Consider the following 288,358-nt stretch of genomic DNA (forward strand, 5'->3'; position numbering starts at 1 on the left):
TTTAATGGTAAGCGTAGCTGAGGCAGGTATGTTATGCCAGGGTTGGGAAAAGTGGGCCTCTGGTACAAGGAATGGCTGTATCTCTGTTGACCCCCTCTTACCTCCCCCCCCCGGAATCTTTAATCTCAAGGTTATCCTGAACTCCCACCCTCCAAAGCCTGCAAAAATGGCCCACTCATCCTCTCTGTTAAGGGTTAGATGCACACACACAAACACACACACACACATTTGATGCTTAAATTTAATCCTCTGTACTCATTCAGGATTTCCTCCATCTCCGCTCTTAATCACCAGGTCAGTAACTAGGATTAAATCACAAAATACTTCTGCCAAGGACCTACTAGAACTGCTAAGGTAGAAAAAGAACTATACTCCTATAGTCTTATTTCAAGACTAATAAACTGGGGAAATACTCATGGGACTGGATTCTGAGGGTGCTTGACCAAGGTGGGTGGAAGATAAATTTGGATATAAGAGAGTTTACCAATATGAGAACTTTGCCCACAATACAGGATGTAATCATATCCTGTAGAAGGACTGTGAGCATGTTGTAGGATAGCTGCTAGAAATGTGGAGAAAGCATTGCCACATACTAAGTGAGATAGAAATGATGGAATTGATGTGCCAGACAGCTTTATATAATACAGAAAGGAAGAAAGTGTTCAACAGCTCTTCTCCCTTGACCAATTTGACAGTAAATGACATGCACAGGAACCCAGCATAGTTTTATTATTGCTAAATCATTCTGAAGATCTCCAAATCAGTCAAGAGGATGCAGATTTGTGTCAAGAATAGGATGCCAAGAATGACCCATAGGGACACAGTAGCCCAGACACACAGAGATTCCCAGACCACTGAGGGTTTTGCTGGATCCATATAGTTGTAGTTCCTGGAATCCCGTTACCTCCCATCACCACATCCCCAGCTAGATATCCCTGTACGTGTCCTAGGTATGTAGATTTGTGGCTGTGGCTTATGAGACCCCATCATACAGGGCAGCCCTGGCTATGAGATGGGGCCCATCATTTCCAAGGACAAAGTGTAACAGGGGAAGAAAAAGAGGAACCTGGGTGCCCCTTGTCTGATCATCAACTTCAGGAGAACTATTCTTCTCTAATAATAGGAAGTAATTTTTGCTTAGGAAGAAGTCTCTGAACTTTCTCTTTTCTGGACTCCATCTATAGTATCCATTGACTGGCAGATTCCAGCATGTCAGCTTTTTTACATGAATTCTTTTCTGTTTTAAGAATCAGCAATGTATATAGTTTGAATACTACTTGGACATCCCTATCGTATTGTTATTTGGGAATGTCAAGCTGAGAATCCTTGTTTTTAGATTAGCCAAGTGACCTTAGCCCACAAAGAAATTATTCCCTGTCATTTGTTTTTAAACTCCGTGGCCTTCATCATCCTGATTTCCCAAGGGCAGAATGCATTTTCATGCTGGTCACAATTTAAGGGGGGTTATAAAAACTCCCTCATTTTCTGTTATATTAACTGACTTCATAGAAATATAGTCCTCAAAAGTGTTTAAATTCCACTATAATCAACACTGTTGTAACTCTATGAATGGGGTTCAAGGTAGTGACACTGCATGTTGCAGTGCTGCCTTAATGCAAGGTTCAGGACGAGCCCAGGAGCCTGCTGTGAGAACTAAGTAAGTGTTAGTCTCTCAGTTGTGCCCGACTCTTTGCGATCCCATGGACTGCAGCCCATCAGGGTCCTCTGTCCATGAGATTTTCCAGGAAAGGATACTGAAGTGAGTTGCCATTTCCTTCTCCAGGGGATCTCCCCAACCCAGGGATCGAACCCTGGTCTCCTGCATTGCAGACAGATTCTTTACCGACTGAGCTACAAGGGAAGCCCTAGCCAGTCTTAAATACCATTACATTGGAATCTGAGCTATCATAGGACTGTGTTACCATCATTTCATTCCATGTTTAGGAAACTGGTCTTTGGTTACATGTGAAACTCTCCCTGTATTTCTCATTTACCGTAGAAGAGTCAATCAGATTCTCTCTTTACTCCTTGCCTAGAGTGGAAATGATTGTTATAATGGGGAGCAGGAAGACCATGAAAAAGAGTATAAGAGGAGAGCAAAGGGAGGGCTCAGCTAATAAGGATAAACAATAGTTTACCTTATTGTTTATCTTATTTATCTTATTGGGGCTGAAACAGTTTGCTCAAATAAAAGGCCAAATAGGGAGATGGAGAGAATTTGAATTAATTGCCAAAGGTCTGAGGATCTTAGAGAACCAGCTTTCCTCCCACCTCCCTCCCCACCCCATCCCTCTTGAACATAACAGCTAATGTTTGTTTATTTTATTCCCTTCATCTGCAAAATGCAAAGTACAATGCTTGCCTTGCCTATCTCCTTGGCTGATTGTAAAACCCAAATTTACATTTCCAAAGACTGCATAATACATGCTGTGCTCTAGGAAGGCACTTGGTTTTTATTATGGGTTTCTGAGTGTGTATAAATCCTGCCTCAGAATCTTTTGGGAAAGAAGTTGGGTAAAAAAGTATATAGAATTGAATTAATATTTATGAGACATACCAAGAATAGAAGAGCTTCTGCCTGACAATTTTGCCTGGTTGCAGTACTGGTGCTGCTATTATAGAGCTAAGGATGTCCCAGTTGACCAGACTCCACTGGGGGAACTGTGGTTTTAGTGAAGAAGGTAGTTGGTCCAGATCACATCCATCCATGATGTCCAGTAGCTTGGGTTTCTTGTTGGTTACCTCTCAGTTGAGTGATATTTCTCTGGAATCACAAGGTTCTATGGTTTAGGAAAAGACGATGTCAATTAAAAAAGAATTCCTACTCCATTTGTTGTGTTTTTCTACATCAGTATCCACAGTTAGCTATTCATTGGCAAGACTGGCCCATTTTTAAAAAATTTTGTTTATGGATTATTATTATTTTGGTTGTGCTGGATCTTCATTTCTGTGCACAGGCTTTCTCTAGTTGCAGCAAGTGGGGCTACTCTCTAGTTGTGGTGCTTGAGCTTCTCATTGTGGTTGCTTCTTTTGTTGTGGAGCACAAACTCTAGGGTGCACAGGCTTCAGTTGTTGCAGCTCATGGGCTCTAGAGTGTGGGCTCAGTAGTTGTGGCACATGGCCTTAGTTGCTCCTCAGCATATGGGATTTTCCCAGACCAGGGATTGTACTTGTGTCCCCGTCACTGACAGGAGGGTGTTTTTTTTTTTTTTTTCTCTTTTGATACAGTATTCTTTCCTTTTTATTCATAGGAGTTCCTTTTTAAAAAATTTTATTTATTTTAATTGGAGGCTAATTACTTTACAGTATTGTAGTATTTTTTGCCATACATTGATATGAATCAGCCATGGGTGTACATATGTTCCCCATCCTGAATCCCCCTCCCACATCCCTCCCCATCCCATCTCTCATAGTCATCCCAGTGCACCAGCCCTGAGCACCCTGTCTCATGCGTTGCACCTGGACTGGCGATCTGTTTCACATATGATGATATACATGTTTCAGTACTATTCTCTCAGATCATCCCACCCTCGCCTTTTCCCACAGAGTCCAAAAGACTGTCCTATACATCTGTGTCTCTTTTGCTGTCTTGCATATAGGGTTATCGTTACCATCTTTCTAAATTCCATATATATGTGTTAGTATACTGTATTGTTGTTTTTCTTTCTGACTTACTTCACTCTGTATAATAGGCTCCAGTTTTATCCACCTCATCAGAACTGATTCAAATGCATTCTTTTTAATAGCTGAGTAATATTCCATTGTGTATATGTACCAATGTATTATCCATTCATCTGCTGATGGACATCTAGGTTGCTTCCATGTCCTGGCTATTATAAACAGTGCTGCAATCAACACTGGGGTACACATGTCTCTTTCAATTCTGGTTTCCTTGGTGTGTATGCCCAGCAGTGGGATTGTTGGGTCATGTGGCAGTTCTGTTTCCAGTTTTTTAAGGAATCTCCACACTGTTATCCATAGTGGCTGTACTAGTCTGCATTTCCACCAACAGTGTAAGAGGGTTCCATTTCTCCACACCCTCTCCAGCATTTATTGTTTGTAGGGTTTTGAAAAGCAGCCATTCTGACTGATGTGAGACGGCACCTCATTGTGGTTTTGATTTGCATTTCTGTGATAATGAGTGATGTTGAGCATCTTTTCATGTGTTTGTTAGCCATCTTTATGTCTTCTTTGGAGAAATGTCTGTTTAGTTCTTTGGCCCATTTTTTGAATGGGTCACTAATTTTTCTGGAATTGAGCTAAAGGAGTTGCTTATATATTTTTGAGATTAATTCTTTGTCAGTTGCTTCATTTGCTATTATTTTCTCCCATTCTGAGGGCTGTCCTTTTACCTTGCTTATAGTTTCCTTCGTTGTGCAAAAGCTTTTGAGTTTAATTAGGTCCCATTTGTTTATTTTTGCTTTTTTTCCCATTACTCTGGGAGGTGGGTGATAGAGGATCCTGCTGTGATTTATGTTAGAGAGTGTTTTGCCTATGTTTTTGTCTAGGAGTTTTATAGTTTCTCATCTTATGTTTAGATCTTTAATCCTTTTGAGTTTATTTTTGTGTATGGTGTTAGAAAGTGTTCTAGTTTCATTCTTTTACAAGTGGTTGACCAGTTTTCCCAGCACCACTTGTTAAAGAGGTTGTCTTTTTTCCATTGTATATTCTTGCCTCCTTTGTCGAAGATAAGGTGTCCATAGGTTTGTGGATTTATCTCTGGGCTTTCTATTTTGTTCCATTGATCTATATTTCTATCTTTGTGCCAGTACCATACTGTCTTGATGACTGTGGCTTTGAAGTAGAGCCTGAAGTCAGGAAGCTTGATTCCTCTAGTTCCATTCTTCTTTTTCCAGATTGCTTTGGCTATTCGAGGTTTTTTATATTTCCATATAAATTGTGAAATTATTTGTTCTAATTCTGTGAAAAATACCATTGGTAGCTTGATAGGGGTTGCATTGAATCTATCGATTGCTTTGGATTGTATACTCATTTTCACTATATTGATTCTTCCAATCCAGGAGCTTGGTATAATTCTCCATCCGTTTGTGTCCTCTTTGATTTCTTTCATCAGTGTTTTATAGTTTTCTATATATAGGTTTTTTGTTTCTTTAGGTAGATATATTCCTAAGTATTTTATCCTTTTCATTGCAATGGTGAATGGTATTGTTTCCTTAATTTCTCCTTCTGTTTTCTCATTGTTAGTATACAGGAATGCAAGGGATTTCTGTGTGTTAATTTTATATCCTGCAACTTTACTATATTCGTTGATTAGCTCTAGTAATTTTCTGGTAGAGTCTTTAGGGTTTTCTAAGTAGAGGATCATGTCATCTGCAAACAGTGAGAGTTTTACCTCTTCTTTTCCAATCTGGATTCCTTTTATTTCTTTTTCTGCTCTGATTGCTGTGGCCAACACTTCCAAAACTATGTTGAATAGTAGTGGTGAGAATGGGCACCCTTGTCATGTTCCTGACTTTAGGAGAAATGCTTTCAACTTTTCACCATTGAGGATAATGTTTGCCGTGGGTTTGTCATACATAGCATTTATTATGTTGAGGTATGTTCCTTCTATGCCTGCTTTCTGGAGGGTTTTTTTTTTTTTATCATAAATGGATGTTGAATTTTGTTCAAAGGCTTTCTCTGCATCTATTGAGATAATCATATGGTTTTTATCTTACAATTTGTTAATGTGGTATATTACATTGATTGATTTGTGCATATTAAAAAATCCTTGTATTCCTGGGATAAAGACCACTTGGTTATGATGTATGGTCTTTTTAATATGTTGTTGGATTCTGTTTGCTAGAATTTTGTTAAGGATTTTTGCATCTATGTTCATCAGTGATATTGGCCTGTAGTTTTCTTTTTTGTGGCATCTTTGTCTGGTTTTGGTATTAGAGTGATGGTGGCCTCATAGAATGAGTTTGGAAGTCTACCTTCCTCTGCAATATTCTGGAAGAGTTTGAGTAAAATAGGTGTTAGCTCTTCTCTAAATTTTTGGTAGAATTCAGCTGTGAAGCCATCTGGTCCTGGGCTTTTGTTTGTTGGAAGATTGCTGATTATGATTTTGATTTCTGTGCTTGTGATGGGTCTGTTAAGATTTTCTATTTCTTCCTGGTTCAGTTTTGGAAAGTTATAGTTTTCTAAGAATTTGTCCATTTCTTCCAAATTGTCCATTTTATTGGCATATAGTTGCTGATAGTAGTCTCTTATGATCCTTTGTATTTCTGTGTTGTCTGTTGTGATTTCTCCATTTTCATTTCTAATTTTGTTGATGTGATTCTTCTCCCTTTTTTCTTGATGAGTCTGGCTAATGGTTTGTCTATTTTATTTCTCTTCTCAAGGAACCAGGTTTTAGCTTTCTTGATTTTGGCTATGGTCTCTTTTGTCTCTTTTTCATTTATTTCTGCCCTAATTTTTATGATTTCCTTCCTTCTACTAACCCCGAGGCTGTTAATTTCTTCTTTTTCTAGTTGCTTTAGGTGTAGAGTTAGGTAATTTATTTGATTTTTCACTTGTTTCTTGAAGTAAGCTTGTATTGCTATGAACCTTCCCCTTAGCACTACTTTTGCTGAATCCCATAGGTTTTGGGTTGTTGTGTTTTTATTTTCATTTGTTTCTATGCATATGTGATTTCTTTTTTTGATTTCTTCTGTGACTTGTTGGTTATTCAGAAGCGTGTTGTTTAGCCTCCATATGTTTGTACTTTTAATATTTTTTCTTTTCCTGTAGTTGACATCTAATCTTACTGCATTGTGATCAGAAAAAAATGCTTGAAATGATTTCAATTTTTTGAATTTACCAAAGCTAGATTTATGGCCCAGGATGTGATCTATCCTGGAGAACGTTCCGTGTGTGCTTGAGAGAAAGGGGAAATTCATTGTTTTGGAGTGAAATGTCCTATAGATATCAATTAGGTCTAACTGGTCCATTGTATCATTTAAAGTTTCTGTTCCCTTGTTAATTCTCTGTTTAGTTGATCTATCCATAGGTGTGAGTGGGGTATTAAAGTCTCCTACTATTATTGTGTTACTGTTAATTTCCCCTTTCATACTGGTTATCATTTGTCTTACGTATTGCAGTGCTCCTATGTTGGGTGCATATATATTTATAATTGTTATATGTTCTTCTTGGATTGAGCCTTTGATCATTATGTAGTGTCCTTCTTTGTTCTTTTCATGGCCTTTATTTCAAAGTCTATTTTATCTGATATGAGTATCGCTACTCCTGCTTTCTTTTGTTCTCCATTTTCATGAAATATCTTTTTCCAGCCCTTCACTTTCAGTCTGTGTGTGTCCCTTGTTTTGAGATGGGTCTCTTGTAGACAGCATATATAGGGGTCTTGTTTTTGTATCCATTCAGCCAGTCTTTGTCTTTTGGTTGGGGCATTCAACCCATTTACATTTAAGGTAATTATTGATAGGTATGATCCAATTGCCATTTACTTTGTTCTTTTGGGTTCGAGTTTATAAACCTTTTCTGTGTTTCCTGTCTAGAGAAGATCCTTTAGCATCTGTTGAAGAGTTGGTTTGATGATGCTGAATTCTCTCAGCTTTTGCTTGTCTGTAAAGCTTTTGATTTCTCCTTCATATCTGAATGAGATCCTTGCTGGGTACAGTAATCTGGGTTGTAGGTTTTTCTCTTTCATCACTTTAAGTATGTCCTGCCATTCCCTTCTGGCCTGAAGAGTTTCTATTGAAAGATCAGCTATTATCCTTATGGGAATCCCCTTGTGTGTTATTTGTTCTTTTTCCCTTGCTGCTTTTAATATTTTCTCTTTGTGTTTGATCTTTGTTGATTTGATTACCATGTGTCTTGGGGTGTTTTGCCTTAGGTTTATCCTTTTTGGGACTCTTTGGGTTTCTTGGACTTGGGTGGCTATTTCCTTCCCCATTTTAGAGAAGTTTTCAACTATTATCTCCTCAAGTATTTTCCCATGGCCTTTCTTTTTGTCTTCTTCTTCTGGGACTCCTATGATTCGAATGTTGGGGCATTTCACATTGTCCCAGAGGTCCTTAAGGTTGTCCTCATTTCTTTTAGTTCTTTTTTCTTTTTTACTCTCTGCTTCACTTATTTCTACCATTCTACCTTCTACCTCACTTATCCTATCTTCTGCCTCTGTTATTCTACTGTTGGTTCCCTCCAGAGTGTTTTTGATCTCATTTATTGCATTATTCATTATATATTGACTCTTTTTTATTTCTTCTTGGTCCTTGTTAAACATTTATTTCATCTTCTCAATCCTTGTCTCCAGGCTATTTATCTGTAACTCCATTTTGTTTCCAAGATTTTGGGTCATTTTTACTATCATTATTCTGGATATTTTTTCAGATAGACTCCCTATGTCTTCCTCTTTTGTTAGGTTTGGTGGGAATTTATCATGTTCCTTTACCTGCTGAACTTTTCTCTGCCTTTTCATCTTGTTTAGATTGCTGTGTTTGGAGTGACCTTTCTGTGTTCTGGTGGTTTGTGGTTCCTCTTTATTGTGGAGGTTCCTTCTTGTGGGTGGTGTTGGATGAGTGGCTTGTCAAGCTTTCCTGGTTAGGGAAGCTTGCGTCAGTGTTCTGTGGGCGGAGCTGGATCTCTTCTCTCTGGAGTGCAATCAAGTGTCCAGTAGTGAGTTTTGAGATGTCAGTGGGTTTGGTGTGACTTTGGGCATCCTGTATATGGAAGCTCAGGGTTATGTTCCTGTGTTGCTAGAGAATTTGCATGGTATGTCTTGCTTTGGAATTTGGTGGCTCTTGGGTGGTGCTTGGTTTCAGTGTAGGTATGGAGGCTTTTGGATGATCTCTTATTGATTAATGTTCCCTGGAGTCAGGAGTTCTCTGGTATTCTCAGGTTTTGGGCTTAAGCCTCCTGCCTTTGGTTTTCAGTCTTATTCTTACAGTAGCCTCAAGACTTCTCCATTCATACAGCACTGATGATCAGACATCTAGATTAATGGTGAAAGGATTCTCCACAGTGAGGGACACCCAGATAGGTTCACAGAATTACATGGAGAAGAGAAGAGGGAGGAGGGAGAACGAGGTGACCAGGAGGAGAAGAGGGGGAATCAAAAGGGGAGAGAGCAATCTAGCCAGTAATCAATTCCCTATGTGCTCTCCACAGTCTGGAACCATCAGAGATGTTCACTGAGTTACATAGAGAAGAGAAGAGGGAGGAAGGAGATAGAGGTGACCAGGAGGAGACAAGGGGGAATCAAAAGGAGAGAGACAGATCTAGGCAGAAATCAGTTCCCTAAGTGTTCTCCACGGCCCAGAACATACACAGAGATTCACAGAGTTGGGTAGAGAAGAGAAGAGGAGAGGAGATAAAGGTGACCTGGGTGAGGAAAAGGTGAGTCAAAAGGGAGAGAGAGGAATCAAGCCAGTAATCACACTCCTAAGTAAAAATGGGTACTGAAGATTGGATTCTAAAGGTAGAAAATTGATAACAAATACCACAAAGCAAAGATTAAAAATCTAGAGGTTGGACTCTCAAATATACAATATTAGAAAAAATAAGAAAATCACAAAAATTATAAAAAAATATATGAAGTTTGCTTTAAAAATAGGGTCCTTTTTTGGCAAGGTAATAGTAGGTTATAAAAAAATGAAAATTAAAGGAGTAGTAGAGGACTTAAAATTTTTTAAAATTTAAAAATATTAATAAAAATAATAATAGTAAAAATATATCTAGGAATTTCTCTGGAGCTGTTGTGGGTAGTGTGGGGTCAGTTCAGTTTCATATAGTTCCTTGTTCCCACTTATACTTTTCAAGATCTATAGGCCCCTTCCACTGTAGTTGGTGCTAACTACAGGGTTTTAATCTGTTGCACCTCTCACTTCCAAAGTGATTCCCTCTGTTTATTTTGGCTTCTTCTGTTTGCAGGTCTCTTCAATGTTTAATTTCCACCCTGACACAAGTGGGCGTTGGTGGTCACTTATTTAGGCTCACTTGTTCAGTTGTGCTGTGGGGAGGCAGGAAAGCTGCAAACAAATATCACTGGCGTGTGTGGGGAGTGCTCGCAGTGTCTCAGCCACACTGGGTTTGCCCCCGCTCACGGTGTGTGTGCTTTCCCAGCCTACACTGCTCAGGCTCCAGGTTGCTCTGCACGGGAACTGTCTAAAGCAGGCCCTGGGTTGCGTGCACTTTCCTGTTCTAAGCTGCTCAGGTTCAGGTTCTGGGGTACTCCACAAAGGCGCAGACTCAGTTGGGCCTGCATTTTGTGCTCTTCCCAGGTCCGAGCAGCTCAGGCGACCATGTGCTTGGTGAACGCACTCTCCTTAGGTGCGGTGTGTCTTATCACCCCCTGGTCCCAGCCGCTCGGTTTTCTGGGTGGCAGCAGGCACGCCATCTCCAGTGTGCCCTGTGTCTCTTCTGGGGAGCTGATCTCTGGCTGTGACCCTCCCAGCAGATGTCCAGAATCCCAGGAAGTCTTGGCTAGCAACTAGAAGCCTGCTCACAGTTTGGTAGGGGACGCCTTCTCTGGGGCCAAGTTTGCCCCTTTACCACTCTGGTTGCTGCCCACCTGCTTCCCTGCCTATTGCAGGGGATGGGCCAGTCCGCAGCCAGCTAGCTCTCCTCTGGTATTCTCTCAGTCCTTTGTTCTGTGAGCAGGCTAGCAGTGCCTTACGTTAGGGCTTTTCCTGGGATAGTTTTCTCTCTCTCTCTCTTTTCCTCTCTCTGGCTATCCCACAGTTTGGTTTGCTATCTCATGTTAGTCCCTCAGATTTGCCCTCCTGGCATTCAGGCCTGGTCCTTACCCAGTCCTTACACTAAGCAACGCAGCCCGCTCCTCCCTGTTCAGCCCCCGCTTGCTGGTGGCAGATGTGAGCATTTGGGCTACTTCTCTGCTGGAAGTTGCCCTTAGGCACGTAATCTGTGGGTACTTTTCCTCCTGGTTATGTTGCCGTCTTAGATTCCAAAACTCCCCACAGACCCGCCAGTGAGAGGGTTTCCTGGTGTTTGGAAACTTCTCTTTAAAGACTCCCTTCCTGGGACGGGTCTCCATCCCTAACTCTTTTGCCTCTCTTTTTATCTTTCATATTTTGTCCTACCTCCTATCAAAGACAATGGTCTGCCTTTCTGGGTGCCTGATACCCTCTGCCAGCGTTCGGAGGTTGTTTTGTGGAATTTGCTCAGTGTTCAAATGTTCTTTCGATGAATTTGTGGGGCAGAAAGTGGTCTCCCCGTTCTATTCCTCTGCCATCTTCGACAGGTGGATTCTTAACCACTGGACTACCAGGGCAGTCCCTGACCCATTTTTTTTTCCATTTATTTTTATTAGTTGGAGGCTAATTACTTTACAATATTGTAGTGGTTTTTGTCATACATTGACATGAATCAGCCATGGATTTACATGTATTCCCCATCCCGATCCCCCCTCCCACCTCCCTCTCCACCCGATTCCTCTGGGTCTTCCCAGTGCACCAGGCCAGAGCACTTGTCTCATGCATCCAGCCTGGGCTGGTGATCTGTTTCACCCTAGATAATATACATGTTTCAATGCTGTTCTCTCGAAACATCCCACCCTCGCCTTCTCCCACAGAGTCCAAAAGTCTGTTCTGTACATCTGTGTCTCTTTTTCTGTTTTGCATATAGGGTTATCATTACCATCTTTCTAAATTCCATATATATGCGTTAGTATACTGTATTGGTCTTTATCTTTCTGGCTTACTTCACTCTGTATGATGGGCTCCAGTTTCATCCCTCTCATTAGAACTGATTCAAATGAATTCTTTTTAATGGCTGAGTAATATTCCATGGTGTATATGTACCACAGCTTCCTTATCCATTCCCCTGACCCATTTTTATATCCACTGTTAAATAAATAAATTTTAAAAAATGAAGGAATTATTCTGGACATCATTGCCTCTTTTTTGTTGAATTTTCATAATTCAATCAATAAAAGTAATTACATGATCAAATAATAAAATAGCAGTAATATTTGAATACCTTCTATATTCTAACTGCTGTGCTAAGAATTATATGTGTATTATTTCATCTAAATCTCATAGTGGTACTGAGAGTAGATATTTATGTTTCTTTTTGGAGACAGTAGGATTTAAATGTAGCCACATGCACACGATTGCATAGTCATAAATGATAGATCCAGGACTCAGATCCAGAGTTATCTTATTTTGAATCCCAGACTCTTAGTCACTTTGTTCTCCTATCTTCATCTAAGGACATCTACTCTGAGGAAGTTGTGCTGTGTATTGGGGATAAAAGGGTGAATAAAATATTATTTCTGTTCTCATCAAGTTCCACTTAATATTTGAATGAGCATAATAAAAACTATTATTGAGGAAGCCCAAGACTGAAATGATTACCATTATAGTTTTTCATAGAAATAATAGATTTTTACAATTTGATGGGAAAATATTTTATTTTTAAGCAGTAAAAATGATAACAGAATGTGTGATATATCTTGACTTCAGCAAGGTGCCAGACAGTATTTCAAAACATTTTTGAGGGAGAATTGTAGAGGTATCATGTAAATGATGGTGTAACGTGGAGAATTCAGAGTTGACGGTACCCATACATCAAAATATATTGACTAATACAGCCGAGGTCAAGCTGGAGTGGGGTTCTAGAGGTGAGCCCTGGGCTCTGTCTTTACACATGACCTATTCATCTCTTTAAGCAGTGCCTTGTGCCATTGATTTGTTTAGCACATGAGAAATCTGTGGATGGCATAAGACTTTGAGAAATAACTGACACATTGTGGTATCTCACATCTGGTGGGTCAGATGGTAAAGAATCTGCCTGAAATGTGGGAGATGTAAGTTCGATCCCTAGGTTAGGAAGATCCTCTGAAAAAGGGGATGGCTACCCACTCCAGGATTCTTGCCTGGAGAATTCCGTAGGCAGAGGAGCCTGGCAGGCTACAGCCCGTGGGGTCACAGAGTCGGACACGACTGAGTGACTAACACAGGCTAGGTTATTGATTTGTTTAGCATAAATCTGTGGATGGCATAAGACTGAGAAATAACTGACACATTGAATGAAAAACTAAAAAGGTCATTATCATTAACAATAATGTAAACCCTTTGATTTAGATTCAGGAAGTCAACTACATGTGTGCAGAATGATACTAATAACAGGCTAGAAAGATTTAAAATTACAGTATGTCTAAATAACAAGATACCTATGATCATGGAGCAGGTGTAAACTTAGACTGCAATAATAGAAGTGTTCTGTTCAGATCAAGGAAGTTAAGTTTCAATGTATTTTTTGTTGTATTAAAAAAAAATATTTTGACAGTTACAGGTGTCTTCCTTGAAATGAGGTATTGACCAGACAGAGGCAACAGAGACATTTATTGAGGACCTACTATATACCAGGTTATGTGCTTGCTGTCATCCAAATCTCACAACATCTCTGTGAAACACTTTTAAAGAAGACTATAGCAATAGAACCTAGAGAGGTTAATAAGTTGTTTGTGGTAAAGCTGAGATTAGATCTCAGATTATTGTAACTCTAAAACTAATAACCACACCACCACATCAGGCTCCCAAAGGGCTCTAACTTCTGAAGGGAGCTATCTGGGGTTGGGAATGAATGGATTTAGGTAATAGTAGAAGAGAAGAGGAGAAGGCAATGGCACCCCACTCCAGTACTCTTGCCTGGAAAATCCCATGGACAGAGGAGCCGGGTAGGCTGCAGTCCATGGAGTCGCTAAGAGGTGGACATGACTGAGCCACTTCACTTTCACTTTTCACTTTCATGCATTGGAGAAGGAAATGGCAACCCACTCCAGTGTTCTTGCCTGGAGAATCCCAGGATGGTGGAGCCTGGTGAGCTGCCGTCTATGGGGTTGCATAGAGTCAGACACGACTGAAGTGACTTAGCAGCTATAGCAGCAGAGGAGAAGAAAATTAACATTTATTAAATGTCTACTGTTTGCTGGACATTTTACATGCACAGTCTCAATTAGTACAATAAATCAACAAAAATGTATATTATTCTCATTTTATTATGAGAAAACTGAGGTTCAAATGGCTAAATAAAACCTAGGCATTTTGAATGTATAGAAGTAGAGAATCACTGTGTTGTATAACAGGAACCAACATAGTGTTATAGATTAGTTAAAGTTCAAAAACAAACAAGCAAGCAAACCCATAGAAAAGATCAGATTTGTGATTAACAGAGGCTTGGGTAAGGGCAGGAATTGGAGAAGGCAGTCAAAAGGTACAAATTTCCAGTTGTAAGATAAATAAATACTAGGGATATAACGGACATGAGTTTGAACAAACTCCCGGAGATAGTGAAGGACAGGGAAGCCTGATGTGCTGCAGTTCATGGGACTGCAAAGAGTCAGACACAACTTAGCAACTGAACAACAACAAGGGACATAATGCACAACATGACAAATATTATTAACACTGCTGAATGTTATCTATGAAGATGCTTAAGCGAGTGAATCCTAAGAATTCTCACTGCAAGGGAAAATATTTTTTTCTATTTCTTTAATTTTGTATATGTAGAAATAATGGATGTTCACTAAACTTATTGTGGTAATCCTTTCATGATATATGGAAGTCAAATTGTCACATTGTACACCTTAAACTTATACAGTGCTGTATGTCAGTTATATCAAACTAAAACTGTAAACAAAAAAATAAGTTACCCCAAATCACCTAATAAACAAGTGGTTGTAGAGTCAAAATCAGGCTACTCATCCATTCGATTCTGTGTCCATGGTTTGCAATATTTCCCCAACTTTCAGATAAAACACATGGTTCCCATGTCAATTTTGCCCAGTCTGTAAATCTATATTGTAATTAACTCATTTTTTTAAGAAAAAAAAAAAAAACAAAAACTCACTTTTAAAAATAAGTGCAATTGTTTAACTGGGAAAACCCTATACAGGACCATAAATGAGAAACCAATCGTGCCACATCTATAAAAGAGAAACTAGCACCCCTTTCCATGAACAAGAAGAGACCATAAATATAAGTACATTATAAACAAAAGGATATTGGATGCTAGCTGTTGTTGCCTGCAGGAAGCTCTAACTCTGAGGTCTACTTTTCTCTGTTAAAAAGTGAAATTGGCAAGGTTACTAAGCCTTTTAGAACCAAAATGAGAAGGTCTCCTTGACATGAGAAGAATTGAAGAATTAAAATAGAAGTAATTTTCTCATTATAATTATGTGTAATTCAATGCTGTTTAACACAGTGTCTGTGAGATAGCTAAAATCATCTCCTGAACCATCTAAAGACATCTTAGATTCCACCGGTTGCTCCACATCCAATATTTTTTAATATACTCTTTACCATTCTTTTTAATTGCCTTGAAGAATACTGGGATGATGAATGTGGTGAGGGAGAATAAGGCTTAGGACAATTACCATCATTTCAAATTCTGAAGGGCTGACATGTGGGAGATAGTACTTATTTTATCCTAATGAAAGTTGAACAAGGACAAATTGTGTGATGCTTTGAAATACAACTTTCAGTTCAATGTAATATATAATATGAACATTAAAACTAACAAAATGAATGGTTGTTGCTCAAACAACTGAGTTCTTTGCTCATGAAAATTGATAGTTGACCATCTTCCAAGATTGATATAAAGGAAATGATTCTATTATTAGTACTTGGGGATTGGAGTCAAATTGAACTATGGTGTTGGAGAAGACTCTTGAGAGTCCCTTGAAATGGAAAGAGATCCAACCAGTCAATCCTAAAGGAAATCAGTCCTGGATATTCATTGGAAGGACTAATGGTGAAGTTAAGCTCCAATACTTTGGCCACCTGATGCAAAGAACTGACTCATTGGAAAAGATCCTGATGCTAGGAAAGATTGAAGGCAGGAGGAGAAGGGGATGACAGAGGATGAGATGGTTGGATGGCATCACCGACTCCATGGACATGAGTTTGAGCAAGCTCTGGGAGTTGGTGATGGACAGGGAAACCTGGTGTGCTGCAGTCTCTGGGGTCACAAAGAGTCAAACATGACTGAGCAACTGAACTGAACAGAACTGAGAACTTTAAGATCATTTTCAACTCCCTCATTTTCTGTGACTCCACAATTACTGCTAGTAGCTCAAAGATCATTGGACATTTAAGATACTATAGCTGATGATCTTACTTAGAGATTTTTCAACCTCAGCACTACTGACATTTTTTGACTAGATAATTCTTTGACCTGTGCATTGTAGGATGTTTATCAGCATCTCTGGCCTCTACCCACTACATACTACATACACCCCCAGTTGTGACAACCAAAATTGTCTCCAGGCGTTACCAAATGTCCCCTAGGAAGCAGACCTCTCTTGGTTGAGAATCAGTGTTCCAGACCCAGTTCTCTCTGTGCCTATTTGCTCTTCTGAGACAGTCATCAGTAGAAGTTTCTTAAATATTTATGTCTTATGCGTTGTCCATTTGCACTTAATGCACTTAGCAAACCTCTGCAATCACCTTGCCAGATGCTGTACTAAGCACTGAGCCTACAGGGGTGAAGGAGGCAGAGCCAGTCCTTACAGAGCTCTGTGGTGGATGGTGGGACTTTAGGAGTTGAGGGAAGAAGATCCAGACCTGAATGTGGTTTATCACAGTTAACCTGTTCTCCTGCCTATTTCCACCATTATTTTGTGAGCTTTCTAAAGGTGAGAAGTTGTCTTTTAAACCTTTGGATTCCCAGGGCCTAGCTAAGTGCCTGGAATACAGGAGGTTCTCAACAAATGTTTGGTGACTGAATGAGAGGGCAGGGGATTAGGTAAGGGCAGAAAGTGGTAACCTACCTAGCACATTAAACCACCATCATAACATAATCACCCATGTTCAGTTGATTGGAGAAGAAGGAAAATTTATATAGTTTTTGTTAGGTCTTGTGGAATATTAATATCATTGCATCTTTCCATAGTTTCATCATATGTTATTTTTATGGCCATTGTCCCTTATTCTAATATATCTAGGAATATAAGAAAAAGATGAACCAGGCATGATCTGCTACCCCTCTTTCTAGCACTTTACCTTAAGGTTGACAAGTAAAAATTTGACCCAGAAAATGATCAAAGCAATGCATTTTGTTGTGGCTCATTTGAATTAGGCATTTTGAAAATTAGTTCAAATTTTTAAGCCAAAGGAGAATATACGGTCTCACATAACCAAAAACATAATCTCACTGGCTTCTGGCAGAGCTTGGTTGCAGGTTCAATGTCTACAGCACACAGTTCTTTCTCTCTCTGTCTCCCCCTCTTCCATCCCTCCTTCACACAGATTCAGTTCTGTGAATTGGAATTAGGCATTTTGGTATATTTGCTCTAAGTGCAAATTTACTAAATTTCATTACCAATCTCAAGAAGGCATGAGGGGTAAGTAAGGATTAGGAAGATTAATGATTAAATTGAAATTACTTTGCTTTTAGTCATTAAAATATCTCTCCATTGAAATAATCACAACAAAAGCCCTATATCTGGAAATGACATAATTTGTATAAAGTGAGCACATGGCAAATAGAGAAATTCTATGGCATCAAAAATGTAAAATGTCTTTCTTCCAAGTCATAATGGCTGAATCTCTGACCCAAATCTATGTATTCATGTCCTTCTAAGGGAAGTTCAGTTCAGTCATTCAGTCGTGTCCGACTCTTTGTGACCCCATGAACCGCAGCAGGCCAGGCCTCCCTGTCCATCACCAACTCCCGGAGTTCACCCAAACCCATGTCCATCGAGTTGGTGATGTCATCCAGCCATCTCATCCTCTGTCGTCCCCTTCTCCTCCTGACCCCAATCCCTCCCAGCATCAGGGTCTTTTCAAATGAGTCAGCTCTTTTCATGAGGTGGCCAAAGTATTGGAGTTTCAGCTTCAACATCAGTCCTTCCAATGAACACCCAGGACTGATCTCCTTTAGGATGGACTGGTTGGATCTCCTTGCAGTCGAAGGGACTCTCAGGAGTCTTCTCCAACACCACAGTTCAAAAGCATCAATTCTTTGGCACTCAGCTTTCTTTATAGTCTCACATCCATACATGACCTAAATGCAAGTTACATTTTCTTCCTTTCTTGGCATATTATAGTATTATGTACACTGTGACAGTTTTAATGCTTGGGGTGGGGGTGGGGGGAGGGGAGATGAAGAAGCCTGAATTGCGGTTTTAGTATATATAATAAAACATTAATTCATCTAATATTTACTAAGTCCCTATTATATTCCATTGCACAAAGAATTCTGAAAACACAAACCAAACTTATAAAAGCAAGTAGAAGAATTGCTTCTCTTAAATATTTAAAAAGTTTTTCTCTCATTAGGGCTAGATTTTTGTTACGGATATAATGAATGGCTTTTGCATTTCATATGGACCATAAATGGCAAGTTCTTTCATTTATATGTAATATTAAAAATTGTCCCTTTAGAAATATGCAGAGGAATTTTTGACATTTAACTTTATACACTCAAACATCACTATAAGACTTCTTTAGAGCTTTTTTCTCCTTTAAAAGATCATTATTTTATCATTTAACTTGAGTTTCAGTTAGCATTTGATTTCCATATCTAAAGGGGCTCTAAGGATGGTATGGTAATATTTGGCTTTCTCCTAGGGTAGAGTCCAAATGTGATACGGCTTCTAGCATCATGGCCTCTGTAGGCATGCACCAGTTGTTATAGTATATTGACTAGCATATCATTACCTCGGACCAGCATTTTCCTAACTTCAGAACCATGCTCAAGCCACTTGAGCTGTTCACTGATATTCTTGAGGAAAACCAACTTTTTTCTGTGGTCTTCAGAATTAACACCTAAGTGCTGCTACTGCTGCCTAGTCACTTCAGTCATGTCCGACGGCAGCCCACCAGGCTCCCCCATCCCTGGGATTCTCCAGGCAAGAACACTGGAGTGGGTTGCCATTTCCTTCTCCAATGCATGAAAGTGAAAAGTGAAAGTGAAGTCGCTCAGTCATGTCCGACTCTTAGCGACCTCATGGACTGCAGCCTACCAGGCTCCTCTGTCTGTGGGATTTTCCAGGCAAGAGTACTGGAGTGGGGTGCCATTGCTTTCTCTGAACACCTAAATAATATTCACTTAATCCTCTTGGTCTCAGTCATTGATGTGGCATAATGAATATGTATATAATAAACTGTTTAGTTCAAGGCGTAAAAATTAACAAATAATTCCCCCAAATGTGTGCAGTCATGTCAATGATTCCCTATCCTAGTTTTTTATAAGATTTTTATTTATTTGTTGAGGTATGGTTGATTTGCAATGTTGTATTAATTACTGCTGTATAGCAAAGTGATTCAGTTATATATATATATATATATATATACACTTATACACGTTCTTTTTAAAAACTATTCTTTTCCATTACAGTTTACCAGAGGATACTGAATATATCAATAGTTCCTGGTGCTATATAGTATGATCTTGTCATTTATCCATTCTATATAGAAAAGCTTACATCTGCAACCCCAACCAATGCTCTTCCCCTTGGCAACCATCAGGCTGTTCTCTATGTCAGTGACTCTATTTCTCTTTAATAGATAGGTTCATTTGTTGTATTTTAGATTCATATAAGTGGTATCATATGGTATTTTTCTTTATCTTTTTGACTTTATCTTTTTCACTTACTATAATAATCTCTAGTTACATTCATGTTGCTGCAAATGGCATTATTTTCTTCTTTTTCATGGCTGAGTAGTAGTCCATTCTATATGTGTACCATGGCTTCTTTATCCATTCATCTATTGATGGATGTTTACATTGTTTCCTTGTCTTGGCTATTGTGAAGAGTGCTGCTATGAGCATAGGTGTGCAGGAATCTGTCCAAATTATGGTTTTCTCCAGATATATGCCCAGGAGTGGGATTGCTGGATCATATGGTAACCCTCTTTTTTAGCTTTCTGAGGAAACTCCATACTGTTTTCCACAGTGGCTGCACCAACTTTCATTCCCACCAGTGGTGTAGGAGGGTTCCCTTTTCTCCACATCCTCTCTAACATTTGTTATTTGTAGATTTTCAGTGATGGCCATTCTGACTGGTGTGGGTGGTACCTCACTGTAGTTTTGATTTGCATTTATCTAATAATTAGTGATGTTGAACATCTCTTCAAGTGCCTCTTGGCCATCTGTATGTCTCCTTTGGAGAAATGTCTATTTAGGTCTTCTAAACATTTTTGGAGAAAATTGCTTGATTTTTTTGCTATTGAGTTGTATAAGCTATTTATCTATTAGTTTGATATTTATCAACCCAGAGTCCCAGGATACTAAGGAGGATTAATCAACAAATTCAAAAGCATGTTCCTTAAGCTGTTACTAACATTTCACAAAGCCTAACAGAAATTGTTCAACTTGAGATAGATTGCATGGGCTAACTGAAATGTTATATCTGCTTTAGTTTTGAATTATGTTAACTCAACATACTGATGCTAGACAGTTCATATTGATCAGCAGCTTTTTTTTTTTTTTTTGATCAGCAGCTTTGATTAGTAGTTAATTTGGTCTTTAATGAAAAACAAGGAAATAATTTATTCAACAAAAATTCATATCAAGCATCTATCTTGTCTTCTTGATAGGTAAAATGTTTTAAAACAAAATATTTTAGCAGGAAAGATATGAAAATGAATCATTGAGAGTAAAGAGGCATGAGACCAGTGACAATATGTAACCTTACATCTTACAGATGAAGAAACCAAGGCCAAAGAGGTGGAATACTTTTCCTAAGGCAGCACTAGCTAGTGGTGGAGCTGGAACCTGAGCCTATAAATTTTGATTTTATTGGGTTGGCCAAAAAGTTTGCTCCGGTTTTTCTATAAGATGTTACGAGGAAACCCAAATGAACTTTTTGGCCACCCCAATATTTAGTGCTTATTCTTTGGTAGTAAACGTAGGGTAATATCATCTATGTTAGGGTAGAAATGGAGACAAAGTAACATCAGGTCAATAGTATTTGCTTTGAACTGGTGGGAAAGTGGCATCGGCTAATCTCTGCTAAGGTGCCATGTTATTCTAAGGATTAGCAGCATGAGTAGGTGATGGAGATGACTACTTACATGGTACTGAAAGCTTTCCTGCCAGGAAAAATATCTTCTTGCCCCAGCCTGGCATAAAACCTGGTTGAAGTAGAAATGCAGTCCTCTTGTTTTGTAGTTTTCCTTTCTTAACTAAAATTCAGGTAAAATGTATGCCTTTTCCCAAATTTCTCCAAATTTAATTTCTGTTCTACAAAGTAGAGGTAGCTTTTCTCTAGCTTAGTTTTCCTTTCTATAAACTTCTTCTGTCTATTATTTTTGTCTTTTCTACACTGGAACTTTCCTAAGAAAACCTCAAGAGTGCTAATGACTGTGATATATTTGGGTGGTGAGATATGAGTATTTTTAAAAATATTCAAATCTTGAAAAATGAACATATATAAATTTTACAAAAGTAATAAAGTAGCTACTTAAAACTATAGACCTCTTTATGGGAATTTCCTGATTGTCCAGTGGTTAGGACTCGGCACTTTCACTGCCAGGGCCTGAGTTCAAATCCATGCCAGAGGGACTAAGATCCTGCAAGCCACGTGGCCTGGCCAAAAAAAAAAAAAAGGCTTCTTTAAAACAAATAATGTTAAAAAATCATATACCTCTTCATTGCTATCAATGTATATCACTTCAGTTTTACTTTTAGGTGCATTTTTATCATATTTGTATCATTTACAATTAGATATGTAGTATATATGATAATATGTAATTTGTCAATCACACTAGGGAAATATTATGGTAACACTATGAACACAGTTAATCCCTACTCCTAGAGGTGATGGAGAAAAAGATTAGTGTAAGTTGAATATGGACAAGACAATATCTGTTTCAGGCATTGTCATGTCCACAGAGCCTAGCAGGGTGCCTATCATAATATAAATTTCTGAAGAAACAAGAAATTATATAGGGACTAGTACCATATTCTCATAAAAATCAGCTAAATGAGGATTGAGCCATGTCTCCGCTGCCAGTAAATGCAGAAGTGAAGTATTCATAGACATAACTACTGCCACACAGATAAAGTAATTTTGGGGGATCAAGGGTTCGCCTTTTGTGGGTGGGTACGCAAAACTCTGTTCCCACTTAAGAAGTGGAAAAATCGAGATCATTATGATTTGCTATCCATCAAGGCTTCCTACTCAGAAGAACACAGTTTTAAAAGGAGTGCATTTATCCCATCTCAGATTTTCGGTGTATGTGTTTTTTTCCTAAAGCATAACGAGCTTGTCAGAGTTTCCATGGTGAACATGGGGCACCATGGAAACTGATAGATTTAGCTACACAAAAAGAATAAATAAAATAGGCAGGCATTTATTTCACTGTGCAATGACAACTTCTCTCCCAGATAGGAGAGGAAAGTGGCTTTTCATTTAACCTGCCTGCCCTTCACTCCCTGTGCCTCTTCAAAGTGTGAATTATTCTCACTAAATCATTTTACTGACTGATACTGATTGGATTGTTCTTCTCCTAGAGGCCCATTATTTCTCCTTTGCTTTTTCTTCAGAGTAGATCTGTATATCATTGGCAACTGTTGAAAAACCATGTACAAAGTGAAAGTTGTCGATGACAGCCCACAGTGCAGTGACCAGGTGGGCCATGGCAAAATTGGATGGAAAATTCTTCACAGTCTCCTCTGATGAGACAATGAGTGAGAATTATGAGTTAAAACCCAGTTTTATTCTATACTAACTGGATAGTCAAGCCAAACACACTGAACCTTGGTTTCCTCATCTCTGAAATTGTTAAAATACATTCTCTTCCTACTTTATAGGGTTGTTGTGAGGTTCAAAATGAGATAGTAAAAGAGAAAGCTATTTAAAACAGTCAAGTTCCATCTAGCAAGAATGACCAGCTACCAGTACAGTTAGACTGAGAAGATGATCAATATGTCATAACTGGTCATACTATGTTCCAGTTCTTTTCTTCAGCCAATTAGAGTTTCAGTTATACTGGTCCCATCCAGCTGTTAGTGAGTTTGAGAACCCTTGGCTGCATCTGAAGTAGGAGAAATGTGATCTTAAGAAATGAAGCTTTTTGACTTTTCTATACATTTGAAAATTTTCACAATAAAATGTTGGAAAACTAAATAAATGAAATAAAGCTCACTCCTAAGTTCCAGTCTATGAATTGCTCACTATTAGTACATACCCACTATACCATCTTTTTTTTTTTTTAGATTTTTTTTTTGAATGTGGAACATTTTTTTAAGTTTTTATTGAATTTGTTACAATATTGTTTCTATTTTCTGTTTTGGTTTTTTGGCCAGGAGGCATGTGGGATCTTAGGTCCCTGAGGAGGGATCAGACTGGCATTCCTTGCTTTGGAAGGGGAAGTCTTAACTGCTGGACCACCAGGGAAGTCGCTAGCCCTTTATTTTTTAGCACTAAAATTAGGCAATAGAATCATCACTTGAAATCCAACTTTTATGTCTATTGAGCAGCTCCTATTGGTCAGACACTGTGTTAAGCGGATACAGAAAGAGAAGGGAAGGAAGAAAATGTGGTTCATGAGGAAAACAGCAGTCTTCTCAGGGAGACAGACTGATAAAGGAATACTTAGAGCACCCCCACAAACTCAGAGGAGGAGCATTTAACACCTGAGAAAGAGAGGAGGTGTAAAGATTTCCTGGAAGGGGGTGGGAGTGAGCAATTAGGCTGAGGTATTTAGCCAGGGATTTAGCCAGGGAAGAGTGGGCAGTAAAATAAAGTAGGCAGTGTGTAGAGTGGTATCAGGGCGTGGCAGGCAGAGAGATCGTGAGTGCAGCAGATGTATTGTAAGTGGCAAACCGGAAGGAGAAGAGCCTGAAGCAGCAGCCAGGGATTCAGGAAGCATCCATGCCATACAGAGTCTGTTTTCCTAGGAAGGAAGTGATATGTGGGGGTGGGGCCCTGAAAGTGCATACCACTGTTGCATTTCCTTTTGACGAATTAAGCTGGTGAGGCTTGACTGACAGTGGTCCTAGAAAACAGCAGTGAAATGCACGTTGAGTGATAACCTCTAATGCTCTTTCAGTTCTAATATTGCATGAATTTTGAACATGGGCTACAGAAAGAGCTTAATAATAGGAAGTTCTATTTCCTTGAAACTTCAGAGGCACAATAAGCATTTGTTGCATACTTTGCCCTGGACAGAATAATTATATTAAACAAGTGGCTGGCTTGCAGTGTACTTGGGCTGTGTTTCAAAGGTGAATATAAAAGCTCTGTACTCCTTGCTTCTTCCAAGCCTCAGTAGCCTTGAGAAAATTTCCCTAAACATAACAGGATGGGTGTCAAAATTGCAAAAGGACTAGCAATTTAAAGGTGTCTCCACATTTGAGGGTGGAGAACAGGCAATAGTTGGGAAGCCAAGATTTCCTGACGTGTGGCTGAGCTGAGGGTACTGGATCCTGAGTGACGTGCCTATACCTTGGCTGCGAATGGAAGTGAAATTGTGCCCTGCTTGGAAAAACTAACACTTACCTAGAAGTGCTAATGCCATGTCACCTGGATGTCTATGGTCATATCTTCTGTTTAAGAAGATTAACTTTATTCAAAGCTACACAGTGATTAGTCATTCCATCAACCATGTGTAACAATGTCAATAAGCATCAAAACACTATTTCCTAGTAATTCCATTACCTCAATAGAATGATTGCCATTGTGTGGCACACCTTTTTAATTCTAGCCATTATGCCCTAGGCATTTACTGATTCTAAGCATAGCATCAGTTCAGTTCAGTTCAGTCACTCAGTCATGTCTGACTCTTTGCAACCCCATGAATTGCAGCACGCCAGGCCTCCCTGTTCATCACCAACTCCCGGAGTTTACCCAAACTCATGTCCATCGAGTCGGTGATGCCATCCAACCATCTCATCCTCTGTCGTCCCCTTCTCCTCCTGCCCCCAATCCCTCCCAGCATCAGGGTCTTTTCCAGTGAGTCAGTTCTTCACATGAGGTGGCCAAAGTATTAGAGTTAAACTGCAGCATCAGTCTTTCCAATGAACACCCAGGACTGATCTCCTTTAGGATGGACTGGTTGGATCTCCTTGCAGTCCAAGAGACTCTCAAGAGTCTTCTCCAACACCACAGTTCAAAAGCATCAATTCTTCTGCACTCAGCTTTCTTTACAGTCCAACTCTCACACCCATACATGACCACTGGAAAAACCATAGCCTTGACCAGACGGACCTTTGTTGGCAAAGTAATGTCTCTGCTTTTTAATATGCTGTCTAGGTTGGTCATAAATTTCCTTCCAAGGAGTCAGCGTCTTTTAATTTCATGGCTGCAATCACCATCTGCAGTGATTTTGGAGCAAAAAAAAAAAAAAAAAATAAAGTCTGACACTGTTTCCACTGTTTCCCCATTTATTTCCCATGAAGTGATGGGACCAGATGCCATGATCTTAGTTTTCTGAATGTTGAGCTTTAAGCCAAATTTTCACTCTCCTCTTTCACTTTCATCAAGAGGCTCTTTAGTTCTTCTTCATTTTCTGCCATAAGGGTGGTGTCATCTGCATATCTGAGGTTATTGATATTTCTCCCGGCAATCTTGATTCTTGTGCCTCCTCCAGCCCAGCGTTTCTCATGATGTACTCTGCATATAAGTTAAATAAGCAGGGTGACAATATACAACCTTGACGTACTCCTTTTCCTATTTGGAACCAGTCTGTTGTTCCATGTCCAGTTCTAACTGTTGCTTCCTGACCTGCATACAGGTTTCTCAAGAGGCAGGTCAGGTGGTCTGGTATTCCCATCCCTTTCAGAATTTTCCACAGTTTATTGTGATCCACACAGTCAAAGGCTTTGGCATAGTCAATAAAGCATGTTTTTCTGGAACTCTCTTGCTTTTTTGATGATTAGTGGATGTTGGCAATTTGACCTCTGGTTCCTCTGCCTTTTCTAAATCCAGCTTGAACATCTGGAAGTTTACAGTTCACACACTGCTGAAGCCTGGCTTGGAGAATTTGATCATTACTTTACTAGCATGTGAGATGAGTGCAATTGTGCGGTAGTTTGAGAATTCTTTGGGATTGCCTTTCTTTGGGATTGGAATGAAAACTGACCTTTTTCCAGTCCTGTGGCCACTGCTGAGTTCTCCAAATTTGCTGGCATATTGAGTGCAGCATCTTCACGGCATCATCTTTTAGGATTTGAAATAGATGACCTGGAATTCCATCACCTCCACTAGCTTTGTTCATAGTGATGCTTTCTAAGGCCCACTTGACTTCACATTCCAGGATGTCTGGCTCTGGGTGAGTGATCACACCATCGTGATTATCTGGGTTGTGAAGATCTTTTTTGTACAGTATTTCTGTGTATTCTTGCCACCTCTTCTTAATATCTTCTGCTTCTGTTAGGTCCATACCATTCTGTCCTTTATCGAGCCCATCTTTGCATGAAATGTTCCCTTGGTATCTCTAATTTTCTTGAAGAAATCTCTGGCCTTTCCCATTCTATTGTTTTCCTCTATTTCTTTGCATTGAAAGCTGAGGAAGGCTTTCTTATCTCTCCTTGCTATTCTTTGGAACTCTGCATTCAGAAGGAAACGTCTTTCCTCTTCTCCTTTGCTTTTCACTTCTCTTCTTTTCACAGCTATTTGTAAGGCCTTCTCAGACAGCCATTTTGCTTTTTTGCATTTCTTTTCCATGGGGATGGTCTTGATCCCTGTCTCCTGTACAATGTCATGAACCTCCGTCCATAGTTCATCAGGCACTCTGTCTATCAGATCTAGTCCCTTAAATTTATTTCTTACTTCCACTGTATAATCATAAGGGATTTGATTTAGGTCATACCTGAATGGTCTAGTGGTTTTCCCTATTTTCTTCAATTTAAGTCTGAATTTGGCAATAAGGAGTTCATGTTCTGAGCCACAGTCAGCTCCCAGTCTTGTTTTTGGTGACTGTATAGAGTTTCTTCATCTTTGTCTGCAAAGAATATAATCAATCTGATTTCTGTATTGACCATCTGGTGATGTCCATGTGTAGGGTCTGACAGAATGTGGTCCACTGGAGAAAGGAATGGCAAACCAATTCAGTATTCGTGCCTTGAGAACCCGACGAACAGTATGAAAAGGCAAAATGATAGGATACTGAAAGAGGATCTCCCCAGGTCGGTCGGTGCCCAATATGCTACTGGAGATCAGTGGAGAAATAACTCCAGAAAGAATGAAGGGATGGAACCAAAGCAAAAACAATACCCAGTTGTGGATGTGACTGGTGATAGAAGCAAGGTCCGATGCTGTAAAGAGCAATATTGCATAGGAACCTGTAATGTTAGGTCCATGAATCAAGGCAAATTGGAAGTGGTCAAACAGGAGATGGCAAGAGTGAACGTTGACATTCTAGGAATCAGCTAACTAAAATGGACTGGAATGGGTGAATTTAATTCAGATGACCATTATTTCCACTACTATGGGCAGGAATCCCTTAGAGTGGAGTAGCCATCATGGTCAACAAAAGAGTCCGAAATATAGTACTTGGATGCAATTTCAAAAACGACAGAATGATCTCTGTTCATTTCCAAGGCAAACCATTCAACCATAGCACAAATGCCATTAAATAAAAACTTGAGGCAAGAATATACAATGGAGAAAAGACAATCTCTTTAACAAGTGGTGCTGGGAAAACTGGTCAACCACGTGTAAAAGAATGAAGCTAGAACACTTTCTAACACCATACACAAAAATAAACTCAAAAGGATTAAAGATCTAAATGTAAGACCAGAAACTATAAAACTCCTAGAGAAAAACATAGGCAAAACACTCTCTGACACAAATCACAGCAGGATCCTCTGTGACCCACCTCCCAGAGTAATGGAAATAAAAGCAAAAATAATCAAATGGGACCTAATTAAACTTAAAAGCTTTTGCACAATGAAGGAAGCTATAAGCAAGGTGAAAAGACAGCCTTCAGAATGGGAGAAAATAATAGCAAACAATGCAACTGACAAAGAATTGTTAAGGGATGCACACTGACTGAAACCGCCCACCCTTGCCAGGCACCATACAACCATTTGCATGAGTTGTTTTATGACAGGAGATCCTGGTAAGGAACTTGGAACGAATAAGCCACCACCAAACACATGAAAAGATGCTCAACATCACTCATTATCACAGAAATGCAAATCAAAACCACAATGAGGTACCATCTCACGCCGGTCAGAATGGCTGCTATCAGAAAGTCTATAAACAATAAATGCTGGAGAGGGCATGGAGAAAAGGGAACCCTCTTACACTGTTGGTGGGAATGCAAACTAGTACAGCCACTATGGAGAACAGTGTGGAGATTCCTTAAAAAACTGGAAATAGAACTGCCATATGACCCAGCAATCCCACTGCTGGGCATACACCCTGAGGAAACCAGAACTGAAAAAGACACATGTACACCAATGTTCATCGCAGCACTGTTTATAATAGCCAGAACATGGAAGCAACCTAGATGTCCATTGGCAGATGAGTGGATAAGAAAGCTGTGGTACATATACACCATGGAATATTACTCAGCCATTAAAAAGAATACATTTGAATCAGTTCTAATGAGGTGGATGAAACTGGAGCCTATTATACAGAGTGAAGTAAGCCAGAAAGAAAAACACCAATACAGTATACTAATGCATATATATGGAATTTAGAAAGATGGTAATGATGACCCTATATGGCAGACAGCAAAAGAGACACAGATGTAAAGAACAGACTTTTGGACTCTGTGGGATAAGGTGAGGGTGGAATGATTTGAGAGATTAGCATTGAAACATGTATATTATCATATGTGAAATAGATTGCCAGTCCAGGTTCGATGCCTGAGACAGGGTGCTCAGGGCTGGTGCACTGGATGACCCAGAGGGATGGGATGGGGAGGGAGGTGGGAGGGTGGGTTCAGGATGGGGAACACATGTACACCCATGGCAGATTCATGTCAGTGTATGGCAAAACCACTACAATATTGTAAAGTAATTAGCCTCCAATTAAAATAAATTTTCAAAAACTTGACATTTTATTACATGTAATATATCCCCTATTGTTTTTTAAAACTTGATAATATTCTACTAAGTAAATGGATTCTAATTCACTAGACTCAATTGTTGGACATTTAGGTGACTTTCATTAAAAATAAATTAGTTGTATATTTATTTTAGGAAACCACTACATCTTTTAGAAATATTTAATTGATTCCACTTTTACAGTAACAGCGAGACATTTTCTTTTTTTTCTGAGGTCTGTGTGTATGTATTCAGATCAATAGGATGTTTCAGTATTCTATCTGTTGGGACTGCAAGCAGGAATCCCTGCAAGCTGGAATCCCTGCAAGCAGGGAGTGTGGTCTGCATATCAGAAGAAAGCAACAGGGAGAAAGGGCTGACGCCTCCCAGAGGCAAGGGCAAAGCTCTCAGTTTCCTAATCTCAGGGCTTCTTAATCTGAGTTATTGGCAGGATGATCACCCAGCTTGGTGTGCCTGGGACTGGCAGTTTCCTGCACTGTGAGACTTTCAGTGCTAAAGGAAACAAAGTCCTCATGAATTGGTCCTCCTCCACCTTGGTAAGGAGGAGGTGAAGGAATTGAGAAGGGAATGAATCATTTCTATAAGCTACCCTTCATCATAAAAGCAGAGATTCAGAGAAAGCCTGCTCATGCATGGCAATGTAAAACCCTGATACTTTATGAAGACGCCAAAATAGATATTTATCTCAAGTTACTTCTCTGCTCCCCAAAAAATCATTCATTCATTTAATATGTAAGAAATACCAGGCACTGTTCTAGGCATAAGACGCCTGGTTTTGTGGTACTTTTATTGCTCTGTGTGTCTGTGTGTGTGTACTAGGGGAAGGGAAGCAGAAATAAATAAAAAAGCATAAAATAAATGAAATTAGCTATGATAAATGCAATAGCAGAAACAATTTAATGCATTAGAAACTGCGAGGGATAGGGTTGTGCTATTAGCTTGGTGTTGGAGGTAGATTACTCCAAAGAGCTGACATTTGAGGCAAACCAGTGATGAGAAGGGGCTTCCCTGGTGGCTCAGTGGTAAAGAATTTGCCTGCCAATGCAGGAGACTTGGGTTTGATTCCTTGGTCAGGAAGATCCCTGGAGAAGGAAATGGCAACCCATTCCAGTATTCTTGCCTGGCAAATCCCCTGGAGAGAGGAGGCTGGTGGGTTACAGTCCATGGGCTGGCAAGAGAGTCAGACATGACTTAGTGACTACGAGGAGCCAGTCAGTATCCACAGGAGGCATTAGGGGCAGAAGGATCCACATGTACAAATGTCCTGAGTGGAAACAAGTTGTTCTTCCTGGAGGAACTTAGGAGAGGACTTTGTGCACATGCTGTAGGGGAGGACTGCTGACCTAGTCTCAGTCTTAGCAACCACCCAGTCCAAGTTCCATTTTCACAAACAAGGATGATAAGGATGCTGAGGCCCACTTGCATGGACCATAAACTCTTGATTCCTAATTCAGCACTCTTTCCACTAAGCCATGCCACACTGCCATTTCTAATAACTTGGCTTGCATACTTAATTTTCTCCCCCTGTACAACTGGAAGTAAATCAAAGAGATTCATTTATTTTAGGTATGAGAAAAATTGGAGTTGTTTGTGAGTGGACACAAGGGCCACCACATTGGCCTCAGGTGAAGAAAAGAACTCTTGGGGTCAAGATTAACCTCCAGTGGTGGGACCCCAGCAATTCTGTAGGACATGCTTCCAGAACATCAGGTTAAGACAAATTCTGCAGCCCATGGAAATGAAAATGAAACTGGTTGGTAAGGTGAAAGAAAAGTGAAAGTTGTGTCTGACTCTTTGTGACCCCATGGACTGTAGCCCACCAGGTTCCTCTGTCCATGGAATTCTTCAGGCAAGAATACTGGAGGGGGTAGCCATTTCCTTCTCCAAGGGATCTTCTCAACCCAGGATTGAACCCAGGTCTCCAGCACTGTAGGCAGATTCTTTACATTTGAGCCACCAGGAAAGCCTAGGAATACTGGAGTGGGTAGCCATTCCCTTCTCCAGATAGGCAGCCATAACAGACCTGTCGCCCTGGCACTAAACTTGTGCCAGGTAAGACCTTGTGGTTGAAAAAGTCCAGAGTTAAGCCACAAATAGCTAAGAGTTTAAAGGGCAAAGAAAGCAGGTAGATGTGACTCTGGGTGTGCCAATTAAAGAAAGGCGGAGGAGAAAGCAGATGCAGTGATCAATTAAAGTTACAGGGCTGGAATCCTGAATCCTCCAGCTCCTCCCTTCATCTCCCGCCCTCTGCATGGGCGACAGCCACCAAGGGTTAAAAGAATCGCGACGTGAGCGGGGATTTTGGAAACCCAAAGAGTTAATGTATCAAAAACTAAAGCAGGGGAGGAGAGAAAGACTGGAGCCAACTCACGGGAGACAAATCCTATTGGCATCGAGGAGGCAGGAAGCCAGCCCCTGGGCGCGGCCTGCAGGGGGCAGGCGATCGCGCGGGGAAGCGGGGGCAGGACGAGGCCGGAGCGGGTGCCGACTCGGTAGCTGCCCGCAGCCACAGGGAGTCCTCGCCGCGCGTTCGGCCGGCGCGCCCGCCTCCGCCCGCGAACTGCGCGCTGCGCTCCGCCGCTCACATGTGTGCTGCCCGGATGCCGCCCCTGGCGCACATCTTCCGAGGGACGTTCGTCCACTCCACCTGGACCTGCCCCATGGAGGTGCTGCGGGACCGCCTCCTTGGTGTGAGCGACAGTGGCAAAGTAAGCGGGTGCGGGGTCTGGCGCACCCCGACGGGCGGGCGGACAGGTGCGAGGAATCTCGCCCGGTGAGCCGCGGACCCCGGAGTTAGCTCGGCGTGGAGTTGAACTTAAGGGTTTGGCTCTTTCCGGGAGAGCCCAGGCGCTGGGTTCGTGGGCTGGACTGGAAAGAAAGTGTTCCCAGGTGCTGGGAGATGGAGAGTACGATTGGTTCCACAGCCCTGCAGGCTTCGGTGGAAGGGGGAGCGAGGCTGTACCCTCTCAAATCTTGAGATCATTAATAAACTAGCACCTCGCTTCATTCATTCTCAGGCTCCTGGCATAGTGCCTAGCACCGCCTAGGCGCTCCGTAAATTTGATTGAATTTATTGTGAACGAAATAATAGAAGGTTCATTTGATCAGTGTTGCTGAGCCCTTTCAGTGCATTCGAATAAGTTAAGAACTGATTTCATTCACCTGATTATTCAGCAAACAACATATTGATACTAATGATCCAGACTAGACAACTTGTAATACTAGAAAGGATAGTCCGAGAGAAATTTACCGCCTCACCGCCCCCTCCCCCCACCCCCAGCCATTTGCATCAAAACAAGCAGTTCCATTTTAAGGTTCAAAATGTCTTCTATGAGTGTATCTTTCGCACTTCTGTTTCCAAAAATCAGGATTTCTACAAAGACGTAGGTAACTTGAGTGTTCCATGCACAGCAGTGTTAACTGTATTGGCAGTGGCCTGGCAAGTTTCAGAGGAAGCCATTCCGTTTTTAGGAGAAAAATTAAAGATAGAGATGGGATATTTTTGAGCTTTTCCCCAGCTACCGGTTTAGTTAGCAAAAGTACACATATTTGTGACTTGTCAGCTTGAAGATGCTATTCCTGACTAAGGATGCTTCCTAGTCAGTCACAGTTTTGAGTCATGACTTTTACATTTGGGGATAACTAAACCCTGTTTTCTTATGGTGCTTAAAAATCTATACTCTGTATATTCAGGGAGCCTGCTGTTGTGTTTCCAAGGTGATGAGACTCAGAGCTCCTCCAATTGGGAAGACTCCAGTAAAGCCCGTGGCTAATGAATTGTTGCCTTGGGTACTTGACCCTCAAGTTTCAGGGACCCCTTAGGCTTGGGGCAAGTCCCCAGAAACAAAGGAAGAGAGACTGCTAAACTAAGGAAAGATGAGAGGTATTTGCTTAATCACAAGAAGCTGTTCAACAATTAGGTTTCCTTTACAATCTACATTTCCATTTCCAAAATTTGAAATGGTAGGATAGCAGGTGAGAGAATTGGCTAGTGGATTGCCTTTAATCAGTGGTAAGGAGAAAGAAAAGGAAGTAATTTATCTAAAAAATTTACCTTTCCTGGGGGTTGTACAGAAGAATAAAAGAGTGTCCTGAACATGCAATTAGTAGTTGAGTCAGGGAGTCTATTTGTAACTAAGGAGCATACTGAAGTTATAAATTTAGAAAAACGCCATTCCCCCACAAGATAAAATTAACTAGGAATTGCATACAAAGGTAAGTTAATCAAGTGGATTAGATTTACAGTATAAAATGCACTAATCGATCAATTGGTAACTGTGTATCCCTCTCCTCTCAGGTGCAAGTAGTTGATTCCTGATTGTAAAGCGTGGACTTGTCACGTATATATTAAGACTTGATTTCCCTAATTTTGAAAGTGGGACTGCCTGGTCTTTAGAGTTGCTGGGATAAATATATTATTCATTAAAAAGTTTTCAAGGTTCTTACAGAAAATTTTATCCCCACAAAGTAAATAAATATGCAGAATCATCTTGATCTTTGCATTTTTACTGAGCACCCAAAGCTGTTTCCAAACCTTGGGATGAATCAGAAACATCTGGGGTGTTTGTTAAAATGCCATTTCCTGGGTATCATCTTCCAGAGAATCTGAATCTGTAGATCTGGAATAAGTCCTTGGAAGTGGCATTCACAAAAGTCCCAGGAGATTCGGGTGTGGGTAGTAGACGGGTTGCATGTTGGATAACCTCAGGATATAGGTTGCATGATGGAATTAGTTGTGGGGGATCTTGGGTGCTCAGTTCTTCATTTCAAGCCCTGGGCTTGTGTAGCATCTCCGAGAGGGGGGACATGATTTCCCCTGTCTTCCTTCTCCCTTCTCCACCTAATCTTTCATTTTATTAACTTCATTTAGGCCCAGAGAATGATAATGACTAGCTACTTTTAATTCATCAATTAAAACTCATTCAAAATTAAGTTAATTTTTAAAAAATCCTCTAGTCAACAATTTGGTATTGGGCATTTTGAATTGAGTTAGTTTTTCTACTTAAGTAGCATGTAGCATTTTGAAAGAGAAACTCCAGCATGTGTAATTCATTTGCAGATAGGTAATTGTGAGACACTGTGTGCTCACATATTACTAAATTGTTTAATTCTTCCCACTGGGTCAGGTTGACTTTAAAGATAGGTACAAGATGTCTTGGGTCTTTAGAGCACATTTACCTGAAAGCAAGAGCAAGGAAGAGAATTGTTTTGGAGGTAGTATCTTGGGGTAGCAGGAGCAAATCCTATGCAGACCTGAGTTCAAGTCGGGTCTCTACCACCTACCTGCTCAAAGCCCATGGGTGAGACGTTTAACCTCTCTGAGCCCCAGTTTCTGCATTTGTAGAATGAGGTTTACTTTTGCTAAATATTAAATGAGATAATGTATGAAAATGCCTGTCACTTAGTGGATACTCAACACATACCATGTTCATTTTGTCCTCTTACTTCCCTCCGCGCCTAGCAAACCCTTAACCTCTTGCTCACTGTAGTGTTTTTGCATATCTCCACATGGTGGTATTCATGCAGGTGAATGGGTGGCGAAGGAAGCTCAGCCCAAGGTGAATTGTGTGGGAGGTGGGGGAGGTCACTGGACCTCTGGTGTGCAGCCTTACTGCTCATGCCACTGACCCTCTGGGAAGAACGATCTAAAGAGCATTTGCTGCCAGGTTTCCTAGTACATTACTTCCAGTATCTCTTTTATTCTTCAATGTGATTATTCCCTCTTAAAGTTGGGAAAGTTGAGACTTGAGAAGTCATGCATCCAGAAATGGGTTTTGAATTAACATGACCAAAGCCCACATTCTCTTTACTAGAGTAGCCCACCTCTCTGAGGCACAGTCACTGACCTCAAAGAACATGCACTGTTGGCAAGGAAGCTTAGACTTGTACTTATTGTAAAAGTGGACTGCTTACTGAGCAAAAGACTGGGCTCACTGCTGGAAATACACTGATGAATGAAATATGCAAACTCTGCCCTGCCCTTGTATGACTGATCATTTAGTGATTAACAAAATCTGTTATTGACCTGTCAGAACTTGAGCTAATCTGAAGGTGGGGTTATCTAAGATCATGGCATCAGGTCCCATCACTTCATAGCAAGTAGATGGGGAAACAGTGGAGACAGTGGCTGACTTTATTTTTCTGGGCTCCAAAATCACTGCAGATGGTGACTGCAGCCATGAAATTAAAAGACGCTTACTCCTTGGAAGGAAAGTTATGACCAACTTAGACAGAATATTAAAAAGCAGAGACATTACTTTGTCCACAAAGGTCCATGTAGTCAAGGCTATGGTTTTTCCAGTGGTCATGTATGGATGTGAGAGTTGGACTATAAAGAAAGCTGAGTGCAGAAGAATTGATGCTTTTGAACTGTGGTGTTGGAGAAGACTCTTGAGAGTCTCTTGGACTGCAAGGAGATCCAACCAGTCCATCCTAAAGGAGATCAGTCCTGGGTGTTCATTGGAAGGACTGATGCTGCAGCTGAAACTCCAATTCTTTGGCCACCTCATATGAAGAGCTGACTCATTTGAAAATACCCTGATGCTGGGAAAGATTGAAGGCGGGAGGAGAAGGGGACGACAGAGGATGAGATGGTTGGATGGCATCACCAACTCAATGGACATGGGTTTGGGTGAACTCTGGGAGTTGGTGATGGACAGGGAGACCTGGCGTGCTGTGGTTCATGGGGTCACAAAGAGTCGGACGCGACTGAGCGACTGAACTGAACTGAATTATATGCTATGTGTTTAATATTCTTGAAAACTAGATCCTATGGCCAGTGATGAAGTCACAAACAACACATTCCAACCACAGTTCACATTTTATTTCAGGATTTAGCACTTAAGGTCAAGTTCTCTGTGTTGGCAAGGTAAACAGAGAAACTGTTAGTGACTTGCTGAGTGGGATACAGCTAGGAAGGAATGGAGCTGGGATTTGAATCTAGATCTGTTTCTTTTCTAATATTTATTATTTCTCTGGATTTGATTTTAAATACCCTGGGTATCATTTCAGCCATTTGAGTACTTAATTCTCTCAGCTAGCCTCCTTCCTTTCTGGGCTTTGAACTCTAGAGAGCAAAACCATGACTCATTTAGTAACCAAGTCCAGAATCTCCTACTGTGTTCCTGTTAGTCTCCTGATTCCTTCTCTGTTGAAACTGTGCCGCCTCTTTCTTGGTCTTTTCCTTCATCTTTGTTTGCTCTGTTCTTGTCATTAAAACATTCTTCAATTTTCAGTACCCATAAAATCAAAATCTGAAAGTACTCCCAATCTACAGCCTTTCCACAACCAAAACTTCCCGAAACAACACCAAACTGGTGCTTCTTAATCTAAGGAAGGAGATACTTGTGTTTTACAAAAGAGTTGATGAGATGTTTTTTTATAGGCCAACAGAGATAGATTCAAAATGAACCTCAGATTCTTTTTATAATAATTTTCTTTAACTAGTTCATCCATTAACCTCTCACCTTTTCCACAATTGTTTCAATGTCCACATATGCATTTTTCATCAGATCTCAAAAGAGTCAGTGACTTCTGAATGTCAAAAAAACCCTCTAGATTCTCTAATCTTGCACCTCAAAGAGGATCATTTCACCTTTTCAACATCTCTGTCTAGGCTTTATTTAAATGCTGCCACTGATTAATATACCTACCCATTTGGATCCAAATAATGTTACTTTCCCCCTCATTTCTCAAATTTTAAGGGAACCTTAAAATGAGCCCTAGCAACACAAATCATTGGAAAGTCCAATATCAGTAACTTGAAGCCTTTTTTCTTTCTGTAACTCTGCAAGGATTCTTGGAGACTTTTATGATCCAAGCATTCATTCCCTCCCAGATATTGATTCAGTGTTTATTATAATTTCCCAGGTGCTGTTCTTGTTCAGGGTCTATAGCTGTGAGTAAGACAAAGCTGCTGCCCTTTTGGAACTTTACTACAGTTTCGAAAAGCGATGTTCCAGACATCTCATTTTTAAATGAGGGTAGCCGCTTGTCTCTGTATCCATGGTGGCCATGGCTTCCCTTTGTGACCACATGATGCTATATTTGGCTTCTGATCCCAGACATCTGTCTGTTATTACTGTTCTGTCCAGGCTGGGAAAGGCTTTCCCTAAGGTCAGCTCAGTGGAAACTCCACACGCATGAGCTCTGTTTGTTCTAGAACAACTCATGCAGATTGCTGTGGTCACACTGGCTTTCATATTTAGGTTCCCCTCTAGAGAGGAGAACAATGTGTCATTCTTTTCTGGTGTATCCCAGGCACTAAGGAAACAAAATACAAGGTAAATTTTCGGCTTTACAATAAGAACTTTTAAAAAAAAATTATTTATTTATTTTAATTGGAGGCTAATTACTTTATAATATTGTGGTGGTTTTTATGATACTTTTAAAATGAGTTCCATGGTATATTTAAATTATGATTTAAAAAGTTTGATCCATTAAATGTAAGTAGCACATTTCTCATATTAAGCAGTTTTGCACTAAAATATTATGGCCCCCCAACGTGAAGAGCCAACTCATTGGAAAAGACCTTGATTCTGGGAAAGATTGAAAGCAAAAGGAGAAAGGGGTGACAGAGGATTAGATGGCTGGATGGCGTCACTGACTCAATGGACATGAGTTTAAGCAAACTCCAGGGGACAGTGAAGGACAGGGAAGCTTGATTGCAGTTCATGGGGTCACAAGGAGCTGGACATGACTTAGTGACTGAAAAACAGCAACATGAATAAAAAGGAAATAAATTTTGTAAGTCATCTTCTTTAATGCATTGGGCTTCTAGCCCATAATGCTGGGTTGTAAACTCATAGACAGGAGGTACACTGATGGTGTTAATGCTCATATTAGAAAGTAAAAAGTGAAAGTGTTAGTTGCTTAGTCGTGTCTGACTCTCTGCGACCCCATGGACTGTAACCTGCCAGGCTCGTCTGCCCATGGAATTCTCCAGGCAAGAATATTGAAGTGAGTAGCCATTCCCTTCTCCAGGGAATCTTCCTGACCCAGGGATAGAACCCGGGTCTCCTGCATTGCAGGTGGATTCTTTATGGTCTGACCCACCAGGGAAGCCCCACTATAATAATACTGAACATTTATTAGACACTTGTTGTATTCTAGGTTCTGTGCTCAGTGTTTTACAAAGCATAATTCTGTTGATTACTGTATGAGATGAAACCGTTACCGATTCCTGGTTAGGTTCTTTCCTTACCTGGTTTTTATTTTCATCAATAAAGAGAAATTTCTTTTTATAGCAGCAAACAGAAACTTTTTTCATTGGCCAAAGAATGGAAAAGGAGGATCATGCTGTAAAAGCACCACTCCTCATCACAGGCAAGAAGAGCTTTCTACAGCAAAAGGCCAAAGAGGTTGTGGGGTACAGGGATCTTTTATCATCCTACCTGGTGGAAATAGGTGGCAGTTTTCCAGAAAGCAGCTCATGCCTCTTTTCAGCCCTTGTGTGGTCCTTCAGTGTCTGGTCAGAAGTGGGTCTAACTAGTATGGTGCAGGCAGGCAGAGATCTTGTTACTGTGAAGTGGTAATAAGCTGTAGAGAGACTTTTGTCCCAATTTTTAAATTCAGCTAGCTTATGCCATTGCTAGCTGATTAATTAATTAATGCCATTAATTTCTTGTCATTAAGCCCTCCTGTTTTAATTATGTAAAAACTAGAAGATACAGTCAGTTTTTGGTTTTCTCATTTGCTATGGGGCCTCCCAGGCAGTTCATTGGTAAAGAATCTGCCTGCAGTGCAGGAGATGTGGGTTCGATCCCTGGGTGGGGAAGATTCCCTGGAAAAGGAAATGGCAACCTACCTCCAGTATTCTTACCTGGAAAATCCCATGGACAGAGGAGCCTGGAGGGCTGCAGTCCATGGGGTTGCAAAGAGTTGGGTACAACTTAGCAACTAAAACAACAACAACAAGGGGATTTACCAGCAGTGGTGGACTTTTTTACATGTGTGTGTGATCAGTTGTGTCCACCTCTTTGTGACCCCATGTACTATAGTCCATCAGGCTCTTCTGTCCATGGAATTCTCCAGGCAAGAATACTGGAATGGGTAGCCATTTCCTACTCCAGAGGATCTTTCTTGCCTAAGACAGGTACACTTTTGCTTTACAGAGACAGCTTAGATACATATTAAGGACCCTTGACATGCTTCCCTGGGTGACAAAACTTTTCCTTATTTTATTGACAGGGAAGCTGAGACTCAGAGTGTTAATCCTAACTCTGAAATAAACATCTAATTACTGTACATTGTGGAGGAGGACATGGCAACCCACTCTAGTATTCTTGCTTGGAGAATTCCATGGACAGAGAAGTCTGGCAGGCTACAGTCTATGGGGTTGCAGAGAGTCAGACACAACTGAGTTATTAACAAAACATACGGTACATTGGATGACTTTGCTGTCCTAAAGCCACTGTGTATGTAGCCCTTTGTTTTCAGGTAGTCAAATGGCAAAATTATAGGAGCCTCCTGTACTTAAATTGTTAGTACAAGTTTAATCTCTAAGATTAAAGGTGAAGACAGATTCTTCCCTTCTGATACATTTTTAAAGATTGAGTAGTAGGGAATTCCCTAGCAGTTAGGACTTACAACTTGACTGCCGAGGGCTGGAGGGCTGGTTGGGGAAACTAAGATCTCATGTCGTGTGGTGTGGCAAAAAGAAAAAAGGTTGAGCAATAACTGTTGATCATCTCCCCCAAAGTCCTTAGGACACTGTTTCCTACCTTCTAAAAAGCCTCACCCTTCTCCTTTATGAAAGCATTATTTCATTGTCTTTATTGCACTAACTCATTGACTCTAAAGGATAAATTAAATTTAGTTATACTCCTCATTGAGATCTGTCTTTCAAAATCTTTTGACTGTTGAAGTTGATGCCTCTGCTTGTGACATGCTGACTTGTGTTTTATGAATTAGTTATTCATTGTTACCTGAAACCATTTCATAATAAGTACACTTCATGTTTTCTCATCGTGGTTCTGCTCAGGTTGGCACCACCATGAGACCTGCTTATATAGGCACAATGCTTTTTCTCTTCGCAGGCTGTTATTGGGTTTTAAATAATTATTTTGACAGAATGAACTTTCCTTAGTAACCTCCACTTGAAAACTCAACTATATTGATCTCAATTTATCAACCAGCTACTGATAACATAAATTAAAAAAAAAAAAACTTTGAAAGCTAAACAATTATAAGGTAATTCTAATTTAAAGTGAATTCTTTTAGACTTACATATACTGATATATGTATAGGACTTTTAAGAACCCAAGATTTCCCAGTAGTAAAATTTAAATGGACTGAAAAAGTGTATCATATAATCATACAGCACCCTCCAATCACCCACACCCTTGTATACATGCACACAAAACACATTTCTGGAAGGCAATATTAAAATTAAAAACCAAAATAACATTTACTTTGGTAGAGTAGGAGTGGAGAGTTGGGGATGTGAAGGAGAATTTTCATAGTCCACTTTATAACCTTCTGTATTATTAGTTTGCTGTGTTTTTTTGTTTTACTTTTTATAACTTTCCATAAAATTTACCATTTGAAGTGTACAGTTTAGTGTCATTTATTACATTCACAGTGTTGTACAACCATCACCACTGTCTAGTTCTGAAATATATTCATCACTCTAAAGGGAAACCCATTAACTGTGAAGCAGTCACTCTGTATTCCTTCTGCTCTTTCACCTAAGAAAGTGAAGTTGCTCAGTCATGTCTGACTGTCTGTGACCCCATAGACTGTAACCTACCAGGCTCCTCTGTCCATGGAATTTTCCAGACAAGAGTCTTGGAGTGGGTTGCCATTTCCTTCTCCCGGGGATCTTTCCAAACCAGGGATCGAATCCAGGTCTCCTGCACTGTAGGCAGACACTTTACCATCTCAGCCACCAGGGAAGCCTAGCAACCGCTAGTTTGCTTTCTATTTCTATAAACCTGCCTATTCTGGATATTTTATATAGATGGACACATATAATATGTGACCTTGTGCCTGGCTATTTTCACCTAGTTTATTGTTTTCAAGGTTCACCCATATTGTGGCATGTGTCAGAACACCATTCATTTTCATGGCTAAGTAACAATCCATTATATAGATACAGTATATTATGTTTAATGCTTCATTAGTTGATGGACATTTGAATTGTTTTCACCTTTTGCCTATTGTCAACAGTGCTACCATGAACATTCATGTGGAAATTTATATATATATATATATACACATATATATATAAATGTTCAGTTCAGTCACTCAGTTGTGTCTGACTCTTTGCAACCCCATGAATCGCAGCACACCAGGCCTCCCTGTCCATCACCAACTGCCAGAGTCCACCCAAACCCATGTCCATTGAGTCGGTGATGCCATCCAACCATCTCACCCTCTGTCATCTCCTTCTCCTCCTGCCCTCAATCTTTCCCAGCATCAGGGTCTTTTCCAGTGAGTCAGCTCTTCGCATCAAGTGGCCAAAGTATTGGAGTTTCAGCTTCAACATCAGTCCTTCCAATGAACACCCAGGACCGACCTCCTTTAGGATGGACTGGTTGGATCTCCTTACAGTCCAAGGGACTCTCAAGAGTCTTCTCCAACACCACAGTTCAAAAGCATCAATTCTTCTGCACTCAGCTTTCTTTATAGTCCAACTCTCACATCCATACATGACTACTGGAAAAACCATAGCCTTGACTAAACGGACCTTTGTTGCCAAAGTAATGTCTCTGCTTTTTTTTTTTGTTTGTTTGTTTGTTTTTTTGTCTCTGCTTTTTAATATGCTGTTTAGGTTGGTCATAACTTTCCTTCCAAGGAGTAAGCCATGTTAATTTCATGGCTGCAATCACCATCTGCAGTGATTTTGGAGCAAAAAAAATAAAGTCTGACACTGTTTGCACTGTTTCCCTGTCTATTTGCCATGAAGTGATGGGACCGGATGCCATGATCTTAGTTTTCTGAATGTTGACTTTTAAACCAACTTTTTCACTCTCCTCTTTCACTTTCATCAAGAGGCTCTTTAGTTCTTCTTCACTTTCTGCCATAAGGGTGGTGTCATCTGCATATCTGAGGTTACTGATATTTCTCCTCCCAATCTTGATTCCAGCTTGTGCTTCCTCCAGCCCAGCGTTTCTCATGATGTACTCTGCATATAAGTTAAATAAGCAGGGTGACAGTATACAGCCTTGATGTACTCCTTTTCCTATTTGGAACCAGTCTGTCGTTCCATGTCCAGTTCTAACTGTTCCTTCCTGACCTGCATACATATATATGTATAATTTATTTATCTGGCTGTGCCAGGTCTTGGTTGTGGCATGCTGCATCTTCAGTCTTCATTGCAGCTTCAATCTTCGGGATCATTGGTTGTGACATGTGGGATAATTTTCTTTTTAGTTGCAGCATGAGAACTCTTGTTGTGATATGTGGGATCTAGTTCCCTAACCAGAGATCGAACCCCAGGCCCACTGCATTGGGAGCATGGAGTCTTAGCCACTGGACTACCAGATAAGTCCTGGCTCGTGTGCAAGTTTTTAAAACCAGTTTATTGTTCAAAGTCATTTTATGGTTCCACATTGCTTAACTGTGGGATAAACCTAGGCCTGGCCTTGCTGACTGATTGACCCACCTTTCATATTTGTTATGCCTTTGTGTCTTTGTTTATATTTCTTCCTCATCTTCTAACTGCTGGTTGAATATACCTTTGGAAACTAATTTAAATGTTACTTCCTCAATGAGGGTATTGCCACCATTGCTCCCACTCTTCTGTTTGCAGAAGGCTTCTTTGTGCCTCAGTTTCTGCTTGGCACCTCTTTGTGGCTCTTACTTTATTTTGTGAGTCTCAACCTTAAAGACAGGGGCCATGACTTGAGCACTTTTATATTCATGACTCCTAGCAGCACATAGTAGGCACGCAGATGAATATTTGTTAGATAAACAGTGCTTGGATTTATTATTTTTTTAACTGCAGGATAACCAGGTTGGAAAAGTTCACTTGAAGATCAGCAAAATGTACAGCCAGCTAAAAATATCTTCCAAATAATTGTTTGAATAAGAACTCTGGGTTTTCTAATTTGGATGCTTAATACAATGTATTTGGCCACTGGGAGCTATAATTAGTTTCATGTCCTAGTGAGTAATTAAGGACCCTGAAGAGCAGATTCTAATTGGAACTCTGAGACCTCATAAAGTTCTCAAATGCCTTTAACTTGGACTGTGTTAAGGATCTGGAATAATGTAGATTACATAGGCCTGCTTACTCCCTTTGGTTTTATATTATGGTTTGTTAAGTGTTCACTTCTTCATAAAATGGTAATTTACTTGAAACATGGCTGTAAATTGCCACTTATAATGTACATTCCTGGAACATGGTAGAGCCTCCATAAACGATAGCTCTTATTATCCATCTCCTGCCCCTCATAGTACCTGATGCTTTAGCCCAAAATCAGCATTCAATAAACGCTTCTGAGTAAAAGAATGCATAGAATGGGCTGCTATACTCTGTACATTATTCCTTTTGATGCCCAGATATTCCTGGCTCTGTTGACAGGATATAGTTAATCAATCTTCTCAGCTGGTTGTAGTCAATATGTGTGAAGGTGCAACAGAAGAAGTAGCATTGTTAATGCCTTCCAATACTGGGGCAGATTTATTACTTTGTGCTCTTTGACCTGGAAGTTGTTTCCCTCCTCCCCTGTGGAAGGTGGTCTTAAATAAGCCCTGTTTTTTTTTTTGAAGTGCAAAACACAAGGAGAAGCCTTTCCAGGTCCCTGGGACATGACCCTCCAGTTCCAGCAGGTGGACTCACTAGCCCTGTGGGGCTAAGTGCACTTGGAGCTTATAACAACTGACAATGGCTGATGAAGAGCAAAGACTTAGGGGGGTTTAGGATAAAATGGTGAGCAAAGGAAATGCTGATACAGCCTTATTTTTACTCAGAGTCAATAATGAAATGAGCATGGATAAGTATATGACCTCTACAAAGGAAAAACGCGGAGTGATATGAAGGTGTGAAGCAAGAGGACCTAGCTTATTTTGAGGAGGTGCTTCAAGATGCATCCCTAAGGAAGTGACATTTGATTGAATTTGAAGTCTAAATGGAAGTTAACTGGGCAAGGAAAACGAGGGGAAAGGCCATGTAAAGACCCAGCGGGGTAGAGGAACTAGGAACCTGTAATAGACAATAGAGTAGAAATAGATAAAGCAAGAGAGGTAAGCAGTAGCCACATCAGTTTCTTTGTAGGCCTTTCTCTTCATCCACAGGTGATGGGAAGGCAGTGAAGAGTGTTAGATAGAGGAATCTAGATCAGATTTGCATTTTAAAAATATATGAACAACCACACCTGTCAGAATGGCTATCATAAAGAGACCCCTACAAATGACAAATGTTGGCAAGGGTGTGGAGAAAAGGGAATCCTAGTACACTGTTGGTGGGAATGTCAATTGGTGCAGCCACTGTGGGAAATAGTATGGAAGTTCCTCAGAAATCTAAAAAAGGAATTACCAGCAGTTCTACCCTTGGGTATGTAGCTGAAGAAAACGAAAACAGTAATTCAAAGAAAGGCTTTCACCCCAGTGTTCATAGCAGCGTTATTTATAATAGCCAAGATATGGAAGCAACCTAAGTGTCCATCAACAGATAAATGAATAAAAAAGATATATATGTAGATATATAGAAATGAAAATAAACAAACCATATATATATGCAGAGTGGAGAACAGACTAGAGTAGGCCATGATTAGTGTCTGTAGGAGACAAGTTGGAGGGTAATTGCAGTGAACTGTGAAAGAGACAGGTGGGTGGTAGTAGAATTGGAGAGAAGTGGGTGCATCTGTGAGACAATAAAGATTCAAAAAACTCAATGAGATTGGCTGACAGGTTAGATATGGATTGTGGGGGACAAGCTTCCCCTAGATTTCAGACTTATATAACTGGATGGATATGGTGGACATCGCTGAGTTAGGGAACAGAGAAAAGTCAGATCCTGAGGTCTCTTCTGGTCATACTCTGTTAAGGTGCCCTTGTGACATCTACATGGATATGTTAAGTAGGTATTGACTTGCAAGTCTGGAGCTTGGAAGAGATTTTTGAGTAGGAGATGATGGAGTAAAGATTGAGAACAGGAAGTAGATTAACTCCAATGGTTGAGCTGGAGTGAAAGAGAGTGAGTCAGAGAAAAGCACAAGAAGCTGATATCATAGAAGGCAAAGGATGAGGATATTTCAAGATGGAGGGGAGTAGAACAAATGTGACATGTTTCTGAGAAGGAGAAGTGGGATGATACTGGAAAAATATTCAGTGGATTTAGCAGCCTGAAATTATTGTTGAACTTAGGAAGACTTATTTTGGTACAGAGAGGGTGGCAAACAGCTTGGTTTGGGTTTTGGAATGGATGAAAGATAAAGAAATACAGATAGTGATCGTAGACAACTCTTTTGAGATAATAGATATGTAATATTTTTATTTATTGTAAAGTGCTCCCAATAGTAATAAAATACAGATAAGTTACGTGTGTTTTATTCCCCCAGTTAAGTTATTTGAGAGCTTCTCTACAAATGTTTGTGGTTATAAAAGGTACATAAGCATTCTTATATTGCCCATGTACAAATATTGAATTTGAGTGGATGCCAAAGCATTGGCAAACGTATGCGTGCCAGAGTTTAGAAGTAGTTGTGCTTAGTCGCTCAGTTGTATCTGACTCTTTGTGACCCCATGGACTGTAGCCTGCCAAGTTCTCCTTAGAAGTAGTTACAGCTTTCCTAATAATCATTTTACAACCTTATTTCAGAAAAGTAATTTAACACCTCAGTGTCATTGGACCTCTTGATACTTAGTATTTTTGTTTTAAAGTGTGGGATGCCACTAGTAAAGGCATTTTCATTTTGTTAGGATCAAGCATGAAGGCATAATTTTTCTATAAATTTAAGATTATTTTGAAGTTAAAGCAAACAAAAGCAGGTGAGACAATAGAAATATATGTTTCCTGTGTGTAAAATTCACTTTGATCCTTGGGAAGCATTTTTGGACTTCTGCCTTTTCTAAGGCAATTAAGAAAACCTCATCCCCTCCCTGTCTCCCAGGTGATGACTGCGCAGGGAAGATTTAATCCAGATGAGAAAAACAGCATATAAATGACTCAGCATTCAAAAAACTAAGATCATGGCATCTGGTCCCATCCCTTCATGGCAAATAGGTGGGGAAACAGTGGCAGACTTTATTTTCTTGGGCCCCAAAATCACTGCAGATGGTGACTACAGCCATGAAATTAAAAGATGCTTGCTCCTGGAAGAAAAGCTATCACCAACCTAGACAGCATGTTAAAAACAGAGACATTGCTTTGCTGACAAAGGTCCATCTAGTCAAAGCTGTGGGTTTTCCAGTAGTCATGTATATATGTGAAAGCTGAGTGCCAACGAATTGATGCGTTTGAACTGTGGTGTTGAAGACTCTTGAGAGTCCCTTGGACTGCAAGGAGATCCAACCAGTCCATCCTAAAGGAAATCAGTCCTGAATATTCATTGGAAGGACTGATGCTGAAGCTGAAACTCTAATACTTTGGCTACCTGATGCAAAGAACTGACTCCTTGGAAAGACCCTGACGCTGGGAAAGATTGAAGGGGGAGGAGAAGGGGATGACAGAGGGTGAGATGGTTGGATGGCATCACTGACTTGATGGAGTTTGAGCAAGCTCCAGAAGTTGGTGATGGACAAGGAAGCCTGGAGTGCTGCAGTCCGTGGGTTCGTAAAGAGTAGGACACAACTGAGGACTGAACTGAACTGAAATGACTGACATTAGTAAGAAAAACTTATGTGTATGAATGGAAGCCTGAATAATCATCCTTTTTTTCCTTTCTCTGTCCAGACAATCAAGTAGGAAGAAGAAAAACAAGACTTATGCTAGATTTTTGGCAACTGAAATTAGAATAAGGAAAACTATCTGTGTAATCTAGACAGGACTGAATTCTTCAAAAAATGCCACATCATTGTAGATAGAGAAGACAGGGGAAAATATATGGAAAGGGAATAATGTGATAATTAGGACAATACAAATTCATCGATTTACATTTTTCATGTCTTTGGGCTTCCCCATCTTTCTGTCTACATGCTAAATCCCCCAACTTATAACTTACCCATCACCTCCTCCAAAAAACAACCTGCTTTTTCTAGTTCTTAATGATTTTTCCTTTCTCCAAGTTTTCACAGCTCAGTTCATACTGCTAATTTGGTTCTGAGAAACATGCCTCTGCGCATTGTTCTTAGTTCCTATCTGCATATAAATTTTATTTCCTCAGCCAGAAGATAAACTCTCAAAAGGTGAGAATTATTTCTTGTGCATTTATCTGAATACTTAACCGTTTGATGGGTATATGATGTACATATAAGCAATGTGTTGCCTTGAGTGGTTACCAGGTAAAATGTGTTACTGGACATGACAAAAGGTAGGCCAAGAAGTATACTTCATACAGCTTCCTGCCAAATCTTGGCATTTTTCTTCCTAACCTTTATACCTAGTGATTTGTTTGCCATGCACACTATTACAGGCCCTTGGTGAGCACAGATGACTTTCTCGGATGAACTTGGAATATATTTGTAATTTACTGGACGTGTATGTCTGAATTTCTAAAGCATGGTGGTGTGCTGGCCAGTTATCACTTAATCACCCATTGAGCCCATCTTGTCCTTCAGCATCAACATCTCAATTCAGTTTCTTGCCCTTTTTGTATATGCAGTAACTCTCAGGAAGAAGTTGGAAAAAGAGCCCACACTTAGCCTATTTATAAAGTGTTTCAATGTTCTTCATAGCAGTATTATTTATGATAGCCATGATACGGAAACAACCTATATGCCCATCCACAGATGAATGTATAAAGAAGATGTGCTAAAAACATATACAGTGGAATATTACTTAGTGATAAAAGAATGAAATCTTGCCATTTGCAACAGCATGGATGGGCCTGTAGGGTATTATGCTTAGTGAAATAAGTCAAACAAAGAAAGATGAATACTGTATGCTTTCGCTCATATATGAAATCTGAAAAAGCAAAACAAACATAACAAAACAGAAACAGACTTACAGATATGAGAACAAACTAGTGGTTGCCAGAATCAAGGGAGTGAAGAGAAGGCTGGAATAGATAAAGAGGATTAAGAGGTATAAACTACCAGTTATAAGATAAATAAGTCACAGGGATGTGATGTGTAGCACAGGGAATATAGTCAGTATGTTATAGTAACTTGTATGGTGCATAATCTATAAAAACATTGAATCACTATGTTGTACCCTGGAAACTAATATAATATTGAAAGTCATCTTATTTCAACTACAAAAAAAATGATAAGCAAGTGAAGATGTATTGCTTTCAAATGAGTTTCTTTTTACTAGTGTTGCTGCTGCCCCAGACTATTAATTTCTTGAGGGCAGGGATTTATGGCCTGTTCATATCACGTTCCCCAGGCTGGACACATCATCTGGTAGATAGGATGTGCTTAGCAAATATTGAGGAATGGATAAGTAAGAAAATGATTAATTTCTGAAAAAGGTAAAAGATTGTGCAGCGTATATTGTGTGTCAGGCACTAGTCTGAACCTTTACATGTACTAACTCATTTAATCATTACAATTCTGTGAATTAAGTACCATTATATCTCCATTTTGCAGATGAGGAAACTGAGTCTCCAGCAGTTTGAGAGCCTTGTTCAAGGTCACATAGCTGGAAACTGATGGAATTAGGGCATATGATGTGAATCTATATGGTCTGGTTCTAAGATCTCTACTTTCAGCAGTTCTGATTTGGGAGAAATTAAATGCTGAACTGGTACCAGTACCAGGGATTCCCTGGTGGCTCAGTTGGTAAAGAATCTGCCTGTGATGCAGGAGACCTGGGTTCAATCCTAGGTCAGGAAGATCCCATTGAAAAGGAAATGACTACCCACTTCAGTATTCTTGCCTGGGAAAGCCCATGGACAAAGGAGCCTGGCAGGCTGCAGTCCATGCGGTCACAAGAGTCAGACATGACTCAGCACCTAAACCACGACTGGTGCTCAGATGGTTGGGGGTACATGAAAACCTTAGGATATATTCACTGGTCTCTTATAAAATTTTTGTCTGCTTTGGCTTTTTGTTTACCAAAGAGAACTCCTAAGGCATTTGGCAGTTTGTCAGTAAACCTTCTAAAGCAATTATGTGTCCTTCCAAGATTACTAATTTGCCACTTCTTACTAAATTAAAAGATGCTTACTCCTTGGAAGGAAAGTTATGACCAACCTAGATAGCATATTCAAAAGCAGAGACATTACTTTGCCAACAAATGTCCATCTAGTCAAGGCTATGGTTTTTCCAGTGGTCATGTGTGGATGTGAGAGTTGGACTGTGAAGAAAGCTGGGCACCAAAGAATTGATGCTTTTGAACTGTGGTGTTGGAGAAGACTCTTGAGAGTCCCTTGGACTACAAGGAGATCCAACCAGTCCTTCCTAAAGGAGATCAGTCCTGGGGGTTCATTGGAAGGACTGATGCTGCAGCTGAAACTCCAATACTTTGGCCACCTCATGCGAAGGGTTGACTCATTGGAAAAGACCCTGATGCTGGGAGGGATTGGGGGCAGGAGGAGAAGGGGACAGCAGAGGATGAGATGGCTGGATGGCATCACCAACTCGATGGACATGGGTTTGGGTAAACTCTGGGAGTTGGTGATGGACAGGGAGGCCTGGCGTGCTGTGGTTCATGGGGTCGCAGGGAGTCAGACATGACCGAGCGACTGAACTGAGCTGAACTCAATTCTTGCTCAACTCAGTGTTTACTCAGGTAAGATTACTAATTTGCCAATTCTTACTCAACAACATAAGAGAAGACTCTATACATGAACATTGCCAGATGGTCAATACTGAAATCAGATTGGTTATATTCTTTGCAGCCAAAGATGGAGCTCTATACAGTTGGCAAAAACAAGACCAGGGGCTCAGATCATGAACTCCTTATTGCAAAATTAAGACCTAAATTGAAGAAAGTAGGGAAAACCACTAGACCATTCGGATATGACCTAAATCAAATCCCTTATGATTATACAATGGAAGTAACGAATAGATTTAAGGGATCAGATATGATAGACAGAGTACCTGAAAAACTATGGACAGAGGTTCATGACATTGTACATGAGGCAGGGAACAAGACCATCCCTAAGAAAAAGAAATGCAAAAAGGCAAAATGGTTGTCTGAGGAGGCCTTATAAATAGCTGAGAAAAGAAGCTGAAGGCAAAGGAGAAAAGGAAAGATATACCCATTTGAATGCAGAGTTCCAAAGAATAGCAGGAAGAGATAAGAAAGCCTTCCTCAGCGATCAATGCAAAGGAATAGCGGAAAATAATAGAATGGGAACTACTAGAGATCTCCTCAAGAAAATTAGAGATACCAAGGGATCATTCCATGCAAAGAGGGGTGCAAAATAAAGGACAGAAATGGTATGGAACTAACAGAAGCAGAAGATATTAAGAAGAGGTGGCAAGAATACACAGAAGAACTATACAAAAAGATCTTCATGACCCAGATAACCATGATGGGTTGATCACTGACCTAGAGCCAGACATCCTGGAATGCAAAGTTAAGTGGGCCTTAGGAAGCACCACTACGAACAAAGCTAGCGGAGGTGATGGAATTCCAGTTGAGCTATTTCAAATCCTAAAAGATGATGCTGTTTAAGTGCTACGGTCATTATGCCAGAAAATTTGGAAAATTCAGCAGTGGCTACAAGACAGGAAAAAGGTCAGTTTTCATTCCAATCCCAAATAAAGGCAATGCCAAAGAATGCTCAAACTGTTGAATAATTGCACTCATCTCACACGCTAGCAAGGTAATGCTCAAAATTCTCCAAGCCAGGCTTTAACAGTATGTGAACCATGAACTTCCAGATGTTCAAGCTGGTTTTGAAAAGGCATAGGACCAGAGATCAAATTGCTGACCTCCGCTGGATCATCGAAAAAGCAAGAGAATTCCAGAGAAACATCTATTTCTGCTTTATTGGCTACACCAAAGCCTTTGACTGTGTGGATCACAACAAACTGTGGAACATTCTTAAAGAAATGGGAATACTAGACCTCCTTGCCTACCTCCTGAGAAATGTGTATGCAGGTCAAGAAGCAACAGTTAGAACTGGACACGGAACAACAGACTGGTTCCAAATTGGGAAAGGAGTACGTCAAGGCTGTATATTGTCACCCTGCTTATTTAACTTATATGTAGAGTATATCATGCGAAATGCTGGGTTGGATGAAGCACAAGCTGAAATCAAGACTGCCGGAAGAAATATCAATAACCTCAGATATGCCGATGACACCACCCTTATGGCAGAAAGGAAGAACTAAAGAGCCTCTGATAAAAGTGAAAGAGGAGAGTGAAAAAAGTTGGCTTAAAAGTCAACATTCAGAAAACTAAGATCATGGCATCTGGTCCCATCACTTCATGGCAAATAGATGGGAAACAATGCAAATAGTGACAGACTATTTTTGGGGGCTCAAAAATCACTGCAGATTTTGAAATTAAAAGATGCTTGCTCCTTGGAAGAAAAGCTATGACCAACCTAAATAGCATATTAAAAAGCAGAGATGTTAGTTTGCCAACAAAGGTCCATCTAGTCAAAGCTATGGTTTTTCGCAGTAGTCATGTATGGATGTGAGAGTTGGACTATAAAGGAAGCTGAATGCTGAAGAACTGATTCTTTGAACTGTTGTGTTGGAGAAGATGCTTGAGAGTCCCTTGTACTGCAAGGAGATCAAACCAGTCCATCCTTAAGGAAATCAGTCCTGAATATTCATTGGAAGGGCTGATGCTGAAGTTGAAACTCCAATACTTTGGCCCTCTGATGTGAAAAACTGACTCATTAGAAAAAACCCTAATGCTGGGAAGGATTGAAGGCAGGAGGAGAAGGGAATGACAGAGGATGAGATGGTTGAGTGGTATCACTTGATGGACATGACTTTGAGCAAGCTCCAGGAGATGGTGATGGACAGGGAAGCCTGGTGTGCTGCAGTCCATGGGCTTGCAAAGAGTCAGACATGACTGAGTGACTGAACTGAACTGCCTCAAGTTTTCAGAGACACTGTTATGCTGCTCCATGTCTCAGCTTTGGAACCAGGGGAGAGACATTGGCTTTGGGAGTGGGAAAAACTAAGCTCGAGTCAGTGCATACTGCCATTCTCATCCAGGAGAGGGATTTGTAAGACCAGTAGCTGGGCTTGTTCTGAATTTCTTTTATTAGCTTCAAGAGTTGGGTTTGTTGAGCTAATAAGCAGGCAGTTCAATGAAGTTCACAATATGCTAACCATGTGAAACTTAATGTTAGGTATATTTAGAGCTACCGCAGAGAACAGAGACAAATGAGGGAATATCAATCACATGGAACATTTCTGATTGGACTTAGATTTTATTTTTTACATCTACTCTTTTGGACCTAGAGCTGCAGTTTGACTTCCTTTGGCTGCTCTGAATGTATAGTCTCTAGATGGCCACCCTGATTTCTTTACATTTTTGTATCGACTTTTAAATAGGCTTTGTAAATCAAATCTTGGACTAATTGTCCTGATGTAACTAATTTAGAGATCTCCTCCCAGTCACAGATACAAAGTCTTGGCAGTTCTGTTTGGCAGAAACATATGGAACCAAAATTTTGCTTTTCTTCTTTCATCCAACTCTATATGTGGTCAATCTGATTAAAACCGAGAAAAACACGTCAGGCTAGTGACCTCACACTGGAATTAGAAACTGTGAAACACTTGATTTTCCAGGGGCACTAGGAAGGTCTTTGTTAGTAATGTGATAGAAGAGAAACTGAAACAAAGAGGTTTTCAATTTTACCACACATGATAGAAAAAAGTAGTCAAATAAAAAGTGTATCTTCTAGCTCTGAGAACAGGTGAAGGTCCCTGAACTTCCAGTAAAAGCTGCTCTTGTTACTTCATACAGCTGTATCTCAGTGACCAAATGGGATGAAGAGAAATGAATTAAACAAGCAGAATGAAAAAATTAAGAAATATGACATCAAATACTGTTCTCTGGTTTCCATAAAAATACAATGGGAAAGTTGTATTAGACCCACAGGTTTGACTAGTGAATGCTCTGCTCATGAAAACACATAATTATCCCTGTGCTCTTGTTATGAACCAATTGCAGTAGCTTGGGTGCTTGCTGCTACTGCTGCTAAGTCGCTTCAGTCGTGTCCGACTCTGTGTGACCCCAGAGACGGCAGCCCACCAGGCTCCCCCATCCCTGGGATTCTCCAGGCAAAAATACTGGAGTGGGTTGCCATTTCCTTCTCCAATGCATGAAAGTGAAAAGTGAAAGTGAAATCGCTCAGTCGTGTCAAACTCTTAGCGACCCCATGGACTGCAGCCTACCAGACTCCTCCATCCATGGGATTTTCCAGGCTAGAGTACTGGAGTGGGGTGCCATTGCCTTCTCCGTTGGGTGGATGAGGGAGTGTTAATAGAATCCTGTTTGGCAAAAATGACTCTCCTAGTACTACATAATCCTGTTCAGCAAAAATGACTCCCTAGTACTATATAGGCTTCCCTGGTGGCTCAGACTGTTAAGAATCTGCCTGCAATGCAGGAGACCCAGGTTCAATTCCTAGGTTGGGAAGATCCTCTGGAGAAGGGAATGGCAACCCACTCCAGTATTCTTGCCTGGAAAATCCCACAGACAGAGGAGCCTGGTGGGCTACAGTCCATGGGGTTGCAAAGAGTTGGGCACGACTGAGCAAATAACACATGAGTATTACATAAAGGATATAGAAAGAAGCAAGGACTATACGTAAAGACTGAAAGAAAAGTAAAACTCATCCCTCTTTCACTGAGTACAGATTTCTTAGAACTTAATAACAGGATTTTTGTGGAGCTTAGTATTCAAAGGAGATTTTATGAATTAAATATTGTAACAAATGTATTAGGCCAGAAGTCAGAACTGCTGAACTAGAGAAAGGTTCTACTGCCCGCAGGATTGTGTGATCATGGGCTCATCAGGATCCATTGCTTGTCTTCCCTCCTTGTCTGTGAAGTGGGCTTGGAGATATGGTCCTCCAGAAAGGATTTTTATTTTCTTCTGTTGGGAGCTTGGGACTGTTGGCATCACCATGCATTTTGTCTGAGATTACTAAACAATCTCATTTTTTTCTGAGATTACTAAATAATTTTTACTCATCGTTCCTTTTTTAGCCTAAAGTCTCTTTTTAATCTCTTTCTTTTTTTAAACCCTTGATACATACATTCTCAGTGTCCTGAAAGAATGCTCCCTAAAAAGTCTTATGTAGCATCAAGTTATTTGTACCTTTAGAGTATCTCATCCCCCTTATTTATGGAAGCAGAAATCACTGGCAGTGTGAAAAATGCTTAGTCTATGTCAGGCATTCATTTGAACAATTTACTCACGTTATCTCACTTAATGACAATAACAACTTTATGTGTGTATGTGCTCAGTCGTGTCCGACTCTTTGCGACCCCATGGATCATAGCCTGCCAGGCTCCCCTGTCCATGGAATTTTCCAGGCAAGAATACTGGAGTGGGTTGCCATTTCCTTCTCCAACTTTATGAGGAAGTTTATGAGGAACAATTTTATGAGGAAGGTAATATTTTTATTCTTATTTTATGAGTGAGGATACAGTGGTCTAATGAGATTAAGTAATGATTTGCCAATGTTACACATGTGATAAATGCTTGAACTGGGATTTTGAAAGATACACCAAAAAAAAAAAAAATCCATGCACATGATAAATTCCAAATTTACAAAAGGATAGATGTAGTGGCTAGCAAGTCTTGTTTCTGTTCCTATCTTCCTATCTCCTAGACATGACAGTGTACCTCCCAGAAGACAAGCACTATTACTAAACTATTACTAGTTTCTTGTGTATTTTTCTAGAGATTGTGTAGGACATACAGAATCTAATATATATATTTTATGTACTCAGATCCTTAAATATTTTTACATAATCACTTCTCCCACAAATGGTGGTACATTAAATGCACTGTTTAATGCTTTGCTATATAATGTCAGCCCTTCATATTTTCAGGTTCTCATCCAGAGATACATAGCATCAACTCTGGGACTTGAGCATCTCTAGAGTTTGGTACCCTTGAGAGTCCCTGAACCAATACCTGGGGATACTGAAGGATGACTCTTGGATATCCTTCCATACCGGTACATAAAGATTTGCCTCATTTTCTCACTTTCCCACAATTTTCCATTGCAGAGATGCACCAGAATTTATTTAACCATTCCCTGTGAATGAGCATGTAAATTATTTCATCTGTTTCACTATTACAAACAGCATGGTGCTGGGATATGAACTCAGATAAGCTGACTCCTGATCCTTCCTTCTTTGCCAGCCTTTTCATTTGCTTTCTAGTAATGAGTTTCCTCTATTCTGCAAATGATGATGAAAGACATTTTAAAGTTTCATGTTTAAGGACAGGCCTTTATCAGCCACTCTCTCTATTTTGAAACTCCCTCCCTCTTTTTTCTTCTTGTTTTGATTCGTTTCTTCCAACCTTTCTGCAGACATTTATTTGAGCTTTTTTTGTGTTTAGCACTTTGGTGTCAGAAATACCAAGCATGAAGAGCTTTACTGTTAAGCACTTATATTAGCTTTCTATGGTGTTATTTTTTTGGGCTCCAAAATCACTGCAGATGGTGATTGCAGCCATGAAATTAAAAGACACTTACTCCTTGGAAGGAAAGTGATGACCAACCTAGACAGCATATTAAAAAGCAGCGACATTACATTGCCAACAAAGGTCCGTCTAGTCAAGGCTATGGTTTTTCCAGTGGTCATGTATGGATGTGAGAGTTGGACTGTGAAGAAAGCTGAGTGCTGAAGAATTGATGCTTTTGAACTGTGGTGTTGGAGAAGACTCTTGTGAGTCCCTTGGACTACAAGGAGATCCAACCAGTCCATCCTAAAGGAGATCAGTCCTGGGTGTTTATTGGAAGGACTGATGCTAAAGCTGAAACTCCAATACTTTGGCCAGCTGATGTGAAGAGTTGATTCTTTGGGAAAGACCCTGATGCTGGGAGGGATTGGGGGCAGGAGGAGAAGGGGACAACAGAGGATGAGATGGCTGGATGGCATCACCGACTTGATGGACTTGAGTTTGAGTAAACTCCGGCAGTTGGTGATGGACAGGGAGGCCTGGTGTGCTGCAATTCATGGGGTCGCACAGAGTTGGACATGACTGAGTGACTGAACTGAACTGGATGGTGTTACCATGGTCTTGGTGGCTTAAAACAAGATACATTGATTCTCTTACATTTCTGGAAGTCAGAAGTCTGAAATCAGTTCCCCTGGGCAAAAATTAAGGTGTCAACAAGGCCCTGCTTCCTTTGGAAGTTCTAAGGGAGAATCCGTTTCTTTGTATTTTCCAGTTTCTAGAGCTACATTTCTTGCATCCTCCATTCCTGGGCCTTCCCTCCATCTTCAAAGCCAGCATCTCTCTTCAGCGATCACATTGCCTTCTGCTTCTTGTCAAATCTCCCCCTCCCTTTGTCCACTAAGGATACTTGTAATTGCATTTAGGACCCACCCCGGTCATCCAGAATAACCTTCCCATACCAAAATCCTTAATATAGCCACATCTGCAAAATACCGTATAAGGTAGCATTCACAGGTTCTAGAGATTAGGAACTGGATATTTTTGGTGGCCCTTATTCAGCCTACCACATTGCGATTGGCAAACACTTGCAAACAATGCTAAAGAGCAATTTATTTAGCTTGAGGGATCAGGTCAGAAAAGTCACCGGAGGAAGTGGCTAACCCTTTGGCTGAATTCTTAAATTATAGATAGGAGTGAGCATCCATTCATTACTCTCCAGGCCTGTCCCCTTGACTTTACCTTTTCCAATTCCTTTCCTGACTTCTCTCACCTTTTTAGATTAAAAAAAAATTTTTTTTAATGTTTATATTTATTTAGCTGCACTAATAATGTTTAGCTGCACTGGGTCTTAATTACGGCATGCAAACTCTTAGTCTGTGAGATCTAATTCCCTGATTGGAATCAAACATGGACCCCCTGCATTGGGAGTATGGAGTCTTAGCCACTGGATCTCTAGGGAAATCCCTAGACTTTTAAAATCAGCCACAAATCCCCAGGCTTCCCCTGTCTGCCCTTCACATTTCATCTTCTCTTCCCCAGATATATCAGTCTCTTGCATGGGGTTGACATTCACCTCTGCACAGATGACTCCAATATCCATCTGCAGACCTGCCTGTCCCCAGGGTTTCAGTCCTCTGCCGATATCTGCTATTGGAGAGTTGTGTCTGCAAATCCTGCTCCCCAATGTCATCTCTCCTCTACACCTCCAAACCAACATCTCCCTGGGCTCTAATGATTCTCTCCTTTTGTCCTCATTCTCTCATTCAGAGACTCAGTCCTTATATGTGTTCTCACCATCCCCTCTAGATTCATTGCACTACCAATTTGTGCAGGTCCTTAACATTTTGCTCCCTTGGTGGTTCTTTTCTCTCTCTACTCCTCTCTGCACAGGCCATTGCCTCCACCCAGATGAACCATTCAAATGATTGGCTAAGGAACGGTTTTCCTATCTCTAAATTCTCCTCCTAACTTACCTTACAACCACTGCTCCGTTAATTTTATGTATGACTCTCGTTTTAAAACTTCTAGAAAAAAAATTGTAAGCTCCTTCATGTGACACTTCAAAGTTCTCTAGAGTCCAGGCCCTACATCACATTCATTTATTCATCTGTCAAATCTCTAGTAGCATTTCTCACATGCTGAGACTATGCCAGGAAGTAGAGGTATGATAATAAGTAAAAATAGACATCTCCACCTTTGTGGAATTTGTCATCTAATGGCAAAGACAGATATGAATAAAATAATAATTATGAATATGTGTGAAATTGCAACTGTTGTAAAACAATAGCTCAGACTTATATAATGTCTATGATGTGTCTGTCATCAATCTAAGTATTTTACCTATGTTTCATTGAATTTTCACATATTCAGAACTATTATCCCCACATTATGGATAGGAACACAGGCAAAGAGAATTTAAGTAACTTGTCCAAATTCACACAACCAGAAAAGATTGAAGGCAGGCATCCTGGTTCTGGATTTATGCCTTTAATAACCATGATGTTGTGTTTTCCTAAAGAGTAGGTGCCTAGTGCTTTGAGAATTGTTAATTGGGGGTGGGGGTATACATGAGGGGGAGTTGTATGAAGAATTTGAGCTCACTGGGAAAGGCTTCTTAAAGAAGAACAGCTAAACTGAAATAGAAGAAATCAGATGGTATTAATTTGGCAAGAGGAAAGGAAAGGTATTCCATGCAGAGCAGGGGGAAAGGCCCAATGGTAGGGAGAGTGGGGTGCTTACAGAGTCTGAAATGGGACTAGTGTGGTGAACCAGTGTGGTGGAGCAGAAAGAGATGGGGAAGGAGGAACAGAGCGTGGGATCTGGCTAAGGTGGGATTAGGCTGGGAGGCAGGTAGATGCCAGCCCCACTGTAGACCATGTTTTGAATGGTTTTCTTGACTCTAAAAGTAGTGGGAAACCATTGAGGTTTTAATGGTTTCCCCGGGGGTAAGAGTGATATGACAAAGATCTCTGGATTGCACCCTAAATTGATGTGGTCTCATTCTCTAGAAGAACAACTCTGGAAAGGGACTTGATTCAGGAATAAGATCATGGACTTTGTTTTGGATATGTTGATTTTGAAGTGCTTTGTGAGAAATACTAATGAGATATAAAGGACAATGTCAGATGTTGGAACTTGGAGTCCATTTAGAAGACGTCTGGGCTGGACCTTTAAGTTTGGGTGAGCAGATGGTACCACGTTGAAGGAAATAGAAGGGCTCAACCTTATTTCATTGATCGTTTTTGACAGAGAGATAAATTTGTTGAAGAAATTCTGTCCTGCTAACGAATACTTTAAGACCTATTTGTGAGGTCTGTGTTAGTCTTTTGCAGCAGATTTGAATGTGGGTTGATAATCAGCCAGAGTGGGAGGAATTATTTTTAGATTCCTTCTCTACTTTCTACTTTTTACAACAGAATACTATTGGTAATCATTTACCCTTCAATGATAGAAACTATTTTTTTGAAATTGTCATTTGAGTGTATTAAAAAGAGATAGGGAGGAAAAAAGAAACAGAAAAGAAACAAAACTCTGTGAGCAGGCTTCTTTAGACTACAATACACCCTCATTGTTTAGATCAAAATAGGTTGTATTTGTTAGCTATTGCTGCATAACAAATCATCCCCCACATTTAGGGGCTTAAAACACCAACTTACTATCTTACAGTTTTTTGGGGTCAGGGATGCAGGAGCAGTTTAAGCTCAGGATCTCTCATGAAGTCTCAGTCAAGATGCTGGCCAGGGCTGCTGGCTTGACTGGAGCTGAGGGATCCACTTCCAAGGTTCAAGTTCATTCACATGACAGTCAACTGGTGCTTACAGTTGTGGATAGAAATCTGTGGTTTCCCCCATGAGAGCTTTTCCCAGGGCTTCTTAGTATCCTCAGGGCTTCCCCCATTATAAAAATCCAAAAGTGCAAGAGCCAGTGGAAGCTGTCCTTTTTATCAGTTTGAGAACTTACATAGCATCATGAATGCTTCATTCCAAGCACATTACTAAGTTTGGTGAACCTCGAGGCACCTCTTGAAGAGAGGAATGTGTAAGAATTTGTGGACGTATTTAAAGTCACCACATGGCTGTTTAGAATCTGAGCTCTGGATGGAACCTCCCCTCTCACCCTGTGTAGGAACTAAATTCTGCTACAACATCCCTGACAGATGGTCAGCCTCTGCTTAACACTTCCAACTAGGAGGAGTTTGCTACGTTGTGAGTCAGTGAGTTCCATTTATATATTGTTAGAAGCTTCTTCTGTTCATGAGCTTGAAAACACTGCTGCTGCTGCTAAGTCACGTCAGTCGTGTCCAACTCTGTGTGACCCCATAGACGGCAGTCCAACAGGCTCCTCTGTCCCTGGGATTCTCCAGGCAAGAATACTGGAGTGGGTTGCCATTTCCTTCTCCAATGCATAAAAGTGAAAAGTGAAAGTGAAGTCACTCAGTTATGTCCAACTCTTAGCGACCCCATGGACTGTAGCCTACCAGGCTCCTCCATCCATGGGATTCTCCAGGCAAGAGTACTGGAGTGGGTTGCCATTGCCTATTCCGACAAAAGCCCTACCCAAACACTATTGCTGACTATTTCATTATTGAAGCTAGTTATACTGCTCTAGAATGGCACTTTTATGTGGTGACTTTTCCATTATTTTCAATCTTCTTGACTTCTCCTTCAGACAAAATAGTCAATTCCATTCAGAATTTACTCTCATGTTTTGACTTCAAGGCCTTTCTACCTTTCGGTCATTTTCACGTAAAAACATTTCAATTCAATTCATCCTGCCACAACTGAAGATCAACTAGTTCTGTACCCCAAGCTAAGTGTAAAAGAAGGTAGTCTTCACTTCGTACAATAAAGCAGGATGGAGAGAAGGATCCTGAAAGCTGAAATCATGCAAGTAATCTTAAAAATTAATGTGAAAAATTGTGATTATTCTGAGACCTTTTAAAACTTCTGTTGGGGGTGAGAGTTTGAGCCCTGGTCAGGGAACTAAGACATATTGCCATGTGGAGCAGCCAGAAAAATAAATAAAAGTCATCTTATTTTAAAAAAAACTTCTATTAAAACATTAAAACTTTTTTTTCCCCCAGATCTAAATGCATGGGGAGATGAAAGAAACAGTGAAACCAGTGTTCATTTAGTATACTGTAATTTAAAACATTAGAAACATAGGTAATTAAAATGTTTTACTTGTTTAAAAATAAACTTAGCAAGAGTAGTTTGAACAATGTCTTTTTCATGTCATAAAACTGATAATACAGAGTGAGCATCTTTTGTTTGTCTTGCAGATTGTCATCTTGCTTTTTAAATTTGGATCAGCTTCCTTCATTTTATCTTTTGAGCTCTGAAGTTTATGAATATCTCTGAGATACATTTCTGAGAGTTTCTTTAACATAAAGCTGTTTGCTGGTGTTGTTTCTTCTGAGGCATCTTCAATCACTATCCTCATTTGTGTCTTTAAGTTTACCTCTGCTGAGTTTCTGGAGCCATAGATCTAGAATATCTTGAATGGTGGCAGTGCCCACATTCCTGATGGTAAGCTGTTTCTTCCATAACTCCATTTATGTTAGATTCAAGTTTTACTGTTTGTGCTGCCACTTTTCATTTCTTCGTTTTGCACCTTCATCGTTGTTAAGCAATTCACTCTTTCAATTATTCATTTTGTGAAATGCCATCTAAATTTATTGCTGGAAGACAAAGAGACAATACAACTACATGCATTGTTGTCTATGTATGAACTGCACAGGGACCAATCACCACACACTTTGGAAGAAGTGATCTGATTGCCTATTGATCATGATTCGCATCTGTTATGTTATATAATGATTTCTGGAATGAAGAGCAAGAAGCCAAGTTTGTACTTTATTCAATCACCCACAGTTAATATACCAGGGTAACTGGTATTTGAACCATGTTGTTGGGGGACTCATTTAAACCTCAGTACCTGAAATTTGTGTATATGAGAATCATGCAAAACAGCAACTGCCTGTATTTATACAAATTTGACCTTAGAATCTGCTTTTATAGGCAGCTGTTCCACACTGCTCATATTAACTCATGATTCTTGCTCTTTCAAGTCTCATAATCTTTATCTTGTGTATTTGATTTTCCTTAAACATTAACATTGGATTTTACTTGCATTCCTGTTAAGCTTCATCTCGTTAGTCTTAGCCTGTGGCTATCTTTTTAAAACTTGATTGTTTGATCTAGGTAACACACTGTCCCTTCCAAATTGTTATCCTTTTCACATATAAGCCATTAATAAGTACATGGCTGGGGCAGAGCTTGGTGATATGTCTCTAGACTCTCCAGCCATGCTTCCCGCATCCTGTTAATCAGCCCTTTGAGTAGAAGTTGACATCCAGAATGAATTTCTCCAAGTCTACCTATTTTGAGCTTGTTCAACACAGTTAACTTTCTGGTGCCATCAGAAACCTTTCTGAAATCCAAGCACACCGAGTCAGCGCTTGTCTCCTGAAATACCACTCTGGTTACCGTACCAAAGTTAGCACTACCCATAATACTTCATGGAGAACTTTTACAGTTCATGGAGTGCTTACATATCTCCATTAAAAATATTTTGTCTTTATAGCATTAAGAGGAGATGTGGCAGATATAACTATATTTTCAAAAATGGTAAGTCAGAGGCTAAGGGATTTGCTTTGCTCACAGAGCTAGTAAATGGTAGAGTCTTGATTTTTTTAGTGAAGTCTAGTGTACTTTTTTTAAAATCACCTCTCAGATGAGGTGCTTACAGGGAACACAGAAAGAGAGTTTCTGCAGTGTTTTTCCTTTGTTGATTTATTAGACCAGTCTAATAATCCATTCTCCCATAGGGTCTTGAATTAGTGTGCTAGGGCCACAAGCTGGGTGGCTTAAACAACAAATTTATTGTCTTTTAGTTCTGAAGGCTAGAAGTCCAAGATCAAGGTGATGGCAGGACTGGTTTCCTGGCCCTGAGGGAAGGATCTTTTAAATCAGGCCTTTTTCCTTGTCTTGTTGATGGCCATATTCTCCCAGTGTCTCTTCACATCATCTTCTCTCTACTCCTGTCTCTGTGTCCGCATTTTCCCTTTTTGTATGGGCACCAGTCATATTGAATTAGGGCCTACCCTAATGACCTCATTTTAACTTGATTACTTCTATAAAACCCTCATCTCTAATTATAGTAGTATTCTGAGGTACTAGGCATTTAGAACTTTAACATGAATTTGGAGGAGATGATTCAACCTATAACAGGTCTCTAAGGCATATTTTATATTTAAAATAATGATCAAAGGAGCAGGCTTGTGAGGCCAGTGTAGGTAGTATGTGCCTGCATTTTCTTATCCATATCTATATATGTGATGAAATCTGTTGCGATAAACTTTAAGATCAGTTGATATCACTTTTCAGTTTTCAAAAGAAAGAGTAGGTGCTTTTCCTGAAGTCATTCTCAGTTGTCCACTTGCTGACCTTGGTCTCTGAAGATGTCTTTTGTGAGGCAGCTGCTGAAATTATTAGCTTGTTTAATGATTTTACGATTCAAATGTATCATAACCTTGGCTCTGAGATTTGTGGTGAATTAGACTCTGTGCTTAGTAATGATTAAACACCCATCTAAGTGGATTCCTTATTCCACAGATTAGTTGAGGCATCGAGGGATTCTGAATTCAGGGTACAAATAAATTAGGGAGTAAGAGTTTGTACCCCCAAAGTATTCACAAACTATCAGGGGCATGTAACGGTTGTTTCACATATTGCTATTTGTAAAAACAAGGGACAAATATAATCATTTTAGATTACAAGCATCTGAATACTATAAATGTTGGGTCTGTGTCATTCTGTTTTCTCATTGCTTGTAATTTTAGTAATTTTACTTTTTGGTCATTTTGGGTTTTTCACAGATTACCAATGTGAGCATTTCATATGATACAGATTTTGCTGTTCAAAAAAGTAACATTTAATGTGAGTGGAGAATTTGTTTTTGCTCATATAAGAAAAGAACAGTTATAATATTTCTGTGAAGTGTAATGAATGAAGACATGGTGAACCCTTCTGTTACCTTTGAAGTCTATAATCCTCCCCATCCCATTTTCTTTCCTTCCACTCTGGTGAAATAACTATCCTAAATTTTATGTTATCATGTCCTTACTTTCTGTTATAGTTTTTAAGTATTTGTGTTTCTAAACTAATACACTGTTTGTTTTTTAGTTAAAATTTTTAAGCTTTAGTCATTGCAAAATTATTTTAAAAGTTACAGGAATAGTATAAATATCTCACATATAGCCTTCCATGTTTCCTAATGTTAACATTTTACCGTATTTGCTTCATAGTTCTTCCCCACTCTCTCTAGATATATGTAGATATACATATACCCATACATATTTTTTTCTGAGTAAGTTACAGATATCCTGTTCGAGTCTAAATACTTCGGTGTGTATTTCCTAAAAAAAAAAAAAAAAATAAGGATGTTGTCCTACATAGTCACATGCAACCATCTAGATCAAGAAATTAACATAGATATAGCTACTACATAATCCACAGATCCATTCAAACTTTGCCCATTGGCCCTATAATATTCTTGATACTTTTTTCTTCCTTCTGGTTCGGGAACCACTCCAGAGTCACAATTGCCTTTAATTGTCATGTTTCTTTAGTTGCTTTCCATCTGGAACAAGTCTTAAGTCTTTCTTTGTCCTTCATGTCCCAGATAATCTTCAAGAATACAGAATAGTTTTTCTTTTTTTTTTTTTTTAGGATTATCTCTCAATTTGGGTTTTCCTGATGTTTCTTCATGCTGTGTATTTTTTGGTAAGAATGATGCAGTGTTCTTCTCAGTGCATTATATCAAGAGGCATTTGACATTGATTTTGTTCCATTGTTCTTGATGTTAACTTTGTTCACTTGGTTAAGGCAGTATATACCAGATTTATCCACCACAAAGTTACTGTTTTTCTCTGTAAACTGAATTTTGTGGGAGATACTTTGAAATTATGTAAATATCCTATTCTCCAACAAATTTTCACCCACTAGCTTTAACATTCATCTGTGATTTTTACATGAATCATTTGTTATAGTGATGGCTGCCCAACATTCATTTTCTAATTCCTTCATTCCTTTCATATGTATTTTACTGTAGGGAAGGGCACTCCATTCTTCATTCATTTATTTAGATTCATAGATTCCTATTTTATTCATTGGCTTTTATTTCAATATTTTGATGCTCAAATTGGCCTATATTTGGCTAGCAGGAGCTTCTTCAAGAGGCTCCTGTTGTATCTTTAGTACTTCCTCACTTTTTGACACAGTTTTATTCCAGATTTATCTTGCACTTTCTTTGCTCCACTTCTAGTGTCATTCTGGTTTTTTCTAGTGGAGAATGATATATTGAAACCAAGATCTGAGCTTTAGGGGTGCTGATTAACAGGATGTCATTGTTTAAAGGCCCCTTTAGTAAATAAAGCTGGGAAATACATACATTGACAGACACACATACATACATATTTTTCTTCTTGGTCATTTAGGTGTTCTACAGATTACTAGTGTGAGCATTTGATATGATACAGATTTTGATGTTTTTGAAAAGTAACATATCGTAAGCAGAGCCTGTGTGTGTGTGTGTATGCGTACATACACCTGTCACATGTATATACACCTGTGTGTATATATATTCTTCTTAGATCTACCTGCATATGTGTGTGCATACATGTACTTATTTATTGATCTACTTAAATTAAAAATCATTAGTCGACACAAATACCTCCAATTCAAATCCAGTATGGTTGTTTTGTTGTTGTTCAGTTGCTAAGTTGTTTCTGACTCTGCGATCCCATGGACTGCAGCATGCCAGTTTTCCCTGTCCTTCACTCTCTCCCAGAATTTGCTGAAACTCATGTCCACTGAGTCAGTGATGCCATCCAAGCGTCTAATCCTCTGTCACCCCTTCTCTTGCCCTCAATCTTTCCCAGCATCAGTGTCTTTTCCAATGAGTCAGCTCTTTGCATCAGGTGGCCAAAGTATTGGAGTTTCAACTTCAGCACCAGTCCTTCCAATGGATATTCAGGACTGATTTCCTTTAGGATTGACTGGTTTGATATCCTTGCAGTCCAAGGGACTCTCAAGTGTCTTCTCCAGCACCACAATTTGAAAGCATCAATTCTTCAGCACTCAGCCTTCTTTATAGTCCAACTTTCACATCCATACATGACTACTGGAAAAAACCATAGCTTTGACTATATGGATATTTGCTGGTAAAGTGATATCTCTGCTTTTTAATACGCTGTCTATGTTTGTCATAGCTTTTCTTAAAGGAGCAAGCGTCTTTTAATTTCATGGCTGCAGTCACCATCTGCAGTGATTTTGAGCCCAAGAAAATAAAGTCTGTCACTGTTTCCACATTTTCTCCATCTATTTGCCATGAAGTGCTAAGACTGAATGCCATGATCTTTGTCTTTGAATGCTGAGTTTGAAGCCAGCTTTTTAACTCTCCTCTTTCACCTTCATCAAGTCTCTTTAGTTCCTCTTCACTTTCTGCCATTAAAGTGGTATCATCTGCATATCTGAGGTTGTTGATATTTCTCCTGCAGTGTTAATTCCAGCTTGTGATTCATCCAACCCAGCATTTCACATGATGTACTCTGCAAATATACAATATGCAAGTGACAATATACAGCCTTGACATGCTCCTTTCCCAATTTTGAGCCAGTCTGTTTTTCCATGTCCAGTTCTAACTGTTGCTTTTTGTCCTGTTTACAGGAATCTCAGGAGGCAGGTAATGTGAGATGGGAATACCAGACCACATTACACATATTCCACAGTTTATTGTGATCCACACAGTCAAAGGCTTTAGCATAGTCAAGGAAGCAGATTTTTTTTTTAAAAATTCCCTTGCTTTTTATATGACCCAGCATATATTGGCAATTTGATCTCTTATTCTTTTACCTTTTCTAAATCCAGCTTGTACATCTGGAATTTCTTGATTCATATACTACTGAAGCCTAGCTTGAAGGATTTTGTGCATAATCTTGCTGGCATGTGAAATGAGTGCAATTGTATGGTAATTTGAACATTCTTTGTCATTGCCTTTCTTTGGATTGGAATGAAAACTGACCTTTTCCAGTCCTGTGGCCACTGCCGAGTTTTCCAAATATGCTGGCATAATACATGCAGCACTTTAACAGCATCATCTTTTAGGATCTGAAATAGCTCAGCTGAAATTCTATCACCTCCACTAGCTTTGTTCATAGTAATGCTTCATAAGGACCACTTGACTTCACACTCCAGAATGTCTGTTTCTAGGTGAATAACCACACCATCATGGTTACCTGGGTCATTAAGAGCTTTTTTGTACAGTTATTCTGTGTATTCTTGTCACGTTTTTGTAATCTGTTCTGCTTCTATTAGGTCCTTGCCATTTTTTGTCCTTTAATGTACCTAGCTTTGATTGAAAGTTTCCCTTGGTATCTCCAGTTTTCTTAAAGAGATCCCTCTGTGTGTGTGTGTGCGTGCATGCATGCTCAGTCATGTCTGACTCTTAGTGACCCCATGGGTTGTAGCCTGCCAGGCTTCTTTGTCCTGGAATTTCCCAGGCAAGAATACTAGAGTGGGTTGCCATTTCCTACTCCAGGGGATCTTCCTGACCCAGGGATTGAACCTGCATCTCCTGCATTGGCAGGTGGATTCTTTACCACTGAGCCACCTTGGCAGCCCAAAGAGATCTCTAGTCTTTCCCATTTTATTGTATTCCTCTGTTTATTTGCATTGTTCACTTAAGAAGAGTTTGTTTTAGCCTCTCCTTTTTCCATTTTTGAAACTCTTTTCTGAGAAGCCTGGCTCTCATTATTCACAATGTATTTACATACCTACTTAGTACCCTCATGTGTAATCACCATGATGGCTATCTCTTTAGCCACATCTCTGTCCACTTAACCTGACTTTTTGATTCTGTGCTTCTCCAGTTCCAGTTGCCTTGACCCTGTTAGCCTTCTCAGTCCTGATTATCCCCTGAGCCCCAGCTGCCTCCATATTCCTGGCCCTAGCAGGCCCACCAGCCTGGACTACAATAAGGGAAGGAAAGAAAGAGGAAAGACTACAAAATATTTTATAAAGAAAAAGAAAGGAAATGGGAGAGGTGTTCTATTTTTGTGTGAAAGTTTTAAAAATATATATCGCATAGCATTTAATTGCTCTTACCTTGAGGCTGACTGGTTCACAGTCAATTTCTGACTGTGATTCACATTTACCACCTACCAGCTATGTAATCTTGGGCAAAGAACTTAATATCTCTGTGCCTCAATTTTCTCACCTGTAAAATGGGGCTAGTAACAGTACCTGCCTCATAGGGTTCTGGTGAGGTTTAAGAGAGTTGATATGTGTAAAGTATATAGGGTAGTGTCTTGCACACGGTAAGTGCATTTAAATATTTTTATTATTGGGTTGGCCAGAAAGTTTGCATTTTTCCATAAGATATTATGGAAAACCCAAACTTTTTGGCCAATCCAATATGTTGCTTTTTCTCCCAATTAAACAATTACTAAGTACCAACGAATCATTAGTGATGTCTTAAGTAGAGTTTAGAAAAATTACTAAAGTTATTTTTTCATCTGTCAAAAAGTGCATGTTTTCTATGAACATGGGGCTTATAGGGCAGCCAAAATTGGTACTTTTCCAAGAGTTTCTCCACTGGAGTAGGAAATTGCAACCCACTCCAGTATTCTTGCTGGGAAAATCTCATGGACACAGGAACCTCTTGGGCTACAGTCCATGGGGTCACAGAGTCAGACATGACTGTGCAACTTAGCACACACACACAAAAACCAGGCTCTGAAATTAAAGGAAAAATCATTAAAAGTTATTGCCAATTGAAGATAAAGCTTCTTAGAAATACTAGTGTAAAACCACTGGGATGGTTTTCAAATTATACAATTTTAATTTGCATGAGTCTTTTTAGGAGTCTACATCAGAAGCTGGCAATCTGTGTCCCACAGGTCAAATCCTGCTCATTATCTGATTTTATATAGCCAATGAATTGAGTATGGGTTTTACATTTTTTAAAAAATTTATTTACTTTTATTGAAGTATAGTTGATTTACAATGTGTTAGTTTATGGTGTATAGCAAAGTGATATAGTGTATATATATATATGAAACTGAATATATAATGTATATGAAACTGATTACATATGTATACACACTTTTTTTTCATATTCTTCTTCATTATGGTTTATTACAGGATATTGAACATAGTTCCCTGTGCTATGCAGTAGGACCTTGTTGTTTATTTTATATATAGTAGTTTGTATCTTTTAATCCTAAGTCCCTAATTTATCCCTATCCCTCCCCCTTTCCCCCTTAGTAACCATAAATTTATTTTCTATGTCTGTGAGTCTGTTTCTGTTTCAAAAATAAGTTCATTTGTGTTGTATTTTAGATTCCACATGTAAGTGATATCATAGAGTATTTGTCTTTCTCTTTCTGACTTACTTCACTTGATATGATAATCTCTAGGTCCATTCATGAGGCTGCAGTTGTGTTATTTCAGTCTTTTTATGACTGAGTCTTATTCCATAGTATATATGTACCACATCTTCATCTGTTCATCTGTAAATGGACATTTAGGTTGCTTCCATGTCCTGGCTATTGTAAATAGTGCTGCTATGAACATAGAGCTGTGTGTATCTTTTCAAATTATAGTTTTGTTTGGATATATGCCTAGGAGTAGAACTTCTAGGTCACGTAGTAGCTCTATTTTTAGTTTTTTAAGGTGCCTCCACACTGTTTTCCATAGTGGCTATACCAATTTATATCCCCACCAACAGTGTTCTCTTTTCTCCCCACACTCTCCAGCATTAGTTCTTTGTAGCCATTTTGATGATGGCCATTCTGACTGGTGTGAGGTGGTACCTCATTGTAGTTTTGATTTGCATTTCTCTAATAATTAGTGATGGTGAGCATCTTTTCATGTGCCTATTGTCCACTTATATGTCTTTGGAGAAATTTTTATTTAGATTGTCTGCCCATTTTTACATTTTTAAATGGTTTTAAAAAATAAGAATAGTTTATAACAAGTGAAAATTATGTAAAATGTAAATTTCATTTTCTGTAAGTGACGTTTTATTGGAACAAAGCCATACCTATTTTTGTATATCTTGTCTATGGCTGATTTGGCTCTACAGTGATGGGGTTAACTAGTTAAAACAGAAACAATACAGTCCACAAAGTCTAAAATATTTATTGTTTGGCCTATTATAGAAAGTGTGCTGACTCCTGGTTTATACTATATTAGAGAAGCAGTGAAGGAAAGTTACGTGGCTCAAAATTGCCTGGAGTTAAAATTCCCTTCCAGGCCCTCCCCACCATTCTATGCAAAACAAAAAACTCTCTCACCCAAATTAAAAAAAATGGACGTTAGGTTGATTAAGCCCAGCTCCCAGCTGGTCCAGCCTCTGGCCGATCTCCAAAATTCCTTGCCCCAGCCGTTTAAGAGATAACTACTCCGAACAACCTTGGGGGAGAACAGGCCCCCTTAAGACAGTAACTTTCCACATACATGCCTATATATACTTACTGTTAGATAAGTGCAGCAGCTCACTAATCTGACTGCTGCCCCTTCTCGCTTCATTAAAGGTGATCTGTTCCTGTAAAGTGCTGGTCTCGTTCTCGTTCTGAACCTCGCCTTCTCTAACTCCGTACCCTACAAGCAGTCGTAGAGGTCTGGAAGAATCTCGGGAAAGATGGGTCAAGTCCAGGAGATTCTCCTGCCTTGTCTGGTGACTCTGAACAAGTCACATATCCTGGTCTGTTTACTCATCTGTAAAATGAGAATACTGTACCTGAAGATCTAAGTCCTTCATGCTATCCTTTGGTGATTCATAACACAAATTCCCTTGTTTCTACCTTTATAGGCTGACATTTTTTCTTAAAGGCAATGCCACTTCATCTTTCTTTTCCATTAATCATTTTAATGTGAATTGAGCTAATACGGCAATTTTCATCTCTGTCCAAAAGCTTCAGAAATCTCTGAGATCTCACATTTTTATCTGCTTTTTGTCTCCCATTAACATGCCTAAGAGTGGATTTTGTGATACAATATACATTACCTTATTTTGTTAGATGGCCAAGCTATTTCACAATGGCTCAAAGAGGGATTTACTCTGTTCCATAGCAACAAGCCTCTTGCCCACATTTGCCATCTGGTGTTTGAAGCCTCTATCTTGCACAGATTCTTTTCATTAGCTGACAGTCATTACTCATCTGCTTTTGGCTTTAGTATTTCTGACATTCTCATTATTATTCATCCTAAATAGTCCCTGTTTCCAGTAAGAGTGCACTTGGAGTTTGCTTAACAAAAGGGATGCAGTATTCTCATTTGGAAAACAAGGGGTCGGATGAGAAGGTTCCTGCCCAATTGGCACCATCAATGATTTTATGAAACTTGGGTTTTAATGACTTATGTATCTGCTTGACAGCCCACCTAGACTTAGGCCTATGAAGAGGAAGGCCATGAGCCTTAATAGGCACTCTTGGTGAATGATCTGAATCAGTGATGTGAATGGCCACATAAGCCCAGGTAACATCAGGACGATAGGGCCATTGCCCCATACAGGCAATATCAATGATTTTATAAGTTTTCCACATTCATTTTCCAAAATATTTTTAGAGGTTTCCTAAAAGCAAATCTCAAGGCCGTGACCTCCACAGCCCCTTGCTACTTCCTCTATCTGATTTTTTTTTTTTTCACCACTCTTTCTTCTAGTCTTTATACTGTGTTCTTACTTGTCTTCCTGGTGTTTCCAAACAGGGTAAACATCTAATTTAAATTTAACTCAACTGTATATATCAGGGTCCTTGTACTGGCTGTTCCCTCTGCTTGGAATGTTCTTCTAAGAATATGTAAGTGATTTACTCCCTTCATGCAAACCTGTGCTCAAACATCATATTTCAGAGAGCATCTCATCACACATCATACTTTATCCACTTACTTTGCTTTATTTTTCATCATAGCACTGACTTACACACACACACTATTCTTATAAAAAAATTGTTATCATATGTTATCTAGTAACTTGCATTTTTAAAAAAAAAATCTTAAGATTGTATTGGAATAACTCAATAAGTACATCTTCACTGATACTTTTAATTGCTGCAGGTTAGTCATATTTAACCAATCCCTTATTTGACCAACTTTGAAATTATTTGCATTTTTTAACTATTGCAAATGTTTGATAAATATATTTTGGGGTAAGGAGAGTAAGAAGTTTGAAGAGAGAGAGATTTTAAATTATCATGGTGGAGGGCTGGAACATGAGTTGACTAGAGAAATGCTCTTCATGGTTTTTTCTACTAATATGCCTCCAAAAGACTTTTGAAAAAAAACCTATATGCTTTTGCATTTTTTAAAAGTTAATACATATAGTTTTTATTAAATTTTGAAACATATAAAGCTTATAATTTTTAGCAAGTTGTAGATATATACATGTTAAAATTAAGCTATGCTATTACTTTTTAAAATATGTCTGATGGAATCAAAACATAGTGATTTGATATCTACCTTAATCTTTCTCTAAAAATCATGAATTAGCTCCTTATTAATAATCTGAATTGCTATATAGACCCTTTTTCTTCTAGAATTACTAATTCTATTCTCCTTTCCTTACAGTTTGTGCTAATACAGTATAGTTTTACACTTTTAAGTCTTTTATTGATCAACCATTGCAATAAAATTTCTGTGCATAAATTTAAATATTTAAAATTGCTTGGGACCATAAGGAAAATTTTAAAAGTATATCACACATTTTGAAAAGTAATTTGTTAAATGTAAAAGTACAAAAAGGCTGTTTTTTTCTTCCAACTACATAACGTATCTATGGATGACTGTTACTTGTCGGTAGAATTAAACAGAAGCAGCATCCATGTTTTTCTTATTTTTTCATTTTTCTAGATGTAAGTGCCAAGAAACATTTTCACATAAATCAAGAAGATGGGAGGGGTTTTGTTGTACCAATAGCCCTCAATTCTTTGAACTCCTTTTGAGTTATTCTATTAAAAAACTGTGTATTAATCTATTACCAAAAAATACTTATAATAACCTATCAGTGGATAAGCACTTAGGCCTGCAGTCAGTTTTATTGACAGTAAAGACAGGGCTAGAGAAATGTCATAGGGAGCAAGGTGCAGACATTGGTTGGAGCACCTTCAAGCCTGATAATGATGGATATTCCATCCACTGTGTGGTGTGCTTGCTTCAGTGCTGCTTGACGCCTCAAATGCAGCCCAGAGAAGTAGGGCTGGTTGTAGTCAGGGTTAAAAATTTACTATATGTGTGTCAACTAAAAGATATAAGAAATATAAAATAATACCTGGTAGAATCCAAATTCGGAGAAGGCAATGGCACCCCACTCCAGTACGCTTGCCTGGAGAATCCCATGGATGGAGGAGCCTGGTAGGCTGCAGTCCATGGGGTCGCGAAGAGTCGGACATGACTGACCGACTTCACTTTCACTTTTCACTTTTATGCATTGGAGAAGGAAATGGCAACCCACTCCAGTGTTCTTGCCTGGAGAATCCCAGGGATGGGGTCGCACAGAGTCAGACACGACTGAAGTGACTTAGCAGCAGTAGCAGCAGCAGAATCCAAATTGGACAAGGAAAATGGCAAAAGAAGATGGTTGATGGACTGGGGGAAGTAGAGAGGAGAAAGGGAAGGGAAGGCTTTTTAAGGTGGATGATTGTTTGGAATAGCTGAAATGGCAGACAGGAAAAAGAGGAAATGGTGGTCAGTTGTGTGATTCTGTGGTTTTAGAGGTAGAGCATTTTTAGGTTATGAAAATGCCCAAGCTGTAGCCATGATGTGAAGTTCATAAACTTCGTGTGTTCATAAACAGATCACTGAAAATGAGTTCATGGAAATAAGTCCTATGATCTTGAAAGGATTGTCCATGTTGATATGATAAGGAGTGAAGGCAGGGCTTGCAGTGGACAGAAAGAGTGTGGGGCAGGCATTAACAGATGGGAACAATGAAAGAAGGGCTGGTAAAGTAGAAGAAACAGGAGAGGAAGAATGCTTTGAAAGCCAAAAGAAGCAGGTCTTAAAGGAGCTTTGTAGGTTTGCAAAAAGCTGCAGGAAACGTGGTTTAGAAATGGCCATCGTGGGTATGGAAACTCACTGCCAGACCCTGATATATGAATACTTGCCATTTGAGAAGTGTAGGGGAGGCCATGTCCTCAGAGAAGAGCCCCAGTTATCAGGAGGGAGAAACTCAGAGGAGATATTGAAGACACAGGGGAATTTGCTATTATGGATGGGCAACAAGAGGTCATAGTGGAGTGGAGAGTGGTGGGAGCAGGTCAGGAACCAGGTAGTAGTACAGAGCTTTGTGAAGACAATGGTGTAGATCGGGGTCCCTGCTGTGTATTTGAGAAGTAGGTGGATTCAAGTTTTCATGTTGACTGAAGGAAACAGATGGAGAAGGCAATGGCACCTCACTCCAGTACTCTTGCCTGGAGAATCCCATGGACGGAGGAGCCTGGTAGGCTGCAGTCCGTGGGGTCGCGAAGAGTCGGACATGACTGAGCGACTTCACTTTCACTTTTCACTTTCATGCACTGGAGAAGGAAACGGCAGCCCACTCCAGTGTTCTTGCCTGGAGAATCCCAGGGACGGGGGAGCTGGGTGGGCTGCCGTCTCTGGGGTCGCACAGAGTCAGACACGGCTTGAAGTGACTTAGCAGCAGCAGCAGCAGCAGCAGAAGGAAACAGAAAAGAAGGCAGGAGGATTTATTCTGATGGTCTCTGAGGAGTAGGGCCCTTGCATAACTATTTAACATCAGCTATAAGTTCACTGAGGATGTATCTTGCTTGGTGAAGTAATTGAGGCTTACATACTGCACACATGCTGAATTGTTATTTTAACATATTTTTGCTTTTTATTGTCAGTATATCATTGGGATTATTTTTGCATCTGTTGCTGTTCGGTTACTAAATCATGTCTGACTCTTTGCGACCCCATGGACCGCAGCACACCAGGCTTCCCTGTCTTTCACTGTCTCCCGGAGTTTGCTCAGATTCATGTCCACTGAATTGATGATGCTATCTAACCATCTCATCCTCTGCCACCCCCTTCTCCTTCTGCCTTCACTCTTTCTCAGCATCAGGGTCTTTTCCAATGAGTCGGCACTTTGCTTCAGGTGGCCAAAGTATAGAAGCTTCAACTTCAGTCCTTCCAATGAATAATCAGGATTGATTTCCTTTAGGATTGACTGGTTTGATCTTCTTTTTTTTAATTTATTTATTTATTTTTTTTGGTTTGATCTTCTTGCTGTCCAAGGGACTCTCAAGAGTCTTCTCTAGCACCACAATTTGAAAGCATCAATTCTTTGGCACTCAGCCATCTTAATGGTCCAACTCTCACATCCATACATGACCGCTGGAAAAACCATAGCTTTAACTACATGGGCCTTTGTTGGCAAAGGGATGTCTCTGCTTTTTAATATGCTGTCTAGGTTTGTCATAGCTTTTCTTCCAAGGAGCAAGCATCTTTTAATTTCATGACTACAGTAACCATCTGCAGTGATTTTGGAGCCCAAGAAAATAAAATCTGTCACTGTTTCCACATTTTCCCCTATTTCCCCTTTCTGTTTGCCATGAAGTGTTGGGACCAGATACCGCAATCTTAGTTTTTTGAATGTTGAGTTTTAAGCCAGCTCTTTTATTACTCTATCTTTCACCTTCATTAAGAGGCTCTTCAGTTTCTCTTTGCTTTCTGCCATTGGAGTGGTATCATCTGCATATTTGAGGTTGTTGATATTTCCCCCCGTAATCTGGATTCCAGTTTGTAAGTCATCCAGCTGAGCACTTTGCCTGATGTACTCTACATAGAAGTTAAATAAGCAGGGTGACAATATACAGCCTTGATGTACTTCTTTCCCAATTTGGAATCAGCCCATTGTTCCATATCCAGTTCTAACTGTTACTTCTTGAACTACATACAGGTTTCTCAGGAGACAGGTAAAGTGGTCTTGTATTCTGAACTCTTTAAGAAATTTCCAATTTGTTGTGATGCACACAGTCAGAGGCCTTTGCATAGTCAATGAAGCAGAAGTAGATGCTTTTCTAGAATTCTCTTGCTTTCTCTATGATCTAATGACTTTTGGCAATTTGATCTCTAGTTCCTTTGCCTTTTCTAAATCCAGCTTATACATCTGGAAGTTCTTGATTCAAGTACTGCTGAAGCCTAGCTTGAAAGATTTTGAGCATTACCTTGCTAGCATATGAAATGAACACAATTATGTGGTAGTTTGAACATTCTTTGGCATTGCCCTTCTTTGAATTAGAATGAAAACTGACCTTTTCCAGTCCTGTGGCCATTGCCGAGTTTTCCGAATTTGCTGACATACTGAGTGTAGCACTACAACAATATCAGTTTTTAAGATTTTAAATAGCCCAGCTGGAATGCTATCACCTGCCCTAGCTTTGTCTATAGTAATGCTTCCTAGAGCCTACTTGGCTTCACACTCCAGGATGTCTGACTCTAGCTGAGTGACCACACCATCATGGTTATCTGGATCATTAAGACCTTTTTTGTATAGTTCTTCTGTTGTGAATTCTCCACCAGGGAAGCCCCTTGCATCTGTATTATTATTATTTATTTAATAATTATATTACAGAGGCATTGGGTTATAATAATTTTCATTCTCTGTGTATCTGTTTTTATGTATATGTGTGTGTATTGTCAGGTCTTAGTATGAGGATTGTGGTAGAGTTGTAGAAATAAAGAGGTGTCCATTGTTTTCCATGCTCTGGAACTCTTAGTACAGACATTATCTGCTCTTTGTAAGCTGTGAAGAACTTTGTCATAAAATTCTCTGAATGTGTGCTATCTAATATGGTGTAATACACACCTGAAATGTGGTTAATATGACCAAGGAACTGAACTTTTAAATTTTATCTTTATTTTAAATTTAATTTCTCATTAAAAATTGATACTTATCTTCAGTGTTGCAGTCTTTTAAGGACAACCTGGTTATGAGTCTATGTTTTGTAGATTATGTAAAGTCAAAATATACAGATGAAGTATTTCTAATGAAAATTTATCAACCAGATTGAAATATATTTTAAATATAAAACATATCTTGGATTTTAAAGACTAAATATGAAAAAAAGTAAAATAAAAAACTTGTATGTTGATTTTATGTTGACATGATAATCTTTTACCATGGCCACCTATATTGATAAATAAAACATGTCATTAAAATTAATTTTACTGTTTTATACTTTTATGCTTTTAGTGTAGGTATTAGAAAACTTAAATTTATAAATGTGGCTTACATTTGTGACAGGCATTTTATTTCTATTAGACAGCATGGTTCTGAACCATGAACTTTCCTAAACGGTTAGTAAAACTTCCTTAGTTTCTCACAGAATTACTGGTTCATTCAGTTTTCCTATATCTCCAGAATAAATTTTGATCATTTTTATTTTCCTGAAAAGTATTTGTTTCAAATGTATGAATGTAGTACTTTACAAATATTTTCTTGCTCCCTCCCTCCCTTTTTTTTGGTAATGGTAAATGGTAGATCAGCTCTGGGATATATTAATAAGTTCTGTTTTTGTGATTTTTAATTAACTTTATATCTGCTTTGATTTATTCAAAAATATTTTTCTTATTTGTAGGAATTACATTTTTCATTTTCTCTTCTGATAAAAAATCCCTATTTTTTATAAAAAGATATCATCAAAGAATAGAGAAGTCAGTATTTATTTTATTTCTTATTCCACAAACTTTCCTGCACAATATTGTCTTGCTTCTAATTGATTAGATACATTTTATATAGGTATTTTCAATATTGCATGTTCTATGAAACATTTATTTTCACTAATGTGAATATATTTCAAAATAATGTTTATTGCATACAACAGTTCATTTTGTTCACATATATTTCATTTTTCCATTTCCTTTCTTGCTTTACAATCCACTTTTGTAGAGAAAACAGTCACACTCTACTTAAAAAGAATAAACAGTAGAAAATAACATATTTAGCATTTAACATGTTCCAGGGATGTGCTACTTCTTAATTAAAATTAAGAATATTTGATATTCACAGTCACTTTGTGAAGTATGTACTGATATTAGCCTCAGTTTGCAGGTAGGAAAATCAGACCAAGAGGGATTGAGACCCATCCAAGGTTTCTCACCTATTGCACATGGACTCATAAGCCCCACGTGAGAGATCATTCTGTTAGTGTTTCATGCACAATACTAGAAAATATGGCAGACCTCTTTACAATGGATGTCTAGCATCAGAACATCAACATAGTTCATGCTAAGACTCCGTTATCAGGCAGTTATCACGTGCAGTTATAGCCAGTGTTAATAAACTGCCCTACAATGTACTCCTGTTGTGCTCTGGGCTTGGGTTCCCTATAATAGCCTGACAAAAATCTCTCATTCATCAGCACTGAGGTGCTTTCTGTAAACAATTGTTTCCCTTAATCATTTCGGGGTAGGGGGTGGAAATAGACATCAATTATCCATTTTTAATACCCTATATCTTCAAATTAGAATTTTTGAAGTCTTACTTATATCTATAGAATGGCAGAAAAGGAGAAATTTCACACAGTTTATTTCTTTGGACAAGCAAAGACAAATCTCTGTCTTTACCCCTAATCTGTATCCCATTTGGTGTCAAATACCCTTTAAAATTAGTTCAGCTATGGTATAGTCCCTTGAAAAATTTAGATATTTAATAACAAATGGCTATGGTTCATTCATTTATGATTCTTTTCTTTCTTTCTTTCTTTCTTTTAAAGATACTGTTTTTGGAAGAAGCATCCCAACAAGAAAAGCTGGCCAAAGAATGGTGCTTCAAGCCGTGTGAAATAAGAGAACTGAGCCACCAGTAAGTCAGAGTTAACTTCTTCTCTTTTACTTGATGCTATTAACTAGTCTCAAATGCTAAGAACCTGTCTTGAGAGACAGAGAGGTCTTTCTCTTTTTTTGAGTATGAACTGGGCAAGAGAAGGTAACTAGAGAACATGGAGCTGAAAGATGGAAACTTTGAGAACTAGAGGCTGCCATCATTCATTTACTTCTTCAGCAAATATTTATTGTATTTATTACATGCAAGAATAGGATCTGGAGGTGAAAATGATATACAGAGTATTGGTCCTTACTGGGTTTATGGCCCATGGCGAAGAGAGAGCATAAACAAGTGCACAGATAGGTAAGCATGACAGTGATGTCTTCTGTAAAGGAAGTAATTAGGGAGCATGATAGAGATAAACTAGTGGGAGGTGAGGGGAGGTTTAGGGAGGAAAAACTGACAGCATTTATAAGGAAGTTGTTACTCAAACTCTCAGTAATGTCCAACTCTTTGTGATCCCTTGGACTGTAGCACACCAGGCCTCCCTGTTCCTCACCATCTCCCAGAGTTTGCTCTAACTCATGTCCATTGAGTTGGTGATGGCATCCAACCATCTCATCCTCTGTCATCCCCTTCTCCTCCTGCCTTCAGTCTTTCTGAGCATTAGCATCTTTTCCAATGAGTCAGTGTTTCACATCAGGTGGCCAAATTATTGGAGCTTCAGCTTCAGCATCAGTCCTTCCAATGTATATTTAGGGTTGATTTCCTTTAGGATTGACTGGTTTGATCTCATTGCAATCCAAGAGACTCTCGAGATCTTCTCCAGCACCACAGCTTAAAAGCATCAATTCTTTGGCACTCAGCCTTCTCTATAGTCCAATTCTCACATCCATACATGACTACTGGAAAAACCATAGCTTTGACTATATAGACCTATCTCCAAAAGATCACTTAAGCTATGATTTTATGTTTCAACTACTTTAGAGGTATAGGGCTTCCCAGGTGGCTCAGTGGTAAAGGATCCACCTGCCAATGCAGGAGGCATGGGTTCGATCCCTGATCTGGGAAGATCCCCTGGAGAAGGAAATGGCAACACACTCCAGTATTCTTTCCTGAGAACCCCATGGATAGGAGAGCCTGGAGAGCTACAGTCCATGGGGGTCGCAAAGTGTCGGATACAACTTAGCAACTAAACAACAAAACCATTTGTACCAGATGCGTTTCCTGTGATTGGACCACCCTCTTTATAGACTGGGTGATTTATCTTATAGAAATGGGCATATACCCAAACCAGGAAACCTTGATAAGCCATTCATCCAACCCCACCCACAGGGAGGAAGCGCCACAATAAAGAGGAATCACAAACTTCCAGCATACAGAAAGACCACCCCAAACACAGCAATCTAAACAAGATGAAAAGGCAGAGAAGTATTGAGCAGGTAAAGGAACATGATAAATGCCAACCAAACCAAAAAAGAGGAGGAAATAGGGAGTCTACCTGAAAAAGAATTCAGAATTATGATAGTAAAAATGATCCAAAATCTTGAAAACAAAATGGAGTTACAGATAAATAGCCTGGAGACAAGGATTGAGAAGATGAAAGAAATGTTTAACAAGGACCTAGAAGAAATAAAAAAGAGTGAATATATAATGAATAATGCAATAAATGAAATCAAAAACACTCTGGAGGGAACCAACAGTAGTATAATGAAGGCAGAAGATAGGATAACTGAGGTAGAAGATAGAATGGTGGAAATATATGAAGCAGAGAGTAATAAAGAATGAAAAGAAATGAGGACAACCTCAGAGACCTCTGGTACAATGTGAAACGCCCCAACATTCGAATCATAGGAGTCCCAGAAGAAGAAGACAAAAAGAAAGGCCATGAGAAAATACTTGAGGAGATAATAGTTGAAAACTTCTCTAAAATGGGGAAGGAAATAGCCACCCCAGTCCAAGAAACCCAGAGAGTCCCCAAAAGGATAAACCTAAGGCAAAGCACCCCAAGACACATAGTAATCAAATCAACAAAGATCAAACACAAAGAGAAAATATTAAAAGCAGCAAGGGAAAAAGAACAAATAACACACAAGGGGATTCCCATAAGGATAATAGCTGATCTTTCAATAGAAACTCTTCAGGCCAGAAGGGAATGGCAGGACATACTTAAAGTGATGAAAGAGAAAAACCTACAACCCAGATTACTGTACCCAGCAAGGATCTCATTCAGATATGAAGGAGAAATCAAAAGCTTTACAGACAAGCAAAAGCTGAGAGAATTCAGCACCACCAAACCAACTTTTCAACAGATGCTAAAGGATCTTCTCTAGACAGGAAACACGGGAAAGGTTTGTAAACTCGAACCCAAAAGAACAAAGTAAATGGCAATTGGATCATACCTATCAATAATTACTTTAAATGTAAATGGGATGAATGCCCCAACCAAAAGACAAAGACTGGCTGAGTGGATACAAAAACAAGACCCCTATATACACTGTCTACAAGAGACCCACCTCAAACCAAAGGACACATACAGACTGAAAGTGAAGGGCTTGAAAAAGATATTTCATGTAAATGGAGACCAAAAGAAAGCAGGAGTAGCGATACTCATATCAGATAAAATAGACTTTGAAATAAAGGCCATGAAAAGAACAAAGAAGGACACTACATAATGATCAAAGGCTCAATCCAAGAAGAACATATAACAATTATAAATATATATGCACCCAACATAGGAGCACTGCAATATGTAAGACAATTGATCACAAGTATGAAAGGGGAAATTAACAGTAACACAATAATAGTAGGAGACTTTAATACCCCACTCACACCTATGGATAGATCAACTAAACAGAAAATTAACAAGGAAACAGAAACTTTAAATGATACAATGGACCAGTTAGACCTAATTGATATCTATAGGACATTTCACCCCAAAACAATCAACTTCACCTTTTTCTCAAGTGCACATGGAACCTTCTCCAGTATAGATCACATCCTGGGCCATAAATCTAGCTTTGGTGAATTCAAAAAAATTGAAATCATTTCAAGCTTCTTTTCTGATCACAATACAGTAAGATTAGATGTCAACTACAGGAAAAAAAACTATTAAAAATACAAACATATGGAGGCTAAACAACATGCTTCTGAATAACCAACAAATCACAGAAGAAATAAAGAAATCAAAAAAGAAATCAAAATATGCATAGAAACAAATGAAAATGAAAACACAACAACCCAAACCCTATGGGATTCAGTAAAAGTAGTGCTAAGGGGAAGGTTCATAGCAATACAAGCTTACCTCAAGAAACAAGTGAAAAATCAAATAAATAACCTAACTCTACACCTAAAGCAACTAGAAAAAGAAGAGATGAAGAGCTCCAGGTTTAGTAGAAGGAAAGAAATAATACAAAATTAGGGCAGAAATAAATGAAAAAGAAACAAAAGGGGCCAGAGCCAAAATCAAGAAAGCTGAAAGCTGGTTCTTTGAGAAGAAAAATAAAATAGACAAACCATTAGCCAGACTCATCAGGAAAAACAGGGAGAAGAATCAAATAAACAAAATTAGAAATGAAAATGGAGAAATCACAACAGACAACACAGAAATACAAAGGATCATAAGAGACTACTATCACAACTATATGCCAATAAAATGGACAATTTGGAAGAAATGGACAAAATCTTAGAAAACTATAACTTTCCAAAACTGAACCAGGAAGAAATAGAAAATCTTAACAGACTCATCACAAGCACAGAAATTGAAACTGTAATCAGAAATCTTCCAACAAACAAAAGCCCAGGACCAGATGGCTTCACAGCTGAATTCTACCAAAAATTTAGAGAAGAGTTAACACCTATCTTACTCAAACTCTTCCAGAAAATTGCAGAGGAAGGTAGACTTCCAAACTCATTCTGTGAGGCCACCATCACTCTAATACCAAAACCAGACAAAGATGCCACAAAAAAGAAAACTACAGGCCAATATCACTGATGAACATAGATGCAAAAATACTTAACAAAATTCTAGCAAACAGAATCCAACAACATATTAAAAACATCATACATCATGACCAAGTGGGCTTTATCTGGGGATGCAAGGTTTTTTCAATATTTGCAATTCAATCAATGTAATACACCACATTAACAAATTGAAAGATAAAAGCCATATGATGCAGAGAAAGCCTTTGACAAAATTCAATATCCATTTATGATAAAAACACTCCAGAAAGCAGGCATAGAAGGAACATACCTCAACATAATAAAAACTATATATGATAAACCCACAGCAAACATTATCCTCAATGGTGAAAAGTTTAAAGCATTTCCCCTAAAGTCAGGAATAAGACGAGGGTCCCCACTCTCACCACTACTATTCAACATAGTTTTGGAAGTGTTGGCCACAGCAATCAGAGCAGAAAAAGAAATAAAAGGAATCCAGATTGGAAAAGAAGTAAAACTCTCACTGTTTGCAGATGACATGATCCTCTATATAGAAAACCCTAAAGACTCCACCAGAAAATTACTAGAGCTAATCAATGAATATAGTAAAGTTTCAGGATATAAAATTAACACACAGAAATCCCCTGCATTCCTATACACTAACAATGAGAAAACAGAGGAATTAAGGAAACAATCCCATTCACCATTGCAACAAAAAGAATAAAACACTTAGGAATAAATATACCTCAAGAAAAAAAGACCTATATATAGAAAACTATAAAACACTCATGAAAGAAATCAAAGATGACACAAATAGATGGAGAATTATACCATATTCATGGATTGGAAGAATCAATTTGGTGAAAATGAGTATACTACTCAAAGCAATCTGTAGATTCAATGCAATCCCTATCAAGCTACCAATAGAATTTTTCAGAGAACTAGAACAAATAATTTCACAATTTGTATGGAAATACAAAAAACCTCAAATAGCCAAAGCAATCTGGAGAAAGAAGAATGGAACTGGAGAAATCAGTCTGCCTGACTTCAGACTGTACTACAAAGCTACAGTCATCAAGACAGTATGGTACTGGCACAAAGACAGAAATATAGATCAATGGAACAGAATAGAAAGCCCAGAGATAAATCCACGCACCTATGGACACCTTGTCTTTGACAAAGGAGACAAGAATATACAATGGAGAAAAGACAATCTCTTTAACAAGTGGTGCTGGGAAAACTGGTCAACCACTTGTAAAAGAGTGAATCTTGAACATTTTCTTATGCCATACACAAAAATAAACTAAAAATGGATTAAAGATCTAAATGTAAGACGAGAAACTATAAAACTCCTAGTCGAAAACATAGGCAAAATACTCTCTGACATAAATCACAGCAGGATCCTCTATGACCCACCTCCCAGAGTAATGGAAATAAAAGCAAAAATAATCAAATGAAGGAAAGTATAAGCAAGATGAAAAGAGAGCCTTCAGAATGGGAGAAAATAATAGCAAATGAAGCAACTGACAAGGAATTAATCTCAAAAATATACAAGCAGCTCATGCAGCTCAATTCCAGAAAAATAAACGACCCAATCAAAAAAAATGGGCCAAAGAACTAAACAGACATTTCTCCAAAGAAGACATACAGATGGCTAACAAACACATGAATAGATGCTCAACATCACTCATTATCAGAGAAATGCAAATCAAAACCCAATGAGATACATCTCACGCCAGTCAGAATGGCTGCTATCAAAAAGTCTACAAACAATAAATGCTGGAGAGGGTGCGGAGAAAAGGGAACCCTCTTACACTGTTTGTGGGAATACAAACTAGTACAGCCACTATGAAGAATAGTGTGGAGATTCCTTAAAAAACTGGAAATAGAACTGCCATATGACCCAGCAATCCCACTGCTGGGCATACATCCCAAGGAAAACAGAATTGAAAGAGACATGTGTACCCCAATGTTCATCGCAGCACTGTTTACAATAGCTGGGACATGGAAGTAACCTAGGTTTCCATAGGCAGACGAATGGATAAGAAAGCTGTGGTACATATACACAATGGAATATTACTCAGCTATTAAAAAGAATGCATTTGAATCAGTTCTAATGAGGTGGATGAAACTGGAGCCTATTATACAGAGCGAAGTAAGTGAGAAAGAAAAACACCAATACAGCATACTAATGCATATATATGGAATTTAGAAAGATGGTAACAATGACCCTATATGCGAGACAGCAAGAGAGACACAGATGTAAAGAACAGACTTTTGGACTCTGTGGGAGAAGGCAAGAGTGGGATGATTTGAGAGACTGGCATTGTAACATATATATTACCGTATGTGAAATAGATCACCAGTCCAGGTTTGATGCATGAGACAGGGTGCTCAGGGCTGGTGCACTGGGATGACTGTGAGAGATGGGATGGGGAGGGATGTGGGAGGGGGGTTCAGGATGGGGAACACATGTACACCCATGGCTGATTCATGTGAATGTATGGCAAAAACCACTACAATATTGTAAAGTAATTAGCCTCCAATTAAAATAAATAAATTTAAAAAAATGGGAATACTATTTTTAAATTCAAAGATTATGTCTGGGTTTAGGCCAAGTATGTTTCCAAAGTCAATAAAAGTTCCAAAGTCAACCAAATAGTTTTCATTCTACACACACTTTTAGGGTTTAGAATAATGTAGTGAGAACACTGAATTAGGAATCAGAACACCTGGCATGAATCCTCACCCTTCAGCTTTGAAGCTGTTAGATGGAAAGCAGGCACTTGCCCTCTTTGAGCTTGTCTCCTGGGCTGTTAGCAAAGGATTGTCCTAGATGGTGTAGACACCTCATCCACTGCAGCACATCTGTGAATTGTGTTCCCCCTAAGGCTTTGAGGCAGAGATGCTGGTGACAGTCCAGAGAGTTGGGGGACTGGCCCTAAAGTTTTGTTGCACTTTACATTTATACTCACATCTCTTACCTCCTTTTCTCTCCCTGCTGCCTCTTATGGGCTTAGAAGTATGCAGCCAATAGGCATGCGGATGAATCAGTGGTCATGGAAATCATTCCACCTCTGTTGTTACCATCTGCTTCCTCTTGGAGCATTTTCATCAGGATATACGTTGAGGAACAATTGACATTTATAAGTCACCTTCTTGCATGCCTTTATCGTGAAGGATCAGAAGAAGCTTTGGGAGTGGATGAGATGGAGGTTGGGAAAATGAGAGGATGGTGGAGTGTCTGGAGGACGTGGATCGAGGTGAATGCATCTGTGGATTTTATATCCTCTTGTTCCCTCTTTACAAGGCTGCTGTTGGAGTTAAATCCATCTAACAAATGCACATTCCAGGAGACCTATATGTACTATACATAGAAAAGTGACAAGGGAAGAAAAAAATTAAATTAGCCTGGTGTGGATTTTTTTTAATGAAAATTATAACTGGAGCACTCAGCAGTGCTTTGATAGGAGTGGATCAGACTGCGACCATGGACCAGACAGATGTGGCAGAGCCAGGATTAGGGTGAGGCAAGTGAGGCATTCACCTTGAACACAGGAATTTAAGGGCGGAGAGGGCAAAAAACTTAGTAATCAAGATAAATAATAGTGTACTGCAGTATTTTAAAAAATAAAAATTAATGCAAAAACCCCACAATGAACAAATATAAAAATTTTTAATATGTACAAGATGTTGTTGTTATATCATACCCTTGCATTTTTTGTGTGTGCAGCAAAAGAGTGGTTTTCAAACAGCCTGAGGTTCCCAGGCCCTTGAAATCATCATATCCCCTGCAGGGCATGTTGATGAGGGTAGTAAACTGTGTGAGGGCAGACAGATTGGGTAACTCAGACTTTTAAATAGAGAGTCATGTGTCTTGATTGTAGGGTAGGGCTTTTACTAGCATTTTCCAGTTGATTAAAAGACAGGTGAATGTTCTGATAAATGTACATAGGAGCATATATTGTTCTTTTTCCTCAGGTTCTGATCAGGCCTAGCCAGCACTCCAGATTTAGAATGTGAAGTTGATGGTTTTTATCAGGGGAAAGTTGAGATTTTTATAAGAAAATTAGGATAGTGATTAAGTAAAGTGAAAAGAAGGAAGTGGAAGAGTATAATAGGATGAGAAAGGAAAGCTTTTTCATCTTATCCTGCTTCAGCCTCCAAACCCCTCTGCTTTCCTCCAGTTTGACTTTTGATGATGACAGTTTAGCTACAAGTGATGTCTTGAGTGGAGAACTGAGTTCTAAGCCTGGCTGGGCCACTAATGAGATCGCTATCCTCAAACTTCCTTTTGTTCTTTCTGTAAAGTGAGTAGCTAGGCTCAATGACTGCTTATCTCAATGCAGCCCTGACAGCCCACATTCCTGCATGTACTGCTTTCTGTATTAATCTTGGACTCTAACTTTGATTAGGTGAATGTTTCTATTAATAAGCATTTCATAATACTTTGTTTCCTAAAAAAGGATTGTTAGGTTTTCTGGACGAAAGTTAAACTTTTGATATGACGAATCCTCACTCCCTGTTGCCTCTGAAGACATTGTCCCCTGCCTTATGTCCTTCTTCCATCTCTGCTATCTTCATAACATGCTCAGGTTTCTCCTAGTGGAAAACAAAAGTGACTTTCACTCTTCCCCTATATTACCATTCTAACCTTCACTACCAAATAGTTTTTGCCCAGTCATTTCTGTCTCCACTTGTCTTTCGTATTCATGGCTCTCTCGTCAGCACCTAGGACAGTAAGTAAGACATATTTGGACTGGGTGAGTACTTAGGTAATAAAGTGCTTGCCTACATGAAATCAGGTGTCTCCCCAATCACTGTATGGAAATGAGTGCTCTCTCAGCGTACTGACTCTTGCAGTTTTTGACAGAGGTCACTGTCCTTCCCTTCATTGCCATCCTTGACACCTCTCTATCATGGGTCTCTGTCTTCCTGACAGTGATTGTGCCTAGATTGAGCATGACCTTCTCTTCCTCAATCTTACTCTTTTAAGTGGAGGGTACTGCTCAAGGCTTAGTTTTAGTTTTGTTCTTTTTTCTACAGAAATCTCTTATACCACCAACTTCTAGGGCTACCTAATCAGGGGAGACTGTCAGATATGAATCCCATTTATAACTCTGTGACCTCTTATCCCATGTGTTCAATCGTTTTTTGGAAACTTGGAGGTCATACTTTGTAGGCTTAGTATGACATTGCCCCTCCCTCATAATGGACTTTCTCTCTGTACTTTATGTCATATGTTCAGCCTCACATGCTCAAAAACCTACTCTCTTTGACTCTTTCCTCTCCTCTACTACCTAGAGCTAATAAAAGATCAAGTTCTCTCCCACATACTTATACTTTTCCTTTATTCAGAAATGCTCTCATGCTTGACAGATTGAAAGGGTGTCTCCATGCATGCCTGTCACCACCAGATTTATCTTCCTGAACCCAGGGTTCAATATGTCACAGTTCTGCCAAAGAAAATAAAAAACAGAGGATCAAGTATTCTCATGATTCCCTCCCTCCTAGCTGCAGAGTAACAAATATACATTAATTCACTAAATTGAGCATTCAAATCCTTTTCTTTAAAAACTTTTTGTAACTGTTTTTTTAGGAAACATTTTTATATAATAAAGTGCCTAGATAGTTATACAATTTGATACATTTTGACAAATATATATTTTTCAGACACCAATCAAGACACAAAACATTCTTATCATCCTAGAAAGTTCCCTTATGCTCTTCCAGTCACTCTCTAGCCCCTCATCAGCAGCTACTGTGTGATTTCTGTCATATTGATGACTTTTTGAACATTATGTAAATGTAATAACTCAATATGTACTCTTGTGTCTGGATTCTTCCATTCAAAATAATGTTTTTGAGATTCACTCATATTGTTGTATATATTAGTAGTTCAATCTTTTTCATTGCCAAATAGTATTTGGTTGTACTAATATCCCAGTTTATCTATTTTCTGGTGGTATTTGGATTGTTCCCAATTTGAGACTAGATTACTGTATCCAGCAAGGATCTCATTCAGATATGAAGGAGAACTCAAAAGCTTTACAGATAAGCAAAAGCTGAGAGAATTCAGCACCACCAAACCAGCTCTTCAACAAATGCTAAAGGATCTTCTCTAGACAGGAAATGCAGAAAGGTTGTATAAACGTGAACCCAAAACAACAAAGTAAATGGCAACGGGACCACACCTATCAATAATTACCTTAAATGTAAATGGGTTGAATGCCCCAACCAAAAGACAAAGATTGGCTGAATGGATACAAAAACAAGACCCCCATATATGCTGCCTACAAGAGACCCACCTCAAAACAAGAGACACATACAGACTAAAAGTGAAGGGCTGGAAAAAAATATTTCATGCAAATGGAGACCAAAAGAAAGCAGGAGTCGCAATACTCATATCAGATAAAATAGACTTTCAAATAAAAGCTGTGAAAAGAGACAAAGAAGGACACTACATAATGATCAAAGGATCAATCCAAGAAGAAGATATAACAATTATAAATATATATGCACCCAACATAGGAGCACCGCAATATGTACGGCAAACACTAACGAGTATGAAAGAGGAAATTAATAGTAACACAATAATAGCGGGAGACTTTAATACCCCACTCACAACTATGGATAGATCAACTAAACAGAAAATTAACAAGGAAACACAAACTTTAAATGACACAATGGACCAGCTAGACCTAATTGATATCTATAGGACATTTCACCCCAAAACAAGCAACTTCACCTTTTTCTCAAGTGCACACGGAACCTTCTCCAGAATAGATCACATCCTGGGCCATAAATCTAGTCTTGGAAAATTCAAAAAAATTGAAATCATTCCAGTCATCTTTTCTGACCACAGTGCAGTAAGATTAGATCTCAATTACAGGAAAAAAATTGTTAAAAATTCAAACACCTGGAGGCTAAAGAACACGCTTCTGAATAACCAACAAATCATAGAAGAAATCAAAAAAGAAATCAAAATATGTATAGAAATGAATGAAAATGAAAACACAACAACCCAAAACCTATGGGACACTGTAAAAGCAGTGCTAAGGGGAAGGTTCATAGCATTACAGGCTTACATCAAGAAACAAGAAAAAAGCCAAATAAATAACCTAACTCTACACCTAAAGCAATTAGAGAAGGAAGAAATGAAGAACCCCAGAGTTAGCAGAAGGAAAGAAATCTTAAAAATTAAGGCAGAAATAAATGCAATAGAAACTAAAGAGACCATAGCAAAAATCAACAAAGCTAAAAGCTGGTTTTTTGAAAAAATAAACAAAATTGACAAACCATTAGCAAGACTCATTAAGAAACAAAGAGAGAAGAACCAAATTAACAAAATTAGAAATGAAAATGGAGAGATCACAACAGACAACACTGAAATACAAAGGATCATAAGAGACTACTACCAGCAGCTCTATGCCAATAAAATGGACAACTTGGATGAAATGGACAAATTCTTAGAAAAGTATAACTTTCCAAAACTGAACCAGGAAGAAATAGAAGATCTTAACAGACCCATCACAGGCAAGGAAATCGAAACTGTAATCAAAAATCTTCCAGCAAACAAAAGCCCAGGACCAGATGGCTTCACAGCTGAATTCTACCAAAAATTTAGAGAAGAGCTAACACCTACCTTACTCAAACTCTTCCAGAAAATTGCAGAAGAAGGTAAACTTCCAAACTCATTCTATGAGGCCACCATCACCCTAATTCCAAAACCTGACAAAGATGCCACAAAAAAAGAAAACTACAGGCCAATATCACTGATGAACATAGATGCAAAAATCCTTAACAAAATTCTAGCAAACAGAATCCAACAACATATTAAAAAAATCATACACCACGACCAAGTGGGCTTTATCCCAGGAATGCAAGGATTCTTCAATATCCGCAAATCAATCAATGTAATACACCACATTAACAAATTGAAAGATAAAAATCATATGATTATCTCAATAGATGCAGAGAAAGCCTTTGACAAAATTCAACACTCATTTATGATTAAAACTCTCCAAAAAGCAGGAATAGAAGGAACATACCTCAACATAATAAAAGCTATATATGACAAACCCACAGCAAGCATCACCCTCAATGGTGAAAAATTGAAAGCATTTCCCCTGAAATCAGGAACAAGACAAGGGTGCCCACTCTCACCACTACTGTTCAACATAGTGTTGGAAGTTTTGGCCACAGCAATCAGAGCAGAAAAAGAAGTAAAAGGAATCCAGATAGGAAAAGAAGAAGTGAAACTCTCACTGTTTGCAGATGACATGATCCTCTATATAGAAAACCCTAAAGACTCTACCAGAAAATTACTAGAACTAATCAATGAATATAGTAAAGTTGCAGGATATAAAATTAACACACAGAAATCCCTTGCATTCCTATATACTAACAATGAAAAAACAGAAAGAGAAATTAAGGAAACAATACCATTCACCATTGCAACAAAAAGAATAAAACACTTAGGAGTATATCTACCTAAAGAAACAAAAGACCTATACATAGAAAACTATAAAACACTGAAGAAAGAAATCAAAGAGGACACAAACAGATGGAGAAACATACCGTGTTCATGGATTGGAAGAATCAATATTGTCAAAATGGCTATTCTACCCAAAGCAATCTATAGATTCAATGCAATCCCTATCAAGCTACCAACGGTATTTTTCACAGAACTAGACCAAAGAATTTCACAATTTGTATGGAAATACAAAAAACCTCGAATAGCCAAAGTAATCTTGAGAAAGAAGAATGGAACTGGAGGAATCAACCTGCCTGACTTCAGACTCTACTACAAAGCCACAGTCATCAAGACAGTGTGGTACTGGCACAAAGACAGAAATATAGACCAATGGAACAGAATAGAAAGCCCAGAGATAAATCCACGAACCTATGGACACCTTATCTTTGACAAAGGAGGCAAGGATATACAATGGAAAAAAGACAACCTCTTTAACAAGTGGTGCTGGGAAAACTGGTCAACCACTTGCAAAAGAATGAAACTAGAACACTTTCTAACACCATACACAAAAATAAACTCAAAATGGATTAAAGATCTAAATGTAAGACCAGAAACTATAAAACTCCTAGAGGAGAACATAGGCAAAACACTCTCCGACATAAATCACAGCAAGATTCTCTATGACCCACCTCCCAGAATATTGGAAATAAAAGCAAAACTAAACAAATGGGATCTAATGAAACTTAAAAGCTTTTGCACTACAAAAGAAACTATAAGTAAGGTGAAAAGACAGCCGTCAGATTGGGAGAAAATAATAGCAAATGAAGAAACAGACAAAGGATTAATCTCAAAAATATACAAGCAACTCCTGCAGCTCAATTCCAGAAAAATAAATGACCCAATCAAAAAGTGGGCCAAAGAACTAAACAGACATTTCTCCAAAGAAGACATACAGATGGCTAACAAACACATGAAAAGGTGCTCAACATCACTCATTATTAGAGAAATGCAAATCAAAACCACAATGAGGTACCATTACACACCGGTCAGGATGGCTGCTATCCAAAAGTCTACAAGCAATAAATGCTGGAGAGGCTGTGGAGAAAAGGGAACCCTCTTACACTGTTGGTGGGAATGCAAACTAGTACAGCCACTATGGAAAACAGTGTGGAGATTCCTTAAAAAACTGGAAATAGAACTGCCATATGACGCAGCAATCCCACTTCTGGGCATACACACTGAGGAAACCAGATCTGAAAGAGACACATGCACCCCAATGTTCATCGCAGCACTGTTTATAATAGCCAGGACATGGAAGCAACCTAGATGCCCATCAGCAGATGAATGGATAAGGAAGCTGTGGTACATATACACCATGGAATTTTACTCAGCCGTCAAAAAGAATTCATTTGAACCAGTCCTAATGAGATGGATGAAACTGGAGCCCCTTATACAGAGTGAAGTAAGCCAGAAAGATAAAGAACATTACAGCATACTAACACATATATATGGAATTTAGAAAGATGGTAACGATAACCCTATATGCAAAACAGAAAAAGAGACACAGAAATACAGAACAGACTTTTGAACTCTGTGGGAGAAGGTGAGGGTGGGATGTTTCAAAAGAACAGCATGTATACTATCTATGGTGAAACAGATCACCAGCCCAGGTGGGATGCATGAGACAAGTGCTCCGGCCTGGTGCACTGGGAAGACCCAGAGGAATCGGGTGGAGAGGGAGGTGGGAGGGGGGATCGGGATGGGGAATAAGTGTAAATCTATGGCTGATTCATATCAATGTATGACAAAACCCACTGAAATGTTGTGAAGTAATTAGCCTCCAACTAATAAAAAAATTAAAAAAAAAAAAAAAACCATATCAACAGTCTTATACAGTCTTTCTTGTAAACATATGATTTATTTCACTTGGGTAAATTACCAGGAGTGAAATTGCTCCTTCTATCTCTCTGTCTTGGTCTCTATCTTTTTATGTTTGTCCTCCCTCTCTTTTATACACTCACACAAATGCACACGCACACACACACAGATGTCTTCACTCATCCCTAATCTCCTCAAATAAATTATAGTCTCTTTGAGGATAAGAAAATGTCCTATTTTTCTTTGGACTCGATGCTTAGCAGAGTTTCTTAAATAGAATAGATACTTGGGAAATATTTGATTGGACAGTTCAACTACATGAAGAAGTCACACAGACATTCCATTTTATGGTGAGCCCTTCAGCCCCAAGGACTAAAGTGTCCTGGTGAGCACAGTGACTAATACCGGAGAGGAATCTATGTTTCCTTCTCCCGCTATGCATGCCCCCACATTGTAGACTCATTGCACACTGCCTTCTTGACATACTTGTAGATTGTCACTGCTTTTCGTTTCCAGAGTGAATGAAAAATTCTGAGGGTGGTGACCAAGACTATGGAGGCTACTGCCTGGGCTTGAATCTAGGCTCCAGAGCTGAAGTTGAATGATTACTTTTTTCTAGCTATTTAAATTTCCCTAGCTTTAGGTTTACTCTTTTGTGGCTGGGGATTACAGTACTACTTCATGTGTTTGTTGTGAGTATTACATCATCTTCACAACTACTTTTTTTGGTGCTTTCCATTACCGAGGCACTGTGTTTACAAATGCTAACTCAATCCTCACAACAGCCCTATTGTGAAACTACTATCTCCATTTTATATGGGGAAACTGAGTCACAGAAAGGTTAAATAATATGTTGAATATACCACTTCCATTTTACGGTGGGGCCTAAATTCAATATCAGGCAGTCTGTTGAAAACAAAACAAAACAAAAAATCAGGCAGTCTTAGTCAAGAATGTGTATATGTAACCCCTATAATAAACTGCCTTCCACAAATGAGATATTTAGAATATGATGTACCCAGTGCCCAGTACATGTCCAATTTTAGTAAACATTGTCTGCTGTCACCATCATCTTTATCATCATCCCCACCATACATAGTTTTCATTAAAAAAAAAATAAGGCATTTATAGATACTAGTGGCTTTGTCTTTCATTAGATGATATACATTTGAATTGGTCCTATGAGGGATTCTTTGTTATGTCAAATTTTGAGTTCAAGTTCTTTATGTATATAAAAATGTAACTAATATTTACTTGGAGTGATGGTGGCGGTGGTGCTTCCTGTCTTTTAACAAATATCTGCTTGGATGTGATTAGATACTAGATACCAGTGAACTGGATGATTTCTTTGGAAAAGCTTTAAGTATCTATTAGCATTGGGTGGCCTCAATTCTGAGGGTAGTGTCTCTGAAAACACCTTTCAAGGACTTTCTGTGATAAGAGTTAATAGAAATAGGAATATTGATTGGTGAAACAGTGGGAGTGATCAGAAGCATTGGGAGAATGGTTGTCATATCACTGCAACTGTACCTTCATTTAGCTGTTTACACCACTCACCCACTGACACGCTCATCTTCTCAGATTGCCCGTCCCTAACCAGCCTTATTCTCTTGCTACTTCTATGTCAGAACGTTGCCCCTACATCACATGGAGAAGGACTAGATTTCTTGTAGTCAACCAAGGTTCAGATGACCATTGGACTAAAATTGTGGATACTTTCTCTCATCATCAGTCATCCTCGGTGACTTGTGTGTAATTCCTCATCCTGGCTCTGGAAGCTTTGACTTCCTCTTTTCGTTTTTGCTCTCTGTTCTACAGCCCCTAGTTTTAGGAACAAAAATCATACGGTTAAATCATAGCTTCACACATTTCTTGGGCAACGACTGCTTTGCGTCTGCCCAGTGCTGTGTTTTTTCCTCCTTGCAGCATCTTTGGTTAACTTCACACCAAGTCATTCCAATTTAGGACTGTGTCTCTCCTAGCAGAGTTTCATTTTTATTTTCTGACTTCTATATGATATAATTTACATTCACCTCATTGCATCTACTCTGGGTGGGATAAACAATTAAATCACTGCCTAGAGAAAACATGATTTAAAGATATGGAAAATGACTAAAGATGTTATTAAATTCTTTTCTCCCTATCTTAATTTCCAGTGAGTTCTTCATGCCGGGGCTGGTCGACACACACATCCATGCCCCTCAGTACTCCTTTGCTGGGAGTAATGTGGACCTCCCACGTTTGGAATGGTTGACCAAGTACACATTTCCTACAGAACACAAATTCCAGAGCATTGACTTTGCTGAAGAAGTATATACCAGAGTTGTTGTAAGTATCCTGCATATGAGTATTGGTGTATTATATTCAGTCATCTATAGAAACATCCATTTCTTGGGGGCAGATTTAAGTTATTAAAAACAGGCCGTTAAGACTATCATGGACTATAGAGGTGTTTTTAGTTCTTTCATAGCTCCGTAAGTGTGTGACCACTTCACCTACACAGCTAGTCACTAGCCAAGAAACACCTGAATCTAAATCCTCAAATCCCCTGGCTTCTCATTACTCTTTTTTTTTTTTTTTTAACTAAATTTGGGTTTAATGCATACGTGTATTCCTTTACCCCTGCCAACCCACGGTGCTGTTCTGGGTACCATATGGAATAGCTGTGTAACCTTTGGAAAGTTCTGTGACTCACTTTCCCCATCTGTAAAGAAAAAAAAAGATAATGACAGTACCTGCTTCTTAGGATTGTTATGGTAATTAAGCAAGTCTATACTTGTTAAGCTCTTAAAATAGTGCCTAACATATGTATTTGCTTTAAGAAATATCCAGGGAAATCTAAAATTAAAATTAGAAGGATATCACATTATTTTGGTAGCTTTGAAAGGAAGGAAACTAGGATGGTCCCCTGTTGCAGGGCATGTGGGAATGTGGTGAATGTTAGCCCACTAGAGGGAACTATGGAGCTAGTTTGGTCTGAGGACAGTGGCTGTAGTGTGTGCCAACTGTGGGGTGGCCAAAAAGCTTATTTGGGTTTTTCCATAACATCTTACAGAAAAACATTAACAACCTTTTTGGCCAACCCAGCATATACTAAAGGCCCTGAAATACCCTTCCTTTCACTCTCTGAAGAAAACCAGCTCCCTTTATCTACTCCAACCCTATGCCCAATCGATTCAGCAGCCAGAGATAACTTCTGCATTTGAGAATTAAAGCTGCAAATATCTTATCTAACCACTAACTCTTGTCGTGTAGAACACTTAGCCTGAACATTCCTGCATTTTTGTTAGACCCATTGATGCGTTTTCTCTTAAAGTAATGTTGTGATGGTGATAATATAGTAAGCCTTATACAGTGACCTAGCCTTCCTGCCAGTTTCCCACATCTTGCAGCATCCAAGCCTTGAACAGTAAAAGCAAGTGTTGTCATTTATATATTTGCCATGCTTAGTTATAAATTCAGTGTAATTGTGGATTTTACATATTTAGCATGGATCCACACGACATCAGGAAAACTGAGAAGGACTAAAGCTGTGTAGGAAGTTGCTAGTGCATTGTGTTAATGAATCGTTTTAACCACACCAAATCTGTTTATTCTCAAAATTTATTTTTACCTTGCATTGTTCTAAAAAGGGTTAGAGATATCTTAAAATTGCATTGTGTACAAGAGAAGAAAATGAGTCATGAAATCACAGCAAAGAAAAAAATAAACGAAGAAAAATGTATACTATGGGGGGTCCATGCATTTGTTAGAATCTGTCACAAATTTGGCTTTAACTGAACCAGAAAGGGAAATCAAAGTATTTGCTGTCAGTGAGTACAAAATAGGAGAAATAGGTGTTACTTTCAACAAGTATTTTCAGTGTACACATCCTCCGTTTCTGATTGTGAGCCAGGCCCATAGACTTGATAGAGTTGGATGAGCTGAGAGTATAATGGGCATCCCCTTAAGAAAGTTGAGATTTGCTAATTAGAATCTGTCCCTTAGGCTGAAGATCGCCTATGGCAATCCAAACCAGGGTGCTGAGGCAGTACCCGTGAACCGAGACATTTTTTGTTTTGTTTTTTTATTGTCTCCTTCAGAAAACCATCCTGGATCTATAAATAGGCAATCAAGACCCCAGAGTTTTGCACAGTGATAATTTAATCTTAAAATAATTTAAAGTATACGTTAGCAAACATCTCTTGAGATTGTTGAGAAAAAAATTCCAGTAAGTCAGTCCTGGAATAGCTCCCTTTAAACATTGCAAACTGGGTGAGAGATTGAAATTTCAAATTGGACTTTGGACTGGAATGAACTAGAAAGACTGGAAAGTTCAGGAATTGGTATATTATATAGATTAATATGAGTCAAAGGACTGGAGAATGAGATTCTTTGTAAATATACTAAGACAAACTGGTTGCAAACATTCTCCTGGATAACAGAATGAATATGTTTACTCTATGTGGTTATTGAAAATTCAGCAGATGAATTCAGTTAATTCCAAAGAGGTATCAAATCATTAAAGTACAAGGTAAAAAGACAAGAGGTCAGGACCACTCTATTCCCCTATTTTAGCTTATGGAAATTATATAATCTGATAAGGGGCCTGTTGATAGTGGCTTTGAAGCTCATGGTCATATTAACTTTTTTTTTTTTTAAATAAGGGATTTCCCTTGTGGCCCAGTGGCTAATACTCCAAGCCACCAATGCAGGGGGCCCAGGTTTGATTCCTGGTCAGAGAACTAGATCCCACGTACCTCAACTAAGAGTTTGAATGACGTAACTAAAATCCAGCACAGCCAATTAAATAAATACATACATAAATAAATATTTTTAAAAATAAATTTATGTTTAAATGTTTTTTTGGATACCAAAAACATTTTGTATTGGGGTATAGCTGATTAACAATGTTGTGGTAGTTTCAGGTGAGCAGTAAAGGAACTCAGTCACACATACACATGTATCAATTCTCCACCAAACACCACTCCCATCCAGCCTGGCATATAACATGGAGCAGACTTCCACATCCTATACAAAAGGTCTTTGTTAGTTATCAGTTTTAAATATAGCAGTATGTATATGACCTTTCCAAATTCTTTAACTATCCCCTCCCTTCCTGGCAACTGTAAGTTTGTTTTCAAAGTCGGTTGAGTCTCTTTCTGTCTCTACAAGAAAGATCATTTGTATTGTTTCTTTTTTGATTCCACATAGAAGGGATGTCATATGCTATTTCTCCTTCTCTGTCTGACTTATGTCACTCAGTATGATACTCTCTAGGTCATCCATGTAGCTGCAAATGGCATTATTTCTTTTTTTTTAAATAGCTGAGTAATATTCCATTGTATGTATGCACCACCTCTTCTTTATCCGTTCCTCTGTTGATAGACGTCTAGGTTGCTTCCATGTCTTGCTATTGTAGACAGTGTTGCAATGAACATTGCGGTGCATGTATCTTTTCAGGCCATGTTTTTCTCTGGATATATGCCCAGGAGTGGGATTGCAGGGTTATATGGTAGCTCTATTTTTACTTTTTTAAGGAACCTCCAAACTGTTCTCCATGGTGGCTGAACCAATTTACATTCCCACCAACAGTGCAGAAGGGTTCCCTTCTCTCCACATTGTCTCCAGCATTTGGTCATATTAAGTTCACAATCTATTTTGAGCTCAAAAGGTTTGGTCTCAAGAATTGACAATTCTTATCAAGAATTAAAAGCTGGGGAAAGGTTGGGCAACACAGCCACAGTTTTGATGTTATTCCCGTTAGACTTCTTATAAATGGGAAAAATGCAAAATCAATTATTAATGGAAGAGCCCTCTCAAAAACTGATGAGAAACCAGGGTGGGAAGGGGCCTGGGACAGCCAAACACGGAACATGTGAAGAACAGTAGCTGCATTTTAAATGGCTTATCCAGTAAAATTTTAAAACTGGATTCGTTCCTTACTTTTTAAATTACATACAGAAGGCACTCACAGTTGGCTGAACCCAGTGGGTACCAATATGAGTGGCTTTGTGTGTTCCTCCTCCTAGTCTTCCTTGCCTCTCTTCCTCCCCCTCCTCTCCCCCCTCGCCTCCTCTGCGGGCTCTCCTTGTCCTGTCCCTTAAATGTAATTTAAGCCGATTCTTAAACTTTCTAGTCTCTCTAGTTTGTTCCAGTCCAGTTTGAAACTGCAGTTTCTCAACTAGAAGCCTTTCTATTTGAGAACCTTTATCTCCCCTGACTCAGAGAAAGGACTTGCTCTCGGGGTCTGGTAGTATTACTTCCACTGTCATCATAGCTAATTAACTGACAATTTCCATTTGAGCTCTTCTTCAAGCCCGTTTTAGAAAGGTGTTTAAAGTGTCGAGAGTTTAGAAAATGTCAGATACACTTCTGTTTTGAGTTTCATTTTATTCTGGTTAGTAAATGTAACTTGTGTGGTTATTTTTCTTGGTAATTGGATGGATGGATGGTTTAGTCGCTAAGTCGTGTCCGACTCTTGCGACCCCATGGACTCCATAGCCTGCCAGGTTCCTCTGTCCGTGGGATTCTCCAGGCAAGAATACTGGAGTGGGTCGCCATTTTCTTCTCCATTCTTAGTTCACTGTTATTTTATGACCTAACAAAAGGTCAACTTTTATGATTATTCTGTACACTTTTAAAAAGACTATTTTTTGTCTGTCACAGTGACTTTTGAAAAAATATCTATTAAATTAGGTTGCTATAAGTGTTACAAGTCTTCTATCATTTTCCTCTATAGTCTCCCATTTAATAGGATAAGAAACTTAGGCTTCTTTTCTTCAAGATAGAACCTCCCTCACCATGTCCTGTGTTACATCATGTGAGATTTTAGTTCTTTTTTTTTTTTTCACCATCTAAATTTAAAATGTTTTAGATTTGGATCCCCAGTCTTTCTTTTGGATTCATTTTCTTAGAATATAGACGATGATAATCTATTCTAATAAAGTAGGTGATAATCCAAACCCTTGAATTACCAAAAGTTTGTTCTGACTCTTGAATGATGCAGTTTAGCTCTAGAGAGAATTCTTGATTTGCTCACCACCATCCAATGTACCAACGCAAGTCTGATTTTCTTTCCTTTCTAGTTAATTTGCTGCCCTACCAGATTTTCTTCATCCTTGATGTTCTGAAATTTCACTTATAGATCTGTTCTTTTTTTTCCAGCTCATTTCTTTAATATAGTATCATTTCCATTTTGGGAAATAAAGCTTTCTCATGCACACGTGCTCATTCAATTTCTCTGCCTCTTTACCCATCCCCCGCCCCCCGCCATTTCTCTTGATCTTAGTATATTTTCCCTTCCAATGTGCTCTTTCTTTTGATAACTCTTCTTAGAAAAACAGTGACATTTCTGTATATACTTTTATGCCACATTCTTAGAGAACGCCAGTAGCCCAACTTTGCAAGTCATTAATTCACTCTTGCTGCCCCTTCCTCTTTCAAGGATACTGTGTCCTGTTATATACATGTAACAATGCTAATTTTAGATCATTTTATACCTCTGATTGTTTTAGTTTGGTCTGCTTCCTCATGTGTTCATTCAGCAATGTTCACTAAGCCCTGGCTTCCCTGGTGGCTCAGACGGTAAAGTGTCTGCCTGCAATGCGGGAGACCTGGCTTTGATCCCTGGGTTGGGAAGATCCCCTGGAGAAGGAAATGGCAACCCACTCCAGTACTCTTGCCTGGAAAATCCCATGGATGGAGGAGCCTGGTAGGCTACAGTCCATGTGGTCTCAAAGAGTCGGACATGACTGAGCGACTTCACTTTATTTCACACTAGGATGCAAGCACTTTCCTGGCAGATGGAGACTGAATTCGATGCCTCTGTCAAGATGTTAACTTTTCTCTTCAGCATATGATTCTGGCAGAAAGCTAGTGCATCCTTTTCTGTAGCTGACAGGTTCTAAACATCCTTTACTTACAGTCATTCATATTTTATTTCATGTGCTAAGTGTCTTAAAATTTGAAAATACTCACATAAAAATCCAGTTTTCCTAATTCTCTTGACCTTCAAGATGAACTGACATCACTGATCTCTAACAATTGGCTGAAGCTGAGCAGAGGCTGCTAGGATAGGGCGTGTTCTTTCCTATTATCACACTGGTTGCCGGGAAAGCTTCATTATAGGATGAACAGCGAGGGCAGTGAATAGCCATTTTAATTGTGGATCCTAAATGTCACTGTGAGGACATCTTTCTTCTAGAGCCATTTATCTTCTCTAGAAAGAAGTCCTTCAATCCTACCAGAACTGGTGGAAGTAGTACATGTGACATTTTGGGGAAGATGACCATGGGTCCCAGAGTCAGCCACCTATCTACTTAAGCCTCTTTCTTTCAGCCTGTGCCTCACCTTGTCCTTTTGGGCTTGTATTCTCTAAATACTATCAAATTTCCGCAAAGAGTAAATCTCTTTTGCAAGGAACGGCTGATTTCAACAGGAAAGAGTCCTGCCAAGGTTTAATCATCTGTATACACACTTTCAGCCAATTCCCTGTTAACAACCACATGTTTCTCTCTTTTTCCAAGTTGCCTCCAGGTTTTTATTCATGTTTTTTTCTTCTGTGAAGACGTTAAAATATTTCCTCTGCTCATGTCTCCTCTCTCCTCGTGGGTTAATAAATGTTAACACTCCATTACATTATTTTAGTGGAGATTTCCTGAGGAAGAGAGATAGAAACATGTGATCAATCTGCCAGTTTGAACTAAATAGCTGGCTGAATAATTTTATCCTGTAATTTCTAGAATAAATTGTATTTATTCCTTCCCAATAAAGTTTGCATATCCGTAAACAAGCCTAAAAAGTCAGGAATTAGTATCACATTTTATAAATTCTGCAACACAGAACCTTGTGAATCTAGGAAATCAAAAGTTCTAACATTTTTGAAATATAAATACTTTTGCCATTTACCTTAATTACATTTCATGTCAAGATGGCATTCCTTTAAGTAAAAACAGCTTAAAATTGAAAACCAAAATTCCATCTTCATGTGTATATACCATGCGACTTTTCTGGGCACAGGCAATTCATGGTTTTTGTGATTTATTTTTAGAGAAGAACACTAAAGAATGGAACAACCACAGCTTGTTACTTTGGAACAATTCACACTGACTCATCACTGCTTCTTGCAGAAATTACAGGTGAGGAGATAAAAGGATGATTTATGGGCACATGAAGCGGGCAGGTGGGACCATGCTGGCAGGGACTTATGCTTGTGAGCAGTCCTGGTTTTTAATTGCTAGAGTTTGAGCACTGAACGTCTTGCAAGTGATTAGGTATTTGTGTATTACTGTGGCCCTTGAACTCTTTCTATTGTTTAAGTAATTTGATTATTTACTTTTTGTTTTTGGTTGTAGGATGACGTAAATAGGTGTGTATTAATTTAGGGCTTTTTGGAGCAGATTTACTAATGCTAGCAATGACCACAGCTTCTTATAATCAACAGATAGTTCTTGGCTGTTGGCTAGACTCAGGGCACTGTGCTAGATGCTGGGAACACAGTAAAATGGAAAATAGCCTCTGCCCTTGAGGAATCAGATAGGATTAACTGGTTAATAGGTACACACATTGATTAAAGGTCTTCCTTCGTGGCTTAGTGGTAAAGAATTGGCCTGCCAATGCAGGAGACATGGATTCGATCCCTGAGTCGGGAAGATCCCCTGGAGAAGGAAATGGCAACCCACTTCAGTCATCCTGCCTGGGAAACCCATAGACAGAAGTCTGGTGGGTTACACGCCATGGGGTCACAAAAGAGTCAGACACAATTTAGTAACGAAACAACAACATAGATTAATAACTTCAGTAACAGCTGTAGTGTTCTTACTGGATGTCTGGTGTTGTGCAAAGCACTCTACATGGATTGGTTCCGTTTAGCTGTAAATAGCCTTCTGGGACAGTTGTTCCTGTCCCTGTGTTACAGATGGATAAACTGACGCCCAGAGAAGTTATGCAACATCCCCAGGTCCCACAGCTAGTCAGCAGAGCTGAGACTGGATTTAGATGGATGATTCCAAAACTTGTACCCAGCACATTGCCTACCACATAGCAGGTGCTCCGTAAACACTACTGACTGATGTGCCGACACTTGTTTGCAGGCCAAGGTAGTGTATGCCAAAGACTTCAAGTGTGACGCTGAAAGTAAATATTGTGAATTTTGGAGGAGACAGAATGAAGCCAGAATTGGATCATCTGGAAAGATTTCATTGAAGGGACCTTTAAACTGGACTTTCAAGGGAGATGAGACAGGAAAATGCCTTTAAGACAGGAGAAGTGACATGGGGGTATGGGTATGGGGTCAGGAATGTCCATAGAGGATACAGGAAGCAGGGGACAGAGGAGTTGAACTAAAGGGAAGGATTCATTGCATGGTGGGAGGAAAGAAGTTGGGGAGAGGGGATGCTTCAGACTGTGGAGTGATTCAGATATGCATCAAAGACTCAAAAAAGGTTTTGAGTCAGATAAGGTATGTAATGAAGGTGGTGATTTAAGGAAGAGTAATCTAATGGCCAGGTATTACAATGAATTACAGGGGAAAGAGAGATGTAGAAAGACTTCTGAAAGACTCTTATGACAGAGGTAGAGATGTTAAAATAATGAACACTGCTTCATGTAGCATCAACTTTCTAACTGAAATAGAATTCCTCTAGCACCTCTGATAAGCATTAGGTTCTTCAGTGTTGAGAACTTCTAGTAGGATTAAGCAAAATTCCTCACAGGTAACAATACTGGCAATGGAAACAGTGAGAGACTTTATTTTCTTGGGCTCCAGAATCACTGCAGATGGTGACTGCAGCCATGAAATTAAAAGACACTTGCTCCTTGGAAGAAAAGCTATGACCAACCTAGACAGCATATTAAAAAGCAGAGACATTACTTTGCCAACAAAGGTCCATCTAGTCAAAGCTATGGTTTTTCTAGTAGTCATGCATGGATGTGAGAGTTGGACCATAAAGAAAGCTGAGCACCAAAGAATTGATACTTTTGAACTGTGGTGTTGGAGAAGACTCTTGAGAGTCCCTTTGACTGCAAGGAGATCCAACCAGTCCATCCTAAAGGAGATCAGTCCTGAATATTCATTGAAAGGACTGATGCTGAAGCGGAAGCTCCAATACTTTGGCCACCTGATGTGAAGAACCGATTCATTAGAAAAAAACCCTGATGCTGGGAAAGATTGAAGGCAGGAGGAGAAGGGAATGACAGAGGATGAGATAGTTGGATGGCATCACTGATTCAATGGACATGAGTTTGAGCAAGCTCTGGGAGTGGTGATGGACAGGGAAGCCTGTCCACACATCAGGTGTGCTGCAGTCCATGGGGTTGCAAAGAGTTGGACATGACTGAGTGACTGAACTGAAGAATACTGGCACTGCTACAGTTAAGAATAGTGACAGTTTTTCTAAGCCCCATGTGTCAGACACTTTACATACATTATTGGGTATATTTCTCATAACCTTGCACATCATAGAGGACATTGCACACATCTGAGTTTACCTTAAGCAAATAATATCCTTCGTCCTGGGTGTAAACAGAGGAGTCAGCCACCAGTGGGAGAATCTTTACTACTTACAGAATTAACTGGCTTTTTAAAAAAATTGTTCTTAAATAATATGATGATCTTTTATACTCTCACTTATGTTTTCATAATGATTTTAATTTAAAATGTTTTTAAAGGGCTCAGGAAAGTACATTTTAGGAAAGAAGCATGACTTGAAATGGTTTCTGTGTTTCTCACAGATAAATTTGGGCAGCGGGCATTTGTGGGCAAAATTTGCATGGATTTGAATGACCTTGTTCCAGAATACAAAGAAACCACTGAGGAGTCAATCAAGGAAACAGAGAGGTATGTTTGTCTTGATTTATCTTATGGATGGAGTTACAGATGGAGAGAAGAAACCCCTTTAACCCAGGCAGAATGTGCACACATGTCACTGACTGGGTGTGTCTAACTTTTATGAAATTGACCTGATCCTTAGGAAAATGTTGCATATCAATACTATTTTTGTATATCAAGTTATATTTGAAAGCCTCTGGGTACTTACCATACTTTAGGAAGGGCAAATCCCTTTTTAAAATGAAGGATTTTTTAAAAAGTGAATGATTTACCTACTTTATTATAGATCTGGGCTTCTCCTGTAGGTTAAACTTGTGTTGAGTGTCTGTGGCCTGCTCATTAAATTACTTTTGGGTATAGGTTATGCTGTTGCTTGAGATCATGTGCTTTTGTTAATATTCTTTTTATTTTACATGGGGATATGCTACTGGTGGCTCAGAGGTTAAAGCATCTGCCCGCAAGGTGGGGGACCTGAGTTCGATCCCTGGGTCGGGAGGATCCCCTGGAGAAGGAACTGGCAACCCACTCCAGTATTCTTGCCTGGAGAATCCCATGGACTAAGGAGCTTGGTGGGCTACAGTCCACGGGGTCGCAAAGAGTCAGACACGACTGAGCGACTTCACTTCACTTCACTTCATGCTACTGATGCCATGGGTACTTTTTCTACATATGTATATATATATATAACTTTAATTTATTTATTGGCTGTGATAGGTCTTCACTGCTGCTCTTGGGCCCTCAGTAGTTGTGGCGAGTGAGAGCTACTCTTCTTTGTAGTGTGCGGGCTTTTGATTCTGGTGGCCTCTCTAGTTTTAGAGCATGGGTTCTGGGGCATGCAGGCTTCAGTAGTCGTGGCTCCCATGCTCTAGAGGACAGGCTCAACAGCTGTGGTTCACAGGCTTCGTTGCTTTGCAGCATGTGGGATCCTGCTCCCCAGATCAGGGATTGAACCTGTGCCTCCTGCATTGACAGGCAGACTCTCCACCACTGAGCCCCCAGGGAAGCCCTTTTCCTACATTTCTTTAATGGCTTTCTCATGGTACCTTGAGGATTTCACAAGGAACTGTGTTGTATGACACTCAACATGCAAGAAATATAGAAGAAAATTCTTTAGCTTTATACCTTCCCCAAGACCAAATGTATCCTGATGCAAAGTTTGAAGTGTCCAACTTTTCTCCATTCCTCAGGCCTCCACCTTAAGTGTGTCCTCTGAAAACAGTGGTTTAGAGGTTCCTATGTGCCTGCGGAGAGAAGGAAGCACCCATTTTCCCCTTAGCATTTGGCCATATGCTCAACTTTTCTAGGAATCTGTGTTTGTGGGAATGTGCTGTGTGCTAATTTGCTTCAGTCATGTCTGACTCTTTGTGACCCCATGGACTGTAGCCCACAAGGCTCCTCTGTCCATGGGATTCTCCAGGCAAGAATACTGGAGTGGGTTGCCATTCCCTTCTCCAGGGGATCCTCCCAACCTAGGGATCGAACCCAGGTCTCCTACATCTCCTGTGCCGGCAGGCAGGTTCTTTACCACTAGCGACACCCGGGAGGCCTTGTTTGTGGGAATAGTGAACCCTAATTCACATTTTATTCCTAAACAAAGTAACACCAGAAGGTAGGAAGCTATAGTTCATAAATATTTCCAGCCAAGGCAGAAATAGTCAATTTCATAGGCCATATAGATACCATCATCCCCGCTGATATAATTGGTAAGATCACCACCCCTGTCACCACCTGTTTCACAACATGTCTGGCCTAGTCCTTCTGCTTTACTCCAACATCCATGCCCCGTAGGACCTGGCCTTTGAAAATAAATGATGTTATTGTGATTGTGTAGGCAAACAGCTTCTACTTTAGGGAAACTGAAAGTGCAGAGTCTATGGCTTCTGAATACCTCCAGGTACATAGGACCCCAAAACTCTAACGTCCATGGAACATAAACATACGGCGATATTCCCTGAAACAGAGCTTAATCTATCTGAACACCTTGAGTGCTGTGGGAATACTTGTGAGCAGCCCAGCTGATGGTAGATGATAAAATTGTATTTCCCTGTGATTTTGCACTCCATCTCTTGGACTACAAAGGAGAGAACAAAGTAATTACTACTTGTTAATCCTTAATTAGTGGTGGTGAAACATATCCAGCATTAGAAATGTTTATATTAAAATTAGGGCAAACGTAAGGATCATGGTTTTATCCTTTTAAAAAATTTATTTGAAAAATGCCTAAATTTTCTAACGTTACATTTGTTGTTTTATTTCAGATTTGTGTCAGAAATGCTCCAGAGGAATGTAAGTAAACTTGTTCCTATCTCGCTTTTGGATTGCCTTTGTGTTGACTGTAGGATTTGTTGGTTTTGGTAGAGGTTAGTCTGTATGGTGGAGAAGGAAATGGCAACTCACTCCAGTGTTCTTGCCTGGAGAATCCCAGGGACGGCGGAGCCTGGTGGGCTGCCGTCTATGGGGTCACACAGAGTCAGACACGACTGAAGCGACTTAGCAGCAGCAGCGGCAGCAGTCTATATGGTTAGCTTATTTCATGCATGCAAAAGTATTTTCCTAAAACCTTAAATTGTTTTCATGGGGAACCCATCAGCTCAGCTTAGTAAGGTCAGGCATTTTTTTTTTTTTTACTTCTTCAGTGGTCTTCCCTCCCTTTCCTCTGAGACCTTCTAATTTCATAGGCTGGGTCTGTGGGAAGTGGAAGAGGGCTTCATTGATGTACACAGATTGGTGGCCACTAGATGTTGTGGTGTGGTTTGTTAGCTATATCACCGTTGGCTCTGGCCTCTTGTACCCCCGATCGGGTCTGAAACACAGGTGGTGTCCAGCCCAGATGCCCCCGCCAGACTGCCTTGGCCCATAGATGTGCGGCACGTCATGTGGCCCGAAGGCCTCAGCCAGGCACCCCCGGCACAGCGCCCAGGTGTTGTGAGCCTATGGGGGCAGTGCCGTCTTCTGTCCCACCCCCAGCAGGCTGGTCTCTGGCTCTACTGGGCAGTCTCTTAGATGGCAAACCAGACTCTTCCCTGACCATTTTTTAAGGTCTGATTGGAAACCATAGGACCCCTCAGTCCTGGAGGGGGTCTTTCAGTTTCATCTTGGGAGACCTAGATGTAACTTAGTGGATCCTTAGCCTCACCACTGCCCTAAGATGTAGAAAGGGGAACAGACCACCACCCCATTTTCAGTTTCTCCAGCACTCTCATTTGAAATGTCTCCTCTGCCTCCTAATTCTCTTCATAAAAGCCACTCAGTCTGAGCTTTCGTGTGTCTTGCATTTGAGATGGGATCTTCTTCCATTGAACTTGGTGTTACAGAAATACCCTTCCTTGTCCTCAACCATGAGTCATTTCCGTGAAACCCATTCACTACTCCTGGAATGAAGGACTGTCCCCAGGGATGAAGATGTAAAATCATGCTGTGGTATGAAATGCATTTTGGGGTATGCTACACATTCAGATATCCATAGTTTCTTTACCAAGTGTTTTTGATGATTTCCAGTATCCTCGAGTGCAGCCCATAGTGACACCATGTTTTCCCCTTTCCTGCTCTGAGACTTTGTTGGGTGAACTCGGAAACCTCGCGAAGGCCCGTGATTTGCACATTCAGGTGGGCATTTTTCTCCTGCCTCTGTCGAGACCTAGAAGACTTCTCTGTACTCTAAATTCTGGCAGTAATTTCATAATCTCCATCTTCTACTGTGGAAGAGTTAGGTTTCCCCTCTTTCCTCTTTTAGTTCTTTTCACTGGCAATTAACATGACATATAGGACACATTAACAGGAGAAAACAAAATTTATTACATGCACACAGGAAATCCACATAAGTATGAGGGTTCCAAAGACAGTAAGGCAAGGTGACATATATACACGTTCTAGACTAAGAAGAAAGTAGGGATCTCAGGCTTCAGGCAGAAATAAGGTAAGGCACTGAAATAAAAAGTGACTATTTCATAAGCAAATATGTGCTGAACCATTTTGAGCAAGTGGGTTTTGCTAGGTTCCCCTTGTCTACATACCTAGTACCTTACTATAGTTATCTCTGATAATAGCTCTTTCCTAGGGCAGGCTTCCAATCGTAAGTAGGTGGTAAGGAGGAAGTTCAAAGCTTCTTCTGAGTTTTTTGGGCCTTGATTAGTTTTTAGCTCAAAATAATCTACATCCAGAGTGGCACACTTTGGGGGCAGCCTGCCCTTAGTCTCCTAAGAGCTCCTCAAGATATAGCATCATAGGATATAAGGTTCCTTAGAGACATCACCTAAATCTAGCTTGCTGTTTAGCTAAGAAACCTGAAGGTTCCTTTTGCCCTCACTTATCTCCAGTCTGGCTCCCAGGGATGAGGACATTTTAAGCAAGCAGGCAGGATTAATGAGAAACTGGTTACCTGCTCTCCATAGGATACATCTAATGTGTTTCTTTCGATACTTTCTCAGTGTTCTAGTCCTTCCTTTTTGGAGGAACCACCTATTATTTGAAAAGCAGAAAGAACCTAATTTCCACCTTACAAAAATGAATTTAAAAACCCTTTTGTTCCAAGCTTCTTAATTTAAAGTCAGGAACAAAAAAAGTATATCTTACTTTGTCATTAAATGGTTGCAATTTAGGAATAAAACACTTTCTGAAGCTTCCAGCTGGGTTAAAATTGGGAGTTGGTAGCTTCCCTTCTCCATTCAAGCTACATTACTTACTGCACTAAAATTTTCCCTCTTAAGAGTTGACTATCCAAAAACAAAGGGCATGTCAGGGAAAGGCAACACATTGATCCTTTATTGTTTCATAGGATGGAGGATTGTTAAGATTTATCTTGTTAGGGTTCATTAACTATTTTTGTCTTTCCCCATTTTTTTTTCTTGGTGGTCTGTGATATTTGAAATTTTATATTCAATCCCATACAATTGTAGGGAAGGAAAAAATTATCTGTTACATTTTTAGGGCCCCTGGCTGGGCCTGAAAACTAAACTGAAATAGATGGATTAACAGGAGTAAAGCATACAGGTTTATATAAGTTTTATATGATACAAGAGCCTCATTAGGAAACAGAGACACAATGAAACATACCTGAGTATTTTTATGTTAGGTATGGTGACAAGTGTATAGTCCTGGAGGAGCAGGATGGGTTAAGGAGTATGAAGCAAGCATAGTAAAGTGGGGAAAACTTACCAAGGCCTGGTTCTTGGTTTCCTTTGTCTTTAGAGATAAGGATACTCCTTTCCTCTAGGTATAGGGTGGGAACCTCTCATACAAGAGTTTTATGACCTGTTTCAGGAAAAAAGGGGTGAAGGCAAGATCAGAGTGAACCATCCTACTTTCACCATTTTGTCAGATTTCTTTGGATTAAAATATTCAGTATTCCAAGGTGCCATATTTTGGGTTAGTGTGTCCTGAACCCTATCAACACACAGAAAAATTAAGTATTTACTTGCTGGAGGTGTATCTACATGTATATGTACATACTTACTCAAATTTATCAAAATGACACAAACCATCTGGTTTTCCTTTCCTCTCTTCCAATGCCCATGCCCATTTCTCAGTGGTCTGGATTTCCTCAAGGCAGGGAGACAGCTCATTCTTCAGATGGAACATTGTTTTCAGTCCATTGTTGTTTTTTATTTATTTGGTTATTTATACTCTACCTCAGGGAGGAAGGGAAATGGCATTGCCATTTCTGGAAGTAGTAACTTGCTTAAGAGTTATTTCTTATAACATATACTATACTCATCACTGGTTGGTCAGAAGTGATTTCTGTTTTAGGTGAGGGGTTGGTATGGTGACACATCGTGTCTCAAAAACACTTTATACCATCGCAGGTTTTGTGGTTCCCTGGAGAAGGGACAGTGTTGGGGCCAGGGCTTGCTTCTATGTACATTCTTATACGCTCTTTCTTGATGATGTCAGGACTATTTGTCTCTTATTTTCAAGCTATTTCCTGAAGAGGAACTCATTCGGGAGCTGACAAAAGGGACAGAATGGGAGCAGGGTCCCAGAGTCCAAACCCTGCTTCATTCTGTATGGCAACTCATTCATACCTTTTAAATGTTGAATATCTGTGAATTTTTATAAGAATAACACATTGAAAGGTAAAAGAATTTAAAAATCACTCATTTTGCCCAACACTTTTATTTGCAAGATGAGAAAATGGAGGTGCCAAGGAAACAACTGACTTACCCTAAGATACACATGTAGGGTCAGAACCTGGGCTAAAATTCAATTTTTTTAAATTCATATTTCAGCTTTTTTATGAGTAAACCATGCTCTACCATTTTGATGGCCAGTGAACTCTTTTCTTAAGTGGCCAACACCAGAAGAGGCAGGTGACTTATGCATAGCTAGGCTCCTGACTCTCTTCAATTAGTATTTTTTATTTTTACTTATTCTTGCTATAGTTTGAAATTTGAAAAGACTGTTAGAAAGCATTACGTGGGTTAGGGTTAGAATAGTATGTGTTCATGTAATTATATATTCATAGTTTCATTGTCATATATATAGTAAGAATTGTTTTAAATAAAATACACCAACCATCCATTATTTTATTTAGGAAAGTAGACACCATCCACATCATTTGGGGGTAGGAAGTATAATTTCTAATGGTATTTTACATTAAAAAACTGAAAATGTTATTTCTTTTCTTGTAGAGCCATATAAGTGAAAATCGTGATGAAGTTAAAGCTGTGGAAAACTTATACCCTGGTTATAAAAACTACACAGATGTGTATGATAAAAACAATCTTCTGACAAATAAGGTAAATTGCTCATCCTGATACAATCTATATGAAGTAAGGCATATTTATCTAAATTTAAAAATCTCAGTAGTAATCTTCAGACTTCTGTAACACATGCATTTCCCAAATAAAAGTACACAGTGTGCATATGCATGTGTGCATACAATTAAAAATGGGCCTGAAGTTTCATCCCTGATGAATAAATCATTAAATTTATTGGTAAATAAATCTAAAAAATTCTTTGAGGGTGGGAATGTCATTTGGTCCAAGGACATTTTTGTCAGTATCCATTAGAATGTAAATGTGTATCTCTTTGAGTTAGCAAATGTATTTCTGAAGATCCATTCTGTAAGGAATATGAATAGGGATGTTAATTACATATGAAAGTTTAAAAATGGCTATCAGTGAGGAATTGTTTAGATTACAGAACGTAGATAATTAGAATTTTACCCAACATTCACAAAGAATGAGGTATACAAACCTACAAGGAAGGGTGTTTGTAGAAATATTGTTTGATGTGTGTTTGTATATGTGTGGGTACATGCTCGCTTAGCAAACTGCCTGGAAGACACACACTGAATGTTAAAAGTGATCCTTCCTGAGGAAGCAGAGGACTTTTGACATTTTTAAACACTCTAAGACTGCTTTTTTAAAGAAATGAGTATGTATTATATTTATAATTAAACAATGTTAATTAAAATTAATATGAGTGAGGAGAGATCTCATTACAGCAATATATCCCCTGGCCTTGGCCTTTAACGAAATGTATGAACTGCATGGAAAGTTTAATTATTATGGCAAATGAATTCTTAGGGACTATGTGAACAGACATCTGAATATGATTGGTTTTAAAGGTTAGTATTCTGCATAGATCTTGTTTATGCTACATCGTAATTTTCACCCTACTCTACATCTATTTCCATATGATTAATAAATTAGCCTTCAATTTGCATGTTAATTGTATTTGCACAGAGGTTGGAAAGATTTTATATTAATGATAATTCTGTGATCATTGAACCATGCTCCCCAAAGAAGAAAGCTATTTAAGTACAGGCTTTATACTGACAGAAAAAGAATTTTGCCAGAGTAAAGTCTTACTCAGGAAAACCCACAAATATTATCAGGATTAAAAGTTAAGAGAAGTCTGACATGTGCAGTGCCTGCCTTCTTGAATCAGTTTTACCAGCTAAGTACCTGCTTGTGAGTGAGGACTGACTTAAGCACTTTGAAGTGGTAGTCTCCACCTGGAATGCTCTTCCCTCCAGACAGTGATGGCACATGGCTGCTACCTTTCTGAAGAGGAACTGGATGTATTCAGGGAACGAGGAGCGTCCATCTCGCATTGTCCCAATTCTAACTTATCGTAAGTAGGCAATTATGGATTGGTAGATCATGAATGTTTGGACTGCAAAGCAGCAGCCAGATAGCTTTTGTTTTCTGTCATTCCTCCAGTATCTCTCTTCTGTAGTTATGTTCGACTGGGATGTGAACTAGATAGAAGGGTGCCTGTCTGTACTACACTGGGGAGACTGAGAGCACTTAAAAAAGAGGCGATGTTTTGCAGAGTGTACATTTGAGGAGCCCCACATCTCTTACAATTTCTGAGTTTGCACAAAACAGAACAATAGGAAACAGAGAGTTCAAAACCAATAGCACTGAGAATTTAGAGCTAAGGACTGAAAGAGTGCATATGCCAACCTGGTGTTCTAGGGAGAGGGTACTGACCTCTCATTACTTTGTGATGTACAAACTACCAGAAATGGTGCAGTGCTACCAGAAGCCATCACCCTTCGGTAGATGTCATGCTGTTGTCACCTGACGTGATGCACTTAGGAGGGACCCTGTCCTGTTAATTCTCCAGGATGGAGAACACTTTATTTACAACTTTTTTTAACCTTTTGAAAAGTTCTAGGTGCACAAGGGAATCAGATGAAAGTTGCCTGTATCTTCACGAAAAAAACCCCCACAGACATGAAAATGCTGCATCTAATTTTGGGGAACTCATATACCATAATGCCAACCCATGAATGCTAGGCTAAGAGTTCCTGTTCCAGGATTTCATACAGAAAGGATCTCTCATTTCTGGTGTTAGTTGACCTAGAACAGAGCGAGAGGCAGGTTGCGGTGGATCATTCATATATTCATTCAATAAATTTCTTAGTTTCTGTTAGATTTTCATTTTTTTGAGGATTACTTTATATCCTTCCTCATTTTGAGTTCTTGCAGAAGCAGAACATGGCATAAGGATTTATGTGCAAGTAATTTATTTGGGAGGTGATCTCAGAAAGCACCTTTAGTAGGGAGAGACAAAGAAGGGAAGGAAGTCAGTCCAAGCAGGTCATCACCATGGGCTCCTGGAATTTAATCCTCCTGGAATACTCAGGGAGCCAGTGTAGACCTCAAGGACACCGTGCCCAAGAGGTGGGGGAGCTGAAGTAGTTATACCTGAACTTACCAGTGGAGGGCTGCTGGGTCAGGGCGAAGGGGCATGGAGTCTCTGCAATTTCAGACCTTCCCCAAAAGAGGGCAGAGCAGGCTGCAGCTTTGTGAGAGAGCCTCCAGGCAGAGAGGAGATGGTTCTGGCTGTCGGAAGTCTTGGGGACTCTGTGAATGAAAAAGTTCTAGTCAATGGCAGTATGGGAAATGCACGTCAGCCATGGCAATATATTTTTGGAGTGTTTTGAGAGGTTCCAGAGGCTTTTAGTTTTCAGACATAAAGTGATCATACCTAACAGAATCTTGCCTATGTACATCTTAGTAATCATAATTATGGTCTGGTGACCAGTTAGAGGAAGGGTTTAACATCCTATGAGTTTAGTTACACAACACCTAAATGAACACATGACTCAGTTTTACAAACTGAGGTTTGAAGTTAAATTTTTCTTTATGGCTACGTTTATGGTTTGAATGGTCACTGCCATTCTTTCTCCAGCACTTTGAGAGATTTCTTGCATGTGCACTGGGCTTTGAAAATGATAGTAACGTGCATTTCCAAGCAAACCATTTTGACCTTTGCATCTTCACAGACTTCTGAGGATCACTTTAGTTTTTGTCTCTTTAGAAAGGCGGCACATCTATTGAGCTCAGGGTCACGATGTCTGAAATCTCTCCTAGTTGCTGCTGTCCTCAGAAGCAGCATTTGATCCATCAGGCAGTGACTTACAGCCTGCATACCCTCTTCCAGTTTTATCCCTCTTTCTTTGACCTTGCAAATCACTAGTCATTGAAGGCAACAAATGATTCCAGGAAGAGAGGAAAGGCAATGCTCTATAATTTCTACTTCCTAGCATAGAAGGATGGGCTGCTTGAAAAAAAAAAAATTTTTTTTACAAGTTGCTAACACCATATTGTATAATTGAAATTTGTTAAGAGAGTAGAACTTGTAGGTCCTCAACAACAAAAGGTAAATATACGTGAGGTGATAGATGTTTCAATGGGGAGAAATCCTCTCCCAGTGTATACATATATCAAATCATCATGTTGTATACTTTAAATATCCTATAATTTTGTCATTTATATCAACACATTATTGACCATGGGATTTTTGCAAGCTAATGCTTGTGGCTGGTGATTTGTTATATAAGTGAATATTGAAATATCTCTAATCAATAACGTTCAGGTAACAAAAGATGTATTAACACGTCTCTGGTCAATAAGTTGTTTATAAAGCTTATATATATATATATATAAGCTTTATATATATATAAATATAAAATATATTTAAACTCGGTAAAACCATTGAACTAATTGCAAGGTTTAAGTTCTTATTTATTTTTCCTTACACATAGTCCCCCGCTCTCCTTTCTAATTCTTGCTGTTTTGTTTTTGATCCTTTTTTACGCCAGGACTCAGATGGTCAGATGTGACTAATGTGTTTGTGTCAGCATTAGAGCTGAGACAATGGGAATCACAATTTTCAGTGACATCACCGTTGTTACCATTAGTGTCCTTCTCTTGTTGGACCCATGTGGGGGGTCTCCTTGTTCTGACCGTCTCCTCTCTCTGCAGGCTCAGCAGCGGCCTGCTCAATGTGCCAGAGGTCCTGAAACATGGAGTGAAGACGGGGCTGGGTACAGGTTAGTAGCTTCCCATTAAGAGCCATGGCAAAGTGGTTGATAAAGTACCTAACTTTCTACTGTGACTAATTTTCAAGTAACAGTTCTATGTTTTAAAAAACTTAGTTTTATTTTCTGGCAGTCACATCTTGTGCTAATAAAATAGTGAGGTTGGAAGCAGTAAGAAAATATATGCAAAGGGAAACGTTTTGGTTACATTAACCTCTTGAAAGCCATTATCCATGTTTATATTCAGACACAGGGCTATAAAGGATAAGCCCCTCTCAAGTGTTTTAGAGATTCTTTTTAAAACTCCTTGTTCTTTTTTTCCTTTTGTTTTGTCCTTCTTGCTAAATTTCAATGGCTTGGATTTTTATGTTTTTAGTCTTCAGTAACTGTGTCATCACAAATACTGTCTCAAAAGAAAATTATTCGACCTTGTGAATAGTGAGCACAAATTCAATCTATGCCATGATGGAGAACTCTGAGCTATGTTAAAAAACGTGCTTTGCTTTTAAGAAGTTTTTAACAAAATGAGATTCTGATTCCCACAGGCAGTCTGATGTTTGCTAGGCTGAAGGACAATCTAGGTGGCTGATGAATTAGTGGTGTCTCCTTTTTCTCATAGTATATTTGAATTGCTTTTCCTGAGTATGCGTAGTGCTGCTCACTTTGGAAGGGAGTCAGGCCCAAATGTCTAGGCATCTGCTATGACCTTTCTTTATCATTGGGTATGAATGAACTAAAAAAAGATTTTTAAATGGCTTTGGGGCACAAGGTCTTATTTTTCATTCTTGATTCATTTGTCTTACTGATTTGTAAGAGCACCAGGATGTTTGTTTGCATATTGAAAATAATGGTTTTCATCATTTTTTGCAACAACTCAAGTCTCAGTTAATTTTTATACCAAACAATATTGGTAAGACTACAATAATAAAAAGTGATTCATTTATAATTTTAAAGAGGTGTGGTAGATTAGAGGTTTTCTTCAGTTTTACATGAATCAAAGCAACTGAGGTTTTTTTTTTTTTTAAATTTGTGTAATACTTGGATGTAGTTTCAGGTATTAAGGTAGGAAACCAGTTGTTTTTACTCTGACAGAAAACATTTAATGGATAAGAAAAAAAATGGTCAAGAGTTTTTGTCAATGGAAAATTTAGTAGAAATGCAAAACTCAGATGTTGCTTTCAGATTTTCAAGGAGTTTGGTCTCCACAACTTTAGTTCCTCACATGACTTCCAGTTCTTGAGTTTGGGTTGCATAGTAAAGATCTAAAATGATTATGTAGAGCTCTGTCACTTATTAGCCATAAGACCTTGAGCAAGATACCTTAATTTTCTAAAAATTCATTTCCTAATTTCTATAACAAGAACAACAATAATTATAACAATATCTGCTACATGCTTGTTTTGAGGCTTAAATGAAAAAACTGCATGTGTTATGGTTAGCAGATACCTGGCAAGTTGTACTAGTTAATAAAGATTGGCTTAAAAGGGAAAGAGTAACACTGGTTTCCTGATTAAAGGTTTGATTTAATATGATATATTCTCATATGTTAACTTGGAGGATGCTGTTGCATTTTACATAGCTATCCTATATACAACTATTTCCTAAACATGACTTTTATGCATGAACTTGTTCTTTTCCTTTGAACTTTAAAAGACTGTTTAACTTATATTGTGCCAAGAGTGTAGGTCTAAGACTGGATCATTCACTCTATCTATAACAAATAGAGGCAGACCTGAACTTTCTCATTTCTTAATTGTTAAATATGAGAAACGTGCATGATGCTTCACAAAACTGTTGCAAAACAAGAGAAAGTGGTATCAAAAATAATAAGAGGATGAACATATCTCCCATGTACTTTAGGATCTAGAATAAGAGTTCAGAATATTGCTATCATCCCTAGAGGACAAGACAACCCTATGGCCCTATGAAAAGACCTTGAGTTTTGATGGAAAAGGAAAAATTGAAAACGGAAGAAGAAAATTGAAAAAGAAAAAATAATAAGCATGTAGATTGCTATACGCTACTGGAGGGAGACTGAATGGTACAACCACTTTATAAGAAACTGCCAAATAGTTCTCTAAAGTTGAAAATACATCCACATATGACTCAGTAATTCCAGTTTGGGTATTTACCCTAGAGAAATAAACACATATAGTTATAAAGAATATTTATAATAGCTTTATTAATAATAGCTCCAAACTGGAAATAAAGTTTAAAAACCTAACAGGAGGACAGATAAGCAGATGCAGCATATTCATACCAAAAAACACCATTCAGCATTAAAAAAAACAAAGCATTGATATATACAAAACAAAAATATTTTGTTAAAAATACTGGAGAGGGTGTGGTGAGAAGGGAACCCTCATACACTTGTTGGTGGGAAGGTAACTTGGTGCAGTTACAGGGAAAACAGTATGGAGCTTCCTCAAAAAACTAAAAAGAGTTGCCATATGATCCAGCAGTCCCACTCCAGGGCATATATCCACACAAAACCATAATACAAAAAGAGACATTCACCTCTATGTTCATAGCAGCACTATTTACAATAGTCAAGACTGCAAGCAACCTAAATGTCCATGGATAGATGAATGGGTAAAAAACAGTGTGGTACATACATACGATGGTATCTACTCAGCCATTAAAAAAGACTGAAATAATGCCATTGAAGCACTATGGATGGACCTAGAAGTTATCTAACCAAGTGAGTAAGTCAGAAAGAGGACAAATACCAATATGGTATCACTTATATGTAGAATCTAAAATATGACACCAATGAACCTGTCTACAAAACAGAAACAGACTCAGAGACACAGAAAGTAGACTTGTAGTTGCCGAAGGAGAGGAATGGACTGGGAGTGTGAGGGTTAGCAGATGCAAACTATTACATTTAGAATGGATAAACAGCAAGGTCCTACTGCATAGCACAGGGAACTATATTCAATGTCCTGTGATAAACCATACTAGAAAAGAATATGAAAAGAGAATGTATTACTTTCCCAAACAGCAAAAATTAACACAATACTATTAATCAACTCTACTTCAATAAAATAAAACATTTTAATTTAAAAATCATTTTGTTACGTGCACAAAGCCAAGCACAAAAGAGCACACGCTCTATGGTTCCACATGTAGGAAATCCAGGGCCCACAGATTGTCCCGGTTAGCAACAACAGAGCTAACCTACATTGACAGAAATCAGAAAACGGTTGCCAAGCAAAAGCAGGTGGAAGTTCATATCTCCCATGTGCACTTTATTCTATCTAAAGTGGCTGATATATTTTTCTAACTAGTTTTCCTGTTAAGAGGTGTTGCCCTTCCTTTCTGACTGCCTTCACTCTGTAGGACGGTCTCTAGGTCCAACCACATCTTTACACATGACCCAGTGTCATTCCTTTTTTGTGGCTGGGTGGTGGTCTTTTGTATATATGTACATCTTCTTTGCTCATTCTTCTGTTGATGAATGTTTAGGAAATGGCAACCCACTCCAGTATTCTTGCCTGGAAAATCCCATGGACGGAGGAGCCTGGTAGGCTGCAGTCCATGGGGTCGCAGAGTCGGACGCGACTGAGTGACTTCCCTCATGTCCTGGCTATTGTAAATAGCAATGCAGTGAACACTGGGGTGTGCTCTGTGGTGACCGAAATGGGAAGGAAATCCAGAAAGAGGGGGATATATGTGTACATAAAGCTGATTCACTTTACAATACAGTAAAAGTGAACACAACATTGTAAAGCAGTTATACTCCAATAAAAAGTGATTAAAAATAAAACATCAATGAAAAAAAGTGGTTGCCAAGATTTGGGGTGGGGAGGGGAACTCCTGAAAAGGGCCATGACGGACCTTGCTGGGGTGAGGGAAATGTTTAATATCTTGTTTTCTGAAAGGTACTTAGATGGCTATATATAGTTACTAACATTCATCAAACAGAACACAAGTGCTGAGCATTTTATGATATCTTAGTTCTCCCTCCATTAAAAAAAACAAACCACGTAGCTAGCTGTGAGAAGTAGAATTATTGTTGTGGAAAATTAAATCAGTGATGTGGAGAATGAAGTTGACCAAAGATCAAAGAGGGTGTTTGAGAACAATCTATGTGGGAGATAAGAGAGCATGGCACCAGCAAACAGGATTTTCCTGACTAAGGATCCAGGACTGATGGAACAGAAGCAACCATCAGCACTGAAGAAAAAATCTTTTCCGAGCTTACTGAGTATCCTAATGAAAGAACTTACCCTCTTCTGGTCTAAACCATAACTGAACCAATTGTGGCAAAGTATTTTAATTATAAAGAAAAAGAAAAGAAAGTTCTGAAACGCTGAGGCAGGGGGAAAAGTCAGTTATCAATAAAACAGTTAAAAAGCAATTTTTGTTGGCCTGCAAAATATCAAGAACAAGAGTTTGGAGAGAAAGTGGTTATTATTCAAGAATATTATATTGGGCCACATTCTCCCTCATGTGTGAAGGCAACAAAATTCTCAAATGTACAAAGGTTTGGAAAATATTCTCCCCATGAACCCTTTGAAAAAATTATTTGAAAATCTATATCATTCAATGAGTGATGAGGCAAAGTGAAGGGTCATGGTATAGGGAAGTATGGTACAACAGGATGTCAGGGAAGGCTAAAATCATTTAAAACAGAAATAGGAAAAAAATTGTAAAGGAGTTTAAAAAATGACAGAATGTGTACAATGTTAAAAGTAATACCTTTTAAAAAACTATCAGACTATGAGTCTTAAACTGGTCTAACAGCTTTAATAAACAACAATATAAACATTTAAAAAATCAAAATGGCAACATAAATCAAGGTGTTTCCCTCTGGGAACAGGTTCCTGGGACCTGAATATATAATACTGTCTTTGAAACTGAGTGTTAGGTCCTTGAGTTTTGGTATTATATTTTCCCTGTATCATTTGACTGTCTTTAATATTTTATCATAAAATCTTAAAATAATGTATAGGCTGCAAGAAAGAACTTCCCAAGTACTAAAAATTGTTTTACTTTCTGATTTTGTTAACAGAAACCAAGAAGTTGTGGTTTATGCATACGGTTGAAAGAATGAAGATGTATTTGGCAAGTGGGAGCAAAATTATGAGTGTATAAAATTTCTTTATCTCAAAAGGACATAGCAAATTATAAAAACAAAACAAAACCCAAACAAACCAGTAACCTGAAAAAACATGGAACAAGTTTACATCAACAAGACCTACAAACTCATCAAAACAATGTACATGGAGCCAGGATGCCACTTTCTAGGGACAAATTCCTATCTTTCTAATTTACTTCAATTAATTCAAAAGCAATATTCTTTGATCAACTTGTAGGCTCCAATCCAGTGATTACATGCTTTTTCCAAATTCGTTATTCTTTTCCTAATCTACACATCTTAGATGCCAGAGTATTCACTATAATCATTCCTTGGAAATTCTTCGTTTCTCATATGCCTCTTCTTCCTTTCTTTCCTTCCGCCCTCATTTTTTACTTTTAATTAACCTTTTAAAAGCCCGCCTTGGCTGTCTCAGCTCTTCCCCTTCAAATATTTACAGCTGAGCAGCTGGATGTTGCTAGAAAACATTTTTCTAGTGGTTTCATTTTAAATGTTGCTTTCAAATCCTAAGTGGCCCTTAGCGCTACCCAAATAGATAATTATGTTTCTCTAATATGTTCCCACATTCCAAGACAGACTTACCTATTTCTTCCTAACTATTTTATCCCAAAGCATACCCTTCTCGCTTCCAACTAGTGGCCTTATCTCATCAGTCACTGAGAAAACAGATGCGATCAGAAGCCTTTCCTTTATGTTCCCACCACTAAATTTACATACCTTCCTCCATCTGCTTGCATTTTCTCTTCTTTTTCTCTCTGCAGGTGAAAAAATTTCTCTTCCGGTCTAAGTCAAAAACAAACATACCCTGAGGTGTGTTCTGTAGGCTCTCCTCTCTCTTGATCTCAATAGATCAATTCCATTGGCCAGTAACTCTCCTGTATCATCGTTACCTCCTCCCTCCTGGATCATTCCTTCAGAATACAAACATTCTGTAGACCTCCTGATCTTTTAAGCAAAGGTGTGAAGAAAACCTCTCTGTTAATTAGACACCCTCTTCTGGCTCTTGCCCCACTTCTCTACCCCGCTTCACAGCAAAACGTCAATGAGTACATACTCACACTACACTGCATCCAGGCACTCTCCCATTCCTCCACCCACTTCAGCCTGGCTTCTTACCACCCTCCATAGTTGCTATCCTTGTCCTTTCTCCCCTGGATTGTTACCACACTACCATCTCTTTCGGAGGAGGAAATGGCAACCCACTCCAGTATTCTTGCCTGGAGAATCTTATGGACAGAAGAGCCTGGAGGGCTACAGTCCATGGGGTCGCAAAGAGTCGGACCTGACTGAGTGACACACACACACACACACACACACACACACACACACACACACACACACACACACACACACACACACACACACACACACACACACACACACACACACACACACACACACACACACACACACACACACACACACACACACACACACACACACACACACACACACACACACACACGATCTCTTTTGCTGCCAACTCCAAAAGACACCAGTCTGTCTTTATCACACTGGACTTCTTGTCCAAATACTCTTTCCTTGGATTTAGTGAAACCACACTGGTTTTGTTTCCCTTCTTCCTCTCTTGCCTGCCCTTCTTCATCTTCTCAGAAGGCCCCTTCTCTTCCTGGCCATTCAAAAGCTTTCCTTAAGGCTCAGTCCTAGGCTCTCTCCTCTTTTCAACTCTCAGGAGTCGTCATCTGCAACCGTGACTTTACATGGGATACACATATGCAGATGACTCAGATTTTTATATCCAGCCCAGACTCCTCTTTGAATTCCAAACCTGTATTTTCAATTGCTTACTTTCTCCTTTCTCTTTGACCCCTCCTCATACAACCCCCAAACTTTATCATACCCTCAAACATCTAAGCCTGTCCTCTTAAATGCCTCTCTTAAATGCCTCATACACCTCATACAAACATACAAGAAGCCATTGCTTCTTGCTTAAACTCCTGCACTAGCTTTCTAATGGTCTCATATTCCTAGGCCCTTCTAATCCAGTATTCTCGCTTCAAAAGAATCACAATGAAAATATTTCACTCCCTCCTGATTACCACCTTCAGTGTGATTTTGAATATGCAAACCTCTTTATGAGGCCAGAGAGTTCTGCATGGTGTGACATCCCTCCACCTCCCAGCCCCACCTCATGCTGCTCTCCTCCCCACAGTGCTCCCTTTTAATCCCCTCTGTGAATCACACCCCCTCCTGCCAAATGACCTGAGTGCCTTTTGTTCCTCTGCCTGGAATACCCTTTGTCTCTCTAAGCATGGTTGAGTTCTCATTTTTGCCCTAGTTTAAATGTTGTTGACTTAACGAGGTCTTCTCTGACCATCCTGTCACAATGGGCTTTCTACCTCCATTTTCTTGATCACTAACTGAACATGGTTTATTATTAATATTTGTCTTTTTGTATGTCTCTTTTCCTTCTCCATAAGATAGTAAGCTCATGCAGTGCCTGTAACTTTTATTTATGATTGCTTTAATAAATCAAGTACAAAGAAGGTGCTCAGTAAATCTGTTGATAAATGAATGAATGAATAGGATGAACACATACATATAGAATTACTTCCTTTTATTCTTCTATTGCCCCCTGGCTCAAGTTTTTATTCTTATATGGTTTTCTTAGCTGCTTCTTACATATTTTGAAATATATATTCAATCTTTACTTATTTCCATACCATGTAGTGATAGCATTTTATTCTGCCTTTAGATTGAACTGAACGTTTTCTTTGTTCTAGTAATAAAGAAAAAATCAATAGACAAAGTATTTCAAAGCATAATATGCATGTTTCCCAAATCATATGTGTTTTATTAGCTGGATGCTATGATAAAATGAAAGGTTGATGGATGGTTACTGTATGTTAAAGTGGACTAAGTAAGTAGATGAGTAAAACTTGTCAAGGAACTGGATGAGCCTCTGGTAATACAATTCTGGCTAAAGAAAAGTATTTTCTAAAACAAAAAAATCATACAAGTTTAGGTAAAGACATGTAAGACAGCTGAACATAAAATTAAACTGTAATCTAAGATTACTTAGTGGGCTATTATTTTTGATCTTTGCAATATACATAGGCACTAATAATTATATGTGTCTACCAAGATGTGACAAAAGGAACTCTTGAAATATTAAGTGTATTTTATTAGCTATAGATGTACTTTTCCTCTAATAAAACATGTTAGCTTACTTGACATTTATACTAATTCATTTAACTTCTATATTCATTCTTGTCAAAGGCTGTATTTCAATTTAATTATGATTAGGGACTTATTTAAAACACTATAAAAAATTCTCATTCGTCATCTAATGATGCCAGTGACAAATGTAAAGCTGTCTATATCAGCACTGCTCATTTATTACACTAATTTTTCCAGAATATTTAAGTTCATTCTAAAAGCTCTTCCTGAAAAAAATTATCATAAAGAAGTAGCTATTTAATTCCCAAAGTCCTCATCAGAATTAAAATAGAGTTAAGACAAGTTTTTAGAGCATAGAACTATGAATTTATTTTAAATCTCATGTTATCTATAATGTAATCATATTTGACCAATTTCTGTGAGAATTTAGGGAATAGTCAAAGATGTTTCTTCTCTTAACTTTATTGAACATTTGGGTATTGTGCTGGGTTGAATTGTGCTCCCCGTACCACCTCCCCCAAAAGGAGATACCTACCAAGAACATGTAAATATGGCCTTATTTGGAATAAAGATCTTTGCAAATGTAATTAAGGTAAAGCTCTTAAGATGAAGTCACTGTGAATTAAGGCGAATCCAGTGATGAATGTCCTTATAAGAGACAAGCAATGAAAGGTGCATAAAGACACAGAAGGAAGAAGGCTATTTGAACATGGAGGCAGACATTGGAGCTACACTGCCACAAACCAAGGAACACCAGGAGCCCCCTCACACTGGGAGAAATCAGGGAAGATTCTTCCCTGGACACTGTAGGGATGGTGGCCCTGCCATACTTTAAGACTTCTGCCCCTCAAAACTGTGAGAGAATAAATTTCTGCTGTTTTTTTTTTTTTTTTGCCACACATGTGAAATCTTAGTTCCCCAACCAGGGATCAAATCCATGCCCTCTGCAGTGGAAGCACAGAGTCTTAACCACCAAACTGCCAGAGAAGTCTGAATTTCTGATGTTTTAAACCACCACATTTGTGGTAATCTGTTTCAGCAGCCCTAGAAAACTAGTAGAAGTATAATTTGATATTAATCGCAAGTTTTGAATTCCTTTAAATACTAGTCTGTGTCTATTCTGTGTTTGTAGATAAGGTCTTTTCTCTGAAGTATATTTGAGTGACTCTATCTGTCATTAAGAACAGAAAAAACCCTATATACCTAATAATCCAGCTCATAAAGTTACTGTTTATTTTATCTACCTCAGATGTGGCTGGTGGTTATTCATCATCCATGCTTGATGCAATCAGAAGAGCAGTGATGGTTTCCAATATCCTTTTAATTAATAAGATAAATTCAAAAAGCCTCACCCTCAAAGAAGTCTTCAGACTAGCTACTCTTGGAGGCAGCCAAGGTAATGAATGAGCATTTTCTTTCTTTCTCACACGATGTACAACCATGCCAATCTATGTCCTTGGCTGAAGTATGAAGGCTCATGATGCTGACCTCAGCAGGCATCCCCATATTCATGATTTGCATCTCACATAATATACCCAAAGCTTAGCAAGTGAAGTACACGTTCAAGCATGTGGTGAATCATTATTTGAATGATTTGAATCATTAATTTAGCAAGTTCCTTGTTTTTGGCAGAAGAGACGTTCAGTATGCAGTTGTATTGTTGTAATGTATACTTGCATTGGTCACATGCATATGAATTCTTTAATCAGTTTTTTCCCATCAAGTCAAGTAAAGTGCTCTCTATTGATCTGAGTAGTAATAATAATAATAGCCAAGACTTATTGGTTTCTTACCATGTGGTAGGCACTATGCAACATGCTTTATGGATGCTGTTATTTAATCCTCAGAACTACTGTTATTGATTCTATTTTACCAACCAGGTACCTGAGTGAGGCTTACACACCTGTCAAGCTGCGGTATATTATTTGAATCTAGGAAATCTGATACCAGAGTGCAGGTCATTGCTTTCCACTGCAATATCTTCCTATATAAATCTTTTTTTCCTTCCTGTATAAATCTTAGCCTAGACTATGTATTTTGTTTATATACTTAAGTACACTAATTACAAGCTGCCTTCAAAAGAGAAAGTTGTAAAAATATAGCTGGTTGATATGCAAATATTGTTCATCAGCTTTTCCCAGTTCTCACATGTAATTGTATTTTTACTGAAGAGATAGAACTTGGTAACTGCATTGCTTTCACTTTAGTATTGTAGTATAATCTGGATGGATGATAATGAGCATAGCATGAAACCCTAGGTAGCTAGTAAGAAAGAAGAACACAGATCTTGAGACAGGTGTATCTTTTTTTAATATATCTTGATATTTATGATAAATACCCTAGATGTTAGAAATGAAGTATGATGGAGGCCAGGGTATCCTGGGAAGAGAAACTTCCTGGCTCTTTTCTGAATGTTCTGCTATGATGAATGCCATAAAGAACATTTCAAGAAAAAGGTCATATGCTTTGCATTTTCCCATGCCTTATGACCTCATTTTCTAAAGTTTTAAGTTTTAAAAGTTCTGTACTTTTAACAAGTGTCACACTCCCCACTTTCACATCTGAGTTCATATAGTTGTCCTACCACCTTAACTTCATGGTGTAAATGACTTATATTTAAATAATGCTTTTTTATTCTAGGCCGTCTGTGAGTTGTTTCATCAGGATCCTGTTATCTGACCAGGCCGGCATGGGGTGCTTACCAAATCATTTCTACCTTGCTGTACAGCTTTCAGATCTATTTTCTGGGCCTCTGAGGTTACTGTTACAGAATTTCCTTTCCTTAGCTTGTGTCTCCACAAGAGTCTGAGTGAATGAGATGAATGCTTCCCTGTTAAAAGCTGGACTCTTCCTAGCTTTACATTCACTCTCAAGATTAAGATATGCATCAATCGCTTTCACAGAGCCAACATCTGCTCTAGAGACAGTAAAACTGCATTTCTTAAAGTGCATTTGAGTTGCTTACCAGCACAGTTAGGCCTCTCTGCAATAATATGAATTTAGATCAATTTACAATTCACTGAAAGTAGTTGTGTCTTTTTTTGGTTAGTTCATACCTGAACTCTCCAAATTCTAACAAGTAATCCAGTTAGTTTATATATATATAACCTCCAACTCTTTGCAACCCCATGGACTGTAGCCCATCAGGTTCTTCTGTCCATGGAATTCTCTAGGCAAGAATACTAGAATGGGTTGCCATTCCCTCTCCAGGGGATCTTCTTGACCCAGGGATCGAATGCGAGTCTCCTGCATTGCAGGCAGATTCTTTACCATCTGAGCTACCAGGGAAGCCCTTACATAGTGGGGCTATACTACACACACACACACACACACACACACACACACACACATCTTGTCAAATCCTGGCAAATGAACCTGGTTATCTGGCCTATTAAACACACAATAATTTTATGTTTAATACAGTCATCAAAAACTCATGTTTGTCATGCTATTTGTGAAGTGAAAAATGACAAGTGTCAAATGAAAAATGTCAAGTGTAATCAGTGAAGGGGGAGAAGATTTCTAGTGATTTTCTATTTCATTCAGTTCTTCTCCCCACAATCAGAAGTCACCCAGCTGCTTTTTAACTTTTCTAATTATGTTTGCACCTCTGTCTTCCTATAAGAATTCTTTGGCTAAAACGTCTCTTTCTTTTCTGAGAATAAATGAGTTACCCTTTAAATAGCCATTTAAGAACAAGCAGGATTTCTAAGCATTGCCAAAAGACTTTTGGATATCCATACAGAGAAATATAATGCGGCGGTTATTGTCTAATATTTTCACACAGGACTATATTCTGACAGTGACAGAATACAAAAAATACACGTAAAAATTCAACTACAAAATGCTGCACTCCAGTTGACCTTTCTTTCATGCATGCTTCCATTTGGAACACTCTGTCCACATTATTGGCTTTAAGGAGCTTAAATTCAATACCCTCACTGACCAGGAAAACCAGCTACCCTCATCTTTTAAAAGTAAACCATAAAAATGAGAGATGTTCTTCCTTGACATCACTATTCATGGAACAAGAATTCTAGCTGTGAGAAGGATCAGGTCAATAGACATTATTGACCTATGCCCTATGTAAAGAACCATTCTTCTCTGGCAACCAGGAAATCTTTAAGGTTACAGAGAAATTAGTCTGCTTTCTAAAGCACTTGGACTCTTGAGTTATGAGATCCATTTACTTTCAGAAGTGAATATTTTTCTATTCAGATCATTTAAGGAACTTAGGATGGATATGCCTGCATTGACAAACATGCAAAAAAAAAAAGATAATTAGTTTTTACTTATTTGAAGTTCATTTCACTGACGCAAAAGTAGATCTTGTCAGCTATTTTGTAGAACAAAAGAATAAAAAGGGGAAGGAAAGGAGTTGGAATGTTGGGAGGAGAATAGGAGAGGAAAAGAAAGACATTAGGTCAGTCGTCATGTTTCTTAGAGGGATGAATGGAAATCATAAACCAGCTGGACTGTGAAGGGTGCTGGTAGAGCCAAAACGGACATACCATCAGAATTATTAATATGATCAGGGTGTTGAAGAGACCTCTTTGTTCTCAGATATTGCTTTCCCTGTCCTTTCTCTGCTTTCTGTAAGTCGAAGTCTTGCGGTCTACTGGAATGCTTCATTATTAAGATACTGATTTTTTTTTTCCCCTAGTGGTATGTTGGCAGATTCTGTCCTTGTAAATTGGGATATTTACATGGTCCAAAGCTTGGAGATACTGACTGTTTGTTAATTTATTCCACCCTGTAGCCCTGGGGCTGGATAGAGAGATTGGAAACTTTGAAGTGGGTAAGGAATTTGATGCCCTCCTGATCAACCCCAAAGCATCTGACTCTCCCATTGACCTGTTTTATGGGGATTTTATTGGTGAGATTTCTGAGGTATGTAAAAGGAAGTTGATCAAAAAGCATTTATTTCATGAACTAGTCATAACAACTTCCCTATAGGGAAAAAAAAAAGACACTGAAACAGTTTAATGGAATGGAGGAGACTCTTATAAGGGAAGCTAGATCCTTTTAAGTTATTATAATTTCATGACAATAATGGTATAAGTAAACACTTTTATTTTGAATATATTTGTATATTTGAAGGTACTTGACTCTAAGAAAACAATATAGTTACCACTTATTGAACACACTTTCTATCTGCTAAATGGCATGGGATTATGCACTTTCATACATCATTTTTTAACTCTCAGAACTATTATGAGAGGCACATGCTATTAATATTACCGTGTGGTTTATGGGGCAGTGAGACTTAAGGAAGGTTAAATGATTTCCTAAGAACTCATGGCTGTTAATTAATAGACAGAGTTTGGATTCCATTCCAGGACTTTCTGACTTTTGGGGTCTGGGTTCTTGATCACAGTGCTACCTTGATTCTCTTAATTATAAGAAACTGAAAAAAAAAAAAAAAAAGAAACTGAGTTTCATTACTTTGTCCCTCTTATCACGTTTTTGTATACATAAAATAAACTGGTTTTTCTTACTTTAATAACAATTCTTTATGAGATGGTTTTTCTTAAAATTTAACTATTGCCATTTAAAAACTGATCCACTTATGAGAGTAAGTGTGATATTAAATGTAACATACTGAGGTTTTTAGAAGAAAAGTGCTGGATTATTTGAAGTTAACAGCATTAGTTATTTTTCTATTACTTAATCTTTTACTTTTTATTGATTGAGTAAATTTCCTGGAATATTAGAGTGAGTTTCTGGGAATAGGGTTCAGTCCCATTCATCCAGGCATTTTTTTTTGTCTTATACACCTCTTAAAATATTTAAATCATTATATTAAATTATTTATGTTAACACTTTCCCTCTGAAGATTTCAAGGTTATATATTAAGGACTTTCAGGCGTTGGAAACATTTGTTAATAATCAGTACTTTTATTTTTTCAGGCAAAAGACCATTTCTTTTTCATTAATAAAAGTAGATTTTAGGGTGTTCATTGGATGCCAGCTTAAGTGAGACAGTGACTATTAGCCATAGAAGCTAGTTCCAGTGATAGAGTTATGTACTTTTGGCCATAGTTTAGTATTTTGACTTGGGATACTGGATTGTTGGTGACAAATAATTTCTTCCCCTTTACCCAGCTCTGTTATTGGAATAGACAGACACCAGTGTGTCCATTTCTGGGACTATGTTCTAGCCAGGCTAAAGTACGCAACAGAAGGAATTATAGTACCTGTTAAATGGATGGATTATGTATCTTATCTCAAGACCTCTTTAGGGGTTAAATTAAAAATATTTTCCAAAAAAAAAGGAAAAAAAATATTTTCACTGTAACTGCTTGATGTGGAATGCAGGACTAAAGAAATTTACATGTGGAACTGCAAACAGACAGTGATAATCAAGATAGCATCTTTTATGTAAATATATAAATAAGTTTGGGCATTAAAATGTACAGCATTTTTCTCCTCTGTGGGCTATATATATATATATATATATTTACAAAAGAAAAAAAGTCTGTGTTTAGAAAAAAATAAAAATAGATTTTTGCCATCGAGAAATAAGTTTATATTTCTGGGTTTTGCCAACCACTATTCATTGTCAATTTGCTTTTCTAAGTGCAGAAAATACTCTTTTTTATTATTATCTTTATTTTTCATTTTAGGCTGTTATCCAGAAGTTCCTATATCTAGGTAGGTATATATGTCTCTATGCTAAATAAAATCTTCTGTTGTCTCTTGGTATGCTCTCTGCATATATTGTACCATATGTTAAGCATTATGTGTGATCATTTGCTTAGACTTATTATTGTTTTTAGCATTCCTTAGCACTGAGCCCATTTGTGGTACAATATTTAAAGGCACTATTTGAAATGAACACGCTCTTTGAGAACATAGTATTAGACCCTAAACTTGAGGAATGGCAGGTAAGATGAGATCACCCTGTACTTCCCCCTACACCTGTTCTGACACTACGCTGTGTGTGTGAGAAGTTTGTGGTGGAGTCTCTCCATGCGCGCTTTCTTAACATGGTGTTTAGTCGCTAAGTCGTGTCCAGCTTTTTTGTGACCCCATGGGATGTATCCCACCAGGCTCCTCTGTGCATGGGATTTCCCAGACAAGAATACTGGAGTGGGTTGCATTTCCTTCTCCAGGGGATCTTCGCGACCCAGGGATCAAACCCATTGCATTGGCAGGTGGGTTCTTTGCCACTGAGCCACCAGGGAAGCCAGTTTTTGTTTTTTAAACATACTCACATTCAATTCTATTGAGAAAGAGAGAGAGAGAGATAGAGAGAGAAGTAAATAGTATAGAAGATTCTATTCTTCCTCTCACTCCATTGAGTGACCTCTGAGTTCTGAGTGAATTTAGAGTGGGAGAGACACATGTGGTATTTCTTGTGAAGCTCAGTTCTTGCAAGCCCTTCATCTCACCATGCTGAGTATTATTCTGGGGCGTAAAGATAAGTATTTCTTTTACAACTAGGGCTGGAAATGGAAACCACTCATTCTAGCTAAAAGGACAGTGATGGAGGGTCGATTCAACTTTACGTGAATTCTGCTTTAGGCGTGTACTTCAGGCTCTAGTCCTCAGATTAGATGCTGCATTTTCTATTGATCATGTCTCCCTGTTCAGGTTATAAACAATGATTCCTTGATGCTTCTTTCAGGAGATGACCGAAATATTGAGGAGGTGTATGTGGGCGGAAAGCAGGTGGTTCCCTTTTCGAGCTCCGTGTAAGACCCTCAGCGTCTACAAGTTTTCCTGGGGTAACGCAGTTCTGTATCTTCTTGTGCCCAGGTCGAGTTAGGAAGTCAAAAAACAGTCCCTTGTTCTCGGGGTGACTATCTCCTTCTGTGTCTAGTTACAGTATTCACTTGACAAACTGTTTGAAGGAAGTTGTGCTAATTCTCAGCTCTGGTTAGGAGGATTAAAAATTTCTCCTTTTAGAACTGTTTAAGGTTTACTTTAAAGCTCAAACATAAGGGAATGTTATTACTGGTGGTGTTCTTCTTATGGGATTTAAATAAAATCTATTTCACATTTGGAAACATGGAGAAAAAAGGATATTCCTATAAGGTTAGATAGTTTCAGCTAGTAAATGTGAAAATTGGAAAACAGAAAAATGAACCAGTGAATATATTTTTACAAGGGAGAAAAAGTTAAGACTATGAAAAACATTGGAAAATCACTTCGGATTGTGTTTGAAAATTATATACTGAGCATACTAATTTAAAAAGTGAATCTGTTGAATTTTAAAATGTGTTTCTAGATTGACCTTGTGTTCTGGAAATTTGCACTTAATGGCATTTGCATTTCAGAGACGTGTTATTGTTGTGCTTCGCCTTCTTACAGGATGAAATGTCAGAAATTGAATGCCACACGCTTTCTTAATATAGTTCTGTGCTTCTAAGTGTTTGACAGAAGTTGGGTATTAAAGATTTAACGTCTCTTGGGAATATTATTCACATAACTACATAGCATAAATAGCTGTATTTTTGTGTACTTTGAAATACCTTAGAGTACAATTGTGTGATGCTATTATTGCTTCAGTTTTATCAGAAGAGAAACAAATTCCATGCTGCACTGTTGTGTAGATTGGTGTCTTCATAAATTGGGGCAAGTTCTGGGCATCCAGGAGGTGTCAATACTAAAAGGAAGGGTTGCATTGTGATGACCTGTCCTCCCAAAGAACTATTCCATAGTTGTTGAGAATTTAATACTCATGTCAATCTGTTAGAACTTTAAAATGAAGGACAAATCCTATTAGATAAATATTATTAAAAATCTTTAAACCCTGCATATTGAAATTACTCTATTTTCAATTTTATCTTGCCTTTTTAATTCCCAATAATTTTCAAGACATTAGAATTCTAGGATGATGAAAAATATTTAGATGGCCCACTAATGTTTATATTAATAGGACTTAATCTGTACTAGACATCTAGAAATAGTAAACAAATAGTGTTTTTATGTTTCCTAATATAGTGTGCTTTCCTATAACCTAGACTTAAAAACAAATTATGACTTTATGATAAAATCCCTAAGAAAAATTGATATGAATGTTATTTAAATGCTATATTTTTCTCATTTAACTCCAAACCCTATAAACCAACAAGAAAAAGGAGATTTTCTTAATATATGATAACACTCATACCTAGGGCTTAGAGCTGACTCCTTATTATCACCTCATAGTAGAGAACTATATGTAATATCACTAACTCCATAACTACAGAATGAAGAAGAAAATTTCTTCCCTGGTACTATAAATTTTATTCTTATACAGTTATGCTAATTCAGTAGTCATTTGCTCAGTCTCTGGCCCCTCACCCCTCGGAAACACTTCCAGACTTGTGTACACACTACACGTAAAGACAGAACAAATTTTGGTTTTGTAGAGTTTCTGTTGTGAGGTATTAACTCAGTAAAAACCCAGTTTCCAGTCTTAGTCTCTGTATTTCCAGAATTCCTAGCTACAGAGCCATGTCAAAGATGCCCCACCAAATTTTGTTCCATTTCTCCCTAGTCCTGGCAGGTGTCTTCTGTTCTATCTCCCCAATCCCTGCCAAAGGAACTTGGTTACCCTAGTGTCTAACCCACATGAGTGGGCAAAGGAATTTGGATGACGTGCAAGATCTGCTAATCGGCAGAAGCTGTTCTTAAGCCTTGAAAAGATCCTACACCTTTACCTTCCCTAAGGATGTACATTTTGATGCTGAACATCAGTTTTCATTTAGATCTAGGACTCATGTGCAGTAAATGTAAGTGTAGCATCAGAAGCAGGAAGAATGGCCATATACAACCAGCCTGTCAAATGTTAAATTTAGCCCTGATAATATATTAGAACCTGAATTTCTTTTCTAGTAAAAATAGAATGTGTTAAAATTTGAGCTCCCTGCATCACTTATGTGTTTTACTTCCCCAAGTACAGTATTGCTGAATCTCGCATATGCTTTTTGTGGTAATGCAGGCATTAGACATACACACGCCCAGATGTTCTGCACTTTGAAATGTTGCTTTTGCTCAGTGTGGGTTGACTTTTGAATTGCAGAGAGGCAGTATTCCAAGTCAATTCTGTTTGTCACTTTATTTTGAATATTTTGCTCTCAGACAGCAAAGGAAGGATTAAAATATCTTCACAGCCCCCTCACCCTACTCTGCACTATTTGCCTTGGGTTTCATGAGATTTTTAATAGAATGTACTTTAACAGCTAAAAATGTATTTGATAGTAGAGACTACCATACATTTAAAAATATTTTTGCAACCAGAACACAAAAGCAGGCTAATTAGCCAATGTAAATTTAATTTTCGAAAGAGAGTAAAATGTAGGATTAGAACAGGAGAGATTGTCCTTGTAATTATAAACTGAGACCAAGGAAAGTCTGTCTCCTTATTTATTAGCCCAGCTTCTTCTGATTTAATTGCTGAAGGTTTTAGAATCCAAGAGAATATCTTGGAATAAGCTTCCTTCATGCTAGAAGGAGGTCTTTCTAAATTAATATTATGATCATTGAACCCCATTGGATCTCTTTTTATTTCTGTGAGGATTCTGCCTGGTCAAGGAAGTTGATGGGAAACACCCCTGTTATACGTAGTTGATCTGAGGTGTGGCCTTGAATATCCCTGTCTGTAGCTACCACTGAGATCTCAGCAGGGAAACAATGGCTGTGAGATCCAGCAAATAATTTTAAATCTTTACTCCCTTCCATACTCCTCCTGTTTTTCATTTTTTCACCTCAGAGCCAGACATATGGAAAGCTTTAAAAGCCAGCTAGAAGCCCCGTTGTATCAATTCTACCCTGTGCTTGCTATTCACGGAAGATACTCAGAGCTGGATGCTCCTGTAGCCTACTGGACAGAGGTGATGATGCAAGCAATCATATGTTTGTTTGTTTGTTTTAAAAAAGTGTTCTGAGTTATTAAAAAGTAGACTAAAAAATGTGTCATGGGCAGTGTCTTGAAGTAATTTTCAAATTGGTGGACTGTAAATTTTTAAGGTTTTTTTCTTTGCAGTTTCAGACCTATTTAGCCACTGTAGGTATGACTTTGGGCCCTGAGACTTTAATGTCTCTCAAGTATGGGAAGAAGTGCAGAAATGAACTGACACATGTTAGAAACCCTGGGGTTGGCCTCCTGCATGTTCTCACTCTCAGCCCCTCCTTCCTTCCCCTCCTATAGTCCTGAGTGTGAAAGATCAAGAGGTGAGGGGTTAATTTGTAAAGCTGGTCCAAACTGAGTGAAATGCAAAAGTTGAACAGGCCAATCCTGACACTAAATGTAAATCCCAAGATGGTTTCCACAGTCCACAGGATTCAAGTGACTTGAACCATAAGTGATATATCGTATTGATTTACCTGTTTACTTCATACTCAAAAGTCTGTCAGAAAGCATTTTCTTAAAATTGAAAACTACCTTACATTGTATTAAACTTCTGATCACTGCTGTTAAGAATATATACATGTGTGTATTCATGGGAACATTTTCCCTCAATATTTATATGATTTATTTATTGCTCCTGTGCTAAGTGATCTCTCTCTGCTTCAAACAAAAATAAATGAGGTTTTGTGTTTATATGTTTCTGTTGTTGTGAGTTCTGTCAGTTTGATAGAAGTGAGATTCATTTTACAATGTTTTTCTCCTTTTAACATGAACTTTAAGAGACTGAAGGCGGTCAACTGTATGGTGATGGATGGAAACTAAAATTTTGTGGTGAGCATGGTGTACACATGAAACATATAATACTATAAACCAATACTATCTCAATAAAAAAAAAGAAATCATAAACTGTAGGAAAAATAGAATATTTTGACTGTGGGCCAACATGTATCTTCTATCCTATAATAGTCACCATACATAGGTTTTTAAAAATTAAGCTGAGCTATAATGTTCATCCCTTTAGATTCAGATTAGTATTGCCTCTGATTTAAGCATAATTGATATTTCATATGACTGGAATCTACCACAAAAAATACTCTGCATCCAAAGACATAAAGATGAAACCACACGAGATAATAGGAGGGGTGTACTTTGCAATGTAATTAAATCCCATACTACCTGGGTGGGTGACCCACAAACTAGAGACTAATTACATCACAGAAATTCTCCCACAGAGCTGAGAGCTCTGAGTTCCACATCAGGCTCCCCAGTCTAGAGGTCTGGCATCGGATGGAGGAGCCCTCAGCAGATCTGGCTTTGAAGGCCAGTGGGGCTTGATTGTAGGCGCTCCACCGGACAGGGGTGGGGGGTGTGGGAAACAGAGGCTCCACTTCTGGAGGGTGCACGCAAGGTCTCGTGCATACCAGCACGCAGAGCAAAAGCAGCTGACTTCCTAGGACCCCGGGCCAGACTTATCTGCTGGTCTTGGAGGCCCTCTTGTGGAGTTGGGAGGAGGGTGACTGTGGATCTGTCTGGGGTCATAAAACCTGGTGGCGGAAATATTGGTGAATGTACACCTACTTGAACTCTTCCAGGAGGCAGATATATTGCTTGCATCATTAGCACCAAAGCCTGCCCTCACCCAAAGGCCTGTAGGCTCCAGGGCTGGGGTGCCTCAGGCCAAAGAATCATCAGGGCAGGAACATAGACCCGTCAGCAGACAGGCTGCCTAAAGACTTCTTGAGCCCACAGTCACCTCTAGACATGCCCCTTGACATGGCCCTGCCCACCAAAGGGCCAGATTGAGCTCCACCCACCAGTGGGTGGGCATCAGCCCCTCCCACCAGGAAGCCTGCACAAGCCTCTAGACCAGCCTCGCCCACTAAGGGGCAGATACCAGAAGCAAGAAAATGGTGATCCTGCAGAGCTGAGTACGTAAACACATCAGAACCTACCTCATCCCTGGCCTTTGGGTGGTGAGAGGAGACTGTACTTCTGGGAGGGACACCTAGGGCATCCCTTACAGAAAGCCACTTCTCTGAGGTCAAGAAACATAACTAAGCTACTAAACACATAAAGCACAAATAGAAATTTAAACAAAAGAGATGGCAAAGGAATATGTTTCAGATGAACAAGGCAAAACCCTAAAACAATAACTAAGTAAAGTGCAAATAGGCAATCTACCTGAGAAAGAGTTCACAGTAAAGAACTCTTTACTTTTGATTGTAAAGACAATCAAAAACTCAGGAAAAGAATTGACGCACATAGCAAGAAGTTACAAGAAGTTTTTTTTTTTTAACAAAGAAAAAATATAAAAAACAACCAGAGTTGAAGAATACAATAACTGAAATGACAAATACACTTGAAGCAATCAGTAGCAGAATAAATGAGGCACAAGAAAGGATCAGTAAGCTGGAAGACAGTAATGGAAATCACTGCTGTGGAACAGAGTAAAGAAAAAAGGACTGAAAAGGAAGGAAAACAGTTTAAGGGACCTCCGAGACAACATCAAACCCACCAACATTTTCATTATAGGGGTCCCAGAAGCAGAAGAGGGAGAAAAAGGACCTGAGGAAATATTTGAAGAGATAATAGCTGAAAAATTCACTAGCATGGAAAAGGAAACAGTCACCTAAGTCCAGGAGCAGAGAGTCCCATACAGGATTAACCCAAGCAGGAACATGCCAAGACATACAGTAATCAAACTGACAAAAGGATAAAGAGCAAATGCTAAAAGCAAAAAAGGAAAAGCAACGAATAACATACAAAGGAAACCCCATATGGTTATCAGCTGATTTTTCAGCAGAAACTCTGCAGGCCAGAAGGTAGTGGCATGATATTTTTAAAATAATGAAAGGGGAAAACCTACACACAAGGATACTCTACCCAGCAAGGCTCTTGTTTAGATTTGACAGGGAAATCAAAAGCTTTACAGACAAGCAACAGCTAAAAGAATTCAGCACCAAATCAGCTTCACAGTAAATGGTAAAGGCAGAAAAGAAAAGTCCACAACTAGAAACAAGAAAATTATGAAACTACTAGAACTCAAGAAGGGAATGACTACCCACTCTAGTATTCTTGGGACTTCCCTAATGGCTCAGATGGTAAAGAATCTACCTACAATGTGGAAGACCCGGGTTCAATCCCTGGGTCAGGAAGATCCCCTGGAGAAGGGAATGGCTACCCACTCCAGTATTCTTGCCTGGAGAATTCCATGGACAGAGGAGCATGGCAGTTTATGCATGCAACAGTCTATGGGGTTGCAAAGAGTCAGACACAACTAAGCAACTTTCACTTTTCAGAAACAAGAAAATTACAAAATTACTAGAGCTCATCAATGAATTCAGTTACAGGATAAATAAGGTTACAGTATACAAAATTAATACACAGAAATCTGTTGCATTCCTCTACACTAACAACAAAAGATCAGAAAGAGAAATGAAGGAAATAACTCTTTTACCAATGCATCAAAAAGAGTATTTAGGAATACATCTCCCTAAGGAATCAAAAGACCTGTCCTCTGAATACTGTAAGATGCTGATGAAAGAAATCAAAGAAAAACAGAGCTGAAGGAATTGGGCTCCCTGACTTCAAACTATGCTACAAAGCTACAGTAATAAAAGCAGTTTGGTGGGACTTCCCTGGTGGTCCAGTGGCTAAGACTCTGTTCCAATGCAGGGGGCTCAAATTCGATTCTTATTCAGGGAGCTAGATCCCACATGCTGCAACTAAGAGTTCGAATGCCCCAACCAAAGATCCCACATGTTGCAACTAAAGAACCTGTATGCCACAGTGAAGACTGAAGCGTCCGCATGCCACAACTAAGACCCAGTACAGCCAAATAAATAAAAAGAAAACAGTATGGTACTGGCACAAAAACAGAAATCAGTGGAACAGGATGGAAAGCCCAGAAATAAACCCACGCACCCTATGGTAAATTAATCAATGTCAAAGGAGGCAAAAATACAGAATGAAGAAAAGACAGTCTCTTCAGTAAGTGCTGCTGGGAAAACTGGACAGCTACAAGTAAAAGATTGAAGTTAGAACCTTCTGTAACATCAGACACAAAAATAAGCTCAAAATGGATTAAAGACCTAAATGTAAGACTGGATACTATAAAACTGTTAGAGGAAAACATAGGCAAAACACTCTTTAACATAAATATTGCAGCAATATCTTTTTTGAATCTACCTCCTAGAGTAATGAAAATAATTAAAATAGAAACTAATTAAACTGTAAAGCTTTTGCACAGCAAAGGGAACCATAAACAAAATGAAAAGACAACCCACCGAATGGGAGAAAATATTTGTAAATGATGTGACCGACAGGGATTGATTTCCAAAATATACAAACAGCTCATGCATCTCAATTTAAAAAAACAAACAACCTAGTCAAAAAAAGGGCACAAGATCTAATCAGGTATTTCTCCAAAGAAGATATATACATCACCAAAAAGCACATGCAAAGATGCTCAACATCACTAATTATCAGAGAAATGCAAATCAAAACTACAATGATGTATCACCTCATACCAGTCAGAATGGCCATCATCAAAAAGTCTACAAATAACAAATGCTGGAGAGGATGTAGAGAAAACGGAATCCTCCTACACTGTTGGTGGAAATGTAAGTTGGTGCAGCCACTATAGAAAACTGTAAGGAAGTTCCTCAGAAAACTAAAATAGAACTACCATGCTGTGGTAGTTCTATTAGTTGCTCGGTCGTGTCTGACTCTTTGCAACCCCTTAGACTGTAGCCTGCCAGGCTCCTCTGTCCATGGGGGTTCTCCAGGCAAGAAGACTGGAGTGGGTTGCCATGCCCTCCTCCAGGGGATCTTCCCAACCCTGGGATTGAATCCAGGTCTCTTTGAGAAAATAATTTTGATTTACCTTTTTAGTTTAACTGCTGTTATTTAATTAATGCTATATTTGCTCTTATTGCCTAAAACAGTATTTTCCAAATATAGATGGTTTAAATATAATTCTTATGAATACATTATTCTCACTTCGGTTTTATTTCTAGATAAATAAAAATTATTTTTTTATATCATCTAGAATCAGAAGGTGTAATTATTTTATTTTGATTGAAATAAAAAGTCCACTATACTAAACCATAATTGAGGGTGGTTTGACATGACTGGATGAAGACATTTGAAATAATAAAGATCATTTCTATATGCTATGAGTTTTTATTAGAAATCTATAAAAGATACTTAATATTTATATCAAGTTTTCATTTTCAAAAACAGTGCAACTCCCCCCTCCAAAAAAACAAAAGACCTAAATAACAACACCCCCAGCCAAACTTAGTAAAATTTTTATTAATTTAATCCTGAATTTTCTGGTTATTTTAGGGGAGTTAACATTTTGCAACTATTTTTTTTGTAACTTTTCTTAGCCCTTATTTTGCTTAAGATATTCTTTGCTATTTAAATGTTTCTAAATTTTATGCAGTCAAAAGTCTTCACTTATGGGAAAAAAAAATTGCACACTCTCTCCTGCCAGCAAGCGGCCATTGCTGAACTGTCCCTCACAAAAGGTGACAATCATTTCCTCCACACAGGATGCTCTCCCCCTCCCCACCATCACAGACAGTTGGCCAAGTATTTGTATTTGATTCAAGCTAGATCCAAAGATCTCTTCCTAGCATTTGCAGGTCTCAAACCCAGGTCTCCCGCGTTGCATGTGGATTCTTTACCAGCTGAGCCACAAGGGAAGCTTTTAGAATTATAATTCAAGACCTAAATAAACCAAGTGGGTTTATACTAGATTATTTTCAGAGGCTGAGTATATATTTCCACTTGGGAGCGGCTGTGGAAAGCCATCAGTGAGCCAGATGGGTAAGCAGATTCAGTCTGTAGAGAGAAGTACTGTAGAACAGGGCAGACCTCTGCAGAGAAGCGAAGACAAGAGACTGTATGGCCCGGAGGAGAGCAGCTATGCTGGCCTCTTGATAACTTCTTTTCACCTGCAGTTGAGGGTCCCAAAGGGCCTGTGTGTACTTGTCATGGGTCCCATAAAATTCCTTAAATTTATTCTATTAAATCCTATTTGGCTTTATTTATTTATTTTTGGTAATCTCACAACTCTTGAATAAAGACTTGTCTGCCATATTAAAATGGAATTTTAAAATTCCTTCTCAGGCAGCTGTTATCCTGGCAAACATTACTTAAGGCTACTATGGGAGTTGAGGGGTGAGGTGTCTTCCTTATGCCCTTCTGACAACAAGTTAAAAGTCTTTACCAGTGAGGTGAAACAAGTTTCTGGTACCACAATTAGTTGATCTGATTACCCTTTTAATATTCTTTATGTTTCCACTAATCCACTAACTACCTATGAATAATCCTCTGCACTTAAATAGCTGCCACCTCCTGCCTGCTTCTCAGTTACCTGCCACTAGTAGCTGAATGTCTAGTGGTTTACAAGAGGAGGGAACAAACAAGTGACTCTGCAGTCTTTGATAGGATAGCACCAGTTTTCCACAGGTGGGACACCCCAACTAGATCTACTTCCCACTCCGAGGAGGAACAGGTTTTCCTGACTTCCTCTCCTGCTACTTTTCTTTTAAAAGTGACAAGTAAAACTAAGATTGAAATAATAACAATAGAAAACAGTGTGCACTTTGTCAGGAAGGAATAAACGTTCCTCTAGCCTTCGAGGTTCTTCTGGCTGGTCTAAGAATTAAATTGACCCGAGACAGGTGGCACAGTGCTAAAGAACTCGTCTGCCAATGCAGGAGACTCGTGAAAAGTGGGTTCCATCCCTTGGTCAGGAAGATCCTCTGGAGTAGGAAATGCTACCCTACTTCAGTATTGCCTGAAAAATCCCAGGGACAGAGAAACCTGGAGGACTACAGTCCATGGGGCCCAAAGAGTCAGACAAGACTTAGAGACTGAGCATATTACAAGACAGATTAACAGGAGAAAATCAAACAAAATGTTCAATAACATGTATACATGGGAAAGAGCCAAAAAAACTGAGTTAACTTGCCAAAATGCAAGAATATATACGATTAGTTCAAAGTGAATGAAACTGGCCTCTTGGTACAAAGTACAAATTGGTCTTTTTCAAGTACAAGTTGATAACTGCAAGCGATCCAGGAAGATGGAGAAAATGTTTAACCAGTGCACCACCTAGTGGCCAAAACTTGAACAGTTTGCTCTGTGAAACAAGGTCTCCCTCCAAAAGGGTCAAGTTGCAGAGGAAAAAAGAGGCTAAATTAATTTTATCTTGATATTCAGAAAAATATAAATTCATAATTTTAATAAAAGAATTAAGCAAGACAAGGAAATGTAGAGTATTATTTTTCTAGCAGGAAGTTGGAATTTTTTTTACTGTACAAGGAAATTAATAATCTCTTAGGTTGAATCCAGACTCTGTAATAGACCACACGTGAAATTACATTCTTGATAGAAATCAATGTAATTTAGTTATTGTCCTTAATAAAGGCAATTTCATAAGGAAAAAAATATGATATCCAAAATGGCTTGTTGAATCAATTCGGTACTTAGAAGATAAAAGGCAAAGATTTGTCCATCAGAAAGGAACCTTACTTGTGGAAATACTGCAAAATAATGAATTTCCATGGGCATACTAAAGCTGGCTCAGAAGTAGGAATGAAGTACAAACTGTTTTACACATTCACCATAATAAAATTCACCAACACTGCTTAGAGTTTGGTCAATACTTTAGATGCATGATTCAAACCATAAAACTTGTTCTGGCTTATGCAAACCAATTACCAGTTAAAGGCATCAACCCCTCTACCATGGTTAGATAGTCAAATGAAATCATCATCAGAGAAATGGAGAATGGTGCTTGTAATGGTCCCAAGAAGGATATTAAGAGTCAAGTCTTAGAATCTCAGATTTGGAAGGAAACTTTAAAGATCACCTTGTTTGGCCAGCTAGCTGAAACCTGAATCTCTTCTTTAACATCTCCAACCATGGAGATACAACTTTGTGTAAGCCCTGAGAGTGATGGGGGGCTCAAGACTACATCTCAAAGCTCTTCCCATTCTTGGACCTCCAAGTTGGAAAATCCTTTCTTGAACAGAGAAAACTTTGCAACCACTTGGCCTACCTCATCCCATTGTGAGAGGGTTAACAGGTAGGAAGGTCAGAGGTCCCCAAGTGGTAAGAGGAAATAAACTATGCAGACTTTTTTTTTCTTCTTCTCTACACAAAATTTCAAGGAAAAAAAAAAAGTCTGCCCCTTGCAGTTTATTTCCTCCGGCTGCTTGGGGACCTCTGGCCTTCCAACCCATTAACCTTTCAATTGTTAACCCTTATAAAAACAAGTCTACTCCATCTGCATGCAGCAATCTTCACATATTTGAAGATATCCACTATGTCCCCCTGAAGCACTTTTTTTCTCGAGATGAAGCATCCTCAGTATTTTACATTTCACTGTTCTTCATCTTTTCATCATCAAGACCCCCTCTCTCTGGGGGAGAATGGATACATGTATATGTATGGCTGAGTCCCGCCAGTTTCCCCTGAAACTATCACATCATTGTTAATCAGTTATGTGCTGTGTTTAGTTGCTCAGTCGTGTCTGACTCTTTGCAACCCACGGACTGTACCCCGCCAGGCTCCTCTGTCTATGGGGATTCTCCAGGCAAGAAGAATGGAGTGGGTTGCCATGCCCTCCTCCAGGGGATCTTCCCAACCCTGGGATCGAACCCAGGTTTCCTGCATTTCAGGCAGATTCTTTACCGTCTGAGACACCAGGAAAGCCCAATAACACTGGAGTGGGTAGCCTATCCCTTCTCCAGGGAAATTTCCCAACCCAGGAATAAAACCCAGATCTCTGCAATGCAGGCAGATTCTTTACCAGCTGAGCTACCAGGGAATCCCATTAATTAGCTATACCCCAATACAAAATAGCAAATTAAAAAAAAAAAGATCTCCTCTCCCAGAACAATATTCAGATAGTCCATTACCCCCTTTAAATACACTGCCATAAATGAGAGGTAGGTTTTTAAACATGAGTGGCCAGCAAAGAGAGATATAAATATCAAATCCTTCATTCTGGACCAATGTTCCTCAAAGTATGTTCCCCCAGAATACAGGTCCTGGGAGATGCCTCAGGAAAAAAAAGTTTCTGTGGCCAAATAAACTTGGGAAATACCACAACCTTTATCCATGTCCCCCTTCCCCTAAAGATTCACTATTTATTATAGCATATTACTGATTTTGAGGAGTTCTTCAACATGGTTGGAAGGTGATTCTGTGACCCAGTAATTTTTTTTACCTTTGTATTACATATTATTTATGAAACTCAGGCCACAGAACCATCTTCCATACATTTTTCTCCATAAGATGCCTATTAATATTCCACTAATATTTAAGGAATTTTTGAAAAAAGTTTTTAGATACAAGATTTTAATCTACTTTTGGTATTTGACCACACAACACTATAGGTGCGTACTGAGCTTTATTGTCTGCCTAAACTTTTCATTCTCTTTCACACTGCTCTGTTAGGTCCTATGTCCTCTTATCACCCATGTTTTTTCCACTGGAGTTTCAGATCCAACTACAGGACTTTTCCTTAACCCCTACTGAAGTGCATGGTGTTAGAGTCAGTTTATCTTTTCAACTTATTAGTCTTTAGAACCAGAATTTACATGCATACCAGTTTTGTACCATCTTCAAATTGATGAGCCTGCTTCCTTTCATCCTGAGCAGGTAGTCACCAGAGAGCTTCCCATGCCTTATTTCATCTTTGTAACATTATTAGGTGATGATACCTCAATAGTGATGGTAATTGAGAGTCAGGCAATACTAATCCTATTTATAGGAAAAAAAAATCAGGTGGCCAAGCTAGTGTCCAAAGGTGGATGTTAATGACCCATGCTCCCCAGTATTCATGCCCCTTATATGCTGAGTCTGGGCTAGACCTTTGTCTTACTTTGATCAACAGAATACAGTAGAAGAGACGCTGTGCTGGTCTGGGCCCAAGCCTTAAGGAAACCTATAAACTTCTGCTTTTGTGCTTTGGGGGAGCTCTAAGCCACAATTTAAGATGTATGGTTGAAGAAATTTATTAAGGAAACAATTTGGAATGACCACATAGAGATGAAGTCCTGAAATTACATGGAGACAGGAGAGAGGGAGACAATTTTTCCAGCATCCCAGTTAATGCCATACATGTCAGCACCACCTTGGCTATTCTAGACCAAGAGAGCCTCCAGATGACCACAGTCAGTCCCAGATGCCATCACACGGAATAGAAGAACTCCACAGCTAAGCTTTATAAACCCACAGACTCCTGAGAGAAAATAAAACAGTGGTGGTTTTAAGCCATTCTACTTGAGGAATTTTTTTACAGTTTAATCGACAACTCAAACTGACAGAGTAGTATGTACAGTTATGGCAGTTATCAATTTATTGCCTGTCAACCTCAAATTCATCCTTTTTGCCTAATCTGTGAAAATGCAATTGACCTTTTAAACATTCTTCCTTTGGCAGTTGACACAATATTAAGTTTCATTGGTAGAGGGCGCTGGAGGACATTCTAAGAGGAACTCCAAGGAACACAGCTTTCCCCACAACTGGGCATCAGTTATTTTCTCTAGCTCTTGACTCAGGCTGAGGTGACGTGGCTAGGAGCCCAGCCTGGGCTGCTTCCCACAGGCTTTCCTCAGCCCCACAGCTTATGTCGTGGTTTAGTTGCCAAGTCATGTCTGACTCTTTTGCATGAACTGTAGCCCTCCAGGCTCTTCTGTCCATGGAATTCTCCAGGCAAGAATACTGGAGTGGGTTGCCATTTCCTGTATACACACACACACATGCACACATATATATGTATATACATACATACACACACATGCTGTCAATATTTGCTGACTTCAAAGAAGGAAGATTGGAGGGCAGACAGGTTAGTAACTGAATTACACTTTATATACTTCTATGGTGTTTGAATTGCTGGCAGGCAACAGTGAACACTCTTGATTTGGGCTTCAAACTGATTCAGAATTTCATGGTCTCTGGCTTGTTACTGACACACATTTCTGTAGATTTTTGTTTTGATGATCACATATAAGCTGTTCATTAGAGATCATACACAATTCCACATTTTATTACTAAATCAGATATATGTAATTGTCCACATATACTAATTTAACAAAGAGAATGCACAGTGACAGTTCCTAACATGTCTGATATTATGTTCCCTGGGAGGGAGGAACAGTTAGGATAGCTAGGACCAAGGGTCTTTTGCCCAAGCTAAGCAGGTCATAGTTAAAAATTCTGATATTTCAATTGTCTGAGTCGGGCATGATTTATTATTGTCATTTGGGTCAAATTATTTAGCTGATAATGAACATGACTAATGTCCTCCCTATGTAAGAAACTGACACAATCACAGTGATGTAAATGAGGTAGAACTGGAAAGTATGTTGTGTGCAAAAATGCAAATCGGAGTACATCAGATGCTTCATTCAACTGGGATATAACCCAGTGTTCAACCGAGAAAATGAATAAAGCATATTAAACTGATCTGCCTTTGTGAATTTTAAAGGTAATGACAAGCTTTGCATATATCTCAAGTGTCATTTATGGTGCCACTCAGTCCAATTATAAGAGTTTCAGAGGCAACTTGCTGTGACAATAACTGAAAACAATGTCAACTATCTGCTTTCCTAAAATTACTATATCTTCAGGTCAATAAAAATGTTTTCACATTTGCTGATTCACATTTTTTTCTGTCCATGAAGATAATAGGTTGCTACATATAGTCAGGCCTTTGTATCAAGGATATGGAATCCCAGAGGTAAGAGGGGGCCACCTATACTGGCCATTTTATATAAGGGACTTGAGCATCCACAGTTTTGGTATCTGTGGGGATCTTAGAAACCAATACCTTTAGATACAAGAGACGACTGTATACTATTTACTTACTGTAATGAAAACTGATCATTATTATTTGGAGACTTGATTATCTTAGAAAGGATTTGTCTTTAGGGGAAAAAAATGAAATGCACCTGATCTGTGTTTTAAGGCTTTGAGGACAGATGTGGGTTTGCCTAGAGATGTAGACATTTACAACTTCTCCATCAAAAAGAGGCTATGTCATTGGTATTGATCAAGATTCCCTGTTATAAACAATAGAAACTGACCTGGGCTAATGTAAGGGTAGCTGTTTAAAAACTCATCGTGAAGAATCAGGCTGAGAAATCAGGCGTTATCCAATGTGAGTCTCACTGGCTGGAACCACAATCAAATAGGAACGGTCTGTTCAGGGCCCTGATGACACCGCTTTCAGTGGACGCTGCCAATGCTGAACGCCGCTGGACGCTGTTGCCACTGTGGAATGCCAGAAGCTGAGCGATTCTAACTGCCCTTCTGCTGGGCTCCTGGGCGTCTGATGGGCCAGGTCATGTCACATGCTCCTTCCTCTCTAAGGGGCATGAGTCAGAAGACTTCATCCTGAGTTTCCTCAGTGAGGCTGGGGTACAACACACTGCATGGGGGAGTCCTGCAAATAAAACGGGGGGTAGACTGCGATGACAGTCTGGATAAAGTAAAAACTGCCTACAGTAGTTCTCTGCACAGTGTAGGCAAGTACGGACTACAGGTCCCATTATAGTTCTTCTTATCTCCCAGAGCAATGTTTTTGTTCCTCACATCAAATGCACTGCCTCAGCTCCTTCTCCCTTCCCAAGCCCCAGAACTCCTGATCTGCCAGTAATTTTACTCTCCACCCTGCAACTACCATTTCCTTCCATTTTATATTAGATCTTTCTTCCAAGGTCATGAGAGACAATACTTACTGGTGTTTAAAAAAGAAGGAACAGAACTGCAAAGAGGCGGAGGCAGAAGTTAATCTGCCCAGGACAGTCCTCGTTCTCACTGTCAGAGCTGCGGCAGGAATGATGTGTGCTCTGATATCCGTGGTCAGAAATCTGAATGCACGGGTGATACAAATGGGCCAAAGGTGAGCTCTGCACGCTGTCCCTGAGTCTACTTCTTCACAGCAGCTTAAGTCTATTAGCCCAAAGTCCACCATCACCAAACTCAAAGATGTATACATCTAATTGCTTTAAATGTAGGCCAACTAAGGATGGAGACAAGATGCTGAGTAGAAGGAGGTGAGCTCACCTCTTCTTACAAAAACACCAAATCACAACTGCTGAAAACTACTGATAAAAAGAATGAAACACTGGAATCTGCCAAAACAGATATTCAACCTCTGAAGACAAAGAAGCCACAATGAGATGGCAGGAGGGGTGCAATCTCACATTACAATCAAATTCCCAAAGCCGCTGGGCGGACAACCTACAAACCGAAAAAGAATTGTACCACAGAAATTCTCCCATGGGAGTAAAAGTTCTGAGCCCTATGTCAGGTTCTCCAACCTGATGGTCTGGCAATGGGAGGAGGAGACGCAAGAGAATCTGGCTTTGAAAGCCAGGAGGGTTTGACTGCAGGACTTCCATAGGACTGGGGGAAACAGAAACTCCACTCCTGGATGGCACACAGAAGGTCTCAGGCACACCAGGATCCAGGGGGAGAAGGCAGTGACCTCATAAAAGCCTGGGCCAGACATACCTGCTGGTTTTGGAGGGTCTCCTGCAGAGGCGGGGAGTGGCTGCGGCTCTCTGTGGGCACAGACACTGGTGGGGGCAGTTCTGAGAAGTATTTCATTGGATTAAGCCCTCCTGAAGGCCACCGTTTTCTCACCCAGACTGCCCCACCCAGCAACCTGTAGGCTCCAGTGCTGGGACACCTCAGGCCAAACCACCAAGAGGATGAGAACACAGCTTACCCAACTGCAGACAGGCTGCTTAAAGTCTTTCTGAGCACACAACTGCCCGGTAAACACAACCTCTGTCATGGTCCTGCCCACCACAGGGACAAGATTCAGCTCCACCCACTAGACGGAAGGAACCAGAACCTCCCACTAGGGAGCCCCTCACAAGCCTCTTAGACAGCCTCACCCACCAGGGGACAGACAGCAGAAGCAATAACCTACATGGGGAAAGAACTTGGATACATGTATACTTCTTGGGCTCCAAAATCACTGCAGACAGTGACTGCAGCCATCAAATTAAAAGATGCTTGCTTCTTGGAAGGAAAGCCTTGACCAACCTCGACAGCACATTAAAAAGCACAGCTACCACTTTGCTAACAAAGGTCCATATAGTTAAAGCTATGGTTTTTCTAGTAATCATGTATGGATATGAGAGTTGGACCATAAAGAAGGTTGCATGCCAAAGAATTGATGCCTTTGAATCGAGGTGCTGGAGAAGACTCTTGAGAGCCCCTTGGACTGCAAGGAGATCAAACCAGTCAATCTTAAAGGAAATAAACTCTGAATATTCATTGGAATATTCAACAAATGAGTCTGAAATGCAGTACTTGAGTGCAACCTCAAAAATGACAGAATGATCTTGGTTCATGTCCAAGGCAAACTATTCAACATTATAGTAATCCAAGTCTATGCTGAAGAAGCTGAAGTTGAACGGTTCTATGAAGACCTACAAGACTTCCTAGAACTAACAACAACAACAAAAAAGATGTCCTTTTCATCATAGGGGGCTGGAATGCAAAAGTAGGAAGTCAAGAAATACCTGGAGTTATAGGAAAGTTTGGCGTTGCAGTGCAAAATGAAGCAGGGCAAAGGCTAACAGAGTTTTGACAAGAGAAGGTACTGGTTATTATAAATACCCTCTTCCAACAACACAAGTGATGACTCTAAACATGGACACCACCAGATGGTCAATACTGAAATCTGATGAACATATTCTTTGCAACCAGAGATGGAGAAGCTCTGTACAGTCAGCAAAAACAAGACCTGGAGCTGACTGTGGCTCAGACCATGAGCTCCTTATTGCAAAATTCAGACTTAAGTTGAAGAAAGTAGGGAAAACAACTAGGCCATTCAGATATGACCTAAATCAAATCCCTTATGATTATATGGTAGAAGTGGCAAATAGATTCAAGGGATTAGATCTGAAAGAGAGAGTACCTGAGAACTATGGACAGAAGTTCATAAAATTGTGTAGGAGGTGGTGACCAAAACCATCCTAAAGAAAAAGAAATGCAAGAAGGCAAAATGGTTGTCTGAGGAGGCCTTACAAATAGCTGAGAAAAGAAGAGAAGCAAAAGGCAAAGGAGAAAGGGAAAGATATACCCAATGGAATGCAGAGTTTCAAAGAATATAAAAAGCCTTCCTAAGTGATCAATGCAAAGAAATAGAGGAAAACAACAGACTGAGAAAGACTAGAGATCTCTTCAAGAAAATCAGAGATACTAAGGGAACATTTCACGCAAAGATGGGCACAATAAAGGACAAGGAAATGGTAAAGACTTAACAGAAGCAGAAGAGATGAAGAAGAGGTGGCAAGAATATACAAAAGAACTGTACAAAAAAAGGTCTTAGTGACCTGGATAACCATGACGGTGTGATTGCTCACATAGAGCCAGACATCCTGGAGTATGAAGTCAAGTGGGCCTTAGAAGCATTACTACCAGCAACGCTAGTGGAGATGATAGAATTACAGCTGAGCTATTTAAAATCCTGAAAGATGATGCTGTTAAAGTGCTGCACTCAATATGTCAGCAAATTTGGAAAACTCAGCAGTGGCCACAGAACTGGAAAAGGTCAGTTTTCATTCTAAATCTCAAAGAAGGGAAATGCCAAAGAATATTCAAACTACTGCACAACTGCATTCATTTCACATGCTTGCAAGGTAATGCTCAAAATCCTTCAAGCTAGGTTTCAATAGTATGTGAACCAAGAACCTCCAGATGTACAAGCCGGATTTAGAAAAGAGAGAGGAACCAGAGAACAAATTGCCAATATCTGTTGGGTCACAGAAAAAGCAAGAGAATTCCAGAAAAACATCTGCTTCATTGACTATGCTAAAGTCTTTGACTGTGTGGATCATAAGAAACTGTGGAAAACTCTTAAAGTTATGGGAATACAAGACCACCTTACTTGCCTCCTGAGAAACCTGTATGCAGGTCAAGAAGCAATAGTTTAGAACCAGACATGGAAAAACAGACTGGTTCAAAATTGGGAAAGGAGTATGTCAAGGCTGTATATTGTCATTCTGCTTATTTATATGCAGAGTACATCATGCAAATGGATGAATCACAAGCTGGAATCAAGACTGCCTGGAGAAATACCAATGACCTTAGATATGCAGATGATACCACCCTAATGGCAGAAATGAAGTTGAACCAAGGAGCCTCTTGGTGAAAGTGAAAGAGAATGAAAACGCTGGCTTAAAACTCAACACTTAAAAAATTAAGATCATGGCATCTGGTCCCATCACTTCATGGCAAATAGATGGGGAAAAAATGGAACAGTAACAGAATTTATCTTCTTGGGCTCCAAAATCACTGCAGATGGTAACTGCAGCCGTAAAATTAAAAGATGCTTGCCCTTGGAAGAAAAGCTATGACAAACCTACACAGCGTATTAAAAAGCAAAGATATCACTTTGCCAACAAAAGTCCGTGTAGTCAAAGCTATGGTTTTTCCAATAGTTATATATGGATGTGAGATCTGGACCATAAAGAAAGCTGAGAGCTGAAGAATTGATGCTTTTGAACTGTGATGCCAGAGAATACTCCTGAGAGTCCCTTGGAGAGCAAGGAGATCAAATGAGTCAATCCTAAAGGAAATCAACCCTTAATATTCATTGGAAGGACTGATGCTGAAGCTCCAATACTTTGGCCACCTGATGTGAAGAGCTGACTCAATGAAAAAGACCCTGATTCTGGGAAATATTGAAGGCAGGAGAAGGGGATGACAGAGGATGAGATGGTTGGATGGCATTATCAACTCAACAGAGTTTGAACAAACTCCAGGAGATGGTGAAGGACAGGGAAATCTGGCATGATGCAGTCCGTGGGGTAGCGAAGAGATGAATGTGACTTAGCCACTGAACAACAAAATTTGCTGAAGCTGAAGCTCCAATACGATGGCCACCTGATGCAAAGAGCTGACTCACTGGAAAAGACCTTGATGCTGGGAATGGCCCTCTTCCCCTCTGGGTGGTGGCCCTGCACGAGTGTCTCTGGAAGATCTCCTGCTGTGAGGGACATCCTTTCTTACATAGCCCTGTCCTGGAGGTGCCCAACAAGCATACTGTCCAACACTATCCTGGTACTGGCTTTTCCTTGATCAGCCCTGAAATTCTCAGACACACCATAGCACATTACCTTATCTTATCCATTATTTAGAACTCCTCCAGGATCACGACTAAATTTCAACTGAACTAAGGGTTAAATAGGCTTCTGTGTGCTAATCTGGAAATATAACCATCAGAAATAAGTAGAATAACCAGCTGTCTTGGTTTTCCAGGACTGAGGGTGTTCTCAGGATGTAGAACTAGCAGTACTAAAACTTGAAAAGCCCCAGATAACCTGATGCTGAGAAAGACTGAAGGCAGGAGGAGAAGGGGACACCAGAGGTTGAGATGGTTGGATGACATCACCAACTTGATGGACATGAGTTTGAGCAAGCTCCAGGAGTTGGTGATGGACAGGGAAGTCTGGCGTGCTGCAGTCCATGGGGTCGCAAAGAGTCAGACACAACTGAGCTGAACTGAACCTCAATGAGTGTATCACCTTAGGAATAACTGCTGTTTTTATGAGAATATACTTTCTGCACTCCAAACAACTGATTTCAAGTCAACTTAGTGAATACAATCTTTGGCAACAGCCTATCAGAAACTGGTTCATCTATTCAATGTATTCAGGCTTATCAATAGGGCAGACATGGATATCTTAATATGAATTTCTGACAGCTGTCACTGGAAGTCTTAAAATTCAGTAATATTTTATAGAGGCCAAATTGTGTACAGATGTGAAAGTTGGTCCATAAAGATGGCTGAGTGCCAAAGAATTGATGCTTTAGAATTGTGGTGCTGGAGAAGACTCTTGAGAGTCTCTTGGACAGCAAGGAGATCAAACCAGTCAATCCTAAAGGAAATCAACCCTGAGTATTCATAGGAAGGACCACTGCTGAAGCTCCAATGCTTTGGCCACCTGATGCAAGGAGCCAACTCATTAGAAAGATTCTCATGCTGGGAAAGATTGAGCACAGGAGGTGAAGAGGGTGGCGGAGGATGAGATGGTTAGATAGCATCACTGACTCAAAGGACACGAATCTGAGCAAACTCTGGGAGACCGTGGAGGACAGAGTATTCTGGCATGCTGCAGTCCTTGGGCTGCAAAACACATGGGACATGACTTAGTGACTGAACAACAATAACAACAAAAACCTACAGTACCAAGGATACAAGAGAATATCCATGACTTGCCTGAATCAAAGGAATATTTTATAGTGGCTTAAGGAAAGAGCCAAGAAATAGCTAGTGTCTTTCTTAAGAAACTTTTCATTAAGAGTTTGATTATTTCTGATTTCTGGTCAAAATTCATTGCAAGCAGGCAGGTGAGACAATGCTGGCCAAGGGTCCGCTTGACAGGGCAGATGCCCTTAGAGTCTTCTGGTAAATGTTGTCACCAACAACATTTCAAGGTCAGCTCTGCAGGTGGGAAAGACTCATGGCTGAAAACTGCTAACATCCATGAAACTAAATTCAGAGTCTTCTGAGTCATGCACATCAATTTGGGGGAAGCATCATACTTTTAGGAATTCCTAAGTCTATTTTTTTGTGACCAGAAAAAATAAAAACAAAAACCAAAAAAGCCCAGCTCTTTGAGAAATGTTCCCTACATTCCTACTGCTTGCATAATTCACTTTTAATAGAACATCATCTGCATCTGTAAAAGCCAAGTTCATCATGATGTCTGTTTAGTTAGGGTTTTCCCTAGAAACAGCCTAAGAAAAGCACACGGGTGTAAGCAGTTTATTGAAAGGTGATCCCAGGAAGCAGGAGTGAAGGAAGTGGGAGTGTGAATGTAAGACGGAAGGGGGAGAAGCCCCTGTAAGGATACATTATCAAGGTTACCATCATGAGCAGTGTGGATTCGGTCCTATTGGGAATACTGAAAAGCGTGCAGTTTCTGTGAATGGGGAACCTGGGAGCAGCCCGGCTGGGCTTTCCGGCTGGCAGTCTTTCACAAGGCTGCCATTAGATGTCAGCTGAGGCTCTCCACAGGGGACCTGAACATCCTCACAGCATGGCAGCTGGCCTCCCCAAAGCCAGTGATCCAAGAGACCAAAATGACACGTGCGGTACATTTCATGACGTAGCTTTCAGAGTCACACATGGTCTCTTCCTCTCTCTGTTATTGGTCACACAGGCCAGCTCTGATTCACTATGGGAGAGACCACATGAGGGCAGGAATTCCAGGAAGAGAGGATTCCTGGGGTCATCTTGGAGGCTGCCTTCCACTTAGCCTCAGTTTCCTTATTACTGGGAATTCTAGGACTAGCTCATAGGGTTGTTGAGAACACTGAATGAGATAATGCATATGAAATGCTTAAACCATTGTTTGATATAATAAATGCTTAATAAATATTAGTTGTTACTAATAGGAGATGACAAGAATACACAGAAGAACTGTACAAATAACCACAATGGTGTGGTCACTCACCTAGAGTCAGACATCCTGGAGTAAAGTCAAGTGGGCCTTAGGAAACATTACTACCAACAAAGCTAGTGGGGGTGATAAAATTCCAGTTGAGCTATTTAAAATCCTAAAACATGATGCTGTTAAAGTACTGTGGTCAATATGCCAGTAAATTTGGAAAACTCAGCAGTGACCACAGGACTAGAAAAGATCAGTTTTCATTCCAATCCCCAAAGAAGGGCAGTGCTAAAGAATGTTCAAACTTCCAGACAATTGTGCTCATTTCACATACTAGTAAGGTTATGCTCAAAATCCTTCAAGCTTTGATTCAATAGTACGTGACCCAAGAACTTCCAGAGGTACAAGGTGGATTCAGAAAAGGCAGAGGAACCAGAGATCAAATTGCCAACATTTGTTGTCTCATAGAGAAAATAAGAGAATTCCAGAAAAACATCTACTTCTGCTTCATTGACTATGCTAAAGCCTTTGACTGTGTGGATCACAAGAAACCGTGGAAAACTCTTCAAGGGTTGGGAATCTCAGATCGCCTTACCTGCCTCCTGAGAAACCTGTATGCAGGTCAAGAAGCAACAGTTACAACTGGACATGGGACAATGGAATGGTTCAAAATTGGGAAAGGAGTAATGACAAAGTTGTATATTGTCACCCTGCTTATTTAACTTATATAAAGAGTACATCATGTGAAATGCCGGACTTGATGAAGCATAAGCTGGAATCATGATTCCAGAGAAAAATATCAATAACCTCAGATATGAAGATAACACCACTCTAATGACAGAATGTGAAGAGGAACTAAAGAGCCTCTTGATGAGGGAGAAAGAGGAGAGTGAAAAAGCTGGCTTGAAACTCAACATTCAAAAAACTAAGATCATGCCATCTGGTACCATCACTTCATGGCAAAAGGGAAAAAGTGGAAGCAATGACAGATTTTCTCTTCTTGGGCTCCAAAATCACTGTGGATGGTGACTGCAGCCATGAATTAGAAGACACCTGCTTCTTGGAAGGAAAGCTATGACAAACCTAGATAGCATATTAAAATACAAAGACATCACTTTGCCAACAAAGGTCCGTATAGTCAAAGCTATGGTTTTTCCAGAAGTCATATATGGATGTGAGTTGGACCATAAAGAAGGTTGAAACTGTGAAAGTTGCTCAGTCATGTCTGACTCTTTGCAATCTCATGGACTATACAGTTCATGGAGTTCTCCAGGCCAGAATACTGGAGTGGGTAACCTTTCCCTTCTCCAGGGGATCTTCCCAATCCAGGGATCGAACCCAGCTCTCCCGCATTGCAGGCGGATTCTTTACCAGTTGAGCCACCAGGGAAGCCTGGCTGAGCACTGAAGAATTGATGCTTTTGAATTGTGGTACTGGAGAAAACTCTTGAGAGTCCCTTGGACTGCAAGGAGATCCAACCAGTCCATCCTAAAGGAGATCAGTCCTGGGTGTTCATTGGAAGGACTGATGCTGAAGCTGAAACTCTGATACTTTGGCCACCTCATGCGAAGAGTTGACTCATTGGAAAAGACCCTGATGCTGGGAGGGATTGGGGGCAGGAGGAGAAGGGGACGACAGAGGATGAGATGGCTGGATGGCATCACTGACTCGATGGACATGAGTTTGAGTAAACTCCAGGAGTTGGTGATAGATAGGGAGGCCTGGCGTGCTGCGATTCATGGGGTCGCAAAGAGTCGGACATGACTGAGTGACTGAACTGAACTGAACTGAAAAAGCCTTTTGCCCAGAGCAGTGGTTCTCAACCTTGGCTGTTCATTAGAACTGTCTGAAATAAAAGCTTTTAGAAATCTCATGGCCTGGCTGCACACCAGACCAATTACATAAGGATCTCTGGGCATGGAATCCAGGCATCAGTATTTTCTCCAGGTTCCTAGGTTGACTTCAATATGCAGCCAGGCTGAAAGCATTGATTCTTAAACTTTTAAACCTTAGAACCCTATCATTCTTCAAAATTATTGGGCCCCCCGAAGTGTTCTTGTTTATGTGGATTATATCTATAGAAGTTTGCTGTGTTATAAACCAGAATATAAAAATTTTATGTGTTAAGTTACTTAAAAATAGCAGCAGTAATAAGCCCATTATGTGCACTAAGTCACTTCAGTCACATCTGACTCTTTGAGACCCTATGGACTGTAGCCTGCCAAGCTCCTCTGTCCATGGGATTCTCCAGGCAAGAATACTGGAGTTGGTTGCCATTTCCTGCTCCAGTGGATCTTCCTGACCCAGGGATCAAACGCGTGTCTCTTATGTCTCCTGCATTGGCAGGTGGGTTCTTTACCACTAGCACCACCTGGGAAGCCCAAGCCTATTATATGTTAACATAAATAATATTTTAATGAAAAATAGCTGTACTTTTAAAAATAAAAAATTTAGAAGAGAAGCACTGTCTTACATGCTTGTAGGTCTTTTTAATGCCTAGCTTAATAGAATACAGTAAGATTCTCAAATCTGCTTATGTATTCATTCTGTTGAGATTCAATCATGTGGCCCCCTGGAAGTCTCTCCATAGAAAGAGTAAAAAAGAAAATCTGTATAAAAGTAGTTTTAATTTTGTGGACCCCTTTGGGGTTGCCAGGCTGCACTTTGAGAACTGCTGATCTAAAAGGCTACAGAGTATGTTAACACCCTCCCCTCTCGCTGTAGGTTAAACACGCCCTCTCCACTTCAGGCTTCACTTTCAATTACCAATCTGTTCTCTTTGCCCCTATACTATAGGCCTCTAGAGGGCGCCCAAGGTCCCTTACTCCGACAGGATCAGGTGGAGTAGCGAACTGCTACCAGGTCAGGTTTAAGAATGTGTGTGTAGCTGGAAGATTAGGGCAGGGAGATCTTGGTGGGCTATAATCAGAAAAGGAGTTAAAATTTTGACTTCTGCCATCACAGTCTCTCTCTCATGTTTCATTCACGGTGACTATGACAGACCTTGGATGTAAGTTGAGCCAGAGGAGTACCCATGGTTTGATTTGCAGGCAGAGTGCCCCTCTGCCATGAGAGTTCATGCATTTGCTGGGCATGCTGCCCTATCTGCCACCCCTATACCTGCAGAGTTTTTAAAGCCTTGTGCTCAGAGTGTGGTCCCAGGACCAACAGCCTGACATGCAAGCTCCCTTGAAATGCAGAATCTCAGGCTCCATCCCAGACTTGCTGAATCAGACTCCGCAATTTAACCTCTGCCTTTGACATTAGAGGGCTTCCCTGGAGGCTCAGATTATGCAGGAGACCCGGGTTTGATCCCTGGGTCAGGAAGATCTCCTGGAGAAGGGAATGGCAACCCACTCCAGTATTCTTGCCTGGAGAATTCCATAGACAGAGGAGCCTGATGGGCTACAGTCCATGGGATTGCAAAGAGTCGGACATGACCGAGAGACTAACACCGATGTTAGAAGCAAATGAATATGTTTCCAACATAAATAAGTCTATAAAAGGAAGTTTCTGTTAGGAGAAGGATAGTAGTTTGTTCATCTTTAAGGTCCTGTCACATAACAAACTCTCAATATATGTTGACTTGGTGTAGTTTATAAAACTAGATAAAGAAAGAAGAAGCAGTGATAGAATAGGAGACAGTAAGCTGAAAAGTCAAGATGGGGATCTTGGAGGAGTTATAAAGCAGTAGGAAAACTCTAAAAAGAGTTTTGGAAATAAACCTGATCTACTTCTCTATTTTGTCTTGAACGCACCAGGGTCTCCATTCAATATTACTGCACATGGCTGGGCCCGCAGGTCCACCAGGTAAGGTCAAATTACCAGCTTGTCAAGATGTGGGCTGATGAAAAGCCACCGTGTGGCAGGGTCAGGACTGGTCCCTCTGCTCTCAGGCATCTCTCTGGCATCCAGAGCTGCCCTTCCTCATCCTGTTTTAGTTAACTACTGGTGCGTAACAAATTAGCTAAAAGTTTAATGGCCTAAAACAATAATGAGCATTTATGATGTCACATACTTTCTATGGATTAGGAATCCGAGAGCAGCTTAGCTGACTGATTTTAGTTCAAGTCTCTTCAAAATGCCTCCGTGGGCTCTCATCATCTTGACTGGTTAGACAATCTGCTTTCAAGATTTTCACTCATATAGTTGTTGGCCGGAGGCCTCAAAATTCCTCATCATGTGGACTGCTCCATAAGCTGCCTGAGTATCTTCATGATACAGCAGTGGACCTCCCTCAGAGCCAGGGACCCAAGAAAGAGTAAGGCAGAAGAGGCAATGTCTTTTTTGACCTAGTTTCAGAAGTCACATTCCATAATTTCCACAATATCCTACTAGTTACACAGGTCAGCCCTATTCCATGTGCAGGAAGACTATACAAGGGCAAGAATACAGAGAGGTGGAAACACTGAGGGTCATCTTGGGGGCTGGAGACCATATGCCCTCACACTCTGATGTTTCACCTTCATCATTAAGACAGACTTCTTCAACACATGTCTATATATGTAAACAGTATGCTGAGCAAAACTTGGGTCATGGCACAATCAAAACACAACTTTATTTAACTTGCTTGCATTCCTGCAAGATTATCCCATGGGGGTGAGCTTCCCTAGTTCCTAGCAGTACCATGCCTTCACAAGCTTACTCTAAGCAGCACTCTTAAACCCACTATCATCCTGGGAGCCAAACTTACTCTTGATTCAGAAACTTGAACATCTAGTCCAAAGTATGAATTCAAACATTGAACTGGATTTAACTTCCAGACATTATGTAACTTGAGTTGATAAAATCTTCATCAACTCTCAGGGAATTAGCACGCCCATGAAACTAGAATACCATATGCAAAAGAATGAAGTTGAATCCCTTGACTTACTCCACATACCAAAATTAACTCAAATTGGATCCTAGACTGAAATGAAAGTGCTAAAACTATATATTGTCCTTTTGCAAGATTGTTTTGCCTATGCTGGGTCCCTTCAATTTCCATATGAATTTTAGGATCAATTCATCAATTTCCGCGAAAAAAGAAAAAAGGCACCTAGGATTTTGATGGGGATTGCACTGATTCTGTAGATAAATTTAGAAAGTATTGCATCTTAACAGTAAGTCTTCTAGTCTAAGAACATGGGATATATTTACATTTATTTCCATTTATTGAGATCTACTTTAGTTCCTTTCAATAATGTTTTGAAGTTTTCAGTGTACAAGTCCTGCACTTTTTTGGTTAGATTTACCCCTATGTATTTTATTGTTTTGGGTGCTATTGTAAATGGAATATTTTAACTTCTCTTTCATATTGTTCATTGCTAATATATAGAAATGTAACTGTCTTTTGCATAATGATCTTCTATCCTGAAACCACACTGAACTTATTAATTAGTTTTAATAGTTTGTGTGTGTGTGTCTACTCTTCAGGATGTTTTAATACAAAAGATCATGTCTTTTGCAAATTGAGACAGTTTTACTTTTTCCTTTCCAAACTGCATGCCTTTAATTTCTTTTTCTTGCATAATTGCCCTGGCTAGAACTGCAAGTATGATATTAAAAAAGCGGTGAGAGAGGATAGCATTGTCATGTTCTTCATCTTAGGTGGAAAATATCCAGTCTTTTCCCATTGAGTGTGATGTTAGCTGTAAGCTTTTCATAAATGCCTTTTAACAGGGTTTGGGAAGTTCCCTTCTATTTCTAGTTTATAGTGTTCTTATAATGAAATCGTGTTGAATTTTGTCAAACACGTTTTCTGAATCTATTGAGATGATCTTGTGACTTTTTCCCCTTATTATATCAATATGGTATATCACAAGATTGATTTCCAGATGTTAAATCAATCTTACATTCCTGGGAAAAAAATCACACTTTGTCATGACATATAATCCTTTTTATATGTTGCTGGTTTCAATTTGCTTGCATCTTGCTGAGGATTGCACATACTGTTTTTGATAAATATGTGTTGAATAAATGCATGCATGCATAAGTGAACAAACATTTAGAGAAAAGACATCCCTCACATAGGCAGGCCCTAAAACACATGCATACAAATTTTGCATATGATAAAATGCATATAAAATATGATTTTAGAAAATTCAAGGATACAAAATTAGTACCCCTGAAGAGTTTGGCAGGATATATTACTGCAGGATCACTGTGTAGAAAGGAGGTGGTTATCCTGGAATCAAAAGACAGGGATGATAAAGGAGGCAAGAATAGAAAATGGGAAAAATACAGTCTCTTCAAGTGGTGCTGGGAAAGTTAGATTGATGCATGTAAATCAAGGGAGTTAGAACACATCCTCTCACCATACACAAAAATAAACTCAAAAGGGTTTAAAGATTTAAACATAGACATGACACCATAAAACTCCTAGAAGAGAATATAGGCAAAACATTCTCTGACATAAATTGTACCAATGTTTTCTTAGGTCAGTCTCCCAAGGCAATAAAAATATAATAAACAAATGGGACCTAAACAAACTTACAAGCTTTTGCACTGCAAAGGAAACTATTTTTAAAAATGAAAAAGACAACCTATGGAATGGGAGAAAATATTAGCGAATGATGCAACAGACAAGGGCTTAATCTCCAAAATATATAAACAGCTCATACAACTCAACAATAAAAAAGAACAAACAACTCAATAAAAAAAATGGGCAGAAGATCTTAATAGATATTTCTCCAAAGAAGACATGCAGATAGCCAGCAGGCACATGCAAAGATGCTCAACATCACTAATTATTAAAGAAACGCAAATTAAAACTGCAAAGAGGTACCACCTCACACCAGTCAGAACAGTCATCATGAAAAAGTCTATAAATAACAAATGCTGGAGAGGGTATAGAGAAAAGGGAATCCTCCTACACTGTTGGTGGGAATGTAAGTTGGTGCAGCCACTGTGGAAGACAATTTGGAAGCTCCTCAGAAAACTAAAATAGAACTATTATATGATCCAGTAATCCAACTCCTAGGCATAAACCTGGACAGAGCTATAATTCAAAAAGATACAAGCACCCCTATGTTCATAGCAGCACTATTCACAATAGCAAAGACATGGGAACAATGTAAATGTCCATCAACAGGTGAGTTGATAAAAAAGATATGATCCATATACACCATGGGATATCACTCGTCATAAATACAGTGGAATATTACTTAGTCATAAAAAAGAAAAATGGTCATTTTCAGTCACATGGATACAACTAGAGATTCTCACGAAGTAAAGTCAACAAGAATGACAAATACCATATGATATCATTTATATGTGGAATCTAAAATACAACCCAAATGAACCTATCTACAAAACAGAAACAGGCTCAGAGACACAGACAACAGACCTGTGGTTATCAAAGGGGAGGAGAGGAGGGAGAGGGATAGACTGAGAATCTGGGTTAGTAGATGCAAAACTATTACATTTAGAATGGATAAACAACAAGGTCCTTCTGTGCAACACAGGGAACTATAGTCTCCTGGGATAAACCATAATGGAAAAGAATGTGTGTGTGTGCGTGTGTGTGCACGCGCGTGCTAAGTTACCTCAGTCATGTCCGACTCTTTGTGACCCCATGGACTGCAGCCTGCCAGGCTCCTCTGTCCAAGGGATGCTTCAGGCAAGAATACTGAAGTGGGTTGCAGGGCCCTCCTCTTGTATGTGTGTGTATATATGTATAAATAAAACTGAGTATATATATGTATATATGTGTGTGTGTGTGTGACTCATAAGACTGAGTCACTTAGGGCTTTCCCGGTGGCTCTGCTGTGAAGAATCTGCCTTCAATGCAAGAGACTCCCTGCAATGCAGGAGACGTGGGTTTGATCCCTGGATCAGGAAGATCCTCTGGAGAAGGAAATGGCAGCTCATTTCAGTGTTCTTGCCTGGGAAATCCCACGGACAGAGGAGCCTGAAGGGCCACAGTCCATGTGGTTGCAAGACTTGAATACAACTTGGCAACTAAACCACCACCAACACCGGAGTCCCTGGGCTGCACAGCAGAAATTAGCACAACACTGTAAATCAACTATACGTCAATAAAAAAATTCTTTCAGCAAAAAGTTTAAAAAAAAAAGACAGGGATGACAGCTTTGCTAATTCCTAGATGAGAGAACTTGTATATAGTTACCTTATTTAGATAGATTTTGTTTCATTGTCTATACATAATAATGGAGGTTGGGGGTGGGGACAAAGCTTGAGGAAGGGATATATTTAAATTAATAATCTCTCAGATACCTTTTAGTTCTAATAATCTATGATTCTCTAAAATACCAAGTGAAAATCACTTTGAAGAAGAACATTTTGAGAATTCCCTAGTGGTCCAGTGGTTAGTACTTGGTGTTTCTACTGCCAGGGCCTGAGTTCAGTCCCCTGTCAGGGAGCTAAGATCCCACAAGCCAAGTAGAATGCCTCTCTCCTCCCTCAAAAAAAAAAAAAAAAAAAAAAGAACATTTTACAAATCTTTAAAATTCTCATTTGATGTCTCTGAAGCTTTGGAGGAGAAAAATATATCAATGATTTCAATACAGTATGATAAATGCAAAATTTATTTACAGTAGTACAGAAAGGAAAATGGCTAATCCTCCTTAAGAGAGTATGATTATGCTTAAAAGGAAAGAAGACATTTGAGCTGGATCCTGTGAGAGCAATAGGAGTTTGTCAGCTACAGAAGGCAAGATAAGAAAAGATATTTTTCTCTATTTCTGCTACTCTGTTTGTCTCTGAGTTCCTATTTTAAAATTTTCAAGAGGTAATTTTAAAAATTTGCTTCTAAAGTGTTCTCATAAATAATTTATGAAAGAAAATCCCTAGGTCTAAGATAGAATTTTATATAAAGACAGCTCAGTAGTGTGGTCTTATCTGATTCCTAAACTCTGAATTTTCTGGACTGAGTATGTGATTGAAGCTAATCTGAACAGGCAGCAAGACCTATCATTTTAAGGGTCTTGAAATGAATTAAAGCCTTATGGGAGTAAAATTGGACCTTCAACAAAACTGCACAATTCCTCCCTATTTTATTTCTACATGTCATGTCACCACTATTCCAGCAGGGGGCAGGCTTTTAAAATTAAACACAAATAAGATTTCACATTCTTTCTACTTTTGGTTCATGGATTTAAATTTTTATACATTTATCTCTACCATAATTTGTGTAAGGTGCAGGAAATAGAAATTATTTAAAGTAAGACTGAGCTTTAAGTCACAAAACAAGAAGCAGTCATAGTCCACTTTAGAACAGAATGAAACTAGGTGGTAATGAGCTCTTAGCGTTAAGGATGAGCAACAAAGACTGTTCAAGCATGCAGGATGAAATGAAGTCAAGGCGACTGCCCAGAAAGTTAAGACAAAAAGAATGTCTCTGGGGAACAATTTATGTTCAGCTGAAGGTGCTTTAATGTAGTCCAAACAATTGCTTACATTTTTTTGCCTTAAACATATCTTTGCATTGATAAACAATGAATGAGCAGTCTATTAATTATGACTGCATGCATACATCAGGCTGGGGTAAATAGGTCATTAGACAAGGACTCAAGGGACCCAACTTCTGTTTTTATCCCCTCCCCCCTTGCTTGTCTAATCACTTCCCTTCTTTCGGTCTCATTTTGCACAAAATGGAGACTGTCATTTGCCTGCCTCAGTGCCTTGCTGAGCTAGTCAAGGATAGCACATATAAAAGAGCCTTGTAAAACAATTAAGCTGCACAAGCGAAAGTTAATTTTTAAAACACTTGGTCTTACAATCTTCCTCCTGCCAGTAGAAGACAATTTATTCGGAGGCAAAAAGTGTGTGTGAGTTCCACAGTCTTACCTTCTATGGAGGGGGGCTAGTTTCACTCACAATTTTCATGTAAAAACCTTAATCAAGCCCCCCCCCACCACAGGACACCTGGATGCTCAGAACCTTAGGGAGATTCCACCAGGACTGCGGGGGAGAGGGGTTCTGCTCTCGTCTTTTTTATATTATTGTTTAAAAAATTTGATTATTGGAGTATAATCACTTTATGATGTTGTGCTAGTTTCTGCAGTACAACCAAGCGAATCAGATATGTACACATATATCCCCTGCCCTGCTGAGCCTCCCTCCCAGTCACCCCCTGCTCTCATCTTGCAATAAAGCTGTTCATCTAATTTAAAAAAAAAAAAAAAAAAGGAAAAACTTAATCACTGAAGCATAGGGTTTGACGCTAACCAAAGACTTTTTCTCATTGGAATGGTAAACATGGGCTTTTAAATTCTCTGTGAAAACTAGCACCCACATTGCAGCACTGATCTAGATAAATGTACTAATTCATTTTATTTAACAAATACATACTGAACACTTGCTCCATGCCAGACACTGGGTTAGACCTAAGGGATTCTTCAGTGGAAAAAACAGACAAAAATCTCTGCTGCGTTTGAGCTTCCATTTCCGTGTGAGATAATAGTTCCTCGGGTTTCTGTTTGCTCATTTAATAGGATGAGAAATATTTTAAATAAATTTGGCATTTTCATTTATCCAGAAATGATGAGCAAATTTCTGGGTCCTTAAAAACACTGATTTCATTTTTTATTTCATCTTACTCTTGGGGGAAATTTCATTAAGAATTCAGCTTTATCCAGCAATCCTGCTCCTGGGCATATATCCAGAAAAGAAAAATTCTAATGTGAAAAAATACATGCACCCCAATGTTCACAGCGGCACGATTTGCAATAACAAGGACACAGAAGCATCCTAAATGTCCACTGAAACATGAACGGATAAAGAACATGTCATGTACACACACACACACACAATGGGATACTACTCAGCCATAAAAAGAATGAAACAATGCCATTTGTAGCAACATGGATGGACCTAGAGATTATCACACTAAGTGAAATCAGAGAAAGACAAAAACCATATGATATCACTTATATGTGGAATCAGTCCAAGTGCGAGGCATGAAACAGGGCATTCAAGGCCAGTGCACTCGACGACGTAGAGGGGTGGGATGGGGGACACATGTATACCATGGCTGATTCATGTCAATGTATGGAAAAACCACCACAATATTGTAAAGTAATTAGCCTACGATTATAATAAATAAGTTAATTTTTTTAAGGAAGAAAAATAAAAATATGATACAAATGAATTTATTTACAAAACAGAAAGACTCACAGACATAGGAAACAAACCTGTGATTACCAGCGGAAAATGGGGCTGGAGAAGGGATATGTTAGGCGTTTAGAATTAGCACATACAAACTAACATATATAAAACAGATAAATAACAAGGTCTTATCATGTAGCACAGGGAACTATGTTCAATGTCTTATGAATCACTGCTATACACTGGAAGTTAATACAACATTGTAAATCAACTATACTTCAATTAAAAAATTTAAAATAAGGAATTCAGTTTTGTTTATGGTCAATACTATTTATTCAGCACCCAATGCAGACAGAGTCTAACAGGTGGAAATTAAATATTTAAAGTGGTTTCTAGTTTAGTCTGCATCATTTTTCCCACTTTTCTCTCTTTTTCTCAAAGTTCTTCCCTATCCTGTTCTTATAGAAATTTGAAAGCAAACAGCCTTTTAATGGGCATTTAATAATAACAAATATTTTTACAGTGATTTTTAGTTTCCAAAATATTTTATCATACATAATCTCTTTTGAGACAACCAGTAATCCTACTCGTAGGAGCTATTTCTACTTTGCTGTTGAGAACACTAAGATTCAGAGATGGCAGGTAACCTACCCAAAGTTGTGCAGCTGTGAGGGGCGCTGCTGGGATTCAAAGTTTTTCTTTTTTCTTTTTTAGCAAGTAGTTTATTTGGGCAATGCTGGGACACAGGTGGGGAAGGAGAGTTCATACAGGGAAGAGAAGACAGCCAATACAATGTGTGTGATAAAGCCAGCTACCTCGGTGGATAACTGGAAGTTAATCTCACTGGGAAACTCTGGAAGCAGTTCCCAATATATGCCCCAGAATTATCTCACTTGAGGGGCAAAGGACTGAAGTTCTCAAACACCCACTCCCGAGAGTTGTGGACTGTTCCCTGGGACTTGTTAATATCCTGGCACATTGAGGCAACAGCAGTTTGTGGAAAGGGGAGAAAAGGCCCTCAGACATGGAGATGGCAGTGTGGTGCGCTGAGAATCCACCTTGAGAGACTGGAGAGAGGAGGGCACGATCCCGTCCTGTGATGCAATGGCCAGTAACTGGGCGTCCTGTGAAAACCGCCGCCTGAGCCCATTTCTCTGTCTCTAAGAAAGCCCCGTGGAACCCATGCTCCATCCTTCTTGACAGTGATAATTTCTGGCCTTATTTTTTCCCCCTAATATATATATTCTATTGAAGTATAATTGACTTACAATGTTTCAGGTGCATAGCAAGGTTATTCAGGCATACATATACATATATATTATTTTTCAGACTGTTTTCCATTATAGGTTATTACAAGACATTGACAATAGGTCCCTATACTATCCAGTAAAACTTCATTGCTTGTTTTTTTAATTAGAAATCTAGCATCCTATTCATACTGAGTCAAACAAGTGGAATCAAAATGTCATAAATTTTTTAAAGATTCATAATATTTCTAAAATATATTACACATACTATTTATATATATGTATACAAAAAAAGTTTTTCTATTATGCTTGATAAAGGCTTGAGAAAGAGCATTAAAAAAAAAAGAAGAGATGGAGAAATTGGAAAACAAACTAAATGAAATGGAAGCACTGAATATGAAATAAAAAAAGTGAAACAAACTAGATAAAAGATCATCATATAGTTGAGTTGTTTTCAAACATGGATGCTTGTTAGAAATGTATCTGGAGCTTTGGAGAAAAGAAGAGAAATACCTGGGCATTTGTATTAAAAAAAAAATCCAGGATAATTCAAAGTTATATTTTCTTTATTCGCATCTCAAGACCCTTCCTCACTGCCACCTTTTTCCTTTAGAAAATGACAATATCACCTGACTCTGGCGTTCTATCTTCTTGTTAAACATGCCCAAAGTCAGCCTGTCAAGAAAGTGTTTATAGTTATTAGGCAGATGTACACAAACTAGAATATTCTCTCCTTTAAACTTGAGTAAAATCCTGAGTCCTAGAGTCTAAAGGTTGATGAAATCAATAATTAACATCACTGGTACAAACTACACTCAAAGGCTACTTCCTGATTTATCTTCATCCCTAACCTAAACTACAAAAATATATCAATATTAGGATAGGAATGGGAATTTCTTTCAAACACTCTACAGTGAAAGCTATGTTAAGGTAAAGAACTTTTAATACTGATTCTGGCTTAAGCACTGATCATCTATTAAAATAAAATATTAAACAAACTTTACTCCAAAAGGCTAGAAATGGCCAGCTTTAGGAAAAAAGAACTATTTCAATGTATGGGTTGGTTTTGAATGTGAGGCAGAGCTAGGCATTTATGCTGATGAGGGGATGTGCTATTAGGTAAGTATTCATAATTCATATTTTGTAATTCTGAGTGACTGTGTTTTACCATCACACACCTGCTGGTGACCACCTATGCGGTACCCAAGGTGGACCCTGGCTGGTCTATTCTGTGCAAGGGAGAGAACAGAACATGAGCAAGAAAGTGGAAAAAAAAAAAGAAAGAGAACAGAAAGACGTGGGGCTGGTGGTACGCATAGTACCCATAGGCCAACTCACACCACCGACTTCCCAGCCCTGGATTAAGAGGAGACAGGACTCAGAATGTCTTTGTCCTTGTCCTTTATGTGGTTCCTGTCAGACTCTCATGTGTCCTGGGTCCAGCACGAACATTTGTGAGCCCCGGGTAAAAATACAAAGGAGATCCACATACCTTATGTCTAAATGTTTAAATGTTATAAATGGACAATTGGATAAATGGCATACCTTGACAACTGTACCTCTATAATGACCTAGAGGGCCAGGTTGGAAGTTGGAATTATTAGACTCCCCAAACCTCCGTGTTGGAGCACAGTGGCATAGGGAGAAGTGGGCTCTGACACTTGTCAAGCTCTCCCACCCATCCTAGCCCTATCCTCAACTCTGAGCAGCTTTATGCCAACAGTGTGGACAGCCCAAGCCCACTGAGCTCACTACACAGGCTGCTGGTCCCTGGTTGCCCTATGGCCCAGGGTTTTTCCCACCAGTGGTACCATCTACTCCTGCAAGGATAGACTTGGGATGAGGTCTGCAAAAGCCCTCAAAAGTGGCAGGAAGCCATGTGGTCAAGTGGGGAGGGGACTGCTGGATTCCAGTTGGGCACAGCCCTTTGGCTCCAGAGATTCCTCATTCCATAAGCAGAGCTGTCTCATGAGAGGAGCCAGAGCAGGACTCTCTAAATTATGTATCCCAGGACAGGGCCCCTCCTGCCTGGGTCTAAGAGTGATACTTTTGTGCACTGGTGTCCACTACAATTTACTAATCATGCAAAATGCACAGAATGTTCTCTTTCAACTAGCCTTGGAGGGAGGAACTGACCTGACACCACCCAAAATGTGCAGCCATGCATGTGCTATCCTGCTGTTTCGGGTGGACTAGGTAAGTAAAATACAGTTCCCAGCATTCTGTGTGGTCAGACATCACCTAATAAAACTGTGCTTTTTAATTGTCCTTTTTTTCCTGTTTGACGTTTGCTGGTGGAGTGTTTAAACTCAGAAACCACTAGGTCTTAATTTGTTTTCATCCACCATGGCTGGCTTCTTTTCTCTCATCTCATATTGAAATTTTAAACTAGCATCACCATTGGGTTCATGTAAAATTAACTGTACAGTTTCTCTGCTTGTTTGGATAACACAGAGCTTATAGTTTTAGACACTTTCAGGTTGTAATTACATAAAAACACACAGAAATACTGGTAATTTCTATTCTCCCTATTTTTAAAGCTGTTTAGAACAGGGCCTAGAACCAAGATACTGATTCCCTTCAGCCCTCAGGCAGCTGGTGAGGCCTGGCAGCAGGAGCTTGGTAACTACTGCTCCATTTTCTAGAAACCTCCTTCACTTACTCCAATGTGTCATCAATATCTTACCATTTTCTAAATATGCACTGAAGTTAAAGAGGTTTGGTAGCTTTGCAAAAGTATTTTCATTTTGACTGTTATCTAGGGATACATATGGGCTTCCTTGGTAGCTCAGCTGGAAAAGAATCTGCCTGCGATGCAGGAGACCCCGGTTCAGTTCCTGGGTTGGGAAGATTCCCTAGAGAAGAAGAGACTACCCACGCCAGTATCCCTGGGCTTCTCTGGTGGCTTAGATAGTAAAGAATCTGCCTGCAATGCGGGAAATCTGGATTTGATCCTTGGGTTGGGAGGATTCCCTAGAGAAGGGGATGCTACCCACTCCAGTATTCTTGCCTGGAGAATTCCATGGGCAGAGGAGCCTGGTGGGCTACAGTCCATGGGGTCATAGAGAGTCAGACATGACTGAGCAACTTTCACTCACATGTATTCAGGGTCACTCTAAGTTACCTAAACAATATTGGTATTTCTTCCAATTTAGTAGTTTACTCACTTACTCTTCTGAAATGCTTTTCCTCCCTCCTCTCCTATTTTCTCCCAGTCCCACTTATTCATTCATCAGTGTCTGCCTATGTTGTTCAATCACTGATTACCAACCTTGTATAGTCAAGCTTGGTCATGAAGCCTTTCTTGACCACACTGATTAGTCACAGTCTCTCCTTCTCCCTCTTCGAGACTCATAATGCGTTTGATTCCCACTATTTATTTTCACATAGCACCTTGTTATTTCAGTTCTATCTTTACGTACATATGTCTAGTCTTCCCAATGAAATTATAGATCCTTGAAAGAAAACACTACTTATAAAGTTCTGTATTTTTCACTCCACCTCCTGAAGTACATTTAGCATCTAAATAAAATCTGTTGACTAGCTGATCATGACTACGGTAATAATATAAATCACTTACTGAGCACAGTGTTTAGAGCAGTCTGTGCAGACTCAGACCGAACTGGACTGAATCCCTATTAACTATGCCATCTCAGGCTACTGACAACGATTATCCTATCTGTAAATCAGTATCAAAAGGGCACCTCTCTCAAAGGATTGTTTGAGAATGAAATGACATAATACCTAAAAAATTCCTAGAAGAGTTAGTGTGTAGAGAATATAAGAATCATAGGCTTTGAGGCATGGGGAGGAATTCTTTACATCTCTTATCCATTAACTCTTATTATAATCCTATGAAATAAAAACCGTTATTATACCTATTTTACAGATAGAAAAATCGAGGCTTAAGGAAGAAAAGCTTCCAGCCCAAGGTCACAGAAAAGGATCTGAAGTCCAGGCAATCTGACTGCAGAGCCACGTTCTTAATCACTACAGGATGCCAAGTGGCAAAGACAGCAGAATTGGAAACTAATGGCAGTGCCCTCCTTAAGTTACTGGTTGAAGAAACATGTTGGGAAAGTCCAAGAGCTGACATGTAAAGGAGTCCAGTGCCCTAAACTGGAATTGGGATTCAGATTTGTCTGAGCATGTGGGCACCCTGGTAGGAAGGGTTGCCAGAAATCAGTATCAATGAGGTTTTTGGTAACCCTTCCTACAGGTTGCTCACAGGCTCAGCTGTCGGGGGTGGTGATGGGGGATGTTCTGGTGCCTGACCAGAAAGACTAGGGAAGGGAATAGAGCATGGTATTTGGTTCTATACTGTCTGAACCCTCTAGGGCAAGAGGATGCAGATGATGCAGCTGCTGTTTTCACAAGGGAAGCAGAGACACAGAGGTAAAAGCAGCGTGGCTGCAGACTCGGCCACAGGCCGTGATGCAGAGCAGGGCGAATGTCATGCTTCCCACTGTTAGGACCTGGCTGTTCTGCAGTACAGTCTGCAAAGAGTGGTGGGCTGCCCAGGCATACTCAGCACCAGGCAGGGCATCTTGGGCACAGACATCTTGTGCTCACTGAAGGCTCAGGTGGGAGAGGTGGTAGAGAGGTTCCCCAAGCAGTGTCCTGGGCAGGAAAAGAGTGGAAGACCTGGAAAACCATGAACAACTATACGGTACCTTCTGGGATTTATATTGAACTACATCCCAGCATTATGCAGACCAGTGTATGACCGTAAAGTTACTCTCTCTTATGGGTTGAATTGAATCCCTGTAAATTTGTATGTTGAAGTCCAACTCTCAAAACCTCAAAATGTGAAGTCAAGGCCTTTAAAAGAAGCAATTAAGTTGAAACGAAGCTGTCAGGGTGGACCCTAATCCAACATACTGGTGACCTTACAAGAAGAGGAAGAAATACCAGGGGTACATATGTGTATACAGGCAACCATGTGGAGAGGCAGCAAAAAGATAGTCAAAGAGAGAGGCCCTGAGGAACCAAAGTGGCCAGCACCTTGACCTTGGACTTCTAGCTGCCAGGACTTTGAGAAAATAAATTCTACAGTAAGTCCCCCACAAATGAATGTGTTCCCTTCCAAGAGCATGTTTGTAAGTCCAAGAAAGTTAGCCTAGGTACCCAACTAACACAATCAGCTATATAGTACTGTATTACAATAGCTCTGTAATACTTTTCACACAATACATAAAAAACACACACACAAAACAAACATTTTGAATCTCACAGTGCAGTGCCTTGGAGAGCAGAGCAGTACAGTACCACAGTTGGCATAAGGGGCCGGCATCGCGTGAACAGGCAAGAGCTGCTGCTGACTGGAGGAGGGAGAGGAGGTGGAGATGGTGGAGCTGAAGGATCGTCAGCGAAAGGAGACAGAGGGCGAGCTGCAATTTCCCTCACGCCTGACGCTGATGGAACACACATTCCCATCTTTGAAAGCTGGCAACTTGAAGGTCTGTACGCAGGAGACTTACTGTATTGTTTAAACTGCCCACTCTGTGGTGGGATTTTGTTATGGCAGCCCTGGCAGACTCATACACTATCCCTAACATCAGGTTCATGGCCTCAGGCTGGCAAGACCTGAAGCAACTTGACTGTGCGTCTGACTCTTTGTGACCCCATGGACTGTAGCCCGCCAGGCTCCTGTGTCCAAGGGGATTCTACAGGCAAGTATACTGGAGTGAGTTGCCATGCCCTTCTCCAGGGGATCTTCCCAACCCAGGGATCGAACCCAGGTCTCCCACATCGCAGGCGGATTCTTTACCATCTGAGCCACCAGGGAAACCCAGAGCAACTTGAGTAAACCCACATTTAACTCTCAAAATAGGAGAGGCAGGTAAAATCATTCAAATTATATGTGTGTGTGTGTGTGTAAAATACAGAGCTAATATAATACAAATAATATTTACAAAGCAGGAAACCAAGGTTCAGAAATGGTAAACAGCCTGCCCAGGATCACTTAGCTACTAAGTGATGGAGCCTAGATTCAAGTCCATGTCTTTGTGACTCCACAGTTTATACTCTACATGACATTGCCTGTTTTCTCCCATGCTCTCAACCATGATATATTTTACTCACGTACTAATCACTATGGGATTAACAAGACTGGCACATCTCCCACCTACTTGATGATACAAAGAAAACTGGTGTTTCATTTATAAATTCACTGCAATTGACTCTGTGGTAACAAAAAACCCAGAAAGATATGCTAGCAAAGCAGTATTTGATTTTTCAAAAAAACTAAACAAACAAACAAACAAAAAACCTAAATAGTTGCTGCTCCCTGCCATAAAATAATTCTATTAAAATGATGTACAGTGGAGCCCAAAGAGGTAACTAGATCCACAGGCCTATTTCAGAGCATGTGTGTACTAAGCAAACAGGAGAAACAAAGGAAATGGGAGGAGAGAAGATAGGGCTTTCCATTTCTCAAAACTATGTCCTCATTGTTGTACCCCAGGGGTCTTATAGGGTTTGGAATACATGGGCTTTCGATTTATACTTCTTGACTTACTGAACAAACAAATGAATGAACTTGATCCTCTAATGAGAAGAAAAAAAATTCTTAGGCCTTTTCAATGACCTAAATTCGTCAAAGTATTTTGGGCTTTTCCTAATTTGCTTTGTTTCATTTAATCAAATGAGATGGAACTTAAGAGGAAAGTAAAGACTAGAAGAATTAAGCCATAGACCAAAGCAGGGCAAAAAAGGTCCTGCCTGCATATTTGAATGGTGTAAGTGAAAATGAGTCTCCTAGTCACCCTGTATAGTCATCTCAGAAATCAGTTTCACGCCACTGCCTTAGTGGGTGAGTTCGAATATATTTGTTTCAGGCAGATGTTCCTGGCCTGTGTGAGGTGAGCTACAATCAGATGCTGATAGTTCAGAGAACAGAATACAACGGTAAATGCAGGCCACAGTCATCTAAGTCTTGAAGATAGGAAGTTTTTATTTCTTTTAATTAATTAATTTTAATTGGAGGCTAATTACTTTACAATATTGTGGTGGCTTTTGCCATACATTGACATGAATCAGCCATGGGTGCACAGGTGTTCCCAATCCTGAACCCCCCTTCTTACCTCCCTCCCCATCCCATCCCTCAGGGTCATCCCAGTGGAGCAGCCCTGAGCACCCTGTCTCATGCATCGACCCTGGACTGGCCATCTATTTCACATATAATATACATGTTTCAATGCTATCCTCTCAAATCATCCCACCTTCGCCTTCTCCCAAGGTGAAGTCTGTTCTTTACAAGACCAAGTCCAAAAGTCTGTTCTTTACATCTGTGTCTCTTTTGCTGTCTCGCATATAGGGTCATCATTACCATCTTTCAGGCTGACGACTTTTAAGAGCTGCCTTCAGAGTTTGCCTATTATTTTAATTATGTTATTAAAAATAACTAATAGGCAGAGCACAGAGGATTTCTAGAGCAGTGAAACTATTCCGTATGATACTATGGTGGTGGATACATGTTATATATTTGTTCAAATTCATAGAATGTACAAAACCAAGAGTGAACCCTAATGTAAACTATGTACCTTAGGTGATGATGATACGTAGATGTGGATTCATCAGCTGTTACAATTGTCCCATTCTGGTGGGTGATGCTGACAGTGAGGAGGGTTATGTATGTGTGGGGGTAGAGGATACATGGAGAGTCTCTGTACCTTCCTTCCAGTTTTTCTATGAACCTAAAACTGCTAAAAAAATTGCCTATTAAAAATTATCTAAAAAAATAAATAATGCAAAAGATATCCCTCTTCCCCACCCTAATTGAAGAAAAAAAAAGTGACTAGGAAGGTTATGAACAGGGGAAAACAAAGTGAGATATCCTTAAAGTTATAAGGTACTATTCTAAAACCAATACTTTAGTACCCTTTACTATAATAAAATTCCCATGCACTCTACTCAAATTTTGGTATATTTCAGGACAAAGGAAGTGTTTTTCCCCCCTACACTGGGATATTGCAATTATTAATATGGCAGCTAAAATATCTTGTTTTCTTTAGATATTATCTATTAGTATGAAAAATATAATAAATTAGGCTTTGTTACTTTGTGTTGTCCCCCCAGTGTTCACTGGGGACAGAGATGCTTCAAGCAACTGAAAAAAATTTTAACAAATAGTTTTTCCTCTTTTTTTCAGTAAACTCATCAAGTTGTTATTAATTTTTAGCTCTATGTGGGAAAATATAATGAGCTTTCAATTACAATATTTCTATTTAACTTGCAAATGGAAGATACCACCTCCATCCTACTGTCTGCTATTATTATAAACACAGCTTTGAGTTTGAACAATTCAATGCTGATTAGAGGTTTTCAGCATTAAGCATGGGTCTCATTTCTAAAGTTTAACAAATAACACAATACATAATTCTCCGGCACGTCCAGTCCTTCTATGTCAGGCAGCTGAAGCTCTCTCCGCTCACATGACAAGCAAGCAGAAAGCATACTATAATCAACTGAGCAGGCTATGATTAACTCTGCTCGGAGCTGTCTCCAAACTCCTATATACTCCATAGTGGTTCTTAGACAAAAATATGGCAAGGCATGTTTCTCTAAGGACGAGATCACCAATTAAGAGCACCTGAGGTTTCTTGTTAAGAGTAAGCTACGGGAGCTGGTGATGGACAGGAAAGCCTGGTGTGCTGCCATCTATGGGGGTCACAAAAAGTTGGACACGTTACAGACTGAGCGACTGAACTGATGTTTCTTATTTTTTAAGTTATTATGAATTGAATTAGCACAGGGTCTAGCCACAACCGTCTCTCGTGTATTATTTTCAGTTGCTTCTGCCACACAAAGCCAATCATTTGTGAGGTGCTGGCCTTTATAATGTGGTTGGGACCATTATGGTAATTAATTAATTGAGCAATAATACAGACAGTCCAGTCCCATTATCCTGAAGTGGGACACATTCCAGTCACATCTGTGAAATCTGTAGATGCAGCAATTACTTCCATGTTTCTTGAGTGTCTTCAGATAGTCAACCAACATTAATAATGTGCTTGAAAATATGAAGTCACAGCTGGTAGCTCTGAACTCAGGGCATCTTCACAAGCTTGGTTACTTGCTCTCTTCATTGACAGCACATGTTTAAGTTGCAAATAGTAGGAATTGAGCAGCATTTCAGCTGTGTTCCCATGATAGACATTATCAACCATTTGGTGCCCCCTTAAGCCCAAAGTTCTAAGTGAGTTGCATTATGCAAAGCCTTTAGACCACTCCAGTGACAAGATTAGAATTCTGTCTGACTCCAGAATCAATTCCAAACTCCTTTGCTCTAATATCAGTAATGTCTTTCTTATCCCAAGCAAGATTGTCTTGTGGCTAACATGTTCCCCACTCTGGGAACACTATATCAGATGGATTAATAAAGTGGCTAAGAATAAAGAGGCTTATTTCTCAAGGCAAATCTGTCCAGGAGGGTCACTCTAACCACCCACCCCCCACCTTGCAAAAGACCTAGGAAGTTAATATGTCTAAAGCATAACTAGATTAATAGAATTTCAAAACTTTAAATAGTTTCTGGTGGTGCAGATACTGTGTACCTTGCCACAGATGCCCCTTCCAGGACTGAAGGGGCCGTTTCTGGGAAGGATGTCAACTGACAGTCCACAGGGCCGTTTTGCCCAATGTCACATCCCTCCCTTGGGCAGTCAGGGTCCAATGATCGGTTCATGCTTCCTCTTCCCAAATAAGAAAACTCTGAACCATTCCAGCTTCAGTGCTCCTTGTGAGGTCCACTAGACTTCATTGTAGCATTAATACTTTCCCTTTCCAATCCTACTCCTTCCTGTTTCTTTCCTTTCACAGGTTTTGATCCTTAGAGTACTCCCTAATTAACAATTTACATACTAATTTCTACCTCACAGTCCACTTCCTGAAGAATCAACATGCAATATCTGACTTTCCCTCTTCCTTACCTTATACAGACCATTGCTTTCTTGCAACTGGAATTAGCCAGTGGAGAATGTGTTAATCATATATATGTATGATTTGCACATGGAATTTCTGAGGATGTAGATCTTGCCTACTTTACAGTCTATATTCACTGAAAATCAAATATAGTTATAATTTCGTAAATATTAATGAACAGCAAAGGGTAAGAATGAAGTGGCTGGGCCAAAGCGGGAACAACACTCAGCTGTGGATGTGTTTGGTGGTGAAAGTAAAGTTCGATAATGTAAAGAACAATGTTGCACAGGAACCTGGAATCTTAGGTCCATGAATCCAGGTAAACTGGACATGATCAAGCAGAAGATGGCAAAAGTGAACATCGACACCTTAGGAATCAGTGAACTAAAAAGGACAGGAATGGGCGAATTTAGTTCAGATGACCATTATATCTACTACTGTGGGCAAGAATCCTTTAGAAGAAATGGAGTGGTCCTCATAGTCAACAAGACAGTCCAAAATTCAGTACTTGGGTTCAATCTCAAAAATTACAGAATGATCTCGATTCATTTCCAAGGTAAACCACTCTACATTCCCCAACCACTAATGCTCAAGAAGCAGAAATTGATGGGTTCTATGAAGACCTCAAGACCTTCTAGAACTAACACCAAAAAAATAAAGATGTCCTTTTCATCACAAGGGATTGGAATGCAAAAGTAGGAAGTCAAGAGATACCCAGAATAACAGGCAGATTTGGTCTTGAAGTACAAAATGAAGCAGGGCAAAGGCCAACACAGTTTTGTCAAGAGAAAACGCTGGTCACCGCAAACACTCTTTTCCAGCAATCCAAGGGATGACTCTACACATGGGCATCACCAGATGGTCAATATTGAAATCACACTGATTATGTATCTTTGCAGCCAAAGATGGAGAAGCTCTATGCCGTCAGCAAAAACAAGACCTGGAACTGACTGTGGCTCAGATCATGAACTCCTTATTGCAAAATTCAGGCTTAAGCTGAAGAAGGTAGGGAAAACCACTAGGGCATTCAGGTATAACCTCAATCAAATCCCTTATGGTTATACAGTGGAGGTAATAAATAGAGTCAAGGGATTCGATCTGGTAGACAGAGTGCCTAAAGAACTATGGACAGAGGGTAATACCATTGTATAGGAGGCAATGACCAAAACCATACCAAAGAAAATGAAATGCAAAAAGGCAAAGTGGTTGTCTGACAAGGTTTTACAAATAGCTGAGGAAAGAAGAGAAGTGAAAGGCAAGGAAGAAAGGGAAAGATATACCCAATTGAATGCAGTGTTCCATAGAATGGCAAGGAGAGATAAGGTCTTCTTAAATGAACAATGCAAAGAAATAGAGGAAAACAATAGAATGGGAAAGACTAAAGGTCTCTTCAAGAAAACTGTACATATTAAGGGACATTTCAGGCAAGTATGGGCATGATAAAGAATGGAAATGGTAAGGACCTAACAGAAGCAGAAGAGTTTAAGAAGAGGTGGCAAGAATACATAGAACTATACAAAAAGGTCTTGGTCTTTAAGGCAATGCAGGGATAGGTTCAAGATAGTGGAATAGAAGGACATGTGCTCATCCCCTGTGAGAGCATGAAAATCGCAACTAGCTGTTGAACAAGCATCGACAGGAAGATGCTGGAACCCAACCAGAAAAGATACCCCGTGTCCAAAGACAAAGAAGAAGCTGCAGTGAGATGGTAGGCACCAACAGGATAAAATCAAGTCCCACACCCACCAGATAGGTCACCCATGAACTGGAGAACAATACCACCAAAGAAGTTCTCCCACTGTCGTGAAGGTTCTGAGCTTCACATCAGGCTTCCCAGCCTGGATATCTGGCAAAGGGACTGGGACCCTCCAGGGAACCTGTCTTTGAAGGCGAGCAGGATTTGATTACAGGACTTCCAAAGGACTGGGGGAACCAGAGACTCTATTCTTGGAGGGCACAATCAAAATCTTGTGTGCACCAAGATCCAAGGGAAAAGAGCAGTGACCCCACAGAGGGACTGAACCAGACCTGCTATTATTGGAGGGTCTTCTGTGGAGGTGTGGGTCAGCAGTGGCTTGTCGTGTGGATGGGGCCCTGGAAACAGCAGTCCTGGAAGGTGCCCCTTGGCGTAAGTCCTCTTGGAGGTTACCATTAACCCTACCACAGAGCTTGTAGACCCCAGGACTGGGTTGCCTCAGGCAAAACAACTAACAGGGAGGGAGTGCAACCCCACCCATCAGCAAATAACTGTATTAAAGTTTTACAGAGTTTGGCCCTGCCCACTAGAGCAAGAACTAGTTTTTCCTACCATCAGCCCCTTCCATCAGGAAGCTCTAAGAGCTGTCAGAAGAAGCAAGAAGAACCACAAACCCATAGCTAGAACAAAAACCATATTACAGAAAGTTTATCAGAATGAAAAAGCAGAAAGTTTTGTCCTAGTTGAAGGGACAAGCTAAAACCCCAGAAAAACAACCAAATGAAGTGGAGATAGGCAAACTTCCAGAAAAAGAAGTCAGAATAATGATAGTGAAGATGATTCAGGATCTTGGAAACAGAATGAAGAAGATGCAAAAAATGTTTACCAAAGACCTAGAAGAACTAAAGAACAGAGATAAACAATCCACTAGAAGGAATCAATAACAGAATAACTGAGGCAGAAGAATGGATAAGTGACCTGGAGAACAGAATGGTGGAAATCACTGCCACAGAACAGAATGTAGAAAAAAGAATGAAAAAATGGAGACAGCCTAAGAGACCTCTGGGACAACATTAAATGCACTAACATTTGCATTATAGGGATCCCAGAAGGAGAAAATGGAGTAGGACCTGAGAAAATATTTGAAGAGAAATATTTCCTAACATGGGAAAGGAACTAGCCAACCAAGTCCAGGAAGCACAGAGAGTCCTAGGCAGGATAAACCTAAAGAGGAACATACTGAGACATATAGTAATCAAAAAGATGAAAATTAAAGACAAAGATAAAATACTAAAAGCAACAAGGGAAAAAAACCACAAATGACCTACAAGGGAACTCCCATAAGGTTATCAGCTGATTTCTCAATGGAAACTCTACAAGTCAGAAGGGAATATATTTAAAGTGATGAAAAGGAAGAACCTACAACCAAGAATAATCTACCCAGAAAGACTCTCATTCAAATTTGATGGAGAAATCAAAAGCTTTCCAGCCAAGCAAAAGTTAAGAGACTTCAACACCAACGAACCAGCTTTACAGTAAATGCTAAAGGAACTTCTCTAGGCAGGAAACACAAGAGAAGGGAAAGACCTATAGAATATAAATCCAAAACAATTAAGAAAATGGTAATAGAATCATAAAAGTGAAAGTCGCTCAGTCATGTCTGATCCTTTGTGTTCCCATGGACTATACAGTCCATGGAATTCTCCAGGCCAGAATACTGGAGTGGGTAACATTTCCCTTCTCCAGGGGATCTTCCCAACTCAAGGATAGAACCCAGGTCTCCCACATTATAGGTGGATTCTTTACCAGCTGACCCACAAGGGATATCAATAGTCACTTTAAATGTAAATGGATTAAATGCACCAACCAAAAGACAGACTGGTGAGGCAGATGAAAACATATGCATGCATACACTTCCACTTACCACATCACTTTACTTAAGCCTCAAACTGTATATATTTTATATTGTTAGGGTAATCTCTCTTCATTATTCTATTACAAATATTTTCTAATTTTCCTTGTTATGGCTTCTTAGATACACCCATCATTTCATAGTGGACATTTAATTATGAAATACATGTGATTTTTAAAAGTATCTTTGATATTAATTTCTCATTGAGATATTAATTTCTCACTTAAATGTTTTCTTCTCTCAAATAACCTTTTTTTTTTTTTCATTCTTCTAACTTTATTGAGGCTTTCAATGGCTAAATCAAAGATCTCGCTTGGTAAATATCATATTGCACTTGAAAATATATGTGTTATTTTCAAGTTATCTTCTGATACTGATTCCTAACATAATTCCACACTGACAAGAAAACAGATTATATACAATTTCAATACCTTAATTTTTGCACCTTGTTTTATGTCCCTGGATATGTTCCAGTGTCTCCTGGTTTACAGTCTTATGGAAATTGAATAGAATTTGTTGTGTGAAAATTGTATAAATCTTAATTATGTTAATTATGTTGAATTGGTTCATAGTGCTCTTCAGGTCTATTATATCTTAAATCCTTCTACTTCTCTGTATATTCATTCTATTAATTTTTGAGAGTCTGACATTGAAACTCCAACTAAAAATCTTAATTTATCTACTTAAAAAGTATCATAATATATACTGGAACTATATGTAATCTTGTTCTGTATTTTCCAAGTCTCCTGTAAATGTGTTACCATACTTTCATAATTAAAAAAAAAAAAGTCTTAACAGCCCAGATAACCATGATGGACTGGTCACTTACCTAGAGCTGGACATGCTGGAGTGTGAAGTCAAGTGGGCCTTAGGAAGCAATACTATGAACAAAGCTAGTGGAGGTGGTGGAATTCCAGCTCGGCTATTTAAAATTCTAAAAATGATGTCAAAGTGCTGCACTCAATATGCCAGCAAATTTGGAAAATACAGCAGTGGCCACAGAACTGGAAAAGATTAGCTTTCATCCCAAACCAAAAGAAGGGCAATGCCAAAGAATGTTCAAACTATGATTCAGTTGGGCTCATTTCACATGCTAGCAAGTTTATGCTTAAAATCCTTCAAGCTAGGCTTCAGCACTACATGAACCAAGAATTTCCAGATGTACAAGCTGGGTTTAGAAAAGGCAGAGAAACTAGAGATCAAATTATCAACATTTGTTGGATTATGGAAAAAGCAATGGAGTTCTAGAAAAACTTCTGCTTCATTGACTACACAAAAGCCTTTGACTCTGTGGCTCACAACATACTGGAAAATCCTTAAAGAGATAGGAATACCAGACCACCTTACCTGCCTCTTGAGAAACCTGTAAGTCAAGAAGCAATAGTTAGAATTGGACATGGAACAACTGGCTGGTTCAACACTGGGAAAGGAGTACATCAAGGCTGTATATTGTCACCCTGCTTTATTTAACTGATACACAGAGTACATCATGCAAAATGCTGGGCTGGATGAATCACAAGCTGGAATCAAGATTGACAGGAGAAATATCAACAACATAAGATATGCAGATGATACCACCCTAATGACAGAAAGTGAAGAGGAACTAAAGAGCCTCTTGATGAAGGTGAAAGAAGAGAGTGAAAAAGCCAGCTTGAAACTCAACATTAAAAACTAAGATCAGGGCATCTGGGCCCATCATTTTACAACAAATAGAAGGAGAAACTGTGGAAGCAGTCACTGATTATTTTCTTGGGCTCCAAAATCACAGATAGTGACTGCAGCCATGAAATTGAAAGACACTTTCTTCTTGGAAAAAAGGCTGACAAACCTAGGTAGTGTAATAAAAAGCAGAGATGTCACTTTGCTGACAAAAGTCCGTAGAGTCAAAGCTATGGTTTTTCCAGTAGTCATGTATAGATATGAGAGTTGGACCATAGAGGAGGCTGAGCACCAAAGAATCAATTTGGATTGTGGTGCTGGAGAAGATTCTTCCGAGTCCCTTGGACAGCAAGGAGATCAAGTCAATCAATCTGAAAGGAAATCAACCCCAAATATTCTTTGAAGGACTGATGCTGAAGCTGAAGCTCCAATACTTTGGCCACCGGATGCAAGGAGCCAATGGGAATCTTTCCAGTGAGAAAGACTGAGGGCAGAAGAAGGAGGGGGTGATAGAGGATAAGATAGTTGGATAGCATCACTAACTCAATGGACATGTATTTGAGCAAACTCCTGGAGATAGTGGAGGACAGAGGAGCCTGATGTGCTATAGTCCATAGGGCTGTAAAGAGTAGGACACGACTTAGCAACAACTGAACAGAAGAAGCTTCAGGGTAGGCTGGGATAGTAAATATTATTACTCACATTAAGTGGTAAATATCTGATTAGGGGCTAACTAGTATTTTCAGGGGATTCTGAGTTAAATTTATTTGGAGTAGCATTATGCACAGACAGCTACATTATAAACACTGGGAAGTGCTGCATATTGATTTCCTTTGGGAATTGGGGTTTGGGATTTGGGAGGGACTTTCATGGTGGCTCAGTTGGGGTTGGGGAAACTTTTTGCAAAGTGAATAGTTTAAAGTTCTTTATTTCGAGAAATATTTGGAAAATGTCTTCCCATTATCTTTTAATTGTACACACAGAATTGTATTTGTTGGCCTTCTGGGTCCCTGTTTGTTGGATCCAAAGTTAGAATTAGTTGCGAAAATTCTTACTAGCAAGTAATGTTATTGTCAGTCTTAGGAATAATATAAGTCATAGTTATCTGGGATTCTCTTGCCCCTTCAGATCTAGGGGAGATAGGCTCAACCCTCTACCCCATGTGGAAAGTCCAAGGCATTCCTCAACAATTCTGTGAATTTCTGGAGGGCTTGTGTTCTGTCAGCTCTGACTCCAAGTTACTTTCTGTTGAATTTGCTGAGTTTAAAGTTGATCTTTTCATCACCTCTTGTTTTCCTTATTTGTACCACTTCAGTACAATACAGAACCCAGTCTTCCTTTCTCCCTCCCTCCCTCTTGAGCGTGCACACTCAGTCTCTAAGTTGTGTCCACTCATGTCTGACTCTTTGTGCTCCCATGGTCTGCACCCCACCAGGCTCCTCTGTCCATGAAAATTTCCAGGCAAGAATTCTGGAGTTTCCATTCCCTTCTTCAGGGGATCTTCCCAATCCAGGGATCAAACCTGCTTCTCCTGCATTGGCAAGTAGATTCTTTACCACTGAATCACCTGGGAAGTCTCCCGCCTCCCCACCACACACACATACATAATATTACAATCCACACAAGGCATTCTTGTATGTAGTCAACTTTACTAGAGTTCTGAAAAGGTGAAAGTCACACTGCAAAAACATGCATATGATATCCTTGTTTTTTTAAAAATAAGTCCTTCATCCTGTTCAGCAACAATTGTCACTCTAGCCACCCTCTCTTCATTTCCCCCTCCTTGTGTGCCCACGCTCTTTAAAAGAAGGGAAAAAAAATCCCCTCATTCACTTATAGAGAATAATTTAGCCCTAACAGACACATTTTGACTGCAAGTGGCAAAAAACCCAGTTCAAACCGGTTTACACAAGAGAATCTGTTGAGTCTTTTTAATAAAAGTCCAGAACTAGATCTTATTTCAGGCACCTCTGGATGCAGGAGCTCTGCCCTGCCTGCAGATCAGCTTTCCTTCTTTCAGTCTGTTGACTCCATTCTCCCTGATACTGATTCCCTCTCAAATATCTTTTGCTCACTATGGCAAGATCACTGTACTAACTTTTCACATCTTGCAGCATTCAACACCAACTGAAACGTTGAGCCTGCCTCAATTCCAAAAGTCTCAGCAGTCTCACTGCATTGAATTGGCAGGAGTGAGTCACCTGTCCATCCCTCTGCTTATCACTGTGGGTATGGGAATTTGGCATTCAGTTCAGTTCACTCAGTCGTGTCCAACTCTTTGCAACCCCATGGACTGCAGTACGCCAGGCTTCCCTGTCCATCACCAACTCTTGGAGCTTACTCAAACTCATGTCCATTGAGTTGGTGATGCCATCCAACCATCTTATCCTCTGTTGTCCCCTTCTCCTCCTACCTTCTATCTTTCTACTGGAAAAACCATAGCTTTGACTAGACAGACCTTTGTTGGCAAAGTAATGTCTCTGCTTTTTAATATGCTATCTAGGTTGGTCATAACTTTTCTTCCAAGGAGCAAGCATCTTTTAATTTCATGGCTGCAGTCACCATCTGCAGTGATTTTGGAGCCCCCCAAAATAAAGTCTCTCACTATTTCCATTGTTTCCCCATCTATTTGCCATGAAGTGATGGGACCAGATGCCATGGTTTTAGTTTTCTGAATTTTGAGTTTTAAGCCAACTTTTTCACTCTCCTCTTTCACTTTCATCAAGAGACTCTATAGTTCTTGGCTTTCAGCCCTAAGGGTGGTGTCATCTGCATATCTGTGGTTATTGATATTTCTCCTAGCAATCTGCAGCATACTTATTGGCTTAAGCCTAGTTCCCATTATCCAACCCAGAAGCTCCAGGGGTGGGATTACTCTGATGAACCACATAGAAGAAATGACTGGCTCCTTAAAAGGAAACTAGCTTTTCTTTCACCACTACGGAATGGTGAAATGTCACAGAGCAACAGCCAAAAACATCCAGATCCACTAAACGCTTGACCCACCCCCATAGTCAGCTCAGGGCATCCCTTTGAATATCTAAGGCCTCCCTGAAGTTTTAAAATAATTGCCTTTCCAATTAAGTCTGTAGACAAAGGCCATCTTCCTACCCATTGATGGCTTAGAGTGGGAAAGTTCAGTTTTACAGATATTGTAAAACAGGTGCTAGAAATGTTCTATATCTTGATGGTAGTTAATTTACATGGGTGTGAACAGATGTAAAAATTCATTGAGATGTACACTTAAGATCTGTGTATTTTACTATATACTTGTTATTACACTTCAGTTTAATACTGTTTTTTATTTCTTTCAAGATGACCAACAAATGTCCAGTGTGATTTAGAGTGCAATAATCAAGCCACTTATCTCTGGTCTGCTTTTACACTAAGCCTTATTCACCCAGAGGTGAAGACATAGCTTAGCTGAGGTTACCAGAATAGAAAACCTAAATATGGATTTGGGCTCAGGTCTTAGTTGGAATTAATACAGTTGTGTCTGTCTGAAGTCTCTTTTGGGACTTCTATATCCCTCAGAAATTCAGTATATTTACATAAACATGTAGAGGTTGAAGATAACCCAAAAGACAATGTCTATAATTAAGACTTCTAAATATTTTCCTAAATTACTCAGGTGAACATATTCAAGGCAGAAAAACAGTTTGCCTTCCATCAAAAAGAGTTAATCAAAATCATTAGGTTTCAGTGAAATGACCACATCAGATTTTCCCTAAGAGCAGGTTATAATGGACTTTGAATCCTGTACTAGCTTTATGACCTCAAACAAGTCACTTGATTGTGCCTGAGCTTCAGTTTCACATCTATAAAACAATAAGTAAGGTTCTTCTCTTCCAAGGCTGTGCTGAGAAACAGAGATGGCATGCATAAAAGGTTGTCATTAAATGATCAAGTCTCATTATTATTCTGATCCCCTCTGCCTATTGCTTTTGATAAGATTAGTTCAGTTCATTCGTATCAGATTCTTTGTGACCCCATGGACTGCAGCACGCCAGGCTTCCCAGTCCATCACCAACTCTTGGAGCTTGCTCAAACTCATGTCCATCAAATCAGTGATGCCATCCAACCATCTCATCCCCTGTTGTCCCCTTCTTCTCCTGCCTCCAATCTTTCCCAGCATCAGGCTCTTTTCCAATGAGTCAGTTCTTCACATCAGGTGGCCAAAGTATTGGCATTTCAACTTCAACATCAGTCCTTCCAATGAATATTTGATAGGATTAATTGCATTTTTTCAGTGACTCTTTTCAACTTACCTTCTTAGAATGGATTTTTTCCTTCCTAATTACTTCTAAGGTTAAGTGATTCCAGGGTTTAATTTAACCACCCCTTCCATTTTGTCAATGTATTGGAACACCTTGCTTGAATTGCATCTTAACATTTTTCTGATGCTGTATCTATGTGGCTTCTTATCTTTCTAGATTTTCTGAAGTTCAATTCTAATTCATTCTGCCTATAATATTATTCCTTTGGGGATAATAATTCCTTTTGGTGGTCCAGTGGCTAAGAATCTGTGCTCCCAATACAGGGGATGTGGGTTTGACCCCTGATCAGGGGAACTAGATCCCACATACCACATCTAAGAGTTTGCATGCCACAACTAAAGATCCTGTGTGCCATAACTAAGACCTAGCACCGCCAAATAAACAAATTACATAATAAATATTTTAAAAAAATAAAAAAATATTATTCCTTTTTAAACTTCATTATCAACTGTGGCAACCTGAATAAGGTCACAGTGTCTTGACTCTTCATCTGTTTCAATTATTGTATACTTCTTTAACTGCACAAAAAACATGAATAAGAAATAATTGTCGGTAAGGAGAAAGTGGCAATTTTCTTTTTGAAAGGTGAGATTATTCTTACATAAAGAAAAGCTAACTGTTTTTCATAAGCTTTGGGAGAGAATTATGAGAGAGAAGATTTAATGAGAGTTGTTAAGAATATTTTGCAATTAGTTCACTACCTTAGGTCTAGCAAGAAGAAAGTGTAATTTTAGGTACTTATATTTTTATCTAGTCCTTCTACAAGTTTGCTATCATATTCTTCCTTTTACATGTGCTGAAACTAAGGCTAAACTTGTCCAGGGTCACATGGTAAGTTACATGGAAGAGACATGTTTGGTTAGCTGCTGCTGAGTCGCCAAATCATGTCTGATTCTTTGCAACCGCAGACTGTAGCCCACCAGGCTCCTCTGTGCATGGGATTCTCCAGGCAAAAATACTGGAGTGGGCTGCCATTTCCTTCTCCAGGGGATGTTCCCAACCCAGGTCTCCTGCATTGGCAGGCAGATTCTTTACCACTGCGCCACCTGGAAATCCCACATTTGGATAGAGATGCATCTAAAGTTAATGCTTGTGCTTTTGCCAAAAGATATTTTTCAGAGGCCCTTATCTGGTAGGGTTTGGTGGATCTCTTATCTCAGCTAAAGATGAGATAAACTTTGGAACTAGAATACCGATTTGCTTCTGCACATGCTTCCGTACATTTACATGGCTTCTGTACAGATTTCACATATTTTCTTTAACCAGGCTGTAAATCAGGAGGGAAGAAACAAAGGAAGGAAACAAAGGAAGAAAAATGATCACTGTTCTCTGCTTCTACTGAGGACTACTTAAGAGGAATAATAATGTATAAAAGGCCAGTTTTAGATTGCTTTCAAAGGACTTCTATTACTTATAAAGACGGTATCCTAGAAAGAGGGCTACCCAGTGTAAGCATGGACCACCAAGCAATTAATAGAATTGCCTTAATGAAAATTACGGTGTCTAAGATCTAAAATCAATAATTGCCACCTTCTAGGACAGTAAGAACCTGGATTCAAAAGCCTTTTGGAAAAGTATGATTTTTATAATGTAATTACTTCTGTTAACATTAATTTAAGTGTAAAATTGAAAACTTAAGATAAATCTCAGTATGTCTTCATGGGGACACATCTGTGTTATAGTTAGTACAAACACAAATGGCCAGAATGACACAGTTACCAACATTTAAACATGCTAACATGAACATGACTAATATCACTGACATGTTGTGATATATTCAGATATTTATCAAATTAGCATATTGCTAGGAAAAATGCATAACTAAAAGTAGATAACAGCGCCTTCCCCTTCCATCCTTCTCCATTCTTTGGGAAAAGCAGACATTGTTATTCACTGTGGAGTCAAAGATGATCCTTTTTCTAGATTCAGAGGCCCTGGAAAGTGTTACTGGGTCAGGGAGTGACTCAGATTTACGGTCCAAACAAGTTCCTACTGTGAGTGGCTGTATACGTTGCAGCTTTGCCATCCCTGCTGCTGAATCGCAGCTGCTACTATTGCATTTCTGGGATTTTTTTCCCTGCTTCTCATCTATGGTTCCCCAGATTCATTGCTCAAGATTAACAAAATATAACACACAAAGATCAAAGTTCAGCTTTGAAATATAAAAGTATTATGTCCAAATATTACAAACAAGGTCAGCAATAAATCATGTTGGAAAGAGGCAGAAAGTCATGAACATAAGACAAAAGATTATAAACCATAATTCACAGCATGGAGCCCCACCATCCTAAGAGAAGTAACTAAAAAGCAACAATAAGAGTAAAGGCAATGACAACAAGTAACATAGGTCAGGGATCTGAGGTTTTTAAGTAAAATGGCAAAATGTCCAGAGGAAAGGGCACAGGGGGAAAGGTCACAAGCCCAGACAGACTAACTAGGTATCATTGTAATGTTGGCTTGCTCGCTTAATGTTTTTCATCTTGGTAAATGCAACGCTTGTAATTCTAGCTTTGGTTGGTTGGTTGGTTCTCAAAGGTCACTCTAGGAAGTGTGATATCAGTTATTTAGAGGACCCTAAGAATAAAATCTCATGTGTTCAGTTAAAGATGCTCCTAACATCTTAAAGGAAAAACACTGAAAATCTTAAAGCAGGAAGAGTAAAATTACATTGAGTTCTTATGGGATCACGTGGCAATGTGGCATCATCCAGTCTTCTCTCAATACATGGTAGCAAATCACTGACACAAAAAGAAGGATTTACTGAAGGTTAGAGAGAAGCCACAACTACAAATCTAAATGTCAGATTTCTAGGTCAAGTCCAAAGCTAATAGTGGTTTCAAACTACTAGTGATAGTATATCATATTTTTCTTGTGATGAAACATAATTACAATGTATTAATATTTACAAATCACACTGAGGCTCTCAGATGAAGTGAAGTGATAAGTAACTAAATACTACATGAATAATTACACAATTAATGCCTCTGAAATTATGGATTGTAAATTGGAAAACCCTAATTGCTTTATAGGACCCAGGCCTATAGACAATATTGGAAGTGATGCTGAAATCAACTGCTCTCTTACCAAAGAAGAAAATAAAGTTCCAATCTACCTAACTTGTTATGTACCACAGGAGACATTCTGAACACATTATCAGTTCAGGATAGTTGATATAAGGACATGGATAAGTAAATAGCCTGCTCTTTTTCTATTATGTGTTCGTATGCAGTCAGTGCATATAAAAAACTTTTAAATATTTTAAAATATTTGAGAAATACTTGTGGGATAACTCATTCTTTGAGTCACATTCAGATGAGATGTAAATACTAAGTATTGCAAATATTCAAATGTGATTATGGAAAACTTGATTTTTGTAAATTTTCTTTTTAACGGTATTTTAATCTTCTATAGATAGGAAGGGAAATGGGGAGCAGGAAATCACACTTTTAGTTAAATCTTTTTAACTCACAGCTTTGGAAACTCAAGATTCCAGATCATTTTGGAAGTTTAAAGAAAGCAAGAATCTAGTTTGCCAAATAATACAAAGCATTTGGGGATATGAAAAGCTAACCTCCCCCCGCCCCCCTACCCCATTCAAAAACTCTCTAGAGACTCATCTGTAACAATTAGGAACAGGAAGAATTTTATTTTTTCTCATTTGATTGCTTTAAAATCACTTATGGTAAAATACCCTAAAATTGTACTAAAATCAAAGGGTTTTTCTTTGTAGTTCATCACAAAAATTACTGAACAGGTATTTTCTAAACCCAAAAGAGCTTTGATTCCAGGCCCAGATCACATACTAAGAAATTTAGCTCTATTTTATTGGCTTCTTTATATTCTTCCATATTTTCTGAATTTCCTTCCAAGGACATATATCACTTTTATAATCAGGAAAAAAAATCACATAAAGAAGTTTAGTGCATATCCAAAACTTGCTCATGATCAATAAAAATGAGAGGATAAGCTGGAGAGCATGGTGTAAGTTCTGAGGTTGGCCAAAAAGTTCATTTAGGTTTTTCTGTAAGCTCTTATGCAAAAATCTGAACAAACTTTTGGCCAACCCAACATAAGCTCCACCATGTGAGTCTGTGTTTGGCTTTAACGATTTCTTACGTTTAGTAGCAAACATTCTGGATGATGTAAACAGACACTATTACTTCTTCCTCCCTTACTGATGAGCACTGAAGCATGTAAGCACTTACATAATTTTCTTCAGCATGGAGGTTAAAAAATAAATTATCCAGCAGCTTTGCAAACAATGTGAAGGCTGCATTAAATAAATCTGAAGCTCTGGACAGCGTTAAGCCATCTGAGATTCTTGCTAGGAGGAGACTCTCCAGCCTATCAAAGCAAGCAAGAATGAACTTCTCAACTGAAAATTATTATTTTAGGGAGTGTAAAGAGAAGCAACACATTCTCATAAAAATTTGCAGAGATCAAAGCAGAAGGAGGCTGAAGATTTACCACCAGCTCTGATATGTACAAGCTCTGTGACCCTGGACCACTTACTTAACCTGAGTCTCTGCTTCCATTTATAAAATGATAATAATAAGCCCTCTTTGGAGTCTTACTGAAAGGATTAAACTAGGTAAAATGCTTAAGACATTTACTAGGATATGGGAAGTGTGCAAATGAATGTTAATTCTTGTAGAAACCAGTTTGGTCTTCTCCAACATATATATATATATATACACACACACATATATATAGTGGTATAACAAAAGCAGAATTTGAATGTTTTAAAATATGCTTATTACACATAGACTAGATTGGACCACCAAGTTCCCCTACCTTCATGCTAAGAGTAATATTGGGTTCAGGGTCTCCTGCATTGCAGGCGGATTCTTTACCAACTGAGCTATCAGGGAAGCCCTTAGAATTTTCAACAGTCCCTAAAATTGACCCCACCTGAGTAGCTGCTCACCCTAGAGGTGGCAAATAGAAATTCCCCATGCCAAGTTGAAGAAAGCTTTTTGCTTGTGTTTAAGGTTCTAGAGATGTTTCTAGAGAGAAAATGATGTTCCATTGGAGGATAAGAATGTGCTTATAATATTAACGGTAAACCATTCCCCAACATACACTTAAGAGTGAGAGAACTGCTACCAACTTGCCCCATGTTGATTTTTCCTGACCACCCCATACTGCAGATACTGTTTTAATCTCAGGGGAAAACTAGGGCTCAGAGAGGTTAAGAGACTTGCTCATTGTTACACAACAAGCAAACAGCAGCCTAGGCACTCCAGTGTTTAATTTTAAGTGGGAACATCCATCTGTTCGAGAAAAAAACACGTTAGGCTCACTCTTTAAATAAACGATGATGGTAGGGAGGACACCACAGAGAAGGAGAAGAACAAGGAGGAAAAATACAGTCATCAGTTTCTTTCCCTGGAGGGCAGAGCCAGTTACAATTGCCCCAGAAGCAAAGCCGGAGCTGGCAGACACTGGGATGGAAGGACAATCTTCCAGGGAATCTAAGGAGAAGCGAAGGTTGCTTTCCAAAGGTGTTTGCCGCGGTACTGTTCCCCTCCTCCACTACCCACTAACCTCTTTGTCTGGGGGAAATGAAACAGCTTTGGTTTGCAAGCCGTCGCCAGGGAGTGGAGCAAGACTTTGTGCTATAAACAAGAGCAAGTGCCAGAGGCCCCGGCCAGCCTCCAAGGCCAGCCTGCCAAAGGAACCTGGCGTTGAGACAGCAAGGGCCAGGCAGCACGGCCAGTGGTCACCCAGGAGCCACTCTAGGGAGAGCAACCACCCCCACCCTCCTCAAGCTCACCTCTGAGAAGGGTGAGGTCCCTCTGAAGAGTGAGTTGTGTAGGCTCTTGAAATTCTTCTGGCTTGTGAGTTTCAGGGACGCCTGCGAGTTAAGTCGAATCAGGTGTATGCGCACGCGCAAGCCGGTGTGGGCGTGCCCTTGTGGACTTGGCCGTGCTTGCTTCTGCATAGATGCCCCCAGTTTTCTAGAGAAAAGGTTTAGAGCTTTCAGCAGATTCCCGGGAATTCATGAGTCTCATGGGAAAAAACCACGTTCAGGAGAAGAACATACCCTGATGGTCCAGAAAAGAACACTGCGCTCACCACTTTTATCTCTGGAGCAACTGAGTCCAGGCTGTCAGCCCACGTTCTTCTTACAAAACCCTGAGGCACTTAAGAGAGACCACAGGGGAAAAAAATAACTCAACCCCTTTTCTAATCTAAACCTAATCCTCCTTAAACCTCTCCTGACCCGGACTACCAGGAATCGTGCCAGTGCCAAATGATACGATGTTTATTCAGCTTAGGTCTTAGCTTGCCGCTCCTGAGCCACAAAATCAAAGGGGAATGTTCCAGCCACCACCTGCTAATGAATGGGTAAACAAGGGCCAGCAAGAAAGAGGAGACCCAGTGTTTGAGGACAATGCCTTTGTGTAGTTCTGGCTCAAATAAGGGCACAGCTTCTAAGGAACAGGCTTGAGACATGCACACATGCCCTGCCAAGTAGTTCAGGAGCCTGGGGACAGCTGTTGCTCATGATCCCTCTGCCCCTTGCTGCCCTGCAAACCACAGTAGAGAGCCAAGGACACCGTGCCCCTCTCTCCCAGAAGAAGCTCGCCAAGTTACAGTTTGTGAACCAGTTACATTTATGTTGGAAGAGCACTTCCCACATTATTCTCTCAGAAGCCTCAGCTCTGTAAGAGCAATGTGGAGCTCAGATGAGTGACCTGACCTCTGTTTTACCAGAGCAGCGGTTTTGATCTGTTTTAAATCTAGAGGAATCTGCATGAGATTTGGGGAGGGGGGTAGGGAGTTCTGTTGCTAAAAACAGAATACTTGAAAAACATTCTTGTAGAATCAGATTTGGCACATCTTTACATGCGAGGGGTTTAAATAAGTCTTATAGATCCTGAGATTCATCAAGCTGGTTTTATTCTCTATTTTCTCTTCTTTCCTTCTCTGAACAAATGTCTCCTTAAAACTTAAAATGTCTGATCAGATCAGCATCATTCTCTCAGGAATAAGAACCCCGAGAAGGGTAGCTGACAGTTATTCTGGGCCTGTTTTGTGTCATACAACATGCTAGGAGTTTACATGCATTATCGCACTGGAACACCTGCAGCCCTCTGGGTGGAGGATCATTCACCTTGGCTCTCAGGTGAAGACATTGAAGCAGAAACACAATTACAACAATTACAACATTGGCAACAGCAGCTTGCTTCCCTGCACTCAGGGCTCCTAAATGATGAACCAGAACTGTCACTAACCCAGGTAATATTAATAACTCAAAACCTGAGTTCTGGCTCTATATAACATCACCTCTAATGTTTAACAAGCAAGAGGTGTGTGTGTATGTGTGTGTGTGTGTGTGTGTGTGTGTAAATTGGATACAAATTATTTGTACACCTTAAATCTCAATAGAGAAAGTCTGAAAGTAAAAATAGGAATAAAAAATTACCCATCATTCCATCGTTCCTAGACCACCAACTGTTAACGTGTAGGCATACTTCCAGTCTATTTTTATGCATAATTTTTAGTTCTGCACATTTAAAACAGCTGTGATTGTCTATGCATATTTTATTTTGCTTTTGTCACTTAATAGGACAACAAGATATGATATTTTTCATAACATTTCAAATTTTCTATTATTCTATTGGCTAAATAAAAGTATTTTAGGTGGGGCAATTCAGTTTAAGAAACATTTATTGAGTACATAATATGCGATACTGTTCTTTCCTTCAAGGAACTAGCAGTCTAGTAACTCAGCAAATAAGACACATAGATAACTGTATGGTTATAATAGCTAACAGTACTGAGCATATACTTCGTTCCAGGCACTATTCACATGAATGAACTCACTGAACTCTCTTAGCAACCTCATGAGGAGGGACAATCTCTCCACTATTTCAATAGTTGTCAGAGACTGAGGCACATCTTGCTAACAAGGTGGTATTTCTAGGTACTGATAGAATAATTGCTTGTTAAAGATGGCCACCTGTTAATCCCCAGAGTGAGTTTGTAATAACTTGTTGTAGCAACCATACGAAATGAAAACAATAGGTTCAAACCCAGGCAGTTTGACTCTAGAGCCATTATTCTAAACTATGGTCTAGAGCCTAGAGAAAGGACACTTAACACTAGGGAGAAGATGAAGATGACAACCAGACTCTTAAAGCTGGGCAGGAGTTATGAAAGCAGTGATGGAAGGAACGATGAGGAATTGAATTACTGTAGGGAGTTCTCCATGCTATCATAAGGGAAAAAATTATAATATTATGTACAAGTTTCCCCATTTCTGTTTAAAAATATGTATATTGTTTATAATCATGTGTGAAGTCTATAGTTATCTCTGGAGAGTGCAAGAGGAAATTTTTACTTACAGATTTTCATATTTTTGAAAATTTCACCAGACATGCACTTGGGGTTAATTTTGTTTGTAAAATAAGTAAAGTGGTACATATATAGACCATTTTTCTAAGTTGAAGAAAATAAAATGCATCACTGGGGTGCAAATCTTTGTGCATAAAGTGTTGTGCTTCTGTAGAATGATTTCCCTAAAATGGAAAATTCCTGGAGGTAGAACTGTTGAACCAATGGATAGAAACATTTGGAGAACATATATATTTAAAAGATAATATATACCGGAGATGGTACCCAGTCAGTAAACTAAACTATGTGAGAGAAGAGATATTTAACAGATGAACAGAAGAGATGATAGTTGTCTACTCATATATGAAGGCTGATACATGGTATATTAGTGTGCTAGTACCAGAGACTAGGTGGCTTAAATGATATAGATTTAATTTCTCACAGTTTCCAAGGATAAAAGTTCAAGATCAGGGAGTTAGCAGGGCTAACTAAAGGCTCTCTCCTTGACTTATGGATGGTCTTGTGTGTTCATATGGCCTTTCCTCTGTGCATGTCTGTGTTCTAGTTTCCTCTTCTCATAAGGACATCAGACAGATTGGATTAGGGTCACTCTAATAACCTCATTTTAACTTAATTGCCTCTTTAAAGACCCTGTTTTCAAGGAAGATACCATGTTCTGAAGTACTGAAGATTAGGGCTTCAACATGTGAATTTGGGGAGGTGGGGCGACAGTTCAACCCACAACACAAAGAAAGCTCTAGAAGAATGGATCAATACCAGTGAAGAGAATTTCTGTTCACTGTGAGAAGGAAGCTTTGTAATATTTAACATTTCCCATAATGGAACAGAGCTAAAGAATGACAGGACGGTTTCACTGATTTTAGGCTCACTCTTTATTCCCAGCCCTGTTCCACTGCCTGTCTGGGTCAGCTGCATACATCCTGCTTTGACCTTTCTCTCTGGAAATGTAAACCTAAACCTGCTGTCAACAACTGCACGATGCTTTCCCAGTATCCACCATGGTTCCACTTTGTTTCTGCAATCTATCTCCAAAGACAGTATGAGACAGGACAGCATAAATCATAAATAGGAAAAGAGTTTGGCTCCTCTCACCTCCAAACAAAAGCCCCACTATAATCTGAGTGCTCTTCACCTATCTTTCAGTTCACAATCCTCTCCTCTTGGAATGAGAAAAGAGGGTAAGAGGTAGGCTCTTGAGCTTTTTTGTTAAGGTTAGTGTACATTGCCAATAAAGAGACTTGTAGAGTCCAAATCAGGAGTCAGCAAACATTTCTGTAAAAAGCTAGATCGTAAACATTTTAGCATTGCCGACCACAGGATTGCTGTTGTAAATACTCAGCTCTACCATTGTAGCACCAAAGAGCTATGACTAAGCAGTAAGGAGAAGAGCAACATTGTGTTCCAGTGGAACATTATTTGCAAAACAAGCAGTGGGCTAGCTTTAATCTATGGGCTGTGGTTTGCTGTAATTCAAGAAAACTGAGAATATTTACTAGGTTGAATAAAAGTATATTAGTGAGCTCAAACTGATAAACTATGAATTTTATTCATTTCTTTGTTGATTTACTTAATGCACTATGTATATCTGGGTTTAAATTATAGTCTGGCTCCTTCTGAACACTCTCAGTTCATTTTTTATTATAAAAAGGAAAACTCTGAAAATTAGTTTAATAATAGCATACTTCTGAACCTGAACTTTAACTTTTTAAAAAAGGCTTTCCCACATAATTCTTAGGTTAAATCTACCACAGAAACAACACAACCACATGCTAATAATTACAAAATAAGAGAAAAAGGCTTATCTTGAGATAAGCCCTGAAGAGTTGGTGTTTCATTCTGTTATTCATTCAACCAATATTTCTATATGTGCTATGTGCAAGGCACTAGAGCAAGTACTTCAGAAAATTCAAGAATGAAATAGACATGAACCCTATCTTCAAAGTCTGTTTCACAAACAGAATAGAACACCCCTGGCCATGGTTGGTTAGCCTAGGGAGAGCTTGTGATCAAGTTAAACAGACTTCCCATGCAATTTGAACCCAAAGTAGAATACTATGACTGGGAGAGCAAGCACCTCTTTTACTGAGGAGAGTTCACTGCTTTCTTCTGTGACTGGCTTATTTCACTTATAAGAATGTTCTCAAGGTTTATCTCTGCTGTCACGGATGGCAGAATTTCCCCTTTTTAAGGCTGAATAATATTCCATTATGTATATAAAACTGCCTTCAAAGACCAGCCCTTCTGTGGGTCAAGTTACTTTTTACTTAGATTAGGAATAATCTAATCTTTTTACTTAGATTAGAATAAATTTGTTTAAATTTATATTTAAACAAATAAATTAGCTAAGCAAGGTGAGAGAGTAGGAAAATTTTTCAAAATGATGCCCCTTCCTATTTTATTCTTGCTATATATAAGAACATACATGTAAGCATAACAAATTAGGGAATTGTAGGAAAGTGAAGAACAAAATATAAAAATTCCTCTGTGGGATGCAGTTTGGCCCCTTCATTTTTTCCTTTAAATCTTTACTGCAGAGTCCTAAATTCCACTGAAGACCCACAGATTATCTGGGAGAGAGATTAGAGAATCTGAATATTAACAGACTTCCCTTGAAAGTGTTCCCTGTGATAAAGTTGGAGAATACTTCTTCCAGAATTTCTAATCTCAGCTCCAATTCAGCAGGGGGGCTGTTCTCCTTCATGGAAAATTTTCCATCTTAATGATTGTTACCCAGGGCACAGAGACTCAACTCTCAATGGTTGGCAATTATTGCATGGTAATTCTTGCCATTTTTCCCTCCCCCAAAGTGCAATTTAGCAGCATGTGTCTCACTATTACCTTAACCAATTGGAAATATAACTAACAACTAAATAAATTTGGCTTCAATTGGTAGAAGAATTGGCTGCCTATATGGTGCATCAAGAGGGTTGAAGAAAGGCTCATCTCTGCAAGTATCTCTGTCCCACCAGTCTGCCAAGGGGGCGATTCTGTGATTTGGGTTCTCCTAAATTCCAAGTATGTTACCTACCAGGTACAGTATAATAAGTTATACATTAAACTGTTATTTATTTCGACCACAGTTTAAAGAGGATTGCAAACTTAACTCTCAGGCAGTTTTGCAAATAACCACACAAAGCCTTGAGGGAATAAGATTTAGAACAGTATATTTAAATGGGTGGAAAAAGAACATGCAAAGTCAAAAACATGGGCTATTACAAAGGACTGAGCAGGCATAAGCAAACCAGGTCTTCTTCTTTCACTATTTGCCTTTTGGCCCTTTAACTTCTGCTAAAACACACGTCTACAAGCTTTTTCTGTAAAGAGTCAGATAGTAAATATTTCAGCTCTTTAGCTGTTAAGGTCTCTGTCACAACCACTCAACTCTGTCATTGTAGTACAAAAGAAGCCATAGGCAATACATAAATGAATGAGTGTAGCTGTGTTTCAATAAAACTTTAGTTATGGACCCTGAAATTGGAAATTTATATAGTTTTTACATGCTGCAAATTCTTGTTCAACCTTTGGGGTTTTTTTCCCCAATGATTTAAAAATATAACCCCCACCCCCACCCCTCACCAGATTGGAGGCCACACAAAAACAGATGGGAGGATGGTTGGGTTTGTAGACTTTTATTCTAAGCAAAAGCCATTTGCTATTGTAAATATGTATACTATGCTATTCCGCTGCTCCTGCTGCCCCTACTTGGAATGTTGTTTTCTCGTCCCTACGTTTCCACATTGCACTCATAACCTGGTTTGATTAGTCTCTCCCTTACAAAGCAACTGCTCACACTCTTAAGTGCCTCCATCTCTACCCTCTGATAGCAATCAGGGGATCCCCTGGGGGTACAGTGGTTAGGACTCCGCACTTCCACTGAAGGGGGAATAGGTTTGATCCTTGATTGGGGCACTTAGATGTCACAAGTTGCATGGCATGGCTGGGTGGGGGTGGGGGGTAGAGTGGGGTTGGGGAAAGGTGATGTGAAGTGTGGGGATAGGGAATGCGGAGGCCAGGATTATGAGCATTTAGGAAACAGTTAAAAGTGGAATACAAATACAGTTGAAAAGAGAAGTGAAAAACATGTTTAACACCTATGGAGGGTTGAGGGCGGCCCTTAAAAAATTGTGCCTGCCTTCTAATACCTGGATCCTGTGAATGTGACTTTATATGGAAAAAGATATTTGCACATACAGTTAAATTAAGGATCTTGAGATGAGATTATCCTGAATTACCCACATGGATCTGAAATCCAATGACAAGTATCTTTACAAGAGACAAAGAGAAGACACGCAGAAGAGGCGGTCACTGAGAATGAAGCAGAGACAGGAGTGATGGAGACACAAAGATTGCCCATAACCACTGGAAGCCTGAAGAGGCAAGGAAGCCATCTCCCTTTGAGCCCCCCCAAAGGAGTGCAGCCCCTGCCTGACACCTCGATTTTGGTCTTCTTGCTCCAGAAATGTGAGAAACTACATTTCTGTTGTTTTAAGCCACCCAGTTTGTTTAAGTCGGAGAAGGCAATGGCACCCCACTCCAATACTCTTGCCTGGAGAATCCCATGGACGAAGGAGCCTGGTAGGCTTCAGTCCATGGTGTCACGAAGAGGTGGACACGACTGAGCCACTTCACTTTCACTTTTCACTTTCATGCATTGGAGAAGGAAATGGCAACCCACTCCGGTGTTCTTGCCTGGAGGATCCCAGGGACAGAGGAGCCTGGTGGGCTGCCGTCCATGGGGTTGCACAGAGTTGGACACGACTGAAGCGACTTAGCAGCAGCAGCAGCAGCAGCAGTTTGTTTAATTGCTATGAGAAAGCTCAGACGCTAATACAAGCTCCTTCTCCAAGTTAAGTGTTAATATAGTAATAGCTAGTATTTATTTAGCATTTCTTATGTGTGGCTTTACACAGGTTATTATATTAAATATTCACAGCTATGTTATGAATTTGGCATTATTCTTGTCCCTTGTACAGGCTTCCCTGGGGGCTCAGACAGTAAAGTGTCTGCCTGCAATGCGGGAGACCTGGGTTCGATCCCTGGGTCAGGAAGATCCCCTGGAGAAGGACCCACTCTAGTACTCTTGCCTAGAAAATTCCGTGGATGGAGGATCCTGATAGGCTATAGTCCATGGGATTGCAAAGAGTCAGACATGACTGAGCAACTTCACTTATCCCTTTTACAGATGAGAAAACTGACATTCAGAGAAGTAACATACGTAAACATAACATACATACATAACATAATATACATACATAAAGATCCACTCACCTGATAAATGATGGAACCAGAATTAAACTCAGCTGATCTGACTTCAGAGTCCCTCTTAATCACTGTCACCTGGAGAGTCTTCTGAATTCTTCTGATTTTTTACATATCCTAGAAAAGATGAGGGAAATGCTGGTTAATGGTCTGCTTTGTGGGGTGAAATTCCTGAAACTGGATTTCTACTATTCCAGGAACACATTTTTTTTTTTTTTGCATTACATAATTCTCTATTATCTTACCAGTGTAAAGAAACACCAAATAATCCCAATAACATAAAATATATTTTAATTTTTACATATAATTTTTTTCTTGCTAAAGATTATATAAAATAACTGCCTAATTATCCACCAAATTTCAATCAAAACTTTTAGAATTTACATAAAGCCCAGGAGTTCATTCTTGATAAGCAATGTTAGGATAGTCTGCTGCTTGGTCAAGACAATAGATCTGTGTCTCTGTCTTTCCTTCCCTCCTCTCTATGATTTTCAGGGTGAAAAACTGGTTCCTAGGCTCTGATTGCTTTTTAAAATGTATGGCCTTCACAGAGTCTGTTTCCCTAAGCAGCCCTATTTGAATGCATTTCAGAATCTTAGCTTCTAGTTTCCATTAAGGAAAATAAGTACAAGGAAACACAACTCCAGGTAGCACTGGGAGGATGCCAACAATGGAAACATCAGGTTGTTGCTGGGTGGGTCAAGGAGAGCAAAATGCCCAGCAGGAGTTGAGACGTGCTGTGGGACAAGTCTCTGTGCTCCGACTCCAGTGATACAGTGATCCACAGTTAGGATTCACTAGAAAGCCAGATAGCATGATGTTTAAAAGCACTAGTATAGCTGAGTCTACATTTGAGTACTATCCTGGTATCATCACACACCAGCTGTGTGATCCGGGCCAACTAACCTCAAGTTTAACGTTTTTCATCTGAGAAGTGGGGGACAATGATAGTACCTGTTTCATGGGTAAGAGTCATGTAAAATGCTGGCATGTGAAAGCACTCAGTATTATCAGAGTGTTGGTGATTAAATTGTTTATTTTGGAGCCCTGGAAAGAGTGAAATTGAAAAGTGTAAAGTGAAAGTGTCAGTCCCTCAATTGTGTCTGACTCCTTGTGACCCCATGGCCTGCAGCCCGCCAGGCTCCTCTGTCCATGGAATTCTCCAGGCAAAAATATTGGAGTGAGTAGCCATTCCCTTCTCTAGGGGATCTTCCCAACCCAGGGATTGAATCTGAGTCTCCTGCATTGCAGGCAGATTCGTTACCATCTGAGCCACCAGGGAAAGGAGAAGAGTATCTTCACTCACTGCCTTTCCTTTCACCATCCTCTACCACTGGGTCTCAATTTCTCTTCTACTAGGTATAACTCTGCTACTTCATTAGCTTTTGAGTAGCTACCTGAAGGTTAAAAATAAGCTGGAAAGAATCAAAATAAGAATGCTCAGAGCTTACACAAAACTCTTTTAAAAAATAATTACAAAATAAGAGATGCTTTCACAGAGATTGTATATGAACCAAATTAAGATCTTTACCTTGTATCCAACCCAACTAATACAGATTATGTCATAACTCCATTATAGGAAAATTTAGTTAGGGCATTTTCATCACTTCCTCTCATCCCTCACTCCTGCTGCCTCCTAGAAGCATTCATTATCTCAAGGTAATTTCACTAATTATTGCGGCATTACAGGTATTATTTTGATACTTCTGTGAATGTTTTATTCCTAAACTTACTCCTTTGCTTCAAAGATGACATGTTGGTAAGAATACCAATGTTTTCCTAGACCTGCATAAACCAGGTCCCATAGCCCTAGCATTTGACATTTGAATATATAATATCATCACTACAGAGTAGCACATAGTAGCAGTCATTGCAACACTCATTTTGCTAATAACACTTAGCACTTCTTTACCACTGTCGTCTACTCCTCTCACTTTCAAAGCATTTTCTTCTTATAAAATATGTATATATACACATATTTTAATGGTTATGGACTACAATATTATACACTTTGTAATATTTGTTGACGGACTGAGACCCAGGGAAAGTGAATTAATTGCCTAGGCTGTCAATGGAATTAATTGCAGAACCATAAATGCAGACTATAGATTTTGATTCCTTTGAAGTCCTGAGTTTATGTATTCTTGAAATTATAGTAGAACTATATGCATTAGCCCATTCAATCAACATCAACATTTAATACCATTATGTCTTTATATAGTTACCATAATAACTCTGTTTCCTTAGTCTGCTTAATTCTGTGCCTAAATAAATTTACCTTGATCTGCCCTGATTTGCCTTCTTATAAAAATTCCCTTCATGCCTTCATCTTTTCCCTTAGTGCACTGGAATCTGACTCCAAACTCAACAACTCCTTGTTATCTTCAAGGTCACCAAGCAACTCCTTGCCAGTTACAGAGGCCCTTTCTCAGTCTTCATCTTAATTGATTCTGTATCATCTGAGATGACTGAGAATTGTCCCCTCCTCAGAATTCTTTACTCCTTTTTGAGGGCCATCCTCAACTCTCCTGATACTCCCTGGGATGGCACAAAGACAGACTCCTTTTTGTTAATCAAGATTGTTTGGGCATTCACTATGGGAGAGACATCATGGTAAATTCTATACATGAGTAACTCAAGGGTCAGCCTTTCTGCCTTTCAAGAATCATCTTCCTCTAATTTATTTTTGGGGAAACGTGTATGTCTCACGTTCTGTCTGTGCTGCTATCTGCTTCATTTTTGTCACCGGCATCTAAAATACTGTTAAACGTGAAGACAGATAGTTCCCCTTTTGTGGCCTCCAAAATTTGTAAATCAGTTATTTCTAGATTTTAAAGAAAAATTTTTGTGGGGGGAAGCATGGAGAATGATAACCAGGTTCTTCTGATAGCACTCAAAAGATAATTTCACCCATAGTAAAATTGATCCATGATAGTATAGATGTCAATCACTATTTATAACAATTTCTCTATGAAAACTCATTTACAAAGATTTGAAGGATGTGTGGATGAGTATGTAGAGTTTATTTTTACATAGTAAGAAGTTGTCCTTCATTTCATTTCTGTCTAGAAGCAAAAAAAAGATAAAGAGTTCTTGTGTTCCAAAGATAAGCTTCCCTCATGGCTCAGACAGTAAAGAATCTGCCTGCGATGTGGGAGACCTGTGTTTGATCCATGGGTTGGGAGGATCCCCTGGAGGAGGGCATGGCAACCCACTCCAGTATTCTTGCCTGGAGAATCCCATGGACAGAGGAGCCTGGCAGACTGCAGCCCATGGGGTTGCAGAGTCGGACACAACTGAGCGATTAAGCACAGCACAAGGTCAAGCTCCCTTCTTTTTTTTTTTTTTTTCAAGCTCCCTTCTTAAAGGGGAACTCAGACAGTAAAGCGTCTACCTAAAATGTGGGAGACCCAGGTTCGATCCTTGGGTTGGGAAGATCCCCTGGAGAAAGAAATGGCAATCCACTCCAGTATTCTTGCCTGGAAAATCCCATGGACTGAGGATCCTGGTAGGCTACAGTCCATGGGGTCGCAAAGAGTCGGACACGACTGAGCGACTTCACTATGCAGTGAAACTTAGATGGGAGGTTGAATGTCCCCAGTCTTGGGACACTAGAGGAAGAAAGCATGCAAGAAAGCCTTTGGGGATATGATAGTCTGTTAGAGAAATCTCCATGCTGCAGGTTTTAAAGCCCCTATCTCCTCTGCCTCCAAATCCTTTCTTGTTATTTTTTGCTACCTTGATTGCCTGTCCTTTTTAACAATAATTCCAATTTTCCTCCTGATATTGGGAGAGATTGAGGACAGGAGGAGAAGGGGGCAACATAGGATGGGATGGTTGGATGGCACCACTGACTCAGTAGACATGAGTTTGAGCAAACTCTGGGAGATAGAGAAGGACAGGGAAGCCTTGAGTGCTGCAGTCCATGAGGTTGCAGGGAGTCATACATGACTTAGCAACTTAACAACAACAACCAATATTCCCCAAGCCTGGGATAAGTGTCTGTTCTTTAGAGCAGGAGAAGCCATTACTTGGTCATGGAACGGGCTTGGGATGTGAGAGAAGCAGGGTTCAACACTGACCTTCTCTCGATCTAGTTTCTCCACTCCCTCATTCTTTACAAAGCGATGTGGACAAAAAATGGCATTCACTAAACAAGGAATGTTGTGGCCATATAAAGCAATCAGCCATCGCAACCACAACTGACAATGTACCCCGAGGGGAATTCAGGATGGAGAAAAACAAGATAGTGACACCAGATAGTTAAGATGCATTTCAAGAGAGTAATTTCAATAGCCCAGACTCTTGCATCTTTCTACACATAGAAAAATACTGAAATCATTCACCTGAGTTGTCTGTTTCTGTAATTATCAATTATTGTTGTTGTTTAGTCAATAATCACAATGCTGTGATCACTCACCTAGAGCCAGACATCCTGGAATATGAAGTCAAGTGGGCCTTAGGAAGCATCACTATGAACAAAGCTAGAGGAGGTGATGGAATTCACCTCCACTTGAATAGTTGAGCTATTTCAAATCCTGAAAGATGATTCTGTGAAAGTGCTGCACTCAATGTGTCAGCTGCACTCAATGTGTCAATTTGTAAAACTGAGCAGTGGCCACAGGACTGGAAAAGGTCAGTTTTCATTCCAATCCCAAAGAAAGGCAATGCCAAAAAATGTTCAAACTACCACACAATTGCACTCATCTCACATGCTAGTAAAGTAATGCTTAAAATTCTCCAAGCCAGGCTTCAGCAATACGTGAACCATGAACTTCCAGTTGTTCAAGCTGGTTTTAGAAAAGGCAGAGGAACCAGAGATCAAATTGCCAACATTCGCTGGATCATCAAAAAAGCAAGAGAGTTCCAGAAAAACATCTATTTCTGCTTTATTGACTACACCAAAGCCTTTGACTGTGTGGATCACAATAAACTGTGGAAAATTCTGAAAGAGATGGGAGTACCAGACCACCTGACCTGCCTCTTGAGAAATCTGTATGCAGGTCAAGAAGCAACAGTTAGAACTGGGCATGGAACAACAGACTGGTTCCCAATAGGAAAAGGAGTACCTCAAGGCTGTATATTGTCAGCCTGCTTATTTAACTTATATGCAGAGTACATCATGAGAAACGCTGGGCTGGAGGAAGCACAAGCTGGAATCAAGATTGCTGGGAGAAATATCAATGACTTTAGAGATGCAGATGATACCACCCTTATGGCAGAAAGGAAGAACTAAAGAGCCTCTTGATGAAAGTGAAAGAGGAGAGTGAAAAAGTTGGCTTAAAGCTCAACATTCAGAAAACTAAGATCATGGCATCTGGTCCCATCACTTCGTGGCAAATAGATGGGGAAAAAGTAGAAACAGTGGCTGACTTAATTTTTCTGGGCTCCAAAATCACTGCAGATGGTGATTGCAGCCATAAAATTAAAAGACGCTTACTCCTTGGAAGGAAAGTTATGACCAACCTAGATAGCATATTAAAAAGCAGAGACACTACTTTGTCAACTAAGGTCTGTCTAGTCAAGGCTATGGTTTTTCCAGTAGTCATGTATGGATGTGAGAGTTGGACTATAAAGAAAGCTGAGCACAGAAGAATTGTTGCTTTTGAACTGTGGTGTTGGAGAAGACTCTTGAGAGTCCCTTGGACTGCAAGGAGATCCAACCAGTCCATCCCAAAGATCAGTCCTGGGTGTTCATTGGAAGGACTGATGCTGCAGCTGAAACTCCAATACTTTGGCCACCTCATATGAAGAGCTGACTCATTTGAAAATACCCTGATGCTGGGAAAGATTGAGGGCAGGAGAAGAAGGGGATGACAGAGGATGAGATGGTTGGATGGCATCACCGACTCAATGGACATGGGTTTGGGTGGACTCCGGGAGATGGTGATGGACAGGGAGGCCTGGCGTGCTGTGGTTCATGGGGTTGCAAAGAGTTGGACATGATTGAGTGACTAAACTGAACTGAGTTCTTAGCTCTTAGTGACCCCATAGACTGTAGCCGGCCAGGCCCCCATTTTTCCATGGCATTTTTCAGATGAGAATACTGGAGTGGGTAGCCATTTCCTTCTCCAGGGGATCTTCCTGACCCTGGATCAAACCCACATCTCCAGCATTGGCAAGCAGATTCTTTACCACTGAGCCATCTGGGAAGCCCATAATTATTGATCGCAGGGATCTTTTGTTATTTGACTACAGCTTTTTTCCCATCTAAAACTCCCATGTATCCTGGTTCTTCCCTTACCTCTTTATAACAGTCCCTCAGAGCTACAGAAGGCTGATTCTCTGGACTATAGTCCTCGTTAAGGTTCCCAAATAAAACATAATTCTCAGCTTTTAGGTTATGTATTTTTTTTTCAGTTGACAGAGGTTATTCTTGCTCATCAGTTTCTCTGGAGTCAGACTTTCAATGTAGGAGGACAGTTTAGAAGAGATTGTTAACGTATGCAAAAATAGTTTGTCCCTGATCTGGAGTCTAATGGAATCCAGGTTTCCCTTCATGTATCATATATGTATTCTCCAATCATTACCATCATGTGAAGCTACCTGAAGGAGAATGGGCATCACTATTAGTCAAACCCACATAAAGGCCCATTCTTCTTCATATGATCTGTGCCCTTTTACAACTTTTCCCCAAAGCCCAAATGTGAGGAGTTTTACCTGAACACGTTGTGACTTGGATGTCCAATCATCAGCCCAGGTTAAGATTTTTATTCTTCAACATTCCCTTCAATCTCAACTAACCTTCTGCCTCCTTTCATATTTGGAACCATCTTACCTCTCATTTTTATTAGGTAATCATAAAATACCCAGGATCCTGTCCAGTATATAATTTGTTTTGGGGCTTCTTTGTCTTCTACTGATTAAAGTCAGAAGCTACTGGTCTCAGTGATATTCTCTTAGCCTTGTTCTAACACCTAGTACACATATTCTTTGTTCATAAAATCACAACCCTCTTTGGCTGAACTTGCTCAAAGAATAAAACAAATGCTTCATCTGATTATAGCCTGTTGATTTCTTAGCCAGTATAAGATTTAAAACATTTTAAAAATCACATGTTTTGTCTTTGTTTATCAACCTTGAAAATTAATTTCAGCATTGCATTTCATTTAATCTTCTGTTCTCTGTAAAAATATCAACAAATAACAGTGGAAGACAGCTTTTCTTGGGTTTGTTTATTGGATTATCTTTAATAGCCCCATTTTCTTATTTATTTTTAGGGCTCTAGCGCAGTCAAATCATCATTAATTAAAATGTGCAAGGCACTCACAGAAAGCATAAATAAAACAGAGTGGAGAAGGCAGCCTCAACTTAGTATTTTGCAGGGTGGGTTAGCTTAAAAGGAAAGGCATGTTCTCTATCTTGAAAATCAGAAAAGAGATGCTTTTTCTACTTCATCAAAAGCAAGGAAATATGAAGCCACCACTTTTGCAAGAGAAAGGTCTTTTTTTTCAAGCCCCTCTCTGGGTGAACTTTATGACGAAATGAAAGATTATCCTCTGCCATCTGTCACTGAAATCCAGTCTACATTCTAAATCTAAGCCTCAGAGCAGAGAGAAAGTAAAAGAAATTGAGAGATATAAATGTTCCAGGAGCTATTTCACAACAAGTTTATTTCTCATTTGTCTTCATCAGGAGGATTTCAAGATTGGAACATTCAATAGACCTCTCACTGACAGCTGATGGGAAGATTAGTGATCAAAGGTTGGAGATATTTGGAAAAGGAATATGTTCTGCTGCAGGACTGATGGGAAAATGAGGAGGAGAGAGAACTCAGGTCTCGAAATGGAGACTGATTAAGTTAAAAGCCCAAGAAGAGCTGCTGTGGGGGAAGAACAATGGATTCCGCCTCCTCTTGGAGGCAGCATCCTGCATCCATTCAGGGAAAGGCAGGCAGGCGGCCCTTCCGAGGAATGTGTAGTAGCCAAGTGGCTCTCCTGAGAAAGCCAATTGCAAGAGGCTTCTCACACATGAAGGGTTCAGCTCTGTCTGACGAGAGCAACTATTTGTCAGTGAAACAAACCATGTGAGGAAGGCATGGCCTTTGTGAAGAACAAGGCATTTGAAACATGATTCCTCTGGTTCTGTCAGAATCAGTTACCAGAAATTCATTTCATGGGTATATTTTTCTAGCCTCAGTGAATCCAGGACCTTCCACAGAATTTCAATCAAGAAATGGAACTGTGGAGAATTTTGTCTTTTCAATTCAGACTCATTATGAGGTCAGTGAAACTATTGATCCTACTTACATGCATTTACCACCCGCTGAGCTTCTCACCCTCCTCTCCCGAAGCTTACTGATTCATTCCAGAAAGAAAGATATAGGCATTACGAGATTACATACTTAAATTTTAACTGACCTACAGTTAAGCTTGAAACAAAATGAAAGACTCTTCTTGCTGGTGGATAGTGCAGGAAAGTCTAGACAGAGATGTCTGTAACCAGGAAGAATGCCACAGATGAGCCTTAGGACTAGCAAATATTCCAAGTGGGAAAGCTTCACTGAAGAGGATTAATGAGTGAACCTCTAACTTTCTGCAAGTTCTAACACTGTCCTTCTATTTATGAGGAAACGAGGCCCGAATAAGAGTCCTTCTCCTCTTTTGGATTAAAAGACAGTTGCTTCTTGGAAGAAAATCTATGATAAACCTAGACAGCATATTAAAAAGCAAAGACATCACTTTGCCAACAAAGGTCTGTCTAGTCAAAGCTATGATTTTTCCAGTAGTCATGTACAGATGAGAGTTGGACCATAAAGAAAGCTGAGCACTGAAGAATTGATGTTTTCCAGTTGTGCTGGAGAAGACTTCTGAGAGTTTCTTGGGCAGCAAGGAGATCAAACCAGTCAATCCTGAAGGAAATCAGTCCTGAATATTCATTGGAAGGACTGATGCTGAAGCTGAAGCTCCAATACTTTGGACACCTGACGCAAAGAGCTGACTCATTGGTAAAGATCCTAATGATGGGAAAGATTGAAGGCAGGAGAGAAGGAGGTGACAGAGGATGAGATGGTTGGAGGCCATGATTGACTCAATGGATGTGAGTTTGAGCAAACTCTGGGAGATAGTGAAGGACAGGGAAGCCTGGAGTGCCGCAGTCCATGGGGTTGGCAAAGAATCAGACATGACTGAGCGAATGAACAACAACCTCTTCCAGAGTCCCCAGAGTTAAAGCTGGAAAGATGGTGAATACCATCTAAAGTAGACCTTCCATTTTACAGGTGTCCAGAGGTAAAATAATCTGTGGTCACAGAGCTGCTTCACAGACCCAGAAGCACCCTGTGATTTTCTTGAGACCCAGTTCACTTCTGTCCACTGATGAAGATTCTCTCCTTGACCAAACTTCAGTCAGGCTTCTGTGCACTCTCTTCTCAAATAGGCCTTCACTTTTAGGCTTCTGTTATTGTCTCTGCATTGTCCAGTTTTAATGAGAAATCCTAAATCATTTTAACCAGAATCTCACACGCTGATTGCCCTAGCCTGCCTTCAGGCAAGAATCCCGTTGGGCTGGTTTAACCAGAATCCTCCCTTACTCCTTCCTCTTACTCATTTCTATTCACTGACCTCCCCCACCCCCAATTTACTGTTGCTAGATTACAAATGCCCAATTTTCCTTGTTGTACTTTGAGTTGCATCCATTGCACTGGTCCCTATACCTATCATAATGGTCCTGAGTTAAGTTGGTCTTACCATTCTTTGACAAGTGTCATGAATAATTGTTTCCTCCAACACTGGTCTGGGGAACCATTTATTTTCCAATCATCATAAAGGGAGGTGGGGAATATAGATTATCTCCATTCTCTATTCTTACAATTACAAAGGATGGGGAAAGAGGGCTAAAACATTTAACTAAAAATTAAGTAAGAATTTTAGATTTCTATCAAAAATATATCTTGATTATTGACTAAAAGTTTTCTTTCTTTTCGATAAAATTCTTTCTTGGGACTTCCCTGGTGGTGCAATGGCTAAGACTCCTCCTTGCTCCTAATACAAGGGGCCAGGGTTCAATCTGTGGTTGGGGAACTAGATCCCACATGCTGAAACTAAGAGTTCAAATGACACAACTAAAGATCCTGCATGCTGCAACTAAACAAAAAAAAAATTTTTTTAATTAAAAAAAAAAAATCCTTTCTTATTTCTAGAAGATGGCTAGATGACACACAAACTTTCAGAGGGTCTGCTCCTGATCCCACTACAATGATTCACACTATTCTTACTCCCATCTTTCATTGCCCTCTGAAATTTCTCAATTCTAGCAATCTTACTTTGAATGCTAAGGACATGCTAATTAATTTTTTAATTCTTGTACACAATAGCAAAGTATTATTAAATCTATAATTTAAAAACTTCAATCTGTTTAAAGAGAAAAAAGGTAAGACTGAATTATATACTATTTTGAAAGAAATTAACAAAGCAGCAACAAACCCATTTATGAATTAAAAAAATTAGTTGGGGGGGGGGGCCTGGATAAGAAAGAGCTGTAATCAGCATAGGAGTTATTTTTTATTTTTCCAATCTTTGAAACCTTTGCCACACTACTGTCATACCTACATACATACACAAACCACTCTCACCTCCACCAACTTTGGACTCACACTTCGAATCATTTACTGAGCTCTAAAGAAGTGTCTTCCATTTCAAGAATATGAAAATGAGGTTATATTTTTATCAGCAAGCAACTTATTGAAGCATTGAAAATGAAAATGTACATAAAACAATCATTTGCTAAATGCATCAACCCCTTGGGGGCTCTAATTAACAGTTATGTTGATCTAGATGCAGAAAGCTTTCCATTTGTTGTCACTTCCAAAAGTCTTGTCAAAGTTGTCATCAGACTGAAGGTCTGACTCATTTTTAGATTATCTGAGCCGGCTGTTCAGATCTGTCACTTATAATTGTTCTTCTTACTTCTCTAGTCATTTTGGTTAAAATTCCCCTGTCTGCACAGCCCACTAAACCTCCTCCCCTAGTTGTCCCAATAGTCACAAATGGATTCGGTATTTACTAAGACATCCAGTTGTAAACTCTCCTACTACATTCTGGGTCTGGTTTGTCATAAAACAGCTGCTGCTCTGGATCAGTCTAGAATGGGATGATATTCCATCCTTTTAAGAATATTTTATAAATTTGTGAGTTTTCTTCTAGATAATTTATTTTCTGTGTATAGATAGACTAGAGAGATCTTCAAGAAAATTAGAGATACCAAGGGAACATTTCATGCAAAAGAGGGCAGAAATGGTATGAACCTAACAGAAGCAGAAGATATTAAGAAGAGGTGGCAAGAATAAACAGAAGAACTATACAAGAAAGATCTTTATGACCCAGATAACCACGATGGTGTGATCATTCACCTAAAGCCAGACATCCTGGAATGCGAAGTCAAGTGGGCCTTAGGAAGCATCACTACGAACAAAGCTAGTGGATGTGATGGAATTCCAGTTGAGTTATTTCAAATCCTGAAAGATGATGCTGTGAAAGAAAGTGCTGCACTCAATATGCCAGCAAATTAGGAAAACTCAGCAGTGGGCACAGGACTGGAAAAGGTCAGTTTTCATTCCAATCCCAAAGAAAGGCAATGACAAACAATACTCAAACTATCGCACGATTGCACTCATTTTACACGCTAGCAAAGTAATGTTCAAAATTCTCCAAGCCAGGCTTCAACAGTATGTGAACTGTGAACTTCCAGATGTTCAAGCTGGTTTTAGAAAAGGCAGAGAAACCAGAGATCAAATTGGCAACATCCACTGGATCACTGAAAAAGCAAGAGAGTTCCAGAAAAACATCTACTTCAGATATATTGACTATGCCAAAACCTTTGACCGTGTGGATCATAACCAACTATGGAAAATTCTTCAAGAGATGGGAATACTGACTGCCTGATCTGCCTCCTGAGAAATCTGTATTCGGATCAAGAAGCCACACTTAGAACTGGACATGGAACAACAGACTGGTTCCAAATTGGCGATGGAGTACGTCAAGGCTGCATATTGTCACCCTGCTCATTTAACTTCTATGCAGAGTACATCATGCAAAATGCTGGGCTGGATGAAGCACAAGCTGGAATCAAGATTGCCATAAGAAACATCAATAACCTCAAATACAAAGACGACACCACCCTTATGGCACAAAGTGAAGAAGAACTAAAGAGCCTCTTGATGAAAGTGAAAGAGGAGAGTGAAAAAGTTGGCTTAAAACTCAACATACAGAAAAATAAGATCATGGCATCTGGTCCCATCACTTCATGGCAAATAGATGGGGAAACAATGGAAACAGTGACAGACTTTATTTTTGGGGACTCTAAAATCACTGCAGATGGTGACTGCAGCCATGAAATTAAAAGACGCTTGCTCCTTAGAAGGAAAGCTATGACCAACCTAGACAGCTTATTAAAAAGCAGAGACATTACTTTGCCAACAAAGTCCACCTAGTCAAAGCTATGGTTTTTTCAGTAGTCATGTATGGATGTGACAGTTGGACTATAAAGAAAGCTGAGCACCAAAAAATTAATGCTTTTGAACTGTGGTGTTGGAGAAAAAGCTTGAGAGTCCCTTGGACTGCAGGGAGATCCAACCAGCCCATCCTAAAGGAGATCAGTCCTGGGTGTTCATTGGAAGGACTGATGCTGAAGCTGATACTCCAATACTTTGGCTACCTGATGAGAAGAACTGACTTACTAGAAAAGACCTTCATGCTGGGAAAGATTCAAGTCGGGAAGAGAGGATGATATGGTTAGGTGGCATCACTGACGTGATGGACATGAGTCTGAGTAAGCTCTGGGAGTTGATGATGGACAGGGAAAGCCTGGAGTGCTGTAGTCTATGATGTTGCAAAGAGTCAGACATAACTGAGTGACTGAACTGAATTAAACTGAATCTTTTCATAAATAAAGTAACCAATTACTCCCTGATGGATATTGCAGGGTGTTTTGGGAACTTTATAAGCTGGTTTCCAAAACCTAGAGAGCACTCCTATCACTATCTTGTCTTCTAAAGTAATTATGTTCCAGGACTTCCCTGGTGCTAATGCAGGGGCCATGGGTTTGATCTCTGATCTGGGAATATTCCATGTGCCTCAGAGCAATTAAATCCTGTGTGCTGCAACCACAGAGCCTGCATGCTGCAACTATTTAAGTCCATGCGCCTAGGGCCTGTGTTTCACAACAAGAGAAGCTACTATAATGAGAAGCCTGTGCATTGCAAGGAAGAATAGCCCTCCCTCACTGCAACTAGAGAAAGTCTGCACACAGGAACAAAGACCCAGCACAACCAAAAATAAAATAAATATGTTCTATTAACTATGTAATGAGAGAGAGCATGACACGGGAGGCACTCACAGTTTTTTGCATTTGTTGTTGCTGCTTATTTTTCTGTTCCTTTTAAGTAGTTAAAAATTATAAGATGCCAAACAATGAATTTTCATTACAAATAGTATGAAAGCTGGAAAAAATTATACATACTAGCTCTTGAAGATTGATTCCTGCTATAAAGAAAAAAAAACATCACAATGAACAATGCTAGAAATATAAAGATAAACTCATCTCAGTCAGTCCTTGTATTCAAAGAGCTTTAAATGCATCGAACTCTGTTTTCTTTGAGTTAGATGATGTTATAAACTTGCATGAGCCAGAGTTGCCTTAGCGAGCTGGGCCACGAGGCACTAGTACAACTTCATTCATTACTCTTGTCCCACTGGGATAAGTCCAGGTAGCCCTCCTCCATCTGGTAACTGTGCTACTGGAAAATGTGGCCCAAAGTCATCCTAACAGGGAAAGGGGAGGAAGGAGGCTTAAGGAGAATGTGTCAAGGGCTAAATTTAGAAGTGGCTTACTTCAGTTCTGCCTAGTTTGTTGGTCAGATTGTGACACACGTCTAACTGCAAGGAACCTTGAGAAGAACTGTCTTCCCGTGTGCTGGGGAAGAGGAACTGGGATGGTGAACGGGCAGCACTTTTGCTGCCATGTAGCCAGAAATCATTTTCTTCTGAATCCTTCAAAATATGTATCAACACTGAAAATAAATGCCAAGATTTTTCACAGCCAGAAGGAAATGAAAATTTTTAGAATCATCATGATAATCTCAAAGAGAGTTATTGGTCTCTTTATGAACCTGTCATGTCAAGGAAACTATATTAATATAATTTTTATCTGTGGGAAGATTGTTAATAAAGTCTTGATAACTAATATTCATGTATAAATCATATCTAGATCATAGTAAACATAATTGTTTTTTTCTGCATCATCATAATAATTAAAGCAAGACTCCTTGGAAAGTTATTCTAATCCTTGAAAATTTATTCTAATCCTTAGCCATGTCTTTTATGGAGTGGGTTGAATTGTGTCTCCCAAAAAGACACATTTACGTCCTAATCCCTGGAACCTGTTTATGTGATCTTATTTGGAAGATCAAGTTAAAAAAAGGTCATACTGGGTTAGGATGGGCTCTATATCCAATCTCTATAAGAGAAAGGAGAGAGAAATTTGATCACATAGCAAGAAAGAAGGTCATGTGAAGTCAGAGTCAGAGACTGGAGTGATTCAAGTCAGGGAATGTAAAGATTGCCGACAACTATCAGAAGCCAGGAGAGAGGCATAGACTGGATTCTCCCTCAGAGTCTCCATAAGGAACTCATCTTGCTGACAACTCGGTTTCAGACTTGTAGCCTCAAGAACGGTGACAGAATAAATTTCTATTGTCTGAAGGCACCAAATTTGTAGTAATTTGTTATGGCAGCCCTAGGAAACTTTGTACACTTGATTTGCAAAGAAATTGATCTTTAGGAGAGAGGTACCATCTTTGGGCTCCTACTGTGTACAGGCACTTAGACATTGGTGATACAAAGGTGGGTATAAGGAACTTGCAAATTAGTGGAGGTGAAAAACATGTAAATAGACATTTGAATTCAACTGTGGGAAAACATTTTTATATTTCAGAATCTTCATCTAAAAAAAGAAAAAAATCAAAAATTATGTTTTACATTGTCACCTCTTATTCTTCCTCTAATACTCAAAGCATGCAGTCAATTTCAACAGATGTCTGGGCTTAATGGTGCTTTTATATGACATGAAATATACTACTGATACTCTACAATGCTATGACATCCCATTTGTCTATCCTTTGGTCATCAGGAAAAATATTATTTATGTTTTGGTGTTTGTTAAGACATGTTTTAGAATTTCGCTACAAGCTAAAATGTGTACAGCAGTCTGTAATTCTTGGAAATCATTTCATATCAGAAAAACAAGGGCCAGTGAAAACCAGTTTTTCATGAAGATTGATTTTGATGCCAAACAAAATAGTTGTTTTGTGTTTGACATGCAATGTCCAACTTGGAATACCACCAACTAGAAACATTTTATGAGGAACAGCAAGTGTCAGCAAACCCCTGTATGCTGGGAAGTAGTCATATAGATAATGGCGCTGATAATTATTTGACTGCTTTTGGACTTATCCTTCATATTATATCTGCTAAAATGTGAGACCAAATCATTGTCAGTTCATTACTGAAGAACCACTATGATACTATAATGGGGTCCTGACTCCATGAATGTGTTACTCTTGGCTTTTTAAGGTTTCATTATTGACCTAACTTTGCTACAGAAGTGATTAACTACTGTTTTCAAATCCTAGGATTCTCTAATGGACCAAATAAAATGAACTCAAGAATCTCATTGGCTCAATTTTGACAGTACAGGTAGAAAATGTCACATTAAATTTGTCATGTTCAAATATTTATGCACTGTCATACAGTTCCCTAAGTGAGAGAAGATAAAGAGGAATTTTTAAACAAGTCAGCTCTGGTTTGGCACATAAAGTCAAATCTAGTTCAACTCAATTCATGGGAATATAGTATATACTGGTATATATACCAGTCAGATACAGATAAATTACAACAGGTTACAATGAAGTTCATTTGCAGTCCCTGTATCACAGGTCACCAAGGAAGTGCTGTAAACCTAAATTACAAGATGGCCTAGCACATAGCAGATACTTAGGTCAAAAAATACCAAGAAAACAAAACTGCCTAGTAGCTCATTTCTACCTTGTCTCAGGAGGTCCCCAAAGTCATTATACTTCTCATCTCAAGAACTATATTGGCTCCTATATGGTCATTCCGCCTACTGTCTGCACTTGCCACAATGTAAACCACTTCTTAAAGTCTGCTGCTCTTTGCAGGAGGGGCCTCAGAATCCTTCTAAACACCTTGCAGAAGATACCTTATATCTTCCCCAGACCCCCATAAATCCATCCATCTTGGGCTAAAGCTGATAACCTATTCTTGCAACATAGGTAACCTGACTTAGACAAGTATCAATCTGAGGGGTTTCACTACCAGAATTCATCTCAACTGTTGTATTAATAGCACTTTCTCTTCCACAGGAGGGAGATAAACCATTCTGCTTTTATAATAATCATTGAGAGCTTGACACTGATGTCTCCTCCACTCCTTTCCAGCTCTGACCTTGCTTAACTCGGTTGGGATAATTCGGGTTGAAGAAGGGAGGGTGAACGTGCAATGGCAAAGAAAGGGTGCAAATATTTTTAAGCATCAGCATCAGTTCTATGCTAAAAGCTGTGCTCACCTCTTTAGATTTTGTTTCATTTAACTGGGACAACAATCCCACAAAGTTGTCTTGTTAGGCCCACTTTCCCATCGAAAGAAACATAGGGGTTAAATAACATACTCCAAATCACACTGCTGTTAAGAACTGAAGCAACGACTTGAGTATAATTTCAAGGTCCTTGATATTTTCCACTATATTCTTTTTTGAGACACTTCCTGTCCCAAGTCTCTTGGGACCAGAAACTCAATCTAGTAACCCTTCTGTATTCCCTTAGTATATGCTCATCTGACACTGGATTTGCATTTAGAGAGATGAAGTCAAGACCTTGGTGATGACTGCATATTCATATATCCCTTTTGATTATGTAGTTATACTTACATAAATGGGTATCTACTATTCTGAAAATGCATTTGAATAAGATTCTGAAGTTGTGCAGGGGAGCACTGACAGGAGGTATGCTGGGAGCTGTTTGATTTCCTTGTCCTGGATTCTTGCTAAACCTTTCTCGAGAATTCACACAATGAAGAGGAAAAATATTAATGAAACCTTTATTCCCATTGCCATTCCTTAACTTGTCTCCAGACCTGGGGAAGTGCAACTACATCTTTTTTTTTTTTTAAACTGCAGCTTTAAATAGCCTTTCTTCAAGGCTGGTTGGCAAATAAAGTGTTATCAGTGCACAAGTAAGGTAAAGTAAAAGTAAGTAAGGTAAAATGTCAGCTAAAAAGGATGGTGTACTCAGGCAGAGAAGTTGTAGAAAAGCCAACTTCTCTGGTGGGTACAGACAGCGCAATGGTAAAGAACCCACCTGCCAATGGAGGAGACACTGGTTTGATCCCTGGATCGGGAAGATTCCCTGGAGTAGGAAATGGCAACCCACGCCATTTATTCTTGCCTGGAAAAACCCCATGGACAGAGAAGCCTGGCAGGCTACAGTCCATGGAGTCACGAAGAGTCAGACACGACTGAGCACACACACACCCAAGCAGAGAAGTTGTAGAAAAGCCAGCAAGTGCCACCAATGAATTTTAAAGTGAAATTGGTAGACAGGCATCAAAGCCTTTAACGCATAGGCATTTGTTGAGTTTTATTGTTGAGTTTCACAGAACTCCAAAGACAATGTGATTAAGTTGTTACTCTCGGGAAGGATTTTCCAGGTGAAATGTCTGAGCCACATATTAAGGAACCATGGGATTAAAACTAAAATGGATCTGCTTTACCTTAGTATTTTGCATATACTCTAATATGGTGTTATAAATCATGGATAGAAAATACAAGAGTTCTAAAAGAGGTCACATGTACCAGTGCTTTAAAGTGGGGATGATAATAGAAACAAAGCTCCATTTGCAATAGTTCAGTGAGGGAGACACTGAACTGTTCACGCTCACCCCTATTTATACATCATGGGTTATTTTGTGGGAGAGGAGACATATATTCTAAACAGTGTTTTCCAAACCTGATTTAATAAAATCATGTAGGGGAGAGCTGTCAAAAATACAGATTCTCCCAGATATTCTGATTTACCAAAAATTGAGACCCACGTATGTGTTTTTGCTGTTGCTGTTTTGATTTAGGTGATCCACAGATTTGGGAATAACTGTGGTAAAAGATTTAGGCTATCTTGGTACTCTTAGGCATGATCTAGGCAAATCTCATCCATCCTCTGTGTCTAAATCAATGGACTGGGAAAGACGCATTAGAAGAGTTTCAAAGATTGATTCTAAGACATTCTTCCAGCAATAACAGGCTGGGATATGGGTTCAGGGAGACAATACACACAAGAAGAGGACTCACTCAGTAATAAAGTGCTGTTGTCCTGAGTAACTTTCAACTTCTCTATATTTTAGCCTGGAAAATAATAGCATAAAAATGCTTTAGTTTCTCTTCAGCACATATTACAATTTCAGCCAATGCTATGAGAGGACAGTAGGACTTATAAGGTTAAGACAATCACTATGTTAAAACAACATGCTTGAAACTCTCATTTCTTGGCTTACAAGAACGTGTATCATGCAAAGCACGATGTCATAAGGCCCTGGACTGGTTTTGGGAAGAGCAGGACAGGGGTATCAGGGAAAAGCAAACTTAAAATGGCAAAACAAGATTATTTTTTAGAAGATTGGAGAACTGTTTGTGACCCACCAATTCATGTATGGATGTGAGAGTTGGACTATAAAGAAAGCTGAGTGCTAAAGAATTGATGCTTTTGAACTGTGGTGTTGAAGACTCTTGAGAGTCCCTTGGACTGCAAGGAGATCCAACCTGTCTGTCCTAAAGGAAATCAGTTCTGAATATTCATTGGAAGGACTGATGCTGAAGCTCCAATACTTTGGCCACCTGATGCGAAGAGTTGACTCACTGGAGAAGACCCTGATGCTGGGAAAGATAGAAGGGAGGAGGAGAAGGGGGCAACAGAGGATGAGATGGCTGGATGGTGTCACTGACTCAATGGACATGAGTTTGAGTAAACTCCGGGAGGCGGCAATGGACAGGGAGGCCTGATGCGCTGCAGTCCGTGGGGTCGCAGAGTCGGACACGACTGAGCAACTGAACTGAACTGAATCCATTTCCTCCTTGAGAGCCGTTGCTATTGCCTCTAACAAGAGAAAGGGCTCTGCTTTTCTTTTAATATTGTCTGAACAAGGTGGATGTGTTATTTCTGGCTTGTATAATAGTTAGCTCCCTCTTAAAATACTCAAGGTTCTTCCCAGGAAAGCTGTTTAGATCCTGAGTCATCTTTGAGTCATGGATCAATCTGAAAATTCTGCCAAGAAACACAGACTCCAGACTTTGTATGCAGTTCCAGGGACATGTGTATCCCAGCTTAAGAACAGCCAGCCTCACAGAGAGAAACTAGCAGTGGGGTTTTCTTTCCATTCCACCAAAAATGAATTTTAGTTGATTGCAAAACGACTGTTACACTGCAGAGATCAGAATCTGGTCTCAAATATAGCTATGTAAGTATAGCTATGAAACACTGAATCTGTATTAAGCACTTAAAATGTGCTTAACATTACTTGACATTATAGTCAATCTCACTATACTCTTTAAAGATCGCACAGGTGAAGGTACTCAGTTACTCAAGATTAAGTAACTTCCAGAGTCGCACTTTTTCAGTCACAAACCTGAACTGACTTTAAAGCTATTGTCTAACCACCATCTACTCCAGTTTTCCCACCTTGGAATGAAAAATTTACTTTCCACTTACAGCACTGACAAATTTTCAAGTAATGATATATATTGGATGATATCCAACATTAATTCTAGCCACTCATCCTTCTAAAACTCAAACATACATTCTCAGTTATAGAATCAACATGGCCAATGTAGTAATTGAGATCATTCTTACCTAATGTAGTACATCATAGGCTTCTTGAAAACAGAAACGATGTATGCTTCACTAGTCCTGCTCACACAGCATGCCTCAGACATGTCAAACGTAATTTATTGGCTCCTCTCAGTTCTCAGTAAAGGATGACATAGCTTCCCAGATAAAACCTATGAGAACCCTTCTATAACAATTTTAATAGGTCTGTTTTATTTGATTTCTACTACATGTCATACATCCAGCTCATTAAAAAGCAGCCATTGGTCCTTAAGCTTTACAATACATGACACTGAACAAGGTAACTTTACTGCAAAGTTTGAAATGCTTGATTCAATACTAAATATTATGTTCAATACAATATGGGGGTCTTTCCAAGGGTTGTACATCACTGGGCAGGTTTGATCATTGGTTAGCTGTAATACTAGGATCCTTAAAAATACCTTTCTTAAAGGCCTAGAAAATTCTTGGTTTCAATTAACCAACTAAAAAGTGCTGCTCTTCATCAACTTTAAAAGCCTCACCTTCACAGGGCCAGTGGCGCAATGGATAACGCATCTGACTACGGATCAGAAGATTCTAAAAGCCTCACCTTCTTTTAATCAAAAACCCAAATTAACATGCCCATCTCTTGACTGCTAAAGGGCCATGAATGAATATGAATACATATCTTGATGCCTGTTTACTGCATTTTAACAGGTGTTATCACTTTGATAAATTTCAGAAGTCTCATGTTTCTGTCACCTGATACATAATCTAACCACCGAAAAAACTGGTTATCTCGAATATTCAATCTCATTCTCATGCCAACCAAATAAGCCACAGAATAGCTAGTAATGAAAAGTATTCAAACATGGATAATTTTAGCAGCCACTTAAATAACATAGATGCTAGAGGCTAATGGGTAGGGGAGCATACTAACTATTCATATTTAAAATTTTTTAAGTGTAATTTTTACAGAATTACATTGACAGCATTATTTAGTGCAAGACATTAGAAACCAATTATTTTAGTACATGGGTGATATTTCTAAGCACATGGGGCATGTCTAGGGGAGGAGTACCTTAAGAAATATCACTCTAGTAAGGAAGTACTTTTCTCATTGGTGTGGACATGGAACCAGCACATCAGGGTAAGTAAATTTTTCTTTTTAAAGAAATGCTTAAAGAAAATCTAAACCATATTTGATTGGTATTCTAATTTGCATGTTTGAAGGCATTTTTAGTAATGAGGAGGGGACGAGAGAACAGAAGCTTTTAACATAGTAAGAATTAGCTATTATTTTTTAATTTGCTGTGGGTTTTACACACAAATTACTCAAGATACTGGTGTGTAAGTTGAGTTCATCTAGGCTAGTTTGTTTATATTTTTTCTGGCTGATTCCTAACTCCAAAAGAAAAAGCGCTCAAGTAATTGCTGTTATGTAAACAGTTTTTGCATTCAACTAAAATTTAATATATTAGAAACATTTCTTATTCATTTCTGAGTAGACTTTTACCCTAATTCCTGCATACCCTCCTCCAATAACAGGACAAGACTCTACACATGGACATTACCAGATGGTCAATGCCAAAATCAGATTGATTATATTTTGCAGACAAAGATGGAGCTCTATGCAGTCAGCAAAAACAAGACTGTGAGCTGACTTTGGCTCAGATAATGAACTCCTTATTGCCAAAATCAGACTTAAATTGAAGAAAGTAGGGAAAACCACTACACCATTCAGGTATGACCTACATCAAATCACCGATGATTACACAGAAGTGAGAAATAGATTTAAGGGACTAGATCTGATAGACAGAGTGCCTGACGAACTATGGACGGAGGTTCGTGACATTCTACAGGAGACAGGGATCAAGACTATCCCCAAGAAAAAGAAATTCAAAAAAGCATAATGGCTGTCTGAGGAGACCTTACAAATAGCTATGAAAAGAGAAGCGAAAAGCAGAGAAAAGGAAAGATATACCCATTTGAATGCAGAGTTCCAAAGAATAGTACGGACAGATAAGAAAGCCTTCCTCAGTGATCAGTGCAAAGAAAGAGAGGAAAACAAAAGAATGGGAAAGATTAGAGACCTCTTCAAGAAAATTACAGATGCCAAGGGAACATTTCATGCAAAGATGGGCTCAATAATGGACAGAAATGGTATGGACCGAACAGAAGCAGAAGATATTAAGAAGAGGTGGCAAGAATGCACAGAACTATACAAAAAAGATCTTCACGACCCAGATAATCATGATGGTGTGATCACTCACCTAGAGCCAGACATCCCGGAATGTGAAGTTAAGTAAGCCTTAGGAAGCATCACTATGAACAAAGCTAGTGGAGGTGATGGAATTCCAGTTGTTATTTCAAATCCTAAAAGATAATGCTGTGAAAGTGCTGCACTCAATATGCCAGCAAATTTGGAAAACTCCACAGTGGCCACAGGACTGGAAAAGGTGTTTTCATTCCAATCCCAAAGAAAGGCAATGCCAAAGAATGCTCAAACTACCACACAATTGCACTCATCTCACACACTAGTAAAGTAATACTAAAAATTCTCCAAGCCAGGGTTCAGCAATACGTGAACTGTGAACTTCCAGATGTTCAAGTTGGTTTTAGAAAAGGCAGAGGAACCAGAGATCAAATTGCCAACATCTGCTGGATCATTGAAACAGCAAGATTAGTTCCAGAAAAACATCTATTTCTGCTTTATTGACTATGCCAAAGCCTCTGACGGTGTGGATCACAATAAACTGTGGAAAATTCTGAGAGATGGGAATATCAGACCACCTGATCTGTCTTTTGAGAAACCTGTATGCAGGTCAAGAAGCAAGTTAGAACTGGACATGGAACAACAGACTGGTTCCAAACAGGAAAAGGAGTACGGCAAGGCTGTATATTGTCAGCCTGCTTATTTAACTTCTATGCAGAGTACATCATGAGAAACGCTGGGCTGGAGGAAGCACAAGCTGGAATCAAGATTGCTGGGAGAAATATCAATAACCTCAGATATGCAGATGATACCACCCTTATGGCAGAAAGTGAAGAACTAAAGAGCCTTTTGATGAAGGTGAAAGAGGAGAGTGAAAATGTTGGCTTAAAGCTCAACAAGTCAGAAAACAAGACCATGGCATCCGGTTCCATCGCTTCATGGCAAATAGATGGGGAAACAGTGGAAACAGTGACTGATTTTATTTTTCTGGGCTCCAAAATCACTGCAGATGGTGACTGCAGCCATGAAATTAAAAGACGCTTACTCCTTGGAAGGAAAGTCATGACCAACCTAGACAGTATATTAAAAAGCTGAGAAATTACTTTGTCAGCAAGGGTCCATCTAGTCAAGGTTATGGTTTTTCCAGTTGTCATGCATGGATGTGAGAGTTGGATTACAAAAAGCTGAGCGCAGAATTGATACTTTTGAACTGTGGTGTTGGAGAAGACTCTTGAGAGTCCCTTGGACTGCAAGAAGATCCAACCAGTCCATCCTAAGGGAGATCAGTCCTGGGTGTTCATTGGTAGGACTGATGTTGAAGCTGAAACTCCAATACTTTGGCCACCTGATGCAAAGAGCTGACTCTTTGGAGAAGACCCTGTTGCTAGGAAAGATTGAGGGCAGGAGAAGGGAACGACAGAGGATGAGATAGTTGGATGGTATCACCCACCCAACGGACATAGGTTTGGATGGACTCTGGGAGTTGGTGATGGACAGGGCGGCCCAGCGTTCTGTGGTTCATGGGGTTGCAAAGAGTCGGACATGACCCAGTGCCTGAACTGAACTGAACTGATGCTGAAGCTCTAATACTTTGGCTACGTGATGCAAAGAACTGGCTCATTGGAAAAGACTGATGCTGGGAAAAATTGAGGGCAGAAGGGGATGACAGAGGATGAGATGGTTGGATGGCATCATCCACTCAATGGAGATGAATTTGAGTAAACTCCGGGAGTTGGTGATGGGCAGGGAGGCCTGGCGTGCTGTGGTCCATGGCGTTGTGAAGAGTCGGACACAACTGAGCAACTGAACTGAACTGAATTCCTGAACAGCCTTGGTGCATAATTGATGAGTTCAGATATATACAATTTGAGGTTCTGCGGTGATTGTTTCAATCAAAACCGTCAGCAAAAAACATACTCAAAACAGATTGTTAACCAACTAGAAAGTAACATATAACTTCTGTCATCTTGCTGTTTACTTAAGTATCACGTGTAAAGTACAATCACAAGTCAGTACCTATCCCAGAAAGGAAAGAGCACTTAGTTGTAGACAAAATGGAGTCTTACGTTTATGCCACAAAAAGGTTTAACTTTTACTTCTAGGACTAGAACAGAATTGCACCCTAGGGAAAAACACAAAACAATGCTCTTTGGTTTATATGAATTAAAAACCAGAGTTTGTGTGTGAAAATAGTAACAAGCATTAAATGGCACTTCTGTATTGTTGTATACGCACATTTGCTTTAAAGCAGACTGTACAAACATAAGAAACTGTTTCATCAAATTTCAAATTACGTTTTGTTAACACGCTGCTTCCCCCATGGAAACCTTTCTATGTAGTTTAAGGCTATATAATCTTACTGCTAATCAATCAGAAACCACACCCATCATTCCCGCTAAAATTGTAAGCTAAATTTATGAACAAAATTCACTGTAACTTTGCATTCAAATATTTAAGCAAATGAGAGTCAAATTAAGTCTCTGTACACAAACATTTACATGACATGGAGATAAACTTTCCAAAACTTATCTTTGGAATGGGGCACATGCAACAAGATGAAAGATGCTCTGCTTCTCAATGTGTATCAATGAATTCATTTTCAAACCCTGTGAATATATTACCAATTCAAAAAAATACAATCATAACAGTAATATGCTTAATATGCTGATATATTACTTAGTAGACTTTTGCCCACTCTTTGTAGCAAAGAACTTGATTTAACGCAACTGAAAAGAATGATTCTAATTATTTAAAACTGAAAGTTACAGATCTTTACCTTTTCATTATACAACTTAATGTAACCAATCCCGTTATCAAAAATTTCTCTTTCCAAGTTCTAGAAATCATTACACTAGAATATTAAAATTAATAACCCAAGAACTACAGATTGAAAGACACTTTCAAGACACATCTGATAAAGAATTATTATCCAAGATACAGAAAGAACTCAAAAAACTCAGTAGGAAAACAAATGATAAAAATGGGCCAAAGACCTTATTAGACACCACATTAAAGAAGATATAAAATAAATCACAAATTCTAAAGATTCATCATATTACCATGATGAGATTTAACTGCATGCCTATTTGAACAGCCAAAACCCGGAACACTGATATAAAATGCTAAAGATGTAGAATAGAAACTCTTTCAATGCTGTAGGAATGCAAAATTGTACAACCATTTGGGAAGAGTTTGATGATTTCTCTATATATTCTTACATTATTACCTACCCAAGAATGAAAACTTAATCCCACACAAATCTGCTCACTAATGTTTGTAACCACTTTATTTCTAACTGCCCAAACTTGCAAGCAACCAAGATATCCTTCAGTAGGTGTATGGAATAAATGGTGGCACATCCAGAAAATGGATTACTCAAGACTAAAAAAAATGAGCTGTCAAGCCATGAAAAGGCATGAAGAAAAGTGATTACTAAGTGTAAGAAGCCAATCTGAAATGGTTGCATATGTACTATACAATTCCACATATAACATTTGGAAAAGGAAAAATTATAGCAGCAGTAAAAAGGTCAGTAGCTGTCAGGGGTTCGCAGTGAAAATACTCTGTATATGATGATGAATTTGTCACTATAGATTTGTCCAAACTCATGGAAAACACCAATGGTTAACTATAATTTATGGACTTTTGGTGATTATGATGTTAATACAGGTTCATCAACTCAAACAAAATGTTATCACTCTAGTGGTTGATGTTGGTAATAGAGCAATGTATGTGATGTGGGTGAAGAGGGTGCATGGGAAATCTCTGCACTTCTCTCTCAACTTTGCTGTAAACTTAAAATTAAGTCCTTAAAAAACTAATAGGGAACGTTAAGTGCCAGGTATTTTTATCCTTACAGATGAAGAAGCCTGGTTTTAAGAGTCCATTATCTTAACTAGTAAGTCATTTCACTTATATTGCAGTTTTTTCCTTTGCAATTTCATGCTGTGGAAAAACCACTTCTGCTCAAACCATAGGCCCTAGTTTTGCAGATAAAGCCCACTGAAAAATAGATATGATAAAGGGACTATCCCTAGGCCATACAGGTAATTCATATCATCACTGTCAAAACATGTATGGGGTGGGGACGTACAGAGTGCAAGGAGAAATGTGGTATTAGTCTTGAAATGCTTTATATCAGTGTACATTTCAAAGTTAAAGCCCATTTATATATCTTGCCTGAGAAACTTTCAGGTTTGAATACAGGAGTCCTGGTACAATTGAATCTTCCTAGTTGCTTTACACACTTTGATCCCTTCTCCCCAACTGATGCTCCTGACAAATCAAATCCTTAAGTCAGATATGTTCTAAATTAATATTTCTCACAAGAAATGATTATGGAAACATTACCATAATCTCATGTTACTTATTTCAAAGACCATTACAGACAAGTGAAGCCCAAGGGTTCATCATCTTCCCATCTAAGTCTTCTTTGCCCCCAATATACTCCTCTTGGATTTCAAAACTTGAAGATTTAAAAACTTAACAAGCAAATGTTTACAGAGGTAGCACTGGAGGAAAACAAAGTCTTAAACTTTGAATAAATATTGTTTGCCTTCTAACACAATTTTTAGTTCAACTGTGATTCAGTATCCTTCATAATTCAAGACACTATCCTTATCTCATACTTCAATAGTACACATAGCCCCTCACCTGAAGCAAAAGTAGCAGCAAAGAACTGGGACAGTTGGTAGCGAATCATCATGGTAAGTACTGAACATTTCCATTTCCAACTCCATCATTGAGATGTAATGGTTCTGCTTTTTGGCTTCGGCTATTGCAATGGCCAAGTCAACATGCTACTGTTAGCTCTTGTTCTTTATCTCACATGACACCTGCAAAGACTAAGCCCACGGGACCATCTCAACATTAGAATCAAACCCCAAATAAAACTCTGCCAGTTGCTGTAAACAAATTGTAATGCCTAAAGTTCCACTTATAAAGCAAAAAAGAAAAAGAGAAAAGGGAGATAGGATGGAATAACTGACCTAAATTCTTCTAACACTGTTTTGATCCTAAAAGTGCCTATTCGTGTCTTCAAAATTAAACTGCCTATTATGTTCCATACAAGATGTTTAATACTCATCTCATGGTTCTCACATGACTGTTTAGGGATGGAAATGAAAAAAAAAATTATAATATAGCCATGCAAAGTCTATAAACACGACTAAAATTCAGTATCAAACATTTCCTAATTATCCCCCTTTAGGATATCTAACTATGGCTTAAAAACCCAATAAACAAGTGGAAAGTCTCCCTCTGTACATGGCTTTTATTATTTACATAATACAATATAGCATCAATGCTGAATAGCATGATTATGTGCAATACATAAATATGGACTATCTGTACACATCTGCAGATCTAACTTTAGAACTAAGGTACATAAACTTGAAAGCAAAACTGAATGCTTTAAGAATAAAAGTAAAAACTAAGACTGAACACTGCAATAAATCAGAAGTAGTGCCTCGTGTACATACTATTTACAGATGAAAACAGGCATTACCACGACACTAATCTAACTATACTCATTTATATATAAAAAACACAAGTTTCATACATCACAGAAAACCTTCCATTATAACACAGAAGTGATATTACCAGACAAGCATCAGTGAAGTATACTGCCTCTTCTAGTTGTTATTGTACAATGCTGTAGATAATGCAGCCCATGCAATACACCCAAGAACACTAGAGTCCTACACCCAAGTACAATTAATATAAAGCAGCCCTCTGCAAGTGGTGCTGGATACCACTAAGAAGTCTACTGCAGCCATGTTGGTTATGATTTTCCATGCAGAAGGGTACAGTTACATTAAGAACTGAAGTCTTTAAAAAAGCTTTAAACATTCTTTCTTGAACCAAAACATTCAACAAAATATGCACATGAAAAATTAACTATTCAGATACCTTTGCAACTTAAAATTCAGATGCATGTTACTCCATAGAGCTGCTGTATGTGAAAACCAAACGTAGAGTTTTAATTTCTTCTTGTAAATAAATTAATCCTAGTGCAGTTCTGTGCTACACAACATTTTTAGCAATGATAGAGTAATGCAGACATCGTCTGGTGCAGGCCAGCATAATAAGCTTCAAAGATAGCTCAAGACCCTGTTGGCTTGATGCGTTTTACTCTTTAGCCAGTTAAACAATGTGTACCTTTCACAGGATGTCTTATTTGACAGTTTTTAGAACACCAATTAACCAGGCTTACATATGGCACCAAACACTGGTTTCATGGAAAGGTCTGATTCTTTTTATAGCTTTCTTCCTGCTTCCAAGGAACATGTGGAAATTAACAGGGTGAAGTTTAACTATGGTAGAAGTAGACTGCCAGTCCTTTTCTGGTGTACCATTTCTTTAAAAAAATACAGGCACATAACACTAGCCAAAGATTCTACCTTGATTACATTCCCAAAGGCAGATATGCTGCAAACATGCAGATAGGTATTTCACTTATTTTGTTTGGCACGAAGGAACTAAATTTTGTCCTTATTATCTGTGTATTTCAATTTGCTGTGCAGATTTTCATCCAATTTTATTCAGGGGAGGGCATATACATTTTGTAGGGCTGTATCTATCCAATTCTGCCTGTAACGAACACCCAAACATCCTAAAATATCAATTATAAGACAGACAAGTGTAAAGTAAAACTCTGGAGAACATCAAAGGAAAATGGCCATGCATCTGCTCTTTAATGTTTTCCTACGGTATATTAAAATAAAAACAAATTATCAGTCTCTTCACAAGTAGTAATTTATATTCTCTGAATTTTTTCAGCCACAACAACTGGATTCTCTTTTCTGATTTTTGCTGCAGCTTCTGCTTTGTAATCATATGGACAGTTGTGCTTGTCAGAGTAACGGTGAAGTCCACAAAATAAATTTCCACATCGGCAGTCAAACCCTGTACATATAAAAGGAAGCAGAGTCATTTAGGAACTCACAGCAATTAGAAGAAACAAAGCCTAAGTCAGTATAGAAAAGGAACCAGATTTTCATGACTCTCTGTCACATTAAACCAACTGTCATTTTAAATTGTGAAAGTGTTTTCAACCTCTGCTGACCTGGTGAGAAATTCAAGTAACTATCTTCCATAAAATCTGGCAGATATCAAACAGGGTAGAAAAATTTCACAAAGCTCTGGAGTCAGACTGAACTGGATTTAAATTCTAGTCCTGCTGTATACTGACTGACTAATAATGTTTCCGCATGTGAAAACTAGAAGACAACCACGGACAGTTCTGAGATTTAAATGAAACAATTAAAAAGTATCTAGGACATTTTGTGTCTGGCTCAAAGTAGGTGATTACTGTTTAATTCAACTACCTTTCCCCCAGAAGAACAAAGGAAATAATCAAGAGATGAAGTTTTACTAGTCCTATAAAGGAAAATAATTCAGAAGGCCTGAAGTCAGGAAAGGGTTTCATATGATTAGAGAGACCAATGGAAAGCAAACTCAACTTCTTCTCACTGTCCCCTTTCCAGTCTACTGTGGAAATTTCCTATTCTTGAAAGTTGTGCGTTTTATGTTTAAGACTGACTAGTCCTATAGGGAGTAACCAAGAGCTCTTGAATACCTGTAAGGCCAACTTTCTTTCTGCACATGAAACACCTGTTCTTCTTTGGTTTGGGCAACTCAGGAGCTTTTTCTTCACTTTGAGAAGTACTGGGCTGAGAAACTGAAGGACTGGGCTGAGTGACAACTGAAAAAACAAGGGTAAAAATTAGAAGTTTGTCAACTGTTTGGCTGACAATTAAATAAGTCAAAACCAAAACAAAAGTAAGACTCTTCATGACAATGTTTAAACCCTTCTTGAAAGAAAACATATATTTTAAATACAATCTTCTACTTTATTATCACTCCACTAAAACTCCATTAAACTCACTCTAGGACTGGGAAACAAAATCCTAATTCTAGGTTTTAAAGACCTGAGAGATGTGGTCATCTGCTTAGTTTCCACATTGCAAATACCTAAATGCAATCTTCTTAATTAGTACAGCTCAAATTCACTACTACTCAGTAAATAAGGATGCCAACTTCTGAGGTACTTAGCTATAAAGTCATTTTGTTTTTATACTGAAAAGTTACAAGAAAAACTGTAGATAAACCCAGTAAATTTTGACAAGTAAAACCCAAATCATTAACCTCTAACTCAGACTCTAAAATTTCACAATTATTTTGCCATTTTAAAAAGTGCTTTATTTTGTCTTATGCAGAAAACGTGCAAACCTTTTTAAAAAAAAAACAAGAAAAAAAAACCCATTCTTTTGAAGATTAGCAAACATTGTGTTTAGGACAATATAAATACTTGTGAAGCTTAAGGATTCCATAGGCAAAACAAGAATTTTTATTAAATTCTTTAATTTACTTTGTGATACTTAATGAGAGATATGACCTACTTTTAAAAATCCCTGTTTCTCCAGGTAAAAGGGATCTAAGTTTTTTTTTTTTTTTGGATCTAAGTTTTAAGTTCACTCATGACATCAACAGAATTTGTCAATATAAAGATAAAACTGCAGATAACTGTGAGTTCACATTACCTCCAGGTTATTTAAAACAAAATTTAATTCTACCTTTATAAAATTAATATTAATCCAAATCCCAAGAACAGCAAGTTGATGCATACAATACTAGAATTACTGCCTAAACAATAGGCCAGCATTAATGCTATCAGCATAAATCCAAACTCTACGGCAAACCAACTGGTTTTAATAACAACTTACTGAAATTCTCACCAAATTCAGAATTCATTTACATTAGTGATATATCCAGTGAGATTAACGGTATAATATTAGACCACTGGTAATATCCTACCTATTACTTATTCCTAAAAATCTACCATGGCAACCTTAATGTATTTTCGTGATGGTATAATGGGAAAGAACAGTCTGTGGAATAGTCTAGGGGAGGTGACAGCCATTTCCCGGGCTACACCTGAAAACTGGACAGTGGCTGTTAAAACATACACAAGACTTTGGTAGGGGAGGGGGGTGGGGGTGCAAGTAGTTAAGAAAGGAAAAATGATACAGGAAAGGCAAAGCAGCAAAGTGCATTCAGGTGAAGAAATAATAAATGCACAGAAATAGTTACAGATCTAATCCAAGAGAGTACTGTTCCAAGATTTTGTTTTTTAAAAAACAGAAACAAATGAAATGGAACAACACTAATTTGGTCAGTTTTTCATCATAAGGATGGAACTTTGAATACCAAATATGGATTCAACCACCCAACATAAAAATTTTCACCTCAGCTTTATCAATCAAGACATACAAGGTTCACATAAGCTTGGCTATGTAATATTAGCAAAAGCAAGCTTCCAAAGTAGATTACATATCCAATGCTATTTTCTCACTAAAGGTTTTAACATTGTGTCCAAGTCAACACTATACCAGGAAATAATGAATTGATCAAATCAACTATGTGCACCATAGAGTATGCAAATCACCGTTCCAGGGTCTAGCAATGAAAAGTAAAAAAGTCGACCTTCTGATGATAACAGAGCACAACCGGAAGTGCTTTAATGTTAAGTTCAGCATAGACTCAGTCACTATTTAATGAAAACCAAAATGCCATTCCACACTGAGTTTTAAACTCCCAGAAGGATCCCACACTTCAACTTGAAAGTTTCTTTTTGTTTGAGTATTTCCTAAAGTATTGACAATATCCAAGACTAAAGAGTTAATACTTTTGATTATTTTTTCTCCATAGCTTTGCAATTTGATTTTAGTAATTTCTTCTGTTTATGAACAATACCTTCTTTAATCTTTAGATACTTTTAAAATGTAGTGGTAACGTACCTTTTAAATTCATTAAATTCTTGACATTTCCAGCCTTCACATTATAAAGTTTGCTGATTTGTAGGTGCAGAGGTAACGGGGGATGGGCAGAGAAGAGATTAAAGAATCAGATAAAAAGCATACCTGGCTCTGACACCTCTGTTTTCGGGGGAGTTACTTTGTCCTCTCTTGAAATGCTCATTTCTGTCATTTGCTGAGTTACAGGCAAGGCAGCCACAGGCACATTTCTATTTGAGTTCAAGCAAACATTTTTAAAGATGTTAAGGGTACTTCTTGGTGAGATAGGTAAGTTGTCAGTTCAAAATATATATATGTATATATAATTTCTAGCATGATCAAATGGAGCTAAATACTCTAAAAAGGATGCCCAGCACAAATGTCTGAGAATAAGGAGAGCCATCTGATAAACGGCTCATCAATTCAAGCCTGCATATCTGTATAGGTTACAGTGTTCTATCAGAGCCAACTAGAAATATTCAGCTGTGCCTGTAATTTAAGGGCGAAAGGGACAGCTTTGCCAGAATGCCTTATGTAGCAGCACAATAATCTGTAGAGCCTCATTCTCTATAATCTTCACACCTCAATTACAAGAAAAAGCACAGCATTCTCAACACAGTATCCTTGAGGCTATTCAGCAGCTGTGCATTATTATACACATCTTTACTCAATGACCTACAAGATCATATATTAAAGGACACTGGAATCCCCAACTGTGCAACACATGCGGGCATCTAATGTATTAACATCCTTATTATAAAGTAATATATATGATGTAACACAACATCCTTATTATTTATTAACATTCACAATTGTGTCATATTTCCTCCCTGCATTATTATAAATACTCAGAAATGTTTAATCTTACCTTGATTTTTCAGATGTGCTGCCAGCAGCACCTTCACAGTTGTTTAAACTAGCGTCTGCTCTTTGTACAGATGCAGAATCTGAGGTAGGACTGTTGGAACCACTAGCTGTCCCTATTTAAAAAAAGGATTGGTAAGAAATGAAGCAATACTACAAACACTCATTATCAAAACTATTAATAAGTAACAAATACTTGCATTTAATTAAGTTAGTGACTTAAACACTTTTCCACTTTGCCGCAGAATCTGACATTTAAGTGATATCCCAACAACAAAAAAAATAAGTAAAAAAAAAGTCATAGCCAATAAAACCTCAAAAAGGGAAAAGAAAAAGCTAGAAGATGCTTGTAGATGTCACCCATTCCTCATGCAGTCATTCCAAGTACTTGGTTGTTGTTTTAAGTTTCAAGCTTTTCTCAGGTCTTCTCTCCTTGGACTTTCAGCAATGATTCTCAGTCTGAGGCCCCAATTCTTTGTTGTATATTTTGCGGCCACCAGTTCTTCAAATGCGTTATTTCTTGGAAACAACTTACCCATTGGGCTCATTCTGCCACTATTCTGCTGCCTCTGAAGATGTTCTTTGTAGCAAACAGAACACATTCCATTTGTCCTAGGATTCCCATAAAAGCCACATCCTGTACTACACAGCATGGGCCCTGGGGTCTGGTTAGTCTCCTGAGCCATTTTTCTGCTATAAACAGAACAAAATAAAAATTTTTAGAAACCAGAATTTAGTAAAAGAAAAAAAAAAAAAAACAAAAAAACAAAACCACACAATCACTAAATTAGTACGATAGTCATCATTTATCTTTGTCATCTCTAAACACTGCATTTGTTTCTAACAAAGGCCTAAATTATGTTATTCATCTTTAAAATAGGCTAAATTATGAATGTTTTGTTGCCTTTATAAAACAAAATACATGAAAAGGAACTGTTTTAGCTTGATAAACTGATCTATCATGACTTGACATTTTTAGGACAAAAAAAATTCTATCATTAAACATTAAAATTTCACCTGTCACTGTTTAATTCCTGAAAAGGTCACCCTTCCATTGTTTAATTCTTTAAACACAGAATTATGTTTAAATCAATTTTTCTAACTGGTATCTTTAAATTACTTTTTGTTCTACACTATAGGCAGATCATTTCAAATCATCATAATTAACTACTGACTCTTCATATCTACCAGTGGTTCTTTAAACTAGTAGTATATGGGATGCAGCTCAGGTGGGTTTCCTACACCACCTGAACATATTGGGCCCTTTAATTAATTCAATTCTGCTGCAGGGCAGAGCATGGGTACTTTTAAAATGCTTCAACTCCTTTATAGGACACTGAAAAGAGAGCTGGTAGATCATCTAGCTCTTCCTGCTACCCTGGCACCAAAAAGTGAAGCTCTTTAAGAATTCAGCGGTCAGTTGCCTAGGAAATTTCTTTTGTTCTACATTTGACATGTGAAATCTGGGTCTAAGTATACTTTAAAGCCAGTGCCTAGAAACCTGCAAAGCACAAATTATCAGCCACAGATTTCTCAACCAACAGCTCTATTAAAACTTGTAACAAGCGTTTGTCTTCCTCAAGCCAGAAAATAATGAAACCTTTACAAGCTCAATTTCCAGATAGCAAAGTAAAGCAATATACACAATCTTTAATAATGGTTAATATTTAATTTACCAGAAACAACTTAATGTACCTTGCTATTCCAGAAGGCTTCTTAAAATACAAATACAGTTAATGTTTTGCTAAATTTAGTAAAATTTGCTGAGTTAACAGAACATAAATATTTAAGAAAAAAAAATTTAAAACCTGCAAGGTTTCCATGTCACCTTAAATTGTGTATTAATGTACAGAAAGCATATTTGGGCATTTTATCAAAGGGAGATTGTGTGTAATAATTGCGGTCATTGTCATTTAACTGTACCTAAATGTTGATAATAGAAGTGACTTACAAGTTATGAACATTTCAGGTACATACAGGAAAGTAATTTCAGTTAGAGCTTGTTACTTCCTAAAATTTCATGTTGCTTTTTCCAACCAGCACAAACTAGCATACACTCTTCAGGGAGTTATCATAAAGTATGAACAAGTATTAACACTTTTACCTTATACAAAGGAAGAGGACTAACGAAATTTGATGTGGCCTGAATCCTGACAATTATTCCCCCAACCATTTAAATGACAGTAATCTTTCCTTTTGTTAGCAAAAAGACATATTTCAAGCTTGAAAATATTTCAAGCCAATGAAGCTTGCATGGAACTTGACCAATATTTGCAACTTACTTGAGACAACAGTACTAATTTAGTTAACACTATCTCTTTAAATAGTAAGTGGAATTTAGCTGACTCATTTTGGAGCAGGGTAGTGTAAACATTTCAACACTGCTTAGGAAGTTTATTGACAAACACTTTCAGCTGAGTTTTTAAGATTCTGAGTATAATGTACAGAAAAAAAATGCATTATGCATTTATTTGCATGCCCACCACGCAAAATATGTGAATCTTTGCCCTATGCAAAAAAAAAAAAAAAAAAAAAAAGCCACTCCTGGAAGTCCTAACAATTATGCTTAGCTTACCTTCTACATTAACTTCTGCTATCATCTGAGACTGGCTTAAAGAGTAAACTGGCATAAAAGTCAACTTACATTAATAGTAATCTGATTCTTAAAATCTTTTGTTTATATAAATGCGGGTGGGGATCTTATCCAATGATTTCATATGCAAAGTATTCCAACTTTCTTCAGAAAACACATCTACCTTCAATTTACCATAAATAGCCTCCAAACTGAGACACAGGAGACAACAGGACATTAGTCTTACACATGGCCTCTCATCTTTTCTCCCCCTAGAAAGGCAGCTTTTAAATGCCATCACAAGCGCACAGTTTGCCTTAATATTTCTCTGAAGCTTAGATCACATGGGCGGGCGCTTCAGCCTGTCACAAGGCTGCAATGTGACAGGCTGAGCTGGATGGAGGCTCTCACATAAAGCCTAGTCAACAGGGGCCTCTGAAATCAGCTTCTATTTATATCTCAGAGCCTGCCAACTCCTACACAACCCCAAGAACTAAAGATGCAGCACTTGTACATCTAATATAATAAGCAAACACAACAAAAAGATGCCATTAAGGTTGCTAGTTTTTTCCGAGGTAGGTAAGGAGAACAATCGCAAATCTGAAATGCAAGTATCACCAATCACTCAAAGACAAAATCGTCAGAGTTGTTTATAAAATCCAAGCACAACGAAAAGAGCACAAAGGTAGAAACAACCCTCCTATTTAGTAGCAATTTTGAGGTGGGTGTGGGGAATAAGTTGCCATTTCCCTATTTGTATTTTAGAAAAAAATACAATACCATTATTACTTAGCATCTTTAATAAAGTTGTTAGGAACTTGAGCATTCATTGTGTCAGCTCCATCAAATATAGGATGAAATGTGTGTGTGTATACTTCACAGTTTGCGGCCTCCTCTAATTCATAGCTAAAAAACAAAACCCCAAAAAAAGACTGGAGCATGTAACTGAAAAATTCTCCAGCCTCAAACATGAATAAAAAAGGCTTTTACAACTATGAAATTTAGTTCTCTCGGGTGCACAAGACGTTAAGAATGCTCACCCTACCCGGAGTTGAGACTGGAGTTCTAATCTCTAATCTACCTCTAACTAAGCCAGTGACCTTGGGCAAGCCCTTACTCTCCAGATCTTCGTTCCCTCTTGCCAAATGGAGAAGATTACTGTGATTTTAAAGGCTCCTTTTCAGGCTTAATACAGAGCCTGAGAGAGAGAGAGAAAATAAGGAAGATTAAAACATCTCTCGAGGGGGATATTTTTAGAAGAAAACTTGAAAAATAAAATTTCAGTATTTTCACCAATTCAGTTCTGAATCCCTACTTTAAAAACAAGGAGTAAAATATAGATTCCTTTAATTTTTTAAGAAAGTCTGAAAATTACCCAAAGGCCAAGTTTAAGAACAGCGGCTCTATGACCTATATACTACTACTGTGTTCTTAGATCAGATTAATAGGAAACATTCAGTCAATAAAGATAACTCAGGCCTTTTCCCAAAACACAGCTCCACGGAGTGCGTGGAAAGAAAGCAAAAAATTTCGCATTCATCAGCCTAAATGCACGAAACAAAGGGGAAGGTGCTCCATTTCCTTCATGAAAGGGATCTCCGGCGAGAAACGAAGCAACCTCGATAAAACTGAAACACCACAGAGAAGTCCCCTATCGCCCAACGTTCCAGGGGATTTTAAAACAAGTTCGAATCCCACTGGTCCTCCACCCCTACCCCCATGCCCTTCCAAGCAGAGGCCTGTTCTGCAAAGCCCAACAGGGCCTTCACCAAAAACCACTGAGTCATGCAGAACAGCAGTTCCGTAGGCCAAGCAGGCCCCTCACCCTGCCGGTCCCTCGCCGACCCCCGACCCCGAAAGGCTCCTCGGAGGAGGCGGAGAAGGGGGGTGCGGCGGGCAAGGGGTTGGGGGCGCGGCCGCCGCCACCGCCTCTTTGTCTTTCCCGGTTCGGCGGCCCAGGCGGGACGCCACCGCGGAAGGCGGCCGGGACGGATGTGAGCGAGGCCCGGAGCTCGAACCTCCCCGAGGCCGCACGCCGGGCATTGTTTCTCCGACCGTGCGTGTGCGAGCGAGTCCGGGGCACAGGGAACCGGCCTCCGGTCACGACGACAGGATGCCGCCTCCGTCTTTGTGCTTCCTGAGCTGGCAGGCGGGCTCCCCTCCCCCGACGCCGCCATCCGTGGGCCGCTCGGGCTTCGCAGGCTCGCGGCGCCTAGTCCCCCACTCCCACCCGCGGCCCGGCACCAGCAGCCGGGCGCCTTCCCCTAGCCCCGTACTACTCACTCTTCGACCGCGGGAGCCGGGCTCGCGCACGACGCCGGCGAGGTGGGGACCGGGCCGAGCCCTCCGGGAGGGGCGAGCCGGAAACCCGAGAGCCGCCGCCGCGGGCTGGAGCCGCAGGCGGAGGTGGCGCCGCCGCCGCGGGGTCCTCCTTTGTTCCCGCAGCAGCCCCGAGCGTGGCCGGGACACGCCGGAGCTCGGGAGGTGGGGGGAGGGACGCGGTGGGGGGAGCGGCGGAGGAGGAGGGGGCGGAGGGAGTAGAGTACAGAAGGCCGCAGCGGCTAAGGCTGCTCGCGGCGCTCGCCCGTCGTCGCCTCACACCTCCGCCGGCCGCGGGTCTGGCTGACTCCGAGGACGAGCGGGGCACGCGCAGCTAAGCCCGGGGACCGCAAGGGTCCGCGAATGGCGCCCTCTGACGCTTCGCTACCGCCGGGGAAGCTGTGCAGCTCCCGGGAAAGACGAGCTCCAAACGGTGATGCAGGCAGGTCCGCGCTCCGGCCGACTGACGCGTTCTCTCCGCCCCGCGATGGAAAGAGGGAGGGGGCGGGGTCTGTGCGTCAGCGAAAACCCCGACGGCGGCGGCGGCGGGGAGCGCCTTGACGTCACGTGCCCGACGCCGCGCCTCTGCCTTCAGTCACCCGGCCGGGGAGGCGGGGCCGAGCCTGACTGCGCTGCTGTTGCGCGGAGCCTAGTTACTGGCTGGGCTGCCGGCCCCAGGGTGGAGCTGGAAAGAAATAGTCCTGTGGAGGATGCGTTTCTATTTTTAGCCGGATTGTCGGCCCTCAGCCTTTCTCCTTCCGATTTTCTCAGTCAAGCCCGCTTTTCGCCCTCTGAGTTCTCACGCTTTGTCTAGAGTCTTTGGCAGACATTTCCCTTTCCTCCTTATTCTCCCTCCTCACCCACCCTTCCAGAACGAGTTAGAAGGATTTGCTTCGAGAAAGGAAAATGAACCTCTGTTCGCTTCTGGGTCTTCTCGCCTGTGTATGAAGCTCCCAAGTCCAGTTCCCTCACACCCCTTTCGATTCTAAAGTCGAACCTGAGCATTGCCCTGCTGCTACCGGGAAGGAGCGGGGCGAGGCGGTGCTCGCTGGCTGCTCGCTCGCCCAAGGTCACGGGTGGTTGTGCAGAGTCAGGAAAGGCTCGCCGGACTGGCTGCCTGCCCTCGGCCCTGGCGTCACGGTTCTGAACAAACTGTTTTGGCCAGCATGTAAAATCCCTGGAAATCGTCTATTCCAGCAAGGCCTCGTGAACAGGGAAAGCACCAAATGTTCTACTCAAGAAATGAAGCTAAGGGACAAACAAGCTAGACGTGAGGGAGAGATCAAGAAGAAGACGCTGTAAGAGGAAGTTCAAGAGGGGGCAATTCAGAAATGAGGCACATGCTCCGACTAGTTTGAAAGGGTGAGTTAACTAAAAACACTGAGAACCTTTTCAAAGCACCAACAAAAAAAATACCCCATTTGCAGCTGGCTTCTCCAGGTGACTTTTGTTAAACTCAAAAAACAAACTTAGTAAGACAGAAAGGACTTATGAAATTTCCTGGTAAATAATAGCCTGATGGTGACTGCAGCCATGAAATTAAAAGATGCTTACTCCTTGGAAGGAAAGTTATGACCAACCTAGACAGCATATTAAAAAGCAGAGACATTACTTTGGCAACAAAAGTCCGTTTAGTCAAGGCTATAGTTTTTCCAGTGGTCATGTATGGATGTGAGAGTTGAACTAGAGAGAAGGCTGAGCGCTGAAGAATTGATGGTTTTGAACTGTGGTGTTGGAGAAGACTCTTGTGAGTCCCTTGGACTGCAAGGAGATCCAACCAGTCCATCCTAAAGGAGATCAGTCCTGGGAGTTCACTGGAAGGACTGATGTTGAAGCTGAAACTCCAATACTCTGACCACCTGATGTGAAGAGCTGACTCATTTGAAAAGACCCTGATGCTGGGAAAGATTGAGGGCAGGAGGAGAAGGGGATGACAGAGAATTAGATGGTTGGATGGCATCACCGACTCGATAGACATGGGTTTGGGTGAACTCCGGGAGATGGTGATGAACAGGGAGGCCTGGCATGCTGTGGTTCATGGGGTTGCAAAGAGTCGTACATGCCTGAGCAGCTGAACTGAATGAAGAAATAGAAAGGATGTTTAGGGCGTGTAATAGTCATAATTAGAGGGGAGTGAGAGGTACCTTCCTTGTTTCCCAAGCTTGCTGATCAGAAAAACACCTGGACTAATTGGTTCAGTTAAGTCTCTCAGTCATGTTCGACTCTTTGCGACCCCATGAACTGCAGCACACCAGGCCTCCCTGTCCTTCACCAACTCCCCGAGTTCACCCAAACCCGTGTCCATTGAGTCGGTGATGCCATCCAACCATCTCATCCTCTGTCGTCCATTTCTCCTCCTGCCTTCAATCATTCTCAGCACCAGGGTCTTTTCAAATGAGTCAATTCTCATCAGGTGGCCAAGGAATTGGAGTTTCAGTTTCAGCATCAGTCCTTCCAATGAACATTCAGGACTGATTTCCTTTAGCATGGACTGGTTGGATCTCCTTGCAGTCCCAGGGACTCTCAAGAGTCTTCTCCAACACCACAGTTCAAAAGCATCAATTCTTTGGCTCTCAGCTTTCTTTATAGTCCAACTCTCACATCCATAGGTGACTACTGGAAAAACCAGAGCTTCGACTAAGTGGACCTTTGTTGGCAAAGTAATGTCTCTGCTTTTTAATATGCTGTCTAGGTTGGTCATAACTTTTCTTCCAAGGAGTAAGCATCTTTTAATTTCATGGCTGCAGTCACCATCTGCAGTGATTTTGGAGCTGAAAAAGATAAAATCCTGTCACTGTTTCCATTGTTTCCCTATTTGCCATGAAGTGATGGGAAACTATTTACTTTTAAATAATCAGCTAGACCCCTCTCTTGTAGATAGTTTTGGTTGTTTGGGGTGGAGCTCAGAAACTTGCATATTTAAGTAGTGCTCCAGGTGATTCTTCTTTAAATTGTGTATATTTGGGAGGATGCTGTCTTGTTGCCCTGTGCCAGAATTTTCAACTCAAACAGTTCTCTGCCAAAGTATGCAGAATACCTAGAACATAACTGAACGTTTTCTTTACAGTTTTAAAGTTTTTCAGCCTCCAACTAATAAAAATAAATGGAAAAAAAAAATAAAGTTTTTCAGTTCATTCAGTCGCTCAGTTGTGACTCTTTGTGACCCCGTGGACTGCAGCATGCCAGGCTTCCCTGTCCATCATCAACTCCTGGAGCCTACTCAAACTCATGTCCATCACATTGGTGATGCCATCCAATCATCTCATCCTCTGTTGTCCCCTTCTCCTCCTGCCTTCCATCTTTTAAAGTTATTGCTGTAAGCAATTAATGTATTAGAGATATAAGTAGTTTCAGACACTGGTTCCAGGACCTTTGAAATTGACTTTCTTGAGTAGATAGATTAGTAAAAACTTCGCAGCTACCATTTACAGACCATTTTTGGGGCTAAGTATATATATATCCATTTTTACAGATAAGTGAATAATGCCTAAAGAGGATAAGTGACTCCCTTGAGGCACTGAAAGACAGGGAATCAGTAGAGGTGGTTTTTACTGAGGACAAAAATAACTTGGAGATTTTCCCCTTCCCCCATTTTAGTTATTAAAAAGTGAAATAAGATAATATCTGAAGATGTTATTGAAAAAAAGAAAAAAAAAAAAAAACCAAGGCAAACTGGTTATTTAATAGTGTATTGTGTAGTATATGTTATGTAGCACCCTCTGATAATTTCTTTTCTATGAACCATTTATGATTTTCTGTATGAGACTGTTTCAAACAGGAATATACCCTGAAATGAGCCTAGTTTTTAACTATGCTGCTGCTGCTGCTAAATCGCGTCAGTCGTGTTTGACTCTGTGCGACCCCATAGACGGCAGCCCACCAGGCTCCCCCGTCCCTGGGATTCTCCAGTCAAGAACACTGAAGTGGGTTGCCATTTCCTTCTCCAATGCATGAAAGTGAAAAGTGAAAATGAAGTCGCTCAGTTGTGTTCAACTCTTATCGACCCTATGGACTGCAGCCTACAAGGCTTCTCCATCCATGGGATTTGCCAGGCAAGAGTACTGGAGTGGGTTTTAACTACCCTAGTCCTTCTCAAAGTATAGTCCTCAGATCAGCAGCATCAGCACCACCTGTGCACTTGTTAGAAACAAAATTTCTCAGACCCCACACTGGTCCTGTGGAATCACAAACTCTGAGTGAGCTCACTTTGTCCAACCTGTTAAAACAGGTTCTCCGTATCATTCTGATGCATGCTGAAGTTTGAGAACCACAGAATTACCCCACCAGGCCATAGGAGATCTCTCAGATGTTCACACGATGTGAAGGGAAAAAGGGAAATTTTTTTTTCCTCATATCACTATTACTGGTGTAACAGATTAGGGGATACGTTTCTAAGGAGTGTTTTGTTTTTGGAATTCTGAATTTTCTATTGGACTGTAAAGACAAACTGTAGAACACCAAATATATGATAGAATGCTCTTAATATAGTGTGCAAAAGGGCTGTCACCATGCTTGTTAGAGAAGATTGAAATCAGCCTCTGCAAAAAATAACAGGGAAAGTGGGGCATGCTTGAATTGTGGTGTTGTTAATTGATTGTTCAAAAATACCTCTTGCAGAATTTCATTACATGGGACATACCAAGTGACTGTACTGTGTGTTAGTTAGTCACTCAGTCACGTCCGACTCTTTTCGACCCTGTGGACTGTAGCCCACCAGGCTCCTCTGTCCCTAGAATTCTCCATTCTTAAACCATTCCTTGAAAATAACACTGAATTATATTGTATTCATTTTTTCTCATAAAAATGTTTTGCACACTTACTACGTTCTAGGTACCCACTGAACTGAGTGCTGGAATATATGTTGGTGGGAAAAATTGATCTTACCCTTTTTCTCATGAATCTTTCTGTCATATTAGGGAGAAAGACATCAGCAGTATTATCACATAAATACATAAATATGAGGAGAAGGCAATGGCAACCCACTCCAGTACTCTTGCCTGGAAAATTCCATGGATGGAGGAGCCTGGTAGGCTGTAGCCCATGGGTTGCTAAGAGTGGGACACGACTGAGCGACTTCACTTTTCACTTTCATGCATTGGAGAAGGAAATGGCAACCCCCTCCAGTGTTCTTGCCTGGAGAATCCCAGGGATGGGGGGAGCCTGGTGGGCTGCTGTCTGTGGGTCGCACAGAGTTGGACACGACTGAAGTGACTTAGCAGCAGCAGCATATAAATATGAACTGGTAAACTCTTTGAAAGAAAGATACAGAAAGCTATCGGAGCATACTGGAGAAGGGCATGGGAACCCACTCCAGTATTCTTGCCTGGAGAATTCTATGGACAGAGGAGCCTGGTGAACTACACTTCGTGGGGTCACAGAGTCAGACACGACTGAGTGACTAACACACATGGGAGCATATAACCCATGACAATGGATGCTGAAACTCATCCAGATCTGAGTTCCATTGCCAGTCATCCCCATCACCAGTCATGTCCATCACCAATGGGTCAAGGCTTACTTCCTTAACGTAGTTGGCTATAGCAAACTGGCATGTCCTATGAGAAAGTTGAAACAGTTTGTATTCTACTAAAAATTCAGGTAAGGTCATTACGAGTTCACTAATATTTTTCTTTGCAATCTAGACATGAGCAAAAAGAGGATTAATAACTGGAGAAGAGCAAATTAAATTCAGTTTCTTAGAAAGTAGAAACTGACATCCTTTAAAAATAGCAATAAAAATTATTAGTCCAGTGTAAAATGTAAAAGACCTGGAGTTATTTTAGTTTTATATGTAGCTTTCCATTATGGAATAAGAATTGCTTCTATGGCATAATTGTAATACCCTGTCATAGGTGTTACATTTTTTTTTCTTCTGTGCCTGAGTAGAGCTTGCTGAAGCACAAAGTCTTTGCTGGGGTTTTAAAAACCATTAGCTTTCATTTGATATTCACATGGTATCCTTCTGTCTCCTTTCTTCGCCCTTTCCCAAACCTCAAAGATCAAGGTAATAAGATTCAATTGTATTTTTATTATTTTAAAAATTGTATTTTTATTATTTTCAAGTAGGATAAAAGGATTTTAGTTTTGTATTTAGAGTGATTTGCTGTGAATTAAATATTAAGAAGAGAACATACCATTATTTAACTAAAAATTTTACTCTTTTATAATATTAATTAAAATATCAGTTAATCCAATTGATTGATTTTAGATTTAGCTCAACAAGTGACTGAATATTTTTCCCCAGGAAAATGATCCAGCAGGTAGAAACTTAATTATTGTATAGACCTTTTGGTAATTTTAAAGCTGTAATTATTTCCAATGAAAAAAACTCGATTGAAGAATCTCCAAAAAAGTAACATGAATGGCTTACCTAATTAATGAAGATTTTTAGACACAATCCAGATACTGTTAACATCAGTTCAGTTCAATCACTCAGTTGTGTCCAACTATTTGCAACCCTATGGACTGCAGCACACCAGACTTCCCTGTCCATCACCAACTCCTGGAGCCTGCTCAGACTCATATTCATCAAGTCGGTGATGCCATCCAACCGTCTCATCCTCTGTCGTCCCCTTCTCCTCCTGCCTTCAATCTTTCCCAGCATCAGGGTCTTTTCCAGTGAGTCAATTTTTGCATCAGGTGGCCAAAGAATTGGAGCTTCAGCTTCAGTATCAGTCCTTCCAATGAATATTCAGGACTGATTTCCTTTAGGATGGACTGGTTGGATCTCCTTGCAGTCGGCCCAACGGACTTTCAAGAGTCTTCTCCAGCACCACAGTTCAAAAGCATCAATTCTTTGGCTCTCAGCTTTCCTTATAGTCCATCTCTCACATCCATACATGACTACTGGAAAAACCATAGCTTTGCCTAGACGGACCTTTGTTGGCAAAGTAATGTCTTTGCTTTTTAATATGCTGTCTAGGTTGGTCATAATTTTTCTTCCTAGGAGTAAGTGTCTCTTAATTTCATGGCTGCAGTCACCATCTGCAGTGACTTTGGAACTCAAGCAAATAAAGTCTGCCACTGTTTCCATTGTTTCCGCATCTGTTTGCCATGAAGTGATGGGACCAGATGCCATGATCTTACTTTTCTGAGTGTTGAGTTTTAAGCCAGCTTTTTCACTCTCCTCTTTCATTTTCATCAAGAGGTTCCTCAGTTCCTCTTCTCTTTCTGCCATAAGGGTGGTGTCATTTGCCTATCTGAGGTTGTTGATATTTTTCCCAGAAATCTTGATTCCAGCTTGTGCTTCATCCAGCCCAGCATTTCACGTGATGTACTCTGCATAGAAGTTAAATAAGCAAGGTGACAATATACAGCCTTGACGTACTCCTTTCTCGATTTGGAACCAGTCTGTTGTTCCATGTCCAGTTCTAACTGTTGCTTCTTGACCTGCATACAGATTTCTCAGGAAGCACATAAGGTGTTCTGGTATTCTCATCTCTTGAAGAATTTTCCACAGTTGGCTGTGAACTACACAGTCAAAGGTTTGTCGTAGTCAATAAAGCAGAAGTAGATGTTTTTCTGGAACTCTCTTGCTTTTTCGATGATCCAGCGGATGTTGGCAATTTGATCTCTGGTTCCTCTGCCTTTTCTAAATCCAGTTTGAACATCTGAAAGTTCTTGGTTCACGTACTGTTGAAACCTGGCTTGGAGAATTTTGAACATTACTTTGCTAGTGTGTGAGGTGAGTGCAACAATGAGTGGGCATTGTTTGGCATTGCCTTTCTTTGGAATTGGAATGAAAACTGACCATTTCCAGTCCTGTGGCCACTGCCGAGTTTTCTAAATTTGCTGGCATATTAAGTGCAGCACTTTCTCAGCATCATTTTTTAGGATTTGAAATAGCTCAACTGGAATTCTATCACCTCCACCAGCTTTGTTCATAGCTATGTTTCCTAAGACCCACTTGACTTTGGACTCCAGGATGTCTGGCTGTTGGTGAGTGATCACACCATCATGGTTATATGGGTCATTAAGATCTTTTTTATATAGTTCTTCCGTGTATTCTTGCCACCTCGTCTTAATATCTCCTGCTTCTGTTAGGTCCATACCATTTCTGTCCCTTATTGTGCCCATCTTTGCATGAAATGTTCCCTTAGTATTTCTAATTTTGTTGAAGAGATCTCTAGTCTTTCCCATTTTATTGTTTTCCTCTATTTCTTAGCATTGATCGTTTAAGAAGACTTTCTTATCTCTCTTTGCTATTCTTTGGAACTCTGCACTCAGACCGGTGGGTATAGCTTTCCTTTTCTTTTTTGCCTTTAGCTTCTCCTTTTCTCAGCTGTTTGTAAGCCTTCCTCAGACAACCATAAGCAATTTTTATGACTCTTTAAATGAACAGAAGCCTTTATTTTTTTATGGAATAAAAACTTAAAGTGAAGTAAATTGGTGAATATATATGCATGTGTATTTATATGTATTGCTGTGGATATCACCTTTTTAAGATACAAAATACTTTGGTCTCAAGAACTTTAAGAAATCTTTGTGACTGAACAAACAAACTAGATATGGATGTTGTATGTTTTAAATCTCAGTAAGTTATATGTGGGACTAGTTCTGAAATGACACCTTGGAGCATATCATAACTTGGGCTTATGGGTGTTGGGTGGGCCAGAAGGATAGTCAAGAATGGGGTCAGTGATTTGGCAAGCACACCACAGCAACTGGAATGGCATAAAGCTGGCAGTGGCAGTTGGCACTAAGGCCCTAGCTATCAGGCCACAGAAAAAGATAACAGAATGTGAGTAGATACCATCAGATAGGCAGAATTCAATAAGAAGACTGGTAAGAGAGAAATGGGTAGGGTGGGCCCTTGTCCTGGAAGAACATAAATTCTAAGCAGAGAGCCAAGGCAAGTGCCTTATGCTTGTGTAATATTTTTCATTTACAGTGTATATTTGAAAGCATTAATTCAATAAATTCTCACAACAGCCCATTGAGGTAGGTCAATATTAATATCTCTGCATTTGTAGGGGAATTGACTGAGGCTCAGGGCAAATTATGTGTCCTATCCCATGTCATTCATTTAGTAAGAGTCAGAGCTGGGACTTTAACTCTAGCCTTCTGTCCCTTGGTTTTGTGTTCTGCTGTCTCTCCAGAAGCATTTCCTCTTTTAATTCACATCATAATTATATTTCCCATTATAATGTGAACCAGTCTTATATATATCTTGTATATCACTCATCTCACCCAAAATTGCGACCTTAATAGAAATTTTTATTAGATCATTTCTTCCAACCTAAGAAGACAACTCCTAAGTTTCGTTTGCTGGTTCTGACTTTTCTATCCAGCTTCTAAGTGTAGCATTCCTTACATCTAGGACCTGAGCACTTTCTAAGAAAGCAGATAAATCTTACTGACTTTACTGACCATAATGTTTCCTTCCTTCCTACCCTCTCTCCCTCCTTCCTTCTTTTTTCCCCTTCCTTCTTTCTTTCTCTTTCTTTCTTACTTTTGAAAAGATAATATGCACAAGATGCTTAAGATTCATTAGGACAGAGTCAACTACAATGTGAAGTCCTGCATCATTTCTCTCCCAGTCCAGAAACTAATGAGCATAATGACAGTAGGTAATGTTTGTTAGGCACTGATCAAGTGCCAAGCTTTGCTGTAAGCACTTTATCCGTGTTAATATTAGCTTAATTAATCCTCAAGAGTTAGGAAGTAGGCACAATTATTACCCCCATTTTGCCAGTGTGGAAATCATCAAAGGTTACCCTGGTACTGGACAGTTGAGGTGTTACCCCGGGTATGGTGAAAGGGAGAAGCAAAACTCCCACTGGGGCCCAGTTTCCACAGCTCCCAGTCAAGAGCTGCTTTGTACTTCCGGGTGGGGGTGGGGAGTCCAGCTAAGAGTGAGCATCTCCTCAGCTTTGCCTGGGACTTTCCCAGTTTTAGCACTGGAAGTCCCAGATCTCAGTCAGTTCCTCAGTCATGGGCAGTCCTAGCTGGTTGGTCATTCTAGTCTAAGTAGTATTTATTGTGAGGAAAGTTCAGGAAGTTCATACCTGGAGCAGGTGGGTGGATGACCTACCTCATGGTCATCAAGGAGTTTGGCAGGACCTTCATCGTGAACTCTAGCAGTGAATATCTTTTTGTAATCCCAACTGTAGAAATGGTAAGGTAAGATCAGGGCTGCTGACTTACCCTCTCCACAAGATCAGTAGGGTACCCTCTGTGTGGCAGAGAAAGATAAAAAGAGTAAGAGGCCCACCACGTGAGTTGCATTCTGATATATCAGGGCACAAAGGATGCTGATGAGGAACCAAGCCAAACTCTGACTGCAAAAGTTCCTATCCTTTTTGACTTTTAATGTCATGCAATTTAAATATAATGTCCTGCTTCTACCCATAATAGGCCTACAAAATATTCCACTCTTCCTTATTTCACCTGCAGTCAACAATCTAAGTTACCTCATTATCTGTGTTGCACAGATTTAGGGCTTTTTTTTGGGTTGTGATCTGGAATTAATCTCATTACAACAAAGATAAAATGTCCCTTTAAGTAAAAATCAAAGATTGTATTTTTTTCTTGAGTAGTCTGGCAGTCTTGATATATTTAGAGTTACAAACAGAATGACTTTTCTTGTTGTTGTTAACTCAGTTACAAATTGCAAAAGGGATCAGAAAACCAGAGTCATTCCTGTTTCTTGCTGGATAGTGGGTGCCAAGAGAGGGAACAATGAGACTATGGCTTTCCTTACAAAAAGAAACACAAGACATGTGCCTGTTTGGTGAGATTTTATAAAGCTTGCCATAAAACCTCATTTGAAAATTGCCCCACCTAAGAAATCATGATAAAAGTGGCCTGCTCCCAGAAATTCAAGTAAAAGAGTCAACCTGTTTTTGCCTCATATCAGTTTAGCTCTGGAATTGTGCTTAATGCAGCGCTAAGTGACTGAGGGAGTGACATCGTTGACCAAAACTACACTTGACAGAAGTGCAGTAAAGCTCAGGGCTACAGTGCAAAGCCATTGGTATTGCAGCAATTGGTTTCTTTTCTGATCTAAAACAAAAGTGATTTTCATGTGCCAAGGGATCTAATCTACTAATGGCATTTATCCTTCAAGAATCATCATTTTCCTTGGAACATGCCATCCTATGTAATCCGAGCAATAAGAACATCAGAAGCTGACTGGTGGGAGATGTGGCCCTGAAAACACTGAGGGTGCTTTGTCCCCAAGACAGGGATCACTAGGGAGGGAGAAGATGTTCTGAACTCTAATCAGACAGATGTATTACAAAATTTCCACCTCAGACTTTCTCATGGAAGAACTAAGAAATTATGTATTACCTTTAACTTGTTCTTTTTATTGAAACAGTGGACTTTCTGATTCTCCTCAACACATGTTGATTGACCATCGACTCCATAACTGGCCCCTTCCAGAGCAACATCAAGGATGACCTGGCCTCTTCCCCGTAAGAGCTGATGTCTTCCTGGCCTCATCTTCTACTTCTGTCACTCTTCATTGTTTGGCTCCTGCCACTCTGACTTCCTCACTCTTCCTGAAACATGCCAAGCTCTCTTGCTTCAGTGCTTTCCTACTTACTCTTTCTTCCGCCTGAGTAGCTCTTTTTCCAGATGTTTCACGTTATTGATTCCTCATTTAAAGGTCACCCTCACATGGGAGTCCTTTCCTGCCTACCACATAAGAGAACACACACACTCACACTCATATGTGTATACCCTCTTACTATCATTCTCTTACCCTATTTTACTTTTCTTCAGATCCATTTCCTATCACATAGAACATATATACATTTATTTATGTCTTTATTAAATTCCCCCACTATCTTGTAAAGCTCTGTGAGAGGAGGAAAATAGTCTGTTTCTTGCTCTACCCCTTGTGCCAAGAACAGTGTCTGGCACCTTGTAAATATCCAGCAAATAACAGTGGAACGAATGAACGAGTGAAGTGGGAAGAATGAACGAGTGAAGAGGTCAGGTAGACTGCTCTGTTATTCCTACCCAGGAGGTCAGTCTAATTCAATGTTTTCATGCTCCTAAATCTTGAAGATCATGCGTCAAATTCTAAGCCACCTCAGAAATCTTCAAGATCAACAGTTTTACTCTGTCCAGCAAAAGACTTTGGGCACAGGGAGAGTGAATGATCAGTTCTCCATTTCTCCCTCACCTCTTTTCCTATTTCCATCAACTACAACTCTGCTTTTAGCAGTTTTGTATAGTGGACTTCAGTGGGCTTCCCCTGTGGCTCAGCGGTAAAGAATCCACCAGCAATGCAGGAGATACAGGTTTGATCCCTGGGTCGGGAAGATCCCCTGGAGTTGGAAATGACAAGCCACTCCAGTATTCTTGCCCAGAGAATCCCATGGACAGAGGGACCTGGTGAGATGCAGTTCATGGGGTCAAAAAGAGCTGGACATGGCTGAAACACCTAAGCAAAGCACACAGCTCATGGGGGACTTCAACAAAAGATACCTTATAAATACAGGATTTCTTGAGCTGAAATACACCAAGCAAACAAAAAACAGAAAAAAAAATTATTAATACTATTTTAGGGAATTTGGGTGAGGGATGTTAATCCTTTGTTTTAACACTTCTATCAGCATTTCTCAGGGAACCCGAAGAAGGATCTGAACTAGGTGAGTGAGTCTGTGCTTAGAGTCTTGTGAAAGCACAGCTTACTCCAGCACAGAATCTGGTGGGGGGAAGGTCTTGAAACACATCAAGACTTTAATCTTTTAACTGTTTTAGAAAATAGCCTTTAAAGGTAATATGATGTTAGGAAATTTCCATCTTAATCACTTTATATTTCAGTGTTAGAAAAGTTGAGTCAAACACTAGTCACTGTTAACATACACCAGACATTTTTCCTGAAAAATCCTTATTTTGAGAGATCAAATTTGCATCATTAGCAGGGAAGCTATTAGAAAAACAACAGCACCTAAGACTTAAACAATAAAAAATTGTTTAGGATTCTTAGCAGTTGTCCACTGTTGACTGTTGAAATGAACAGCTGTGAGCTCTGTACTCCCAGTTTTCACATGGCCCACATGTCCTTAGGGGAATCCTACAGTTGTCATTTAAACAAACATCTTTTTCACATTGGAGGAGGCATCTAATTTCATTCTGTTGGGGTGATGTGTTCTGGGTCTTCACTAAGCAATTGGAAGCATGTAGTACAGTTCAGAACCCTGTAGCGATCAAGGTTCTCCCTGTCCTTGGCTTGCAATGTTAGTGCCCATTGAGAGGAATGAATGCCCCAGGCACCTATTTGGCAATGCTCTGTACCTAGGACAGTGGTCAGTGGGGGAATTTTAAAGAAATTTGAGATCATCTCCGTAATCCTGTTCCTGCTGCCTTCAGAGCAGAGTCAAACTTACTAGAAGAGAAGAGGCCTGCTCACTTGTTTTGAATTGCTTGGCTAGACGCTGGCTCCTAATCGCCAGCTCTGTCTCAGCAGTTACTTTGTTCTTCAGGAGCTGCCCTGTTGCCTTCAGCGTATTCTCACTTCAGTGTATTTTGTACACAACTTCAACACTTCAGTCTTCCTACAATGGAAGCAGGTTTGAAGCAGATTGAATTTGAAATCATAAGACGTGGGTGTATGTCTTATGATTTGTCTTAAAGATTATTAACGATATGTCTTAAAGATTATTCCACTGACAAGTAGTAACAAAACCTCTACCACAGGGTTGTGGCAGGGATCAAACGAGATCACGTATCTACAAAAGCAATTTGTAAGGAGTAAAGATCAAGGGACTTCCCTGGTGGTTCACTAAGATTGTGCTTCCACTGCAGGGGACACGGGGCTCATCCCTGATTGAGGAGCTGTGATCCCACATGCCAGGCAGCACAGCTTAAAAAGGGAAAAGTAAAAAAGAGTAAAGGTCAATACAAAACCAAAATATTACTGGCATTAAGTTCTGTTTTATTGTGTGCCTCTTTGACAAGGACAACCTTCCAGGCTTTCTTCTTGCCTATGGAATAATGTCCACATGCATCACCTTTTTTTAAGAAGCCCTCTCCTTTATGGCCAATGCTTCAGATCCTCCCTACATAACCCATTCTTCAGGCAATCCAGGCTTTTCACTTCCCAGAACAGAGCCTGCCTTTCCCATATCTGTTTCCATTGTGAACTCAGTTCCTTTTTCCTGGAATGTTCGTCTACTTATTTTAGCCAGTTGAAGACCTACTGTTCCTTTTTTAAAAAAATTTTCTTTCTTTCTTAAATTTTTTTTTTTCTTTCCCTGAAGCTTTTATCCTGTTTTCTTCTAAGACATGCATAGTTTTAGGTCTTATATTTAGGTCTTTGAACCATTTTAATTTTTCTATATTGTGTAATAAAGGTCAACTCCATTCTTTTGGATGTGAAGTATACAGTTTTCCCACTGGTATTTATTGAAAAGACTATTCTTTCTCCAGGCTTCCCTGGTGGCTAATTGTTAAGAATCCACCTGCAGTGCAGGAGACCTGGGTTTGGTCCCTGAGTCGGGAAGATTCCCCTGGAGAAGGGAATGGAATCCACTGCAGTATTTTTGCCTGGGGAGTTCCTTGGACACAGCATGGTGGGCTACAATCCATGGAGTCACAAAGAGTTGGACACGACTGATCAACTAACACTTTTACTTTCATTTTTTCTCCTGCTCCATTTAAAAATAAGCAAATATGTGTGTTAATTTATATACCCCCTTTCCTAAATGGTAACATGCTAATGCATATCTTCAGTTAGCTTTTGTCATTTAACAATGTATTCTGGAGATCATGTGCTAGAGACCTTCCCCCTCACCCCCTTTCTTTTAATTGATCATGTGATATTCTGTTTTTTTGAGTGGACCCTGTTTTATTCAACACATTTCCTATTGATGGACTTTGGGTTTTTTGCAGTTTTGATATTATGCATAGGGCTGCAGTGAATAGACTTGGGCATATGTCTTTTCATTTTCTGATGGTGTATCTTACATACATTCCAAGAGGTGGGACTGCTGAGTCTCAGCAATACAAGGAAAGATATGTCTAATTTTGTTAAATATTGCCAAGTTCTTTGCCATAAAGTGTGCACCATGTTACATTCTCAACAGCGTTGTTTATGAGAGCCTGTTTCTCTACATTGTTTACAGTAGTGTTTATTGTCACATTTTGGAATTTTGTGATTGTCATTAGTGGGAAATGAAATATCACCTATTAATTTTTTAAGGCTCAACTCAAGTACCATGTCTTATTAGCCTGAATCAGGCATGTGTAACTTGTTAAACCCAATATTGTACTGTGGCTATAAGGATACATACATGAGCACCCCATCCCTATAAGCTTTCTGAATGACTGAAAATACTGTCTAGTTGATGTTTTTAAAAAATGTTTCAAGGGCTTGGAAAATTGTTGGTATTCATTGTATATTTGCTGAAGGAGAGATAAATGAATAGGCTCAGAATTAGGAACTTGTTTTTATATACCATTTTAGAGTCTATGATTATGTTTATGATCATTTCCAGTGGGTGTGTTTATCTATTTGGTGGGACCCATGGGAAATTCAGGTGGCTGTTGTGTGTTTTTTTTTTCTTTGTCTGAGAAAAGATGTTCAGAGAGATGTAGACTTTTTTCTCTGAACCCCCTGGAGAATGTAGTTCTTTGGCAAATGAATTTTATTTTCTATTTATGTTGCAACTTATAAAGTTCTTTCTTGTCTGTTGTTTGTTTTCAGCCTCATAACAGTGGTGAGACACATGTGTTATCATTCTGCTTCTGGATGAAAGCCTTGTGACTCAGAAAAGTTTAGTAACTTGATCAAAGTTACAGAGACAACAGAAGCAGAGCCAGGCCTCAAACCCAGGTCTTCTGATGCCAAAGCCAACGTTCTTTCTTGTACACCACAACTGGCATCTGGAACCTAGTAAGAGTTTTATACTTTTTTCTGTTGTTTTTCTTTAGATAGGAACAGCTTTAAAAATCTTATCTTAAAAATAAAGTCACTTAGATCATATTTTCCTTTTAATATGTTATACAACATGATATCTTATATGTATAATATGATAAAGGAAGAAGTGTTATATAAGGCTCTATGTGTATACCTCTCCTAAAATGCTCATGTCCTGAATTTGTGTAATCGAGGTTCGGGGATTGCATTCATTGCTCGGTGTCTTGCCAGTGATGTAGTCACAGGAAACATATTGTGAAGATAAAAACTGTCTGTTTTTAAAATACTTTTTAAATCCATAAGGGCAGCTTCTGGTTCTTGACATCAGAGTAAACACACTTATTTATTCCTTTCTCAAAGAAAGAACTTAATACTAGAAGAATAAAAAAGATATATAGTCCACAAAGATGGAGAGAAATATAAATGGTCATGGATAGATGAGGATAGTGTAAACATGCTTTATTAAGTTTACGGCAGAGCAGAGAGGAGGAAGAGGAGAAAATAATACCCTAGAATATGAGAAAGGGGACTGCAAAGATGGAAGTCACTTAGCTCCATGAGGAACTCTAGCAAGGCTTTGGCCTCAGAACTGGAACCAGTTCAAGATGTCTAATAGCCGACTAGTAGGTGTTCTGGAAAGACAAAGTACTCATAATAGAGGGAGGGAATTGCTAAAGAAATAACTTCTTCAGAACTAAAAGGAGATTTTAAACAATGAACAGTTCATAAGACGCAAATCACATAAATTTCAAAAGGACCTGTATTTAGAGATACCATTGTGAAATCTCAGAACACTAAAGATTTAACACTAAAGATTTAACATGGCAATTTACATCTATGAACCATTACTTGAGGATGTACTCTAGTAAAAAGATGATGAAAATCAAGAAGGGAGAAGATGTAGGATTGTTTAATAAATAATTTAACTTTACCCCACGAGAGGTCTGGCCTTTACCATCAGCTTTAGGGAGATAATCTTTCAACTCGTAGAAGTCTTGCCTGATGAGGTATTATTGTCTTCCTGAGGGTTTTAGGAGTCAAACTATAATAGGTGTGATTAAGGGCAAGGCTTTAAATCACACCTTGAGGGCCTGGGGATTAAAATTGGCCCTGGGGTCAGTAAATCACGTCCTATGTAATGGAGCCTCTTCCGTGAACAATGCAAAGAAATAGAGGAAAACAATAGAATGGGAAAGACTAGAGATCTCTTCAATAAATTGGAGGTACCAAGAGAATATTTCAAGTGAAGATGGGCACAATAAAGGACAGAAATGGCAAGTACCTAACAGAAGCAGAAGAGATTAAGAAGTAGCATGAATACAGAAGAACTGTACAGAAAAGATCTTAAAGACCCAGTTAATCATATGATGTGCTCACTCACCTAGAGGCAGACATCCAAGAGTGTGAAGTCAAGTGGGCCTTAGGAAACATTACTACGAACAAAGCTGATGGTGGTGATGGAATTCCAGCTGAGCAATTTCAAATCGTAAAAGATGATGCTGTTAAAGTGCTGCACTCAATATGCCATCAAATTAGGAAATCTCAGCAGTCCCCACAGGACTGGAAAAAGTCAGTGTTCATTTCAATCCCAAAGAAAAGTGATGCCAAAGGATGTTCAAACTACCTTACAATTGCATTCATTTCACATGCTAGCAAGGTAATGCTCAAAATCCTTCAAGCTAGGCTTTAACAGTATGTGAACTGAGAATTTTCAGATGTACAAGCTGGGATTTAGAAAAGGCAGAGGAACCAGAGACCAAATTGCCAACATCCTTTGGATCAGAGAGAAAGTAAGAGAATTCTAGAAAAACATCTACTTTTGCTTCATTGACTGAGCCTTTTACTGTGTGGATCACAACAAACTGGAAAATTCTTAAAGAGATGAGAATACTAGACCACTTTACTTGTCTCCTGGGAAGTCTATATGCAGGTGAGGAAGCAATAATTAGAAACGGACAAGGAAAAATGGACTGGCTCAAAATTGGGAAAGGAATACAAGGCAGTATATTGTCACCCTGCATATTTAACTTAAATGCAGAGAACATCATGAGAAATGCTGGGCTGGATGAAGCACAAACTGAAATCAAGATTGCCTGGAGACATATCAACAATCTTAGATATGCAGATAAAATACCACTCCAGTGGCAGGAAGCAAAGAGGAACTAAAGAGCCACTTGATGAAGGTGAAAGAGGAAAAGCTGGCTTAAAACTCACCATTGCAAAAACTAAGATCATGGCATCCAGTCCCATCACTTCATGGCAAATAGATGAGGAAAAAGTGGAAACAGTGACAGACTTTATTTGCTTGAGCTCCAAAATCACCATAGATGGTGACTGCATCCAGGAAATGAAAGGACTCTTGCTCTTTGGAAGAAAAGCTATGACAAACCTAGTTCAGTTCAGTGGCTCAGTTGTGTCCAACTCTTTGTAACCCCATGGACTGCAGCACTCCTGGCTTCCCTGTCCGTCACCAACTCCTGGAGCTTACTCAAACTCATGTCCATCGAATAGGTGATGCCATCCAACCATCTCATCCTCTGTCAACACCTTCTCCTCCTGCCTTCAGTCTTCCAGCATCAGGGTCTTTTCCAGTGAATCAGTTCTTCCCATCAGGTGGCCAAAATATTGGAGCTCCAGCTTCAGCATCAGTCCTTCCAATGAATATTCAGGACTGATTTCCTTTAGGATGGACTGGTTGGATCTCTTTGCAGTCCAAGGGACTCTCAAAAATCTTCTCCAACACCACAGTTCAAAAGCATCAATTCCTTGGCGCTCAACTTTCTTTATGGTCCAACTTCCACATCCATACATGACTACTGGAAAAACTATAGCTTTAACTAGATGGACCTTTGTTGGCAAAGTAATGTCTCTGCTTTTTAAAAATGCTCTCTAGGATGGTCATAACTTTTCTTCCAAGGAGCAAGTGTCTTTTAATTTCATGGCTGCAGTCACCATATGCAGTGATTTTGGGGCTCAAAAAAATAAAGTCTGTCACTGTTTCCATTGTTCCCCTGTCTATTTGTCGTGAAGGAACTGGATGCTATGATCTTTGTCTTTTGAATGTTGCGTTTTAAGCCAGCTTTTTCACTCTCCTCTTGCACTTTCATTAAGAGGTTCCTCAGTTCCACTTCTTTTTCTGCCATAAGGGTGGTGTCATCTGTATATCTGAGGTTATTGATATTTCCCCCAGCAATCTTGATTCCAGCTTCTGCTTCATCCAGCCCAGCATTTCTCATGATGTACTCTGCATAGAAGTTAAATAAGCAGGGTGACAATATTCACCCTTGACATACTCCTTTCCCGATCTGGAACCGGTCTGTTGTTCCATGTCCAGTTCTAACTGTTGCTTCTTGACCTGCATACAAGATTTCTCAGGAGGCAGGTCAGGTGGTCTGGTATTCTCCTCTTTTGAAGACTTTTCCACAGTTTATTGTGATCCACACTGTCAAAGGCTTTGGCATTGTCAATAAAGCAAAAGTAGATGTTTTTCTGGAACTCTCTTGCTTTTTCAATGATCCAGCGGATGTTGGCAATTTGATCTCTGGTTCCTCTGCCTTTTCGAAAACTAGCTTGAACGTCTGGAAGTTCACGGTTCAGGTACTGTTGAAGCCTGGCTTGGAGAATTTTGAGCATTACTTTGCTAGCGTGTGAGATGAGCGCCATTGTGTGGTGGTTTGAACATTCTTTCAAGTTATCAAAAATACTTTAATCTCTCTGTGTACCTTTTCATATAACTTGTGAGAACTTTAAGAGGATAGAAATAATGAGAAAAGGATTTCTGTTTTTGAAGTCAAATCTCACTTTTTGTACAGTTATTTAGGACAGTGATAGAAGAGTTTATATTATAGTTTTAAGTTGACTTTTTATCTTTCCTTACTTCATACACTTTAAAGGCTTTTGTGTTAATAAATAACCATATTTGATGGGTTTCATAAGCAACTATCACCACTATCACCAACCAAAAACACAAAAGAAAATTGCTATATCTCTTCAAAAACCCAGCATTATGGTTGCTTCTAAGGAGCATCCTACAGGGACAATGTTCGCATTACCTATCACTTCAGGGGCGTTGCAGTGTATTTAGCTGGAAGTACCTACCTCTTTTAGTGTCAGACATTCTCATTGCTTTATCCTAGGACTTTGTAATATTGCAGATAAGACAATTATAGATCATTTTATCTGTCAGTTTAAGTGTATTTTGAGCTTACTGATACACCATGCAAGAAAATAATTAGCTTTTAATTTAGGGAACAGATTTATTTTTTGATTCTTTGTTTGCACTTACATTTTTGGATTTGTTTTTATTAAAAAGAGGTAGAGTTAGCTTGAAAAAAGTGTGTAAAATATTCTTTCCAAAAATGCCTTATTAAAAAAAAGTTTTTAAAAAGTAGTATTAGATGGACAAATATTCTTCCAATACTAAAAGAAAAGAAATTTGAAAGCTGAGATTCTGCTCTATTAATTTTCCTAAAAATATGTATTAAATTCTGAGACCTTTGGACAGTGATACCATAACATTTATGATGACATTAGAAATTTTGATAGAAGGGAAAAAAACTTTGGGGCCAAATTAGTAACTCTTTTTGACAGCTAATATAGAACTGATTGTTGTGAGAAATATGTTGTCTCAAGGCAGTTAAAAAGCACAATTATTCTTGTAAGTTTTCTTTCTATATTTGATTGTGTGCTTTACACTTGCTTTTTAGGGATGCATGTTGAGACATCTGGCTTCCTTAGTCTTAGATTTTGGAACTATTCTGGCCTCATTTCAATTGTAAACTATCCAGCTAATTGTAATGTGTCAGTACTTTTGAGTATTTACAATAAAAAGAATAAGGACACACACTGTACTCATTTATGACATGGATGGGAGCCATCCAAATGCCCACTCTCGTTTCTGGCAGGTCACTTTGCCCCTGGTTTTGTGTTGTGTTTCAGCTTGGGGAACTCACCTCTGTCGTTGTTCAAAATTTCAATCTTTATTTCCGGAGAAGAATGGTCATCTTAGTTCACCTATGCTAAAAGCACTGATTAGGTATTCTTTCTCTAAGAATGTTGCACTTAAAGTATGAGATTTAGAAGGTAACTAGGTCTAGGCACAAAGGTCAGCCAATCTGTTTATAAAACAGGGCTGAGAAATAACCAGCTGTGGGCACTGAGTTCAACGTACCAGCATGTACTCTAAAATCAGTTCTGAGTCATCTCTCCTGTGTGTTTGGCACCCCTGTTTACAGCACATCTTGAGCCTTCTCATGTAGCAACGCTACCGATAAATAGCCTACCCTTTCTGACATCATGGATGAGGAAAGGACAACCTGGTCTTGGTTGATAAAATGTTGATATATGTGGTGAAAGCAAAGTCTTGCACAATTATCTAAAATGCCTCTGTGTGTATGCATTTGTGTGTGCACACTTGCTTTATGTGCTATGTAATGATTCATGTTCTAGGAGGGTGTGTTTTTCTCTCTTAGAGAACTGGCAGTCAGCCTGCCCTCCCTCTCAGAAATGGGAAATTTCTTGAGCTAATTTAGACATACAGCCTATGTTTTCACACCACAAAGCTGCAACTCTCTGTCCAGACAGCACTGCCAATTATCTGTGATATTTCTATTAAGTATAGACTTTAAAAAAAGCCAGATATTTTTATTAGCCTGTTTTGCATATAGGCTTTTAGGATATTTGTATATTAATATCACTTTTAAAGCAGAAAGGAGTTATTTAAAGAGATGACCTGATTGTCTTGACAAAGAAAATAATATAGTTACAATCCATTTTCTGAAAATTTGCCCTTGGGTTTGATTGCAGGCTGGAAGGTGAAAACTTTTGGATTAAATTCCAAACTCTAGAACAATAGGATAGGCCAAATAATTTACTCTTTCTATATCTTTGTTTTCCAATCTGTTAAACAGGAATCAAAACATTTACTGTCTCCTTACAGGGAAATGAAGCATTGGTGAGTAAAAATGCATTTGCTGTGTTTAAAGGGCTAAGCCATGCGCCATTTTTCAGTGTGATTCTTCCTTCTGGCACCAGAGACTCCCTTGTGGTCATCATATTTCTCATTGGCAAGAAAAAAGCATATCACTGTGATGAGAATCCAGAGAGAAATTCTGTGCCATGCCCAGCTTAGTTATCCAAGAAACAGGCAAAATTAAGACAGATTTTGTGAAAATTCTGTTTTGTGTTTTCTGAACTAGGAGAAGGCACAGTTTTCTCAGAGGACAGAAACATGCAGAAATGGGCTAGAATGATCTGTTAGGAGAATCGCAAATAGAGATTGGGAGGTGGTAGCATTTACTCCTTTGAGGATCTTTTAAACAAGCAAATAGAAACATGCAAAAAAAATAGTTTGTAGAGGCAGGAGGATTGTTTTTTTCACTTTTTAAGAGGTTCTTTTAATTGACGGTGTGCTTGAGTGAGTTATTGGGCCTGCCACCAATTAATTTAGGGTGTCAGTCTATGTGCCAAGCTGATTACTATGTGTTGGAAACTCAAAAATGAACAATAAACAATTTTTTGCCCTCAAGGTCTTCTTAACCTCCCTGGGAGAGAAATACAAATAATTACAATAAGATGTGATAAGTGCTAGACTACTAGCAAAAACCTGTGCTGTGATTACAAATATCACCTGGGGTGGTTGGGACGGAAAAGGTAGTGTCTGCATTTGACCTTGGAGAGTGAGAGGGAGTTAGGCAGAGGAGGCCATTTCACTCAGGGGGCAGAGCGTGAAAGGAGGCCTGGAGAAATGAATGTCAGTGGAGCGTGGGGATATGTTAGAGAGAAGAGAGTAAGTGTTTGAAGGTCAGAAGCCCCAGGTTTGATAACCTTGCTGGGTGGTCATTCACTGACTGTATGATTTAGGGCACATTGCTGAGCCTCTCTGAGCCTCAGTTGCTACATCTATAATATGGGGACATTATTATGTATCCTGAAGTATTGTGAATGAAATGAACCAATAAATGTGAAGGACCTGGAACTGTACAAGGAGAGAGTTAATGTTCAGTAAGTGGTCACTATTGTTTCATCTTTTTAAATGAGCTGCAGCTGCTGCCCTGGAACTGCTAATTGTTCAGAATATCATGGGCTTATCTTGGGAGGGGATTCTTAACATAAATCATCCATAAAATGTAAATAATACCTACTTTCAAGGTTGTTTTGAAGATCCAGAGTTAATAGTAAACACAGGTCCAATAATGGTACTCAATAAACAGTAGTTAAAAATTATGATGACACTTCTCTCTCTCAAGGGCCAAAATATATGTATATTTCCACAGTCATACTGAAGAAATTATGAACTTTCGTTTGCACACAGAATTGTAAATTTTTGTGGTTTAGCACCTTCTGCTAAACCAGAGGCAGAAAATCGCTTTTTTGTTTTTTTATAGAAAATTACTTTTGACAGTATGTTATTTATTCACCGTACATAATGCATTATATTAATGAATATTTTTATGTGAACTGGTAGAGTCCTCAAACCATGTTTGCTTTTCCATTTTGTGTCCCAATGCTTGCCACAGTACCAGGCACTCAGTAAATGCTTAGAGAAATAATTGCTACATGAATTAGTGGGTAACTCTCTAGCTAGTCTCTCAAACATATATATATTTTTAATGGAGTGAAACAGTTTTAGATCTTGAAATTGCCTTTTGAAAACAAAGTTCCCAAACCATTTGAACAGTTGAACACACAAATGCGTATTCTGTCTGCTTGTGGAGAGGATCATGCTGCTCCAAAATCTTTGTTTGTCTGAAAGTTGCATTGGTCCAACCTGTAATTATAATTGTAAACAGTTATTATGTCTATGATTATTATTATGACATTCCTAATGAGCATTTTTGTAGAGGTCAACCTGTTATACCAATAAACCAGGACTAGAATATCTTATGTGTTTATATTTCTTCTTCCTAGTACTATATTTACACACCAGAAATGGTAGAAAAATCCAGGACTTTTTTTTTTAGCTGCTCCTTGCGGCATGTGGGATCTCAGTTCCCTAACCATGGCTCCTGCGGTGGGAAGCGCAGTGTCTTAACCACTGGACTGCCAGGGACGTTCAGTCCAGCACTTCTTAAGTTTCCCAAGGAACCCTTCTTACCTTTTACTCTGCCCAGTTGCATAATACTTTTGAGATGTTACATTTCCAGTGTTCTTTCCAATTTTTTTATTAGCCCAGTTTTATTATTTTTAATTTATTTAAAAAGATTTTTACTGAAATGTTCTTTCCAGTTTAATTATGAGTATTGATAATAATGGAAATGGCTGCATGTAGCCTGGCTCAAGTTGACCCTTACTCTCTGACTTAAAAATGCTTGTCTGTAAGGGAAAAACCAGCATGGATGCATAAGAGTTTCCTTACTGCACATTAAGCAGCTATAGCCTCAGAGTACCAATTATCTCTCCCACTAACTTCTAAACAGAACTGGACCCAAGTCGTATAGCCACACAAAGTCACTTTTGTCTTACTTTCTGAAGGGCTACAAGGAAGAGAATTTACAACTTGCCTTGAAAATAAATCTGTTCTTTAAGAACATTATTGGATTCACATCCTGAAAAAAATTATAATATTACAAATTTATCTAGGTTCTCTTATTTGTTTGGTAAAAAAGGAAAGAAAATGTATTTAACTGGCACTCTTTTTGTTGTAATCAGTTGTTTGGCCTAGATTTAGAATCTTTTGGCTGATAGAGACTTTGAAAATCTCTTCATTTATAAATTTGGAAGCTAGGGAGATCAACTGGAAATTTATACTCTGGAGTTTTAAGAGGCTCTCTAGCTTGTTCACAAATTTGTCCTTACTTTGAGTTATGACATTTGATATTTTAGGTGATGCTTTTAGGATTCAGAGCCATCACTAATCCAAGTCCTACGTTTTAAACTGTTCTTTTCAACATTGCCATTTATTCACTGAGCAGCTACAATTAGGTTGAACATCTAAAACTGCTATTTCTATAGGCAAAAAAAAAAGACAATCCAGTGTTCAATCTCAAAAGTACTTATTGAGGATCTACCCTGTGAAAAGCAAAGGTTTTATTATGAAAGTGTTGCAGGAATGGGGACCCCTTCCAGGGCCTGAAATTGGGCTCTTGTCTAACACTCGGAAATGAATTGTCCGAGGAGACACGTGCTGACAAAGCCAGAGACTTTATTGGGAAAGGGTGCCCAGGCAGAGAGCAGGAGGGTAAGGGAACCCAGGAGAACTGCTCTGCCACTTGGCTCGGCAGTCTTGGGTTTTATGTTGATGGGATTAGTTTCCAGTTGTCTTTAGCCAATCATTCTGACTCAGAGTCCTTCCTGGTGGTGCACGCCTTGTTCAACCAAGATGGATGCTAAAGAGGATTCTGGGAGGTGGTCGGACCTGTGGTGTCTCCTTTTGACCTTTCCCAAACTCTTCCAGTTGGTGGAGGCTTATTATTACGCGTTACTTACCAGGACCTCCTATCATAAAACAATTTTATGCATGTGGTTACTATGGTGCCTGGCCAGGGTGGAAGGTTTCAATCAGTGTGCTTCCCCTAACAGACAGTAATCCAAGAGTAGAATGCCAAACAGTTCAGTTCAGTTGAGTCACTCAGTCGTGTCCGACTCTTTGTGACCCCATGAATTGCAGCATGCCAGGCCTCCCTGTCCATCGCCAACTCCCGGAGTCTACTCAAACTCATGTCCATTGAGTCAGTGATGCCATCTAGCCATCTCATCCTCTGTCGTCCCCTTCTCCTCCTGCCCCCCAATCCCTCCCAGCATTAGGGTCTTTTCCAATGAGTGAACTCTTCGCATGAGGTGGCCAAAGTATTGAAGTTTCAGCTTCAGTATCAGTCCTTCCAATGAACACCCAGGACTGATCTCCTTTAGGATGGACTGGTTGGATCTGCTTGCAGTCCAAGGGTCTCTCAAGAGTCTTCTCCAACACCACAGTTCAAAACCATCAATTCTTTGGCGCTCAGCTTTCTTCACAGTCCAACTGTCACATTCATACATGACCACTGGTAAAACCACAGCCTTGACTAGACGGACCTTGTTGGCAAAGTAATGTCTCTGTTTTTTATTTATTTATTTTTTTTCATAGTGTTTTCTGCTTTATTTATTTATTTTTTTTTAATTTTTTTATTAGTTGGAGGCTAATTACTTCACAACATTTCAGTGGGTTTTGTCATACATTGATATGAATCAGCCATAGATTTACACTTATTCCCCATCCCTATCCCCCCTCCCACCTCCCTCTTCACCCGACTCCTCTGGGTCTTCCCAGTGCACCAGGCCCGAGCACTTGTCTCATGCATCCCACCTGGGCTGGTGATCTGTTTCACCATAGATAGTATACATGCTGTTCTTTTGAAACATCCCACCCTCACATTCTCCCACAGAGTTCAAAAGTCTGTTCTGTATTTCTGTGTCTCTTTTTCTGTTTTGCATATAGGGTTATCATTACCATCTTTCTAAATTCCATATATATGTGTTAGTATGCTGTAATGTTCTTTATCTTTCTGGCTTACTTCACTCTGTATAATGGGCTCCAGTTTCATCCATCTCATTAGGACTGATTCAAATGAATTCTTTTTGACAGCTGAGTAATATTCCATGGTGTATATGTACCACAGCTTCCTTATCCATTCATCTGCTGATGGGCATCTAGGTTGCTTCATTGCAGCACTGTTTATAATAGCCAGGACATGGAAGCAACCTAGATGCCCATCAGCAGATGTCTCTGTTTTTTAATATGCTATCTAGGTTGGTCCTAACTTTCCTTCCAAGGAATAAGCATCTTTTAATTTCATGGCTGCAATCAACATCTGCAGTGATTTGGGAGCCCCCCAAAATAAAGTCTGACACTGTTTCCACTGTCTCCCCATCTATTTTCCATGAAGTGATGGGACCAGATGCCGTGATCTTAGTTTTGTGAATGTTGAGTTTTAAGCCAACTTTTTCACTCTCCTCTTTCACTTTCATCAAGAGGCTTTTCAGTTCTTCCTCACTTTCTGCCATAAGGGGGCTATCATCTGCATATCTGAGGTTATTGATATTTCTCCCGGCAATCTTGATTCCAGCTTGTGCTTCTTCCAGCCCAGCGTTTCTCATGGTACTCTGCATATGTTAAATAAGCAGGGTGACAATATACAGCCTTGATGTACTCATTTTTCTATTTGGAACCAGTCTGTTGCTCCATATCCAGTTCTAACTGTTGCTTCCTGACCTGCATTATAGGTTTCTCAAGAGACAGGTCAGGTGGTCTGGTATTCCCATCTCTTTCAGAATTTTCCACAGTTTATTGTGATCCACACAGTCAAAGGCTTTGGTGTAGTCAATAAAGCAGAAATAGATGTTTTTCTGGAACTCTTTTGCTTTTTTTGATGATCCAGTGGATGTTGGCAATTTGATCTCTGGTTCCTCTGCCTTTTCTAAATCCAGGTTGAACATCTGGAAGTTGACGGTTCATGTATTGCTGAAGTCTGGCTTGGAGAATTTTTAGTATTACTTTACTAGTGTGTGAGATGAGTGCAATTGTGCGGTAGTTTGAGCGTTCTTTGGAATTGCCTTTTTTTGGGATTGAAATGAAAACTGACCTTTTCCAGTCCTGTGGCCACTGCTGACTTTTCCAAATTTGCTTGCATATTGAGTGCAGCACTTTCACAGCATCATCTTTCAGGATTTGAAATAACTCAACTGGAATTCATCACCTTCACTAGCTTTGTTTGTAGTGATGCTTTCTAAGGCCCACTTGACTTCACATTCCAGGATGTCTGGCTGTAGGTGAGTGATCACACCATCGTGATTATCTGGGTCATGAAGATCTTTTTTGTACAGTTCTGTGTTTTCTTGCCACCTCTTCTTAGTATCTTCTGCTTCTGTTAGGTCCATACCATTTCTGTCCTTTATCAAACCCATCTTTTCATGAAATGTTCCCTTGGTATCTCTAATTCTCTTGAAGAGATCTCTAGTCTTTCCCATTCTATTGTTTTCCTCTATTTCTTTGCATTGATTGCTGAGGAAGGCTTTTTTATCTCTTGCCTTGAGAACCCCATGAACAGTATGAATACCAAACAACAGCTTTTCAAATATTCACTCTGCTGATTTGGTGTAATTTTTTATTTGTAAATAATGTTTTATATGACACTTTATATGGCACACAAAATGCTTAAATAATATGGAAGTCTAGAAAATAAAAACTGAAAATTCTTTCCTTATCACCTGCAGTAAATTGTGTTAACTTTTATTTTGTTCCAGAGTGCTCTGTTTAAAAAAAAATTTTACATGTGAAATGAAATCTGCAGCATTTTTTTCTACTCAGGATTATATCATAGACAATTCTCATACATTCAGAATATTTTTGAAATCAAGAGGAGTCAATATGTCCACTCAGTCTCTTTAATAGTCACTTCCCACATACAAATGTCTTTTAATTGAGGAGTATTCAAATTTAATTTTATAGTGGTAATTTCCCCCTAACGTTAAAAGATTCCTTATAGTTGCAAAACATTTTTATGTAAAATCTTTTAAAGAACAAAAGGAACATACAGTAACCACATACTTTTAACACAGTGGGTTGAAAACAAAAGTAATCATTCAAATGTTTTGTCTCTTTTATACCAAATGAGAACCAGCTTAGAATTTCAGAAAACTGAAATAGACTCTAACGGAGTACGGATGCACCATGGCTGACATGAAAGGATGTTGGTCTCATCTTTTTTTTTTCTTTTTTTAACTTGAATTTAATTGACATGTTATATTAGTTTCAGGTACATAATATAGTGATTAGATACTTGTATGGTCTCAGCTTTAGAAAAAAGGATAATAAACTTGGAATTCTGCATTTAAGTTAATATCCTTTAAATTTTTCTTCAATATTTGCCATCTAATACTGCTTATTTGCTGCATTGAGTGCAGGAAATCAAATGAGTAGGCAACAGTTTAGTTTAATATTTTCCCCCTTGGACATAATTGAGGTTGAATATAACATGTAAATATAATAGAATTATATTTCTAACAAAGTTTTGCTTCCCAGGGCAGAGATAACTATATCAGCATTTTAATAGGTTTCCACAAAAAACATTGACTTCTAGGGGTTCTACCTCTTAGCAAAGTGGAGAATACTGTATGGTATAGCAAGAACTCTGCTCTGAAATCAAAAAGCTTACTATCTCCTCTAGAATGAAGGGGGCTTCCCAGATGGCATTAGTGGTAAAGAACACAGAAGGAGGTTGGACTGGGTGATCTCAAGGTTTATTTTAAAAAACACTTAAGTTCTTAAGTTTATTTGCAAATCCTCAGTTCCACTGTTTCCCCAGCCCCTTCCCCTGCCCCCAAGAAAGATAAAAATCTATATCTATAAACACCAGTTTACTGAGAACTGGGATTGATTACATTGTTGTTCTGTCACTAAGTCATGTCCCACTCTTGGCAACCCCATGAACTGCAGCATGCCAGGCTTTTCTGTCCTTCACTATCTCCTGGAATTTGCTCAAGCTCTCGTCCATTGAGTTGGTGATACCAACCAACCATCTCATCCTCTGTCACCCCATTTTCCTCCTGCCCTCAATCTTTCCCAGTATCAGGGTCTTTTCCAATGAGTCAGCTCTTTGCATCAGGTGGCCAAAGAATTGGAGCTTCAACTTCAGCATCAGTCCTTCCATTGAATATTCAGGGGTGATTTCCTTTAGTATTGACTGGTTTGATTTCCTTGCTATCCAAGGGACTCTCAAAAGTCTTCTCCAGCACCACAGTCAGAAAACATCAATTCATCGGTGCTCAGCCTTCTTTATAGTCCAACTCTCACATCCATACATGACTACTGGAAAAACCATAGCTTTAACTATACAGACCTTTGTTGGCAAAGTGAGGTCTCTGCTTTTTAATATGCTATCTAGGTTGGTATAGCCTTCCTTCCAAGGAGTAAGCATCTTTTAATTTCATGGCTGTGATCACCATCTGCAGTGATTTTGGAACCCCCCAAAATAAAGTCTGTCACTGTTTCCACTTTTTCCCCATCTATTTGCAATGAAATGATGGGACTGGATGCCATGATCTTAGTTTTTTGAATGTTGAGCTTTAAATCTGCTATTTCACTTTGCTCTTTCACCCTCATCAAGAGGCTCTTCAGCTTGTCTTTGCTTTCTGCCATTAGAGTGGTTAGATTCCATTGTTAGTAAGGATGTTTTTTGATATCTTTTTTGCATCTTCTAAACTACAGGTCTGTCCCTACCGTAGGAGAAATAAAATGCACATCTAAATATACAAAACTAAAAATCTGGTCTTTTAACTTGACTTGCAAAGACATTTACTCCTTTATTCCTTTTAATTGTAAACTCCTCTGGTGAACCTAAAATGTTATGGAATTTAGTTTAATTGAAACAGTAACATAGCTATTTTAATGTAGCTGTTCATTTTGTTCCACATTTATACCAAATAGTACATCTGAACCAAAAAAATTACAAATTATATATACTATCTACAGACATGCAGACTTTATTTTCTTGGAGCATGGTATGTGAATATGAAGATTTTAGGAAAATACAAGGTTTTCTCCTTTCCCCACCTTCACACTGTATGTTGAAAGCCAAAGTATAAATCATTCAAGACAGGTTGATATGTGTGGGTATATTACTTTTTTGTCTATTGAAAATGATCAGTAAAAGGTTTTAAAATTACCTGAGACATAAAAGTGCATAAAATATGCTGTTTTTCAATTTTTTGGTTGTGTAATATTAGGAGTTGACTGTAACCTATTTTGTTTTGCTTTTTCTTTGTTTTTGGTGGCTGAGAGAAGGAGAGGCCAACAAAATGGTTACCCTGAGCCTCGCTGAAGGGATCAAGTGTTGTCATGTTCTGCCCTGATAGACATCTAGGTGGATATTAAGTCATTTTATACTGATGAGTGATCTTTATACAGTAGGGCCTCAAACTTCATTCTGTCTCCATTTATATCCTTGGAAAGTATTTAGATGATTATCTGAAATCTGAAATGATTTGTTTTTTTAAAGTTGGAGATCTGGGAAAATTAAACCAAGACTGCATGATCAGACCATTTCTTTCTAAAAGGTACTAGGGAGATTCATCTGTTATTAACATATATCATTTGCTTGCACAAAATAATGCATGTATTCATTGCAGAAAAATCTCAAACCACAAATAAACAACATTAAAAATTTTCTAGTGGCACCGGGAGAAGTTACCATAATAGCATTTTGGAATCTAATCTAGTCTTCTGAGTGAAAATGAATGCATGTAGTAAAATGCTTAGTCAGAAAGTTGGCTAGTGAATAACAATTCCTCCCTTCCTTGGTGGAAAGTGTAATGAATTTGTGTTTAAAGAACCTGAAACAGAAATTGCCAGTTCTCAGGTACCAGTGGGAAATCTCTAAATCCATCTGTTGTGCTTGGAGGGTCAGTTTAGTTTTGGTCTCTAAATTTAATGTTTGAAAAGAAGGGTAAATAAGATCAACTTTTCTCTTGGTGAGTAGAAGAGTGACTGAGTTCTAAAGTAGAAATAAGGGGAAGGGAAATGGTTGGATGCTGAAGGAAGTCAGAAGAGCTCTAGTCTTGTCATCAGTAATGCTGAATTTGATCCTACCCACTATTTGACCTTTGACCAATTGACAGCCTCCTTGGGCACCATTTCCCATGTATGAAATGAAGGATTTGGAGATAATGGAGAGTGGAAGGTGGGAGAGAGATTGCAGAAGTGTTTAAGACGTAGCTCCTAATCAGTTGGGAAGATAGACCTGAGAAAGAACTGTATTTCTAAATTGGGTGGTGGTGGTGGTGGTGAGGAAATTAAGACCTTAATAGAAGACTCAGCTAAAAGTCTCATCTCATTTAATATCTTCATTCAGGATCTAGAGTTGTGCTCCCCGATATGGTGGCCTGTAGCCACATGTGGCTATCGACCTCACAAAATGTGTTCTAAGTATAAAATACACCCTGGATTTTGAAAACTTAGTACACGAAATATAAAATATTCCCTTAGCATTAAAAAAAAGATTGATTCAATGTTAAAGTGACAGTATTTTAGATATATTGGGTAAATAAAATATACTATGAAAATTTATTTTACTTTTTTCTTTTCATTTTTTTTTTAGTGTAGTAACTAGAAAATTTTAAATTGCACATGTGGTTTGCATTTTATTTCTTTTGGCCAGTGCTGATCTAGAACACAATGTCAGTGAATTACACTTTGAGAAAAAAATGTGGTAATTAGCTTATACACAGAAGTGGAAGATGTTACAGTTTTAAGACTCATCTAATAGAATGAGTGTCATCAGAAATTCAGATATATTATAGACAAGAGAAAAGAAGGAAAATGGGAATGCTTCCCAGGTAGTTCAGTGGTAAAGAATTTGCCTGCCAAGAAGGAGACACAGGTTTAGTCCCTGGGTTGGGAAAATCCCCTGGAGAAGGAAATGGCAACCCGTTCCAGTATTCTTGTCGGAGAAATCCCATGGATAGAGGAGCCTGGTGAGCTACAGTCCCTGGGATCACAAAAAGAGTTGAACATAACTTAGCGACTGAACAACAAAAAAAACAAACCCTTGAAGGTAAGTAATGATACTAGGTTTACAAGTACATGAATACAAACTTCCTCAAGACATAAAGCAGTTCAGAGCTAGTCTTACTTCAGGGAAACATGCCAGAATCACATCCCTTTTGCAGTGGTTGATTAATTTACCTGTACCTTTCTGCAGACTACCTGTAATAGCTTTCTGTAACAGCTTCAGGCAAGAAGGTAGGGATTGGAGAGAGGAAAAGAATGAGGAATGGCTTATGAAGCTTATTTATAGACTTTATAGATTGGGCTAATTGCAGTATGAGTTAATATGTATCAATAAATGATTACCACTGCTCTGATAAGCTGAAGGCATTTGTTAAGTAGCAACTCGTCTTCCTGGAAAATTTCCTATACCTCATACCAGGTAAATCATTTACTTCCAGAGAATAGTACACTTACTGTAGACTCAGTTTAGTCCTAGTAATTAAATTCAGTTAACCAAGTAGGGTACAGATTTTATAGTAACATGACAGGAGGGAGAATACAACTCTGAAAGGATTTTGAAAATGTCTTAAACACCATATATGTGTGTTTGGTTGCTCAGTTCCAACTCTTATTGACCCCATGAACTGGGATGATTTCCCAGCAAGAATACTGGAGTGGATTGCCATTTCCTCTTCCAGGGAATCTTCCCTACCAGGGATTGAACCTGCATCTCCTGTGTCTCCTGCACTGCAGGCAAATATTTTACCACTGAGTCATGAGAGAAGCCCTTAAACACCATATCCAGTGGCTTTTGATAGTCTCCACCCCCTAAACTCTGGAGCACCACTTAACAGGAATAACCTTCCCTTTATTATTTTCTTCTCCACCACCTTCTCTGATGTGATGCCCAAAGCCTTCCTCTTACTGCTCTGACCGGCTTGTCAGGGAGGCAGTGTAGCATCAACTGAAGTGCTGAGGTTGTGGGTTGTAATGAAAGTTTGGGGTGATAGTTTATGTAAAGTACATGGTAGCTTCTCAATAGATTATAAGTATTAGTGTTTTTTAAATTACTTTTTACCGAGTATTTTCCTTCACCCATTCTGTAAGTTTATGTTCTCTCCTCATCATACAGTATGGAATTCAATTCAGACCTTTATTTTCCAGCATAACCTCTACAGTGATCAGTTCAGTTCAGTTCAATTTGGTCACTCAATTGTGTCCAACTCTTAGCAACCCCATGGACTGCAGCACGCCAGGCCTCCCTGTCTATCACCAACTCCCAGAGTTTGCTCAAACTCATGTCCATCAAGTTGGTGATGCCATCCAACCATCTCATCCTCTGTCATCCCCTTCTCTTCCTGTCTTCAGTCGTTCCCAGCATCAGGGTCTTTTCGAATGAGTCAGCACTTTGCATCAGGTGGCCAAAGTATTGGAGTTTCAGCTTCAACATCAGTCCTTCCAATGAACATTCAGGTCTGATTTCCTTCAGGATGGACTGGTTGGATCTCCTTGCAGTCCAAGGGACTCTCAAGAGTCTTCTCCAACACCACAATTCAAAAGCATCAATTCTTTTGCACTCAGCTTTCTTTATAGTCCAACTCTCACATCCATACATGACTACTAGAAAAACCATAGCCTTGACTAGATGGATCTTTGTTGGCAAAGTAATGTCTCTGCTTTTAATTATGTTCTCTAGGTTGGTCATAACTTTTCTTCCAAGGAGTAAGCGTCTTTTAATTTCATGGCTGCAGTCACCATCTGCAGTGATTTTGGAGCCCCCAAAATAAAGTCTGCCACTATTTCCATTGTTTCCCCATCTATTTCCCATGAAGTGATGGGACCAGATGCCATGATCTTAGTTTTCTGAATGTTGAGCTTTAAGCCAACTTTTTCACTCTCCTCTTTCACTTTCATCAAGAGGCTCTAGTTCTTCTTCACTTTCTGCCACAAGGGTGGTGTCATCTGCATATCTGAGGTTATTGATATTTCTCCCGGCAATCTTGATTCCACCTTATGCTTCCTGCAGCCCAGTGTTTCTCATGATGTACTCTGCATAGAAGTTAAATAAGCAGGGTGACAATATACAGCCTTGATGTACTCCTTTTCCTATTTGGAACCAGTCTGTTGTTCCATGTCCAAATCTAACTGTTCTAAATGCTTCTTGACCTGCACACAAGTTTCTCTGAAGGCAGGTCAGGTGGTCTGGTACTCCCATCTCTTGCAGAATTTTCCACAGTTTTTTGTAATCCACACAGTCAAAGGCTTTGGCATAGTCAATAAAGGAGAAATAGATGTTTTTCTGGAACTCTCTTGCTTTTTCAGTGATCCAGCAGATGTTGGCAATTTGATCTCTGGTTTCTCTGCCTTTTCTAAAACCAGCTTGAACATCTGGAAGTTCAAGTTTCACGTATTGTTGAAGTCTGGCGTGGAGAATTTTGAGCATCACTTTGCTAGTGTGTGGGATGAGTGAAATTGTGCAGTAGTTTGAACATTGTTTGGCATTGCCTTTCTTAGGGGTTGGAATGGAAACTGACCTTTTCCAGTCCTGTGGCCACTGCTGAGTTTTCCAAATTTGCTAGCATATTGAGTGCAGCATCATCTTTTAGGATTTGAAATAGCTCAACTGGAATTCCATCACCTCCACTAGCTTTGTTCATAGTGATGCTTCCTAAGGCCCACTTGACTTCACATTCCAAGATGTCTGGCTCTAGGTGAGTGATCACACCATCGTGGTTATCTGGGTCATGAAGACCTTTTTTGTACAGTTCTGCCATGTATTCTTGCCACCTCTTCTTCATATCTTCTGCTTCTGTTAGGTTCATACCCTTTCTGTCCTTTATTGAGCCCATCTTTGCATGAAATGTTCCCTTGATATCTCTAATCTTATTGAAGAGATCTCTGATCTTTCCTGTTCTATTATTTTCCTCTATTTCTTTGCATTGATTACTCAAGAAGGTTTTCTTATCTCTCCTGGCTATTCTTTGAAACTCTGCCATCAAATGGGTATATCTTTCCTTTTCTCTTTTGCTCTTTGCTTCAGACAGCCATTTTACTTTTTTGCATTTCTTTTTCTTGGTGATGGTCGTGCTCCCTGTCTCCTGTACAGTGTCACAAACCTCCATCCATAGTTTATCAGGCACTCTGTCTATCAGATCTAGTCCCTTAAATCTATTTCTCACTTCCACTGTATAATCATTAGGGATTTTATGTAGGTCATACCTGAATGGTGTAGTGGTTTTCCCTACTTTCTTCAATTTAAGTCTGAATTTGGCAATAAGGAGTTCATGATCTGAGCCACAGTCAGCTCCAGGTCTTGTTTTTGCTGACTGTATAGAGCTTCTCCATCTTTATCTGCAAAGAATATAATCAATCTGATTTTGGTGTTGACCATCTGGTGATGTCCATGTGTAGAGTCTTCTCTTGTGTTGTTGGAAGAAGGTGTTTGCTATGACCGGTGCTTTCTCTTGGCAGAACTCTCTTAGCCTTTGCCCTGCTTCATTTTGTACTCCAAGGCCAAATTTGCCTGTTACTCCAGGTGTTTCTTGACTTCCTACTTTTGCATTCCAGTCCTCTATAATGAAAAGGACATCTACAGTGATAGGAGGCTACAAATGTCATACCTGAGTCTCTCTTGGACTGCACAATGTAAGCATTTCAAGGTTTTCTAAGCCTGGGTATCTGGATAACACATAAATGCTTCTCAGAAGCTCACTCATCCTACAAATAAATAAAGGAACTGAGACGGAGAGGTGACATGTCCTGCCCAGTGCCCCACAACTAAATCTTGCCAACACTATCTTGCCAGTCACAGAAAGTTGTGTACATTAAATATGTACAGCTTTTAAAAATATGCAATTACTTCAAGAAAGTGGTTAAAAAATAAATGAAGTCATCTTGACTCCATCATCAAACTTCCTTGTTAATCATAAAATTTTTGCTCATTTTTCATGTTTGTTTATTTTAGGTGGTGCTAGTGGTAAAGAATCCACTTGCCGATACAGGAGATATAAGACACAGGTTTGATCCCTGGGTTAGGAAGATCCCCTGGGGAAGAAAATGGCAACCCACTCCAGTATTCTTGCCTGGAGAATTCTATGGACAGAGGAGCCTGGCAGGCTAAAGTCCATGGAGTTGCAGAGTTGGACGTGACTGAGCAACTTAGCACGCACAGTATCATACAAACTAATACCCAATACTTTCCCACTATAAAAAAAAAAAAAAATTCAAGCGATAGGTTAAATGAAAAGACAGCAAAAATCAAATGACCCAAATTGTGGTCGTCCAGAAATAGTTATTTGAAGAATTTTGGTTGGTATCCTAATTTGTATGACCCTGAATAAATGAGATCAAGCTATAAGTGCTATTTTACAAACTGCCTTAAAAGAAAACAACCTCTTTAATAGAGCATAGACATCTTTTCCAACAAAAACTGTTAATTTAGGATAATCTTTTTTATTTCATATCCCATTGTATATGTATTCCACTGTGTGTGTGTGTGTGTATATATATATATATATAGATATAGATATAGATAGATAGATAGATAGATAGATAGATATCCCATTGTTTCATAAATATATTCCTTTCCTGATGGACATTTAAGCTATTTCTAATATATTACAATTAAAGATGAAGGATGTCAAGTCATATCTAAGCTTAACAAATGTATTCAAAATCACTCTGAGTGTTTTCTTAGTCAGTTGGTTAAAAGGCAGTCAGTAAATACACTTTGATAATTAAACTATCACTGCAATGCTCCAGTTCCTGATTTGCAAAAGATTACTTCATTGTGACCATTATTTTCCTGAAGGGTGGCAATTTATACTTAATCACCATATCAAAAAATTAATTTCATACTATTAGAGATGAGAAGGTAAAATAAAGTATCCTTTCCTCGGCTGAAACTATTATAGTTATTTCTAATTAAACCATCTCTGATGCACATGATAAAACATGTACTGGCTTCTCATCTCATTTGAATATGAAGTTTCATTGTCACTCATGTTAGAAGCTCTTTGTTTTACTTAAGTCAATTATACCTTTGACTTGGGCTGACACAATCTCTTCTTGTTAACCATTGACTGCAGTTCTGCATAGCTTGGGTTGGATGAATAAAAACAAAAGACAAATATTTCTGTAAATTAAAAAAGTTTAATTAAAAAATTTAAAATTCCAAGCAGGTTAAAGCAATATTATGAAGTAATTTTTAAAAAATGTTTTGGGAATGAATTTATAGAATGTTTTCTCTTTTATCCAACTTACATTGTATAGTGTCTGGGACCAAGTGGACATTAAATAAATGCTTGTTGAAGAAATGAATGAATGGGTAATGAATGAAATACTTTCAATTTGTGACTTAAATATTGGCATATATCTGACCCAGTAGAGCCAATTTTTTCTACAATTCAAGTAATCCATATGCATTATCATAGAATTGCTTTTTCTGTACTTACAAAGTGAATATCTTTTGCTGAACATAGCTCACCAATTTTTTTTTTTATCATTCTCAAGATCTGTTGAATTTGGAAGACATCTGCGAACTGTCCCTTGGGCCAAATCTAGCCTGCTGCCTGTGAGCTAAAAATGATTTTTTTAAACATTTTTAAATGGTTGGAAAAAAACAAAGAAGAATGTTGTTTGATAGGTGAAATTATATACAATTTAAATCTTGTAAATAAAATTTCATTGGAATGCCATGATTACTTTTGTGCTACAATGTACTGGTGAGCAGTGGCCCACAGAGCCTAAAATATTTACTGTCTGGCCCTTCACAAAAAAGTTTGCCAACTCCTAGTTTAGGTCTGTTTTAGTCAGTTTCAGCTAATATAGTATCATTCTACTATATTATATTATATTCTACTATAGTAGAATGGTATGTCCCTAAAAAAATATGTTCTTAGCATGATGTAAGCATGGCTATTACAATTTACCAAATATTGAATTTTATACAATTATTTTTTTTTCTGTTTTTAGGAGCTATGGCTGAGATAAGACTTTTAAAAAGTTAATTATATCAATATCCCAGCAGTCAATTTACTGCTTTGAAATCTGTAGAGATTAGTTGCAAATAGAATCTTGATTTCAACCTTACAAGTTATTTAATAATACTAAAATGCAAGCACCAATAAAATTCACTTAATAATATTTGAAATATATGCCCTGAGGTGATACAAACAACAGAGCAAAATCACTAGAGTCTTTTATGCTTTGTATAAGACATATGCTAGCAAATTTCTCGAAGCATCTTTGTCTCTAATTTTAATAACTGTAGCCTGAACTATGACATATTTATTTTTTAAAATTAATTAATTTTTAAAATTTATTTATTTTAATTGGAGGCTAATTAACTTTACAATACTGTAGCAGTTTTTGCCATACATTGACATGAATCAAGTGTACTATGACATATTTACATTTGTTGAGATGTTACATGCTCAGTCTTGCCCATCTGATTCTTAGTATCTGTATTAGTTTTCTCTTGTTGCTGTATCTAATTCCTACAAACAGTCTACAGCCATACCATTCTGCATACACCTGGTCTTGTCAAATTACTACAGACTTTGTGGCTGAAAACAACACAAATGTAGGAGCTGACACATCTATAGATCAGAGGTCTGATCTAGATCACAGGACTAAAGCCAAGGTGTTATCAAGGCTGAGTTCCTTTCTGTAGGATATGTGGAGAATTTCTTTCCTTGCCTTTTGCAGTTTCTAGAGGCCACCTGCTTTCCTTGGCTCACAGTCCCCTTCCTTTGTCTTCAAAGCCAGCAATGTTGGATCAGGTCCCTCTCACATCCCATCTTAGTCAGCTCAGGTTGCCACAGTAAAATACTATAGGATGGACTGCTTAAGCAACACACGTTTATTTTTCCACAGTTCTGGAGGATGGAAATTCCAAGATTAGGGTGCAAGCACAGATAGGTGAAAGCTCTTTTCTTGATTTGCAGATGGCCACCTTCTTGCTGTGCTGTTATACGGTAGGGAGAGCAAGCTCTCTGGTGTCTCTAATAAGAGATGAGGACACTAATTCCATTATGGGGAAGCCTACCCTCATGACCTCATCTAAACCTAATTACCTCCCAAGACCCTATCACCAAATGCCATCATGTTAGGGATTAGGATGTTAGCGTGAAGTTTTGGAGTATGTGATTCAGTCCACAGTACGTCATCGCTCTGATCTCCTCTTCTGTCTTCTCTTCCACATTTAAGGGCCATATGATTATAGTGGGCACACTTGGATTTCCAATAATCTCCTTATTTTAAGGTCACTTGAGAGACAACCTTAATTGCATCTACAACCTTAATTCCTCCTTTGCATGTAAGGTAACATATTCACAGGTTTCAGGATTAGGATGTGGACATCTTTGGGGGCCACTATTGTGCTTACCACATTATCCTATCAATCATAAATTCATAGAGTCTAGACAAGTCAAGTTAACTCAGATTGGAAGCAAGTATAGAGTCAAATTCAGTATCCTAATAGTTCCTTAAATTCCTGGGATCTTGGTCGTACTGCCTTTAAATTTAAAAATGAAATTTGCAGAATTAATCAAAGAGAAAGGCATTATATATCACACAGCCTGTTATTTATATACATATCTATATCTACCTATCTATAAACAATTGTATTTATATACATTTATAAAGGTGCAGTGGCCAATTTTATCTATTACTTGGCTAAGCTATGGTTGTTTGATCAAACACCAGTCTAGATGTTGCTTGTATTTTTTAGATGTGATTAATATTTGCATTTAGTAGACTTTGAGTAAAGTAGATTTCTTTCCATAATGTATGTGCACTTCAGCCAATTAGTTGAAGGCCTTAAGAACAAAGACTGAGTTCACTCAAAGAAGAGTGAATTCAACCACTACACTGCCATCAGGTTCAAGACTACAACACAGACTCCTGCTAGAATTTCCAGTCTACTGAAAAATCCTGCAAATTTCACTCTTGCCAGCTGCCACAATCTCATAAGCCAGTTCCTGTAGATAGATTGATATTTAGATTAATGGATAGATAGAGTTTGCTGTTTCTGTTTCTCTAGAAAAGTATCCATGTTAAAATTGAGGGAAGTCTGAAATTATCATAATTAAAAATGAATTGGGTAAATTCAGTGATAGAGGATATAAGCTGTACTTTACCTTATTTCAGTGAATGAAGAGAACCTGAAGTCAGTGCTTGTTTGGCAGCATGAAAGAGAATTGTTCCTTATATTGTTGTTGTTTAGTTGTTAAGTAGTGTCCAACTCTTTTACGACCCCATGGACTGTAGCCTGCAGGCTCCTCTGTCCATGCAATTCTCCAGACAAGAATACTGGGGTTGCATTTTCCTTCTTCAGGGAATCTTCCTGACCTAGGGATCAAACCCATGGTTCTTGCATTGGCAGGCAGATTCTTTACCACTGAGCCCCCAGAGAAGCCTGTTCCTTATATTGTCACTTTTAAATCTGAAGGTTATGAATATGTTGGAGGAGGTGATGTTTGTGGAGTAGGAGGAGGTGGTGGAAGTTCTGAGCTAGGCAGGGGCCCTGTGTCAACATTTATCTACTGATGTAACGTATGCATAGGTGAATATTAAAAAATATAGTTATGTAATATACATCAAAATGAAATAATTTAAGGAAAAATGTAAAGTAAATTGTATGTAGATACAGCAACATCTTGGTGATATGCAAATTACTATAGTTTAAGACATGATAATGTAGAGAAATGATTATCAAATAAATCTGGCTAGGACTCAAGAGTCATGAGACCTGGATTCAGATCATGAATGTGATACTTACCAGTTTTAAGACTTACAATTCTTTGGTAGTACGATGGGTAAGATGGGAAAATTATCACCAACCCAACTTGTCTCCTACTTGTAAGTTTCACTGAATCTCATTTGTTTTTGTTTTTTTTTTTGTCCAACAAACATTTATCAAACTTATATTACATGTTGGACTTCCCAGGTGGCACTAGTGATAAGGAACTAAACTGCCAATGCAGGAGACACAGGAGACTCAGGTCGATCCTCGGGTTGGGAAGATCCCCTGGAGAAAGGCGTGGCAACCCACTCCAGCATTCTTGCCTGGAGAATCCTATGGACAGAGAAGCTTGGTGGGCTACAGTCCCTAGGGTCACAAAGAGTGGGACACGACTGAAGTAACTTAGCAGGCTTGCATATTACATGTTGGTAAAGAAAATACTGTGTAAAGTACATTGTTACTGGAGGGAGAAATGGGCTTTTGAAATTTTTCATGATGAACTTGTGTTTAAACTCAAGGGTAGCCGTCACTCATTTCAAAAGATCACTAGCATAAATTTAAACTAAAATAAGACATTTCTTTTCTTCACCAAGTATGAAAATAAAATGAGTGTTTGTAGGTGAGGGCATTAAGATCAGAAACAGAAGGTGCCATTTTTCATTTAGTAACTTGAACACATAGAGAATTCACCTTTAACTTGATCTTATTATTCATACAGTGCTGGGAATATACGTGGTACCTTGCAAAGTGAAAGTAGAAATGACAAGGTCTTTTCCCCAAGGAGCTCAGACTGAAACGTTGAACAAGTCAACACAGAATAGCAGTGGAGTGCGTAATTGACTGATATGATGGGAAAGGTCAGTCCAGGTCTGTGGGTTGACGGTGTAGGAAATGAAACTTTCAAAGCCGAGGTGGGTTGGCATTGGGAAGACAGGAGGAAGAGTGTGCTTCAGATGTCTCAGTGGGATGAAATAGAAAATGTAGGGCAAAAGGGCTCACAGAGAGGCAATTAAAGTGTGCCCAGATACCAAGAAGCAGCACAGAAAGAATCTGCATGCGTGCTAAGTCACTTGAGTTGTGCCCGACTCTTTGCGACACTATAGACCATAGCCTGCCTGGCTTCTCTGTCTGTGGGATTCTCCAGACAAGAATACTGCAGTGGGTTGCTCTAACCTCCTCCAGGGGATTTTCCTGACCCAGGAATCCAACCTGCGACTCTTACGTCTCCTGCATTGGCAGGCTGTTTTTTTTGTTTTTTTTTTTACCACTAGCACCACCTGGGAAGCCCAGAAAGAATCTACTGGATATTATTTTCTTTATTCCTTGTTATTTGCAAGTTTCTGTTCTCAACATGTGCCAGTGAATACACTGTTTTCTCCATTTCTGGTTTAAAAACTAAGGGTGAAAGTGGGCAGCTAGATAAATATTTCTAGGGAAATTTGGTCAATTTGACAGTAGAAACCATAGTAAACTGGGGAGAGTCACAGTATACCCTGGTGTTGGCAATGAGTTAATGAGGGCTCTGAAAAACTCAAAGGTTTCCAGATCCCATGATTGTTTATGACACTTGACCATTCAACCTTGCGTGCTAATGGAGCTACCAGGATGGGTCCTTAGCCCTTTTGTCTGTCTACACCAACTTCCCCACTATGTGTTCCAGCATAGCCAGAGCTAATATTTAAATTATGATGGCATCCTTTACAATATCGCTCTAGCTCCTTTAATTTTCTCCTACTTTGAGTCATAATAATCATTGTAACAACTAGTATCTGTTGAGGACTTAGTCTTTGCCAGACACTATTTGAAGAACCTCACATGTAATATCTCATTTATTCCTCATAACAAGTAGTAGTAGAAAACTGTTTTATAGACAAGGAAGCGGAGACTCAAAAGTATTAAGTGATTCATTCAAGGTCATTCAACTAAGAAGTGTAGTGGTAGTGTTTGAACCTAGGTTTTCTTTCCCTAGCTCTCCTTCTTTACTCCCTCACTGTTATTGCCTACCAGAAGGCATTACAGAAGCTAGGAGGGGGTGAAAGGGCGTGAAACAGAACTGCAGAGTCAAAATCACCTCACAGCATCATCTTCTCTTATCCCTGCCTCTTCAGAAAGAATCCCCTAAATGCCATCCCTGATAAGTTGTCACTTTGCTTCTCCTCAGATGCTATTGGTGACCTGGAACTTGGTGCCACATGAGGCAGCCTAGTCCATTTTTAGATAGCTCTAATTGTTACCCAGTTATTTCATATTTTGAACATAAATAATTTCTCTCCCTAACTTCACCTACTTGTCCTAGTTCTGTTTTCTGGAACTCTACCAAATACAACTTTTCTTTCCTCTGATGGACATACCATTAAATATTTGAAGAACTGAGGGATTTTGGACTGTCTCTTACTATACCCCAGCCTCCTTTTTTTCTACTTGCAGAAGAAATGCAAGATTTTATTTTCTAAATGTGACAGGTCTTTGCGTTCGTTTTTGTGAGAGCTTATTTATACCTATTAACCCAGAAGGACATTATTATGCATAGGAAAGATTAGCTTTGTTCTAGGGTTTATTTGGTTGGGACAGTCAGTACACCTCTGTGCAGTCTTAATAGTTTAACATTCAGTTTCATTCATTCATTTCTCTGGCTTTGTGCTTGACCCAGGCTAGGCCCTGGTGTTCAACTGTAAGGATAAATCATTTATCTCTTCAAAACTTTAAAAAAAGAGAGAGAGACAAGAACACATGATAGTAAAAAAGTACTTTTGTGAAGATCAAGAATAAGTGTAGAGAATAAAAGGACATCAGTTAGTTTTGGGTGTCATGAGGATGAGCCTCTTGGTGTGAAGACTGAAGCACTAGAGACTTGTGAGGACAAATTGGGTGGTATCATCAGGGAGAATAAGAGACTAGAGCAACTTTGGCAGTGATTTATGGTATTTCTGGTTCTATCTGAGGAAGGATAAAAATTATAAACTATATACAGATGACATTATTTTTGTTAAATTAGGCATCGTAGCTGGTTATGAAAGTCGTGAGTTTTACAGTTGTCAATAGAATATAGTATTCTTCATAAAAATTTCCAGGAGGCTTAAAACTTCTGTGTTTCAGTGAAAAACTTCAATTTTATTAAAAAATTTAATCTTTAGGAAGGCTTTTTTATTGGAACTGACTCCCTTTTGCATGGGGCGAGTGCTGCTCCCTTTCCTCTGGTGTGTCCTCCTTTTGTTTATTGGAAGGTGAATTGGCTCCAACTGGGAAGGTCACTAAACAGTCACATGACGGAGGAAGACTCTTCCTCTTCAGAGCTCAGTTTCCTAATCTGTGAAGTGAGGCTGTCAGGCTGTTTCTTTCTAGTTCTGAGGATTATTAAGTCCTTTCCCATTTTGGTGTAGGGTTTTCCTGATATATAAGGGCCTAGAATGGACATAAATTGTTCATTACCCTTTTGACATCTGTGGTGTTGCAGATTGAATTGTTGGTTGCAATGCTTCATTTTCCTGATATGCCGGTATTAGATTTATTCATATCCTCACCAGGGCCTTAGGGTGGACAAAGTATATTTCTCTGTCCCTTGGCTTTAGGTTTGTCCTAAAGCATGTTCTTTGCCCCTTGCTTTGACCAAAAGCAGCTGTGACATAAGCAAAGGCTTGAAACATACTTGTGCTTGTCTTGAGCACTGGTCCAGGGAGGGTGAGAGAACCTGGACTTAGACACAGACCAGACCTAGATACAACCCAAAGCTTAGAGCCCAGCCTACATCAGTTGAATCCCAGCAGGTGCATGAGTGAAAAATAAATGTTTTACATTTTTGTGGCTGATGTTCTGTAGTTCTTTATTTGGCAGGGTTAATTAATCATGAAAGTAAGGCATACTTAATGTGTGTGCACTCAATTGCTTTAGCTGTGTCCAATTCTTTGTGACCCCATGGACTGTAGTCCACCAGGCTCCTCTGTCCATGGGATTTCCCAGACAAGAATACTGGAGTGGGTTGCCATTTCCTCCTCCAGGGATCTTCATGACCCAGGGATCGAACCCACTTCTCCTGTGTCTCCTGTATTGGTAGGCAGATTTTTCACCACTGAGCTACCTGGGAAACCCTAATGCCGTTTAGTGGTCAATTTTTTAGTTTAGTTTGTTTTTTTTTTTTTTTTCATAGAGCTGCCGTCATTAAAGATAGTTTTGTTTTTTAACCTATTGATAATACTTCTGAGTGGAACCCCAAACCTAAAGCTGGAATGACCCTTATTATTCAGGTTAGCTACCAGCATGCAGAATTTGGATTTAAATGCACACTAGGAGTCAGAGCAATTGAAGACCTCTAGGTCCCTTTGCTTCCAATACTGATTTCCTATTTCTCAGCCACAAACTTCATTGACAACATGTAAATAGCTGGCATTTATATACTGCTGCTGGGAATACGAGACCACCTGACCTGCCTCTTAGAAACCTATGTGCAGGTCAAGAAGCAACAGTTAGAACTGGACATGGATCAACAGACTGGTTCCAAATAGGAAAAGGAGTATGTCAAGGCTGTATATTGTCACCCTGCTTATTTAACTTCTATGCAGAGTACATCATGAGAAACGCTGGGCTGGAAGAAGCACAAGCTGGAATCAAGATTGCCGGGAGAAATATCAATAACCTCAGATATACAGATGACACCACCCTTATGGCAGAAAGTGAAGAAGAACTAGAGCCTCATGATGAAAGTGAAAGAGGAGAGTGAAAAAGTTGGCTTAAAACTCAACATTCAGAAAACTAAGATCATGGCATCTGGTCCCATCACTTCATGGGAAATAGATGGGGAGACAGTGGAAAGAGTGTCAGACTTTATTTTTTGGGCTCCAGAATCACTGCAGATGGTGATTGCAGCCATGAAATTAAAAGATGCTTACTCCTTGGAAGGAAAGTGATGACCAACCTAGATAGCATATTAAAAAGCAGAGACATTACTTTGCCAACAAAGGTCCCTCTAGTCAAGGCTATGGTTTTTCCAGTGGTCGTGTATGGATGTGAGAGTTGGACTGTGAAGAAAGCTGAGCGCCGAAGAATTGATTGTGGTGTTGGAGAAAACTCTTGAAAGTCCCTTGGACTGCAAGGAGATCCAACCGGTCCATCCTAAAGGAGATCACTGGAAGGACTGATGTTGAAGCTGAAACTCCAATACTTTGGCCACCTGATGAGAAGAGCTGACTCATTTGAAAAGACCCTGATGCTGGGAAAGATTGAGGGCAGGAGGAGAAGGGGACGACAGAGGATGAGATGGCTGGATGGCATCACAGACTCGATGGACATGAGTTTGAGTAAACTCCGGGAGTTGGTGATGATCAGGCAGGCCTGGCGTGCTGCGATTCATGGGGTCGCACAGAGTAGGGCATGACTGAGCGACTGAACTGAACTGAACTGAACTGAACTGTGCAAGTTGGGGGGAGGGGGGAGGATTGCAGTACAGGAAAATTGTCATCATCTGTCTTTGGGGGCCTAAGAGTCTTGAGAATTAATGGATTATTTTCTACCATGCTGTGTTCCAAAATTAATCTGGTTTCTGTCTGCCATGAACTGACACAGATTGTTGTTTTATGGTTATTTAAGGCACAGCATTTACCTTCCACAATTAGGCTATCCCCTGCTTTTCCATTTAATAAGATCAAACAAAGTGGTCCCCTGTTTATATTCTTGAAACCTGTGAGCTGAGATACGCATTAGATTCATCATACTCACTTTTATGCCCATCTGCAACTAGGTCTTTTGGAATTTGATAGATTCACACTGTGTATCCAACACATCCTTAGGCTTGCTTAGGGAAAGTGAAGAAAATTTAAAACCATCCCATATAATTGGAAGAAAGAAATCCCATGCTGTGGTCATGCACAGTTCTTTTTAGAAGAACTCAGTTTCATTTCATCTAGTATGTTATCTGGTAACTTTCCCTTGTTAATATTCTACAAGCTTTCCAGGCTCAGAACATTCATTCTCTAAGCTCTTTATGGTAGAGGTGACACAAAATAATTGGGGAGAAAGGGACTTTATGATGAAATGAACCAAGAAGAAGTTATTTCAGTCAAGCATAGATTCTGAGTTTGTGTTTTCTTTGATAAGAAAGAGATTTCTACTCTGTAGTTATTTGTGGTGAAAGTCACCCAAGTATGATGCTACATTCTTGGATATTACAGGTAGAAGGCAGGAGTGGAGACAGTCACTTACTCCTCCTCAGGGGGCACAGGAATAATTACCTGAATCATATTGGGATTTAAACATTTTGAGTGTGACTGTTCCAACACTACCTGTTATTGGAATGACATAGCAACTGTTTTAGTCAAATGGTGCAACAGCAATAAAAATAAAACCTGGCCTAGTGAAAGTGAGTTTATAGTATGGAATCTTCAAAATTTTGTTTTAGTGTCTATTAAACATTCTCACATACATTATTGCATTTATTTCTCAAAATAGTCCTATGAGTATTGTTATTATACCCACATATCAAACATCATTTAGATGTTTGATGATGTTTGATGTCTTATTTAGATGTATCTTAAAATTCATCTTCAGATATGTAAATCTCTTCTGTCCTTAGATCAGATGCTACTTAGAGGACAAATTTTTATATATCCTCATTATATATCCCACAACATGATGATGAAGACATTCTATTATAGAGGTTAAGGAATTTTCCGAGGATCCCACAACTGATGAATTGCAGACTGAGATTCAAGCATTGCCTAGGCTAATAGCCTTTCCACTCTATGATAATGGCTTCCCTATAATACTTATATATGCTTATAAACAATGCATTTGTTTAGTATTTTATATAATTTTTATGTTATGTTATGCTACATGATTTATATTATTCATGTATGTAACTACTTTAATAATTTGACCTGAAGATGTTAATAGTGTTCCTTTTACCCCTTGAGTAGAGACTAACTGAGGATATAAAGGAAACAAAGCAAGGTTTTTAACCCTTAGGATCTTCCTATCAGGATTGGGAAATTGGGCATATAGACCAGAAGTAGAGATTTCCTGCTAATTTCTATGTGTGTGATGTTTTGGCCTTATTGTTAAGAGAAGTCTCGATATAATGCAAGTATGACCAAAACAAGATTCCTTTGTCTTCTCTTTCCAATTTCTCCAAACCCAGAATTTTCCAAGCTCCCAGCCTCTGTGTTGTAGGAGGTTGAGTGAAGGAACCCCTCATATGAAAACAGTTTTACCAATGAAGTTCTTTTCCTAAATTTTGCAAAGAAAAACAATGGGAAAGATTTTCTAATCTTTTGGCTCTAATTCCTCTACTGAATGGAGAACGCAATCATTCTAAGTAGTGTGCAAAATTAATTATAGTTGGAAGGGAGTTGCCAGGCTTGTGGATTCCCAGGGATTGCAGGGGGTGGGGGTGGGGTGGGAATTGCCCTCCAGATACAGTCAATTTTTCCATAAATGTGTTTAGAAAATACCCATGTTTTTGTTTTCACTCCAGCATGACCTTGGTGTGGGGTCCAAGGAAATTAACTTTACTGGGTCTGAAATTCCTTTTAAATTATGCAACTAAAAATGCTGATAGATGTTAGCCTGTGCTAATGTTGCATATGAGAACCTAATACCAGATAATATCTAATTTAAAGTCTGTTCACAGTAAAGTAATGCTTAAAATTCTCCAAGCCAGGCTTCAGCAATACGTGAACCTTGAACTTCCAGATGTTCAAGCTGGTTTTAGAAAAGGCAGAGAAACCAGAGATCAAATTGCCAACATCTGCTGGATCATTGAAAAAGCAAGAAAGTTCCAGACAAACATCTATTTCTGCTTTATTGACTATGTCAAAGCCTTTGACTGTGTGGATCACAATAAACTGTGGAAAATTCTGAAAGAGATGGGAGTACCAGACCACCTGACCTGCCTCTTGAGAAACCTGTATGCAGGTCAGGAGGCAACGGTTAGAACTGGACTTGGAACAACAGACTGGTTCCAAATAGGAAAAGGAGTACATCAAGGCTGTATATTGTCAGCCTGCTTATTTAACTTCTATGCAGAGTACATCATGAGAAACACTGGGCTGGAGGAAGCACAAGCTGGAATCAAGATTGCCGGGAGAAATATCAATAACCTCAGATATGCAGATGACACCACCCTTATGGAAGAAAGTGAAGAAGAACTAAAGAGCCTCGTGATGAAAGTGAAAGAGGAGAGTGAAAAAGTTGGCTTAAAGCTCAACATTCAGAAAACTAAGATCATGGCATCTGGTCACATCACTTCATGGCAAATAGATGGGGAGACAGTGGAAACAGTGGCTGACTTTGTTTTTCTGGTCTCCAGAATCACTGCAGATGGTGATTGCAGCCATGAAATTAAAAGACGCTTACTCCTTGGAAGGAAAGTTATGACCAACCTAGACAGCATATTAAAAAGCAGAGACATTACTTTGCCAACAAAGATCTGTCTAGTCAAGGCTATGGTTTTTCCAGTAGTCATGTATGGATGTGAGAGTTGGACTGTGAAGAAAGCTGAGCACCAAAGAATTGATGCTTTTGAACTGTGGTGTTGGAGAAGACTCTTGAGAGTCCCTTGGACTGCAAGGAGATCTGACCAGTCGTCCTAAAGGAGATCAGTCCTGGGTGTTCATTGGAAGGGCTGATGTTGAAGCTGAAACTCCAATACTTTGGCCACCTGATGAGAAGAGCTGACTCCTTTGAAAAGACCCTGATGCTGGGAAAGATTGAGGGCAGGAGGAGAAGTAGACAACAGAGGATGAGATGGTTGGATGGCATCATCAACTTGATGGACATGGGTTTGGGTGGACTCCGGGAGTTGGTGATGGACAGGGAGGCCTGGCATGCTGTGGTTCACGGGGTCGCAAAGAGTTGGACAGGACTGAGCGACTGAACTGAACTGAACACCTTCATTTTAAAAACATTCTTTTTGTGATTCTTTTAAATAGGAATTAATAGGTTTAAGCTTTTGCTGGGGGGACGGTGCTATGGAGGAATTAATTATTCATAATTATATATCACTTATATATTTGTCAATTATCTGTCAACAAGTAAATTTAAGACTACTGTATTTCATCTGAAATCGAATATAAAGTTTGACAAGATGAATTTTTTTTTGAAATATCAGATAATTAAGTGAAATTATTAGATAATTAAGTAAAGAAAACTATCTGGAATGACACATAACATAGAGTACCATACTAATCACACTTCATCTCTAAGGATAAGAATTTTATCAAAATCACTTGATGATACACTTGAGAGTCTTCTAGGAGAGGCTATTTGGGAAAAGTATACATAAGGTGGTCTATTGTAGAGACTCACTTTACTGTTTTCATTTGAAAGATAGTGAAATATCTACCCTGTTTTCTAATCTTACTTTCCAGTGGCATCTTCATCTTATTTTTCTTCAGCAAAACTTCTACTGAGACCCTAAGCATGGCCTACTTAGAAACTTATAACAAGTGATGCATTTATTTACTTTAAGAGTAATTTAGGCACCTATGAGCAACTCCTTTTAGGGCACCATGTTGATCAGTAAAAGAATTCCATTACATAACTGGACATTTTTTTAATCTTAAAGTTATAACCAGATCATTTTTTAAGTTTGGAAATTTGTTTTTTATTTTTTAAATAATTATGCTTATTATAAAAAACAAATTTCAAAAAAATATTAGAAAGTAGAGGGAGAAAATCATCCATATTTAACTATTCATGGTGAATTTTCTCATTTTTTAAACATCTACTTCTCCTTTATCGTAAACAAGCTTTTTGGAGGTTGCTATTGACTCTCTTGGCCTTTCTGTTGTTCAAACACCCGGATGTAATACATGTTTGTAATGCCTGGCTTTGTTTCAGGTGTATTGTTGTTCTGGGCCCCATCTCCCGCTCGGTGTCATCTGCACACTTCCACTGAGATTTCTGATGAAGGCTGAGAATATTAGTTTCTAGAGTAAATAACAGTCTTTAGGGATGCCAGGCGTTGGTTCTAAGTGAGAAGCACTTCCTTTGATTACACATTTCCTTTACCAGATCTCTGAAGAAGCCCAGCGGTAAAGCTTTTGCTTAGAGGATCACAGGCTGTAATCACTAGTCTTTTCTAATTACAAGTAATGAATTTCAGATTTTTTTTCTTCCCTATTACATTCTGCTTTTGACCACTATGCTTAGATCACTTAATGTGGCAATAGATAAGTCCTAGTTTTTCTCATTTGCCAGTGAGGGACTTTGAAGAAAGCACTTTACCTCTCTAAGATGTAGTTTTTTTTTTTTTATAATATGAATAATGAGATTATAACAATCATGGGGTGTTGTAAGGATTATGTGAGACAGTGGTAGAGAGGTTATCAGCACAGATTCCATAACTATCTGGATTCAAGCCAGCTACCTACTGGCAGTGTAGCCTTGGGAAAGTTTCTAAACCTCTCTGTGCTTCTGATTTCTGAATAATTAAATGAGGGTAGTCACAGTTACTATTTTGTAAATTGTTGTGAGAGTTAA

At 39.3% G+C, this 288,358-nt stretch overlaps 2 protein-coding genes and 2 long non-coding RNA genes across 9 annotated transcripts; 1 reads left to right on the forward strand and 3 right to left on the reverse strand.

The window, feature by feature from the left end:
- Positions 1 to 31,337: 31,337 nt before the first annotated feature.
- Positions 31,338 to 135,027, forward strand: GDA (guanine deaminase). Of its 4 annotated transcripts, XM_043891175.1 has the most exons (15): positions 31,403 to 31,637; positions 78,318 to 78,406; positions 94,820 to 94,991; positions 101,695 to 101,782; positions 104,376 to 104,481; positions 106,731 to 106,758; positions 107,971 to 108,078; positions 111,099 to 111,206; positions 112,451 to 112,548; positions 115,194 to 115,261; positions 124,744 to 124,890; positions 128,254 to 128,384; positions 130,121 to 130,148; positions 131,125 to 131,224; positions 134,197 to 135,027. In XM_043891175.1, exons 1-14 carry the CDS (start codon positions 31,515 to 31,517, stop codon positions 131,193 to 131,195), a joined length of 1,365 nt encoding a protein of 454 aa, XP_043747110.1. In that variant the 5' UTR covers positions 31,403 to 31,514; the 3' UTR covers positions 131,196 to 131,224; positions 134,197 to 135,027. The 4 variants fall into 4 exon arrangements, 3 of the variants coding, with proteins under 3 accessions (XP_043747111.1, XP_043747110.1, XP_043747112.1); XM_043891176.1 differs by having other exon boundaries at positions 31,338 to 31,637; positions 131,125 to 135,027; XM_043891177.1 differs by lacking the exon at positions 107,971 to 108,078.
- Positions 66,815 to 89,768, reverse strand: LOC122686078. The gene is made up of 3 exons (XR_006338619.1): positions 89,758 to 89,768; positions 72,124 to 72,130; positions 66,815 to 66,945 (listed from the first exon to the last, which is right to left on the reverse strand). It is a non-coding gene; the product is annotated as an uncharacterized LOC122686078 (long non-coding RNA).
- Positions 99,469 to 191,707, reverse strand: LOC122686077. 3 transcript variants are annotated; one of them, XR_006338617.1, is made up of 6 exons: positions 191,593 to 191,707; positions 191,323 to 191,506; positions 113,641 to 113,789; positions 109,627 to 109,722; positions 105,595 to 105,713; positions 99,469 to 101,301 (listed from the first exon to the last, which is right to left on the reverse strand). It is a non-coding gene; the product is annotated as an uncharacterized LOC122686077 (long non-coding RNA). The 3 variants fall into 3 exon arrangements; XR_006338618.1 differs by adding an exon at positions 146,451 to 146,809 and having other exon boundaries at positions 191,323 to 191,658; XR_006338616.1 differs by having other exon boundaries at positions 191,323 to 191,640.
- A 34,801-nt stretch (positions 191,708 to 226,508) lies between these two features.
- ZFAND5 (zinc finger AN1-type containing 5) lies at positions 226,509 to 236,903 on the reverse strand. Its single transcript, XM_043890845.1, has 6 exons — positions 236,771 to 236,903; positions 232,451 to 232,608; positions 231,920 to 232,031; positions 231,178 to 231,281; positions 228,834 to 228,959; positions 226,509 to 228,160 (listed from the first exon to the last, which is right to left on the reverse strand). Exons 2-6 carry the CDS (start codon positions 232,599 to 232,601, stop codon positions 228,012 to 228,014), a joined length of 642 nt encoding a protein of 213 aa, XP_043746780.1. The 5' UTR covers positions 232,602 to 232,608; positions 236,771 to 236,903; the 3' UTR covers positions 226,509 to 228,011.
- Between the last annotated feature and the right edge of the window lie 51,455 nt (positions 236,904 to 288,358).

The sequence above is a fragment of the Cervus elaphus genome, chromosome 29 (assembly GCF_910594005.1).
Source record: "Cervus elaphus chromosome 29, mCerEla1.1, whole genome shotgun sequence".
NCBI classification, from domain to species: Eukaryota; Metazoa; Chordata; class Mammalia; order Artiodactyla; family Cervidae; genus Cervus; species Cervus elaphus.

What these genes read in the sequence shown, in the direction of transcription:
- GDA (XM_043891176.1), top strand. Translation starts at nt 31,515, where the DNA reads ATGTGTGCTGCCCGGATGCCGCCCCTGGCGCACATCTTCCGAGGGACG. An exon ending in GAAGACGGGGCTGGGTACAG is followed by an intron (nt 115,262 to 124,743) that starts GTTAGTAGCTTC and finishes TATCTACCTCAG; the next exon opens with ATGTGGCTGGTGGTTATTCA. An exon ending in TTATTGGTGAGATTTCTGAG is followed by an intron (nt 128,385 to 130,120) that starts GTATGTAAAAGG and finishes TTTTCATTTTAG; the next exon opens with GCTGTTATCCAGAAGTTCCT.
- ZFAND5 (XM_043890845.1), bottom strand. Translation starts at nt 232,601, where the DNA reads ATGGCTCAGGAGACTAACCAGACCCCAGGGCCCATGCTGTGTAGTACA. An exon ending in AGCACATCTGAAAAATCAAG is followed by an intron (nt 231,282 to 231,919) that starts GTAAGATTAAAC and finishes GAACTCAAATAG; the next exon opens with AAATGTGCCTGTGGCTGCCT. An exon ending in AACAGAGGTGTCAGAGCCAG is followed by an intron (nt 228,960 to 231,177) that starts GTATGCTTTTTA and finishes TTGTTTTTTCAG; the next exon opens with TTGTCACTCAGCCCAGTCCT.